Below are 272715 nucleotides of genomic sequence, written 5' to 3'. Positions count from 1 at the left end.
AATCCAATATTGTCACCCATCATTACTCCAACATAATTTTTCCATGACAAACCTTCATTTGTGAAAAAATTTATTGACTTTAAGATATAGATACATAGATAGATATGTAGAATAGATATACATATACATATATATATATACATCTTCCCATCTTGTGTGCTCTTCCAAAGGGTGATGAAATGATAATTCCTAATTTCTCATGTATGCTTCCTTCATAAACATATGTTACATAAAGTAACAATCGTGCCATGTTAGAAATATCAGATCTTTCATCTAACTGAATTGCAAACTTTGGACTGCCCTTAAGTCTGGCAATAAGCTGCTGGAATTAGTCATTACTAATTTCAGAAATTCTTTTGAAAACAGGGTCATTCGATAAAGGAATTTTATATGTTATCCCCATACTTTTGCCTATGAACTATTTCTGATATTTTAAAAGCAGCAGGTAACACAAAATCTTCTCCTATTGCATAGGACTTTTTAGGTTTTGCAATTAAATAAGAGGTTTCATAAGATGCAAGTCAATACTTTTTCATTGACAGCAACAAATTTCTCAAAATGTTTTTCTTTATATGAAGATTTTAAAAGTCATTCAAAATACTCCTTTGGCTTATTACAGCATGCTGCATGCTTGATATTAAGATGTCGTTTTAGTTTGGCTGTTTTCATGCTCTTTGCAGTCAAAACTTCATTACAAATTAAGCAAAGAGGTTTTTCCATACCATCTTCATTATTATAATTAAATACATATTGCAAAAATGATTCAATGTATTAGGTGTACTACAACCTGGTAGCAAAGACTCCACCACGTTGTCATCAATATTTTTACCTCTTCTACCTAAATTTAGCCACTTGCCCATAACTAAAAAATATTTTTGTCCCAAAATATGAAGAAATATTGCTAATAATTTCTCAAATAAATACTAGCTTCAGTTTATGAAATTAAATTTGTTTGTACTTAATTTTTTTAAATGATATTCACACTTACATAGACATACATCAGTGATGGTAGAGAAATATTATTAAAGGGCTTTTGTCTTTACTTGCTACTTTTAAAGACATTTCTGTAATAGAAAGAGATAACAGCAATTTTTAAAATCAAGCATTCTAACACAATACAATTGAAAGATATAGTAATTTGACACATACTGAGGAATGGCAGTAGGAAAATGTTAAAACCAGAGGAGCAGGAGTCCCAGGAAGGGATACAAGGAGCCACCCAGAACCCATAGCCTGAGCTCTGCCAGGTTTTGTGCAGTGCTCAAATCTGTAAGTCCAGTCCAGGAGGAAGGCCCGACCCTAGCTCATCCTCTCCCCCTAGGGAAGTGACCTCTTTACCCATCCTAGCTCCTCCCTGGTCTTCTGACCTCACCTCACTCCCTTCAACCCTCTGCCCATGGCATACAGGGTTTGCCCCTGTCATAGGATCCAAGAATGTCTACAACCATCTCTACCACCACCCTCCCCACTACACCTGCCACTGCTCCTGACCAGCCCTGGGACTCTAACTGCTGCTGTCTCTTCTCTCAGTCTGTCTGTCTGTCTTTGTCTCTTCCTATCTCCCCTCCTCTTCTCTATCTCTGTCTCTCCTACTGTCTCTCTCTGTCCCCTCCCCCTCATTCTGTTTTTCTGTGTCATGCCTTGGATACAGATCAATAAAAACTGATAATCGCTACACTCCCTACACTCTTTCTGATTCTTGGAGTCACCAGGGTCCATGACAGGTCAACCTGGGGTGCTAGAAACCTTCCTGACCTGAATGGAGACCTGACATGCCCAGCCTAGTCTCTCACCTCCCTTCACAGCCTTCCCTTGTGTGAATCATCCTCTCTGGGCTCTATCTATACCTCCAACCTTTCTCCCTCCCCCCAGGCCTAACACAGGAGCAAAAGGAGATCATTATTGGAACCTTCCCCCAAAGCTTTGACATAGAGAATAAACAAAGAAAACTGGGTTCAGGGAAAGTGGAAACAGAAATCTGCCCAGAATATAATAGAGCGTGGAAAAGCAGAGATAGAAAGTCACATGTAGAGGAGAGGAAAGAGGGGAAAGAGGGTAGAAAGATATGGGGGTGCAGAGAGAGATTAAGGACAAGTAGAGATCAAGAGGGACACTGAGGAGAAAGAGAACCAGGGGTCCAGAATCACAGGTGTAGAGCTGGAACCTTAGAAACCAATTGGTCCAACCATTTCCTGTTACACAAAAGAAAACTGAGGTCCAGGGCAGTCAAATGACTTTTCCAAGGTCACACAGGTAAGTGACAGAACTCAGATGGGAACCAGAGCCCTCTGACTCCCAAATCCAGCTCTGTACACTGAACTACACTGCCAAGGAGTCACAGATAGACATACAGTAAAGGAGAGGAAAAGGCAGAAAAGCAGAAAGAGAGAAGGGGGACAGAGGAGGATAAAGGTATGAGGGGAAGAGAATGAAAGAGAGACCAAGAAGGCAAGAGACTGGGACAAAGAGAGAGAGAGAAAGGAAAAGAGAGAAGTAAGGAAAAGAAAGATGAGAGAAGGACAATGGAGAGAGGGAGAAAGATGGGGAAAGAAGGAGGGAAAGAACAAGAAAGGAGAGAGAGGAAAACAGAGTGAAAAAATGACCAAAAGATCAAGTGGAAGAGATAAAAAGGAGGGATGAAGAAGACCAGTGGAAAAAGGAGACAGAGAGAAGATAAAGGTAGCAGAGAGGCTGAGCAAGGGAGAGAGACAGATGAAAGGCCAGCGTCCCTTGGAGCCTTTGAGACAGTAGTGAGTTCCCAGTTTTGGCCCATAGAAGATTCATAGATTGACCAACAGGGTAAGGGATGGTTAGATATGGGGGTAGGGGAGGATCTTCCAGAGCCACCAGGATGGACTTCAGGCAGACTTTGTCTGACTGCCTGACTGCCTGCCATCAAGACTCTAGGTCTATAGGAACCTGCTACTTTAACATCCTCTGTTCTCTCCATCCCTTCCAAATCTTTCTTACACTTCAGCCCTCTGGTTCTCTGCTTCCCTACCCCCCTCCTTGGTCTCTCTCTAGCCTGTTCCTGTTTCCATGACCCTGAACCTCTGTTGGCTCTAAGTACAGACTTGAATGTTATTTGGAGAGATCCAAGCATTCCTAGCCTCCCAGTCTACTTTGTCCTAGAAGAAAACCAAGACAGATCAGGTCAGGTGAATCAGGGACTGATAGTGAGATAAAGAGACAGAGACAGGCACAGAGAACAAGAGACAATGACAGAGAGAAAGAGTAAGACAGAAGATCAAATGCACTCACACACACATACACACACACACACACACACACAGTGACAGAGGCAAATAGAAACACATAACCATAGGCTCTCAGAGTAGGAAAGGACCTGAGAGATTCTTCATTTTATGGATGGTAAAACTGAGGTTGTCAGTCAGCTAGAATTTATTAAGCACATACTATATTCCAGGAACTGTCCTAAGTGTTGACAACACAAAACAATCCTTGTTCTCCAAGAGTTCTTAGACTAAAGGAGGAAACAACCATTAATAGTGATTGCCCTCCCTCTCACAACGCCCTTCCCCCATGCCTGAGAGGAAAGGTAGATTTCATTTAACACTTCTCTCAGGGTTCTCCAACATCCTTCAGGAAGTTTAAGGGGGATAGGGGGAGAGTGGGTATCCAATCTCTTTGGACATTGACTCTAGCTCCTACAATAGTATTTCCCCAATTGGGGGGGTTCCTGAACCCCAAATCCACAGCTTCTCCCTGAGATGTCAGAAAAGGATTCAGGTCATCTGACTTCTTCTGTGAAGCCATCTTACCAATACAGGAAAAATCCTGCTTTTCAAGATTCCAACCTTCATGTATCCAGGACAACCTTTTTCCAATGAGGAAAGGATTTTACACACACACACACACACACACACACACACACACACACACTCACACACTCACACACACACTTCCTTACCTCCAAAGCTCCCTATTGGTACAAAATCAGCTGCACAGTTGTCTATGACTAGATCAGTCTGCCAGCTCCAATTCTTTGAAAACAGTTCCCTAGTCTGTGGTATCTGATGAGCAATGATTAGCAGCCATGGTAAGATTTGAGCTGGTGGCTTTACAAGGAACTCTAAATCAGCAAAGATCCTGAGAATTATGCTCTTTCCAGCTCAGAAAGAAGGGAAGCTAACCCAAGCTCAGGATGGGGAAGGCAGTGATTTCTACCTATATCAGAAGTTTTAGGAACAAAGAGGAAAGAAAGAAAGGAGAGGAGAGGGGAAAACAGGGGAGGAGAATGAAGGATGAGGACAGAGGAGAGGGGAGAGAAAAGGGGATGGGAGGAGGAGTGGAGGGGAATTGGAGAGGAGTGGGAAAAGATGAAGAGGAGAGAAGAGAAGAGGGGAAGAGATCCTCACCCAGGCCTCATTTAAGGAGACTGAGAAGATCGTGGCTACAACAGTGAGATATGAGATGGATTTTTTTGTTTCTTTCTTTGTTGCTATTGTTATTTTAACCAAAAGTGCTCATTCGAGTTGCTAGAATATTGAGGAAAAAAACACACAAGAATTGACAATTCTTACCCCCTTCTCCTGTCTGACTTCATCTAGGTGAACCAAGTATTTGTTTCTAAATGTTCTTTTACATTGTTAAAGACTGCATCTGGCTAAAAAAAATGTGTGGTACATGAATTCAATGGATTATGTCTATCCTGTAAGAAATGATGCGGCTAATGAGCAGAGAAAAGCATGGAAAGATCTCATGGATGGATTCAGAGTGAAATCAGCAGAGAAATATGGTGATTCCAGCAATGTTGGTGGAAAGGATGACAAACTAAAAAATTAAAGTAAATGTCACGAAAGTATAAAGAATCAGAAGCACTAAAATGGAAAGATAGGAGAGGACAGCCCCAAGCTATCCTTCATGGAGGTGCAAGGTTCACAGAAGTTGGCACAGGACCATCCAGCATGGCCTGCCTGTGTCAAAGAAGGTTCTGTACTCTACAAGCAAAGCAGAATTGCAGTAGCTAAGAAGAAATTGAGAAGGGGAAATTAGAGCCATCTCCACCCGAAATGTTCCCATGAAATATTTTTGCCTGACCTTTGGTAAAGCCATCTGAGTTCGCACTGGTCTGATCAGCCACAGTCAGACTGTACATTGACCCCGACATAATGATGTCATTCTGGTCCTCTTTGAGTATGAGGAACAACGTGTAACAATGCAAAAGTTTGCAGACTGTTTTCCACTCTTCTTTTTCCTTTTCTTTTTTTAATTTCTATTTTTATATGAGATGATTCCCTGGAAAGGAGAAGGGGGGATACTGGAGATTACTATGATGTTGTAAAAAGAAATAGAAGACACCAATAAAAACTTATTTCCAAAAGAAAGACTGCATCTGATGGATCAGATTTCTCTCAAACATTTTGGCTATCCCTGTCCTTGACATTTCCTTGTGCCCTTTTGTTCAAGGGGTGAGGGTTCAGGACAGCTCTGGGGACAACATGAGAGAGAGCAGTCTTTCCTAGAATTGGCTGGGATCATAGCTGATTGTCAAAGTTTCTCTCACTGGGAGCATCAGACCATCAGAGTGTTTGACAGCTTCATTTGCAAGAACAAAACTTCTATGAACTTGGACCATGACCTTGATCTATTGCAACCCTCTAGTGGTGACAAATTAAAGAATGATAACAGAATTTCTTAAGCATTTACTCTGTGCCAGGCATTGAGAAAGGAGAGAGGAAGAGGCCTAAGAGAGGGAGAAAGACATAGATCCATAGATGTGCAGAGACAAAAAGGAAGCTTTAGAAAGAGAGAAGAGGAAAAGGAGAGAAAACAAAAGGGGAGAGACAGAGATAGAAAGAAATGAGAAAAGTGGATACCCTGGCAGCTTTGAACCTAAAGTGAGTTTTCAACTGCAGCCCATGAAAAGTCAGCTATATAGCCAGCCAGGCAGATTGGCCTACAAATGCATAAAGTCTGCAGTTGGGGTACTCTCCAGGGACAGCAAATTAGGTTTGGGGTGCACCTGCCACTACCAGCCTCTTAGGGCTCTTGGTGTACAAAGACCTACCTGCTCCTCAGACTTCCTTTCTGTCTCTTCATCCCTTTAATCTCTGCCCTTTCTTCTTTCTTCTGTCTCCATCCACATCCATCCTTCTGTTCATCTGACATCATCCTCCTTTCTCTCTAACTCTGTCTTCCTCCTGGTCTGACTGTCACCTGCTATTCTGAGTAAGTGGCATTGGCTGGAGAGACGCAAGCATTTTATCTGCCGAGCTATCCCCAAAGTCCTTCTCAGCAAGAAAATGTCTATGGGCTGAAGGACTGAGATGAAAGTGATGATGAGGAATTTAGAGTTAGGATCCAACAGAAAGTCAGAGAAAGACTCAGACGCTGAGATGTGACACAGAGAGACACAGTGAAAGATCTAAAGACAATGAGAAAGATTGGTAGGAAGTCTCACAATAAATGTGAAGAAAAATTAGAGACGGAAACATGGAGGTAGCAGAAAGAAACATACAAAGAAACATACAATCATAGATTCCCAAAGTTTTGAGGCACCTTCGGGGTGCCTCCCTTTCTTTGTACAAATGGAAACATTAAGTCTAAGAGAGCAGAGGAAGCTTGCCCAAAGTCACACAGCAAATCAGGAAAGAGCTGGAGCCAGAATCCAGGACCTTGTTCCCAGCCCAAGGTTTTTTCTCTGGATATTGTAAATATCTCTCCTTAGAGGCTACTATGTGATTTGATGTTGATCTTCTCAGGATATGGAAAAGGAAGTTAAATGCCTTGAGAATAGTCTTAAGAGAATAAAGGGGTCCCTTACCCTGGTTTTCTGCCCCTTCCCTACCATCAGCTCCCTCACAGACACCTGTGAGCCTGAGGGGCTGCTCTGGAATGGAAATGGGATGAGGAGGTTCCCTGTCTCTTACTCAGCACAGACAGAACTTTCTGTCATCTGCACTCTTCCACCCACTGATGCCATCACTTCCAGGCCAGAACAATACGCTTCAGGGGGCTGGGGTGTGGAGGACAGGCTCATATCCTTTGCCATCTCTTCTCAACACTGACACCATTGGCATTGATTCCCTTTCTAGTCTTGAAAAACATCTGCTGGATCTGGAGGAGCTAGGATACTGCACCCTCTCCTATCTTCCTACCCAGTCAGGTGTTTAGAACCAGGTTCAATCCTGGGGGAGCCAGACAGCTAAAGAAAAGGGTTGGTTTAGCCCATTATTTTTCACATTTTTTTGGCTCATTAATTGCCCACGCTGGCATTCCAGGAGCAGATTTACTTGTAACTCATAAAGCACTCAATGTGTAACATAAATCAGGTCTAGGGAAAGTAACTAATTTCCATATGCTAACTATTTTGTGGTTAACATTTCAGCAAACAATTTAGCAACCTTTTAGACTTATGGAATGTGTTAGAAGAATGACTTAAAACAGGATTCGGCAAGAATTTATAACTACAGTCGGCTGGGGAATGGAGATGCCCAGAAGAGAATAGAAGGGAGTTCAGAAGGAAGCAGAGATACAGGAGTGGTTTCCAGGTCATATGTGGCCTTCTAGGTGCTTGGGTGCGGTGCTTTTACTGGGTCCAAGATTCACAGAACAAATCCTTTCATTAAAGATTATTATTAATTTAAAACAATTAAGTTTAATCATTAATGAGATATTTTTTAAAAAGCAAGTAGTTCAAAATGAAGAGTCATGGTTGCCCTTAGAATACCTCTTAGAATCTCTAGACAACTTAGGATGCCTCAGACAACTCAAATGCCACCTTCAGCATGAAGCGTTTTCTGATCTCTCTCCCTTCCAAAAAAATTAGAGGAGAGTGATGTTACCAATGTCTCTGGCCTCAGAAATTCCTAGATAGGAGAAGGGTCTTCCTGACCTTCTTATATGGCTACTGGTTGCTCCTGCCTCCAGGAGGGCCAGAGAGGAAAGGAGGTTGCCCTGTGAGCCAGGATGAAGGCCACTGGGTCATCAATAGCCCTCTGTGATGTTACTACTCTTTCCCAACTGTAGCCTCAGGGAAAGAATCCTATGTCATAAATAATCTCTGCCAGAGTGAATTCTAGGATCAAAGTAGTTAGAAGTAGATGAGCAGGGGATGGGGCTGGGATCAATTCTCTAAACTAATGAGCAAGAAGAGGGGAAAGGGGCCATTCTCAGTGCAATCAGCAAGTGATTGATCGTGCCTCTGGCTCCCTCATTTTTTTCATCTGTCAAACAGGGTATTCATAGCACCCACCTCCCAAGAGTGTTATGAGGACCCAATGGGATAATATATGAAAAGTATTTTGTAAACCTCAAATGCTAGCTTTTATTTCTATTAGCTATGAATTTAATATTATAACCATAATTCATTGTTATATTATATATAATAAAATAATATTATTAGTTATAAATTACTACCTATAATGCTAGCTATTTATATTATTATCACTTTTCTTATCATCATTATTTTTAATTGTGTCCAGCTCTGTGTGAGCCACTGGAGGATAATTCAGGTCCAGCCAATAAACATGGGATGAAGTTTCTCCCTCCTGGACTCCTTCCGCTAAATGTGGCACTAAGTGTGGGTCATAAAGGAGAATACATGCTCCTGACATTTGGAAGGAAGCTGTCATTCTAACTCCATGGGCACCTGCCTGTGTGTCAGTCTGGGAACAGATACTTAGTGAAAGGCCCTCCCAATGTGTGTGCCCATGTCCCCTTGGGTGATAGCATGCCAGCAAATGTGGCTGTGGCCCTGAAACAGAGTGTTTGCCTGGGTTGTGGGTGTGTCCCTGGAGACAAATGCATGTGAGTCACAGTCCTGTGAGACTATTCCATGGTTACAGCTATACTGGTGCTTTTCCAGGAGGCAATTAGATGTACAGGGAAGTAAGCCTGTCATGGGTGCACAGATTATTCATGTAAATACATAGCATAGTCCTTCATCCACTTGATTTTTCTTGTGGGGATGGCTATGCCAAGGTCTTTTTTTTCTTCCATAACATTTTTTCACACTTTTGGTTTTTTTCTTAATTACGTATAAACAAAGTCTTTAACATCCATTTTTAAAATTTTAGGTTCCAAATTCTCTCCCTCCCTTCCTCCCCTCTTCTCTCATTGAGAAGATATGCAAACTGATTTAAATTATACATGTGTATTTGTGCAAAATATTTTCATATTGACTATGTTACAAAAGAAAACACTGATTAAAAAAGATTAATAAAGTTTTTTTAAAGTATGCTTAAATTCACATTTGTTATATAGCATGACTTTTTTCACTTAACATTTTAAAATGCTGAATTTAACTAACACCCAGTGAATCAAACACTTACTTGTACAAAGTAGTACAGAATTGTACAAGATTGCATGGGAATCTCAAATCTCTTACTTTTTCTTTTAAGCCCTGGGGGCAGGTGGCCTCTCCAGGAAGCAGGGGGACCCCATGTCCAGAGGAGCAGGAGTCCCAGGAGGGCCACCACAAGGAGCCACCTGGGATCCACCCAGCTTTTCACCCCTGCCAAACATTTAAATCCAAGAGGGAAGTCCTGCCCTAAGTCACTCTCTCCCCACCACCCCAACACTGGTTCTTGTGGGGTGACAGCAGCTCCATCCCTCAGGGAAGTGACTTTTTGCCCTCCCTGTTCCCCTGACCCATGGCACGAAGGCTTTGCCCTTGTCATGGATCCAAGAATCTCTGCAACCACCTCCACCACCACCACCACCCACTACACCGGCCACTATTCCTGCCCAACTCTGGGACACTGACTGCTGCTGTCTCTTCTCTCAGTCTGTCTGTCTGTCTTTGTCTCTTCCTATCTCCCCTCCTCTTCTCTATCTCTGTCTCTCCTACTGTCTCTCTCTGTCCCCTCCCCCTCGTTCTGTTTTTCTGCATCATGCTTTGGATACAGATCAATAAAAACTGGTAACTGCTACACTCCCTACACTCTATCTGATTCTTGGAGTCACCAGGGTTCATGACAGGTCAACATAGGGTGCTAGGAACCTTCCTGACTCAAATGGAGACCTGACATGCCCAGCCTAGTCCTACCCTCACCTCCCTTCACAGCTTTCTGTTGTGACCCTGACCTGGGAGCAATTATTGCCTGTCCCTAAAGCTTCAACACAGAAAATAGACAAGGAGAGACAGAGATTGTGGAAATGTGGAGACAGAAATCTGCCCAAAATATGACAGGACTTCGAGAAGCAAAGATGGAAAGGCAGGTGTAGAGGAGGGGAAAGGGGAGAAAAAAGGGTAGAAAGATGTGGAGGTGCAGAGAGAATAAAGACAAGTAAAGACCAAGAGAGATACTGAGGAAGAAGACAGAACCAAAGGTCCAGAATCATAGGTATAGCTGGAAGGAAGCTTAAAAGCCAATTGACCCAACCGTTGTCCTGTTACACAAAAGAAAACTGAGGCCCAGGACAGTCAAATGACTTTCCCAAGGTCACACAGGTAAGTGACATAACTCAGATGGGAACCAGAGCCCTCTGACCCCCAAATCCAGCCCTGTACACTACACTGCCAAGAAGGAGACAGACAGACATAGAGTGAAGGAGAGAGTATACAGGTATAAAGGTCTATCATGAGTGTACAGATTATTCATCTAACTACATAGCATAGTCCATACAATAGGGGTTCCTAATCCCCTTGTTTTTCCTGTATGGATGGCTATGCCAAGGTCTTTTTTCCCCCTCCATAATTTTTTCTCATTTAATCTTTATTTTTTTCTCAATAACACATAATCAAAATTTTTAGTACTCATTTCTAAAATTTTAAGTTGAAAATTCCCTCCCTTCTTCCCCTCTTCTCTCCTTGAAAATACATGAAATTTGATTTAGATTATATATGTGTAGTCATGCAAAACATTTCCACATTAGCTATGTTACAAAAGAAAACACAAGTTTTTAAAAAAAACAAGAATAATAAAGCAAAAACAGGTATGCCCAAATCCACATTTATTATATTCCATGGTTCTTTTAATTTATTTTTTTACCTATTTGGAACTTAACACTCAATGAATAAAAGTACTTACTTATGCAAAGTAGTACAGAATTGCACAAGATTGCATAGAAATCTCAAATCTCTTGCTTTATCTTTTAAGTAGATAATAAATCCTACCTGTAACTTTCTCTTTTTATTTTTAAAATTTTATTATTCATTTTTAAAAAGTTTTGAGTTCCTAAATCTCTCATCTCCTATCCTTCCCCCACCCACTGAAAAGGCAAGAAAAGTGCTATCAATTATACATGTTGAAACAATGCCAAACATTTCCATATTAGCCATGTTGCAAAAGAGGGAGAGAAAGTGAAAAATTATGCTTCAGTCTGCATTCAAATTCTATCAGTTCTTTCTCTGGAGATGGATAGCATTTTTTCACTATAAGTCCTTTGGAATTGTCTTTGATCATTGCATTGCTGAGAATAGCTAAGTCATGTGTAGTTGGTCATTGTACAATATTACTGTTACTGTATACAGTGTTCTCCTCATTCTCTCATCATCACTTCCTCATCACTTCATTTTGCATCAGTTCATGTAAATTTTCCCAAGTTTTTCTGAAAGTATCCTGTTCATCATTTCTTACAGAAAAGTAGTATTCCATAACAATCACCTCGTGACTTGTTTAGCCATTCCTCAACCGAAGGGCATCCCTTCAATTTCCAGTTCTTTGCCACCAAAAAAGAATACTTAGAGATAGATAGAGATATAGATACACACACATATACACATATGTATGTATGTGTATATATACATATATGTGTATGTGTGTATATATATATATATTTGTATGTATAGGTCCTTTTCTTTTTTCTTTGATCGTTTTGGGGGTGTAGACTTGGTAGTGATATTACTGGATCAAAGGGAATGTACAGTTTTATAGTCCTTTGGGCATGGTTTCACATTACTCTCCAGAATGGTTAAATCAATTCACAACTGCACCAGCAGTGTATTAGTGTCCCACTTTTTCCACATCCCCTCCAACATCTGTCATTTTCCTTTTCTGTATATCAGCTGATATGATAGGCATAAGATAGTACCTTAGAGTTGTCTTAATTTGTTCTTCTCGAATCAATAGTGATTTAGAGTATTTTATATGATTATGAATAATTTTAATTTCTTCTTCTGAAAACTGCCTGTTTATATACTTTCATCGTTTATCAATTGGGTATTGACTTGTATTATTATAACTTTCATTTAGTTTTCTATATATTTGAGAAATGAGACCTTTTTCAGAGAAATTTGCTGTAAAAATTTCCCCCTCTCCCCCCAGCTTCCTGCTCTCCTTCTAATCTTGGCTTCATTGGGGTTTTGGTGCAAAACCTTTTTAATTTGATTAATCAAAATTATTTATTTTATTTCCCATGGTCCTCTCTATCTCTTATGTAGTCACAAACTCTTCCCTTATCCATAGATCTGACAGATAAAATTTTCCATGCTCCCCTACTTTTCCCATGATATCACCCTTTATGTCTAAATCAGGTACCCGTTTTGATCTTATCTCAGTATACAGTGTGAGATGTTGGTCTATGCTTAGTTTCTACCAAACTGCTTTCCAGTTTTCATAGCAACTTTTTTCAAGTGGTGAAATCTTGTCCCAAAAGTTTGGATCTTTGGATTTATCAAAGACTAGATAACTATGGTCATTATTACTATGTATTATTTTTCACTGATGAACTATTCTATTTCATTATCGTTATTATTATTATTATTTCTTTTTAATACCTATAGTCTGGTGCCCAGAAATTCTGAGCCCTGGCTTTTTTTTTAATATAATTTAATTTTCTTCAGTTTCAACATTCATTTCCACAAGATTTTGAATTACAAATTTTCTTCCCATCTCTCCCCTCCCCCTGCCCCAGGAAAGTGTGTACCCCAACAACCCCTTTCCCCAATCTGCCCTCTCTTCTATCACCCCCCCCCTTCTAATGCCCCTCTCCTCTATTTTCCTGTAGGGTAAGATAGATTTCTATGCCCATAAATACAACTTATTTCCCAGTTGCCAGTAAAAACAATTTTTAATATTCATTTTAAAGCTTTGAGTTCCACATTCTCTCCCTTCCTACCTCCCCACTCACCTTCAATGAGAAAGCAAGCAATTTGATATAGGTCATACATGTGTAACCATGCAAAACACTTCCAGCTCCACCAAGCCAGCATTCCTTCTTGCCCCAGGGCCACCACACAGGACTGCGACCCAGATCAGCCCCTCAATTCCCCCACTGTCTGTAGTCCAAGAGCTCCAGAAGCATCTGGCCATTGCAACAGTGGCTGCCACTACCCTGGGTCTGGACCTGGAGCTGGGGCCAGACCATGTTCCTCTCTCATCCAGGTGAGAGAGCTTTCCCACTGACTTTTGAAGCTGTCTTTGGTGTTTGTAGGTTGAGAAGTCTGGAAACTGCAGCACAATAATTCAGTGCCCTGAGGCCTGCTCTAGTCCATGCTTGGGTGCATTCTACTCTGAGCCAGGTGTGATATACCCTCCTGTTGCCCTTCAAAATTGTCTTGGGCTGGAAATCTGTTTCACTCTGTCATTTTGTAGCTTCTGCTGCTCTAGAATCTGTTCAGAGTCATTTTGTACAGGTATTTTGAGACATTTGGGTGTAGAGGTCAAGCAGGACTCTGTTTCTACTCCACCATCTTGGTTCTTCCCCCTACTATTATATTTCTTAGTCAATATCAGGTTGTTGTGATGATTACAACTTTGTAATACAGTTTCAGATCTAGTACTGCCATGCCTTCACAGTTCTGATTTCCTTGATATTCTTGAGCTCTTGTCCTTCTAGGTGAGCTTTGTTCTTTTTTCTAGCCCTGTAAAAATAATTTTAAAAAAAAATTTTTTTTTTAAAATTTGATTGATATAGTGCTGAACAAGTAAATTAATTTAGGCAGAATTGTCATTTTTACCATGTTGGCTCAGTCTACCCATGAGCAATTAATATCTCTCCAATTGTTTAGATCTGACTTTATTTGTATGGAGTGTTTTCTAATTGTATTCATATAACTCCTGAGTTTGTCTTAGCATGTAGACTCCCAAGTGTTTTGTATTGTCTGCAGTTATTTTAAATGGAATTTCTCTTTCAATCTCTTCCTGATGGACTTTGTGGGAAATACATAGAAATGCTGACGATTTATGTAAGTTTATTTTATATCCTGAGCCTTTGCTAAAGTTGTTAGTGATGTCAGCCAGCTTTTTAGTTGATTTTCTGGGATTCTCTACATAGGCCATCATTTCTTCTAGAAGGAATTATAATTTTGTTTCCTCATCGCCTAGTCTAATCCTTTAGATTTCTTTATCTCCGCTTCTTGCTATTGCTAACAATTCTAGAAAAATATTGAATAACACTAGGGATAATGGGCAACCTTGCTTCACCCCTAATCTTATTGGTAAGACTTCTTGCTTATCTCTGTTACAAATAATCTTACTGATGGTTATAGATAGATACTACCTATCATGTTAAGGAAAGCTCAATTGTATTGTTTTGTATTGTTTTTGCTAGGAATGAATGCTGCATTTTGTCAAAAGTTTTTCTGCATCTATTGAAATAATCATATGATATCTGTTGGGGCAACTAGGTGGTTCAGTGGATAGAGCACTAGTGCAGGAGTCAGGAGGACCTGAGTTTAAATCTCACCTCAGACACTTGACACTCACTAGTTGTGTGATGTTGGGCAAGTTGCTTAACCCCAGTTGTCTCATCTTGGGTCATCTCCAGTCATCTTGATGACTATCTGGTCACCAGAGGAGAAGTGAGGCTGGTGATCTGCACAACCCTCCCTCACTCAAAACAAAGTCAAGTGCAAGTCATGTCATTATTTTTCTGGTGGCATGCTCTTCTTTGGTAAAGAAGAAAGAACACATACACACACACACACACACACACACAATATCTGTTGCTTTTGTTATTGATATGGTCAATTATTCAGATAGTTTTCCTAATTTTGAACCAGAATGCAGATTCCTGGTATAAATTCCACCTGATTATAATGGGTGATATCTCTGATATATTGCTGTAATCTCTTTGATAGTGTTTTATTTAAAGTTTTGTATTAATAGTCATTGGGGAAATTGGTTTTCTTTCTCTGTTTTGTTCTTCCTGGGTTAGGTATCAGCACCATATTTGCATCATAAAAGGAATTTGGTAGGACTTTTCTCTGTCTATTTTTCCAAATACTTTATATAGTATTAGATTTAATTATTCTTTAAATGTTTAGCTGAATTAAATTATTCTGGGGATTTGTTATTAGGGAGTTAATTTGTGACTTGTTCAGTTTCTTTTTCTGAGATAAGGTTATTTAAGTATTCTTTTTCCTCTTCTGTTAATATGGGTAACATATTTTTGTAAATATGCATCCATTCCATTTAGATTGTCAGATTAACTGGCATATAATTGGGCAAAAAAGCTCTTAGTAATTGCTTGTACTTCCTCTTCATTGATGATAAATTCAAACTTTTCATTTTTTGATACTGGTAATTTGATTATCTTCTCTTTTTATATTCAAATTAATCAATAGTCTATTTAATTTAATGATTTTTCATAAAGCCAGCTCCTAGTTTTATGTGTTACTTCAATGGTTTTTTTGCTTTCAATTTTATTAATCTCTCTTTTGATTTTCAGGATTTCTAATTTGGTGTTTAATTGGGGATTTTTAATTTGTTCTTTTTCTAGTTTTTTGTTTTTGTTGTTGCACACCCAATTCATTGATCTGCTCTTTCTCTGTTTTATTGATGTAAGTATTTAAAGGTATAAATTTTCCGCTAAGTACTGCTTTGACTGTACCCCTTAAATTTTTTCATGTTGTCTCATTGTTGTCATTCTTTTTAATAAAATTGTTGCTTTTATGAGATATTCCTTGACCCACTCATTCTTTAGAGTTAGATTATTTATTTTCCAATTAATTTTTAATCTGCATTTTCATGTCTCTTTTTGAATATAATTTTATTGAATTATGGTATGAAAAGGATGCATTTAATATTTCTGCTTTTCTGCACTTGTTTCTGAGGATTTTAGGCTCTAATAAATAGTAAATTTTTGTGAAAGTGCTATGTACAGCTGAGAATAAGACTAATACTCATCAAGCTCTTTTGAATAATTACAAATCTCTTCTAGACTACTCTAGAAAATTCTGCAATCTTCTAGAATTAAACACAATCGAGACAATGACAACCACAAACAGGAGTATCAGGAGGACAACACCTTCCAGAGGTAGGTGCTCTTCAACTTGGGATCAACTATTCATAACCATGATCAGTGATATTTTTTTAAATAATTTATTTATTTTTGTTTTTTATATTAATTTTATTTATTTTTAGTGTTCTATAATCACTACCATAAAACTTAGGTTTTTTTCCCCCTACCGACCCCCCACCACCACCCTCCGTCTCTGAGATGGCATACAATTCTATGTAGGATCTACACATATATTCCTATTAAATACATTTTCACTATAGTCATTCTGTATAGAAGAACTAAAATAAATGGGAGAAATCATATAACAAACCAAAACATTAAACACACACACACACAAAATGGTCTGCTACATTCTGCGAATGAATTCCATAGTTCTTTCTCTGGATGTGGAAGGCATTTTGCCTTAGAATATCATTGGGATTTTTTTTTTTAAGTCCTTGCATTGCTGTGAAGATCCAAGTCTACCAGAAAAAAACTCTCTCACACTGTGGTCGTTGCTGTGCACAAAGTTCTCCTGGTTCTGCTCCTTTCACTCAGCATCAGATCATATAAGTCCTTCCAGGCCTCTCTGAAGTCTTCTTGTTCATCATTTCTTATGGCACAATAGTACTCCATTACATTCATATACCATAATTTATTCAGCCATTCCCCAATTGATGGATATTCCCTTGACTTCCAGTTTTTGGCAACTACAAAGAGTGCTGCTATAAATATTTTTGTACATGTGGGACCCTTTCCCATTTTTATGATCTCTTGGGGATACAGTCCTAGTAGCGATATTGCTGGGTCAAAGGGTATGCACATTTTTGTAGCCCTTTGGGCATAGTTCCAAATTGCTCTCCAGAATGGTTGGATGAGCTCGCAGCTCCACCAACAATGAATTAGTGTTCCAACTCTCCCACATCCTCTCCAACATTTATCATTTTCCTGTTCTGTCATGTTTGCCAATCTCATAGGTGTGATGTGGTACCTCAGAGTTGTTTTGATTTGCATCTCTCTAATGAAAAGTGATTTAGAGCATTTTTTCATATGATTATAGATATCTGCAATTTCTTCCTCTGAAAATTGCCTGTTCATATCCTTTGACCATTTATCAATTGGGGAATGACTTGTATGATTATACATTTGAGTCAGCTCTCTATATATTCTAGAAATGAGGCTTTTATCCCCGAGCTTAGCTGTAAAAATTCTTTCCCAATTTATTACATCCCTCTGGATTTTGGTTGCATTGGGTTTGGTTGTGCAAAAACTTCTCAGTTTAATGTAATCAAAGTTATCCATTTTGCATTTCATAATGCTTTCTATCTCTTCTTTAGTAAAAAATTATTCCCTTCTCCATAAATCTGATAAATACACTATTCCTTGCTCCTTTAGTTTGTCCACGGTATCAGTCTTTATACCTAGATCATGTACCCATTTGGACTTTATTCTTGTGTGCCATGTCAGGCATTGGTCTATGCCTAGTTTCCACCACGCTGTTATCCAGTTTTCTCAGCAATTTTTGTCAAACAGTGAGTTCTTATCCCAGAAGTTGGGGTCCTTGGGTTTATCAAAAACAGGAGATTGCTATATTCATCGTCTACTGTGTCTTGAGTACCAAGCCTATTCCATTTGTCTACCCTGCTGTTTCTTAGACAGTACCAAGTGTTTTTAATAATTGCTGTTTTATCATACAATTTGAGATCTGGTAGAGCTAGGCCATCTTCCTTAGCATTTTTTTTATTAGCTCCTTTGATATTCTGGACCTTTTGTTCTTCCAGACAAAGGCTGATATTATTTTACCCAGCTCTAGAAAATAATTATCTGATAGTTAATTGGGATGGCACTAAATAAGTAAATTAATTTAGGTAGAATTGCCATTTTTATTATATTGGCTTGGCCTATCCATGAGCAACTGATGCTTTTCCACTTACTTAAATCTGACTTTATTTGTGCAAAAAGTGTCTTGTAATTGTGTTCATAAAGTTCCCGGGTTTGTTTTGGCAGGTAAACTCCCGAATATTTTATAGTATCCACCCTAGCTTTAAATGGGATTTCTCTTTCTATCTCTTGCTGTTAGACTTTCTTACTAATACATAGGAATGCAGAAGATTTGTGCGGGCTTATTTTGTAATCTGCAACTTTGCCAAAGTTGTTTATTATTTCAAGTAGTTTTTTACTTGAATGTATGGGATTCTTGAAGCATATCATCATATCATCTGCAAAGAGTGATAACTTAGTTTCTTCTTGCCTATTCTTATTCCTTCAATTTCCTTATCTTGTCTAACTGCTACAGCTAACATTTCTAGTACCATATTGAATAATAGTGGTGATAATGGACATCCTTGTTTCACCCCTGATCTTATTGGAAATGCATCTAGCTTACCTCCACTGCATATAATGTTTGCTGAAGGTTTTAGGTAGATACTGCTTATTATTTTATGGAAAGTTCCCTTTATTCCGATGTTCTCCAGCATTTTTAATAGAAATGGGTGTTGTATTTTGCCGAAAACTTTTCCTGCGTCTATTGAGATAATCATGTGGTTTCTGTTAGTTTTGTTGTTGATATGATCAATAATGCTAATAGTTTTCCTAATATTGAACCAGCCCTGCATTCCTGGTATGAACCCTACCTGATCATAATGTATTATTCTCGTGATAAGATGCTGTATTTGTTTTGCTAAAATCTTATTTAAAATTCTTGCATCTATATTCACTAGAGAAATTGGTCTATAATTTTCTAAGGTCTTCTGTTGCCTGAGCCCAGTTTAGTTCCCTTTGGAGGCAGGGGTCTTGACTTCCTCTGACAGTATGCCTTGTTCTTCCTCATCCGAAAGGATGGGAGGAGACACCTGTTCCCCAAGAAAGTAACCTTCTATGGTCTTATTTTTCTTCCCTTTTGGGGGCATTTTCCCAGCCAGTTACTTGACTTCTGAGTTTCCTCTCCACACCCACCTCACCTCCAGATCCGCCCAGTCAGTACTTGGGGGCTGAGATTTAAATGAGCTGCTCCCAAATCTCAGGGGCTTCTGCAGGGGCAGGGCTGCTACTTAGTGTGAGATTAAGTTCAGCTGCTCAGGTAGGGGCAGGGCCACCACACAGGGTTCAGTTCCCTTAGGGGCTTTCTGATAAGACCGTCAACAATGGATGTGGGCTATTGCCTGCTTAGGGAGCCCCATCTGCTGCTGCTTCTACTGCTACCACCTGAGGAGGCCTGAGGAGGCCACTCACCTCTCGACCAGCTGAAAAGACCCTCTCACTGACCTTTGGCACCTGTGGGTTAAGGGATCTGCAGTGCCGCCACAGATTCTGTCCCTGAAGACTGCTCAGATCTGCTCCTCTCGATGCCGCTTGACCAATGCAGGGCTGGGCTCTGCTCCACATCTGGTGCACAACAGACCTTTCCTGTCGGTCTTTCAGGTCTCTCTGGGACAGAAATTTCCTCCACCCTGTTGCTCTGTGGCTTCTGCTGCTCTAGAATTTGTTCAGAGTTCTTCTTTACAGGCATTTTATGGACTATGGGGTAAGAGCTAAGCATATGTGCTTCTTTCTACTCCACCATCTTGGCTCCTCCCCTATAATTTTCTTTCTCTGTTTTGTCTCTTCCTAGTTTAGGTATCAAAACCATATTTGAATCATAAAAAGAATTTGGGAGGACTCCTTCTTCCCCAATTTTCAAAGATAGTCTACATAATATTGGAATTAACTGTTCTTTAAATGTTTGATAGAATTCACTTGTAAATCCATCTGGCCCTGGAGATTTTTTCCCAGGGAGTTCATTGATGGCTTGTTCAATTTCTTTTTCTGAGATGAGGTTGTTTTAATATTCAACTTCCTCTTCTGTCAATCTGGGCAATTTATATTTTTTAAAATACTCATCCAGGATGGGAGGCCAAGGTGGAGTGAGAGCAATGACTCACCTAAGCTCCTGGACAAACTCCTTTGGATACCTCTGAAAGGAGAATCTGACCAAACTTTGGAGGTGCAGAATCCAATGGGTGACAGACTGTGACGGATTCGGAGCCCAAGTTAGACTGGAAGGTCCACGGGAAGGATCTGTTCTGCGGGGGTGAGCCCCCAGGGCACAGCAGAGCAGTGCAGCAGAGCAGAAGGGACCCGAGAAGCCTGAGAGTGGCACCAGCTGAGCAGAAGACAGGGTGAACCAAGCCGGTGAGAGCCGCTGAGCCCCAGATATCAGCGCAGCAGCTCCTGAGACCTTCAGCCTGAAGATTAAACTTTGGTAAGTCACCTACTTGAACTTCTGGGAGCCAGGATGGCGGAGTGATCAGTAAATGCTCTCTCCTCCCCCCCTGCTGACTGAAAGAACCATAAAATATTTCCCCACAAAAATCCTGGATCAGCGGGAACAGCAGAAGGGGCAAATAGTCTCATAACACCTGAGGCTAGGAAAATAGCTAAGGGGGATTCCTCCTACTGTGGCGGAGGTGATCCAGAAGGACAGAGGACCCAGGGCAGAGAAAATTTGCACTAGGACCCAGGCAAGCCTCAGCGCCAGGAGAGGAGCCCCAGCAGGGGTGGAAACATGCATTAGCATCTAGGCATGCCTCAGCCCTCCAGGGGAAAAGGGAAAACAGTAGGGAAGCTGGGATCACCATCCCCTGAGCTTGCCTTTGCCTCAGTTCAGCTGAGGAGATATCCTGTGACCAGACCACTCCTCCCACACACTTAACAAGCTAACCCCAGGGTTGATCCGGAAAACAAAAAGCAAAAACCTGCTTTTAGCTTTTTCACACATCAGCCCAACACAAAGTTCTGTAGCTTCTGATTGAAAGAACCAGAAACTACAACACTCAGTCAACATCATGAACAGGAAAAGGCAGATGAAGGGTGAAAAAACCATAGAATCTTTCTATGGGGATAAGAGCTGAGACTGTACTTCCATCTGAAACTTCAGAAGGGACTATGAACTTCTCGCAAGCACAAGCAGCTCTCCTGGAACAGCTGAAGAAGGACATAGAGGAAAAACTGGCCAATGATTTTAAAATTATAAAAAAAGAATTCACTGATGAGAACATCACTTTGAAAAGGAAAATGGAACAAATGGAAAAGGAAGTTCAAAAATTAACTGGAGAAAATAATTCCCTAAAAGGAAGAGTTAATCAAATGGAAAAGGAAACCCAAAACCTAATTGGGAAAACTGGTCAAATGGAAAAGGAAACACAAAACCTAACTGGGAAAATCGGTCGAATGGAAAAGGAAGTACAAAAATTAACTGGAGAAAATAGCTCCTTAAAGGGAAAAATTGGTCAGATGGAAAAGGAGATGCAAAAGTTAACTGAAGAAAACAATATGATAAAGATTAGAATTGGGCAAGTAGAAACTAATGACTCAATGAGGCAACAAGAATCAGTCAAACAAAATCCAAAGAATGAAAAGATAGAAGAAAATGTAAAATATTAAAGGAAAAACAACTGACCTGGAAAATAGATCCAGGAGAGAAAATTTAAGAATTATTGGCATGCCAGAAACCCATGATGAAGAAAAGAGTCTGGACAATATCTTCCAGGAAATCATCAAGGAAAACTGCCCAGAAGTGCTAGATTCAGAGGGCAAAAGAGTCATTGAAAGAATCCACCACTCCCCTCCAGAAAGGGATCCCAAACTCAAAACCCCAAGAAATATCGTTGCCAAATTCCAGAGCTATCAAGTGAAAGAGAAGATACTACAAGCAGCCAGAAAGAAACAATTCAAATATCAAGGACATACAGTCAGGATCACACAGAACCTTGCAGCTTCTACATTAAAAGATCGAAAGAATTGGAATCCAATATTCCATAAGGCAAAGGAGTTGGAATTTCAACCAAGGATCAACTACTCCGCAAAGTTCAGCATAACATTTCAGGCAAGGAGAAAGTCATTCAATGAAATAAGGGATTTCCAGAGCTTCCTGACCAAAACGCCAGAACTCAATAGACAATTCGATCTTCAAATGCAGGTCTCAAGAGAATCATAAAAAGGTAAACAGGGGGGAAAAAACAAAAACAAAAACTTGTTACTCAATTAGGGCAAACTGTTTACCTCCCTATAAGGGAAGATGATACCTGTTAATCTTGAGAACTGTACAGCTATTATGATAAAAGGGATATACATAGAGGGAACGGGTATAAAGCAAATGATGTCATGTCAAAAATATGATTTAAGTATGAGAAGGGATTGTAATAGGAGGTGTGAAAAGGAGGAAGCAGAAAATGGCAAATTACATTACAGGAAGAAGTACAAAACTGTAGTAGAGGGAAGGAGGGGAGGGAGATGAGCATTGTTTGAGAGGTACTCTCATCTGATTTGTTTAAAGGAGGGAACAATAATCTTAAGTAGATAATCCTAACTAGCTCTATAGGTAGTAGGAGGGGAAGGGGGAAGAAAGGGGAGGGAGGCTAAAAGGGAAGGAAGAAGCAATAACAGTAAAGGGGAGTAAAAGGGAGGGGGGCTAAAAGAAGGAGGGGAAGGCTGCAGGAGGGGGTGAAAAGTGAATACTATTGAGGAGGGGAAGGGAGAGGGGAGAGCTAAAAGCACAAATGGCGGGAAAGAGGAGGAAGGGAAATACACAGATTGTAATCATAACTGTGAATGTGAATGGAATGAATTCTCCCATAAAACGGAGATGGATAGCAGAATGGATTAAAAGCCATAATCCAACAATATGCTGCTTACAAGAAACACATTTGAAACGGGGGGATACACATAGGATAAAGGTCAAAGGATGGAGCAGAATATATTGTGCTTCAGCTCATGTAAGAAAGGCAGGAGTAGCAATCCTAATCTCAGACAAAGCAAAAGCAGAAATAGATCTAATCAAAAGGGATAAGGATGGAAACTATATCCTGCTAAAAGGCACCATAGACAATGAAGCAATATCATTACTAAACATGTATGCTCCAAGTGGTATAGCATCCAGATTCTTAGAGGAGAGGTTGGGGGACGTGAAGGAAGAAATTGATAGCAAAACTATACTAGTGGGGGACCTCAACCTCCCCCTCTCTGAACTCGATAAATCTAACCTCAAAATAAACAAGAAAGAGGTTAAAGAGGTAAATAAAACTCTGGATAAGGTAGATATGATAGATTTTTGGAGAAAATTGAATGGGAATAGAAAGGAAAATACCTTTTTCTCAGCAGTACATGGAACATTTACAAAAATTGACCATGTACTAGGACATAAAAATCTCACAGTCCAGTGCAGAAAGGTAGAGATAATCAATGCATCCTTCTCAGATCATAATGCATTAAAAATTATATGTAATAAAAGGCCATGGAAAGATAAACCAAAAATGAATCGGAAGCTACATAATCTAATCGTAAAGAAGGAGTGGGTTAAACAAGAAATCATAGAACAATCAACAACTTCATTCAAGAGAATGACAATAATGAGACAACCTATCAAATCTTATGGGATGCTGCAAAAGCAGTTCTTAGGGGAAGTTTTATGTCTTTGAATGCTTACATAAATAAAATAGAGAAAGAGGAGATCAATGACTTGGACTTGCAGTTGAAAAAGCTAGAAAAAGAACAAATTGAAAATCCCCAAGTAAATATCAAATTAGAAATACTGAAAACCAAAGAAGAGATTAATAAAATTGAAATTAAGAAAACTATTGAATTAATAAATAAAATCAATAGTTGGTTTTAGGAAAAAACTAATAAAATTGATAAACCTTTGGTCAATCTGATTTAAAAAAAAAAAGAAGAAAATCAAATTACTAATATTAAAAATGAAAGGGGTGAACTCACCTCCAATGAGGAGGAAATTAAAACAATAATTAGAAACTACTTTGCCCAACTTTATGCCCACAAATTCGATAATCTAAACGAGATGGATGAATATTTTAAAAAATACAAATTGCCCAGATTAACAGAAGAGGAAGTTGAATACTTAAACAACCCTATCTCAGAAAAAGAAATTGAACAAGCTATCAATGAACTCCCTAGGAAAAAATCCCCAGGGCCAGATGGATTCACAAGTGAATTCTATCAAACATTTAAAGAACAGTTAATTCCAATACTATATAGACTATTTTTGAAAATTGGGGAAGAAGGAGTCCTCCCAAATTCTTTCTATGATAAAAATATGGTTTTGATACCCAAGCCAGGAAGAGACAAAACAGAGAAAGAAAATTATAGGCCAATTTCCCTAATGAATATAGATGCAAAAATTTTAAATAAGATTTTAGCAAAACGAATACAACATCTTATCACGAGATTAATACAGTATGATCAGGTAGGATTCACACCAGGAATGCAGGGCTGGTTCAGTATTAGGAAAACTATTAGCATTATTGATCATATCAACAACAAAAGTAACAAAAACCACATGATTATCTCAATAGATGCAGAAAAAGCTTTTGACAAAATACAACACCCATTCCTATTAAAAACACTGGAGAACATCGGAATAAAGGGAACTTTCCATAAAATAATAAGCAGTATCTATCTAAAACCTTCAGCAAGCATTATATGCAATGGGGATAAGCTAGATGCATTCCCAATAAGATCAGGGGTGAAACAAGGATGTCCATTATCACCACTATTATTCAATATGGTACTAGAAATGTTAGCTGTAGCAGTTAGACAAGATAAGGAAATTGAAGGAATAAGAATAGGCAAGAAGAAACTAAGTTATCACTCTTTGCAGATGATATGATGATATGCTTCAAGAATCCCATACATTCAAGTAAAAAACTACTTGAAATAATAAACAACTTTGGCAAAGTTGCAGGTTACAAAATAAACCCACACAAATCTTCCGCATTCCTATATATTAGCAACAAAGTCCAACAGCAAGAGATAGAAAGAGAAATCCCATTTAAAGCTAGGGTGGATACTATAAAATATTCGGGAGTTTACCTGCCAAAACAAACCCGGGAACTTTATGAACACAATTACAAGACACTTTTTGCACAAATAAAGTCAGATTTAAGTAAGTGGAAAAGCATCAGTTGCTCATGGATAGGCCAAGCCAATATAATAAAAATGGCAATTCTACCTAAATTAATTTACTTATTTAGTGCCATCCCAATTAACTATCAGATAATTATTTTCTAGAGCTGGGTAAAATAATATCAGCCTTTGTCTGGAAGAACAAAAGGTCCAGAATATCAAAGGAGCTAATAAAAAAAATGCTAAGGAAGATGGCCTAGCTCTACCAGATCTCAAATTGTATGATAAAACAGCAATTATTAAAAACACTTGGTACTGTCTAAGAAACAGCAGGGTAGACAAATGGAATAGGCTTGGTACTCAAGACACAGTAGACGATGAATATAGCAATCTCCTGTTTTTGATAAACCCAAGGACCCCAACTTCTGGGATAAGAACTCACTGTTTGACAAAAATTGCTGAGAAAACTGGATAACAGCGTGGTGGAAACTAGGCATAGACCAATGCCTGACATGGCACACAAGAATAAAGTCCAAATGGGTACATGATCTAGGTATAAAGACTGATACTGTGGACAAACTAAAGGAGCAAGGAATAGTGTATTTATCAGATTTATGGAGAAGGGAATAATTTTTTACTAAAGAAGAGATAGAAAGCATTATGAAATGCAAAATGGATAACTTTGATTACATTAAACTGAGAAGTTTTTGCACAACCAAACCCAATGCAACCAAAATCCAGAGGGATGTAATAAATTGGGAAAGAATTTTTACAGCTAAGCTCGGGGATAAAAGCCTCATTTTTAGAATATATAGAGAGCTGACTCAAATGTATAATCATACAAGTCATTCCCCAATTGATAAATGGTCAAAGGATATGAACAGGCAATTTTCAGAGGAAGAAATTGCAGATATCTATAATCATATGAAAAAATGCTCTAAATCACTTTTCATTAGAGAGATGCAAATCAAAACAACTCTGAGGTACCACATCACACCTATGAGATTGGCAAACATGACAGAACAGGAAAATGATAAATGTTGGAGAGGATGTGGGAGAGTTGGAACACTAATTCATTGTTGGTGGAGCTGCGAGCTCATCCAACCATTCTGGAGAGCAATTTGGAACTATGCCCAAAGGGCTACAAAAATGTGCATACCCTTTGACCCAGCAATATCGCTACTAGGACTGTATCCCCAAGAGATCATAAAAATGGGAAAGGGTCCCACATGTACAAAAATATTTATAGCAGCACTCTTTGTAGTTGCCAAAAACTGGAAGTCAAGGGAATATCCATCAATTGGGGAATGGCTGAATAAATTATGGTATATGAATGTAATGGAGTACTATTGTGCCATAAGAAATGATGAACAAGAAGACTTCAGAGAGGCCTGGAAGGACTTATATGATCTGATGCTGAGTGAAAGGAGCAGAACCAGGAGAACTTTGTGCACAGCAACGACCACAGTGTGAGAGAGTTTTTTCTGGTAGACTTGGAATTTCGTAATAACGCAAAAACTTCTTAAAAAAAAAAAAAATCCACTGGTGGTTTTCTAAGGCAAAATGCCTTCCACACTCAGAGAAAGAAATATGGAAGTCATTCGCAGAATGTAGCAGATCATGTTTGTGTGTGTGTGTGTGTGTTTGTGTATCATGTTTTGATTTGTTATATGATTTCTTCCATTTATTTTAGTTCGACTACATAGCATGACTATGGTGAAAATGTACTCAATAGGAAAGTATATGTAGAACCTATACAGAATTGTATGCGGTGGTGGGGAGGGAGGAGGGTAGCGGGGGGTAGGTGTGGGGGGGATAAAATCTTAATTTTATGGCAGTGATTGTTAAACATTAAAAAATAATAATAATAAAATAAAATTTAAAAACAAATACTCATCCATCTCATTTAGATTATCAAATTTATGGGCATAAAGTTGAGCAAAGCAATTTCTAATTATTGTCTTAATTTCCTCCTCATTGGAGGCGAATTCACGTCTTTCATTTTTGATATTAGTAATTTGATTTTCTTCTTCCTTTTTTTAATCAAATTGACCAAAAGTTTATCAATTTTATTAGTTTTTTCATAAAACCAACTATTGATTTTATTTATTAATTCAATAGTTTTCTTAATTTCAATTTTATTAATCACTTCTTTGGTTTTCAATATTTCTAATTTGGAATTTACTTGGGGATTTTCAATTTGTTCTTTTTCTAGCTTTTTCAGCTGCATGCCCAAGTTACTGATCTCCTCTTTCTCTATTTTATTTATGTAAGCATTCAAAGACATAAAACTTCCCCTAAGAACTGCTTTTGCAGCATCCCATAAGATTTGGTAGATTGTCTCATTACTGTCATTCTCTTGAATGAAGTTGTTGATTGTTCTATGATTTCTTGTTTAACCCACTCCTTCTTTACGATTAGATTATATAGTTTCCAATTGATTTTTGGTTTATCTTTCCATGGCCTTTTATTACATATAATTTTTATTGCATTATTATCTGAGAAGGATGCATTGACTATCTCTGCCTTTCTTCACTGGATTGTGAGGTTTTTAGGTTTTTATGTCTTAGTATATGGTCAGTTTTTGTATATGTGTCATGTACTGCTGAGAAAAAGGTGTATTCCTTTCTATCCCCATTCAGTTTTCTCCAGAGATCTATCATATCTACCTTATCCAGAGTTTTATTTACCTCCTTAACCTCTTTCTTGTTTATTTTGAGGTTAGATTTATGGAGTTCAGAGAGGGGAAGGTTGAGATCCCCCACTAGTATAGTTTTGCTATTTCTTCCTTCACGTCCCCCAACCTCTCCTCTAAGAATCTGGATGCTATACCACTTGGAGCATATATGCTTAGTAATGATATTACTTCATTGTCTGTGGTGCCTTTTAGCAGGATATAGTTTGCTTCCTTATCTCTTTTGATTAGATCTCTTTCTGCTTTTTCTTTGTCTGAGATTAGGATTGCTACCCCTGCTTTTCTTACATCAGCTGAAGCACAATATATTCTGCTCCAACCTTTGACTTTTTTCCTGTGTGTATACCCCCGTTTCAAACGTGTTTCTTGTAAACAACATATTGTTGGATTATGGCTTTTAATCCATTCTGCTATCCATCTCCATTTTATGGGAGAGTTCATTCCATTCACATTCACAGTTATGATTACAATCTGTGTCTTTCCCACCATTTGTGCTTTTAGTTCTCCCGTCTCCCTTTCCCTCCTCAATAGTCACTTTTCACCATCACCTCCTGCAGCCTTCCCTTCCTTCTTTTAGCCCTCCCTCCCTTTTAAGACCATTCCAGCCATCCTGGCACAGGCTGGCAACCCAGGGCCCAGCAAGCAGCTCTGATGAGGCGGGCAATGGCTGTGCAGCTGGCTCTGAGCATGGCGGGTGGGCAGGCTGGGGTCGGAGGCAAAACAGACTCGATTGTTGACATTTACAGAGAGCTTTCAAGAGTTTTTACAGTCATGGTAGCCAGTGATCATGACACACTCAAACTATTATTTTCCTGCAGAGTAATATTGTTCAAGGAACAGAGGGACAGATAATAAGAAGATGATAACAACAATCCTGCTTTCCATATTCCACATGGCAGGAGCCATGGGAAAAGACAAAGGGGATCAGTGGTTGTATGTGGCAGCTGCTGGTCTACTCTTCACCTGTATTAAGTGCCCACTCTATGTCACACACTGGGATAGGCACTCTGAACCCAAATAAAAGCAGAAAACATCCACTCTTGAGGAGTTCATAGTCTAAAATAGGAAAATAATATACAAACCACTATAAAAACAACATTTATATAGGAAAAATAGAAAATCAACTCAGAGGGAAAGCACTAGAGTTAAAGAGGATTGGGAAAGGCTTCCAGTAGAAAGAGAGGTTTTAGCTGAAATCTGAAGTAATTCAAGGAAGCCTAGAGGTAGAGATCAGTTGGGAGAGAATTCCAGGCATAGGGAGCAGTCAGAGAAAATACCTGGAGTCAGGATCTGGAGTGTCTTGTTTGAGGAACAGCCAGTGTCACTGGATCACAGAATATGTTGGGGGGTAAGGCATAAGGAGACTGGAAAGGTAGAAAGGGCTTTGAAAATCAGATAATTTTGATTTTTTTAATAATTTAAATCATTAAAGATTTATATCTTTATATTAAGGAAGGCATCATGGAGAAACAGATAGAGAGCTAGACTTAGACCCAGGAAGACCTAGATTCAAGTCCGCCCTATGACACAAACTGGCTATGGGGTCTTGGACAAATCACTTGACGAATTCTAGACAACTCTCCAAAGTTATCAATTGCAGAGAAGGTGGCAACCTGTATCAGTAGAGGAAGTTTCCTCATCTGGAAGTTCATAGGTCCATTCCTTATCCTTATCCCTACTATTTATCAACCTCCTCACTCTCCCCCTTTGCAGTCTGAAATTTAGAACCCAATGAGAGAGTTTCCTTGTTGCCAATGTGACAGGGTGGCACATCTAAGGACCTCTAGGGCAAGTATCAGAGAGTCCTTGGCAAGCCTACTGATGACTCTAGTATATCACCACCTAGTGGGGAAATTATATATCACATTCCCTAAATTGCTTTGCCTTTCTCTGTATCCTTAACACTTAGCACAATGCCTGGCACAAAGTATGGAGTTAGTAAATACTTGTTGAGTGATTGATTAATTGATGAGTTAGTATGAACTTCAATTAATCTTTGTTCTTGTTCAGTCATGTATGACTCTTTGTCACCTCATTTTGAGTTTTCTTAGCAAAGATACTGGAGTGGTTTACCATCTCCTTCTCTAGCTGATTTTAAACCGAGGCAAACAGGGTTCAGTGACTTGCCTCACATGGCTAGTTAAGTGTCTGAGACCAGATTTGAACTCAGATCTTCCTGGATCCAGTGTTCTATCCACTGTACCACCAAGCTGCCTTGTAATTAGTCATACAGGACCTCAAAAATCACATAAGATATCCACCAAGGACACATGCCTCTACTTCTGTTACATATATTATCTCATTCAAGACTTAGGATTGCTCTGTGAGCTAAGTACTACTGGTATCAATATCCCCACTTTATGGTAAACTGAGGCTCAAAGAGTGGCTTCCCCATGGACACACAACCTGTCAAGGGAAAGATTTGAGCTCAAGTTTCTTTGACTGTGTTACTTTTACCCAAGTACATGAGATTGTAGTCCTCTTCTGTGTTGTAGAAGATAATTTTGTGCACACATGTATGTATCTCTGTTATGGTTGTATTAATGGATGTTTACATGTGATCATGGGTACCCTCTGGGATTGTATTTGTTCCTTGTGTATTTGAACATCTGGCACCAAGAACTCTGGGTAAAAGACCATTCGAATGTTGTTGTTAAGTTGTTTTCAGTCATTTCTGACTCCTCATGACCCCATTTGGGGGTTTCTTGGCAAAGATACTGAAGTGGCTTGCCATTTCCTTCTCCAGCTCACTTTACAGATGAGGAAGCTGAGGCAAACTGGGTGAAGCAACTTGTCCAGGCTCACATGGCTAGGAAGTGTCTGTGGCTGGATTTGAACTCATAAAGATGAGTCTTCCTGACTCCTGGCCTGACTGCCATTTCACTATCTAGCTGCCATTTCTCTGGGTAGAGGGGGTTATCTATGAAACCACCTCCCATCCCCCCAATCCTGAGCAAAGTAGCACTTCCCTACCACACTTAAACTTTTTTTTGCCCTCACCTCTCAGAAAGTCTGCTCCTTTCTCCTGGCTTGGATACCTTGTCTAGACCTCTAGTGAAAAAGGATTTGGAAAACAAAGACAGGAGTCTCCATATTAAGGAGATTTCAACCAAATGGAAACCCCTGAGAACTGACCAGAGAAAGATCTTTGGAACTATAAAGAGCTAGAGGTTAAAACTCAGGGAAGACTTCCCCAGAAAATAGAGGGAGGAAAATTTGGAGGAGAGGTGGGAGGAGGAGTCACTGGCATCTCCTTCTCCCATCACATGCTTGGGTTGATGTGTAAAAAAAACATCCATTTCTCCTTCCTCCCCACTCCTAGAGGTACATTCGAGACCTTTCAAGAAAGCCAAGACCAGTTGTGTAATGGAACATATTGTTCCTCAATAATCTGTCTGTTCTCAAAGAGAAGGAACAAGGGAGGAGCAGTGAGAATGAGGGAAGGAGTCTCATCCCTCAGAGGAAGGTGAGGGGAACAGCCATGGTGATTTGTCCACCAATCTCCTAGATCATCCTGGATGTTTGTGGTTTGTGGGGTTTTATTTAACAAAATCCACAGGTGAAAAGAGGACTTACGTAAAAGGAACCAAGATTTCATAAGACCAGTAGCCGTTTCATAACTGCCCATGAGGCCCAACAGTCACTGCCATGTGAGGAATGATGCCTCTTGGCTCGGTCAAACACTTCCATCCACACCCCTTATTTACCACTTGACACGCCAAAGCCTCTTAGAACTGGATGCCCTAAGAGTTTTTGGAAGCATGGGATGCCAACACCAACTTGGTCCAACCTGTCATTATCAAGGAAACTGAGATCTGGAGAAATCAAATCAACAAATATTTATTAAGTACTTTGTGCTAGGTACTGTGCTGTAATGGAATGAGACCCACCCAAGGTCACAAATCAGTGGCCAAGCTGAGTTGAGACTAGATCTCTAACTTCCTGGTCCAAGACTTTCCACTTCACACCTTTGGTATCTCCCATTAGCAATTCCCAAACAGAGAATCACAAGATCCTTGATCCAGAGTTAGAAGGACCCTCAGAATCTATCTACTATGAGACTCTCATTTTACAGATGAAGAAACTGAAACCTGGAGAGATTTGAAGGATTATAGGATCTATCAATCCATCAACAACATTTATTAAATGCCTACTATGTGCTGGGTACTGTGCCAAACTATGAAATGGTCCTCAGAGGCTTTCTATTCCAACCCCCTCATTTTATAGTTGAAAAAAGTAAGATCATGAATATTAAGAATTTGCTCAAGACTTTGAGAAGAAGCTCATGGCTAGATAAATTTGAACCCAAATCTAGCAGATCTCCTCCCCCACCACCACCATGACTACTCTTCTCCTTTAATAAAACGCAATGGTGGGGCTGAGAACTAGCCCTTTGCTGACAGTCAACCATCAGTCAAGTTGGAAAATTTTCCTATAATCTAATCTACCTCCCACTTGCTGTAGGCACTGGTTCGGTAACTGGGAGCAGGGAGAGAAATCATTCAGCTAACCTTTGGATTTTGACTTACCCTGGGTGGGAGGGTAGCCTGGGCTGGCAGGAGCCTCCAAGTCTAGGTTGGCTGATCCTTTCACCCCAGATTGAAAAGCTGGCAAGGGTGGGGATGAGGGGTGGGGAGAGTGGGGAGAAGGCTCAGCTGTGGATGGGGCCAATCCTTTATTGACATTACTTTATTAAGGGCTTTCTCTGCCCCCTCCCCAATTCCCATCCCCACCTAACTGCTACCTGGCACACAAAATATCCAGACACTTGGTAAATAAATGCTGGTGGAAACCTGTCCCTTAATCTTATCTGATCACAAAAATGTTTTTTAAAAAATCTGATAAGGAGAAGGGACCTTTTCACTTGTGTACCAAGATTTCATTACCTCCCCTCCGCAGGGTACCCTTGCTCTCCTCCTTGTCAGCTTGTTTTTATGTGTTTATCTACCCCATTAAATTCTAAGCTTCCTGAAGACAGGAACTATCTTTTGCCTTTCTTTTCTCCTCAGTATTTAGCTTAGTGCCTGGCACATAAGAGGAACTTAATAAACGTTTATTGACTGACATACTGATGGATTGCAACCTCCCCGTTCCCACATCACAGATAAGAAAAGTGAGACTCAGAAAGTAGAAAGAACCCAAGATCACAAGACCTTGCTTACAGAACCTAGGTTATTGCACTAGCTACCTCATCAAGCTGCTATCTCATTCTATTCAGCTTTTTTTAATGGGATTTAGATAGAAATAGTTTTGGGACCAGATGAGGTCATGTCTTCCCTTTAGATAACTGGTCCCTTTCAGGGATATTTGCTTTTTAAAAGAGCTACTATTTTATCTAACCTTACCTCTGTTTGAAAGGATATTTGGATATTTTTTAAAAGATACTTCTTCCAAGAACAAGATTGAGCTGCTTGGACTCTTCGTCAGAGATGTAACTAAGATGGGAAACATGGAGCATTGTCCTCAGATGTTAATATGGGAGTGGTTGGGGGCACATTTTCCCTCTAGAATGGCTTATTCCCTTCCTGTCATTCTAGGTTGCCCTCCCCTTGCCTCTCAGTCCTCTGATAATCAATGCTTTAATGTGCCACAACTACCAGAAAGCCTGTGCAGTCAACCTCTGTATTACTGATTCCCTGACCCCTGGTCAGATTACATCTGAAATACTTCTAATTATATTTCTCTCTGCTTTTCCCCAGCATTAGTCTTGTTCCTCTGCTGTGGTTGTTGATGGTTACTGATCCTTTAGTAACTCCATGTTACCTTGACTTTAATGGTTTCCTTCTCGCACCAGTAAGTTAGCAGCACCTGCCAGCTACTCTGAAGCTGTTGACACTTGGTTGTTGCTCTAACAGGAGAGGGGAGCCATGGTGATACCCAAGTAACCATGACTCCATCCCAGCTCTAACACTGCACGTGTAATATTGGGCCACACCTTCCCCTTCTGTAAAATAAGTGGGCTGGACTGGATAATCTCTAAATTTTCTCCCAGCTCCAATGGACTAATCTCTACTAACTTTACTTATCATATTGAATCTCTTCCCCTTAATGAACCTTAGTCTCTTTCTCTGTAAATGGGAGTGATTATACTTGTACTACCTACCTTACCAGGTTGCTATGAGGGGGTCATTTTGTCAATATCCTCCTCATCATCATCTCATTCTATTCATCTTTTTCAACGGAATTTAGATAAAAACAGTCCTGGGACAACCCACTATCCTGCTTTTTTTTAATGTAGCACCCCCTCTGGGCTCCCTTCACTAACACACACTGGTACCAGAAGATTGGGTCACCAGAGGAATAGCTGCTTCTTGGATTCTAGGGATAATACTATAAAGGGCTTTTCTACTGACATGAGCCCCCACCAATGTGCTTCCTTTTCAAAATCAACATATAGACCCAATTCCTCAGCAAAGGCATTTATTCTAATGACAAAAACAATAGTTATAAAACATTCTTCCTCCAAAAAAAATACCTGAAGCATATTCCACAAATATTTATAGTTGATGGGGAAAAGGAGAAGTAGAAGCTTACAGTTTGTCTTATTTTTGTCCTTTGCTTTTTGTAAAGGACCAATGATATCATGTCTTGACTTGAGCATGACTTGGATTTAAATGAGGCAGAGCTGCACAAAGTCATCAATCTCACTCACTCTTCCAGCATCATTGAAGTCCAGTGGCAGAACAAGTCGAGACAACTGGTGATGACCCAGGATGATACTATCATCCTTGATGTCTGACCAAGGTCTAAGAATCTCATAGAACTGCTTCAGCTGCCTCCATGGTCGTTGGAACAAATTGTTCTCATCAATCCATTTCACTGGTGCTTGGGGTAGACATCCTTCTAACTCACTCATGGATTTGAGGCCTGTCAGTTACCCTCAATATGGTTTAGCCCATCTGTCAAGACAGTTTACTGGGGTATGGCCACTGCTTATGCTAAATCTTCTTAGAGCCACAGGTGAGAGTGGGGTGCCAGGTGAACAACAAAGATGGATGAGCAGCCCTGAAAAAAAGGCTCAGAAAGCAGAGGTACTAGTCTTCTTGAACTCTCCATACACCTCACAAGCTAACAGTATAATCGTAGTGAAGCCCACAAGATAGGAACACACCAAGTTGTCTAGAGGTACCGCCCAGGACTATAGGCCCTTGAGGGCCTTTTTTTCTCCAGTGGATCCTCATGAAATCCTCTGCTGGATGGGGTGGCATCAGTGGTAAATGAGCTTGTTTGGCCCCTCACAGGGCATGGTGGGTATCTCAGCTGGATGGCTCTATCCACTGATAGCCTGGGTCAAGCCAGTTACTACACTGCAAATCTGGCTCCTTATTGGGTTTGGTTCCTGCTAGTTTTGGGTTAGACAGGTCCACAGCTCCTGCCAAGACTAGGTAGAATACTCAGCTTCTGAGCTCTTCCCAGGGCAAGAGTTCTAGCTCTGATAATGGTCCAGTTCCAGTATAATTGATTGCTTGAGTTTTCAAACAAATTTTGAGGCCCATATTTGTAATATGAGGATTTATAGTCTAATCAGTCCACGAAAGATTATGAAGTCCTGATGTATAATTCTAGCCAACAGGTCATGTCTTGTGAGACATTCAGTGGGTGCTAGGGAGGACTGTAGGGAGGACTTCTGTGTACTAGACAGCCAGAAAGACCTGGGTTCAAGTGCGATTCTTCCAACACAGGGATTGTGCAATTACTTAACCTCTCTGAGCTGGAGTCTAAGACATTAGGTCAGTCAATCAAACAGTCAACAAGCACTTACAATGCTATAATATGTGTATAGGATGTTCAGAGGACAAGCTCCTCTAGAGTGAGGACTTGCTGAGTCCTTTACCAGGCTGCTCATCAACCTTTGGTGTCCACCTGGCACCCAACTCTCCTCTCTGGCTCCAAGAATCTGTAGCATGAGTAGTAGCCACACCCCAGTAAACCATCTTGGCAGACTGGCTGAACCAGCTTGAGGGTAACTGATAATCCTCAAACCCATCGGGGAGTTAGGAAGGTGTGAAGACTTCCCTTGACAGAATGGGCAGATGAGAATGATTTGTTCCAATAGCCATTGAAGACGGCTGAAGCAAGTACTTTGAAGTCCTTAGAGTTTGACCAGGCATTGAAAACACCAAGATCATAAACTGTATCCCAAGACATCACTGGTCATCTTAACTTTTGTCCTGCCGCTGAACATCAATGTCTCTAGAAAAGAGAGTGAGGCTGGTGACTTTGTGCACCTCTGCTGCATTTAAATCTGATTCATGCTCATCAAGACATCCCCCCATGATGTCACTGGTGCTCTTCGAAAATGAAGTACAGACAACAACAGGCATTTATAAAGTGCTTGCTGTATGCCAGGAGCTGTGCTAGGGATACCAAAAAAAAATTATCCCTACCCTCAAGGAGGCCATGGCTTAACAATTCTACAGTTACAAACAAGTTACTATTTGATTTGGTCAGTCTGGTTCCCACATTTAATGAAATTAGAATCTAAATGCCTAATAGTAATTATGGTCAATGTCTTCTCTCCTAAACTCATTCTTTTCTCCTAATTTCCATCTCTCTATTGAGGACACCACCATCTTTTCAGTCACTCAGGTTCATTCCCCTTTACTACCCTACTTGTACTTTGAACAACTGTGTTCAATTGAGTTGAACTTTGTTGTTCAATCATAAACCACTCTGTTTTCCTGGGGGTTTCTTGGCAAAGATATTGGAGTAGTTTGCCATTTCCTTCTCCAATTCATTTTTACAGATTAAGGAATTAAAGTAAACAGGGTTAAGTGACTTGCCCAGGATCCCACAGCTAGTAAGTGTCTGAGGTTGAATTTGAAGTCATGAAGATCAGTCTTCCTGACTCCAGGCCAAGCCTTCTATCCGCTGTGCCACCTAGTTGCCCTGTGGGCTTTTACTTTCTCAGTTTCTGAACTCTATCCCTCTCCTCTTACACTACAATCAGAGTAGGTCAAGCCTTTAACATCTCTCTCCAAGGTGAATTGCAACAGCTTCCTAAGTGGTTAGTCTCCCTGCCTCCAGACTCTAGCCCTCTACAATTGATCCTATCTGCTTCCAAATAGATATTTCTAAATTACTGACTTCTCAAAGGTCAAATACAAACTCCTCTGTTCAGCACTTAAGGCCATTGAAATCTATCCAACCTCTCTTTCCAGATTAATTTCATGGAATTCTCCTTGGAGAATGTCTCTCCCTTTAGACTAAGCTGCTTTAGGGCAGGGGCTGTCTTCTACCTTTCTTTGTTTCCCCGCTACTTAGCACATAATTGTAAATAAATATGTAAATGATGATGAACAAATGCTTGTCAACTGGCTGATGGGCTGCATTTGAACCAAACTGACTTGTTTACTGTTTCCCTGCATGCTGTTCCATCTCCAGTCTTTGTATCTTTGCCCCTCTCCCCCTTCCCCTCTCAGAACCCCAGTTCCTTTCAAGGTTCCAGGCTACCTCCTATGAGACACTTTTCCTGATCCTTCAATTTCTTAGTGCTGTTTGTCCCCAACAAAAACTCCTTTTTATTTTTTGGTATATGATATTTTTTATATGATTAACTATCCACCCCCAGTAAGGAATAAGCTCCTTCAAGGCAAAGCCTGGTTCATTATTTGTCTCTGTCCTCAGCACAATTCCTGGCACATTGCAGGGGAAGGGGTTTGATTGACTAGGTGTAGAAAACTCTCAATGAGGAAACTCCTTCTACCAGTGCAAATTAGCACGTCTCCTGCAAAGTCCAATCTTACAGAATTTCTGGAACAATTAGGGGTTGAGTGTGACTTGTCCCAGGGGTTACATAAGCAGTATGTGTCAAAGGTAGGACAAACTAGACTATCCTCTCGGGTCAGCTTTCTATCCATTATTGCATCAGCCACATAATAAGATCTTAATAAAAACAAATTGATTAATAGAATTGAAGCTTGATAGCTACTTAGCTATTAGTTGAACAAAGGTGAAAGAATTAATTGTTTACTCCTCTGGTTCAATCAAGTTACCACTCCTGGTTATAAAACCAGCTAACAACCTAAGCTGTTTTTGTTTGACTTCCTAGAGTAGTACAATGCGCTGCCCTATTATTTACTATGAAACACGTATGAAGTTTGTTCAGGTCCCAGATTAAAAGTGCTAAGGTCCACTCATCCAGTCTGCCAGACTGGTCAAGCGTGTTGATTTAATGTCAAATAGGCCGTGGTTTTGGCTGTTTTCCCTGTTGGGACCTTCAGCAGCAATGTGGTATATCAGAAGGGGATGGAGGAATGGAGCAGAGTTTAAATCTAGTCTCTTCTCCATAGTACAGCAGGAAAAATAAAAACCATTGACTTTGGAAATAGAGACCCTAATTCTGGTTCTGCCACTAACTACTTATGTTCCCCTCTCTGGACCTCAGATACTTGATCTATAAAATAAAAGAATTAGCCGTGGTGAGATCTGATATCCCTGACAGCTGAAAGCTTATAAGCCTAGGTCAATGACTCCCAATTATTCATTTAGCAGGTTTGTAACACACAACATGTCAGAAGTTCTGTCAGAAACTGGGGTGGGGGTGGGGAAGCAGCAGTTCTCTGGGACAGAGGAGGCTGTATGCCAGCAGACTGGTTCCCCAAGCTCCCAATTTTCCTCCTGCTTGGCCCCTCAGAGACTTTCCTCTCAGTCCCCCCAGAAAGGAAGGTGAATCCAGAAGCACTGGGAAGGAACAGGTTTTGAAAATTTCACAAACTGGTGAGACAGCCCTGAGGAACTGGCAAGATCCATGGGGAAAAGATTAGATTTCAGGAGATGCCCATTTATGTTGATTTCGTACAATGAATGCTGTGGCCATAAAATACTGATTACCAATTTCCTATGCGTGTGGAGGAATGAGACAGAAAAGGAAAATTCCAGATGTGGAAGGGGACATTCTAAACAAGAGATTTTCTGACGGGTAATTTTGAAGTCATAAACCATATCATACCCTATATCAGGGGCTTTTAATCTGGTTTAGATTTCAGTTCCATGAACTTATTTTTGATATATTTTCATTAAAATTCCATATAATTTATCGTTTTGGTGTTTTTATTCATTGTAGTATAAAACTGTAAGGGCAGTTAGGTGACACAGTGGATAGAGAACTGGAACTGGAGTCGGAAAGACTCATCTTTGTTGAGTTCAAATCTGGTCTCAGACATTAACTCGCTATGTGATCCTGGACAAGTCACTTAACCCTGTTTGCCTCCATTTCCTCAATTTCTTGTAAAATGAGCTAGAAAAGGAAATGCCAAACCACATCAATATCTTTGCCAAGAAAACCCCAAATGGGGCCACAAAGAGTCAGACACAACCAAACAAAAAAATACTGGATTTCAATATAATTAATTCCCTTTGTAATTATAATCTTATATGTTTTACTTTATGCATTTTTAAAACACTATTCTGAAAAGGGGTCTATAGGCTTGATTAGTCTGTCAAAAGGCAGATACACAGGAAAAAATGTTAAGAACCTCTTCCCTAGGGTAAATTAATTGAACGATTAGTCCTAAGCAGAACAAACCCTAAGGATAAATGAAAATATTTCTAATTCTCCTTGCTTTAGCAAAGCATGGGAATCTGAGGAAGTGCCCATGAGTTGGGGAATGGCTGAACAAGGTATATAAATGCGATAGAATACTATTGTTCCATAAGAAACAATGAAGGATGTGGTTTCAGAAAAACCTGGGAATACTTGTACAGAGTGAAGGGAGCTGAACCAGGAGAACAAGTTACATATGTCAAACATTTCGTGCAGGCAAACAATTTTGCAAGACTTCAAACTCTGATCAGTGTAACGATCAATAATGAATCCAGCAAAGTCATGCTGAAACGTAGTCCCCATATTCTGATAGATTCACAGAGTACAGAATGTAACAAATATTTCTGGGGACGTGGCCAATGAGGAAATTTGTTTGGCTTAACTAGACTTGTCTGGAACGGGAGTTTTCTCAGTTGGAGGTGCGATTTAGAGGGAGGGAGGAAAGGTAGATTTTTTTTCTAATTGGGAAAAAAAAAATAATTTTTTTTTAAAAGAACCCTTGCCCTGGATCAGTTCTGAACCTGGGTAACAAGTTGTGGTTGTTTATTCAACTAGCCCAGCATGAGGGTGGAGGGTAGAGAATCTCTTACGTGTGTATCAGAACTTTGATGAGGCCTCTGAGCTAATGGATTTGAGTATAGCACCACCATGTGGGTACATTACATGTTACCCTCTCTGCTGGTTAATTAAAACAATGACATTTTACCTTACTGTAGATTCATATAGGAAGTATCATATAAAATTTGTTCAGCCACTCTTGAAAGAAGTTTGTACTAGTGCTTAAAAAATATCTAAAACATTCCTACCCATCGACTCAGAGATTTCATTGTTAAATATTTGACAAGGCATATGACATCTGACAAGGAAGTCAGATGCAGAAAGAAATGGCCCATACATACCAAAATATTTTTAATTATATTTTTAATAGTAAATTATGTATTTTAATTAAGAATTAAAGTATATTTTTAATAGTAGCAAGGAGATGGAAATAAAGGAGAGGCCTATCAATTAAGAAATAGCTAAGCAAATTATATTATAGAGGTGTGAGAGAATATGACCACAAATATATGTATATATATATATATGTGTGTGTATGTATGTGTGTATATATATATATATATAACAGAGAATTCAGAAAATTATAGGAAGTTATATGAACTGATGTAAAAGGGAAGTAAATGAAAAAGGGAAAACAATATGACAAGGAATAGATTTCCAATGCAAATGGGGAAAAACAATAGCAAAATTAAAATGAAATTGAATTTTGCATAAGAATAATAACGAAGCCTGATTCTAAATAAGAGATGAGAAAATTCACTCTCTTCCCTTCTTTGTTGACTTGGGGGTCTATAGCTGTAGAATATTGCCTAGACTATCAAACTTGATTGATTTATGCACTAGATTTACTAAAATACTTTTTTCCCCTTTGCCTTTTTTAATTCTTTCACAGAATAAAAAGAAATCACAGAACTGGGGAGCTGAAATGACCTCAGTAAATCACCTAGTCCAACCTACCCTAAAAGAAACCTCCCTATAACACATCGGACAAATCCATCATTCTGCCTCTCCTTGAAGGTATACAAGGAAGAAGAACCCACCATCATTCCACTTTTAGATAGCTCCAATCATTAGGAAGCTTTCTTGGCATCAAACCTACATGTGCCATTTTACTACTCGCACCCACTGCTCTTGATTCGGTCAACCAGGAATCAAGCCAATTTCCTTCTAATGCCTTCTGATACCTTCTCCTTCAAATACTTGAACCCACTTGTAATATGCCCCCTGAGTCTTCCCTTCTCCAGAAAAGCATCCCCAGGTTCTCTGGCTGAGCCTCATTTGACATAGACTTAGGGCCCTTTGGCATTCTGGTCTCTCTCCTCTGAATGCTCTGAAGCTTCTCAATGTCCTTCTTAGGCCATCATGCCCAGCACTGAACACAAGATTCCAGATGAGGTCTAAGCAGGGCAGAGCAAGGCAGCCACACCTCATATCATATTGATGAATTTGTGAGAAGGGAAGACTCTCTAGAGAGGGGAGGGGAGGGCCAAGTATGTATTTGGGTAGAAAGATGATATCAAAAGATATTAATAATTTGTTTTAAAGCAAGGCAGTAGATGAATAGCTTTGCCTCAGCTCCCTCTCATCCTCTCACCTCCTTCTCCCTGTGATGAGTTCCTCCAGGGGAGGGACTCAGGCCAGCCAATCCTCATTCTATGAGTACCATTATCACCCTCACTGCAGAGAACTTTGTCGCCTTTTTTGTGAGTTATCTTCCCAAGTTAGAATCTAACCTCCTTGGAAGCAGACTAACTTTTTTTGGCTTGTATTTGTATCCCCAGCTGCCTGGGTGATTATACCATGCAGTGGCCCAAGTATTACATAGGATGTTTCCAGCAATCTCAAAAAAAAATTATGCAGTTCAAACTTTTAAGTTGAATCTGCACCATTTTCTGACTCTGCTGCTTATTCCCTGTGTATTCTGAGCCAGGCCTAGCTTGATGATTCAGGTTCAAGATTAAAATGCAGTGAGCTACTCTGGGACCATTAAATGCAACAAAAACAGTTTTCCTTCTGATAAGATCAAAAAAGAAAATACTTCCTTGAGCCTCTGCACTCATTCATCAGAGCAGTTGGCATCACTTGGTCCAACCGCAGGGAAATGGGAATTCAACCAAAGTCTCTGGAGCATTAATTCCCCATAAAATTCATGGGAAATTTATGCCTCTGGGGCAAAGAAACCAACTGTATCATTCAAACCATAGTCACCCAAGCCAACCAAATCCCAAAAATAACATTGCTGCCACCTTAGAGGGAAACTACTCTATTCTACATAAAACTTGGAATGTGACAACTATTCTGGGTGACCATAGGCAAGTTGTTCACCTTTCTTCGTGTCAGTGTCCTTCTCTAGAAAATATGGTGATCTCTAAGGTCCCTTCCAGGCAGTTAAGTGGCACAGAGCACTGGGCCTGCAGTCAGGAAGACTCATCTTTATGAGTTCAACTCCGGCCTCATACACTTTCTAGCTGTGTGACCCTGGGCAAGTCACATAACCCTGTTTGCCTCTATTTCCTCGTGTGTAAAATGAACTAGAGAAGGAAACTACAAACTAATATCTTTGCCAAGAAAACCCCAAATGGGGTCATGAAGTGTTGAATATGACTAATCAACAATGAAAAATATTTCCAGTACTTACTACAATGCCTAGCACGTACAAAGTGTTTAATCAATGCTTGTTGACTTGACTAATGTCTTTCTTAGTTCTGACAGTCCATTTTTGAAGGTCTCTTCCAGTTCCACGTTATGTTCTAAGTCAATCCCCTCAAACAGTTCTCTCCTCTTTCTCCACATCTCCCCCACGTACCCCGCAGTCCTTTCTGTCTGCAAATGCCTCCCATTTACATTGACTATATCTTGTATGTACATTTCCATGTCTCCCCTTACTAGAATGTGAGCTCCTTGAAATCTGAAATTCTGTTTTTGCCTTTTTCTGTATCCCTAATACTTAGCACAATGCAAACATTTTTTCCCTACCATCCCATAGTAAATGCTTAATAAAAACTTGTTGACTGATTATAAACCTCAAAGCATTTACTAAGGACAAGTTATTATTGTGTTTGCTTCCATACTTGGATGGATTGCTGTGCTAATGTATGTGGACCCTTCCTCCACATATATCACCATCCATCTGTGTTTTCTCACTCCTTGCTACTTTTGTCCATGTCCCCCAACAAATCCTGCAAGGCACTCCACCCCATGGTATGGAAGTTTTTCTCTGCATCTTTTACTGTTAATGAATAAAAGTGGAACACTAGGGGCATCCATCTGTCATCGCTTGCATTTACTTTGTGACCAGCTCAATTCCTCTTTTCTTCAGGTATGGCCTTAATAATGTCTTTTTGCCATTTCTTGTAAGCCCAAGTCAGCATTTATAGCATGCTTGGGCCTGCTTGCCTGTAGTCACCCTTGAACTTTGCATTACCCAAATTTCAAATCTTCAGAGGTCAGTGATCCTCCATGACTCATTGGCAAATGACATCTGTCAATGACAAAACACTCTAGAGTTTCATGAATCAGTCAAACCCCAGCTCTCCTACTTGTTCACTGCAGGGCTTGGAGTGAATTCCTCCATGTTTCAGTTAGCCATTCAGTCAATAAAGATTTGTTACAAGCACCTCCACAGGTGCTTGTTATGCACCAGGTCAAGTGCCGCAGAGATAAATATGAAAGAAAAAAAGAAGATAGTCCCTGTCCTCTAGGAACTTACAATCTAGCTAATGATCTAATGGGAAAAGATAACACAAAAGGAAGCTGGAAAGGGGTATCTTGCGAGCGAGGGGTGGAGAAGGGCAAAGAAAGTCCCAAAGAGTACAACCAATGGGAAATGTCTCTGGACCTCATTTTACCCACGTTAACAATGGGGATTTTTGATTTAAAGCTCTCCAACTCCAAATCTTCTGATCCTCTGATTTTGTCAGTGTGAATGACCTTTCCCCTGATGCTAATCACCATCCCTCTACAGAATTTGTGAGGCTGAAAAATTCACTACACTACGATTGACCTTATGATGCAACTATTTGAAATCAGCTTGGCTCATCACCAGATTAGAGGTGCCTTAGTCCATTTCTGGGCTCAGATTCCAGGTCTATCACCATGCTCAGAAGTGTCTTACTTGGAATTTGACTTTCAGAGTCAAGGACAACCATTATGATGAAGTACAGGACACTTTGAGGGACTTTATCTATGTTTTTAAAAAGATGGAATAGGAGATAGCTTGAGAGCATGGGACATGTGGAGATACTCTATCTGGCATTTTCTGTGGCTGTCTCCCAGGCCTGGAATACTCTTCCTCTTCAACTCTACCTCCTAGCATCCCTGGCTTCCTTCAAGTTCCAGCTAAAATCTCACCTTCCACAGGATGGCTTTTCTGATCCCCCTTAATTTTAGTGCTTTTCCTCTATTGATTATCTCCAATTTATCCTGTACATAGTTCAGTTCTAAGTTGGTTGGTTCCTTCATGCTTGAAGAGGACCAAAATGACATCACTATTTTGGGGTCAATATACAGCATGTCCTACTGTAGCTGATCAGAGCAACAGGGGCTCAGAAGGCTCTACCACAGGTTGGGAACAAATAGTCCATATGAACATTTGGAGTGAAGATGGCTCTAAATTTGTACATCTTACATTTCTCTTGAACTACCACAGTTCTGCTTTGCTCATAGAGCACAGAACCTTCTCTGAGGGCACACCATGCTGGGTGGTTCTGTGCCAGAGTCTCTCATGTCTCACAATCAATTCCAAAATTCTTCATTCTTGAGAGTGTCCTTATATCACTTCTTCTGACTTTCATGTAAACACTTGCATTGTGTGAGTTCTCCACAAAACAGTCCTTTAGGCAAATGTACACTTGACGTTTGAACCACACCGTCATCTCATCAGAGTTGTGCTCTGTAGTAGGGTTTGAATGCCTCACAGATCAGTTCAAGAGAAAACCTTAGTACCTTATCTTGCCAGGTGATCTTTAGAATTTTCCTAAGACAATTCAAATGAAAGTAATTTAGTTTCTTGGCATAGGGCTGGGATGAATGAAAAGCTCCAAGAGAACAGGTTTTGGGATAATTAATAATCAATTTATTAATTAGATTAGTCAACAAGTAATAAATTTATGGTCAGTGATTTTTCTCAGTAAACAAAGACAAAGCCATGGAGATCCTGAAAGCCTTAAATACTTTTGTAAAAAGGAATGCCTCTGACAAGTGAAAATCAACCCTGATTGGTGGACATTTAATGGAGAGGTAGACTAGAAGTCTTCAGCTCCTCCTACTGAGGATGTGGCTTGATCATGAGATTCAGCCACCTCCAGCAGTAAGGCAGGGGAATCCATTTCCATCCAGACCACTCTGTTTGTTTTGCTCTCACACTGGTGTACTATCCAGGTCTCACAGCCATAGAACAATGAAGTTAACACATTGAATCCATAAACCTGATTCAGTTTGGTAGGCCACCTAATACCTCTTCTCTCCCACACTTTGCTTTCAAGCCTCCCAAACGCTGAACTAGCTCTGGCAATGAATGCATTAACCTCATTGTCTATATGAACATCCCTGGAAAGTATACTGCTAAGGTAAATGAACTTATCCACAGTATTCAATATTTCTCCATTTTCTGTAACTGATGGTTCCACATATGGATGGTGTGGTGCTGGCTGATGAAGAACCTGTGTTTTCTTGGTGTTACCTTTAGGCCAAAATTAGCACAAGCAGCAGAGAATCAATCCATATTTTGTTGCATCTCAGCTTCAGAGGCTGCATTGAGTGCACAATCATCTGTGAGCAAAAAGTCTCACACCAGCTCATTTCATTTCAGTCTTCACTTGTAGCCTTTTCAAGTTAAATAATTTATAGTCAGTGCAGGAGCTGACCTTGATGCCATGTTCATCCTCGTTGAAACATTGCTGAAAACATCACGTTAAAAAGCATGAGAGCAAGCACACTCCACTGATGACTAGGAATGCATGAGCTCATCATCCTTTATCCAGAACCCATGTAAGCATGCCATCTTGAAACTGGCATACAATGCTGATGAACTTCTCTGGATAACCAAATTTTGCCATGATCTTCCACAAACCTTCATGACTTATGTTATTAAAAGCCTTATTAAAGATCAACAAACACTGTCTGCGGACCTCTGTTCTGCTCCTGGTAATTCTCTTAGAGTTATCAGGCAACAAATACCATATCAACTATTCTTTGACCCTTTCTGAAACCACACAGGCTCTCAGGTAAATGACCATCACCCAGGTGAAGGATTAGCCTATTAAGGGGCACATTGGCAAGAATCTTGCTGGTAATTACTAAGAAAGAGATTGTCACAGAAAAACCTATTTCATTTTTTATAGAGATGGACAACAGAGGCATCTTTGAACTCCTAGGGGATAACCTCTTGTTTGTCAGTTATTTTCATTCAATTGCGAGCTGCTTAAGAGCAGGGACTGTCTTTTGACTTCCTTTGTCTCTCTTGGCCACTGTACAGTGCCTGGCACATAGTAGGCATTTAATAAATGTTTGTAGATTGTTAACTAACAAGGGAAGCAATCAGTTTGAGAAGTTCCCAAAAGCATAAGAAGGCTCATATGAATGGATACAAAGTGAAGTAAGGAAAACAAGGAAAACAGAAATACCTTAATTCTGTCTGTACTTAGCTAGTTGGATGTTAGCTCCCACAGTAGACCATGAGTTCCTTGAGAATGGGGATTATATTTTGCCTTTGCATCCCCTGGCCAGATTATAATTCCTGGCACATAGTAGGTGCTTAATAAATGTTTGTGGATTATTTATTGTCTAACATATGAAATAATAAATTTGAGGAATTCAGAAAAGCATGGGAAGACTCTTGTACATATATAGATTGAAGCAAACAGAAGGAGAACAAAATACAGCTGCCAATCTGTCAATAAGCTTTTATAGAGTCCTGACTTTGTGCCAGGAACTTTGCTAAATAATGGAGAGCCCATATTCTAATTAGGGGAGATGTAGATTAACTAGAGGCAGCTAGGTGTCAGTGTGAGTAGATCCCTGGGCAGGGAGGCAGGAAGACCTGAGTTTAAATCCAGCCTCAAACACTTATTGGATGTGTAACCCTGGATAAGTCACTTAACCTCTGTCTGCCTCCATATGCTCAGCTATAAAATGGGGGAAATAGCAGCACCTATCTCACAGGATTGTTGTGAGAATCCAATGATATGCTATTTACAAAGCACTTAGCATAATACCTGGCACATAGCTTGTACTGTATAAATATAAATTATTCCCTTCCCTTGCTTATGCACATACAAGAAATAGACAGAGTAAATGTCAAGTGATCTCTAAGAGAAGGACACTAGCCACTAGAAGAAATAGGAGAGGGCTTCTGGAGAAGGAAAGATTTCAGCTGAGCCATGAAGGCACTTGGGAAATTTGAACTTAAAGATGGAAGTTAGCCTGGAGACAAAGGTGGGAGATGAGATGTCACTTGCAAAACAGCAAATAGGGCAGTGTAGTCTGAGAATAAAGTGCATGGAGGGGAGTAACAATCTTAGAAAACTGGAAAAGTAGAAAGAGGCCAGGTTGGGAAGAGTTTTAAAGGCCAAACAGAGAAGTTTATGTTTTATTCTAGAAGTAATAGAAAACCAATGGAATTTATTAAGTCTAGAGGTAGCATGGGGCAATCTGACCTTTAGGAAAATCCCTTTGGTAGATGAATGGAGGATGAATGAGAAAAAAGAAAGAGATGAGTCAGGGAGACCAACTAGGGAAGCAGTGATGAGGTCCTGGACTAGGGTGATGATTGTATACTTGAAGAGATGTTTGAAAAGAGAAATGACATGATTTGGCAGTGGATTGGAAATGTAGGGTAAGTGGAAGAGAGAAGTCAAGAATGATTGGAGGCCTGAGTGACTGGGAAGATAGTTGTGCCCGCAAGAGTAGATCTGACCTTGCCACTATGAAGTTCAACCTTTTCATCAATGACTTGGAAAAAAGGCAGAGATGGTAATCTTTTTTCATATTTTCAGAGGTCATGAAACGGGGGGTGGGAGTGTTGCATGGATCATCCGTAGAATACTCACAGTCAGGACCACAATTAAATAAGAGGAAATTTTACAAGAATGAACAAAACCCTATAATTGCCATGATCAAGAGATACATACAAAGGCAAAATATAATCTCTTCTTTCAAAGAACTCACTGTCTAACGGAAGAATCATTTCCACAAGTTTGAGGAAGAGAGGGAAGTAGGAAATAGAAGAAATGGTGAGGAGACGGGGGAATAAACAAAGTTGTTATGGAAAAAAGATCCTAGCATCTTAGGAAAGTAAAAGCCTCCAACGAATCCATATTGTGACATAAACGTCAAAAGACTAAGGCTATCCTACTTTGCACTGAGAGCCAGGTGTCCAGAGGCAAAGTGGAAAGCCCAATTCACCTACAAGGAATTTTAAGCCAATTCAAGATATAAACTCCTACTGGGTCAGGCTTTTGTTCCTTGTCTCTTGCACCATTCCTATCTTTAAGGCACCAAGGTATGGGAAGACTGGAGTGGAATTTAATGCAAAGGTAAGGTTGTTCAAGGTAACAATATGTCTTTGCAATGAGACGTTTAAAACCAAAAAGAATCAGCTCCCAGTTTTATGGGAAACATGCCAGAGAGAGACAACTCATGGTATGAGCTCAGGGAAGATGGTTGTCTAGGGTCCTCCCCCTGCAAACCCAGGGACACCAGGGAGACTCAGTGGAGAAGACCAAGGCAGCTCAGACATTGGAAGCTCCAGTGACATGCCAGCAGCAAATATAAATGTCAATTAATGATGATGGTGACGTTACCATCCCCAGGCCTCCAGGCTGGTAATGATTTCATTCCCTGATCCTTCTACTACATTTCTGCTGAACTGAAACAATAGATACAGAACAATATGGGGCAGGTAGCGATATACTGACAAATATTTAACAACCAGCCTCTCCCATGGGGGATAAATGTAAGTGCGTACGCTTAAAGTAAATATTATTAAAAATTTTTCCATAACTTTCTTAGGTTTAAATCATGAGTGGGGAACCTGTCGTCTCAAGGCCACATGTGGCCCTCTAGGTCCTCAAGCACAATCATTTGAATGGAAAATTTGAAGACCATCCAAGGATCGCACTTGAGGATCTAGAGGACTACATGTGGCCTCAAGGTCAAAAGTTCCCCACTCCTACCTATTCCAAAAAAACTATAAAGACCTGATTTGTTACATTTGCTTATAAACCAACATGTAAACTTTTCACATGGAAAACATAACAATTGTCAGAGCTGACTGCAGCACTCTCTGTATAGAGAGAGCACAGTGAAGGCAGATGTAGTCAGGCCTGGATGTCGTGATGATGGAGACAGTCCCCAACAAGGAACACACAGTGAGACAGAAATGCAGAGAGATACAATGCATGCTGAGATGGAGATACGTGTAGAACCTATATTGCTTGCCTTCTCAATGGGGATAGGTGGGGAGGGAAGAAGCAAGAGAATTTGGAACTCAAAGTTTTAAAAACAAATGTTAAAAAATTGTTTTTATTTGCAACAGGGAAATAAGATATACAAGCAGTGGAGTATAGAAATCTATCTTGCCCTTCAAGGAAGTAAAGGGGAAAGGATAAGGGCAGGGGATGGTAAAAGGGAGGGCAGACTGAGGGAAGGGGTAATCAGAATGCATGCCATCTCGGGATGGGGGAAGATAGGGAGAAAATTTGGAACTCAAAATTTTGTGGAAATGAATGTTGAAATCTAAAAATAAATATTTTTTTTAAAAAATCTTAAAGCTAGTATTATGCTAGCAATACTAGTAAAAAGCTAGTAAAATGCTAGCTAGTGTTACAATGATCTCTGAGGGCAATAGCAGCACTGTGATATGGCTGGGGTGTGTAGTTAACATGCCTTCCATGAGAGTTGGAATTGTGAAACTAAACTGTACTTTCCTAGTGTCTCCAAATGTATCTAAAGGCAATATTGTGTGCCTCAGTGGTGGCTCTGATAAGAACTCTTCTGCATGGATAAGAACAACAAAAATTCATGTTTTATTTTCGCAAATATGCCAAAATTACCAAAATTTAGCATTTCCTTCAATAACCTAAAAGTATTATTCTAAGAAGGGACACTGGACTACAAAAAAAGGCCACAACACAGTGTTGAGATCCTCTACAAATATTAATTGAACTATTGATAGGATAAAGGGGACACTTATCCAATGCCCAATGAGATGATATACCACTAGAAAAACAGCAATGTTTCAATATTAGCACTCTTGGTACAATGAAATTGAATAAACGAAACCAGGAGAGATGGAAAGCATACATTTAAATGGGAGGGTGGCTCAAGGACTCTCTATGGTGATACAAAAGGACACAGTAGAAAGAGTCTTAGATATGGAATCAGAGGACCAGGGTTCTAATCTCACCTCTTCCACCTGTGTCTATAAGACTTTAGACAAGCCATCTCATGACTCTGAGCTTCACTTTAAGTTCTAACTCTCTGATTCTCAATGAATGCTAGTGGTAAAAAATTTTAAGAAGATAGCTCTCTGGCCTCGTCCTCACCCCTCCAGAACTCAGCTCCTGCTCTTGGAACCCAGGGCTCTGATAGGTAAGCTTTTGCCTTATCTTGCCTGGTCCAAGGTCCACCATGATACTTCCTATATTTTTCCCACCCCCATAGCTTTTCAGTTCTATATGCGTTACTTTCTCCTGTTAGTACACTCCTTGAGGGCTTGTTTTTTATAACAAATGAGCAAATATTTGTAAAAAGCCTTTATCACAGTGCATGGCACACAGAGTTGCTTTATACCATCAGTTGGAGAATGGTTAAACAAGTCACGATATAGAATGTAATGAAATACTATTGTGCTATAAGAAATGATGAGCAGGCGAACTTCAGAAAAACCTGGAAAGACTTATATGAACTGATGCTGAGTGAGGAGAACAGAACCAGAAGAACATTGTACCCAGTAACAATAACATTGTGCAATGATCAAATATCAAGACTTAGCTCTTCTCAGGAATACGATGATCCAAGACCATTCCAAAAGACTCATGATGGAAAATGCTATCCACATCCAGAGAAAGAACTGATGGAGACTGAATGCAGAGGGAAGAATACAGCGTTTACTTATGTGTTTTTTGTGCACGTGTGTTTTTATTTCCTTTTTTTCTGTTTCTTCTTTCAAAACATGACTAATATAGAAATGGGCTTTACGTGGTTGCACATGCATAACCTCTATCATCTTGCTTGCCTTCTTGGGGAGAGGAGAAGGGAGGGAAGGAAGAAATTGGAATTCAAAAATATTCAAGAATGTTAAAAATTATCTTTCCATGTAATTGGAAAAAGTTAGATACTATTAAATGCAAAAAGTAGGTGCTTAATAAATGTATCCTTAGCACTTAGCACAAAATCTATCACATATAAAAGTTGAATGAATGTCTTTCCTTGTTTTTCATAATACATCCCCAAAATCACAAGAAAGATAACTTCTCCCATAGACACCAAAGTGTTTATTGCAGCACTTTTTGTGTAAGTAATGTAGACTTCCATTGACGAGAGAATGGCTAGACAAATGGATGCAATGCTGTGAAACAACTGATTATGAAGAATTCAAAAAAAAACAAGCATACAATCCTACAACAGAGAAGGCCTTCTTTGTGTTACAAAAATACAGGATGAGTATTGAAGGTCTCCCTTGAATTGATAGGCAGATTAGAATTTGTGGATGTCCCCAGCACTGAAGCTCAGTGGATGAAGTTCAAGGCCTAGAGTCAGGAAGACTCATCTTCCTGACTTCAAATCTGGCCTCAGACACACATTAGCTATGTGACCCTGGACAAGTCACTTAACCTTGTTTGCCTCAGTTTCCTCATCTTTAAAGTGAACTGGAGAAGGAAATACCACTGATGTCAACCACTCAAACCCTATATTTCACTCACAGCTGGATTTGCTGGCCTTAGAGAATCCAGAAATATCCTTATTTCCACAAAGGACAGACCCATTTCTTCAAGTGGTCTGTATGACAGTCTCTTAACCTATTTATATCCAGTCCTGGTACAGCCAGTGAGCCAGTGAACCTGCAGGCTCTGGCCTGTACCTTCCATTCAGAGGCCCCCAGCTTTGTCTGGCAATCATTGAGCAGGGAATGACCTTCATCCATCCAATGACTATGAGGCAGTGAAGTTTAATCCTCTGGCTCTAGATGCCACTACAGAAACTGTTCATGAAAAAAGACATTGGTGCTTATTGCCACAAACCAATTCAGAATCATACACATGTTTAAAATAACTTTTTAGAGAAAAATAAGCTGGAGAAAGAAAGAGTAAACCACTACAGTATCTTTGCCAAAAAAAAATGGGGTCACAGAGAGTCGGACATAACTGAAACAACAATAACTAATTCTGAAGCAACAAGACATCCTGAGGGAGAAAAAGCAAGTGCATGTGCCGAGCAGGTCAGACTATTTCAATGACCGCTTCTTCTCTGAGCTTCATGAAGAAAGCCACTGTGAAAACATATTTTAAAACTTCCTTTCCATACAGAAACACAATTTACTAGAAGGAAAGAAGAGAAGGAGGGAAGGGGGAGTAGAGAGAGGGAAGAAAGGGATTGATCCTAAGCAAAACAAACCCTAAGGGTGTACAAAACTATTTATAGCTCTCTTTTAGGTGAATGGGAACCTGAGGAGGTACCCAAAAGGTAGGGAGTGGATGGACAAGTTATGGTATGTAAATGTGATAGAATACTATTTATCAGCATAATGACCAATAAGGATTTCAGATGACTAATGATTAAACTTGGTTCCCACCTCCTGATTGAGAAGTGAAGGACTCAGAGTACAGAATGAGACATATATATTTGGACATGGACAATGTGGACATTTGTTTTGATTGACTATACTTGTGTAATAGATTTTGTCTTTCTTGTATTCACAACTGAGAAGGGAAGGTTGGGTGAGAGGGTGAGAAGGTAGATCTTGGCTGATTAAAATGATAAACTTTTTTAAACTCATTTTCAGTTTCTCAAGAAATATTTCTCTATTTGAAAAATGCTTTCCAAGACTTATATGAACTGATGCTGAGTAAAAGGAGCAGAACCAGGAGAACATTATACACAGTAACAGCCACAGTGCGTGAGGACTGTTTCTGATAGACTTAGCCTTTCACAGCAATGCAAGGACATAAAACATTCCCAAAGGACTCGAGGCAAAATGCCATCCACATCCAGAGGAAAAAGCTATGGAATCAGAACACAGAATGAAACAGACTATTTTCTCTTGTGTTATGTTTCATTTTGCTTTGGTTTTTCTCATGGTTTCTCCCATTCATTTTAATTCTTCTATGCAACATGACTAATGTAAAAATGTGCTTAATAAGAATATAAGTGTAGAGCCAATATAAAATTGCATGCTGCCCTGGGGAGGGAGGGGAAAGGGAGAGGGAGAATATTTAAGATTTATGGAAGTGATTGTTGAAAATTAAAAACTAATTAATTAATTAATTTTTTAAAAAAAGAAAAGAAAAATTCTTTCCAGATGTTTTCCTTTAAGGATGTGGTAGGGGAAGAGTTAATGTCTTACATGAAGAAATGGAACAAGGGTGATAACAAACCTAGGTCTTGTCTAGATAATATCACTGGCTCCCTGCACACAATCCATTTAAAGGCAGTGCTGTCTTCTGTTGTTAAAGGTTAAGATACTCAATGCTGGAAGGAAGTCCTTTTGGTCCTCATTCAGTCCTTGGTACTGGTGAAGAGAAGAATTGAGCAATGACTATTCTGGAACATTAACACAAAACTGTTTGTTAACATAGCATGACCTTTCATTCATTCAAGATTCCCATAAATGGAGTCTGGCAGCAGCAGCCTCACATCTAACTGAGAACTTTTGCAGCCTAACCAGCAACCTCAATCTCCCCCAAAATGGCAACTACTGTCAAGGATCAGCTGACTGTGAATGTCCTAAAGGAAGATCAGTTTCCCCATAACACCTCACTGTTGTTGGGGTTGGTGCGATTGGCATGGAATGTGCCATCAGTATCTTAACAAAAGATCTGGCCAATGAACTTGCCCTAGTGGACGTAATAGAAGACAAACTAAAGGAAGAGATGATGGATCTCTAACCTGGCAGACTTTTCCTCCAAACACCAAAGATTTTTTCTGGCAAAGACTGCAGTGTGGCTGCAAACTCAAAGCTGGTTGTTGTTACAGCTGGGGTATGTCAACAGGAGGGAGAGTCATCCTAATTTGGTCCAGTGTAATTTGAATATCTTTAAATTCATCATTCCTAATATTGTTAAATATAGCCCTAATTGCAAGCTATTTATTGTTTCCAAATCAGTGGATATTTTGACTAAAAACCATGTTATTGGAAGTGGTTTCAATCTGGATTCTGCCTATTTCCTTTACCTAATGGGGGAAAGACTTGGTGTTCATTCTTCAAATTGTCATGGATGGGTCCTTAGAGAACATGGATACTCCAGTGTTTCTGTGTGGAGTGGTGTGAATGTTGCCAGCCTCTCTCTAAAGAATCTTAATCCTGCTTTGGGAACTGATGCTGATTCAGAGAATTAGAAAGATATTAATAAATAGGTGATCGAAAGTGCTTATGAGATGGCCAAGCTGAAGGGCTGCCCTTCCTGGGCCATTGGTTTATTTGTGGTAGATTTGGCAGAAAGAATGAAGAATCTTAGGAGAGTGCATCCAATTTCCACCATGATTAAGGGTCTATATAGCATTAATGAGGATGTCCTCCTTAGTGTCCCATATATCTTCGGGCAGAATGGCATTTCAGATGTGGTGAAGATAAACCTGAATCCAGAAAAGGAGGGCTATTTAAAGAGGAGCACATATGTTCTTTGGGGAATCCAGAAGGAGCTGCAATTGTAAAGTCTTTTAATGTGCTGCCATTTTACTTTGAAGAGAACATGACAGTGGTTAAGGGCTTATGTATGATATACTTTTCAAATAAGTCAAATCCTTACTCTGATTGGTGATTGAACACCAGAAATATACAGCCTGTGAACGCACTCTCGTCCCATCCTAAAGTTAGAACTGTGGAATAGTACGGTATGACTACTATTTGTTAAACCCTGTTGTTGTTTGAATATGATGCTGGATATAATTTGTATAGTCTCAGTAGTTTGTATCAAGCAGAGCCAGTGCCCCACAGATATAACTACCTGTCTTATATGTACGTCTTATATGTACGTTCCCATAGGTCCAGAACACAAATTCCTAGATACAAAGCACCATACAGTAATAATACTTACTTAATGCATTTATTACCTTTGTGCTCCCCTCCTTTAGGGTTCTGCAACATGGCCCTATGTATCACCTTTTCAGAGGACTTGATTCTGTATGTGTATGTAGATAAGTCGTAAATTTTTCTATTATATAAAAAGATCTGTATATGGACAATGATGCAACCAATTCCTCAAATGTCACGTTAACCCTAAATACTGAATAAATGACAAATGACTGACTTTTAAAGTAAGATTCCTATAAATGTTACTTCAAATGATCATGGAGGAGAGTCACGTCCAAGGACAAACCTCTTAGTTTTCCGTTCGTATCTTTAATACTTAGCACAGGGCTTCAAATGTAGCAAATATTTAATATGTGCTTTTTCATTTAAAGAAGTTAGGAGCCTTTACCAGACCTTTCTGAAATTATATATTAAAAACCCTAACTGTAAAGTCTACTTTGTGCTTTTTTGAGTCAGAATTTTTTCATCTTTTGTTTCACAGTTCCTAGAATGTGAGTTGAAAATTGTTTTGAGTCAAGATGTTCTCTGTTTAGGAGGGAAACTGATTAGTTTATAAACCTCTCTTTCTAAACAAATTGCTTCTAAAATAATAAATGTATTACTCAGTACCTGAGACTGAACTGGAAGAGGGAACTCTCCCACAAAGGGGCTCAAGCTCTGCTTTCAAAAGGATTCATTTTTTGATAAATGTTGGAGGAGATGTGGGAAAATTGGAACACTAATGCTTTGTTGTTGGAGTTGTGAACTGATCCAACCGTTCCAGAGAGTAATTTGTAACTACACCTAAGGGGCTATAAAACTGTATATAATTATAGACTTAGTCCTCCTCAGTAGTACAATGATCCAAGACCATTCCAAAAGTTTTGTGGTGGAAAAATGCTAACCACATCCAGAGAAAGTAAAGAGTCTAAATGCAGAGTGAAGCATATTATTTTAAATTTTTTAATTTTTTTCTTTCTCATGATCATTTTTCTTTTGTTCTGCTTTGCCTTTCACAACATGACTAGTGTGGAAATATGTTTAACATGATTGTACAAGCATAGCCTGTATCAGATGGCCTGCTGTCTTGGGCAAGGTAAGGGAAGGGAGGAAAAGAGAAAAATTTGGAACTTAAAATCTTAATGTTGAGAACTATCTTTACATGTAATTGGCAAAAATAAAGTAAAAATACTACTAATAAAAAAAGATTTATTTTTAATCCTAAGAGGAACCTAACACCAAAGAGAGAGAAACAGACGTTTCTTGCACTCTGGCTCGTTCCCCCCTATTCCAGAGTTCTGGAGAAAATTCTCTTAAATAAAGCTTAGGCATATCTTATCTCTAGAGTCTCCCCAGAGTATTTGTAATTCCTTATAGAAGGGTATTCAATGCACAAAAGAAATATCAGGTATAGGACAGTTATTTTTTTCCTCTGCCACAAAAGAAATGCTTATATAATAGGGAGAGAGAAGGCTGGTGAGAAGGCACAGTATGCTCAGCAGATACAATCCCTTCATGGACTTTGAAGCATATGCAAACAATCCATAACCAGTCACATAGGAAAGAGGAGCTTTTGGCTGGAGAGTCGGAACATTCAAAAGAAAGTGATCAGCTCAAGCAAAGTTTTTACTCATCTTAATCTCCACTTGGCTGTGGAGTTCCAGTGTGTTGGTAAGGAGAGGGGCCTCAAACTTTTAGATCTAGGATTGCCATGATGTGGCCCATGAGGGTATGGCATTGATACTGCTTTTGTGCCTATGGTGTCTATTCTTACCTATTTTAGGAAGAGGTCTGGAGATAGCTATGATCTTATAAACTTTGAAGGTCTAAGAGTCAAAGTCCACCCCTAGTTTTGCAGTCAATCAGCCAGCCCAGTAATGAAGCCCCTGAGCAGCCCAGGGGTAGCTACTCATTCAACAAATAATCCATAATCTTGTTTGTATCACTATTATGCAGAAACTACTTTGAGTATGAACCCACTAAGGACCAAGGTGGTATAGAGTAGTGTGCCCCCAGGGTAGGGGAAAGGGAAATGTTTTTACTTCTATTCTTGCTATGGTTTCATAGTAAATGCAGCTAGGTTACAACTAATGTGAGTTTGAATAATGCAAAATGTGATTTATTGTGAATTATCAAATACCAGATCACATTTAATCTGAGTCAGTTGAATTGATGAGATGAATGGGAGTTATATGAGAGTTTTAACATGCTGCTACATCAGTCTGCCTTTATCTATTGTCGTGTGCAGATGTGACCTGCTGTGAAGTGCCGTTTTACCAACGGTGATTTGTTTGGGTTTGGCTATTTTTTAAGATATTTTAACAATATGGACCAAAGGAAGAATGCTTCAGGTGGAAACACTGCCGGTATAAAAAAGGAGAAGCTTGTCATTACATTAGAACAAAATTGTGGTATAAATGAATGGTATGAAAGAGGAGGTAAGGAAAAGGAATAAGCATTTCTAGAGTGCCTATTGTTTATACTAGGTGGTGAAGTGGATAGAGTGCCAGGCTTGGAGTCAGGAAGATCTGAATTCAAATCCAGCCTCATACACTTGCTGCCTGTGTGACCCTGGGCAAGTCACTTAAGGTCTATCCACTTCAATGTCCTTAACTATAAAATGAAGTAATAATAGCACCTTTCTCCTAGGATTGTTGTAAAGCTCAAATGACATCACAGTAAGCACTTTTACAAGTGTCATCTCATTTGAGCCTCACAACACCCCAGATCTTCCTGACTCCAGGCCTGGCACTCTATCCACTTCACCATCTAGTATAAACAATGTCATAGTAACTCTAAAATAGGACAAGATGTCAGAATGCCTAAATCTATAGTACAGAATATCATAAAATGCTCAGGTGAAACAGAAAAAGAAGGCAAAGTTGTGTTCTTTTTCTGTGGTTTACAAATAAAGGCAAGAAAGGGGAGTGTTGCAGTGATAGAAAGGGAACCTCTTTTAGCTATATAGGTTGAAGCTTGCAATCACAAACACATTCCTCTTAACAGAGAAGCCATTCAGACAAAAGCTAAAGGTTTATTTAAGGCAGTGAAGGAAAATGGAAATAAAGTGACTAGTGAAGAAGCCTTTAATTACAAGTCTGATTGATTTCATCACTTTAAAAATGGAGTTCAATTCCATAATGTTAAAATTCCCAGAGAGGCAGTCAGTGCAGATGAGGCACGGAATATCCTGATGTTTTGAAGATAGTGGATACCCCGATCAACAAAATTTTAATGTGGATGAAACAGGCTCATTCTGAGGAAGGATGCCTTCTATAATATTTCTAAGAAAGAAAAAACTCAACCTGGATTTAATTAGGAAATACTGCAGAAGGGGATTCCAATTAAATCTAATGTGTGTTAATTTGTCTCAAAATCCTTATGCTCTGAGATATGACAATGATGGATCATTTACAATTCTTTAGGGGTCAAATGAGAAAGCAAAGAAGAAAAGGGAAGAAACATTTATTAAGTGCTTACTCTATACTAGACGTTGTACTAAGCACTTTACAAATATTATCTCATTTAATCCTCACAATAACCTTGGGAGGTAGATGATCCTCATTGTACAGGCAGAGATTAAGAAACTTACCCAAGTTCACATAGCTAGTACATGTCTAAGACTCAATTTGAACTCTGGCCTTCCTGACTCCAGGCCTGGCATTCTATCCCCTATGGCACCTAATTGCATAAGTGACTAAAGCTAGTTCTGACTAGTTCTCACCTCGTTTCAGAGCAGTTGTTTAAAAATATTACAAGAACAATAGTATCATGTTTAAAGCATTACTGATCTTAGATAAGGCTAAAGGTCAGCCACCTACATGTTGTTCAATGTGTGAGAATATGAGGAAGGAATTTGTTGAAAAATAGCTAAAGTTCTCAGAACTTAGCAGCTATGTCTGTGTGTGTTCGTCCTTCGTTGCCAAAGAAGACCATGTCATCAGAGAAATAATGACATGACTTGCACTTGACTTTGTTTTGAGTGAGGGAGGGCTGTGCAGGTCACCAGCCTCACTTCTCCTCCATTGCCATCTGAATCCAGTGACCAGATATTCATCAGGATGACTGGAGATGACCCAGGATGAGGCAATTGGGGTTAAGTGACTTTCCAAAGGTCACACAGCTAGTGAGCGTCAAGTGTCCGAGGTGAGATTTGAACTCAGGTCCTCCTGACTCCTGCACTGGTGCTCTATCCACTTCACCACCTAGCTGCCCCAACAGCTATTTGCAAAGCTATAAAGAAAGAGATGACACTTCAGTCTAGGCAACTAAGACATCTTAAGCAACAATGAGGGCATTTTCAGCATGTCATCGGTGTGGACACGGCTATAATACACAGTGATTTTTTAAATTTTGCTTTCTATTACTACTGCTGTCATTTCAATCATGTCCAACTCTTGATGACCCAACTAGGGATCTTCTTAGCAGAGATACTGGAGTGACTTGCCATGTCCTTCTCCAGCTCATTTTACAGATGAGGAAACTGAGGCAAATGGGGTTAAATGACTTACCCAAGGTTGTACAGCTAGTAAATATCTGAGACCGGATGTGACCTCATTTTCTCCATCACTTTCTTAAATCTAGAAAATTAATAAAATAATCAACCAAGCCCTGATGTGTAGAGTTTGCCAGTTTCTGAGGTATAAACGCTAAATTCTGAGGTAGTAACTATGCCAAATTTTCAGCATGAACATTTCCATCTTGGAAATCAGCAAATGCTACAAATCAAGACTTCGTTTATTGTTTTGCTGATTATCTAGACTTAAGAAAGTGATGGAGAAAAATGTGAGTAAGGCAGATTAAATACAGAGCCCGCACACCCTTAGAAAGATTGCTCTCTCCCATGCAGCTCCCAGAGCTCTCCTACGTCCTAGTACAGCCAAGGGACACAAGGAAATGTATAAAATAGGATTAATGGTGGTGTTTAGGAGAAAGAAAATTAGATCAGTCCAATGTAGTCTTTAAAAGATTAAAGCAACATGCTTAGAAACAGATGCCAGTCACAGCTACCTGAAGCTAGGTGAGGTAGAGAGGAGGACTCTGCGTCTGGTTTTTGTTTGTTTGTCTTTGCTCAGGACACCTGAGTAAGCACCCTAAATAAAAGTCACCCCTTGCTGCCCCCTCTTTCTACTTGCCCCTTCTCTTTCTCTCCATCTTTCTCTGTGTCTCAACTAGGCAAAAACGGTCATTCCCTGCCTCTTTTCTTATTTAGCCTTAATCACTGAATGGGTGTTGCCTCAGTCAAACTGAGACCTGTTAAAAAGCTTAGCTTAAAAAGCCAGGGTCCCCCCCACTGCATCCTGGCTCATTTTCAGTTGTCCTGATCTATATCTGGCCACTGGACCCAAGTGGCTCTAGAGGAGAAGCTGAGGCTCTTCCTCACTTAAATCCAATTCACTTGCATGTCCTGACATCACCTCCCTGATGTCATGGTTCTCTTGGAGAATGAAGGACAAATAACAAAAACTCATTTTACAATTGAGAAAACAGGTAGACTGAGGTTAAGTGTTACTACTACCTGTGTGACTTAGTAAGTCATGTAACCTTTCTGGGCATCAGCTTTGTCATTTATTTTTTTAAAAATCTGACCTTCTCCACCTGTTGGACAAACAACTTTAGTCTCCCCATCAGAACAGTTTGAAGAGGGGAACTGCCAACGTTAGCACTGTCTCTCCACATCTAAGGGAAACCTGCCACCTCCCTCTTTTCTGTGTGTTCCCAGAGATCCTTAAAACTCCCTTCTAGAGGAAAAATCCTCCAGTCCCCATCTCATATAACATTCTTTTCTGCCCACGATGAGTATAAAAACAACTCACAGGTTCTTTGGAGACAGGTTTCCAATATACACTAATGCCCCCACAAAGCTATGATTCCATCCATATGAGTAATCCTGCCAGTCCTTAGCAAAGTGTCTGAGATGTCGTAGGTTCTTTATAAATGCCAGTTGACTGACTGAATGATGCAAATCACAGCCCATTCATGCTTTTCCATCCCATGTGATTCCTCTCTAAGCTTGGGAAGGGATGACCTAACATGCTGGGAGTGAGGGGTCTTCTTCAAGTACTATTTATATTACGAGGATATGCATGAAACAAGCATCCTTTCCTTCCGTCAATCACTGGGAAGTGACAGGACCAGGATTCAAACTCAGGTCCTCAGAACCATTTTCTTCCCACACTCTCTGTGCTACTATACCCATATCATTTTTGCTGGCAGTCACTGAAACCCACTGAGTGCTCAGTTTGGAGGGTGTTGCAAAGTTCATCGTAAAGTGTCTCTGCTTCTTGATCTTCCAGGAAGATAGAGGGAAGGTGAAGAGAAAAAGCATTTTATTAAGCACCTATTATGTGCCATTCCAAGCTCATATTTTTCTGATCAGCTGCAGTCGGACACAGTGTAGCTTGATTTTAGCATAATGGTGTCATTTTGGTCCTCTTCAAGAATGAAGGACAACAACAATTATGTTCCTCCAGGAGCTAATGCAAACTGCTCTATTTGACCTTCAAAACCTTTCATAGCCTGCACTCCCTCCCAACTTTCCAGCCTTCTCCCACCCTCTTCCCCCCATTATGTACCCCTTGATCCAGCCCCTGACCGCCTGGCTGTTCCACAAACAAAACTCTGCATCTCTCAACTCCAGGAATTCTCTCTGGCTGTCCCCTGGAGGGTTCTCCCTCCTCTGCACTGACTACTGACCTCCCTGGCTTCCTTTAAGTCCCAACCACAAAAACCACCTTCTGCTAGAAGCCTTCCCCAACCCCTCTTAATTCCAGTGCTTTCCCTTCCCTCCCCTAATTATTTCCTATGTATCCTCTGGGGGGGGGGGATGGATGGGTGGATGGATTGTTCTTCAGGGTAACTAGGTAATTCAATGGATAAAGTACTGAGCCTGGAGTCAGGAAGACCTAAGTTCAAATCCAGCCTCAGAAGCTTAGTAGCTGTATGATCCTGGGCAAATTGCTTAACCCAATTTGCCTCAGTTTTCCCATCTGTAAAATGAACTGAAGAAAGAATGGGCTAACCATTCCAGTCTCTTTGCCAAGAAAATCCCTAATGGGGTCAGGAACAGTCAAACATGACTGAACAATAGCATAGCTTGCTTTAAATATATTTATGTTTGTTTCCCTTGTTGTTTCTCCCATTATATTTAAGTTTCTTGAGGACAGAGGCTGTCTTTTGTATTTCCAGTGCCTGGCACATAGTTGGCACTTAATCAATGTTTATTAAATCAAAGCAAATGCACTGGGCCCCATGCTAAGTGCTTACAAATGTTATCCAATTCAATGTTCTGCAACATACTGCTGGCATCAGTGAACATTGTGTTTGCTTAAGTTTAACATGGGCACTGTAGGGTGGAATGAAGCATGTCCTATGAAATTCTATTCTGTGCTGCCTCAGGGCAAGAAATCAGTTCTGAGGAGACCCATCCTTCCATTCTGCTTCAATTCCTTTGCATTTAGAACCTAAGATCTTTTTGAAGAGGGATTATTTCATTCTTTGTGCTTGTGGTCACAAAGCCTAGCTCAGTGCCAGGCACAGTGCAGACATTCATGAATATTTGTCAGTGGATTATTTCTTTTGGTGTATTAATAGTAAGAATATAAATTTTGAAGTAGCTTAGTTCCTTTGGTAACCCCTGCACAGCTCCTTCCCAAACTCATACTCTCAAGTTAGTCCCCCTAAGGTGGCTAATTGCTTCTACTCTCAGGGTTCTAGAGGCAACCCTGAGGGGCTTGGGGATGTCTAGTACAGTGCTGTTGTTCCCAAGCCCCAAGTGTGCTTCCTATTGACAATAATGATAAAGAACAATTACATCATTTTAATTGAAAATATTTTCTGAGATGATCACTGAATCAATAGGCTTTTAGGTGCCTACTTTCTCGTTCCTCATTTTAGTCATGTTTGACTCTTTGTGACCCCACTGGGAGTTTTCTTGGCCAAGATACTGGAGTAGTACTAGATCTGTATCCCAAAGAGATCAAAAAAAGGGAAGAGGACCTACATGTACAAAAATATTTCTAGCAGCTCTTCTTATGATGCAAAGAATTGGAAACTGAGAGGATGCCCACCAGTTGGAGAATGACTGGACAAGCTGTGGTAATATGAATTTATTAGAATACTGTTGTTCCATAAGAAATGATGAGCAGGCAGGTCTCAGAAAAACCTGAAAAGACTTATAAGAACTGATGGTGAGTGAAGTGAGGAGAAAATTGTACACAGCAAAAGGAACATTGTTCAATGATCAACTGTGATAGACTTAGCTCTTCTCAGCAATACAATGATCCAAAACAATTCCAAAAGACTCATGATGGAAAATGCTATCCACATCCAGAGAAAGAACCATGGAGTCTGAATGCAGATTGAAGCATACTATTTTTGCTTTCTGGTGGTAGAAAGAACGCTGATTCTGAAGGTAAATGACATGGGTTCAAATCCCACCTCTGACCCTCATTGTTTGTACTACGTTGGGCAAACTGCATGGACTCCCTTGGCCTCAGTTTCCTCCTTTGTAAAAGTAAGGTTCCTTTCTCCTCTGGAGCTGTGCTCCTCTGTAATCATACTCAAAGTCTTTCCTGCTTGGAAGAATCTACCAGGGATATGAGTCCATTGGGATAGCCCTGGAGACCCCTAGGTCATCTCCTCCCAATGCTGAAGCTTTGAACTATTATTTTAAGATCTCTTATCATGAATACTTGACTCCAGGTACAGTAGCATCTGGTTGCCTATTCACTAAACTGGCTGGAGTCCCAGAGCTCAGAGACCTGCCACTCCCTATTTGGTTTTCTCTTTAAATTTTCTTTCAAGTAGTCACCAATAAGCAAAAACATTTCAAAATAAAAGGGAATTGCATAAGAAACCATAAACTTCTTTAGTTTGTTTTGTAAGTGTATATTGAGTTTAACATGATAGTAACAAAGTTGCCCTGTTTGTATCCTCATCCAAACTTTTTATTTTCTTCTGTTTTTAATCTTTTATTGATGTTTTTTCCTTCCATCTTCCTAGTTTCCTTCCTTCCTTCCTTTTCGCTATCCACTAACTCCCACCCTCCACTTCACAGATGCCTTCCCTTGTAATAAATGTAAGCCACCTCTCAGAAGCAGACAGCTTCTCCTGGACAGGGGGTCGATGAGATTCCGAGAACTCAGGATAGAAAGCATCCACCTTCCTGCCTTCAAGCTCTTCTACCTCTTCATGGCAGAGGGCAATTCCAACTTTGCAAAGATGGGGACAGACCACTCAGGGGCTCATCTCTCCTGAGAAAAGTGACTCCCTGACCAAGCAGGGAGCAGAAGGATAAAAGACCCCTACTTTTCACTGACTACCATAGAGTAATCACAGTCATAAACCAGAGGAGAGAAAAATGTGAGCCAGTAAGCTGACCAAGACTGGCCAGACAATGCCAGGAACTGATTGGCAGAGAAAGACGTGCAGGGTGAGCGAGTTATGTTTCTCCAAAGCCCACTTCGACCCCCTTGCCAGGACAATAGTCTTTGACCATCTGACCCAATACCATATTTCCTCTCTGGAAATGTAGCAATGGGTGGAGGAAGAAAATAAAATGTACCCGTTGTGACATGACTATGGGGTCACCTCAGCCTGCAGTTAGAAGCCTGTCCTTTAAATGTTTATCCATGGATCTATTTCCAACATCCTTTATGTGTTGTCTTCTCCCATTGGGATGTTGCTGTTCTTGTTACATTCGTCCTTCGTTTTTGAAGAAGACCGTGACATCAGAGAATCGATGACATGACTTGCACTTGACTTTGTTCTTTTTTTTGAGTGAGGGAGGGCTGTGCAGGTCACCAGCCTCACTTCTCCTCCAGAGCCATCTTCCCCCATTGGGATGCAAACTCATTAAAGAAAGGGATTTTCTTTCGGATTTTATTTTCATCCCCCCACTCTTAGCAGAGTTCATGACACATAACATTCAGGGGTGTGTGTTGGGGTCCATTAGAAGGAGGCAATGTGTCCTCAGTTGGGCTTTGGCTAGTTTGAGGGACCTGGAGGATACTGGCACTAGATATCTTCTAGTCGATGGACAAAGCGGGAGGCCATAACTACCGTAGCATCCAATAACAAAAGACACACCCAGCCCCTTTCCACATGCCCCTCTGTTACTAACTTTTCTCAAGCCAAATTGAAAAGAAAAGGTCCAGAAGTCTGCACATATAAAATATGTCACATCTAACATATAATTATACTATGCCATGTTATTACACATAATTATAAGATACTGATATATAAAATAAATATGCACTCTATGTGGGTTATGTCTATTTACAAATACATGCACACGTGTGTGTGAGAGTTCAGCATATGCAATCTGGATGACTACACATGGCTTATAAATATTCTTGCTTCTGGCCCCCTCTCAATTTCCACTGTGGAAAAATACATCTTCTGTTCTTTTAAGGAATGTGTTTTGATTTTAAGGAAGTTTTTTACATAACATGGGGTCACATTCCTCCCCAAAGGGGACCTGTTTTCCCCTACTACTCACAATGCCACCTCTTTCTAGCTTTGCAACATTGGGTAAGTCACTTAATATCTCAGGGCCTCAGTGACCTCTAAGGTCCTGTCCAGCCCTAAATCAATTATGTTATCAACTCTACCTTGGACCCAAATTCAAAATCCTTGCCTTTTTTTCATATAACTTCCCCCTTACTTTCAATTCTTTATCCTTTTAGATCCAGAATGGTTTTTTCCCAATAAATCACTTCAACTGTACTGAAAACAAAAAGTATAATTAATAAAAATAAAATAAAATAAGTATGGTTGGTTGTTTGGTCCAACCAGTAAAAACATAGTAGTATGAAAATATATCAGAAGCAAGTAGCTCAAATACCCATGACCCCAAGAAAGTCACTTTTTCTCTCAGTCTTTTGGCAACAGAAGGTTGAAAGTACAGCCCATTCTGGTCCTGACCCCTACCCCAGCTTTGAGGTTAATCTACAGAAGCTGGAAATGGGGGAGGCGGGCAATTCATCCATTAGTCAACATCATAAAGCTAAGACTGATTGCCCAGAAACCTGGCTTGATTCCAGAATTCTACTTTTCTAGAGGGTGTGATCGCTCTGGGTCTAGAAGGACAGGGACCAAATAGAGGTAACACACTAGGATGCAGAAATAGATACATCCAGAAGATGGAATTGTAGTGCAGCCTTGGGAGCTACTCTCCTGCCCCTTCCACTTTCAATAGCAGGCTACGTCCCCAGAGAGCAGCTGTTCTTCTCCCCATGGGGATCTGGGGGACCCTGAGGAGAGGGAAGGTCTCTCTAATGCTCATAAGCCCCTTCTGTGAGCTTCCCCCATTGATTAGCAACTGAATATCCATTAGGCAGCCAGACTTAATTTGTGGTTTGTTTTTGTTAGGGCTACCTGTAGTCTTTTCGATTTGAATGTAAGTGCTTTGAAGATTGGGGCTGGTGGTGTACTTGAGGTCCAATTGTTAAATTTTCAATGTGAGGCTTTATCCTTCAGAAATCCACAAATGCTATAAACTAGGGCTTGGTTTATGTCTTATTGATTTCTAGACTCAAGAAAGTGATAGAGAAAATGTTGATAGTGCAGATAAACTTAAAAAATATGTCCTGCATGCATTTTTTTTCTCTGGAAAGCCCATATTAAACATGTTCTCAACCAGGTCCCTGGTAGGGGCTACTTTTACCTCTGTCTAAATCTCCGGTTCTTGGAGCATTAATGAATGCTTATTGATTGATTGATTTCATCTAGAGGAATAGTAGTCAGGATGAGGTTTTCTATGAGAAAATGATAGACATGATGAACAGAATCATAGGAAATCCCCTGATCAATTCTTTCCAGGAATCCTTGTGTAGATTATTGTTCCCAAAGACAGAGGTGGAACAATAAAAAGTAGATGAGGGGGCATGGAGGGCAGCATACTTACATGATTTGCCTCAAGCCACATACGTAGGAAGTATGAATCCAGACCCTCTGATTCCTGAGGTACTGCCCTTTCTGTTGTACTATGCTGCCAGCTGAACCCCCACACTGAGTTGCCTCTGGTGCTAGTCTATGTACTAAGAACACTTCCAGCTCTGGCGCTCTAAGAAGCCCTCAGAATTTGTCTCAGAATCCTCTGCAGGAAAGATACAGAGACCTCAGGTTCCATGCAATCACTCAGGTTTCTGTTAACCCCACAAAAATACAAAGGACCCATTCCCAGCCCATAAAGAGTCAAGATAAAGTCTTCTTTCCTCTCTGATGAGATCCACCTCTCCCAAAGACCTTTATATCATCCTGGGGATAAAGATCCCCCGCAAGAGGAAAGTCCTTAGGGTTCCTTAGAAAAAATCAAATAAAATACTCATCCAAAGAGCTCTCTTTCTCCCTAAGGACTTTCCCAATCAAAAATACTACCCTGAAATTGAAATTCCCCCAAGCAGAAAAGGAATTCAGAGTTTCTAGCAAGTCAAGCAACTCATTTTTCCCCAGAGTCAGTCTATGTTTATGTGCCACATTGGAGACCCAAATCTCAAATCAGGGGGGAACCTCAAGGTACCTAGAGGGCCTAGAAATAATCCTCTCTGGTAGGGCCTAGGAAATAATTAATTATTTCCCATAATTTCCAGTAAGATGAAGGCAAGACCCAGGTATATTCCAGTCTAGGAAAGCTACTGTTGTCAATGCCACTACACTTTTTGGTACCATCCCTGTAGTTCCAACCTGGCCCAGGAACTCCCCACTAATTTGTCACTACCTATGTTCACTGACATCTCTGTTGACATCTTATTCCCTGAATGTGTGCCAGTTTCCCTTCCAGGGAACCAAGTTCAAGTCTCCAGGTGTGGCTCCTCTCTTGTCTTCATCTCTGTCTAAATTCTCATTCTGGCTATATGCCCTTCCAGTTGTCTCTGCTCTCCTTTTTAAAGGCCAAGTCCAAGTTCAAGTCCACAGGCCATAAGTATAAACTGATCTTTAGTCCATCAATTACCCTTGATGTAATATATGAAAAGGAAAATGGATAACTTAGGCCACGGGGCAATGGATTTCATGGCTTATGAAATAGTTCACCTCACCAAGGGAATTTAATACCTCATTAACCCCAGTTCTAGAGACATAATGAGAGTTCCTGGTACATTGAAGCCTTTTGGATGGAACAGAAATAGTCATGTGGCCCTGAAACTAGAAGATCTACCGATTTATAACAGCAAGAAATGTTCCAAACATATAGTAATATAAACAGTGGTGTAAGATTCCAGATTTAAAGCTGAAAAGGCACTCAGAACCTCTCTAGGGCAATGGCTTCATTTTACAGATGAAGAAACTAAGGCCCAGAGAATTTAAATGATTTGCCCATGTAAGTGTCAGAGATAGGACTTGAATCTAGACTTTCCTGTCTCTATCTGACTATCTACTAGTGATAGATACACTTCTCTATCCCTGCGCCTTCCACTTTGCACATTTCAAGTCTTGGCTGTGGTGGCTTCTATCTTTCCCCTCTTGGCAAAAGCCCAGGCTGACCCTTATGGGGGAAGAGCATTGAACTCAATCACCCCAGTAACAGAGAGTATAAACACTTCCTTATGAAAGGAAAAACCAGCTTTGCAGGACCAATCATCTATGCCAAAAGAAGGCAGGTCCCATGGAGCCAACCCTGTTTCTCCATTCAGGAAGGGCTTGGAAGCCACCTGATGGAGAGCAGAAAAAAATGCCATGGTGGTGATTGGAGGAAGGACCAAATGGTAGGGAGGTCTCTCAAAGACTCTTTGCTGTAACTCAGGGGTCTTTGACAATCCATTCAGAGCTAAAATCAACAAACTTTTCACTTGGCTTGTTTAATGGAAAGCCCAAAAAAATAAGGTGGCATGGCTTAGCTGGAGACACCCAATGGAGTGAAAGAAGCACACCTACTGTGTGCCAGGCATTATGCTAAGTGCTTTGCAAAGATATTTTTTCCCAGGGAGGGGAAGGTCAGGACCACAAGGGAAGGGTAATAGAGCAACCTAATGTGCTCCTCACACTGGAGCCAGATCTACCCTCTCAAAAGCAACTTCACTCCCACAACCCCCTGACACTAGGAAGGAACCAATACCAAGGATGTTGCCAAGAAGCTTCAAGCCTTCAAAGGAAGAGAGAGTCCACTATGGTCTATGTGCTTCTGTGTGACTCAAGGGTGGATAGTCAATCACATGGGGGTTCCACCACTCAGTCTTAGGGACTTAGCTGCTTGATCAGGTTGGGGATCATCTCTGGGGAGAGGGATGCTCTGTAATCTGAGCCTCACAGATATTTTATATGGAAAGAAAGAATTCTGTTCAGGTGGGTTTAATTGGTTTCTTTTCCTTGAAATAATGGGCAAGAAATTACCAATAACTAAGGAAATGGGAATTTTCTAGGCTGGAATGTTTCAAGTATGGAAATTTCTAGATTTGGTTGGTGGAGTCCAGAGAGAAAGGGCAGGACAGAAAAAAAAAAGGAAGTAGTTACCAGATAGGCGAAAGTGGTATGATTAGAGAATAAATGGTCTATTGGCCAAAGAAAGCCTAGGCCAGGAATGCCAGAGATTATTTCAAACTACAAGACCTCAGATGATTCAAACTGGTCAGAAGAGAATATGCAGCAACCAAGTCAACAAAGAAAGCTTACCTAAGGGAAGTGAGTCAAACCAGGAGAACGTTGTACATAGTAACAGCAACACTGAGCAATGACCAACTTTGATAGACTTAGCTCTTCTTAGCAATGCAAAGATCTAAGACAACTTCAACAAACTCATGATGGAAAACACTATCCACATCCAGAGAAAGTACTATGGAGTCTTAATGCAGATCAAAGCATCCTATTTTCTCTTTTTTCATTGTTTTCTCTTTCTTGTGGTTTTTCCCTTTTGTTCTGATTCTTCTTTCATGATACGACTAATGTGGAAACATGTTTAATATGATCTGTGTGTGTGTGTATATGTATATATATATATATATATATATGTAACCTATATCAGATTACATGCCATTTTGGAAAAGGAGGAGGAAAGAAAAATTTGGAACTGAAAATCTTATAAAAGTGAATTTTGAAAGCTAAAAAGAAAAAAAAAATTAGGAATCAGTCTAGCCTCCTAACAGGAAAACCAGCTGTTAGATTCATAAAGAAACAAAAGAGGAAATGAGTAAATAGATTAAAATAATGCAACACAATGAATAAATACCATGTAGACATGGAATGTGACCCCAAGCTCCCAAAAGAAAATTCCATGAGACCACCAAAAATAATGGAACAGCAAGAAATTTCAGAACAATTCAAAAGAACTTTTTTTTAATTGAAAGATGAAAGAATGGACATTTGAAATGAAATTAAAGTGGAAGTCAATATAATTAGTAATAGAGTAGGGAATTTGAACAAATCACAGAGCTCCCTGAAAATATCAGATTTCAAATTCAAATTACAGATGTAGATGAAAATTTGGCAGAATAGCATCATTAGATGGCAATATTAGAAGAACATATGAGTCTTTATCTAAGTCCAAGTGACTAATAACTTTCAGGACAGGACAAGCAGACATCATTTGAGCATTATGGTCCAAAAGAGGAACTTTCCACAAAAGGTAGTCATTTGAGTTACCTCATTGTGCACAGGACTGTTTCATTCTTTATAGCTGCATCCTCAGTACCTAGCACAGTGCCTGGTGCTTAATTCTTATTGATTGACTAATCAACCATTGATTTTCCAGAAATTCACAATGAATTGAAAAAGCTGAATTCAACAGGGAGGGAAATAATACCAAAAACTTGCCCAGGAATATTGGAAACAGAGGACAAAGTATTACTTAGTAGGATCCAAAGGTTTCAAATGGAAAGCAGGTTTAACTTTCAATGACCAAGGAATATAATTATTAAATACCAGAATTTCAGTGTCAAGAAACAACAAACATGGACAAGTGAGAGTAAGATTTCTTGCTATCAAAAAAAAAATCTTTTCAAATAGTCCAGGGCTATTTATTTTCAATAGGAAATCAGATTTTGGAATGGGATATTTCAAAAAGCAGAGAAGGTCAGGACGTACCCCAAGATTAATGCATTCTTCAAAACTGAAACTAAACCTTAATGGGAAAAGATGAACTTTCAATAAAAGAGAGTCCTTTGAGTTATTTCTTCAGAAGAAATCAGAAGTAAACAGGCTATTTGATATGTGAGCAAATACAATTGAGGAAATACAAGAAAGAGAAGTAAGTACAGTGGACAAAAAAGAATAAACAATGAGGTCAACTTTCTCATGCTTCTAGGCAAGACAAGACTTTTTTTTAATTCCCACATTGGCTGAGAGTCAAATAGAAAACAAATAGAAATCATATAAGGACAAAAGAATCTAAGGGACTAAAGATGGAAAGAGGCTAAAAGAGAGAGAGAGATAAACAAGAAGAAAGGATTAGTATCCCATGGAATAAAACCCACATTTCTTCCCAAGTAAATCTGGAGAAAATGAGAGGAGGGGGCCAATATTAACACAAAGAGAAGTTACCTCAGCAGAAAAGAGGAAGCAAAAGACATGGGTGGGGAGAGAAGCTGGAGATGCACCCTCATAGAGCTTGTATTTCAGACAAGAAAGCTAAGAGATCTGCCTTTGGAGCTGTCAAAGAGTGGAAGGTAATTACAATATTGTTGCTATCCAGTCTATTTCAGTTGGGTCCAACTCTTCATAATCCCATTTGAGGTTTAACTGGCAGAGATAGTGGAGTGATCTGCCATTTCTTTCTCCAGCTCATTTTACAGATGAGGAAACTGAGGCAAATGGGGTTAATTGATGTGCCCAGGGTCACACAGTTAATAAGTGTCTGAGGCCAGATTTGAAGACATGTAGATCAATCTTCCTGATTCCAGCCCTGTCATCAACCACTGTGCCACCTACCTGAACAATAAAGGGGAAGTAAGGGAGGGAAAGAGGCTCATCCTAGGTGAGACAAAACGAAATATATTCACATAGGTCGGGTGGGAGCAACAGACACTTTAGGTAATCCCCTTTTCCCCTTGGAAGAATACATAGGTTCTGTATAAATCAAAATGACTTTTAGGATAAGATGAGCAGAGAGAGTTTGAATATCACAGATCTCCAAGAAAAACATGGGAAAGCCTCAATAACATAGCACAGAAAGTAACATAACAACCATGATAAGCATTCATATAGTTCTTTAAGGTTTGAAAAGCAAACCTTTTACCAATATTATCTCATTTGATCTTCTATAACAACCCTGGGAGGTAAATGTTAATATTACCCCTACTTTACAGATGAGGAAATTGAGGCAAAGGTTACGTGACTTGCCCAGGTACACATAGCTGGTAAGTATCTGAGGCCAGACTCCAACTCATTTTTTCCTGACTCCAGATCTAGCACTCCAGTCACTGTGATGTGGCTAATAATTAATGATAATAACACTTTACATGTATTATCTCATTTGATCCTCATAACAGTCCTGTCTATCCAAGACTGGCCCTCAATATTTTGATTGGGTGTACCTCTTTCTACCTATGGAGACCCTAGCTAGCAGCATGCTCTTTGAAATGGTCCCTGATGTACAATCTGTCTTGGAACCTCTTCCCAAGATGGAATTGGATGAGGTCTACCTTATGAATGATGTAGACCCTTAGCTCATGAGTCTACATTCCTGGACCCAGAAGTATCCTCCAGGAACACGAGTCTTCTAAGACTTGGGAACAGTACTGGTTTAAAGTGCCCTCTGGCTGAAGGCAAACCTGAAGTTAAAGCCTTAAAAAAGCTTCAGAAAGATCCCAGCGGAAAAGACTCTGCTGTCCCAGTCAATTTTTAATCTTCTTCTCTTCCAAAGTCATCAACGTCCAGTGACAAGACAAAAGTCAAGACAACAGCAACAGTCTGTGTCCAGACACACGGAGGTTGAAGCCTGAGGTCCCTTCCAATCTGCTGCAGAGCGTGACCTCAGGAACCTGCTGGATGAGACATGGATAGGAAACCCCTTTGGAAACAGCCCCTACATTTGGGGGGAAAGTGAGCTCTTGATGAACCACTTCTATGTTCTTAGTAAAGTAGTGGGAGGGCACAAGGAGAAATACAGAATCGAATACAAACCCCCCTTTTGGGTATTTAAATCCCCCTCACAACCTAACTCCAGCCTACCTTCCCAGACTAATTATACATTACTACCATTTATGTACTCTAAAAAGCTAGCCTAACTAGTAATCTGTTGTTCCTCACATATGGCACTCCATCACTGGGGTCTTTGCCCAGGCTGTCCCTCATGCCTGGATTGCCCCCTCCCTCCTCATTTCTACCTCCAAAAGTCCCTCATTTCTTTCAAAGCTGAACTCAAATGCTGCCTTCTACATGAAGCCTGTCTTTTTCCCCTCAGCTACCACTGCCTTTAGTCCCCAAATTACTTTGTATTTAATTTGTATATACTTACATGATAGCCAGTCCCTATCCCTCTTTTCCCCCAAATAAAATATAAGCTTCTTAAGGCAAATGACTGTTTCATTATAGTAGGAAGAACACTGGATTTCTAGTCAGAGGATTTAGGTTCAAATCCTGGTTCCAAAGCCTGTGTGACCTGGTAAGTCACTCAACCATTCCAGGCCTCAGCTTCTTCATCTGTAAAATGAGGAGATAACTTTCTAAGTGTCCTTCTAGTTCTTTGTGATCCTAAATCCTGTGATGTATAACCAGTGCTTCTTAAATATCTCTTTTATGTACCAACAGGAGAGTTTGAGTAGACAAAAGATGTGGAATAACTTCTCTGGGGAGATCAGTAGACAATTAGTCAAACAGGAAAGTGTATAAATAAGAGAGACCAGACAGTGACAAAGAGGTCTAGAAGGCTATACTTGGAGTGAGGAAGACCAGGGGATCAAATCTTACTTCCAACACTATCTGTGTGCCTTGTACCGTTAACTTCTCAATACCTCCGTTTCCTCATCTGTAAAAAGAGACTGTAGGTCACAATGACTTCTAAGGTGCCTTCCACCTTATGAATATGGTGTAGTGAGGACCCCATCAAGCTTAGAGAATGTAAACATGGACTGGACCAAGAGTTTATAGAATGAGTTAGTAAATAAGCATTTATGAGGGGTCTATGATGATGCTAGGACTCCCTCTGGTGGTGATCAAAGAACAGAGGGGGAAGAAAGAAGGTGAGTGGTGGGTGTGACCCAGGGCTGAGGATTGATAGCGTGGGAATGCAGAGAAGTGAGCAAGGGTGGGGCAAGAGATTAAGGCTGGAAAACAACATGTAGCTGAACTGGTTACCTACGAGAGCAAGCCTGGGAAAAAGGAGAAGTAAGCCAGGGCAAGGACAATGAAAGATGGAAGGGGGGTTGGAGAGAATAAAGAATAGGTTTGGGAGGAGTGAGATGAAGGCTTTGATGGAAGAAAGGTAGCTCATGATACCAAGAGGGGAATTTCAGAATTCAAGGTCATGTTCTAAGGTCAGCCCTGATATTAATAATAATAACCATGAAATAGGTAAGAGGTTAGTGCCAAATAGGTTTACGATATTTTTTTAAAAAGAAAAGGCATACTTGAATATTAAAGGTTTATCATATAATTATAATATTATGCATAAAAGTTGATAATGCACTTGGTCCTCATGACAACCTCTGGGGTAGTTTACTTATTATCATCATCCCCATTTTGGAGATATCCAAGGCACAGAGAGGTTAAGCAACTTATCCAGGGTCACACAGCTAGTAAGTATCTGAAGTTAGATTTGAACTCAGGTCCACCTGCCTCTTGAATCCTGGGTTATATTCACTGTTTCACCTGGTTCTGTACTACATTCAAAAGCTAATTGAAGAAATAAGACTGTAATTTCCTCTATTCCAGGAGCTGCTTTGACACCCTAAAGTCCTTTCCAGTCCTGATATATCCCATTCTAGGATTCCCAACATCCTCTCTCCTTTCTACCTCTAGGACTGAATTTTGGGGATCTAGATTTGTGATTACACTGATGTAGGAAGCTCCCAGTAAGGAAAAGCCCTCTCTCAAAACAAACTAGAAACTATTCTACAACATATCAAGATGATTTATGTAGAGAGACTTAGATAGATTTAGTAGACTTAGAGAGATGGATTTGCCCACAGTCACACAGACAGTATGCCTCAGAGATGGGACTTGAACTCAGGTCTTCCTGTCTCTGAGTTTTTCTCCCTATCCATTGTACCATACTACATCTCATTATTCTAATATGAAGTTGTTTGTCTGTGATACAGAAGAGAGAAAAGAGAGTTTACCTAAGTGGTTCCAGTCATACTTGGGAAGGGCAGAAAAGAATCAGGTAGATTGGTGACACAGTAAATACAGAGTTAGATTTGGAGTCATGAAGACCAGAGTTCATATCCTCAGATACATACTAGCTGTGAGAACTTGAACAACTTCACTTCTTAAAAAAATTATGATGAAGCAGTAAGAACCACATCAGGCTTAGAGACTATAAGTGTTTTATGGACCCAATCAGAATGGTGATAAGACTCCCTCTGCTGGTGATCTATGGCCAAGGAATGGGTGGAGGGGCAGGTGGAGAAGGTCGGATTTTTTTCTTATAGATGACAAAACTGATACCCAAAACACATGTAGTAGTAACACTTAACCTCAGTCTGCCTGTTTTCTCAACTGCAAAGTGAGTTTTTGTTATTTGCCCTTCATTCTCAAAGAGGACCATGACATCAGGGAGGTGATGTCATGACATGCCTGTGAATTGGATTTAAGTGAGTAAGGGCTGTGTCAAGTCTCCAGCCTCACTTTCTCCTCCAGATCCACCTGGGTCCAGTGGCCAGATATAGATCAGGACAGCTGGAGATAGAGCTCAAAATAGGAATAATGACAGCATCTATCTCCCAGAGTTGCTATGAGAATCAAATGAGTTGACAGATAGAAAGAGTTTTGGTAACTATTATCTAGGGTAGGAGTTAGGGCAAAAGAAAAAAAGATAAGGTGAAAAGATCCTTGCTGGGATCTGGGATACAGAGGTAGTAGGTGGTGAAGAGGTAGCCCCTCAAAAGTCAGAAGTGTACCCATTTGACCCCCTTCATTTTTCATTAGGCATCAAGGAAAGATGGACTTAGGGGTGACAGGTGATGAGAAAAATGTTGGGTGGGATCCAAATTGGAAAGAGGAAAAGTCTCAAGCCCCAACAGAAATTCAGCTAGTCCTCTAATCAGTGGGAACTCATAGAATCAGAGCTCTGAGCTGGAAGAGATAGACAGGGGTTATCCTGTCTACACTTAACAGAAGACACAAGTTGAGTGGCTTTTTGCTCAAGGTCACCCAGAGGTAGAATTTGAACTCCAATTTCATTTTTAAGTATAAATTTTTTAATTATTAAGACATATGAGACAATCTTACCTTTTGTTTTTTCTTTTAAAAAATATTTTATTTTTCCCAGTTTCATGTAAAGATGTTTTAACATTCATCTTTTAAAAACTTTAAGTTCCAAATTTTCTCTCTCCCTCCTGTACTTCCCCCGCCCCCCGACAGTAAGTAATTTGATATAGGTTATACAATGAATCTCCATTTTAAAAGGAAGAATAAGTATTTTTTGTGTCTATCTCCTCTCCTCTCTCTCTTTTCTCTCTCTTTGTATGGACAATCAGGTGGCATAGTAGATAAAAAACTAGACCTGCAGTCAGGAAGACTTGAGTTCAAATTCTGCCTTAGATACTTCCTAGCTGTGTGACTCTGAGCAAGTCAGTTAACTTTATGTGTCTCAATTTCTTCATCTGTAAAATGGGCATAATAATAGTGTAAACCTTAAAGCACTAATATACATATACACGTATGTATATATATGTATCTGTGTGTATTATATAATACAAATGGTAGCTATTATTATAATTACTCACTCTCTCATATCAGGGACGGTCTCACTTTTCCGGAAGGCAGCACTGGCAGCATAGGAAGGGAAGGGGCTGTCACACTGGCAGCCTGATGGGCAGTGAGAAGGAAGTTGACCATCTCATATAGGCGCAGGACAGTGGAAATGCTCCAGCTCCTCGAAATTACTGACTGGGAAAGAGAAGAGCAGGAGGAGAGGAACATAGTGTGTTGGAGATAAGGAAAAAGAAAGACATTGGCTGAGTTCCCCAAGGGACACCAGTGGCAGCCACTAAGTTGTGGCAGCTGGTATATGAGTAACCTGCCAAAAAGGGAACAAGAGAGGCCACCATGTATCTTTTGCCTTTCAGAGCCAAAGATCTAGCTGGAAGCTGGAGGGAGGAGAGACCCTACTAACACAGTCCTTGAGTGAGTAAATGGAAAAAGCAGAAGGTGCAAGAACTGGTACAAATAAACAAACAAACGAATGAATTAACTAATTAATGGATGGATGGACAGACTAACTAATTAATTAAACAAAGAATAGGAGCAAAACAAAACACAATAACTACAAAGAATGACATCAACAAAACAAACCATAACTGAATACTATGATATTATGATGACCAAGCTAGGAGATTGCACATCCCTCCTTCTGTACAGAGGTGGGGGACTAGGGGCACGGAACACCACATATAATGTTGGTTGTTTGACGTGCTCCTCACCTTTTTCAAAATTCTTTTTTTATAAGAGATGGCTCTCTAGGAAATAAAATAGATATGTTGAAAAATCAGAGTTCGTTGTGTGTTTTTTTTAAGTATGCATTAAAATGTGTTCAATTAAAGAAAAACTAGATGCAGAAGACTGGGTTGGAGGGAGATGGAAAGTCCACTCCAACACCAGCCCCTATGACTCGTTCAAGCCCATTTCCCATCTCTGCCATTTAGATGTTTAATCAATATATTTTCATCTATATGAGAGCAGCTCATCCGCTTTTTGAGATGGGAAATCGATTGAGATTCTGTGGAACGGGGAACACAAGCAGGCAAATTATGAATCTGGATAGGAATTTTTCATGGATCCATACCTGGCCGACTAGCAGACCTGGCACCGCGGCAGGCTGTTAGTAGCAGAGCAAGTGCTTTACGTTGTAAACTAGGTACATATTTACAAGGAGAGAATCTATGGTCTGGAGTGCCATCTGGTGGCTAGGATAGGTATTACGTTCTGGTTAGCTGTGCCTCCACCCTCCCTTTTTGTCACCGTCAATCAATGAATCATCAGCATTTATTAAGCACCTACTATATGCCAATCACCATGCTATGGAGTGGGGATATAAAAACAAAAGTGAAAAAGTCCCTCCCCTCAGGGGGCTTATATTCTATCACATAAAGCTAGCCCCTCTACACACATTCAGGATATGACTGAAATAGAAACCAGTGAGTAAAAAAAAATAACAAAATTTCAGAGCTGGAAATTATTTCAGTGACCACCACATCCAGGGGTTCCTAACTTGGGGTCTATGTTCCTCAAAATGTTTTTGTCACTACAAATTAGAGAAATGCAAATTTAAAAATTGTGAACAACCACCTCACACCCATCAAATTGACTAAGGAAAATGAGAAATTCTGGAGGGGATGTGGTAAAATAGGGATGTTAATATATTGTTACTGGAGTTGTGAACTGTTCAAACCATTATGGAAAGCAATTCGGAACTATGCTAAAAGAGATATCAAACTGTCCATACCTTTTGACTGAGCTATTAGGTCTATATCCCAAAGACATCTTGTGTTCATCCTTCATTTTTGAAGAAGACCATGACATCAGAGAAATGAGGACATGACTTGCACTTGACTTCGTTTTGAGTGAGGGAAGGCTGTGCAAGGTCACCAGCCTCACTTTCTCCTCTTGAGCCATCTGGATCCAGTGACCAGATATTCATCAGGATGACTGGAGATGGCCCCAAAGACATCAAAGAAAAGGGGAAAGGACAAATGTGGAAAAAAAATTCAAACCAGCTATTTTTGTGGTGCTGGAGAATTGGAAGTTGGTAGGATACCTATCGATTGAGGAATGGCTAGACAAGTTGTAGTGTATGATAGTGATTGAACACTACTGTACTATAAGAAATAATGTGCAAGATAGTTTCAGAAAGGTCTGAGAAGACTTGTATGAACTAATACAGAGTAAAGTGAGCAGAACCAGGAGAGCACTGTACACAGTACTAGAAATATTGTAAAGACTTAGCTTTATAGTTATTTGGGGCAGCTAGGTAGAGGAGAGTTTATCCAGGCACTTGGCCTGGAGTCAGGAAGTTGTTGTTCAATGGTTCTGCTATGTCCAACTCTTTTTGGCTCCATGGACCACAGCTTGCCAGATCCCTCTATCCTCCACTATCTCTTAAAGTTTGTCCAAGCTCACGTTCTCTGCTTCCATGATACTGTCTATCCATCTCATTCTCTGCCATCCCCTTTTTGTTTTTCCTCCTAGCTTTCCCAATATCAGCGTCTTTTCCAACGAGTCCCATCTTATCATTATGTAGTCAAAGTATGTCAGTTTCAGTATTTGACCTTCCAGTGAATAGTCTAAATAAAATAATGTCTTTAAGTATTGACTCATTGACCTCCTTGCTGTCCAAGGAACTCTCAAAAAATCTTCTCCAGCACCACTATTCAAAAGCATCGATTCTGCAGTGCTCAGCTTTCCTCATAGTCCAACTATCACAGTCATGCATTGCCATGGGGAAAACCATAGCTTTGATTATATAGACCTTTGTCATCAAAGTGATGTCTTTGCTTTTTAGTGTGCTGTCCAGATCTGTCATAGCTCTCCTTCCAAGGAACAAGCGTCCTTTAATTTCATGACTGTACTCACCATCTGCTGTGATCTTCGAGTCCAAAAATGTAAAATTTGACACTGCTTCCATCTTGTCTCCTTCTAATTTGCCAGAAAGTGATGGGACCAGTTGCCAAGATCCTTTGATGTTAAGCTTCAAGTCAGATTTTACCCTCTCTTCTTTCGCCCTCATCAGGAGCCTTTTTAATTTCTCTGCACTTTCTGCTATCAGAGTGGTATTGTCTGCTTGTCTGAGATTGTTGATACTTCTCCCAGCAATCTTATTTCTAGTTTTTGATTCATCCAGTCTGGCATTTCATATGATGTTATATAAGTTAAATAAATAAGCCGACAATATACAGCCTTGTCATACGTCTTTTTCCATCTTAAGCCAATCAGTTGTTCCATGTTCTAACTACTGCTTCTTGGCCCGCATACAAGGTTTCTCAGGAGACAAGTAAGATGATCTGATATCCCCATCTCCTTGAGGACTTGCCACATTTTATCATGATCCACACAAAGACTTTAGTGTAGTCAAAAGAGGAGAAGTAGATGTTTTTCTGGAACTCCCTTGCTTTCTCTCCCTCATCCAGAGAATGTTAGCAATTTAAACTCTAGTTCCTCTGCCTTTTCAAAAACCAGTCTGCTCTTCTGATAATTCTCAGTTCACATATTGCTGAAACCTAGCTTCCAGAATCTTAAGTAGAACATTCCTTAAGCACAGACATTCCTTGGCATTGCCTTTCTTAAGATTGGGATGTAAACCTGATGTTTTCTAATCCAGTGGGCAATGTTGAGATTTCCAAGTTTTCTGGCACATTGAGGGCAGCATTTTAACAGCATCATCTTTTAGGGTTTTAAATAGATCAGCTGGCATTTCATCACCCCCACTAGCCTTATTGTTAGCAATGCTTCTAAAGGTGCACGTGACTTCATTCTCCAGGATGTCTGGCTCTAGATAAGTAACCACACCATTGTGGTTATTGGTGATGTTAAGATCTTTCTTCCTTTTTTCTTTTGTGTATTCTTGCCATCTCTTAAATCCCTGCCATTTTTGTATATTATCATGCCCATTTTCCAAGAAACATTCTCTTGATAGCTCTACTTTTCTTGAAGAGATCTCGTCTTTACCATTCTACTATTTTCTTCTATTTCTTTGCATTGATCATGTAGGAAAACCTTCTTACATCTCCTTGTATTCTCTGGAATTCTTCATTCCATGGGGTACATCTTTCCCTTTATCCTTTACTTTTCACTTTACTTATTTCCTCAGCTTTTTGTAGAGCCTCATTAGATGGTTATTTTGCTTTCCTGCTCTTCTTTTTCTTTGGAGTGTTTTGTTGTTTCTGCCTCCTATACAATATTGTGACCCTCTGGCCATAGTTCTTCAGGCACTCTATCTACTAGATCTGATACCTTAAATCTATTCACCATTTTCACTTCACATTCGTAAAGGATGCTTTCTAGGGTATACCTACACAGGCGGGTGGTTTTCCTTACTTTCTTCAATTTAAGTCTGTATTTTGCAATAAGAAGCTAATGATCTAAGGCACAACCAGCTCCAGATCTTGTTTTAACTGACTATACAGAGTTTCTCCACCTTTGGCTACAAGGCATATAATCAATCTGATTTCTATATATATATACCATCTGCTTACCTTTTGGGCTGTTGAAAAAGACTGTTTTCTATGACCAGCAAGTTATCTTGACAAAACTATTAGTCTCTGCCCTGCTTCATTTTGTCCTCCAAGTCCAAACTTGCCCATTATTCCAGTGATCTTTTGATTTCCTTCTTTCACATTCCAATCCCCTACAATGAATGTGACATCTCTTTTGGTATTATTTCTAGAAGATGGTGTAGGTCTTCATAGAACTGATCAACTTTGGCCCCTTCAGCATCAATGATTGGAGCGTAGACTTGTATTACTGTGATGTTGCATACTTGCCTTGGATTTGAACAGATATCTTTCAGTCATTTTGGAGATTATGCCTTACTACTGCTTTTCTCAGCCTTTCATTGACTACGAGAGCTACCCCATGTCTTCTAAGGAGTTCTTGCCCTAAGTAGTATAGGTAGTGATCATCTGATTAAATTCACCCATTCTCATTCCTTTAAGTTCACTGACACTCAGGATATCAACATTTAATCTTTCCATCTTCAGTTTGCCTACATCCAGCCTACCTTGAGTCAGAGATCTTACATTCCAGGTTCCTGTGCAATACTGATCTTTACAGCATTACCAGATACATCTGCAGCTAACCTTCCTTTCAGCCTTGACTCAGTCACTTTTTTAATATTAGAGGTACTTATAATTGTCCTCTGTTCTTTCCCAACATTGGACACCTCCCAACCTGAGGGGCTCATCTTCTGATGCCATCTCTCTTATCATTTCAGTACTTACTGTCCTTGGGGTTTGCCTATGGGATTCTGACAAAAGGTGATCCACTGGAGATGAAAGGGCAAACCACTTCAGTGTCTTTGCCAAAAAAATCCTAAATTGGGTCCCAAACAGTGGGATATGACTGAAACAACTGAACAGCAACATGATAAAAAAATGCTATTCAACTCCAGGGGGAGAACTTATGAACTGTAAGTGCAGACTGAAACATTTTTTTCCTTATTTGTTTTTGTTTTTCTTGCCTCATTTTTTTTTTACAACACAATATGAGAAATGATGAGCAAGATACTCTCAGAAAAACCTAGAAAGACTTGCATGGGCTGATGCAAAATAAAATGTACTGTGTACAAAGTTAACAGCAGTGTTGTAAGATGATCAGCCGTGGTTGACCTAGCTATTCTCAAAATACAACAATCCAAGACAACTCTGGCGGACTTTGGATGAAAAGTGCTATCCATCCCCAGAGAAAGAACGGATGGTGTCTGAATACAGATTAAAGCATACTTTTCTAAACTTTATTTTTCTTGAAGGTTTTTTTGTCTATGTTTTCTTTCCCAACATGACTTTTATGGAAATGTTTTGCATGACTACCCATGTATAACCGATATCAAATTGCTTGCCTTCTCAATGGAGTGGAAGGGGGGGAAGAAGGAAGGAAAAGAATTTGAAACTCACAGTCTTAAGAACAAATGTTAAAAACTGTTTTTACATGCAATTGGGATAAAATAAAATACTAAGCAAATAAAAGAAAAAATATGCTTGCTTGACTTCATATGAATAATGGGTATTATAATTTCTTGCCTTCCTAAAGGGTTGGTGGCAGGTAGAAGGATGGAGAAGATTTGGAACTGAAAATAGAAATAAATTTTGGTATCAAGAAATACTTATTAAGGGCCTACTATGTGCCAGTCACCGGCTAAATGCTGTTATATTTCAGTAAACTTGTTTTCCTTTATAATACTGTGTATTTTATGAATTTCAAAACATGATCCTGAGAAGGGGTCTATAAGCTTCACCAGACTGCCAAAGGAGCCCAGGACACAAAAGGTTAAAAATCACCAGTCTAGTCCAATGAGAAACTAAAAAAATAATTTCTTGTATATGATTCTGGACAAGTGAACTTTCAGTCTTTGCTTGAGAACCTCCAATGAAAAGGAAACTTATTACCTCTCTTGTGGTCACCCAGGCCATTTCTGAACAGCTCTAACGATTAGGAAACTCTCTAGACATCAAGGCTGTCTTTGCCACTTGGTAACTTCCACTCTACTGTTCCTGGTTCTAGCGTCTTGGGCCATGCAGGAAATATCTAATCCCTTTTCTAATCTCTGGCAGGTCAGGTCCCTAGAGAGTAGATGATATGTCTCCCTCTCTGGATTCTAGGAGCCCCTGAAGGATCCCCAAGAATTGAAAGGTGGGTTGTAGTACTATAAATTGTGAGTTCCCAAAAGTATGCCTCCTGCCCTGTAATTGCCCATTGATATCAATTTGTCAGCAAGAGTTAAGTAGCTTTTACTAAGAGGTATCTACTAAAGATTGCAAGAACAGTTGAGATAAAAAATGCCTCCCAGAGTCAATGACATACTCTCCCATCAGTATGTTCAGAGTTTACTGGAATATAGGTTCAAGCTAACAGTTCATGTGGAAAAAGAGGAACCCAGAGGCTGGTTTTCTCCCCTTTCTGGGCATTCTCATATAGTTCCCTTAAGCCCTGGGGCTACTTTTCTGCCAGATTCCCTGTAGACCCTCAAAGCTGCTTTTCTTCAATGTGTCTAGTTTGTCCTTGGTTCCCAAAGCATGCGCTGCTTCTGATGATCCAAGAACATGGTTGGGACTAGAACACTAGTGGGAACCCTACGAAGTTCATAAAATCTTCCTGTTGTGGGAGGTTGGGAATGGGATGGTCAAGTTCAACATCCAGGCTCTTCTCCTGTTCCAAACCCCCAAGTGATTTTATCTCAGACGATTGACTGAAACACTTCTGTGCTATGCTAGCAGACACTAGACATTTGATTCTAAACCAGCTTCCTGGTTTTATACAATCCTCTCCACTAATCTAAACACATAGCCTACGTGACATCATCTTGTTAATGCGATGGCCTTTGCTGTTGCTGTTCAAGCATATCCTCTTTTCGTGACCCTATTTGGGGTTTTCTCAACAAAGATACTGGAGTGGTTTTCCCCCTTCCTTCTCCAGCTCATTTTATAGAAGAGGAAACTGAAGCAAACAGGGTGAAGTGATTTACCCAGGAAGTGTCTGAGGCCAGATTTGAACTCAGAAAGATGAGTCTTTCTGACTCCAGACCGGATGCTCTGTCCACTACCTAGCAGCTATTGGCTTTTGAGGAATTCTCAATTGATCAAGGACTTTTTGAACTTTGATAAAGCCTATAATCAATTGTTTGGCCTTTCTCCTATTTATTTCATACTTCTGGTTGATTGACTAGATGACTAGTCTCATCTGAGAAAGTATAAAGCCCGTCAGTCACTTATATTAAGTGCAGTGCGTTAATTGATTGACCTACCCTTACACTTGAAAAAAGATTTCCTGCTCCCCTACCCACTTCTACACACACACACGCACGCACGCACGCACGCACGCACGCACACCAGACACAAAGAAGCAACACTTAAGACCATAAAGGCATAGAGAAACAAGACATAAATACAGAAAACTGGCGGGGTGAGGAGAGGGATGATGAACCCCTAGAGCAAGGGTGGGGAATCTGTGACCTCAAGGCCACATGTGGCCCTCTAGGTCTCCAAGTGTGGTCCTTTGACTGAATCCAAACTTCACAGAACAAATCCTTTTATTAAAGGGATTAAGGGGTCTGAAGAGCCAGAGAGTCAAAAAAGAGCCAACTATATTGTTTTCTGGGTTGCCTAGACTTAACAACATGCTAACAATGTGACTTCAACTTAAGTGTGTGTGCATACATTCCCCACCCCAACCTGGTTGTTAAATATTTACCAGCTTACCCTTGTATTGCTTTATAAACATGGCCTAAGCCCAGCAAAGGTGCAGGAGAAACCTCAAGAAATAAAGGTGTCATCAGACTGGAGGCCTGGCAACATCATGATAATGATGAGGATGCAGATGATGAGGATGATGAGGATGAGGATAAAGATGATGACTGGCATTTACATGGGGCTTTAAAGAATTGCAAAGTGTTTTTTCTCATGTGAACCTCCCAACACCTCGACTCCTTACCTACCCTCTTGTCTCTGACTAGATTCTGCCAAGAGGGGCTAACAGGGCAGGCATTTCCCCAACTTCTAATTTGCAAATAAAATGCCTATGGAGAAGGTTAACCTCTCTGATTGGGGTCTCCCATCAATAGAATGTGCCTTGCTTCAGGCATGGGGGTGCTGATGGAGAAGGGCTGGGGTGAAGAGGGCAGAGTTGGGCTCATTCCTAGAAAAATACAAATGCAATCTGCTCCTTCCTCCTCCCTCTCCTCTTCCTGATTCTGGGGGTTGTGGAGGTTTGTGGTATTAGGGTGGGGAAAATAGAGATTGTCAGAAATGACTCAGTATTGGCCTTACTCCAGGATGGAAGTCTAGTCTTTGACATGATAAGAGAATGGAATCTTACCATCTAAGGCTAGAAAAATTGCAGAAATGCAGCATCATTGGCCATGGGTTGGTGTCAGATGGAACTGAAGGCATGTTTAGTCGAACCCTCCAGTGATTCCTTTCCACAACACTGATGATATGTACCCAGCCAGCCTCCTGTGAGCAGGAATCCACCACCTCCTAAGAGTACATCCCACTAAGGAAAAGCTCTGGTTTGGGGAACTTTCTTCTTGCATCAAGTTGAAATCTGTTGTTCTTCACTATCCACCCACAGCCTCTTGTTCTGCCTGCAGGGTTCAAGCAAGTCTAGTTCCTTTTCCAAGTGACAAATACTGGGAGAGTCATCATCTATCTCTCCTTTTCCCTTCCCTCAAATCTCTTCTCCAAGCTTACCACCCTTCCTAAAGTCAATCTTCCTAGTCCTCTCACCAACCAGTTCACCCTATTCTGAACATTTTCCAGCTTATCAGCCTCCTTTCTAGAATGTGGCATCCAGAACTCAACATAGTATTCCAGGTGTGGTCTGGAATTGATGAAGTACAGTGAGATAGATCAGCCTCTCCCTTAGTCTGACCTCCTAACCTTCCTTCAAGATTCAAATCAAAACTTACCTTCTAGAAAAGACTTATCCTGGTGCTCCACCCCACCCCACCTCCATCAATGTACAGGCCTCCTCAACCTGTATTAGTGAAGATGGTTACTTGAATCCTTTCAGTAGGGCTTACACTAATTCCTATTAAAGGGAGAAGTTGGAACTAGAAGGAACCTTCTAGAACTTTCCTGAAACCTTCTTTATCTCTAATAATTGGCTTACCTCTTTGCCCTTTAACAACATACTAAAGATAGTTAACATGAAGTCTACATTCTTAGCCTTTAAAAGAAGACCTAAGAGGAACAAAGTCCGGGTAGCTAGGTGGAGCAATGGATAGAGCACTGGCCCTGGAGTCAGGAGGACTTAAGTTCAAAAGTAGCCTCAGACACTCACTAGCTATCTGACTCTGGGCAAGTCATTTCACTTTGCCTCAGTTTCCTTATCTGTAAACATGAGCTGAAGAAGGAAATGGCAAACCACTCCAGCATCTCTGCCAAGAAAACCACAAATGAGGTCATGAGGAGTTGGAAATGAATGAAAAATAACAAAGGGATAAAGACAGAAGTCCTGAGTAAGATGCCAGAGAAGTCAATCCAAGAAGCACTAGATTACAAGCTCTAGCCCTCTCTTCCCTTTCCCTCTCTCCTCTCCACCCTACACCCCCCCCCCATAGTAACAGATGAAGGAAGTTTCCAGGCAATGAGGAGGAGGACCTGGGCTAAGCTGGCAACCTGAGAATACAAGCTGGTAGCAAGGGGTGGCAGTGGTGAAATCATGGAAGAGTTTATGGACCAAGATGAGGAATTCCTGGACCAAGCAGGAGAATCTTGACTCAAGAAGTGGCAAGGGCCACAGCCTGGGTGTGGGGGAGTAAACTCTTGCCTTTCACTAGTATCATGAGTTATACAGATGGTAGAGGTCCATGGGAAAAAGAGTCAATATTCTGTTAGCCACACATGCTTGCCCCTAGTAAGAAGGCCTCAATTACGGGATTAGACTATAAATATAGTGAAACTGATAATTTCTAGGGGAAGGGGAGGGTCAACTGTAGAGGAAAGAAGGGCTATTTTAACTGCTAAGAATTTGGGTCTTTGCATTTTTTTGTAGAATATACATATATATACACAATATATGTGTGTATGTATGTATGAATGTATATGTGTGTATATATACATATATGTATATGTATATATGTACATATAAATTCTATATTCAATGTATTGTTAGCCTGAGGGCTTACATAAGATCTGAAAATATTTCTGAAAATAATGAGACAAATTCTGATGTTCTTATAGGGAACATATAGTTAGGTGTCCAAGCCAGTAAAGAAATTTGTGAAAAGTCCCGAAGTTGTAACTCATGACTCACAATCACATCTTGGAATTTGCATGGACTTGGTTCAATAATGGGAGCTTCTGGCAGCTCTCCCTCTCTCTTTCTCTCTCTCTCTCTCTCTCTCTCTCTCTCTCTCTCTCTCACTCACTCTCTCTCTCTCTCTTTCTCTCTCTTTCTCCCTCCCTCCCTCTTTCTCCCCCCATGCCTCTCTTTCCTCCTGCCCCCCTCTTTCTCCCTCCCCCATTCTTTCTCTTTCTCCCTCCCTCCCCCCTCTCTCTCTTTCTCTTTCTCCTCTTCCTCCTCCTCCTTCTTCTCTTTCTCTCTCTCTCTCTCTCTCTCTCTCTCTCTCTCTCTCTCTCTCTCTCTCTCTCTCTCTCTCTCCCGTTTATGTTCCTACTCAATGTTTCCCCTGGAATATAATACATCATCCCCTCCGAATTACTGCTCAATTTGAACTCACATGTGTAGGTTGAATGCCCCACAGTCCAACTGCTCCCTCAAATTCTCTCTTGAACTCTAATCCAACTTTCTTCTCTGCTGCCAGAATGCGTGAACCTTGAAGGGGCTTCTGACTGGAATGAGTGTCTCTGCTCCCTTATTAACACATTAGCAGCTGTATGACTCTGTCTTTTAATCTCTTAACCTATGCCTGCCTCAGTTTTCACAACTGTAAAAAGGGGATCACAATAGCACCTGTCTCCCAGGGTTGTTGTGAGGATAAAATGAGATAATATTTGCACAGTGTTTTGCAAAACTTAAATTGCTATTTCAATGACAGCTATTATTGCTATTGCTAGTAGTAGTAGAAGTAAACCTTGTTATAGAGACAGCACAGTTTCAAGAGGTATTGTTGCTGTTGTCATGGTGGTGGTGGTGGTGGTGGTGGTGGTGGTGGTGGTGGTGGTGGTGGTGGTGGTGGTGGTGGTTGTTAGCACAATCTCACAACTGAACTCTAGGATTCTAGTCTCCTGTGTCTGTTCCATCCTCAGCACAGCCTCTGAAATAATCTTCCAAAGCACATATCTCTCCCCTACTTAAGAACAATCTCTAATTCCTCATTAGTCAATAAACATCTATTAAGCACCTACTACAGACAAGCACAGTGCCGAGTGCTGGGGATAGTGCATAAGAACATCACTAAGTGGAATGTAAGTGCAAATAAGGAAGGAAGGAAGGAAGGAAGGAAGGAAGGAAGGAAGGAAGGAAGGAAGGAAGGAAGGGAGGGAGGGAGGGAGGGAGGGAGGGAGGGAGGAAGGAAGGAAGGAAGGAAGGAAGGAAGGAAGGAAGGGAGGGAGGGAGGGAGGGAGGGAGGGAGGGAGGGAGGAAGGAAGGAAGGAAGGAAGGAAGGAAGGAAGGAAGGAAGGAAGGAAGGAAGGAAGGAAGGAAGGAAGGAAGCTCCCTGACCTCAAGGAGCTTACAACCTAATGGGAAAGGATCCAAAAGGAAGCTATGGGTGGGAAGGAAGCAGAGGAGAGAAGGTACCTGGCCCAGGAATAAAGAAGTCCAAAAGAGTGCAGCCAAGAGGAAGAGGAAGATATGGCTGACCTGAGCCCCTTCCTTAAATGGAGGTTTAGATAAATCCTCAAAGGAAATGAATGAAGGTTTTTCAAAAGGAGAATTGCAAACTATAAACAACCATATGGAAACATACTCCAAATCACTAATAGTAAAAGAAATACAGATTATAACAACTCTGAATTTTCACTTCAAACCATGCAAATTGGCAAAGATGACCAAAAAATAGGGACCAGCCAATGTTGGAGGGAATATGAGAAAAGAGACACACTGATGCTTTATGGGAGGAGCTGGGAATTGGTTCAGATCTTCTGGGGATTAGAGTGGTGACTCACCTGTTCATACCCTTTCACCCAGTAATCCCACAAGAGAAGAGAATCAGGGATGGCATTATGAAATGGCAAAGCAATCCTCCTATTTTCCTCTGAGCACGAACCTTCCTTAGATCACTTCAGGACTATTTCAAGTCAATTTCCACGAAGAGTGGAAAACAGGACAAGTTGTCCAGACTCCATCTAGCCATAAGCACATAGCATCTAAAGTTATCTCGCTTAGGTGAATCTGAGTCTAGGTTTGAACTAGCTATTTTGTCCTTGTTCTTTCCTGATCTTGGGTGAATGAGATAAACATGTCCAGGTTTCTGAGTTCCAAAGGTCAGGAGGTCCTGAGTCCTTTTGGTCTAACAGCTTGGGGAGGAGTCCCCAGCCACTGCTTCAGTGTAGAGCAGCAATCATTATCTGTTGAACAGATCACCAACAAAAGGAAAGGTCCAACACAGGACCAAATCAACATGGATGAGGAACTATTTGGACAGTGCAGAAGTGAGGTGGAATGTAATAAGGATAAAAATAATAGCTCAGCAGTCCCGAAAACTCCTTGTGTCCTGATGATGTTTTAAGCTCAACCCCCTGGCACAGTAAAACAGTTATTATAAGTGAAGCTACTAATTCCTGTTAAGTCTTTCTGTCAATGTGCACCATGAGTCTTTTGTGTCTTTTGTGTGCAGGGGAAAAAATTCCTGTTCCCATCTGTGACTTACATTATACATTATACATGTCAATTCCCCCTTTTTGAAGAAGACTCTAGTCATTAGCCAAGACATAATCTTTAAGTAATCTGTCACTTTGGGGGCTAGGTGGCACAGTAGATAGAGTGCTGGGCCTGATGTCAGGGGGACCTGAACTCAAAGCTGGCTTCAGACACTTATTAGGTGTGTGACACTGGGCACTTAACCTCGTTTACCTCAGTTTCCTCACCTGTACAATGAGCTGGAAAAGGAAATGGCAAATCCTCCCAGTATCTTTGGCAAGGAAACCCCAAATGGGATCACAAAGAATTGAACATGACTGAAGTGACTGAACAAACAACAATTTGTCACCAGGATGCTGGTATAGAGTTGAGTGATCATGAAGGATGTGGAAAGGGACCCCAATCCCTCAGAAGAGACCTGGATCAAATGTGTACGAAGTCAGAGTAGAGAGGCTTATTGCCCTTACTCCAGGTCCCCTGGACCCAACAACAGTTCTTTTTAACCTTAGTCTTATTGGTTTTTTTGACTGCCATAACAAACTGCTTCCTCATACTGAGCTTGCTATCCACTGAGACCCCAGATCTTCTTCACACCTCTTTATAGCCATACCTACCACATCTTGTACTTATAAAGTTGACTTTTTTGAACCTAAGTATAAGACTTTATAATTATTTTTACTGAATTTCATAGAATTAGATTTCAGCCCAATGTTTTCTCACCATTCAAGATCTTTTTGGATTCTGACTCTGTTATCAAGTCAGATAATAGTCTTAATTATTACCTATGTGTTAGCAATTCTTGCCACTACTGTGCATATAGGCCCTCGAGGGTAGAAAAAACTAAAGTCACCAGCTTACACCAGCTCTTGATGGCCAATTGTTACATTTTCAGTATGAGTAATTACTCCTCAAAAAATTGGCAAACACCACAAATCAGGGCTTCATTTATCACTTTTGATAGTCTCTAAACGTTAGAAAGGAATGGAGAATATAGTAACAATACCGATGAAACTGAAAAGTGGGCTGTGCGTACATTCTTGTTCATCCTTCACCTCTGCTCCCCTGAGAATCACTTGTTAAATCTTTCCCAACACACCCCTGAATATACACACCAGAATAATCATTGTAGCACTCTTTATGGTAACAAAGAAGTGGAAACAAAGTACACACCCATCAAGTGAGGAGAAAACCTCCATTGTAAAGGAATAGTACTGCCCAGTAAGAAATGACAATCAGGAGGAACTCAAAGAAATATAGGAAGATTTGGATGAACTGACACCAAGTAAAATAAAAAGAAGGAAGAGAATACGAGACACAATGACTAACAAGGTAAATGGAAAGAGGGAAGACTAGAAGGACAATTGATATTTGTCCTTTATTCTCAAAAAGGACCAATGACATCACAGGTGATGTCTTGACTCAAGTGTGAATTATATTCAAATGAGGCAGAGACTCACAAAGTCATCTTTCCAGATGTCATTCCTTCCAGAGTCATTAAAGTCCAGTGACAGAACAAAAATCAGGATGACTGATGATGGCCCCAGATATAGTGGATGATCTTGCTGTCCTCAATGACTGACCAATGTCTGACTCTCAGCGTTTCACAGCACCTGCCTTAGCCACCTTCATGGCCATTGGAATAAATTGTTTTCATCCGCCCATTCCACCAGGGGAAATCTTCACATGGTGGTGGTGGACACCCCTCTAACTCACTGACAGCTACCATCAACCTGGTTTTAAAGACTGTCTGTTGAGATATGTGGCCACTGTACACAGCATAGCTTCTTGGAGCTACAGGGGAGAGCTGGATGGAAAGTGGATACCAAAGGTGGATAAGTAGTTAAGAAATGCTCTCACTTCAGAGGTGCTAGTCTTCCGGATACATCCTTCCCCCCAAAAAAGGACTGTGAACTGAAAAATGAAAACCACTGGACATCTGACAGAACAGAAAACAAAACCTAAACCTCTCCTCAGAGCAGAAAAGCTGGGTACTACAAGCTCAAAATATGTTATACAGAGTTACATGTGGTCACTATCTCAGATATGTTGCTTAATCTTCATTTTTTCTCACAAGGAAAAGTTCAGTCTGGAGGAATGTGGGGGCAGAGTGGTTGGGATTTTTTCCCTATCCCAGAAATGATGGATATAAGGACAAAGTGCATAAATAAAATATGTTTTTGATATAACAATAATTTTTAAAAGAAATTTGGATGATTGGGGATCTTCAAGGCAAGTGACCCCAATGCCATCTTAAAATTTTGGATGGAGAAGAGGGATAAAATTCAAAGAGTTCAGAAAAAGGATGGGGGGGGGGGGGTTGGCGGTCAAAAATTCTAGAGGGGACTTTGGTCTGAGAGAACTGAAGTTCCCAAGAAGGAAATCTTAATGATACCCACAGAAATAACTTCAATGAGAAGCCAATCAATCATCAAGCAGATTTGTTAAGCAGTTACTATATGGAGAAGGTGGGTGGTGGAGGGATGGGAAAACAGTCTAAAGACATTCTACCACGAAAGCAAGAGTCAATAAAACAGAATGCATACATATGCATAGCAAGGTCCCATAATATATTTCTTAAAGAGAAAAAAGCCCAGAAAGACTAAGGTTGAGGATGGGTGCTGTTGAAACAAAAAGGATCTTTTAGACTCTGTCTGAGAGCTTAGAGGAAGTCCAAAGAAGTGATTCAGAGCACGCTTGAGGACATGACTTCTGCTTTCTGTTCCAATATCAATCTCCTAAAATGGGAAGGATAGTGCAAATAAGAGTGATATGAGGAAAATAAATGAGGGAAAGAGAAGTGAGCACCTAGATGCTTTTGATGAGGTCTAGTGTGAGCCAAGGTGAGCTACACCCCCGAAGGACTGAAAGGATTGGTGGATGGGATTGCTGAGCTTCTGTGGGTGGCCTTGGAGAAATCATGGAGAAAGGAAGAGGGGCCACAGGACTAGAGAAAATCAATGCTCAGAACACTCACAATTTTTCAGAAAAGGGAAGAGGGTGGATTCTGCGAATTGTGGGCTAATAAGCTTGACTCGCATTCCTGTGGGGAAAAAAATGCTAGAATCTATTATTAGAGAAATGGTTCATGAGAATTTAGACAAGGAAGTGGTAATGACAAAGCTAGAATAGCCTCATTAAGAAGAAGTCAGACCAAACTAAACTCATTACTATTTTTGACAGGGCTAGTAGACCTGGAGATATAGGGAATATCGCAGACTATAGAAAGACTGTATATAGGCTGTAATTCTGTGATGAGCATTAACAGTTTTATCATGTGTTAAGACTGACAAAGTAGTTGACATGTTATATTCAATCAGGCATTTGAAAAAAAAAACCTCTCATGCTTTTTTTTCCCTTGCTATCTTTGTGGATATGATGGAGAGGTGTGGGCTAGATGCTCTTAACCCTTAGGAGGATTTGGACTTGGTTGAATGACAGGACCCAAAAGCTAGGCATTAATAGGTCAATGTTAACTTAGAGAGGTGGTCTCCAAGGATTTGTCTTTGGTTCAAGGTCACTTGATATTGTGAATGAAGGCCTGTCAAGTATGCAGAAGACTCCTACCTGTCAGGGTAGCTGATGGAAGATGGATGAGTCAGAATCTAAAAACTTCTCAGCAGCTGAGGGGTCAATGGACTGAATCTAATAAAATGACATTCATCCAATCCAGTCCAATCTAACAAGGACTGCCTCTTTTATGCACCAACCCAGGAGCTACGGACACAGAGAAAGTAAATAATAATAATTACCATATAACAACTTGTCACTGTTATTGTAACCACATGTAGGTACATTAATATCTACTTAATTTCAATCAGAAGGAACAAACAGGAAAAAAGCGGATGGATTAGCAGTCCTCCTTATCACTTCTATCTTATAAAGAGCGAATTTTTCCTTAAAGCACATGTAACAAGGGGGATCAATTGATAATTTGATTCAACAGAGGTATTCTCGTCTGGTTAAGGTATTGGGCTACAGTATTTTGTGAGTTAAGTGGGGTGAAGCATTTGATTATTTGCCAGGTTGCAAAAAACACAAAAAGCAAAAAAAAATGAAAAACAATACTTCAATTTGCACTCAGAATTCAACAGTTCTCTCTCTGGAGGGTGATACCATTTTTTCATCATAACAAAGCTTTTCTAAGGCTAACTCTATAATCCCAGGAAAGGCAATTTCCATAACCTCCTGACACATTTGTCAAGCACATGTCTCCCTCTTTTATGTCTTGCCTATGTTAATGATTGAGAGGGTTGTCAAGGCTAACATACATTTCAAGAAGTCTTAAATGAGTTTAATATATGCACAGGAATTACCTTGTTGGAAGAGAGACTGTTTTCCTCTAATCATTAAATTATTTTAAAAATAATCAACAAACAGTAAATGCAGTAGAAACACAAATTCTCTAAAACTTCCACTTACTTTTGTGATAGTAAAGATGTGGTCTACTGAGTAATATCAGCTGTGAAAGCCAACCTTGTTTCCCAGTGATATGATTAGACTGGATGCCTTCCATGCATAGTAGAGAGAGAACTGATGAATTCTGAGTGCAAATTGAAGTGTCATTTTCTCACTACAAGTAGATGGTTCTCATTAAATATATATATACATATATGCAAATAATTACCCATAGTGCTATAAGGGTTTTAAAAATCTTTAAAACCCCAGGAGGTGTTATTATCATCCCCATACTGCAAAGAGAAAACTAAGACATGTAAAGTGACTTGCCCAGGGTCACACAGCTGGTGTCTGAGGCTGACTTAGAACTCGGATGTTCCTGACTCCAAAGTCCATTACCCCTCCTTTGGGAAAGTAGGCATATAAGTTAACTTTTCACATTTCCTTGGGTTGCTTCCCCCCCTCCCACATTAATAATGTCTGGTATTTTTTTCCATGCCTTTGGCATCTTCATCTCCTTCAGCTACTATGATGCCCTCATAATCATATCCCCTCCAGGACAGACCTCCTCTGGATAAGCTTGGTCTAAGTTAGTCACTTTGAGACTATTCTAATCTTAGGCTCCTATAATCATTAACTCTTCAAGTCACAAGGGCTCTGCTCAAGCTCATAGTGACCTTATATAAGTCACTCCCCCTCCCTTCCAGCAAATTTCCTCTTCTATAAAATGGAGCTAATGCCTTCCTTATGGAATTGTTTCAGGGCTTACTGGCCCTGACTGTTGAAACAGGTATTTAAGTTATTAGAATCTCAGAAACAGAGATTCTTAGAAGCAGACTTTTAAGAGCTAGGAGAGACTTTGGGGGGACACTTTAAGCAGGAGTCTCCCTCTTCTCCTAAAGGTGATTCAGAGTCAGGTGGGTGTCTCCAGGGACAAGCTCAAAAGTAGTATAGCTTTTTCAATCTTCCTGTTTTCCAAGATTTGGGATGAAGGGGAGAAGTATTTTATGTGTGAGGAGCACTGGGGGGAGTTTTACAGGTGGGGGGATCCTACCAGGTTGTAGGGCCGTGATGAAGTTCTCAGGGTAGTTCAGAAGATGCTTTTCCAATCTCCCAAACTCCCCAAGTACACACAAATAGTCTCTCGGGGAAATTAGGTCACTGAACAGCAAGTCTGTCCCATCTCCACCACCATCACTCTCCCCTGCCCCCACACACACAAACTCAGCCCTTAGGGATAGAGAGAAAATATGGGTTGATATCTGACAGCTTTTTATAGAGCGAAACGAAGGAGAGCAGGCTGTGCCCCCAGATCACGGGATCATGGCTTTAGCTCAGGAAGGCAGAGAGTTCAGCCCACTCATACATGAGGTTACAGAGATGTAAACAGGTAAGATGATTTGTCCAGGGTCACACAGGGAGTAGGCAAAGAAAGCATTTATTAAACACTTACTATCTCTAGGCATTGGGCAGATTGTAAGGAGCGGCGCTGGCTTTCGAACCAGATGGCCTCAGTGAACTTGGGTGTGAGCCTTCCTCCCCCATCTGGGCCTCAGTTTCTCCATCTGTACCTTTGAAGGGTTTAGATTAAAAAATCTCCCAAGTCCCACCAATGAAATGATATTCCAGTAGCCACCCCCCAGGAAAGGGCAGTGGAATGTGAGACCCAGTGACTCCGTGACGGCGGCTCCCCCCCCACCCCCGGGAGGTGGCGGCAGGTGTTCAAAGTCCCAGTGCTAGGTGCTCGGCCTTGGTTTGTACTGCAGCCAGGCCGGGGTGGGGCGCTGGTGTAGGGCGCTTGGAGGTCACGGAACCACAGAACCTGGAAGGGTACTTGGGTGCAAACCCCTCCTGATGCTCATGGGAAAACAGGCCCAGAGAGGCACAGGTACTTGCCCAGAGTCCCACCATGAGCTACAGGTAGAGCCCAGGTGGGATTCCGGTCTCCCAATTTGATGCTTTAGGGAAACGCGGAGAAAAGCAAGTGATGGGCGGGGGTGGAGAGCGGAGAGTACCGGGAGCGGCGGCGTCCCGGGGAGGCACGAAATCCGGCGCTGCTGCTGGCGGGGAGCGGACTAACTAGGACTGCAGGTCGCCTCGAAACTAGGTGTCGGGCCGGCAATCGGGCAGCTGGCAGTCAGCCCGACGGTGGCACCGGCTGGCTCCAGCCTCCACGCCCCCTCCGCCTGCCCACGCCTCCCGCTCCCGGACTTCCAGGGCCCTCCGCCCCATTTCACCGGCGCCCGCCCGGGGTCGGGGAGGGGCCTAAAACCGGTGGCCTCCGGAGGCGGCGGGCAGGCGGAGCCCCACTGGGGGACGTCTTTATAAGCTTCGCTGCCCCTCTCCCCGCCCTCCCCCGCTCCGGGCTCGGGATGGCGCTGGGCTTAGGGGTCGTCTCCCTCCTCCTCCTCCTCCTCGTGCTGCTCGTCCTCCTCCTGGGGTTCCGGGGACGCCGCTTCTCTCGTCTTCCCCCGGGGCCGCCGCCGCTGCCGCTGCTTGGGAATCTGGGCCAGCTGTGGCCGGGAGCGCTGTACCCTGGGCTGCTCCAGGTGCTGGGGCTGGGGCCAGAGATACCTGGGGGGCGGGGAGGGGGAGGCACGGAAGGAAAAAGGGATGGTAGTGCCCTGTGGGAAGGTTGGCTGCGCACCTTTGACGGGTACGGTGACCTGGGGGGGGAGGGAGGAAGAAGACCTCCGGGGGACCCCAGGAGAATTAGGGGGAGTGAGAGGAACCCTGAGAATTGGGGTGGGGTAGAGACCTCCCGAGATTGGCCAGCACCCAAGCCCCAGAAAGAGAACATAGGCAGCCACGTGGTGCATTGTAGAAGGATTCCAGAGCAGGGATTTTTAACCTGGGGGCCATCTGTGAATAGATTTTAGAGGATGTCTGAACTTAAATGGGGGGAAAATCACACCTTTATTTTCAAGTCTCTCCAACTGAAGTTTAACATTGCCTTCAATTATTTAAGAATGTGACTCTGAGAAACGGTCTTTACTTAGACTTCACAAAACCGATATAAAAAAAGATAAAGACCCCCGTGGTCTAGAGTCAAAGGAACTCGGTTCCATCCGCACCCCTGCCACTTTCTACCTGTGTGACCTTGAACAAATAAATCACTTGGCATCTCGAGACTCGGTTTCCCCATCTGTAAAATGAGGGCATTGGACCAGATACCCTCTGAGGCCCCTTCCAGTTCTAAATCTACAATCTTATGACCCTAAGGGGAGAGAGCTGGAGACCCTGGAGGAGCAGAGTGATGGAGGAGAGAGAGAGCAGGGGATGGCAATCAACTGAGATTTCTGGAGGATGACCCAGCTTGGGGAAGGGAGAGCATGGGGGAAGGAGGCATATCTGGATTCCTATCTTGATTTTGTTGTTTACTGTCTGTGTGCCTCTGAACTCACTTATCGCTATACCATGAAAGAATTATACTTCACTCAAAGGCCCTTGTCAGCTCTAGATTTCCTTTGTGGACATCTTGAAACTAAAGAGGGGAGGGGAATGATAACAGAGTTAGGAAAGCCCCAAGAGGAAAGGACTGAGACATTGCAGTGAGTGAGAGGAGGTGGAACCAGTTGGACCATGGGATGTGCCATGGGAGGACTTTGAGAGAAAATCCTGGAAAGAGGAATAGACCAGGAAGTCAGATAGGGGGGGTGGGGGTAAGATGGCAAGACTTATTACCAAACAGGTCGGAAAATGTCACCAAGACCTGGGAATGAGGATCCCTGGGAACCTAGGAGGCACCTAGGAGGGAGGAGCAAGGAGACCCTAGTAGGACAGTTTTGGAGACTGGAGAGAGCTGGGGTTTTCACCCTCCCGTGACTCTGGTTCTCCCTGCAGCTCAGTGCTAAGTATGGCCCTGTGTTCACCGTTCACCTGGGCTCCCGGCCTGTCGTCATCCTAAGTGGTTATGAGGCCATCAAAGAGGCATTGGTGGACCAGGCAGAGGCATTCTCTGGAAGAGGGAAAGTAGCCACACTGGAGAAGACCTTCAATGAGCATGGTATGGGCTTTGGAGGGCTTAGAAATTGAGAATCCTCAAGCAAAGTGTGCCATTGGCAGGACATTCCATTCTTAGGACATTGGAGTTATGGGAGAGGGAAAGCTTGGGGCAATAGAATGAGCCCCAGTTTGGGAGTCAAGACCTAGCTTTGTATCCTGGCCTTGTTCCGCAGGCTTCTGTGTGATTTCAGACAGATCGCTTCAGCTCTCAGCTGTGACAGGAGGGGCGGCGCTTCCAATGCAGAATCATGTGAATTGCTATGAATGTTGGGATCCTAGAACATCATATACTTGGAATGCATAGAATATTGGACTCTTAAAACCTTAACCCTCTAATCAGTTTGTCGGTCAGCAAGCATTTTGTAAGGGATTAATACGTTCCAGGCAACATGATAAGGACTTAAGATGCCAAAAAAGGTTCCTGCCCTCAAGGAGCTTGGTCTAATGGGAGAGGTAACATGTTCTATACATAAAAGAGATAAAAAGAGTAGGTGGAATCTAATCCCAGAGGGGAAGATACTTGGTAAGGGGGGAGGGGCTTTGGCTCTGGACCAGGAACATCCTGCAGATGAGATATGGTCTAAGTCTTAAAGGAAGCCAGGAATGCTGAGTCTGAGGGGAGGGGCAGAAAATTCCAGGCACGAAAGATATGAAAAAGCAGGCAGAAGATGGAGCATTATGTTCAGATAACAAGTTGGCTGGTGTATCTGGATCGTACAGCATGTGGAAGGGAGAAAACTGCAAGAAGACTGGAAAGGTAGGAAGGGGCCAGCTCTATATTCTACACAGAGGGCTTCCTAGAGTTAAGAGAACCATAGGAAGAGACCAGTGCTTCAGGAAAATCACTAGCAGCTGGGTGGTGTTATTAGAATCAGAGATTGTTAGATGGAACCTTAAAAGGCTATCTCAGTCTTTTTTGACAAATGGGGAAACTGAGACCCAGGGAAAGAAGAGGACTTGCCTCAGGTCACACAAAGGACTCAAAAGGACTTAGGCGCCTGTCTCTTTCCATTATCCTAGAGGAACATAGCCTAGCCCAACCTTATCTTTTCAATATCATGTGAGCTTATTAGACCATAATTTTGTAACTAATTTTTTTCTAAAGCTGGGTTCTTGAGAAACATAGGTAATTTTAAAAACCTTAGATAAGAATTTTTTTAAAAGCCTGGCTATTTTTAACATGCATAATTTGAAACCTTGTGTAATCCCACCGAAGAACAGAGAATGAAAGGGAAAAAAACCCTAGAACCAATAAATCCTTTAACTGGGTTTTACCCTTTCAACCCCAAGACCTGCTAAGAAAGGGAGAATGGGTATTCTAAGGACCCCTTTCCCTTGGAGTGAGTGAGACTAGAAGCAGCCCTTCCCTTCCCCCATCCCCCCAGAGCAGTGAAGGGAAGGGCAGACAGTCAGGCCTATTCCTGCCAGGAACTACCCCTACTCCCTTGGCCACTTTAAGAATTGTGATTTCCTTAGAGGGACAGGCCTTCTTCATACAGATCACAACCCTTCTGTGGTTTATTTAGATGATCTTTGAGAATCACTGTGTCCCAAAAAAATTTTTTCACTCATTCCCTTTCCTTCCCACCACAGCCTTTCCTGGCTAGGCTAGTCCTTGGACCCTGGATGTAGTCTGCCCAAGACCCTGAGCTTGAAGCTACTGGAATATTAGTCCATCACAGGACTTCTTGGGCTTGGGCAGACCTTTCCTTAGTGCTGGAGAGACCAGGGGCTTTCTGTGTCACAAGGAAGCATCTAGAGCTGGCGAACAAGTCTAGACATGGCGAATCCTGGAAGAAGATAATTGAGCCTTACACCTAAGTCCTGACTTGTGTGCTCCTCAGGAAGGGGAGGGGCAGGGATGCTGGGGTCCTAGGCACTGAGCCATCTACAATCTCATCCTGGCAGGAACAGGCCTGACTGTCTGCCCTTCCCTCTACCGCCCTGAGGGGATGGGGGAAGGGAAGGTTTGCTTCCAGTCCCTCTCACTCTAACCTTCTTCTCTAGGCATTTTTTTTGCCAATGGAGAACAATGGAAATATCTTCGGAAGTTCACCACCCTCTCTCTAAGAAACCTGGGCATGGGAAAGAAGGAAGGAGAAGAACAGATTCAGGAGGAGGCCCGCTACCTGGTTGGAGCTTTACAGAACACCCAAGGTCAGGGGACTATCCCTCTGCAGCCCAGGAGGCCCTGCCTGCCCTAGCTTGGACCACAGTCCTCCCTCTGTTCTGGGACTGGCCCCACCTCACATCTCCTCTGTATTGGGTTGCCTCATTCCCTTTGTCTGACACCTGGAGCCACCCACATCCCAAAACAGGAAAAGTCAAGCCCAGGGGAATCCCCATCCCAGTCCCAGGGTCCCTTCTTGGCCTCTTTGGCCTTGCCCATATGTCTATAACTAGCTTTGTCTTTATTTGTCCCTGCAGGGTCCTTGCTGGACCCTTCCCTGCTACTGTCTCAGGCCATCTCCAATGTCACCTGCATTCTCTTGTTTGGGAGTCGCTTTGACTATGAAGATGAGGACTTTCGAGCTGTGGTCCTTGCTGCTGCTGGCATCTTGAAGGAGATGAGCACCTCGTGGGGACAGGTGACTGACTTGGGATTGGGGGTGGGCAGAGACTGGGCTGAAACAGTCCTCACAGGAGTGTTTCCCAGTTGAACCCTCTTTCCCAAGATGCTGCCCCTTTCTTTCCTCTTCCAAGAAGTCTTCCTGGATTGCTGTCTTCCTGTCTCTGCATCGCAGAGCCAAGGCAGCTCTGGAGAAGCTGTGTGTTTTCCACCACTTGGACAAGAGGCTCCCACAATGCTGACTCTGTCCTTATTTTCCCTCCCTCAGCTCTGTGAGATGTTCTTGGGTCCCCTGTACTACCTGTCAGGCATCCTTCGATATCTCTCAGCTCCTCATAACCGGCTCACAGACCACCTAAGCACCTTGGCAACCTTCGTCTCAAGCCAGATTCAGCAGCACCAGGAGAAACTGGATCTTCAGGCCCCTGTCCAAGACTTTGTGGATGACTTCCTGCTCAAAATGAGCCAGGTATGACTGGAGCTGAGGCTGGGGCTGGGAAGGGAGCACAGAATGGAGAGAAAGGCATAGAGGGAAGGGTCTATCTATGGCTGGGTATGTGTATAGTTTGCGGGCTTTTTCCTTTACATACTAGGTGAAATCTGAGTTCAAATTCAGCCTAGCTATTTCCTATGTGACCTCTGTGAGCCTCAGTTTTCTCCTCTATAAAACTGAATAAAATGTCCTCTGAAGCCCTTGATTCTCTCTCCCTCTCCCCCTCCCCTTTCTTTCCACTTCCTCACTTCCTTCCTCTCCCTCTCCTTTTCCCTCCCTCCCTTTCACCAGTAGGACTGGTTCTGAAGTCAGAAAATATAGGTTCAAATCCCCACTCTGCTACATGACATGGGTGACTTTCCGGCCTTCCCTTTCTTCATCTCAACATCAGTGTGTTGGGGAAAGGCATTATGGTACAATAAAGTGCTGGCCTCAGACTAGGGGAACTGGATTCAAGTCTTGACATATACTAACTTCTTGACCCCTACACAGGTTACTCAGTGACCTGACAACTCTCTAAGACTGCAGGGGCAGACCAGCATTGGTGGAGGGAATCTCCACACTGAGAGATCCTTATACCAATGAAACCACAGTTGTCCCACCCCCAAAAGAAGACAAAAGGAACATCCATCCGATCCTCTCAGTCTCTCTCCAGTTGTCTATCTCTGGGTCTCTCTGTCTTTTTCCTCTACCCCCTTAGCAGCCAACAGAGGTAACTTTGGGCCTAAGCTTGTTTCCTGAGCTAGGCTCAGACATTCACCCCAGGGAATCGCCCTTGATACAATCCAGCCAACCTTATCTCCCCAGCTGGTGCTGGGGTTCTCTGAATCCCTCTTTCCTAATGTGTCCTCCAGGAAGAAAAAGACTCAGGGTCTGGCCACACGGATTTCCTGCTAACTGCTGTGAACCTGCTCTTTGGGGGGACGGTGACAGTCAGTGCCACACTCAAATACGCTTTCCTGCTCCTGCTTAAATACCCAGAGGTCCAAGGTACAGCCCAGTCCAGGCGACCCACCACCTTAGGCTCAGATGGCAGGAACCCTAGATGTGCTATGTGGCTATCACAGTGAAGAAAGTGCTGGGTCTGAGTCAGAAAGATCTGAGTTCAAATCCTCCCTCAGACACCTACTAGCTGTGTAGCCCTAGGTGAGTCACTTCACTTCTATTTGCCAAAGTCTTCAGGTATCAGATACACCATGCCTAGTACAGTTATTATATACAGAGCACAGAGGCTTTGACTCTGCTGCTTGCTAGCTGTGTGGCCTTGGGCAAGTCTCTTCCTGGGAGAATTGGATAAGATGATCCCTCAGGTCACTTACAACCCTAAAGCTGTGACCCTTTAGTCTCTGCAACTGTAAAAAGCCAGGGGGTCCAGCAGGAGTGACATTCTGCAGCTCTGTGGTACGTCAGAGTGAGCTGATAGGGGCCTGATTCAGTACAAAGCCACACACACTGATTAAGCCTTTAGCACATGGAAGGTATCAGAGGTACAAGGACAGACGAGCCTTGGCCTTCAAGATGGTGATGTTGTAGTGGGACAATGTGACACGCACACAGAGAAAGCTATACAGAGTCATTTTAAGGGAAAGAAAATGATAATAACCGGGGCAGCAGAGGGGATGAGGAAAGGCCTCCTGTACAAGGTGGGAACATAGGTTGTGCTCTGAAGGAAGATGAGCCCAAGAAGGAGTGTAAGGGATCGAGGTCGGAGATTTCTTTCTTTTTATCATTGTTATTGTTCAGTTGTGACCCCGTTTGGGATTCTCTTGACCAAGGTGCTGGATTGGTTTGCCATTTACTTCTCCAGATCTTTTTACAGATGGGAAAACTGAGGCAAACAAGGCACGTGACTTACCCATGGTCACATAGCTAGTAAGTGTCTGAGGCCAGGTTTGAACTCATAAAGATGAGTCTTCTGACTTCAGGCCCAGTGCTCTCTACACTCTGCCACTTAGCTGTCACAGAGAGAGAGAGAAAGAAAGCACAATAAATAGATGGATGGATGGAGAGATGGAGGGATGATAGATAGACAGATAGATAGATAGATAGATAGATAGATAGATAGATAGATAGATAGATAGATAGATAGATAGATAGAGCAAGCAAGCATAATATGATAAAAAAAAATAACAAAAGGAATTAAGGCTCAAGGTTTTATAAGCCTCATCCCCAGGGGCATTACTGTTTTAACAAAAGACAGAACCTTTGGTATGAAAAGCTAGAAAGACACAGAGCTGTATCTATACAAAGATGCTACCTGGGGCTGAGGAGAGACAGAGAGAGCTGGCCACAGGAAGGTAGCAGGTTTGAGTGGAATGGTCCTGGTCTGGAAGTTAGGAGAATTGGTTTGAATCCCTTGACATCCCTGAGTCTCACTTTCCCTCTTTGTAAAATGAAGGCTTAGCTTAAGGTGCCCTTCTCGGTTTGAGAGAGCTTTTGGGGGGTTGACAGGGAGAAATGAAGGGAGCTTGGTCCTTGGTCTCTGACTCGGACATGCCTTTCTCCGCATCTCCCTTCTCCCCCACAGATCGAATCCAGGAGGAGCTGAGCCGAGAACTTGGGCGTGAGCGGGCCCCCAGCCTGGCAGACCGTGGGCATCTCCCCTACACTGATGCCTTCCTGCATGAGGTTCAGAGGTTCCTGGCCCTCCTCCCTATGGGGGTTCCCCGTGCCCTCACAAAGCCCATATCATTCCGGGGCTATGACCTGCCCCAGGTAAATGTCAGGGGGAATCTTGGGGGAAGAGGAAGAGGAAAGACCACCCTCATCAGGCCTGGTCAAAGGGAAGAGAGGAAGCCCTCTCCCAGGCAGGAGGGAACAGGGAAAGCCAGTCAGAGGAGGTGAACTGGCATACAGCCCATACAGAGGCAGACTTCAGCAGACGAGCTTCTGTTCTCCACCTGCCTGGGCTCAGACACTCATTCTTAGTTTCTTTGCTCCCTGGCCAGAGCTGCCTTCTCCAAACCTCACTGGGGACCCTGAGACTCAGCTCTGGGCATCGTTAAAATCCCAGAAGTAGCCCAGTGGGAAAGCGGGGAAAGAAACCTCTCCCCCAGTTCCACCATTCTCCTCTGCCATCCCCATCGCCACATGCCAGTCCAGGGAAGAGCTAAGCACAGCGCTCAGGAATAGTGCTAGTGAATCTGGCAGCTCAAGGGCTCTACGGGAGAAGAGCTCCTGAGGAACGATAACTCCCTCCCCAATCTCCTAGGGAATTGAAGTCTTCCCTCTCCTGGGCTCCGTTCTCCATGACCCAGCATTCTTTGAGCGGCCAGAGGAATTCAACCCAAGCCGTTTCCTGGATGCTGATGGCCGATTCAAGAAAAACGAGGCCTTCCTGCCTTTCTCCTTAGGTATCTACTGAACACTAAGCCTGGGAAAGGGTTAGGGGAACAGCACTGCCTTCTGCATGCTGAAGACAGCTGCCATACCCCTGAATACTCCTCCAGGATCACAGACTGGTCCATAAGGCACCAGGGTCCATAGGCTATCAATAAGGAGAGACTCTTGAGTCTAACTGCTTGTATAAAAGGCTAAAGTAATAATAATGATAATATTAATATAGTTTATATAGTTTTATTTATACAGTGCCAGGCATTATGGGAAATACTTTACAAATATCTCATTTGCTCCTCATGACAACCCTGGGTGATAAGTGCTATGATCATTTTACAATTGTGGAAACTGAGGCAAACAAGTTAAGTGACTTGCCCAGGGTCACAAAGCTAGTAAATGTCTGAAAGTTCAAACAAGGCTGGAGGCCCCTTTGTCTGACTTGATCAGGTGGGTGTTGGAATAGCCAGTCTCTAGACCCCCTTCCAACTCTGGCTTTCTATAGTGTATCCACTTTGCAGAGGCAAACAAAGCAGTAGCTTTCTACTCCCCCTATCCTTGGAGCCCCACAATGGGGAGCAGTGGAGATGGATAGCCAAGCCTCCCTATCCCTTTGTGACCAGGCAGTCACCAAAAACATTGGCCTGACCCCTGGTGCCTGGCTGTCCTACCTGGGCCACTGGTGGTGGGTGGAGGAAAAAAAAGAAGGGACCTTCCAAAGGCAATAGGAAAGTGGACATTCTCTCCCTAAGCACAGGCTCCTGAGCTTGGCTTGGAGTAGTTCAGGTTTCTCCTGCCTACCTGGTGGCTGGAGGAAGCATGAAGCTGATTGGGAGGAGGGGCTGACTCAGCCAGGGAAGGGCTTAGGTAGGGCAAATATGGGCAAGAGTAAAGGGGAAATGAGGCAGGAGAAAAAAGCTGAGATATTTCTGACTTCAAAGGGGAGGAGGAGGAGGCCCAAGAGTGCAAATCAGGAGGGGTAAGTGGATGGAAAAAGGAGCCGTGAACCCTCCTCCCTCATTCCATAAGTCTTTATTGGACCCCGACTCTTCAGATTCCAGTGCTAAGTATGAAGGGAGAGGATGCATACAAAAATCGATGGAGGCCGATCCAAGCCCTCCTACATAACTGTACTGGAGATGAGCCAAGAACACAGAAAAACAATACAGATTGTGAATGACTATGTGGAGTAGGGCAGAGATCACTCAGTTAAGAGCCAGCAATTCCAGGTTTAAATCTTGATCCAGGTGCTTACTCTCTATAGCCTTGGGCAAGCTCTATGCTCTCTCTGGGACTCAGTTTCCTTATCTGTAAAAGAAAGACTAGGATCTAGCCACTAGATGATCTCTAGGGTTCCTATGATATCTCAGTCTTGAAATCAGAGTCTCTTCTTTTTCTCCCCAGGGAAGCGAATCTGCCTTGGGGAAGGCCTGGCCCGCACCGAACTCTTCCTCTTCTTCACCACCATCCTCCAGAATTTCTCCCTGGAGAGTCCATCCCCACCGGAGGCTCTGAGCCTCCAGCCAGCTATCAGTGGCTTCGCCAACATTCCTCCAACCTTCCAGCTTCGATTCAGGCCCTACTGATTGGCTGGGGGAGAGGGCAGCAGGAGAACCCAACCTCCAGGGCTCATGAACTGGTACCCCAGTTGGAATGGGCCCAAGGGGTTCAGAGACAGGCTCCCAGAAAGCAAAGACCTAGAAGCAGATTCATACATTCCAGAGACTCACTTTCAACATGTATCTCCAACTTTGCTTGCAAATGCAGACAGACCAACATCCTGTATTTATTCAATTCAACATACCTTTTGTTAGCCATCTCCTACATGTAAGGCATTCTTGCTGTAGAAAGGGCCAATTTGGAGTTAAAGATTCAAATCCTGCCTGTCCTACCTCTGTGACCATGGACCAGGCATTACTACCCCTTTCTAGGTATCTTCTCACTCTAAGCCCATAATCCCTACAACCCACAAGCTAGTGTTTCTCCCTTACACATCCTGGGCCACAGTATAGATACACCCTACCCTGTCTCTTGGGACCTTGGAATAAGTAGGAAGGGACAGCAGTCTAACCAACCTAGTCTAACCAACCCTTACTTGAGCCAGAGTTCTGATTACCACATACTTGTCAGGTTTGTCTAGTGTCTGATTGCCCTGACTTCCAGGACAGGGAAACCCACTCTGTCCCCAGGCAACCCATTCCACTTGAGGACACTTCTGATCACACACTTTCTCTTGTCTGTCTCTCTGTTCTAGTCTTACCCCCAGGCACTAAGAGAGCTCCACCACTATCCCGAAGATGCACTCCACCCAGGGAAAGGCAGACCCATTTGGCCTCTGTTCATTTCCTCTGAAGGGGCTTGACCTCCTGCAAACACCCCTCCCCAAAGTGTTGGTGACCTGAAAAAGAGACTCTCCCTCTCCCTCCCCTCATGCCCTTCCTATCCCTTCCTCCAATATACCCTTCGATTCTACTTCTAATAGAGCAGAGAATAATGTAAGTGCCCCTGCTGGGAGAAGATGGATGGTCTGGGACAGAAGAGGAGGCTTGCAGTAAAAATGGTCATTCCTCACATTTCTATGGTGCTTCCCTAAAACTCCCCTGTGAGGGCTGGAATGCAGATATTTTTTCCTCTTATCTCCTTTTTGTGGATTGGGAAACAAGACCTAGACTGGGGAGGGTCCCTACCCAGGGTCATAAGGAACCCAAGACACCAAGCTCTGTCCCCTAATGATCTGTGCTATCTCTCTCTCTCTGTCTCTCTCTCTGTCTCTCTGTCTCTGTCTCTCTCTGTCTCTCTGTCTCTTTCTCTCTGTCTCTTGTCTGTCTCTCTGTCTCTCTCTCTGTCTGTCTCTGTCTCTCTCTATGTCTCTGTCTCTCTGTCTCTGTGTCTGTCTCTGTCTCTCTCTTTCTCTGTCTCTCTCTGTCTCTCTCTGTGTCTCTGTCTCTCTCTTTGTCTCTCTCTCTCTGTCTCTCTCTCTGTCTCTGTGTCTCTCCGTCTCTCTCTCTGTCTCTCTCTGTCTCTCTGTCTCTCTGTCTCTCTCTCTCTCTCTCTCTCTCTCTCTCTCTCTCTCTCTCTCTCTCTCTCTCTCTCTCTCTCTCTCTCTGTCTCCCTCTCCCTCTCCCTGCCGCCCCCCCCCCCATCTCCCCTTGGAAGGACCAGGGCAGTGGGCAGAACGCTCTCCAACACGCAGACAGACCCACAGAAAATGGAAGGGCATTTTACGTGGACCGACTTTTCTCCCACCTGCCCCGAGTTGATGTGAACTGCGAGCGGGAGGGACTGGGCGCTCCGGCCGTCGCAGCCGCCGCCGTTCCAAAGTGGAAATTCTGGCATGGGGCTCCATGGAACGTCCCGGGGGAGAAAGCGCCCCGGAGGCGGGGCCGGCCCCTGGCCTTCCACGGATGGACAGTCGGGTGACCGCCAGGGGGAGCTGGGATGCCACGAGCGAAGAGCCAGCCTCCCCAACAGTGGTTTCACTAGCGCTCGTGGAGTGGCTGCAGCGGAGGGACGTGGAGTAGGAAACTGGGAGGTGGGAGGGGCTCAGTCCACGAGTGTTTCCTGGGCAGCCACGCTGTACTGAGCCCGGAGTAGGACTTTCACGGGGTGAGGGGAGAAGAAGATAGCAGGCAACCCCTGCTGCCCTTGGAATTCCATTGTATCGTAGGACAGTGGCGTCATCAAATCTGGACCCCTCGTTTTACAAGATGAGGAAACTGAGGTCCACTGACTTTTCCAAAGTCAGGCTGCTGGTATTAGTGAGCTAAAGATCTGGGAATCAACACACACACACTAAATGCAGAGCGTTCTTTCAATTCGATCCAAAAAGCATATATTAAATGCGTATGGTGCACTCAGCAGGTTTAGCTGCATAGGATAAAATGGGGGAGAGGGGAAGGTCGGAGGTGATCTTACCTGTAAGAGGCACCCTCCTGCTTCCTAGACTCGAATTTCCTGGATTCCAGGGTTTCTGAAGCCCTCTCCCACTCACTATCCCCTCCCTACACAGACTGCTTATCAAAGGTACCTACTAAGGAGCCAGAATGATTGGGTTAGACCCGTAGAGTGGAAAGAACACACTGCCTCTGGAGTCCGAGGATCTGGATTAAAAATCTGTCTATGAATGCTTACTACAGGTATAATAATCTCAGACAAGTGGACTGACCTCTCTGAGAACTCAAGGGGGTTGGATGGTTAGTCTCTGAGTTCTCTTTCATCTCTGGATCTATGATCCTTTGAGTCCTATGTGACCCTAAGCAAGTTGTTAAACCCTACCTAGCTCTCAGTTTCCCCATCTGTACAAGAAGTTGGACTCATTGGTCTCTGAAGACCATTCTAAACAATTTGCCCCCAGAATTCTAGGGTCCTCTGACAGTTAGGCACAAGGGAATGAGGGATTTAGAGGTGAAAAGAGCTGGGGGCCAGTTTTTATTCCCCTATTCTCTCCCACCCATCCAACACACTCAGAAAGTCAGGGCTGTAGTCAGGCTTTCCTGGATTTGGCTTCACTTCATTAATGGATCCTGATGCCTGAGAAAGTTTAATTCAATGAATATTTATTAAGCAACAACTATGTGCCATGCATGGTATTAGATGCTGAGGATGCAAAAACCAAAAAAAAGAAAGAGAGAAAAGATTAAAGGATGTTTGTCTTCAAGAAAGTCACTCCTACCCACCCCTCCTGAGTCAAAAGGATTTGGGAGGTGAAACTGAAAGGGAGAGAGACCATGGTAGGGGCCAAGACATCATCCCTGCCCCATAGAGACTGCCAAACCTTCCACTGTAAGGGTGGACCCAGAGACAGAAAGTTAATATTATTATAAGAGCAGGGAAGACACATGGAAACCATCTGGTACATCTGTTTTACAGAAAAGGAAACTGAGACCAGAGAATTAAAGTGATTTATCCAAAGCCACATAGGAAATAAGTAGCAAAACTGGCATTGGAAACTAGGTCATTTGACACCAGAACCAGTATTCTTTCCACTGCACCTCACAGCCTCTGCTCTAACCCAGCTGTCTTGGCTCCAGCCCAGGGCTCTCTCTACCCCCTAGTGCTGTCTTTAAAGTCCAGCTTTGAGGGAGTGAAGAAAGAGCGATGTACAAATTCCCCTTTCCCAACAGTGTCCTGCACCCCTCCTGCCTGTGAACATCAGCAACAAACATTTCCCCCAGTAAGTTCCTTGAAGGCAGCAATCACCTTATTTGATCTTAATATCCCCAGTCACATATGCAGCCCCAGGTATACAGTGGGCACTTAATAAATGCTTGTTGATATAGATTGATTTCTCCAGGGTTCTGGGCTCCAGATTCCTTTCTCAGTATCAATTGATCTCTCTCTCTCTCAATTGATCAGAGAGAACTCCATCCATCCCTTATCTTTCCAGAATATTTAGGACTAGATGGAAGCAGTGTGTGTGTGTGTGTGTGTGTGTGTGTGTGTGTGTGTGTGTGTGTAGATTGCTATAAAAGTGTGGATTAGCACAGATAGTCACTGAGGTTCTTTCCCCATCTATGAGATTCTGTGATTCCCCTTTTTTTTCTGGGATGTCTGTGTATCTCTGGATGTTTGTTCCCTTGCATGTATGTTTTTTTGTCTCTGAGTATTTTAATCCCTATATTTCTCTCTGTGTGTGTCTGTTTTGTTTGTGTTTTCCTCTGGGTCTTTGTGCATCTCTCTGAGTTCATCTGAGGGATTGAAATTCTTTGATTTATCTGGAAGTCTATGTGAGCATCTTTTGGGGAATGGGGTGTGTTGAATCCCCCCTACCCAACTCTACCTCCCTCCTCCCCCCGCCCAGAGACCGGGTGGGGAGCAGCCCCTGAGACTCAGAAACATCGACACCGCCCCTGGCCCAGGCTGTTGACATCAGCGCCAGATGTGCAGAGCCTGTTCGGAGGCCCAGCCCAGCTTCAGGCCAAACTGGGAGCACCAAATGCCTGGGTTTCTCTGCTGTCCCCAACTCCCCAGCAGGCCTGAGGTCGGAATGTGAAGGGGGTTGGGAAGGCCTCCTCTCTTCTTTCTCTTTCCCCATCCCATCCCGAAGGCAGAAAAACAACAGTCACACACCAACACACACCCTGACATACAACACAGACACACCGTCACATCAACACCAACACTCTCGATCAACTCCCAGGCACTTCAGGATACCCTCTCTGAGACATCCACCCTCAGAGTCACAGAACTACTCCTTACAAACCACAGCCGCACAGTCCCACAGACTTATTGACCAACAGCAGTTAGGGCAGTGGGAAAGGGGGGGCTGGAGGACCTGGGGTCAAACCCTCCTCTGCTGCCTACCCGGAGGTTTTGCCCAAGTTACTCAGCTTCTCTGAGAGAAAACGGAAGGGGCCCGACCCTAAAATCTTTTCCGCTCTAGTTCTCTGATCCTGTGACCTATTCCAGACGATCACAGATCCACAAGGACACACAGATTGGCATGTGAAAACACACACACCCTCACACAAACACAACTCAGACATATACAGCCACCCACAGACAGACAAATATAGATACACACTTCCCCCTTCCGATGATTGGGCCATCTCCCTTGAATTTCCCAAGGAAGGGGGAGAGGAGGGACTCCTAGGGGCCTGGGCCTTGGGGAGTGTGTGTAAAGGACCAAAGTCGCCTTGGTGTGTGCCTGTGTCTAAGAGTCATGGGGCTGAGGAGACAGGATAGTTTTTATGACAAGATGAATAGAGACAGAGAGAGACAGACAAGGAACCTGAACACAGGAAATGGGGGAAGGAGGAATCAGGTCGTTCTTGGAGGGATGAGTGAGGAAGAGCTGTGGCCCCGGGGAAAAGGCCTATGAAACAGGAAACGAGGTCACCTAGTCCAGGGATTTTGCAGATAAGGAGACTCTAGCTCCAGAGGTCAAGTGCCTTGCTCAAGGCCGCACAGCTTGACCCCAGGCAGGATGGAACTTGGACCCCCTAATTCCAGGGGCAGCACTGCACCATGAACAGTACCACGTCCTTCCCAAGTTACCAGGCTCCGGCTCTCCAGATTCCTCCCTGGGCAGGCTTTCAAGACAGATGGATAGACAAAGGTGAAGGGCAGGGAGAGGCTCCAACATCCCTCCCTCCCCCTGCAGTTCCTCCCCACCTAGAAGCCATAGAAGTGGGAGAGCCCACCCCCTCTGTCCTCTCTCCCCTCTCTACAGCTTCCCTATCTCTTACTAGCCAGCTCCTTTCCCTACCTAGGACTCAGTTTCCTCTTCTGTAAAAGGTAGGAGGTCTTGAGGGTTTGTAAATAGCTCTGATATTCTATGGTGCTGGGTTGTGATTGTTCCTGCTCCTTTAAGAAGGGGGCTGGGCAGCCCCTTCCCCTTTCTTTAACCCTTTGGGGTCCAAGGCTGCTTCCCCCTCTCCAAGGAGAGGGAGGAGGGCGGGATAGGAGGCGGGAAGGGGGGAGGGAGGAGGAGGCCCAGGCAGGCGGAGGGGGGCCCAGGGGCGGGGACAGCCGGGGTGCTGAGACTGAGGGAGAGGGAGGAGAGAAAGTTTGTTCGGGAGGAGTTTGGGCTGGCCAGTCCAGTTAAGGGCTGAAAGCCAGAGGCAGAAGGCAGGCGGCAGAGGGTGGGTGGTGGGCAGGGAGTGGTGGGCACTGTCTGAAGGACCAAGACATTGAGAAGAGGCCATAACTGGGGGGAGGGGGAGAACCCAAGCCCTGCCCCCCTCCCCCCTTCGCCCCACCGGACTGAGGCCGGAGCCAAGGGAAAGTTTTGGCCTGGATGCCGGGGTCCACCAGGATGGGCAGGACGGGGCTGGCGTGGTGCCTGGCACTCTGGTGCTGGGGAAGTTGGGCCCAGGAAGGTGAGTGGGTCCAGGGTATGAGGGAAGGATGGATACTATCTCCCTGGGAGTGAGGCCTAGAAGTGTACCCCTAGTTGGGCTTACACAGGTGCCCAGACCCCAAATGTAAGCTCTGGGCTTCCCTACCTTCCCTATACCATACTCTGCCTACCCTGGGGTCTGTGATTCAGACCACCCACTGAGGAAAGTTAGCGCTGTAAAAGTTGAGAGCTGGGCTCCTGGGGCAGTACCAGACTGGGTTCATAAACACACCTGGAAAAGGCCTGGGATCCAGAAATAGGGGAAGGGTCGTGGTGGAGGGGGAGAGAAGTAGGGGAGATTAGTACCAGAGAGAGAAAGAGGGAGAGAAAAAAAAGGTATAGGAGACAGAGATGGCATGAGAAACAGAGGAAGGAGATAAAAGACACAAAAATGAAAAACAGACACAGACTCGGGTGGGGGATCAAGAGATAGACAGAGAGATAAGAGACAAGAGATAATGAGGGAGACTGAGAAGAGCAGGCAGCGCAGAGGGTGAGACAGAGATGGGGAGAGACAGAGATGGAAGAGAACCGGTGGGGGAGGGGGCAAAGGAGGAAAGCAGCGATAAGAGATAGCTAGAGACAAGTCAGGGAGAAATTAGGAGCAGGGACAGGGAGGGGCTTTGGGGGGAGGGGGAGGCTGGAGGTCTGAGGCCATGACTGTTGGACGGGAAGGGGGGACTTTCTGTGCTTAAGGAGATGCTGGTTTCCGTTTACCGTTAGGGCCTGTGACTCAGTTGGCATCGGGCAGCACCCTCCCCTTCCACCCCTCTCTGCTCTGAGTCCAGTCCAGGAGAAAGGACAAGCTATACCAAGGGGATTCCCCCTTAGGAAATAACGGGGAGGGCAGGGGGCAAAGGGTGCTGGGAAGGTGAACTTGGAGAGGGGGGAAACCTGTTGCGTCTCCCCAACTTCCTTGCCATCTCTTTCTCTTGGTCTCTGGCTCCATACCTTTTCCTGTCTCTTCTCTCCAAGTCTCTCCATTTTTCTCTCCCTCTGTCTCTGACTCAATCTCTTCCCCTCCCTGTGTGTGTGTCTACCTTGCTCTACTTCTTCCGCCTCTCTTTTGGGGAGCACTCCTGTTTCTCGGGTCCTGTCCCTGTCTGTCTCTAATGGTCTCTCCCTCGCTTTCATCTTCTAGCCTGTCTCTGGGTGTGTTGATCCATACTTGGGCCCTCGTGATGGTAGACTGGCCTGGTTCAGGGTGTGGGAGGCTACCCGAGGGCCTGGGACTTGTTCCCATTGATTTTCTGGACTTTGGGGTCCCCTGGGACTTCCTCTTCTCCCATAAAGCTCTCCTCTTTCCTCCCCCTTCGCCACCCCCTCAACTACTGAGTTCATGCTACTGACAGTCCCGGAGGCCTCAGTACCACAGGGGCTGCCTCCCTTCCCTTCCTTCCTCCCCTTTGGCCATGGGGGCCTATGCCTAGAAGGCTATCCCTAGGAAGGGAGGGCACTGACCAGGCTCCTGGGCAAGGTTCAGGGTCAGGTCCCTAGCCCTCCCCATTCCCATGTCCTCTGCTCATTCTTGCCTCCCTTCTGTCTTCTCCAGTCATCTCCCCCTGTTTCTGTCCCCACACTGGCCCCTGTGTTCCTCGCTCCATCTCCCCCTGCTCCCCGCTGCTTCTTTCTCCTCCTCTACATCCTCTCTTTTGTCTCCATCCCCCTCTATCTCCCTCCTCTGGGGCCTACCACATGGATCTCTTCTGGTATGTCCCTGTCCAGGTGTTTGGGACCCCTTTGTGACTGGACCTGGGAACGTGACAGGGGCACGGGGACAAATGGCCGTGCTTCGTTGTGAGGTCCGAGTGGCTGGGGAGGCTCCAGAGGTCAGCTGGCTTCGGGATGGACAGGTCTTAGAACTTGCTGATAGCACCCAGACTCAGGTGCCCCTGGGGGAAGAGGACCAGGATGACTGGAAGGTGGTCAGTCAGCTCAGGTACAGTGGGGACTCCTGGCCCTCTCCACAATCCTAACCCCTATCCTTCTACCCCTGACCTTTCCTCTACCACTCGAAGGAGAAAGTAAGTGACAAGGGGAGAAACTGTCTCTAGTTTTACTTTGTTCCTGGCACATAGTAGATATTTAATGAAATGTTTAAGGAATTAGACTGTCTGGGACTATCTGCCCCACTTTGCTAACAGCCCCTGCATCTTCCTGAGTTCAAATCTGACCTAGCTGTGTGACCTTGGGCAAGTCACTTCACCCTATTTGCCTCAGTTTTCTCATCTGCCAAATGAGCTGGAGAAAGAAATGGTAAACCCCTCCAGTGTCTCTGCCAAAAAAATCCCAAATGGGGTCATGAAGAGTCAGACACAACTGAAAAACAACTGAACAGTAACTTAGCCCCATCCTTTCTACCCTAGCCCTGGTTCACTTGGGTCTAGCACCTACATCCCTGCTCTGCCCCAGAAGCCCCTGTCCAAGCCTGACTCAAGCTCCTGCCTCCCTTCTGCACCCTGTCCTGTCCCATTCCCCTTGATTCCATGACCTGATTCTTATCCCTGGCTCCAGCCCAGCCCCCTGACCTACCTCCTGTTCCCCTTTCCCTCTCTGGGCACCTGTCCTGTCTCCCCAGGATCTCAGCCCTGCAGCTCTCAGATGCCGGGAGGTACCAGTGCTCTGTGGCTGTGGAGGGAGAGACATTTCTATCCCCACCAGCCTATGTAGGTCTAGAAGGTAAGCCTCAGAGCAGGGTTCTGAGGATGCGAGGTGAGTAAGGGGTCAGAGAGCCTGATATAGGGAGTCTAAGAAGGTTATGGGGGTCCTGGATGTGGCATCTAGTCTTATAAGGGGCAAAAGGTCTCTGATGAGGGGATGGGGCTTTAAGAGGATTTTAGAGATGTGGGAAGGTTGATAGTGGGTCAGGTGGTCCATGGGGCTTGTGGATGGTTTGAGAAGATCTAGAATAGAAGTGTGGGGTTCATGGATGTTCAGATGGTCTAGGAGAGAAGTCTGGAAGGATCCTTCCAATGGAAAGGTCAGGGGACCTGAGAGAAAGATTTGAGGAATTGTAGGGGGCTAATGTATCTGAGATGGATGATGTCAGTGGTTATGGAGGATTATGGGTCCCAGGATAGAGAATTTAGGGGTTATATGGGGTTCAAAGTTCTGAGATGAGGAATCACTAGGACTATGGATCCAAGGATCTAAGATAGGGGGAGGGACTAAAGGACTGTGGGTATAGAGGGTGGAAGGTCTAGGATGGAAATGTGGGGTTCCAGGGAGTCTAAGGTAGGAATTAGGGACTGTGAAGGGTTAGGGAGCCCTGGCTGGGGAAGTTCATCAGGAGTCCTACATGGAGGAAGTTATAGATTTAGGGAGGTCAGGGGTCCAGATGGAAAGAAATACCAGGTTGTAGGAGAGCAGATGGTCTGGGATGAAGGTTCTGCAGAGGTATTAGAAGGTCTAGCGCGGGAGAGGTCAGACAGTCTACAATAAAGGTCTGGAGGAATATGGTGGGCCGGTGGGATGGAAAAGGAGCTATGACCCTACAGATTCCTTGACCTAGGCACACCCACTTCCACCATCTAGGCCTCCCCTATTTCCTGGAGGAGCCAGAAGATATGATTGTGGCTGCTGACACCCCATTCAACCTCAGCTGCCAAGCCCAGGGGCCCCCTGAGCCTGTTCATCTGCTCTGGCTCCATGATGGTGCCCCGCTGGCCCCACACAGTCTTTCTCAGGGCCTACTCCACCTGCCAGGTGAGTCTCTCTAGGATCTGGGATGCTTGGGGGGAGGGGAGTTGGAATCCCCTCCAGCTATGACTGCCCTCACACCTCTGTCTCTTTCTCTGCTGATTTCCATCTTCTGTGTGTTTCTGTCCTGTATCTATCTCTGTCTGTCTGTCTCTCTCAAAGTCTCAGCCCTTTTGTCTCTGTCTCTCTTTCTGACTCTGTGTCTCTTATCTGTTCCCCTATCTCTCAACTTCTGTCTCTTGTGTATCTCTCTGGCTTTCACTCTTTACCTCTCAGTCTCTCTGTCTCCGTTTGCTACTTTTTGTCTCTTTCTTTCGATACTTTTGTCCTCTCTATCCTTCCCTCCCTCCCTCCTTCTCTCCCTCCCTCCCTCCCTCCCTCTCTCCTTCTCTCTCTCTCTCTCTCTCTCTCTCTCTCTCTCTCTCTCTCTCTCTCTCTCTCTCTCTCTGCCTCTCTCTCTCCTCTCTCAATCTCTCTGTCTTTGTGTCTCCCCTACCCTCCACCCAACCCACTCTCAATGGCCTCCTTTGTTTGGGGTTCATATCTGAAGGCTGTATGTGGTCCAAATTTGTGGTCTTGGACCCTGAGGGGAAAGTTGTGGGCATAGAGGGGAGGAGGGAAGGCACAGTCCCAATCGCCTCATCTCCTGCCCTTGACCTTGGCTACCGGAAACTTTGGTGCCCCTCTCCCCACTCCATGTCATGGGCTGAACTCTGTCACTCTAAGTTAGCAGAAGCTTTCCCATTTTCATTCCAAAATAAGAAAGCCAACAGACAGGGAGAGACATGGGGCAGGGGGGGCAATGACAAAGACAGAGGTGGGAGAAGAGAGAGGTGAAAGAGATGAGAGAGGAAGAGAAAAGAGGCAGGGGGGGAAAGAGGGAGAAAAGGAGAGGGAAGTGAGGGGAGAAAGGAGGAGGAAGGAAAAGAAGGAGGGAGAGAGATAAAGACAGAAAGAGGTGGGGGGAGAGAGACAAAGACAGAGACAGAGAGAGGTGAGGAAAAAGGGGAAGAGAGTGGAAGAGTGAGAAGAGAGAGGAGAGAGAGAGAGAAAGAGAGAGAGAGAGACAGAGAGAGAGAGAGAGAGAGGAGAGAGAGAGAGAGAGAGAGAGAGAGAGAGAGAGAGAGAGAGAGAGAGAGAGAGAGAGAGAGGCAGTATACAAAAAAACACAGATTGAGAAACTGGGAGACAGAGAGTATCAAAGGGAGAAAAACAGAGAAATTGAATCCCAGAACTGAAAGAAAGCCCTTGAGGGTGATAGCATTGTTCCCATTATTGTACATAGGGGAAATGTGAGGCCCAGAAAAGTGAAGTCAGTTGTCATAGATCCTCCATGGAGCCAGGAAGGCCCCAAGCCCTGGGCCTCCACACTCCCAGTGCAGATCGCTGGGATACTTACCCACTCCTCAGCTAAGAGAGAGAGCCAGAGAGGCAAAGGAAGCAAGGCAAGCTAGCAGCTTTGAACCCTGCCCCCTCATGCCTCTCTGGGGATTGGGAATAGAGGCTGCCCCTGCTCAAATGCCCTTTGCAGCCTACAAGTAGGGTTGGGCTCTTTTTGGGGGGTGGAGAAGGGAACATCTGGACCTGAGGGGAATGAGGTGACCACATCAGAGAGGAGACATGGGTCTGAGCTGGGGAATGCCATATGCCCAGGACAGTGGGGGTATCATTTGGGTGGGGTCTACATTCCCCACATTCCCGTGGGTCCCCCCTTTCTCCTCCCAGAGTGAGTCAGGGGCGAGTCAGGGGCGGTGACCATGGCTGAGTCAGGCTGGTGGGGTGGAAGTGAGGACAGAATGGACACCTCGGAATAGAGGGGATGCAGGGTGTCTGTGAATTAGTGTGTGTGTGTGTGTGTGTGTGTGTGTGTGTGTGTGTGTGTGTATGTGGGTGTGGGTGTGTGGGTGTGTGGGTGTGTGGGTGGGTGGTGTCATCTTCCCTTTCTCAGTGTCTCTGAGCATGCTGGCGTTGCCCCATCACATGCCATCATTATGTGTTCATGGACACAGAGCTCAAATCTCAGAGCTGGCTTGCTGCCCCCCCCAGGGCACCTGCCCATAGAACTGTAAGTCCCTTGAGGGTAAGCACTATTTCTTTTCAAACACAATTTTGTCTCTATATCCCTAGCACCTAGTACAGTGCCTGGCACAGACAAACATTAATAAATGTTTGTGAACCAAACTGTCATGTGTGTCCATGTTTCTCTGTCTGTACATCTGTCTGAGTGTGGGACAGTGTCTCTAAGAACATACTGTATGTGTGTGTGTGTGTGTGTGTGTATGTGTGTGTGTGTGTCTACTAGGGTGTACCCCAGAGTACTGGGTCCAGGCTTTCTTTCCACAACTCCTCCTCCCAGTCCCTGGAAAAGCTGGGGGCGGAGAGCCCTAGCCAAGAGCTGAGGCCAGGCTCACATCTGGGAAGCACATCTGGACAATGTCCAGCACCAGAACAGGCATAGGCCAAGGGGCTTTTTCCAAGGTCCTGAGTGAGGGCAGGGGCCTGGGGCCTCCCCACAACCCATAGACCTGACTAAGATCCAGAGGGGCCCTCTGGGTTCTGAGATCCTGTAGCACCTCAACAGGACCCCTCAGCCAGAAGCAGCTCACCCGCCCCTGAGGTGACTCACAGGACCAGGCGGGAATGGGGGTGGGGGGGGTCAGGAATGCTGTGGTCAGTGACTGAGCAACAGCTTCCAGCCCCCTGCCTTAGAGACCCTATGGGGCCTCTCTTCTGAGGTTTCAGGGCCCCCAAACTGTGCCCTCTCCATCCTCTCTCTGCCCCCTGATGCCTGCCTTGTCTCCCCCATCCACCTTCCTGCTTGTCTCTCTCCCAATGCCCTCTACTTGCTGTTTTTTCTCTGATCCTGTGATTTTTTTCTTTCCCTCACTGTCCTCACTGCCTCCTGTCTGTCTCCCTGCCCCCACTGTCCTCTGCCCCGCACTGTTCTCTCTGCCCCCTCACTGCTTCCTCTTGTCGCTCTCCTTTCTCTACCCCCCACTGTTCTGTCTCCTCTCTGCCTCCTCTTTGTGCCTCCAATACCCTCTTTTCCTTCCTCCACTATATTTTCTCTTTCTCTCCACTGCCCTCTCTTCTGTTTCCTCTCTGTCTCCCCTACAGTTCTGTGTTCTATCACTGTACCCCTGTTCCCTATCCTCTCTGTCCCCCTACAGTTCTGTGTTGCATCACTGTACCCCTATTCCCTGTCTCCTCTCTGTTCCTGCTACAGTTCTGTTTTATCACTGTGCCCCTGTTCCCTGTGCCTTCTCTGTCCCCCCATTCTCTTCTCTCCTTCTAGTTCCCAGTCAGGATCAAGGCCCAGGGCCTCCCTTTCTCCCTCTCTGTCCCTTGGGAAAGGCCATCCCTGAGCACAAGCTGCCCCCTTCCCCCACTTGGCACCATGCCCACTGATGGCAGCCGCCTGGGCATCTGACCTTGGCAGAGCAGGGGAGGAGGGTATGTTTCCGGCCTCATGGGTCCCCCTCCTCTTCCTCAACCCTTCCCCCTCACTCCTGCTGACGATGAGAAACCTTGTATGTGCTGAGGGAGTCAGAGAGGACCTGGGGGAGGAAGACCATGCCCCTTGGAATGGGATGGAGGCAGGGCAGACCCACAGACACAGGCACACACATGCCCCAGGGGTCCAACTGCCCAACTGCCTGACTCTGGGTCTCCTCCAATACCGAGGGGGCAGTTCCCAAGAGTGTGTGATATCCAGCATCCAGTATCCAGACTCCAACGGATACTGTGTGGATAGTTGTAAGAGCCCAGGATACCATGAGGATGTGGGATTTTGTGGGTGACTCTGTGTGTGTGTATATGTGTGTGTGACTATCTGTGTGTGTGTGTGTGTGCATGGTTGCCTTTGTCCATGTGAGCACAGATATGAGTGTTTGTCACTGCACCTTGTATGTGTCCAAATACAAGTGATCTACACCTGTGTGCACCTGGTCTGGGACTCTGGCTGCCCCTGGGCCCTGAATGGGCCCTGAATGGGAGGATGCATGTGGGTGATGGTCTCTGACTCTAGCTGTGCATGTGACTGTGGTCATGTACATCTCTGGGGGGGACCATGTCTATTAATCAGGGTGTGTATGTTAAGTATCTTCCTGTTTATCTCCATAATTCTTGGACTTCGTACCTCTCAGTCCCTCACACACAGTTGCTTCCCCGACCCTGATTCCTACCCACTTCCCCCGCAGCCTAGGGGATTCCAGGGATATATGCACATACAGGTGGGCACCCATAGACACACCCCACAATCCTTATGGCCCCAACCAGGGCCTGTAGAGATCTTCTGATCTTCTGACATAGTGGAAGGGCCTTGAGCCTGGACCTTTCCTTGCGTAGCTTCTAGTCCTGACCAAAGATGTGACCACTAACTTTACTAAGGGTCCCTGGGGATACTGGGGGTACCCTGAGGGGTACTATAGAAACATTCTTAAACTGAAATTCTTAAAGTTCTATGAACCTCAGAGCTACTATCATTCTAATAAATTCCCTCTCCCACAATGGCTGTGCTCCCCCCCAGGTCTGAATAAGACATCGTCCTTCTCCTGCGAGGCCCACAATGCTAAAGGGGTCACCACATCCCGGACAGCCACAGTCACAGGTGACCCTAGGGGAAAGGGATGAACTGAATCCTTGGAGAAAAGGGTTGAGGCTGGAATGAGAATGGGGTATGGGGGGGGCAGAACTCTGGAAGCAATGAGGCCAGGCTGGGGCTACGGGTAATACAGGAGGTACAGGACAGGAGTTGGGGGTTCTGGAGGGAGGGGAAGGGGAAGGCTTCACACCTTTCCTTGTTTGTGACCCCTAGTACTTCCACAACGTCCTCAACATCTCCGGATCATGTCCAGCAGTCCCACAGAGCTTGAGGTGGCCTGGACACCAGGGGCCAGTGGTATTTACCCCATCACCAACTGTGCCCTGCAGGTGAGAGGTTCCTCTCAGTGACATCTCCCTGTCCCTACCCCAAAAGAGGAAGTGTCTGCCTCAGAGGCCCAAGTCCAACTTCCCACTGGGGCTGAATCCAGGGCCAGTGTCAAGGGTGGGGGTGGGGGGTCACTACCATACCAGGGAAAGGAGAAGTGGGAGTCAGGCTGGGGACATCTGTCTGTCCCTCTGTCCTCAGCAAATCCCACTTCCCCTTCCCCTCCATGATGAAGGACAGAGGGCAAGACAGGTGCCTGCCCCATTCACCTCTTTCTTCTTCCTTGGAGTTGGAGAGGAGTGGGGGCAAGGGAGAGAGACCTCCTAAGAATCCCTTTCTCTCCAATATCTTTGTAATTTGGGTCCAGAAAAATCAAAGACCCTTAGAACCAGAGTTGTAGAACCACAGAAGAGAAAATCTTGAAACATAAGAACCATGGACCATGGAATACAGAACCTGGGAACCATAGGCATTTAAAGAATCATGGACTACAGAACCATAGAACATGGAACCCCAGAACCATAGCATTTAGAACCTTAGGAACCAGAAGGAACCATGGAGCATATAACCTTAGAACATAAGATTCACAAAATACAGAACCTTGGAACCACAGGATATAGAACCACAGAACCATAGCACTGAGAACCTTAGAATTAGAGGGAATGGCAGAACATAGAAAACAGAACCTTAAAGCCATAGAATATAGAACCTCAGAACCATAGCATTAAGAACCTTAGAACTGGAATGGCAGGACATGGAACCTTAAAACATAAGAATCACAGAAAACAGAACCTTAAAGCCTCAGAATATAGAACCTCAGAACCATTGAATTTAGAACTTTAGAATGAGAGGTAATAATAGAATGCGGTACCTTAGAACAAAAGGTTCTTAGACCGTGGAACCTGAGGACAAAAGACTCATATAATAATGGAGCTCAGACAGTACATGGAAACTTAGACAAAAGATTCATAGGATGTAGAATCTTAGATCAAAAGAACCATAAACCCTTCTATCCATAGATGGGCCCTGAGCCCTATTCCGTCCTCCTCCTCCTCCTCCCTCTTTCTTAACCCAGGCTGTGCTATCAGATGATGAGGTTGGGACTGGACCCGGAGCCATGGAACCACCAGAGGAGCCCCTGGCATTTCAGATAGCTGTACCACCCCACAGCCTGAAGATGACGAACCTGCAGCCCCACAGCACCTACCACATCCGTGTGGCCTGTGCCAGCTCCCAAGGCCCCTCCCCTTGGACACACTGGGTGCTGGTGGAGACACCTGAAGGAGGTAGGGCCTTTCTACCTCCTAGCCTACCCTTTTCTGCTCATTTGTGGGCTTATATCACAGGGAGTCTACAGGAGGTACTCTGACCTACTTGGGGTCAGAATGGGAGTGGGAAAGAGTGAGGATTTCAGCCTCCCTTTCTATCCCTCTGTGCCCAGTGCCAATGGGACCCCCAGAGAATCTGAGTGCCATCCGAAATGGCAGCCAGGCACTGGTGTGCTGGCAGCCCCCCCGGGCTCCACTGCAGGGGACGCTGAGAGGGTACAAGCTGGCGTATCGTGAAGAAGATTCACTTGAGGTGGGCATGGCCTCAGCTGGGCAGAAAGGAAAAGGACAGGGAGAGGGCTACATAAGGGAGGTACTTCCATTCTCACTCTTCTCCCTGCCCTCGCCATCACCCAGGTGCTGATGGATGCTGGGCTGAGGCGGGAAGTGACTCTGGAACTTCGAGGGGAAGGGTTGCTACCCAACCTAACCCTGCGGGTGGCAGCCTATACCACTGCCGGTGATGGGCCCTGGAGCATGCCTGTGCTACTAGAGCCCTGGAGACCAGGTATGTCCCTCCCTCAACCCAACTCTGAGACCACCCAGGTCTGAGATTCCCCAAGCTTGGCCCAGAGACCTTCCTGGAGAGCCCAAATGTGGCCTAGGAGCCAGCCTGATGTCCTATCACCACATACTTGTCCTTGAGAGCCCCAAAACATTTCCAGGGTTCCTCATATATACCATTCAAAGAGGAGCCCTATTCTCCTCGCAGCCATATTCCCTAATCACCCCTATTACTACTTTCCCCGCTCCGACCCCTAATACTCCTCTCCCTTTTCCACACTGAGTCTGCTCTCCTTCCTCCCTTCCCCTCTTCTCTCTGCACAGGGGACAGGCAGCCAGTGCACCAGCATGGTAAGGGCCCCTTGCATGGCCCTCCAGTGCCCACACCTCCCTTGCATAGCCCTGGCTCCATCAAGTCCCCTCTCTTGCCCAGAGTGCCCCCTGGAAAGCTTGACATGGTGCCTATATCCCCTTTGTACACTCAAGAAGTTCCCTTGAATGCCAATCCTAAACCTCACCCACCACTCCTGATTTTGGGGGGACCCCTTATTTACCCCCAGCATGACTTGCCCGGGACTCAAACCCATACCGTGATCCTTGCACACTTGCACCCTCCCAATAACCTGCAGACCCTCAAGGGCAACTCAAGCAGTTTTGTCCCCTTTCTCAGTCCTCTGTCACCCCACTCTTTTCCCCGTCTTCCTGACCCAGCCTCCCCTCCCCTATGCTCCCCATTGGACCTCCTTCTCATCCCTGTCCCGCATAACCTGGCACAACCCTGCATGTTCCTTACAAACTGATTTGCCCCATCACATACCCATCCCACACTCCTTGCACACCCTCCTCACCGCTATTCCTTGCACTGCCACTCTGGGAGGTCTCATCACTCACTGAACACCCTTCCCTCACCTTCATCCCTTCCCCCGCCACCCAGCCTTTTACACACTTGCCTTTCCCAGATGGTCCTGTCTTCCTCACATCTCCATTTCACTCCCCTCTCAAACACATATATTCCTTGCCCTTCTGACTCCTCAGTCCCATCCCAGGTCCCTCCCCTATCCCTAAGTCCTTGGGGCCCTGGTGGTGTGGGCAGAACTTCCTCCAGGAAAGGGGCTTTGCTTCTCCATGATCCCCCCCCAACACCCTGCAGTGAAGGACCCCCCAGCCCCTGCCTTCTCCTGGCCCTGGTGGTACGTGCTCCTGGGGGCTGTAACAGCTGCTGCCTGTGTCCTCCTCCTCGCTCTCTTCCTCTTCCACCGGAGAAAGAAGGAGACACGTTATGGGTAAGCCAGGCCTTCCAGATACTTGAGTCCCTCTCCCCAGGCCTAGGACACAGCCATCAAATCTTAGACCTAGCTTTGGAAGGGACCTCAGAGGCCATCCCATACAGCCCAGGGGTAAGTTGACTTGCCTGAGTAGCAGAAGGAGCATTGAAACTTAGGCACTCTAACTTCCCATCCAGACCTTCTATAACACGGGAAGAAGAAGAGTGGGGGCGGGGAGGCCCAAGCAGGCATCTAGCTCCTTCTCCAATGTTTTTGCCAGGGCTCCACCCTCACCACCTGCCCTGATCTCCCCAGGGAAGTCTTTCAGCCTACGGTGGATCGAGGAGAGCTTGTTGTCCGGTACCGGGTCCGGAAGTCCTACAGCCGGCGAACTACTGAAGCTACCCGTAAGGGACAAGTAGTAGCTAGAAAGCCCCTACCTCCATTGATGCCCTTCTCCCAGTGATAGAGTCACAGAATCCTTGAATCTTAAGGTTCCATGATTTTAGATCCTTAGAATTCTAGAGTAGACTTTCCCTAGAACCCTGGAAACTTGGTCTTATATAATTTGCAGGAATCTCCTAACTCTGTCCAGTACTTTTGCACCAGCAATCAATTGACAAGAATTTATTAATCGAGTATTTTACTAAGCACCAGGGATACAGAGAAAGTTTTTTTTTTCCAAATAGTCCCTGCCTTCGGGCACTAAACCCAATAGGGAAGAAGGCTGGAGAAGAGGAGGGACTTTGGGTAGATTACTGCCCCAAGACCATCTCTGATTCCTGCCCCTTCCTTTGCTCTCAGTAAACAGCCTGGGTATTAGTGAAGAGCTGAAGGAGAAACTCCGAGATGTGATGGTGGACCGCCATAAGGTAGCCTTGGGAAAGACCCTGGGAGAAGGTGAGTTTCCCCAGATGCTCCCAAGCCCACCCTGACTTCTTTCTCCCATAACCCCAAGTCTAGTCCCTTTCCACAATTTAGTAAGAAGTAGGAAGGTATCCCGTGGCGCCCAGGCCATGCTCTGGCCCCTCTCTCTCTGCTTTGGCTCTGGGGTCACACCCCCAGACCCTCCTTCTCCTCCCTCACTCTTGTCTCTACCCACCTCTTCCTTTTTCCCACCCCAGGGGAGTTTGGCTCTGTCATGGAAGGGCAGTTGAACCAAGACGACTCTGTCCTCAAAGTGGCTGTGAAAACCATGAAGAGTGAGTCTGCGTCTACCTTCCACTCCAGCCCCCAGACTTCTTTCTGTGTGCACCCCAGCCCCCAGCCAGATCAACTAGAAGTCCACCATCTGGGTTCCAACCCCAATGCTGCTACTTCCATTCATGGAGGCAGCTAGGTGGTTCAATGCTGGGCATTGGGCCGGAGTTTAAATATAACTTTGAACTAGCTGTGTGATCCCGGGCAAATAGCTTAACCTCCTTCTGCCTCAATTTCCACAATTATAAAGTGGAGATAATAAGAGTGCCTATCTCAGAAGTTGTTGTGAGGGTTGAATATTTGTAACATACTTAATACAATGCCTGGCACATAGTAGGTGCTTAATAAATGCTTATTGAAGGAGGGAACAAGCATTTATTAACTACCTACTTTGGTACTGAGACCTATGCTGGGGATTGGGGATCTAAAGGCAAAACTGACACAGTCCCTGACCTCAGGGAGCTTACATGCTATTAGGAGTATAGAAAATATGTACAATTCTGTTTGGCATAGCAATATCCCACTACTTTCCTTCTCAATGGATGAGAGAGGGGCAGGAGGGAGAGAATTTGGAACTCGATTTTTTAAAAAATGTTAAAAATAATTTTTTAAGAAAGGAAGGAAGGAAGAAGAAAGAAAGAATACAAAGTGATTTCTGTCAGGGAGAAATAAGCCATCCTGTACAGGTGACCCTTGAAACTTCCTATGAAGAAAGCTCTGGATTCTAAGAAGCAGAGCACTGCAGGCATGGGTAGAGAGGAGTGCTGCCTGTACAAAGGCACGGTGATGGAAGAGTAATGTCACGTGGTCGGGGGTAGATAAGCTAGTTCTGCTGGAACATAGACTACATACAATAAAAAACTCAGATGCATAGGTAGGAGCCAAATTGTGGCACCAAAAGGTCATTCATATGAGAATCCTAAAGGCAGCAGGGAGCCCCAGAAACTTCTTGAACAGGGGAGGTACCTAGTCAAGACCTGTGCTTTCCCAGGCTCAGAGCTCTAGAGCAGAAAGGGACTTCAGAGGCCATCCAAAGCAATCCCTTCCTTTTACAGATGAGAAAATTGAAGCCCAGGTAGTTTAAATGACAGTCAAGGTACAATAAGCAGGATTGGAACCCAGGTCCTCTGATTCGGGAGTTAGCCATATCACTGCCCCTCAGAGTCTCATTTTCCACTTCTGTGTGGCAGGGGATGACTGGCCAGTCCCCCCCCCCACTACATGGGCAGCCTCACCTGCCCCACAGATGCTGCAGAAACATCAGCCATTATTCTAATGTTCTCCTCCTCTCTCTGTCAGTTGCCATCTGTACCCGGTCAGAGATGGAGGATTTCCTGAGTGAGGCAGTCTGTATGAAGGAGTTTGATCATCCCAATGTCATGAGGCTCATCGGTGAGTTAGACAAGGGAAGGGAGAGTCTGGTACATGGAGAATTGGGAGACCCCAAGATCTGGGGGAGGGGAGGGGAGGGAAGGGAAGGATTGGCGTCTATCCTTTAGCCTGAAGTTGGTTCAGGTCCTTGCACAGCCCCCACCCATCCTCCGCAGCCCCTCTCTCCACATGCCCCTCCTCCCAGCCTGGGAATGTGGCAGCAATGTCACCCCTGACCTCTCCCAGAAATAGCTGCTCCCCTCCAACCCCCTGGGCTCCGGAAACAAGCCCTGGGAACCAGCCTCCTCCACTGTCAGCTTCTCTGCCCCCCTCCCCTCTGACTGTGGAGAGAGTCGGTGGCCAGCAGGAGAAGCTGGATGGGGTGCATCTGGGGGCAACCCATGAACATGAGGGACTAAGGGGCTTCTGTGGGGGCGGGCATCAGGGGTTTGCCTCCAGGGCTCCGAGTGTGAGGGCTTTCCTTCGCCTGTGGTCATTCTGCCCTTCATGAAACATGGGGACCTGCACAGCTTCCTGCTCTATTCACGGCTTGGGGACCAGCCTATGGTGAGGGACTTGGAGGTGGGGGGAGGGGGCGCAGGCTTAAGTGACTAGGACAAAGTCTACATAGCTAAAAAGTGCAGAGCTAGGGTCTGCACCCAGGGTTCTGGGGGCCCAGCGAAGGGACTGGGAGAAGAGATGGAAAGAGGGAGAAGGGAGACTGGTGACCAGAGAACTGAGGCTTCTTCAGATCATCAAGCCTTAAGATACAAATTCATAGACCCTTAGAACCTAGCACTATAGAAACCAGAAAATTACAATGCAGAATATCATGGCTAGAATGGATCTTAGACCTAGGATCCCTTTTTTAGCTTAGTGGACCTGGGATTTCATTAGTATACAGAGGACTTCAGGTAAGAAACTCCCTCCAGCAAATCAGGTCAGTGCCTGCAATTTAGAGTATTCCCAAGCTGCCTAGAGCACTGAGAGGTTAAGCAACTTGGCCAGAGTCACATAGCCAAGATGTGACCGAGTAGGACTAGAACCCAGGGGCCTGGTTCTCAGTCTTCTCTACCTCAACTGTTCCTTTCCAACACTCAAACCCAGCTCCTCGGTCTCCTCATCTCTGTCTGTCTCTCTGTCTGTCTGTCTCTCTCTCTGTCTCTCTCTGTCTCTGTCTCTGTCTGTCTGTCTGTCTGTCTCTCTCTCTCTCTCTCTCTGTCTCTCTCTCTGTCTCTCTCTCTCATATTTATGGACCACAAACCCTTGCCCATTCTATACTCACACTCCCAAGTTGGGACACATATGGCCCCAGGTGCCACCAACCCTGGTTACATCCCTGCCAGGAATGACCATGACATACAGCCACTTAAAGCCAGAAAGGGCTAAAGTAATCATTCATGCCAAGTCCCTCTTTATGTAGCTGAGGAAGCCAGAGCCCAGAGGGGAAGTCAGGGTTAGGGGAGTTGGGAAGAGGTTAGGTTGACTAAGAAGATAGAAGTGTGATTGGGGGTAATTAAGTTGGAAGGAGGGTTTTGGGGAGTGAAGGTGTTCTGGATAACCACTATCCCTCACTCACCTGCTTCCCAATACCCCTTCCTCTGCCCAGTTCCTACCAACTCAAACCCTGGTGAAGTTCATGGCAGACATTGCCAGTGGTATGGACTACCTGAGCACCAAGAGGTTTATTCACAGGGACCTGGCTGCCCGGAACTGCATGTGAGCCCTCCTGGAGTTTGTGTGTATGAAGGGGAGGGGGCACAGATATTCATGGAGAGGTCAGGGCTATGGGAAGGGCTGAGAAATGGTAGCCTGGGGAGAAAAGAGTCTATACCACCCCAGGCAACGAGAGAGAGAGAGAGAGAGAGAGAGAGAGAGAGAGAGAGAGAGAGAGAGAGAGAGAGAGAGAGAGAGAGAGAGAGATGGGACTCCAGTTAGAGCCTAGGAAGCTGGAGAAGAGCTGGAGAAGAGACATTTTTGGGTCCTGGAAAAGTCTCCGAGGACTGACTGGGAGGAGGAAGGGGAGAGGAAACTACCTTAATTAGACCCTGATGGACTTAGTCCTTCCCCTAGGAAAACGAGGGTTGGGGAGTGATAGTCTAGAGAAATCAATGAGGTAATAGCTACTGATCAGAAAGTAGGATATTAAAAATGCTGGGTTTCTATGATGCCCTCAGCCCACTGAGGTCCCCACCCTGTCTCCACAGGCTGAATGAGAACATGTCCGTGTGCGTGGCCGACTTTGGCCTCTCTAAGAAGATCTATAATGGGGATTATTACCGCCAGGGCCGAATCGCCAAGATGCCAGTCAAGTGGATTGCCATTGAGAGTCTAGCTGACCGTGTCTACACCAGCAAAAGTGATGTGGTGTGTATAGGGGTGTGGCCATGTGTTTATGGGTGTGGTCATCCATGTGTGAGCCAAGGAAGAAGGGATCCCTGGGGACCTCAGTGATTCCACTAATCCTCACCTTCTTTCCTGTTTTTCTCCTCCCCCAGTGGTCTTTTGGAGTGACTATGTGGGAGATTGCAACTCGAGGCCAGACACCTTATCCAGGAGTAGAGAACAGTGAGATCTACGACTACCTGAGGCAAGGCCATCGACTCAAGCAGCCAGTAGACTGTCTGGATGGACTGTAAGCCCTGCCCCTACCCCATCCCCCAACACCTTGTTACCATAAGCATTCCCTGTATCCCCCATTGGAGTCCAAAAATCCCCCAATACCCTGAAATGTTTGACAGAGGCCCCCTGAGTATACCTAAGCACCCCAAGATCCTGAACATTCCCCAAACACCCTGAAAATCCACCTACAAACTAAAGCACTGAATGACCCAAGGTTCTGAGCATTCCCAGAGACATCCCCAAGGCACCAGGGATGTCACCAGAAGCTTCCCCCATAAGAATGCCTCCAAGACCCCAAAACCATCCCCCTCATTTAGTCTTCTAAATACCTACCAAAATAAGAAGCCCCCAAAATCCTACAAACACCCCTAAGAACCTACCAAACTGGTGATGCACTTTCAAGACCTTCTCTGGACCCCTGAGAATGTCCTAAATATGTGTAGATGCCCTAAAAGCCTCCGTGGAGACCTCCCACAGTCTGCCAGCTCATGAAGAGCTCTAAACTCCCAGGGCCCCTTAATGTTCCCCCTCAACCTCTCTGCCCCTGACCCAAATCTCCCCTGGACCTCCCTAGATGTCCAGTACCTTCAGACTATGGTATTGTGGAAAGAGCATTGGATTTTGAAGGAAAAGATCTGGGTTCAAGTCCTAGCTCTGATAATTACTCTTTGTCCCAGTTCTTTCCCTCCTCTGGGCCTCAATTTCCTCCTCTGTAAAACAAGGAGTTTTGGATCATGTTTCCTTCTGGCTTTAAATCCTGTGATCCTAAGGATTCCCGTGATCCCATCATTACCCTAAACACCCTGAGACCCTCTCTAGGCCTCTGAGACCCAGTCTGAATCTCCCAAAACTTCTTGAGATGCCCCCAAATCTCTAGCTGAGGCCCCCTTGAGTAATCATCCCCCAAACCCTCTGACCTCCCAGAACACCCTCAGACCCTTCTTTGCATTACCCCTCTGTCACTGCCTTATCCCTATCCTTTGAACCCTCCATTCTTCAGCCACTGATTCCCCACCAGGTATGAACTGATGTCCCGTTGCTGGTCCCTGAGCCCCAGGGACCGACCAACCTTCGCAGAACTGCGAGAAGAGCTGGAGATGACACTGAAGAGCCTTCCCCCAGCCCAGGACCCTGAAGAAATCCTCTATGTCAACATGGATGGGGAACCTGCTGGGGCAGCTGGTGGCACCCCCCAAGCTAGCCCCCTACCAACCCCAAAGGCCTCCTGCAACTGTAGCTGTGTCACGTCTGCCGACGTGCACCCAGCTGGACGATACGTCCTCTGCCCCTCCACAGCCCCTGGGGTCCCAATGCCCACAGCCAGGGGGCCACCTGCACCTCCTGGCCAGGAGGAGGGGGCCTAAATGAGGCCCCTCAGACCCCACTTTGAGCTAGGCACTGCCATTGGAGAAGCCGGGGGGGCCCACTCCTGGCTTCACCCACCCAGCCCTGCCCCCTGGGCTCTTCCACCAACTCCTGTCCTTCAGAGCCCTTGAAGCCTCACCTCTTCCCTGACTCCATCTCTGTCCCTTGTCTCTCACCTTCTCTCCAGCCATCTGTCTTCTTCCTCTTTCCCCAGGCCCCCAAATCCCTGTTCCCTGGACCATTTCTTCCCATTCCTGTCTCCATCCTCATTCCAGCCTCTGCCCCATCTTCATCCCCCTCTCTTCTCCCTATCTTCTATATCTCTCTCTCTTCCCATTTCTTTCCCCATCCCCCTGTCTCTTCCCATCTCTCCCCATTTCTTCCTATCCCTGCCCCGGTCCTGTACATCTCTATCCTCCTCCTATTCCCTGCTCCCGTCCTTGACTCTCCCCATCTCTGTCCACCTCTTCCTCATTTCCTCCCATCTTTGTCCTCTTCCCTATGTCCATTCCCTTCTCCCTATCTGTCTTCAGCCCTTCCGCCATTTACCCATCTCTGTCCCATTTTCTCCCTCTGTACCTCCTCTCTGCACTTCCTGCTATTTCTGTACCCATTCTCTCTCTCTCTGTCCCCCTTTTCCCCACTCTGTCCATCTTTGTCCACCTCCTTCTTTCTCCTCATCTCTGTCCCTGGCCCCCACAGCTCCATTTCCCCTTGGGGTTTGCCACCCCAGCTCTGTGCAATGCATTAGGGATGACCTCCCCAGGCCATCCTGCCCCCCTGAGCCAGTCCAGTCCCCCAAGTGCAGAGAATTTGTACAATGTTGGGTCTCCCTCCTCCTCTTTCCCCTTTCACTTCCAGGGCCCAGGTTACCCCCATAAACATTTTGTACCAACCAGTACCTGCTTCCTGTCTTCCCTGCACGCGTACAAAGGCATTCACAGAGACTGAGACATAGAAAAAAGAGGGGGCACACTCGGAGATAAAGACACAGAGAGACAAAAAAGACAGAAATAGAGACACCCAAAGAAACAGTGATTTTCAGAGACGGGGCACAATTTAGAGTAGAGCCAGCTATACAGAGAGATAGGGACGGACTCAGAGACATGCAGAGAAATGGGGACAGACATTCAGAGAGAGAGGGACCTCCCCCAGAGGCAGACATCTGAAAAACTGGGACCCATACGTAAGTAAAGAGACACAGAGGGAGGCAGAGATGCATCCATGCTCTGGTAGACAGAGACAGATATACAGCCAGGGACACACTCAGAGACAAAGACGCACAGAGAGAGAGGAACGGAAAAACAGGCGTTATCCAGGCACACAGAGACACTCAGAAACAAGCACATGTGAGAGACACTCCCGGCAGGCGCACAGACAGATGAACCCAGAGGCTCTCAGACTGTGGTGGACACACACTCATACACATTCCTGGGGGCGGTGACAAGGGACAGATTGCCAGCGCCCGAATGCCCTCTGGTGGCAAGTCCCGGTGGCGTCGGGAAGAAAGAGGCACAGCTGGGATGGGGAGGATGGACTGGGCTTTCTGGCTTTGTGCCGGTGTCCGAATGGATGCAGCGGGACTTCGTTCTCCTGGGTCCTGCGCCCACTGCTTCCGATGCGGGGTTCGCGTCTGAGTCGGCACTGGGTGGCGAGGTTCGGGATACCTATTGACCCTTCCTCGAGACTCTTGGGTGCGTCTGTCTTGAGCGCCTCGCTTATTCACAGCAGAGTGGGGAAAGGGCTGAAGCCGGAGTCCAGAAAGACGTGGGTTCGAATACCAGCTCTGGCGCTTAGTAGCTGCTCTGATTCTGGGCAGGTTCTTCCATTTCTTTCACTCTCGCTTTCGTCGTTTGTAGGATGCGGGTGGTAATAGTTTCGCTGTCCCTTTCAAAGGGCTATTCTCAGAAAAGCCTCCAAATGCTGTATAAGAGAACTGTTGTGATTGCTGTGTCTTTGTGGTCTCTGACCGGACTCCTGGGGGAGCCATCTCCAGTCATCCTCATCCATATCTCGTCACTGGACCCAGAGGCTCCGGAGGAGAAAGTGAGGCTGGTGACCTTGCACAGCCCTGCCTCATTTCAATCCAATTCACCTGCAAGTCATGGCATCACCTTCCTGGTGTCCTGGTCTTCTTCCAGAACCAAGGACATACAAAGCAGCTGTCTCCTGGGCTGGTCTTTGTGCATCTGAGTGTGCTCCCACTGTGTACCTAACAAGGATGCCATGTGAAGGAGGGGGCATGTGGGTCGTTTGTTGATTCCAAGTCAATGGATACATCTTGTGGCAGAGTTTCCATTGTATTTCTGAAAGGGTACAGTAGCTCTGAATTTTCTCTCTGTTATGTCCCTGAGTCATATGGGCACCAATATGGTGCCCCTGTCTGGCAAATGTGACAGCTCAGCCAACCTTTAGGAGCCTCTTTGTGCCAGGCACTGTACTGAGTGCTGGTGATACAAAGAAAAGATGAAAAATGGTCCCTGCACACAAGCAGCTTCCATTCTATGGGGGAGAAACATTGCATGTAGATAAATATAAAATGCAATGTACATACAAAGTAAAAATTTAAATAGAGGCAGCACATTATAATCTATATCAAACTGTTTGCCTTCTCATAGAAAGAGGAGAGAAGGGAGGGAGAGGATTTGGAAGTCAAAAAAGTTTTAAATGAATGTTGAAAATTGTTATTACATGTATTTGAAAAAGTATACAATTTTTAAAGAAATAAAAACAAAATAGTTATCCAGGTGGCACAATGGATAGAGTGTTGGACTTGGAGTCAGGAAGACCTGGGTTCAAAACCCATCTTAAACACCTAGTGGTTTTGTGACCACTGACAAGTCCCTAATCTCTGTCTTCCTCAGTTTCCTCATCCGTAATATGAAGATAATAAAAGCAACTCCATCCCAAGGTGGTTGTGAGAATCAAATGAGATCATATTTACAAAGTGTTCTGCAACCTTTAGAGCATTATATAAATGTTGTCTATTATTATTAATAAGTTTTCATTGATATCCTTTGTTTTTGTAGGTTGGTTACCTCACCATAATTTCCTCCAGTGTTCCTCCTTCCCCTCCCCAACAGCCATCCTATGCAACAGCATTTTTAAAAAGAAGAAAAATCAGCATAACAGATCGATACATTTTTTAAAAGCCTGAAAATAGGTACAAAGTCCAACACTTGCGAACCCCCCAGCTCTACAAAGGGTTGGGATGGGAAGAGGGGTCTTCTTTCAAGACAAGCTTGATCTTTATACAAAGTAACCTCAGAAGGGCTGAGGGAACTGAGTACTGGGGAGGATCAAAAACGGAATCCTGTGGGAGGTGGTACCTTCGCTGAACTTCAAAGGAAGCAAAGGATTCCAAGAGATAGAAATAAGGAAGGAAGGCACCCCCAAGCATAGGGACAGCATGTGCAAAGGCACAGAGGCAGGAGATGGAATGTTCTGGACAGAGGACAGCAAGTAGCACAATTTGCATGAAATATAGAGTTCACAAAGGGGAGTAATTTGTAGCAAGCCTGGAAAGATTGTGTGGAGCCACAGTGCAAAGAACTTTAAATACCAAGCAGAGAAAGTTGTGTATTATATTCTAGAGGAACTAGGTAGCCACAGAAGGTGATAAAGCAAGGAAGTGAAATGACTTACTTGTTCAACTATGTGAAGGAGGCAGAGGAGAGGAGGCAGCTATTACTATAGAGTAGACAAGCATTGATAAAGGTCTGTATTAGGGCAATGATTGTGAGTAGGGAGAAGCAGAGAAGGGAAGAGGAATGGGCATTTATATAACCCCTACTGTATGTCAGGCACTGTGCTAAGGCCTTTACAATAATTACCTCATCTGATCCTCACAACAAACCTGGAAGGTAGGTGCTGTTATTATCCCTGTCATATAGGTGAGGAAACTAAGACAGACTGAGAGTAAATGACTTGTATACACATATGGTCACACATCTAGCACATGTTGGATTTGAACTCAGGTTTTCCTGACACCTGGCCCAATGCTCTATGCACTGCACCACCTAGCTGCAAATAGACAAGACTTGGTGACTAAATGGGTATAAAGAAAAAAAGTAGAGGGAAAAGTCGAGGATGGTAAAGTTCCAGTCCTGGATAATAGAAGAATGGTGGTATCCTCAGCAGAAGTACCAGAATTGAGAGGAAGGCCAGATTTATGGGGAAAAGTAACGAGTTCTGTTTGGGATATCTAAGGACATTGAAGTGGAGATGTCCAGCAGGCAGTTAGTAATATGGGACTGGGATTTAGGTCTTTGAGTTTTTTGCATGGAGATGATAATAACTAACCCCATAGAAACTGAGAACACCAAGAAAAAATACAGAGAGAAAAGTGAGACGAGGATGAAGCCCTGGGGAACATCCAGGTTTAGGGTGATAGTCACACAAAAGACTAAGAAGTAAGACAGGTAGGAGGAGAATCAGGAGAGAGCAATGTTCTGAAAACTTGGGGAGGAGAAAGCATGTAGGAGGAATGGATGCTCAATGGTGTCAAATGGTATACGGTGCAGAGAAGATGAGGAGACAAAGAGTCAGGGACACATTGTCAGAGGTAGACAGATATAGAGACACAGGTGCACACTCTACACAGGGAGGCAAGGACACACCCTCATATATACACTTGGATAGATAGGAACATACATACACACTCAGAGACACACACAGGAGGAGAGCCACAGGATGCTCTGGAAGGGTAAGAACTAAGAACTATTGATTTAGGAATTAGAAGATCATTGGTGTCCTCAGAAAAAGCTGTTTCAGTCCTTTGATCTGTCTCTGTTTGTATATCTAACTGTATGCTGTGCATTTTTGTTAGCTATCACTATTGATTCTGTGTATGAGTTGTACTTTAGTGTGTCTCCAGAGACATAGGTGTGTGTGTTATGGTATGTTTGTGTATCTGAATTCTATCTCGGAGGGAAGAAGCAGTATTATTGTATGGCCGATCTGTGTGTTTGCTATCCATAAGATCTGGAGTTGGGAGACCACATGGTGCATTCTTAGTGTCTCCAAATGTCTCTGGAGGCAATGTGTGTGCCTGAGTTATAGCTCTGAGGAACGGGTCATCCCATGATAATTAGCAGCTTCTCATTTGAATTCAAAAAGGATACAAGATTGTTCTGCAAATGGATGTAAAAATTAGGCACATTGAACAATTTAATCAGTGGGTGAACAGATTAACAAGGATTTTTTAAGTTTATATTTACTATATGATGGGCCCTGAGCTCTCCTCCCTTTCTCATCTTAGCCCTCCTCTCTTGAATCTCTAGTACCCTTAACATATCCCTGATTGAGCCCTACCAAGCCTCAGCCTTAAATCACTCCCACAATCCCCTGCCTTCACTCTTACACACATGCTGCCAAATGAAGATGTAGAAAATCAACACCACCCTTCTGACTGGATCCACTACACATTTATCACATAACCTCAACTGGGCCCCCACTGTTGCTTGGTGATCCTACTATACCTCCCTAAGTCACTCCCCGACTCTCCTCAATTGTTCTTCCAAACCTTTTCATCCCTCCCCAAACTTCCCATGGCTGCTCCTCCTGACCCTCTCAACAGAGAGCCTTGTCTCATATTTTGCAGAAAAAACTGAGGCCATTCACTGTGAGTGCCCTCTTCCTCACCTTACTTCACCTAGGTGCCTTCTGCCTCTATCCTCAGTCACCCCTGCCTCAAACAGTCACCCCCAGTGTGATTAACCATCAGTCTTTTCATGTCTTCAGGTTGTTTCCCCTACTGCAAACCCCTCATTTGATCTGTCCGTCCCCATTTAGCTTTCATCCCACATTTCTCCTCCCTTTTGTACCTATCTCCAAACAGGTGGCTCCATTTCCTTTCCTGTTATCTCCTCTTAACTCTCTATAGTCTAGCTTCTGACCTCATCATTCAACTGAAACTCTGCTTTCTAAAGTTGCCAGTCATCTCTTACTTGCCAAATCTAAATGCCTTTTCTCAGTCCTCATCTTTCTAGACCTCCCTGTAGCCTTTGACACTACAGGGAGGTAGGTTTTTGTGGCACTAGGCTCCCCTGGTTCTCTTACCTAAATAACCACTCCTCCTCTGTCTCCTTTACTAGATCTTCACCATGTTACATCCACTAACCATGGATGCCCACAAGGCTTTGTCCTGGACCCTCTTCTCTCCTCCCACTATTCAATAATTTTGCTTGGTGGTCTCATCAGCTGCCATCAATTCAATTGTCATCTCTATGCAGATCTTTTTATCCAGCCCTAAGATCTCTCCTGACCTCCACTCTTGCATCTCCAACTGCTTGCCTATTAGAAATCTCAGAATGGATATCTCATCAATATCTTAAGCTTGACATGTCCAAAACTGAACTCATTATCTCCTCCTCCAAGCCCTTCTCTCTCCAAGCATTTTTCCTACCTGACCCCATTCCTGGAATTCTTTTCCTCATCTCTATCTCCTGCCCTTCCATGTTTCCTTCAAGCAAAATTTTCCCAGCAAAAATCCCACCTGTAAGAAGCCTGTCTCAAGCCCTCTTAATGCAGTATTGGTGCTTTCCCTCTGAGGATTATTTCCAATTTATCTTGGATGTGTCTTTTGTTTGTACAGTTATCCTCCATTGGACTTTAAGTTTCTTGAGAGGAGAAATTGTTTTCATCTTTCTTTGAATCCCCAGCACTTAGCCCCACAGTATCTGGCGCACAGTTAAGTGCATAATAAAGGCTTATTGTCTGATGACTGTCCTTCTTTCACATGACCACTCCTCAAATACTTGAAGCTGTCTTCTAGCATTAGCCATTATGTCCCCCAAAAGTCTTCCCTTCCTTAGTTACTCCAAATTCATATGGCATAATCTCACCTTTTTGGAAATATCTGGGAATATCATCTCCCTTGTTCTGGACATTCAACATTGCCTAAGATTGAACTAGCTCATTTGATTTGCCTTATCAAGTTGTTGACTTATATTGAGCTTGTGTGCCACTAAGACACCTCCCAGCTCCTTACCCCCAGGTCCTATATCACAGGAAGCTGCTATCCAGCCACATCTCTCTCATCCTGGTACTTGTGAAATTGATTTTTTGAACCCAAGTACAAAACTTTACATTTGTCCCTATAGAAATTCATCTTATTTGATTTGGCCCATGATTCTAGTTCCTTTACATCAATGTAAAATGTCCCATGTCCTGTGTCTAAGGCTATGCCCCTAAGCAGATGTTTGTAATATATTATGTGTGTGTCTTTACTAGTGAATCCAGCTGCTTGCTATGTGTTGCTGTCACTCATTGGTTTGGTGTACTGGGACTAAGCTGTGATTTTATCATGAGTCCAGTTGAATCCATATCATGTTCCTGAGTTTTGATTCTATGGGTACATGGCATTTCTGTTGCATGGCCACTTTGCCAACGTGGCATCTTCATTGATGAATCTTTTTGCGGACACAACTGTAGGTTCAAGTGCCCCCAATTTGTGTGATATGGGAGGGTCAGGATTAGGATTTAGAGAAACAGATTTGTGTGATGGAACTGCAGGATTCAAATCCTACTTCTGTCCCTTTTGACCTGTGTGACCTTGGACAAAAACATCACTTAAAGTCTCTGAGCCTTAGTTTCCTCATCTCTCAAACAAGGGGAATGGCTTTTCAAAGGTAGCTCTACAAACAACCCATTGCTATGTCCTTCCAGTGCTGATCTCAGACAGGACAGTTGTTTTATTGCTTCCCTCCGTGGGTCCACTCTGTACCATGGTTGTAGTGCCATATGTTGTACTGCGGTGCAGTGTGGTGTTGTGTGGCACAGTTATGGTGTTGCGTCATGGTTATGGTTCTAAAGGCCATAGTTGTATTATGTGAAATAGTTGTGCGTGGATGTGCTATGGTGGTAACATGTGCCAGGGTTGTGGCATCATGTGACAGTAAGATTGCTCTATCATACAGCACAGCTGTAGTTTTCTGAAGCATGATGGTAGACTTGCATGACATAGTTGTGGCTGAGTGTGGCTTTGTTGTGGTGCTGTGTGGCACAGTTGTTATGTATCATGACTGTGCAGTTGTATGGTGTTATATGAAATATTCATGGTGATGTATAAGACATCTCAGGACAGTGGATAGAGCGCTGGGCCTGCGGTCAGGAAGACTCATCTTCTGAGTTCAAATCTAGCCTTAGACTCTTTCTAGCTGTGTGACCCTAGGCAAGTCACTTCACCCTGTTTGCCTCAGTTTCCTGATCTGTAAAATATGCTGGAGAAGGAAATGGAAAACTCTCCAGAATCTTGGTCAAGAAAAACCCAAATGGAGTCACAGAGTCAGTCACAATTGAAACAAATGGGATATCTGCCCTCTTGAGTGTAGTGGTAACATCTATTAGGGTTGTGGTTTTAAGTGACGGTGAGATCATTGTGTTATGCAGAATGGTTGTAGTTTTATGAGACATGATTGTGTGACTTTGTTGTGGTGTTGGGTGGCACTGTTGACGTGTATCATGGTTGTGGTGTTACATGGTATTACATGGTGTTGTTGTGTTGTGTGTCACGCTACCGTGGTAAAGTTGAGGTATATGAGATGGTTGTTGTATTTTGTCACACTTCTGATTTTGGATGGCTAGGTTTTGAGGTATGGGACAAGGCTGTTTATATCACAAAGTTGCAGGGCTGTTATCTGTCATGTTATGCTATGGGGATGCTTGTGGTATTGAGCATTTTGGTGTTGTGTACCATCTGTGGTAGCGTGTGGCAAAGTTATTTGGGGGCAGAGTTGTGGTGCTATTGCATGACATGGCGTTGTGTGTCACAGTTGGGTTGTATGCCATGTTTGTGATGTTCCATGTTATGTTGTATATCACAGTTGTGTTAACATTATGTATCATGGTGGAATTATGTCACAGTTATGTTGTCATACATCATTGCTGTGTATTACATGGCATTATAGTTGTGTTGTGTGTTGTGGTTGTAATGCTGTTGTACATCATGACGTTATGCGTCACAGTGGTGATGGTATGTTACAGTGGTGTTGAGTGGTGTGGTTGCAATGCTGTTGCATTGGTGGTGCTGTAGATCACAGGTGTGATATTATTGTGTCATGGTGGTGGTGTTGTCACAGTTGTAATGAATACCGTGATGTTGTGCGTCATGGTTGTGATACTTTTATATGTCATTGTGGTGCTGTTGTGTGGTCATGGTGGTACTTTTGTCACAGTAATGACGTTGCTGTGTATCACGGTGGTGACTGTGTGTATCACGGTTACAATCATGGTGGTGGTATGTCAAGATTATGATGCTGATGCATTCACAATTATGCTGTATGTGATGGTTGTGATCTTGTGTGTCACAGGTGGGGTGTCACAGTTGCAATGCTGTTGTATGTCATGGTGGTGGTATTGTATGTCACAGTTGTGATGTTATTGTGTGTCATGATGTTGTTCTATGTCATGGTTGTGATGATGTTGCATTAACAATTGTGTGTCACAGTTGTCATGGTGTTAGGTTCACAGTTGTGTTATGTGTCACGGTTATGAGGCTACTCTATGTCAAAGCAGTGGTGTTTCATTTCATGGTTGCATGGTTGTGATGCTACTGTGTGTCACAGTGGCAGTGTTGTATGTTGTTGCATTAACAGTTGTGTGTCCTGGCTGTGATGGTGCTGGGTTCCCAGTTGGGTTGTCTTGTGTGTCCCGGTTGTGATGATGCTGCGTTCCCAGTTGTGTTGTGTTGTGTGTCCCAGCTGTGATGGTGCTGGGTTCCCAGTTGTGTTGTGTTGTGTTGTGTGTCACGGGGGCGTGGCCTACCGCACAGAAGCTCACTGAAGCTCCCAGGGCCTGGGCCACTTCCCGGGGGTCTCAGCACGGGGGCGCCCCCCGCCCACCCCTCCAGCCCACTGACGTCACTTCCTCCCGGAAGACTCTATGGTGGCAAGGTCGCGTCATCGCTACGTCAGGCTTCGCCACCATAGAGACGTCGTCGAGGGGAGTGGAGCTGGCTCGGAAACCGCAATCGGGCGCGGATCTCGGCCGCTGTGGGGAGGCGGGGAAAGGCGGCCGGCGGAGCGAACCACTGAGGGGGAGCTTCGTGTGCACCTGCCCCGCCGTCCCGGCCTTCGCCTCCCCGCCCAGGCCTCCCCGCGGCTCCTCGTCGGCACCCTCGCTCGTCCATGGACGCCAACGATTATTTCTCAGGTAAAGCCCGCAGTTTTCGCCACTGTCTGCGCCGCGGCCCAGGATTCCTCCCCCCGCCACCGGCCCGCGCCCGTCATCTGGGATTTAACCAATCCGATCCGCGCTCATTAGCATGCCCCGGCAGTCGAACGCCTCGAATAAATCGGTCGAGCCGATTGGTCCATAGATTAGTGAGGGAGGGTTGGGGTGTGGGGAATTTTTTGGTTTTAATTGTTGCCGACGGTGGTGGTCTTTTTTTTTTTCCCTCGGCTATGCTAGGAAGGTGCAGGCCTCTTAATCAATCAACCTCCTTCCGGGTCCTCAGTGGCTGAAAAGCGCTGTAGGGGGCGGGGCTCCAGGCTCCCCCTCGTCCATTGGCCGGAATGACTTCCCCGGCTTAGCCATTCCCTCCGAGGGGCGGGCGAGTCAGCCAATTGAGACGCGCGTCACTGAAGCCAAGTTGAAAGTTCGAGGGGCAGCTTTGTGGGCGGGGGAGCCGGTAGGCGTTTCGCGAGGCAGGCGCGGATTGGTCGGTAGTGCGACTCCCCGTTCTTATTGACTGCAGGCGGGCGGGCTTAGGCCTATCGGAGTTCGGCCTAACGCCCTTTCCCCTTCCACGCCCTAAGGGGAAAGGGGCCTGAAGGGGGGCGGTGTCGGAAATAGAGGGCGGTATCGAGCGATGTCTGAGGCTCCGATTGGCCGCCGTCTCTCCTCTGCGCGCCGGCTGCCCGGGTCGCGGGCCAATCAGGACGCGCGCCGCGGCGCGCGGGGCGGTGGGGGGGAGGTGGTGGCGGCCATTTTGAGCCGCTACCGCCGTCGCTAGTGCCGTCGTTGCCGCCACAGCCGTCGAAGGCCGTTCCTGGGGCCGAGACCGAGGTCGGGGCTGGGGTCGGGGCTGGGGCCGGGCCAGGCGGAGCGGAGAAGGAGCAGAGAGCGGAGCGGAGCCGAGGCGTCGGGCCATGGACGTGAAGCGGCTGAAGGTGAACGAGCTGCGGGAGGAGCTGCAGCGGCGCGGGCTCGACACGCGCGGCCTCAAGGCGGACCTGGCCGAGCGGCTGCAGGCGGCGCTGGACGAGGCAGCCGCCGCCGAGGCTGAGGCCGAGGCCGCCGCCGCGCCAGAGCCGGAGGCCGAGCCGGAACCGGAGCCAGAGGCCCAGCCCGAGCCGCCCGCGCCAGCCCCCGAGCCGCCGCCGGGACTCCCGTCGGGGCCGCCGCAGGACGGCCAGGAAACCCCCAGGGCCTCGCCTGAGCTCGCGCGCCCCGACGAATCCTGCGAGCCCCTGCCAGCTGCGGAAGAAAGGCCCGGCCCGGAGCCCGCGGGCCCGGAAGGCAAGGAGGGAGCGGGAGGGTGGGGGGCCCGGGCCCGGTGGCCGGAAGCCCGGCCCGGGGCTTCTCGGAGACGTGGGAGCTGTAGCCACGGGCCCGGGCGTTGGCGGCGCTGACCCCGCTCCCCGGCGTGTGTCTGGGGAAGGTGGCGCAGGTGGTGGGCGGTACGGAGTGGATCTGTTTAGGGGTGGGGACAGAAGGTCGGCCAGGCTGGAGAAGTCAGGGCTTCCTGCTTCCGCTGTGGTGACTAGTCCTGGAGCCCGGCCCGCGGCCGCGTGCGTGGAGCGGGGCTCGCCCAAGGTGTCGCGGAGATGCTTGTCTTAATCTTGGCCGTGGATAATTTGGGGGGCCGGGTCGGATGGCGGCAGAACCAGTTTATAGGTTCCGTGGCCTCTGGAACCTCTGCCCCTAACCCGCCCGCCCCCCTTCTGATCGTAGATGTCACTGGCAGCGCTGCGGAACAGAATCAGTTTTATGAGACCACAAATGTTCATCAGGAGAAGAAAACTGGTTATGAGAGTAAGCCTCCCGAGCTGGAGCTGGAGCAGCCGCTGACCTATCCAGGTGAGGGGCTGGGCAGTCTGAGGACCTGCGTGTGGCGTTTACCGGGGTTTGGTCGTTGGGTGGCTACTGCAGACTGCCAGCGGGGCAAGGTACCGCCGTATGGTTTGGCATCTGGGTGCCACGTTTTAGGAACGACTTTGACAGACTGAAGTGTCCAAAAGAGGGAGGTGACCATGCTGTTTGCAGACCAGTTCAAGGACTGTCTGGAGAAGAAATCTAGGGCAGCTTCAGCTTGCCATCTTTTAGTGTTTTAGAGACCTTCAAGTTAGACTTGTTCTGCTTAGACTGAACTAGTTGCTGTGGGTAGAAATTCACAGAGAGACAGGTTTCAGCTTGGTATCCAGTAAAATTTCTTCACATTCAAAGCAATCCCAAAACAGTGAACCGCCGTTTCCCACCACCAGAACACATCATCTCAGCGCCACTTCTCTAGGCAGCTCCGCAGGGCTGAGAAGGAGGGAATAGAACGGTTTCAGCACAATCTGACCAGTGGCCAGGCACCGAGTGAGGGGTGACTGTGAAGGATATTTTTAAAAACCTCCCTGGCTTCGGATCTGTTGTTTGAGAATCAACAGACTACAAGTGACTTACAGACACAAATCTTTCTATGTTCCCCTCTATACAAGTAGGAGGCACTTGGTAACAAGATCTCAGTTGGACAGAACCTGTCCCTCAAAGACAGGCAGTGTGCCATTTGGGCCCAAGTTGCCATGTCCAGTAGGGGTCAAAAAAGACTAAAATGACTTGTGCCCTGAAGTACTTAGATCAGGCCACGAGTATCTAAGAGGCATTGTTGTACTGGGCATTGGGGAAGGGCAAAACCGTCCCTACACACAAGGACTCTGGGTTCTAAGGAGGGAAACAACAAGGACCTAGAGCAACACATACGTTACAGATACAAAGAGAACAAACACAAATACATACCAGGTAGTTTGAGAGGGAGGAACCTCAAGATTCTGCAGATGAAGACCATGGTAATTGAACTGTGTCTTAAAGGAGGTCTTGAGGGGGCACTATTGAGAACAGAGCACCAGGCCTGGAGTCAGGAAGACCTGAGTTCAAATCTGGCCTCAGTCATTCACTAGCTATGTGACCCTGAGCAAGTCACTTAACTCAGTTTGCCTTAATCCATTGGAAAAGGAAATGGAAACCACACCAGAATCTTTGCCAAGAAAAGAGTCAGAAGCAAGTGAACTACACAGCAGTCTTAAAGGAAGGGCAGCACTGTGATTGGATTAGTGTGGGCATCCCAGAAGTCCTCTCTAAAGAACTTCGTCATGCTGGGTACCTTCTCTTGTGGAGTCTAATATGTTGATGAATCAGGGATTATTGGAGCTGACAGGTCCCTTAGAGATCATCAAGGCCAACTTCTTCCTCTTGCAGGAGAGAAAAGTCAAGCAGTTTGCTCCCAGCCCCAAAGGTAAGAAGGAACAGAGAAGGGCTAGCAGCCCCGCTATGAGGTCTCTCAGTGGTTCACTGATTATCTTGGGGATATCTGTGCAACAGTCCAGGGATCATATGCTTTCTCTTGCTTGAGGTGACTGATCAAGGCCTCCTTTCCCAGTCATGTGTGTCCTTGAAAGTATCTAGCGCCACTTAGCATACCCAGGTCCTCTGTGGTAGTAAACATACTATAGTCTGATCGTACTCTTGCTCTTTGGGCCCCCAGCAGTTTTGATCCTTCTAAGATGACTCTGTTGTGTAATCCCCAGCCCTGGGGTATCAGCAAGAGAATTGATGTTAAGTAGATGATGAACTTTGGTGACTGAGCAGTTTGGAATCCTTCAAAAAGCTCCACATGGCCTAAACGTTGAACCACCTTCCTGTCTTATCTTCAGTTCTGGACTGGGCTTATCGTCCATGTGCAGCACCTTTCTACTTTGTGATTTGTTTTGATCCAAGATGGGGCTGCTGAAAAAATCTTCTAGTCCAGAAGTATCAGATTCAAAGCCCACGACACTCCTGAGTGTGACCCAAACCACATTAAAATGGAATTGGGAAATATTTGACAAAATTAAATAAATATAAAAACAGGGCAGCCAGGTGGCTCAGTGAATAGTAGAGTTACTGGCTTGGAGTCAGGAAGATTCATCTTTCTAAATTCTAATCTGGCCTCAGACACTCACTAGCTGCGTGACCCTGGCCAAGTCACTTAATCCTATTTGCCTCCATTTTCTCATCTGTAAAGTGACTTGGAAAAGAAAACAGCAAATCACTGCGTTGGCCAAGAAAACACCAAAATGGGGTCTTGAAGAGTCAGACATGACTGAAAACAATTGAACAGCTATCAAAAATAGATAATATGTGATTTCACAGGTTCTTAATGGCCTCTGTTTCTAAGTTTGACACCCTACTCTAGACAGCTTCGGCTTAGATTGATTAATAATACATTTGTACTTTTGTTTCTGCCACGTTTTGATTCTTGTGCAACATACTTAGTCTCCTCTGCTGTAGAAAGGTTATTTTTCCTGCTGGTTTCAGGGGCATGGGCAAAGAAATGAGACCAGGGCATCATTTTGATCTGTTTGAAGCAATTCCTAGCCCCCAAAATGTTTCTTGGTCCACTAAGATAAAGAGATTCTTTGTTAGAACACAAATGAGTATGGAAACCCTGGTTTCCTAGGAGAAGCAGACTTAAGTCTGGATGCCTAGCAGATAGTTCTAACTCTTTCTCTCTTTTAGAACTATTTCTCCCCCTGAAAAGAATATCTTCTTCAGGGGTCCTGAATCTGTTTTTTCTTTGGCAGTATGGTGAAGCCCCTTCTCAGAATCATGTATTTAAATACACACATAAACTACATAGGACTGCAGAAACAACCAGCGTTATTGAAATAGTTATCAAGTACTTTTTTAAGAACAAGTTGATGTTCTTAAGTTAAGAATACCTGATCTTGGGAAATGTTGGCTCAAGTTTTTGTCTGTCTTGACCCTTCTTATTTGGTCTCTGCAGTTGAAGTAAAGCCTGGGATAAAGAAGGAAGACGCTTTTGCTGGTTTCCCCCCTACTAATCCCTCACAACCTCACCTGTCAAATAGACATCATTACCAGAGTCGAAAAAGGCCTTTTGAAGACAACCGGGGACGTGGTTACTATGAACACCGAGAGGATAAGAGGTAGGCTGGTGTGTGGGAGACGCTGGTTCCTTGGAGTACCCCACCGACCTGAAGGGACATTGCAGGTAGAAGCCCAAGCATGTCCAGGGAGGTCAGGCACAATGCAGTCCTGGAGACGGTCCCAGAAAGGGCAAATGCCATCACAATTTGTGCCCCTGCTTCTTTCCCTCCACTATTAGGTCAGGTAAGTCTGACCAAAGCTTTGCTCATGTCGCCCCCTGCCCCAGAACTTTAAATGACTCCTCATTACCTGTGGGCTAAACCATCTGGGTGAGTGATAATCCTCTCTCCACAGTACCTTACAGGGGGGATGCAATCAGTAGGGGATCAGTGACCTCATGATCCTCTAAATACACCTTGGACATTTCAGTCTCTGTGCCTTTCCTTCCCCATTGTCACTGCCACATTTTGGCCTAGCTCAAGTCTGACCTTGTCTCTCAGCTGGAACTGTCCCAACTCCACCTTCCCTTGAAGTGTGGGCTGTCCCTCTGGTGGAATCAATTATTGTCCCTTCTCCATCACTCCAGGCAGGGATGGGTAGGCCCTATAGGCACCACACCTGTTATCCCAGGCCTCGCCTTCTCAGTATTTCCCCCAGCGCTTCATTGTGGTACTTGGCACACCAGAGGAAGTGTAGAAGCATTGACTGGGAGGAGGAAAAGGTCATTCCCAAGGTTACCCACGGAAAACAAGGACTTAAATAGGATTGGCATTGGTCACACCAAAGAAGGCACAAGGCCCAGGGTGCAAGCAGAAGCCTGTTGGAGGAAAGGCTGGCAGCCACCATGCCCTGCCATTCATGACCTTTGACAGAGAGCGTCCAAGGTGGGGATGGGGACTTGTAGTCTCAAGGCCATATGTGGCCTTCTAGGTCCTCAAGTGCAGTCTTTTGACTGAGTCCAAGTTTTACAGAACAAATTCTTTTATTAAGGGGATTGGTTCTGTGAACTTCGGATTCAGTCAAAGGACCACACTTAAGGACCCAAAGGGCCACATGTGGCCTTGAGACCACAGGTTCCACTCCTTGGTCCAAGGATTTAGTCCCTGCTGTTCCTTCTCATATCCTTTGTGAAAGTGCAAAATATGGTGGAGAGGAGGGGGTTGGTGTTGTGAATGAGGACACTTTTAAAATTGAGAACCAAGTCATTTGGAATCCTGATTTTTGTTTCTCACTTGTGCATCCTTTGGAGAAGCCCTCTCCAGCCAGATCTCAGGCTCAGGATGGGTCCTCTTTTGGCTTCTCTTCTTTCTCTGTTTCTACTGGCCACTTTTCCCCCCAGGGTCCTGCTCCATGGCTGCTTTGGGAGGAAATGAGCAGGTGATCTAGGTGGAGGTCTCACAAAAGGTTTTCCTATGTCTCATCTTTCTTTCCTCTGTGTCATTTCTGAGCTCGCCATTCTCCTTGACGGTCTCTCTCTGTCACAGGGGTCGATCACCTCAGCCACCTGCTGAAGAGGATGAGGAAGAGTTTGATGACACCCTCGTCGCCATCGACACATGTGAGTTTTTGATGAGTAGTTTCCTTCACCTTCGGTGGGATCCCTCTCGCACCCTGCACCCCCCAGTCTAACTGCTTCCTGTCCTCCTAGGCTATCTTCAGACTTGGTTTCATCCACCAAGAAAGATTCATTCCCTTACATGAGGGTCTTCATGTCTCAAGCTTGTAGCCACATTTGGGGCAGACAAAGCTGGACCTTGTTGAATGGGTGTGATTTCTGTAAAGGGGGTGGCATTCTAAGTTGGAAAAACAGCAAGAAATGTTCTATTGGGATTCTGCAGGGTGTATCTGAAGGTTAGTTTGGTGGGCATGAAGGGTCTTGGCGTGATTGGTACGAGTCTGAGGCTGTGGCAGAATTGGTCTTGGTTTTGCTCATGACAAACTTTTGATGTTTATTTGGCTGAGTTGATGCATACTGTCTCCCATCTCTGCTGGGTGCTAACCTGGGCCCTTGTGACCAGCAGGGAAAGAATTTGAACCCTGGATGGCAGTTTACTCTGCCCAATGGGCCCTAGCAGTTTACTGGCTGGTTGTGTTTCTCCCAAAATACCGAAGTGATCAGAGGGCCTTGGGTGTTGACCTGTCGTTGTTTTTCCAGGGTTCTTGCCATTTGGTCTTAACTCAATAGAGAAGGGCATTTTTAAAAATGAGGGGTGGAGGGGTCAGCCTCAGGACAAGAGCCCACCACAAATATTGTGGCACCTTCTAGGAAAGAAACGTGGATCCCAGGTCACATTTCTGTGGCTGTCACTTCACACCTTGACAAAGTATTTCTTGCACAGCTTTATGAGGTCATGTCAGAGAGAAAAGGCTGAGGCTCCAAGAAGGGGAAGCATCCTGCGCAGGAACCCTGGGGTTTACCCTCAGATCCTCGCCACTGAGCCACCCTGACTCGTGGAGACAGGACAAAGCTTGATGACACGGGATAATAAAGTGCCTGATTGGAGTCAGAAAGACCTGAGTTCAAATTTGCTTCTGACACTTAGGAGCTGAGTGACCCTGGGCAAGAAAGACACTTGTCTCATCTGCAAAAATAATTAATAATTGTATTTATCTCCCAGTGTTGTTATAAAGATGAAATGAGAAAACATGCAAAGTCCTCCGTAGTCTTAAAGCACCGTAGAAATGCTCAGGGTGATTAGGGAGAATGTATCTAGCAGGAAGCCAGGAGCTTGACTAATCATTCCTCCCAGGGGGATAGTGGGAGGTGGTGCAGGCACACTGATCTGAAGGTGGCCTTCCGTGGCCTGTGCTGTGGTGAGGAGACCCCCGGCCGTGGGCTTGATCCGTGTGATGTCCAGTGGGCACCTCGTCATTATTGTTATAATGATTGTTATTACTTATTTGCCACTTTCTGGGCCATGAGCCAAGTGCCAGGAATACAGAGAGTTTAGTTTTTAAAAAATCTGGTCCCTGCCCTCAAGCAACTCTCAGTCTAATGTGGAAAGACAACATGCAAATAACTGTATATGCAAGATACAGAGAATGTATGTGGAAGGGAGCCTCAGGCAGAAGGCCTTAGCCAGGGAGGAAGGCCATCCAGGCCCAGGTACAGCCAGTGCAGAGATAGGTAGGAGGAAGGTAGAAGACTTGTATGAAGAAGAGCAGGAAGGGTTGGCATTAGAGCTTCAATTTAGGGAAGCCTGTTGGGCTACACGGAGGATGGATTCAAGGGAGACCAACAGAAAAGTGTCAGACCAGCTAGACATGAGGTGATGAGGGTCTGCCCCAGTCAGATGGAGGTAAACAAGTGTGATGGTACATGGAATGTGACTCAGGAACAGCTTGGATCTCGGGGCTCAGAAAATGAGGGATTGGAAGCTGGGGGCATCCTGGACAGGCCAGGGGAGAGGGGAGGGGATCTCTTTTGGAACTGTAAAGCTTGAGATGTCCAAAAGGCAGAGGCTGGTGGGAGACAAGGTCAGGAAAGACGGCTTTAAAGATCTGAGACTCATCTGCTTAGAGATGAGACCTTCACAGATGAATGGGACTGCATGTCGGTGTTATACATAGCAGGGATTTGCTTCCACAATCCTCACGTTGGGTCACCTATTCCTTTTTCCAGATAATTGCGATCTTCACTTCAAAGTAGCCCGGGACCGAAGTAGTGGCTACCCACTCACCATTGAGGGATTTGCATATCTGTGGTCTGGTGCCAGAGCCAGTTATGGGGTCAGGAGGGGCCGAGTATGCTTTGAGATGAAGGTAAACCTTGGCAGTAGTTGCCACAGTGTCTCACTGATAGGTACAGGATGAGGAGACTTGGTTAGGCACTGATGACAGAAACAGAATTACTTTGTTTCTGAAATCTGGAAAGATGAGGGGAGGTGGCCAAGGGGGGTATCTTTTATCCCATTAGGATCTGCAGCCTCCTGGGAGGGCATCTTTTTGTTGAACAGAGATGTTTGTTGAGGATTTGCTCTGCGTGTTGACAACATTGGTTTAGACATTTCTTTGCAGTGAAGTTGGGTGATAAGAACAGCCACGTGGGGAGATGTGATGTGTAGAACTTTAGAACTGGAAGGAAAAGAATGAGAAAGCATGTAACCTTGCTCTGATAACAAGGAAGAAGAGAGAAGAGAGCCCAGGATTGGAGACAGGACCTTTAGTCTAGTCAAATTCCACTGTTGGCTACTTGTGTGACCTTGGGCAAATCTCTTAGCAGACCTCAGTTTCCTCATCTGTAAAATGAAGGAATTAGTCTAGATATCTAAGGTTTTCTCATAGATCTAAATGCTTTGATTTTTGTGACCCCTGAGAGGTAACCATCCAGCCTCTGATTGAAGACCTCCAGTGAGAGTGGGAGTGTCTTCTATGGCTGAATGTTTCATTATATGAGGTTTCTCCTTCATGGGCCTCCTATGATTATGTTCCCTCTTAGACTATATGCCTAGTTATTTCTTTACAGAGAAGGGAGATGGTTACAATGAAAGACTATGCTCCCAGGCTGGCCAGGCCTCTGTTGCCACTTGTGCTCCATGAGGCTGGGGTCACCATGCCCCTGCTTATGAAAGCAGCTTTGGCTCTCAGAGGAAGGAGGAGGAAGCTTTTTTCTTTGTGACATCCCTCCATTGCTGCTTGAGACCCCATTACACCAAAGCTTGTCTCAGAAGGTGGACCTACCAAGGCTCCCACTGTGCCTGTATGATGTGGGCTCCCCCACTCTTAGGTTTTGTTTGGTTTTTGGTTTTAGGGGGGTTTTTTTGTGCCCTCCCTATGATGCCCATAGAGGAGATGGAGGTCAGAAGGAGCCAGGTACTCTGAAGTGCCAGGAAAATAAGGATGTGACAGCCTGAGCAATCACTGCTTAACTTGGGGGAGTGTAATGTGTTTTAGCCAGATACTTATGTGGACTTTCCGTGTCCTGTGTATTTCTTGAGACCCTGTTCTTGTATTATTCTGTGGTGCTTGGCACCCAAGAGAAAGAAAATCTCGATGGGGTAGTGTTGAGGGTGTGCTGGCCCTCCTCCAGGCTGGCTGGGCAGACTTCACTTGGAGTGTTGTCTTTGGCTCCCAACCCCATGTTTTGGAAGGTTCTGTCCAACTGACAGACCAGGGAAGTGCACAAGGGAGGGTGGCCATGATGACCAGAGGCCTGGGGACCATGTTAGACAAGGATTGGGTGAAGCCTCTTGGGATGTGCAGCCTGAGGAATGGAGTAGAGAACTGTTTCAAGTATCTGGAGGGCCATCCCTCCAGGGGGCGAAGGATCAGATTCTTTCCCTGGACCAGGGGGCAGGACCAAGAGCCATGAGGAAAAGTTGCCAAGAGGCAAAGGAAGGTGCTGCTGGAGGGTCTCCTCATCCATGGAGGTCTTCACAGATATTAGGAGAGCCCTTGTCAGGGATTCTTATCAGACCTATGACCTGTGAGATTCCTTTATACTTTTTAACCTTTGGCAGCTGGGTGCTTTTCATCCCTTAGCATTTGCCTCTTTCAAGAATTCTGTGACTTGGTGATTTTGCAGTTAAGACCATGGACCCAAAGTACATGAATCCAAGTATTCTCACTTCATCTCTATTGTCCTTTTCCTAAAGAAACTTGCTTCTTGGACCCAGAGAGGGCCTGGGCCAGGGACTAGCCTTGGGAGTCCATGGAAATGGAGGTGGTCCCTCCGCAGCACCCTATCAGCCCCCACCTTGCCCTCCATGTGGAGCCCGATGTCGGCACCAGTGGCCTTACTTAACCTCTGTCCTTAGCAGATCCTCCCTCTTGGGTTTATAATTCCTATGGTATGTGCTGCTTGCATCTCTTAAGATGTAGCACAGTTGTTATCTCCATTTTATAAGTGAAGGCCCAGACGACAGGTACTTGCCCAAGTTTACATACCTGTTGAGTGACTGCTGGCTCTAGTAAGAGACACCTTCCACTGACCATACCACGGTTGGTTTTCCCTGAGATAGAGGAATTGCATGATTCTAGTCTATGCGAAATTTTTAACTTGGGGCCCCATGCTTTCTGCTTCCTCAGATCAATGAAGAAATCTCTGTAAAGCATCTCCCTTCCACAGAGCCTGATCCCCACGTTGTGCGAATCGGCTGGTCGTTGGATTCTTGCAGCACCCAGTTAGGTAAGGATAAGGTCATCCTGTCTCTCCCTCGCCCAGGGTGTCCCCTCTTTTTTTTTTTTTTTTTTAACTTACTTGTTTTCAGTTTTCTACAGTCACTTCCATAAGTCTTAGATTTTCTCCTCCTCCCTCCCCAAGACGGTGTACAATCTTGTATGGGTTCTACACGTACATTCTTATTAAATACATTTTCACCATAGTCATGTTGCATAGAAGAATTTAAATGAATGAGAGAAACTATGAGAAAAAACAAGCCAAAACATAACACAAGAGAAAATGTTCCGTGTAATTCTGTTTTACAGTATCATAGTTCTTTCACTGGATGTGGAAGTCATTTTGCCTCAAAAGTCCATTGGGAATATTTTAGGTCCTTGCATTGCTATGAAGGGTTAAGTCTACCAGAAAAATTCCTCATACACTGTGGTTGTTGCTGTGTACAAAGTTCTCCTGTTTCTGCTCCTTTCACTCAGCATCAGTTCATATAAGTCCTTCCAGGCCTCTCTGAAGTCCACCTGTTCATCATGTCTTATAGCACAATAGTATTCCATTACATTCATCTATCACAACTTGTTCAGCCATTCCTCAATTAATGGGCATCCCCTTGATTTCCAGTTCTTGGCCACCACAAAGAGAGCTGCTATAAATTTTTTTGTACATGTGGAACTCTCCCATTTTTATGATCTCTTTGGGATACAGTCCTAGAAATGGTATTGCTGGGTCAAAGGGTATGCACATTTTAGTTTCTAGGTCTTTGTCACTATGAGAAGGGCGACTATAAATATTCTTGTACATATGAGTTCTTTTCCTCTTTCTTTGATCTCTTGGGGTAGACTGAGCTCAGTAGGGTATCACTGGGTCAAAGGATATGCATGGTTTAATAATTTGGGGACATCATTTCTCCAGCGATTTGTCATTTTCTTTTTCTGTCACTTTACTCAATCTGATGACTGTGAGGTGGGACCTCAGGGTTAATTCCAACTTAAATTTCTCTAATTATTAATGATTTGGAGCATTTTTTTGTATGGTTATTGACAAGCTTAGATTTCTTCCTCCAAAAACTGCAAGTCCCCTAAATGTCTCAGAATTGAGATCTTTTTAACTCGGATAGATTTTTCTCTCTCGTTTATCTTGTCTATTTTTAGCTGTTATTGGTTTTGTTTGTGCAAAACCTTTTAATCTTATATAACCAAAATTGTTCATTTTACTTTCTGGGATCCTTTCTGTTCCTTGTTTAGTCACAAACTCTTCTTCCTTCTCTCTTAACCCTAGTTAAAAACAAAAATGCTTATTTTGTGGAACACTCACCTGGCTTGTGTACCCTTCTCATCTCTGAGGTCTTTGCAGTCCTCTCTGACTGAAGCTAGATTCAGATTATCCAGGGAAGAGTGAGGATTGTACGCTCTGTGTCCATTCAGGGTGCCCCAAAGGACAGGGACATGATCTTAGGACAGGCTTCTGTGGGCATTCTGTCCCACTTCCCCAATACCTCTACAACTGGAAGGACCTTTAAATATAAAGCCACAAGGTCACTTAGTTCAACCCACTCATTTGATAGCTAGGGAACTAAGGTTAAGAGGCATTGTTAAGGTCACACCTCTGCATTCAACACCATCTGCTAATTATTATTATATCTTGTCTGAACAATAATTTTCTAAGTATACTGTGTAAATAAATGACCTCTTTATCTTCATAATAGCCCTGTAGAATAGAGGGGGGCTGCTAGGGCTCTCTGATCCCCGGGAGGCAGCTCTTGCCCCTAGATTCTCCAAACTAGCTTTTGGGGCAGGCATGTATTAGTGACCACCCCATGTTTCATGTCCTTTCCTTTTCAGGTGAGGAGGCATTTTCTTATGGTTACGGGGGCACTGGAAAAAAATCTACCAATAGCCGATTTGAAAACTATGGCGACACGTTTGCTGAAAATGATGTAATCGGCTGTTTTGCAGTGAGTATGAGTAGACGTCCCATATCTGGGTGGGGTGGTACTGAGAAAATGGAGTGCTGCACATCTAGGAACTGTGTACTTTTCTTTTAAAAGAGACAGCTACAAGGTGACCTGGGTACCAGGGATATCAAGAGAAACCAGCCCCTTCCCACAAGCATCTTCATTCTTCTGGGTAGATGTCCAATTTAGAACTTAGAGGGGATGGCAATGGCAGAACAAGAAAGGCCTCATATCGAAAGGGGCCATGTGTGAGCTGAGTCTTTCTGGAGCTTAGGATTCTGCTCTATAGAAGTGAGATGCATGCCAGGCATGGGGCACAGCTTGAGCAAAGGCCTAGAGGTGAGAGGTCCTGTGCAGGAAACAACACATAAGCCAGCTTGGATGGAATGTCGATTGTACAAGGGAAAGCATTGTCTTGGGTTTGAATGTATGACTGGTGGAGAGAGAAGGGCAACGAGGGACATGGCTGGCTCAGACGTCGATCTGCAGAGCCCTCTGTAGCAGAAGGGAGATTTGGGCTGGCAGAGCTGAACAGAACCGAGTTAGAAGGAGGTTTCTGGCACCAAAGCACCTGGCAGCCTCTCCTTAGTTAATATCTCTGGGAAGAAACTGTGGGTCCTTGGTGGGGACTGGTTTACCATTTGCTGATGAGTCATTCCTAATGGTGCTCTGCTCTCACCTCCATTAAAGCAACCAGATGAGAGGCAGGCAAGAGAGCATTCCCACCCCAGCCTGCTGCCTGACAGTGCCCCAAGGTGACCCTGGCCTCAGGCTCTATTGTTGGGGGGAACTCTTCATTGTTGTTTTCATTCTAGGTTGAAGGGCTCTCTGCTGCTGGCCTGTCAGGACTCTGGTTTGCCCAGTGTATGCAGAGAACCGCAGTGGCTGTCCCAATGGCCCACAAGCACTCACCTGGCTTGTGTTCCCCCCTTATTCTTTGCTAGCAGCTCAGTCATCTCTCTTTTTTCCTCTCCTCCTTTTCCAGGACTTTGAATGTGGGCATGAAATAGAGCTTTCTTTCACCAAGAATGGAAAGTGGTTGGGCATAGCTTACCGCATCCAGAAAGAGGCTCTGGGGGGCCAGGCACTCTACCCTCATGTCCTTGTGAAGAACTGTGCGGTGGAGTTCAACTTTGGCCAGAGGAGAGAGCCGTACTGCTCCATCATCCCAGGGTTCACATTCATTCAGCACGTGCCTGTTGGAGAGCGTATTCGGGGAACTATTGGACCAAAGAGCAAAGCAGACTGTGAGGTGAGGGCAGCTGTGGGCTGGTGGCACTGGCGAGGAGAGAGCAGGGAGTTGGCATCCTTTCGAGAGCTAAAAGAGATCTTAGAGATCACCAGATCACTGACTGAGTCCCAAAGAGACTGTGGTTTATCAGTAGAGCAAGCATTTTGTTTTATTTGTCCAAGGTCAGCGGAAGTAAATGGAAGAATCAGAATTTGAAGATGTCTCCTCTTTGTCTGAGCATTCTGTATTTCCAATGGTGGGGGAGAGGCGGGGAATAGCCTCTTTGTCTCTTGCTTAAACCAGAGAGGCCCAGGGGCAAGGGTTTGGCTGGAAATAGGAACAGGACCTTCCTTCCTTCTTGCTGATTTGCAGGATGTACTCTGGGAAGGTGCAAAAGCTGGAGGCAGGAGGGGCTGGTACACAGAGTAGCCTCTGCAAGGTTCATCCTCTCAAACTTCTCAGCACCCTGGTCTTTGCCTTAACCACCCTCAGCACAGTTAGCCCCTTTCCATTCCCTTTGCTCTGGGTTGTGTCAGCTACAACTCTGCAGCCTCTTGGGCTCTTTTCTGATTCACCCTCATTTCTGCCTGGGAAAGTGGAAAAGAGACCAGGAAAAGCAGTCCTAGATGGGGAGCCAGGCCTGGGTTCATTCCGCTTGTCCTGAGCTTCACTTGTGTTCCATGGATGACCTTGAGCTTCAGTTCTCTGATCCCGTTCCCCCCCCCATCATGGATTTGCCTTGTGGCCTCTGTCGTCATTGGAGTTCTGCATCCCCATCTCTGGCAGATGAAGGACTCCAGCTCTGACGTTCTGTGATTCTACCTTTAGGGTGCACGCCTCGCTGTCTTTCACCAGCCTTTGTGTATTCATAATATTCTCCACTGGATTTTCTTTAGATTCTCATGATGGTTGGCTTGCCAGCAGCCGGCAAAACCACGTGGGCTGTCAAACATGCCGCTGCCAACCCCACCAAGAAGTACAACATCCTAGGTACCAACGCGATCATGGACAAAATGCGGGTGAGTATGCTGTGGCTACCATCTCCCTCCCGCCCCCCACTCGCTTTTGGCCCTCGGCAGCCACCAACCTGTCTCTCCCCGCTCTCCAGGTGATGGGCCTCCGCCGACAGCGCAACTATGCTGGCCGATGGGATGTCCTCATCCAGCAGGCCACTCAGTGTCTGAACCGCCTCATTCAGATTGCTGCCCGCAAGAAACGCAACTACATCTTGGATCAGGTACTACTCGCTAGTTGGTCCTCATCAGCCTCTGCACACAGTAGGGAGTTTGCCTTAGCCACATCTCATTGGTCTTTAAACCCGAAAACATTTATGGCTTGAGCCTAATACGTTGCCACCTTTGTGGCTTGCAAAAGTATTTCCAAACCCTTTTCTGTCTTTGTGAGAACATAGGGACTCAAGTGAGACACCCTGGGCCTGCCCCACTGAAGACCTTGTCAGCAACCACATACTGTGGAAAGGTGTTGGTGCCCCCAGACCCCCACATCCAAGAGTGTTAAGAGGGCAATGAGCTCAGCTCAGCTCCTGTGCTTTCATCTCCTCTCTGATCCCGAGGGCCAGCCTCTCTTTTGGATTCATCTCTCAAATGACATATTTGTATTTAAGATGAAGGCTACAAGGGTTCCATCTTCCAGTCTCCAGCCCCCTCGTTTTATAGGTGAGGAAATTGAGGCCCACAGAGAGGAAGGGTCACCCAGGTATTTAAATAGTGGTGCTCAAACTGGGGCCCCTGTCAGAATTCTCCCTCTGGAGCTATCTCCATGATTCGGCTCAAAAAAAAGATATATTGGTTACCTGAGTGTAAGGTGCTCTATCATAAAACAGTGATCTCCAGGGTTGCTTCCCACCAAGAGACATTATGGGTGTCCACATCCTCAGGATCTGTGGTCATTTCACTTGGTGTATCCTGGAACAGATGCTACTAAAACTACCCAGTGTGCAAAGGATCCAGAACGTGCCATCATCAGGCCGGGAGGAACCAGCTATAAGAGATAGGGGGGTGTTGGAAGCAGTTGTTCTCTGGGCTTAATCACTAGTAGAAAATGGTTCACAGGACATGTAGTACATCTAAGCCCAGGTGAGTGGAGAGCTTACTGCCCTGAGCTTCTCAGGCCTTGAAGCTAGTGCCAGGTTAGCATAGATCATCTGGTCAGTCTGCCCGAGGACCTGGGAGTAAATGATCAAGACAAGTGTCATGTCAGGGATAGACAGGTGAGCACCTCAGGAGTTGGCTGGAGCAGGATTTCCTCAGCTTCGTTAGAGCCCAAACTCTGTGATCAGTCATTCTCACTTTGATCTGTTAGGAAGAGAGTCTGAACAGTCTCAGGAAAAGCAGCGTGCTCCCCATCAAGTCATCAGCTAGTTTGTGTCCATTCCCATTTGGCTGTGGCTCTGATGCCTCAGTGATGGTAATAGCACAATCATCCTTAAAGACATGTGCGCGCGACTGTGACTGCTCAGGTCAGTAAGGGAGGACCAACCCCATTAGAAACCCTAGAAAGCACCCTCCCACCACTGAGCTCACCCTTGCCTGCCTTTTTTTCTGTCTGTAAACCCAGCTTGGTAAGATCTGGTCAAATTAGCAGTTACACCCACCTCTGCAGGTGGGATGTGGGGAGGGTGCCTACTTAGGGCAGAGGGGCTCTGGGGAGTCCAGCAGGCCAGGCAGGGCTACATATGTGTGTTCTGTATGTGCAGCCGGTGTCTGGCTTTGACAGAAGTGAGAAAGAAGCCCTGATGTCAGACTGGAATATTGTTGGGGGGTCAGGGTGAGAACTGCTTGGCTGTCAGAAGCTGGAGCCCTCTTTGGATTATGTGTGGGGGTGGAACAGAGTACAGGATTTTGAGGTTTGAGGACCTGGGTTCAAATTTCACCTCAGACCCTTCTAGCTGTGTGACTTTGAACAAATCTCTTCACTTTTCTGGTCCTGTATTTTCTTATCTGTAAAATGAAAGGGTTAAATTTATTGACCTCTGAGATCCCATAGATGTGTGACCTTATGGTATGAGTTCAGATCTCAGCTTTTCTGCGGCCTTGAACAACTTACCCATCTATGACCTTTCCTGTCTTCCAACACAAAACTGTTTGAACTGGATTAGGTCAGGGATTCTTAACCTTTTTTTCTGCTGTAGCCCCCTTAGGGATCACCAGGATGCCAGTGGATTCCTGATTAATGTCTTCAGATGCATAAAATAAAATGCATAGGTTTGCAAAGGAAACCAATTTTTTGAAATAAAGATATAATATTTTTTTCATTCTAGTTCACAGATGCCACCCATCCCATCCCAGGGGTCTTTGACCTCTGTGCTTTCAGGAATCCAAAGCTTAGATTTCTGGGCATGCAAGTATGAACCCAGGACCTCCTTTGGGGCTTTTCCCACTTCTCTTTTGGCCTTGTCGAGGAGAAGGAGCTGCCCATGCTCCCCAGGCTTACTGGGAGAAGCCATAGCCTAGCAGCCCCTTCCCAGGGACTCCTGCTTACTTCACAGGCTCCTTGAAAGAGACGTTTGTAAGGGTCACTTGGGTCTTGGTCATTCGGGTGTCTGGGGCTGTGAGCTGTCCTTCTGTAGATTAAATGTTTCACCCCAGGCCAGGTGGCATCCCCCCAAGCTAGCCAGCTGTTGGCTTTTGACTTTGTTACAATCGTAGAATTAGGTCTGGTGAGGGTCTCAAGAGGTTAGTGAAAAGAGGAGGCTCAGAGTCGGAGCATTCATAGGTGTCCACTTGTGCCCTGAACCAGCTTCTCAGCCTCTCTGAACCTCAGCTTCCTTATCTGTAAAATGGGGATAGTACTCCTATCTACTGCTTACCTCCCAGTATTGTGAAGAAAATGCTTTGTAAATATTTAAATGCAATACTAAGTGTTAATAAAATACCTATAGAGCTAGAAGGGAAGATAATCTAATCCAGCCACTTTCATTCACAAATGAAGAATTCTTGATGCCCAAAAAGAGAAAAGTGATTTGGCCAAGATCTCTTGGTAGTAAAGTCAGAATTTGAACCCTGGGCTGCTGACCCTTCCAGCTTCTGTACCCATCACTTTATTTTATAGATGAGCATAAACCTCAAGTTGTGGACTAAAGATGGAGGAGAATATTCAAGTCTGCTTCTACCTTCATCCCCAGGGCCCCATCAGCAAATCTTAACAGTGCTAGCAGATACTACCAAGGGAAAGCTATCTTAGGGCTTGGGCCTTGAGCAGAGCAGCCAGGAGGAGCAGAAGGAATGGCTGCTTTTGTGAGCACCCCCCCTGCCTTGGGGGTCCCGTTCTGGCTTCCCCGATTGTTTGGGGTATGTGTTCTTCCCACAAGCTAGGCTAGGGGCCAACTGCAGAGCATCTCTGAGATGGGTAGGAGTCAGCAGGATGTTGAAAGAGCTGGCCAGACCTCAGATCCTTGGGAGTGTCTAGTTCTGACTCATCAAGGAGTCCTCCACCCGCTGCTAAAGGATCTCCAGACCAGGTGTCCACAAAGTAGATTGTTCCTAAGTCCTGCTGTCCCAGAGCATTTCCTGACATGGAACTCATTCTACCTTCTGGCTTGAGCAGAAAAGCCTAATCCCTTGGCCCTCAACACCTTTACATCTGTCCTTTAGATAAATAACATGATGGTGCTGCCCACCCTCATCCCTTCCATTATAAGTCACCTCGCCTATTTAGTAGTCGGGACTTCCATCCCTGTTGCCTTTGTGTTGTGTGGCAGGAAGGAAAGGTAGTGATCAGGAAGTTTCACCACCATTAGCCCAAGGACCTAAAAGAATAACTAGCTAGCTTCTCTCTCCCAAGACTCTGATACAGGCATTAGTACTAACAGGAATTTTCATATGGTAGTGAGGTTGGAGAAATGAGTTTGGAACCTTTCTCAAGACCAAAAAAGCCTCTTGTCTGCCTCAGGAGGCAGAAGGCTGGTTCTGATGCCTATAGGGGATGCACTTTGAAGAAAGGGGCCCAGCTGTGGGGGTTTGCGCCAGCTGAGAGCTGTGGCCTAGGGGAAACTCCTGACAGCTGTTGGCAGGCTTGCCAAGAGGAGAGTGTCATTCACACACAGGCCAGCTTTCCACCCCACACGCATGATTCCACCAGGAGGCGAGCACAAGCCAAGTCTGGTTCAGTCAGTGTCAGAGTTTCCTCCTTATTCCGCCTCTGGAATCAAACAGGCCAAAGGCACAAGTCAGCAATGTCCTCTTACTCTGCCTGCTCGATAACCATATTTTGTAGCTACTCACAGTGGAACCTGATGGGGCCATGTTCTGTCAAATACTTTCCCGACCGGTCGACCATGTGAGAGCATACGTAATGTCGTATGTATCTTGTTTGTGCAGGGACCTACCTAAGATGGATAGAAATTATTGCAATAGGAAAAACTATAAAGAGCAGAGAAGCTGGTTTCCTATGTGAACAGAAGAGCCAGCATTGTAGGCAGCGCGCGCGCGCACACACACACACACACACACACTCACTCTCTCTATCTCTCTGCAGCTGTAGTGTATCCTAGCAACCAGCCCTGGTGGTCCCTTGGCGCCACATCCAACCCAGGGGCCCCAAGCTCAGGCTGTATTTGCTGTAGCAACAGCCTCTGAACTGGAACTGTTTCCTCCCTTTCTCCATATGGGGGATAGCCAGAAAACAGACTCAGCCCTACACTTCCAGCTGGATTTTAGCTGCTGTATTCATTTTCTAATATTTGCCACCATTGTCGCTAGGAAGCACAATTTCCAAACCACAAAGTTTGGCCTGTCTCGCTCTTCATCAGTGAGTGACCTGCCTCAGTCCATGGGGATTTCTAACCACATGTTAGGGAGTGTGTGGTCTTCTGCTCCAGCTCTGTTGGTCAAGAAGCAGAAAGACAGCTGCCTAAAACAACTACCCTGAGAACTGCTCCCCACAAAGACCACAGGGCCCTTGGCCAATGCATGCCCCTTCCTAGAAGGAAATATCGAAGGTGTTATGGGACAGCTCAGCTGTGGAATTGAGACCCCAAGGTTATCCAAATCTGACCCCAATGCCTTTTGGAGATGTAAGGAGAGTTCCCTTAGAAAGTTGATCCCCAAAGAGAGACCACACAAAGAGAGGAAAGAATCAGCCCCCATCTTCTAGACAGTGAAGATGCCCACTGGTACATGGCATTGTATCACAGCCCTAAACATTTCTCCTTCCTGTTGCCAAAGATCCCTCTGTCTCAGAGGGCTGAAGAGGGTAATACAACTTCTTTGTGGTCAGTAGGACAAAAAAGCTGTCCTATGACCAGGAGACTGTGCCAAGGTGATGTTTGTAAAAGACTGTTGGTGGAGTGTACTAGATAGTGACAAACAGAGATGGTCAGTGACCTGCTCTGCCAAAAAAAAAGAGACTGCTGCCAAAAAAAAATACTGCTTCCTTGTTGGACAAAATAAAAGTGCCTTTAATTTGAGGTATGGGGGATTTTTGAGAGGTTATCCTCCTGATCCTGTGACAAGGAGCTGAGGACCATGGCTATTTCACACAGTTCCCCTCCCAACCCTACTCAATTAGAACCCCCACGTGGGCCATAGCCATCAGGAAGTGCTTCATGAAACAGTGCCCATTCTCAACTTCCTCAGAGAAGACACAACCCAGGATGGCTCAATTAGAAGCAAACTAGTTTTCAGAGGAGGAAATAGGCCCAGAAAGAAGAGCCTTGCCCAAGAAGTCAGGACCAGGACCCAGGTACTTGGCTTTACCCATTGGCTTGGCTTCCTAGCACAATGACTTGGTGCCAAAGCCTATAGGTGAGCACTAACATTGTGCTGGGTTGGGGGCTGGCTCGTGAAGCTAAATTCCATGGCTACCTGCTCAGTGATACAGTGACCTCCCATCCAGCTGAGCAGAGCATTTCAGGCCCTTTTCCTGCTAAAAGCTCAGGTACCTTTAGTGCCTTAGGATTTGCCAAGGGCTTTCCTAACCCAAAGCACTGTGTAAAGTAAGTAGTGCCAACTGTTCTTTCAAAGAACTGGAAACTCCATTTACATGGCTGGATGAGGCACCCAGGGCATTCCAGCACGGGCAGGCCAAGCCCATGAGTGCCTCGTAAAGGGAACTGCTTTGTCCCTAAAAGAAGGGCTTCCTGTGGAAGACAGACAGAAGAGGACAAATCTGGTTGTCTTTGGTGCTCCAAAAGGTGGCCATCATTGGAGCCCCCTTCTCTAGTTGAAGGGCAGGCTTAGGGATACGTGTTTGTGTCAGCTGGGAGGAAGGAGATGAGTTTCTCAAATTTCATCCCCCTTTGACCTGGACCACCCCTGACAGAATAGAAGCTCTTAAGGGCAGGGCTTGTGATGTTTGGAACTTTGTATCCCTGGCATCTAGCCTGGACCCTGGCACACAGTAGGTGCTTAATAAATGCTTCTTGTTTGCAGCATATTTGACAGCACTCTGTGACTCAGTTTTCCCAAGAGTAAATCTCCCCTCACCACTCACTAGCTCACTAAGTGTCTTTTCCCTGACTTGCCTTTGTAGTTGCATCTTATTCCTAGGCAGCATCAAACCAGGCTGACCCTCAGCCCAGAAGGATGGGGTGGCGGGAGGCGGGGCATAGAGGATCCTGGAGACGTGAAGCACCGCCTTTCTAGGTCAGGCTCTGCTGTCACTTAAAGAACCGTCCTGAAAAGGAGGATGAGGCCTCTTGAAAGCAAGGTTCTGGCTTCAAAATCCACTCACTCAACCACCCTGGACCTCAATTTCTTCACCTGTAAAATATCTAATTAGATGGCTTCAGGGCCCTTCCAGCTTTGGCTTCATGATGCTGTAGCTGAGGGCTTCCCATGGAGTGTCTTTATTGACCATTTGCTACAGGCACCCCCCAAACTAAAGGACATATAACAGTTGTTTGCCTCTTTGTCACTTATTGCTAGACAAATGTTTATGGATCAGCCCAGAGACGAAAAATGCGTCCTTTTGAAGGTTTCCAACGCAAGGCTATTGTCATTTGTCCCACGGACGAGGACCTGAAAGATCGAACGATAAGACGCACAGATGAAGAGGGGAAGGATGTGCCTGATCATGCCGTGTTAGAAATGAAAGGTAGGAAAAGCAGTCACCCCAGTCCTGGCCTCACAGGCTAAGAGGGGAGAATATCAGAATGCCCTTGTTAGTTTGCTCCTTGCCATTCTTTGCTCCCCTTTTTCTCCATGGTTGGCTCCAGCATTTAGTGGAGATATTCCATAAACTGGAACTTGCCAAGGGGAAGAAGAGATATCTTTCCTCTGGCTCTCTTGTCCTCCCTTCCCCCACCCTCTGCCACCAAAAACAAAATCTGACTCTGCTGACAGTCGATGGTCAGTGTGTAATGGTAGAAAGAGCGCTAGCCTGAGAGGCAGGGGACAAGCGTTAACCCAGGCCTTTCACTTAATGAGCTGGCTAACAGCACGTGAGACCCAGCATGTTTTGGGAGATCTCCTTCACCCTTTCCCTTGTCTACAAACTGGGGACACTTGACCTTATTAGTCCCACTTGGAGCTTTTGTGAAATTGAATTACAAACAGCCAGGAAGTGTTTTGGAAAGACTGAGCCCATCCATCCCCATCCCCTAATACAAGGTGGCATTGGCAGAGCATCACAGAAGGGTTGGCCCCAAACAGTCCTGCTGGGCATCAGGGACTGTTGTAAGCACAAAAGGGACACAAGTAGAGGGGTTATGGTCCATTCATAAGTCATTACCTTCCTTCTCTTCTCACTGCCCCCAAATATGTGACCTTCAGGGAAGGGAGGACTAACGCCCTCTGCCTCCAAGGTGAACTTGTTTCTCAGGCCCTGGAAGTAGCTGACCATGCCTCCTTTTTTCCTCTCCCCTCCTGGGCACGCCCCAAAGCCAACTTCACATTGCCCAGCGTTGGGGACTTTCTGGATGAAGTCCTCTTCATCGAACTCCAGCGGGAGGAGGCTGACAAGCTGGTGAGACAATACAATGAAGAAGGCAGGAAGGCCGGACCTCCTCCAGAGAAACGCTTTGACAGTCGTGGGGGCAGCAACTCGGGAGGATTCCGGGGCCGGGGAGGCTCTGGGGGCTTCCAGCGATATGACAACCGAGGACCACCTGGGGGCAATCGAGGGGGCTTCCAGAACCGAGGGGGCAGCAGTGGCGGTGGTGGCAGTGGCAGTGGTGGCAGCGGCAGCTACCGAGGAGGTAACCCAGCCCTCCCCTCCCTTCCGCCTCCCCTGTATTCCTGGTGAGTCCTGAGGACTTTATGGGATCATCTTGTCTTTTCCTCTGACAGTAACCAGGTTGCCCTTTTTCCCAAGCCAGCCAACAGGGGATCCCTTCTGAAAGGCATCTCTAGCACGTGTCCCCATCCCTGACCATGATCTTTCCCCAGTGGTGGCCAGAAGTGGGGGGAATTAATCCAGTTGGGAAGTCAACACACACATGAAACTTGAAAATGTGGAGATGAGGCAACTCAGGGCCAGAAAGACCTGGGTTCAAATCCCATCCCTGACACACTGCTGTGTGACCCTGAGTGAGTCACTTCTCCGTGTTCCAGGTCACTCCCATCAGATACTTGGTGGCAGAAAAGGGCTGTTCTCCCTCGGGAGGGTTTCCTTAGCTGGGAGTTGCCTCAGTCCTTGAAGGGCCCAGGTCCAGTCCTCTCTGGCAGAAGTGAAAGTGGAAGAGCCTCAGAGTCTGGTCAGAGAAACACTGGGCCTGAGAGTCTGGAACCCTGGCTCATAGCATCGCTATGCTACTCTAGGCAAGTCCTTCCCCTCAGTTTTTTTCATCTGTAAAATGGAATCATTCATCAATGCTTAAGCTGTAGGTAAAGCATGTTGGTAAACCTTGACCTGCTCTAGTCACAGATTGCCAGGCTGGAAGCCCCTCCTCCCCCCCCCATCCGGGCCCCCCAGGGCTCCTGCCTCAGTCACACTGGAGCATCATGGAGCCAAGGCTGCCCCATGGGCTGAAGCAGAACAAATCCAGCTCAAAGCTCTTTCCCTTCCTTCAGCTGACTCTGAGATGTCTTCTCAAGTCTGTTTATCCAAGTCCCCCACCCAGATGGCTACAACAGAGCATGAGACATGACCAGGGCAGGGTCCAGCTGGACCCCAGCTGGGAAGCTGGTCTTCTCAGCACAAATGAAGAACACAGCAGAGGCATCCAGTTTTCCCTCTGCACTCTCACTTGTGTCCATTCAGTCCATCCTTCAGTCACATTGACATATCTTATTCTTCATTAGCCATTGTTATCTGCATATTTGCATATCATCTGCATGTTTGCTAAATACTACGTGTCATTAGCAATGTCCTTGCCAGCTGTGAGTCTGTGCTCCTGTGGCTGTCATCCAGGAGACTGATAAGAACATTCAGTACCAGTGGGCCCTGGCACTAGAGACATCTGCCATTAAGACTGACTCTGGGTCTGTTCATTCAGCCACTTCTTAACCCCCCAACTGTATTATCACCCAGTCTACATCTCTTACACGTTCTGCACAAGAATATATCCAAGCCTCAGAGACTTTGCCAAGGGTTAGGGTGCCCAGCCTTCCCCGATTTACCAGTCTAGTAACCCTCCCCGAAAATGGAAATGAGTCTAGTCAGACCAGGCCCTTTCTTTATAAAGCCACAGTCACTTCCACGTGTCCCTGCCTCCTCTCACTTCCAGAATGCTCACAAACCCTTCCATAGGTCTGGGATTATCCTTAAAAAGCTAACAACTGGTTTATTAATCATTCATAAACCATTCTTGTGGGCAGAGAGTACAAAAGATGTATGTGCCCCTTTCACCACCTGAGGCATAACCCCATGTCCAGGAAAAGATCAGCCCCAACCAGAACTCCAGACATGATCCAAGGTGAGGTAGGCCTACACCTGCACCAGCTTACCAGTTACACCAATTTCCTCACCTTGAACTGGGGGTGCTGAGTCTGAGCGATGGCAGCCAGCACAGAGGGCTTTGTGTGCAAGAGCTTTACAAATGTGACCTCCCACAGTCCTCACAACCACCTGGGGAGGGAGGTGCTGTATTGTCTCCATTTACAATTTAGGCAACTGAGGCAGATAGAAAGTGACCAGCCCAGGGTCCCATAGCTGTACAGTGTCTGAGGCTGGATTTGAACTCGGGATTCCTCTGTGCCACCCAGAGTCCAGCTCCCTGCCCTCTAGTTTACAAGGCCTTTGCTCTTCTTCTGGGAAGTTCACTCAGCTTCAGGACTGGTCCCAAATCTCCCAGTCTGCAGTTGTTCAGATGTCCCTGAAAGCAGATCAGCTTTCACTGCAGACAGCCAGCAGCCATCTCCAACATCTCCTTATCCTCCCCATTAACCACTTCTGTCCTGTCCTTCCTTGGCTTGTGGTTGTTCTCTTGGGTAGAAAAAAAAGAAGCTGAGTCCACCTCAGAGAGCTGCCCAAACGTTTCTTTGATCTCAGCTCCAACATCATGTTTTTGAGGCCAATTTGGCATCTTTTATATTAATCCCCAGTCTCAGTGGTGCTGACAGTAATAATGGCTAACAATTCTGTGTCTCATTGGATTCTCACCAAAACCATGTAAGGGAGATGCTATTATCCTTAGTTTACAGATGAGGAAACTGAGGCAGGCAGGTACCTAAGGCCAGATTTGAATTCATGCCTTCCTGAGTTGCCTGTACTGCCTGTGTACACAAGGAGCTGGCATGGGACAATGAGGGAAGTGCCAGGACTGGAGTGGTGTCAGAAATACCCAAGTTCAAATCCAGGCTCATTCACTTCCTACTTAGGTTGCCCTGGGCCAGTCACTCAGACTCTTCTGCCTCTGTTTGCTCAGCTGTAGAATGGGGAGAACAACAACCCTTAACCTCCAAGGCAGAGTTATAACAAAGGGGACTAGTTATTGCTATTCGTTTCCAGGGGTGGTGCCATTCTTGCCTTGAGTCTTCAGAACTTAGTTATCTTTGCTTCTGCTTCATATTTTAAAAATTCCTGTATGGCTCATGAGAGCAGTATCCTCTGGAGTCAAAAGTCCAGACTCTTCTCTGCCCCATCTCTGCCTTTGTGACAATCACTCAACACTGCTGGACGATCTGGGAGCTTAGGGATTTTCAGAGCATCAGTGGGATCTCTAGACCTCACCCCTTGAGTCAGGAAGACCCGATTCAAATCCCACCTCAGACGTAATAACTGTGTGACCCTGGGCATGTCAGTTCACCCTGTTCTCACCTGTCAAATGAGCTGGAGAAGGAAATGGCAAACCATTCCAGGGTCTCTGCCAAGAAAACCTCACATGGGGTCATGGAGAGTGGGATACAGTTGAAATGACTGAAGAGTTATAATGCCCAACACGAGGGTACACTTAAGTTGATTGTCTGGTGAATGAATAAGGGCAGTGACCAAGTCTTATTCCAACTCAAGGGGTTTATCACTCAGGACCTGAAGACTTTTGATCCATTCCCCTGACATTAGGGACTAGGCCCATCATGGGGGCTGGGATTGGCTCCCAGCTCTGCTTGGGGTGTTTCCTACCACTCTTGGTTATGTTAAACCTAGTTTCCCCCTACCCCCATCCAAGATTCTTTGTCCTCGGAAGACCCTGAGTGAAGTAGTCACCTGACCAAATGACCCTTTGCTGCTTCCAGGTTTCAACCGAGGTGGGGGTGGAAGCAATAACAGTGTCGGGGGCTATACTCAGAACCGCTGGGGCAGCAATAACCGGGACAACAGCTCCAACAGTCGAGGGGGCTACCCGAGGGCTCCTCAGCCCCAGAACTACCCCCCTGCCAGGAGCCAGCCCCCCAACAGCAGTGGCACCAGCAGCACCACTGTCACCAGCTACAAAAGCAGCAACATCCCCACCTCTGGGGCCAGCAGTGGCAGCAGCAATCCTCCCGTCAGCAGCTACAGCCCCCCCCAGGTAAGCCCTGCCTAGGGGGTAGGGAGTGAGGGGGGCCACTGTGGCAGGCAGATGGGTGATAGGATCTGAGCCTCTGGAGAGGCCAAGGCTTTAGGGCTGCTGGGATGACCGGTTACTCTTTGGTGCCTTGAAGCAGTCCTTCTGCTCTGTCTCCCTTGTACAAGCACAAAACGGCCAATCTCTCTAGTGAGGGGGCTGGCTTACAGCAGGGGCTCTCAATCTCAGAACCCTTGGGCAACCAGTCTGGCGAAGCCTATGGACCTTTTCAGAAAAATGTCTTTAGATGCATAAAGTGAGATGTGTAGCATTGCAAGAAAAACTAATTATCTTGAAGTATGACTTTCTAAACCTTTTTAGAAGAAAAAAGTGGCACGGTGGATAGAGCACCATCCCTGGAGCCAGGAGGACCAGAGTTCAAATCCAGCCTCAGACACCTCATACTTACTTGCTGTGTGACCCTGAGCAAGTCACTTAACTCAAATTGCTTTGCCAAGAAAAAGCAAATTTATAGCCCCTAGGTAAAGACTAGGAGGCCTGTGGGGTGGCCTGCCTTTGGGCTACTCATACCCCTGACTGCCCAGTTGCCATTGGGGAAATCGACCTCAACTCCCTGCGAACTGTTTGTGAGCATGTTTCCTGCTGGACGGACAGCAGCAGCATCCCATCTTAGAATGAACTTGGTGGGGGCTTTTGCAGCCCTTTTGTCCAGAGTTCCATTTCATAGATGAGGCTCCTGAGACCTAGGGTTGGGTACTTGCCCATGGTCCCCAAGGAATGAAACTTGGACTTGCCCTTCGGGCTTCTGACCTCCCTTGGTTATGTGGTCAGCAGGGTGGGGAACACCTGGTACCCACAGTCCAGGAGCATGGGTCTCCTTGTGCCCACTGTCTCCTGGTATTGTGATGATCCCCGCTTATTTGGAAGAACCTTCTGTGGTGACTGAGGAAAAACTGGCTACCTAGACTGGGGCCAGAAGAGCCTTTGTGGTGTGTAGCCAAAAGGGGAGTGACCTGCTCAGGACCTCGCTGGCCCTCAAACCCAGGTCTAACGACATCCTAGAAAGAGACAAGAGCATTTAGTAAAAGCATTTGGGTCCATCAAACCCAGTGGGGTGAGGGTGTTTCCATTCTGTGCCCATCTACAAATCACTCTGTTTTCCTTTGCAGCAAACCTACACCCCAACCTACAATCAGGGAGGGTACACCCAGCCAGCTTACACTGCACCTCCACCGCCACCGCCACCACCCCCTCCCACCTACAACTATGCCAGCTACACGGCCTACACCCCGCCCTATACCACCCCACCACCACCTCCTACAGGACAGACCTACAGTCAGCAGAACTACAACCAGTATCAGCAGGTAGGCCCTGGGAAAGTGGGGAGGGGAGGGAGAAAGTGTGTGTGGGTATGCTTGCGTGTGGGTGGCACTTCATGTGGTCTGGGCCTCAGTTTGGCCAGGGGCACAGCATTGGTGAAGTGAGCTCACAGTCTGCTCCTTCTCTCTGTAACCTCCCTGTACTTCCATCCCTGTCCTTTCCTAACACAGAGGGGCAGGAGGCAGCAGCCAACAAAACATCTTCCATTAAGTGTTGGCTGTGTGCATGTGTGAGTGAAGTGAATGAATGAACCGGTGAAATCCAAAGAGCTTTCTGTCTGGGTGTCCTCTGAGCGTGCCCAGTGAGGCGGCCCTGGGCACCTGGAATCAGGCCTTCCTGCCCCAGATGCTGAAGCCTCGTATTCTCTCTGTTCTCTCCCTGCCTCCAGTACGCGCAGCAATGGAACCAGTACTACCAGGGCCAGTGGCCACCATACTACGGCAACTATGACTACGGGAGCTATTCGGGGAGCACACAGGGGGGCTCAAGTACGCAGTAGCTGAGGCTTCCCCAAGGCAGAGACCACACCCTCCGGCCTGGGCCAGAGGGCAGTTGCCGCCTTGCCCAGCTGTGTCCGTCCGTCCATCCGTCTGTCTGTCTGTCCATCCGTCTGTCCTCAGCTCCTGCCTTTCTTGCCCATCCTCCCATTGAGAAGGCGCTTGATTCCTCCATCCTCTCCCACTCTTTTTCCAGTTCCACAATGCAGTGAAAAAAGAAAGAAGCCCCTTTGCTTTTTATTCTTTTTTTTCTTTTTGAAACACCGGTCCTATGCTGCCTGCCCCTGCTCCTTCCCCTCCAGTGGGGAAAACACTCAGCAGCTCCAGGGGCCGGAGGAGAGCCCAGGGTGGCCGTGGTTGCTGCCCTTGATTTCTCCTCCTCCCTCTCAGCTTGCCAGGCCTTCTAGAAAGCAGCCCCTGCTGGAGATGTTTTATTGTCTGAGACTTTGCAAAAAAAAAAAAAAAGAAAAGAAAAAAAAGAAAAAAGATGGAGGGAGGAAGAGGCAAGCCAGATGTTTTATGGTAATTATGCTGTTTTTTAATTTTTAGAATTTATGTCAGTTTTTACTGTGGGACGGCTGTTAATATTTCATCAAGGTAACAATTTCTTTGCTGAGTTCAGGTGACTGAGGACGAGCACGCATCCACTTGGGAATGAAACCACAGAATCATCTTTAACCTAACTTTTTATACAATGTCTAAGTTCCCATAACTTTGCACACACGCTTCTGTGTTGAGTTGAATTGTAACTGCTTTTTGTATTTGGAGAGAGTGACTATTGAACTTTAAAACTTTTATTCTAGATGTGCTGGTCGTCTCTTGGGGTGGGAGGGAGAGCAAGGGGCAAAGGATGGGAAGGGGGGGGGAGGCCCTTGGAGAAGGCCCAGATCCAGGGTCTCCCTCCACAAGCGGCATCAGTTCTCAGGAAACAGTATAGCTGCCACCTCCGTGTGATTCCCCCAGCCTATTTCCCTTGGGGTGTCTTCCTTCTGGTTTTTTTCACCCATACCCCAAATCAGCCAAGTATTCAGGCCCCCAATATGTGCGAGGCCCGTGAGGAAGAGAGAGAAAGGAAAGAAGCTGACCTAGGGAATCTGATGCCAGGCTGTGCAGACAACAGCTGACCCCAGGTCAAGTCCCAGTCCTCTGGCACAAACGCAGAAAGGACCACAGCGGTCCAGAGACCACCTCCCAGCTGCCTGAGCCCCAAGGAGACCATATTGGGGAGAGGCCTCAGAAAGAGTAGGACCTGCGCTTTGGGAGGTGGGGTGGAATGAGCAAGGGAAAGAGAAGCTGGTGTGTGCAGGACACATGCTGGGGGTCATCAGACTGAGGAACAGCACAGAATAACCCCCACTTTTCAGAAAAGAAAACTAGGCCTCAGGCAAAGTGACTGCCGCCCAGGGCCACAACTTGGCAAGGGTCAGAGGTGGCATCCAAGCCCACATCCCACACAACTCATCCTGGAAAGCCTTTGTGCAGCCCCCAAACCCCAGTCCTAGTCAGGCACCATGGGCAACGACCACAGGCCAATCACTGTGTTAGAAAGGACCCAGAGCCAGCCCCCTGCTGAGTGGGACTAGGGCTTGTAAGGGGGAGGATGAACACAGCTGTTGCATGGAGAGCTCTCAGGATCAAGCTGAGGAGTGGTGATAGGGCAGGGTGTCACTGAGGTTTGTTCTAGGGGCTGGGGGAAGTGGGCCTATGGTTTGGTAGCTATGGATGAGAAAAGGGTGAATTAGAGTGGAAAGAGGGAAGGCGGGGTGGAGACTGGATGAAGGTGGTAGCGATGTAAATGGGGAGCTGGTATCTACCTTTGTTTTTCATCTGAAAGCAAAGGGAAGGGAGGATTGACTCTGGTTTCTCTGGCAGTATGTCCCCTGAGGAGAAGGGGACAGGTTTGGGGAAGGGAGTGGAGGAGTTTTGTTTTGAATGTGCCATGCCCTAGGTGTGAGGTGTACGTGGGACAGAGATGGGCCATGGGGGATGCTAGACTGAGGAGGAATCCAGTTGAATCAAGGATGAATCTGAAGCTGAGCTGTTGGGATGCTCCCACAAAGAATCTGGGACCTGGGTCTTTTCCTGACTTCTGGCCTGGCCATGGACTGACCTTTCACTCCCCCTGCTGGCTTTCTTCTTGGTTGCCCTCTTCCCTTTGAACATCCCAGCAGAGATAGTTCCTCCTGAGGAGGAATGCTGTGCAAATTGCATTCCCACTTTGCAGAGGGAGAAACTGGCTCTAGTAAATTAATCTAGCCATGTGGTGTGAAGACGTGGAGAAACAAGTCCTGAAAAATTGGTGGCCACCCTCTTCTCCCTCCCCTCGTTGTGCCCTCCTTCTGGAAGGCTCCTCACCAGGGAGTAAGCAGGGAGGACTCTTCCCCCCAGGACCACAGGAGAGCCCATCCTGGCCCTCCCTCCCTCGTGTAGTGTCACAATGCTTGGCACAGTAGCTGTGGACCCTCCAGCTTGCCTTCACTAGACTAAGCTGCCTCTACCAGTCTGTTCTAGGAGCATGGCCCAGAAGCAGAAGATCCCCTTAGGCAAGCTTAGACTTGTGAAAATGGGAGGCTCCCTGAGACCTGAATGGTTGTGGGAAGGCAGTATGGGAATGACTGGCCCAACTTGGGAAATTATGAACTTTTATGGATTTCTTTTGCATTACTTTGCTGTGCTTCCCATTCTGATCCGGTTCTAGGCCACACTTGGGAGCATTCCAGCGGTGTATTTGACAGCTTTGCTCTGCTTCATCTGACTCTGCAGTTGAACGTCGGCCATTCTTCCTCCCCGTCATGACAGCTCTGAGGGCTCCCCTAAATCTCTAGGCTAGTCCTCAGTCCTTTCCATTGATTCTCTAAGAGTGCGACCCTCCCAGTCACCTCACCACATGCCCTCCTGTTTGTTAATGGCTTAAGTAAAAATGCCCAGAACTGGGCCTGTTCCAGAGTGGGACTATGTTGAGTCAGTGCCAAAGCCCAGAGGATCAGAAATACCAACTGTTCCAAGCCCCAGTTGGGGGCCGGTGAACACCAGGCCCATCACTACAGCCTCAGGGTAAGCCAGCTTTTTGACTACCATTTCACTGTTAACTCACTGGTCGTTGAATCTACCAGAATCATAGTTGTTCAGTCATATCTAACTCTTTGTGACCCCCTGGACCATGGCCATGGGGTATTCTTGGCAAAGATCCTGGAGTGGTTTGCCATTTCCTCCTTCAGTGCATAAAGGCAAAAAGCTACAAGACACCTTGGGTCCAGATGAGGAAGCTGAAACCTGCCCAAAGTAACAGGATTTCCTTCAAGGTCATCTGACTCCAAAGGGAATGTTCTTTTCCTCAATGTTTCTCAAGGGTGATAAAAACTGGGCCTTCCTTTCCTATTGGAATTGGGACAGATCACTGGGTCTCCATCCACAGCTGAAAATGAGGGGTTTGTGGGTTAATATGGTTCAGAGCTGAAAGGGGTCTTAGAAGTCACTTAGCCTCTCATTTTGTAGCTGAAGAATCGGGCCCAGAGAAGGGGGAGCACTACTGAACCTCACTAGGACCTCTATCCTGGGTCTGCTCTCTTTATCTCAATAGGGCCCTCATTGCTACTCTATTAACATTCTTCCCCGTCCTCACCTGTCCACTCCCTGCTGCTTTCTGTCCTCTCTGTTTTCCGCTTCAAAGTTGTTCCATTTCCTTCTCTGCTTCAGGCCCTAGGAAAGGGGTGGTCTGCCTTCCTGCCAAGGCTGAGCCCTCACTTGATCCTATCATCCCTCCTTTATCTCTAACCTGTTTTGCAGCCCAGCTCAGGAAAAGCCTCCTACACCCGTTACTTCTACAACCCCACCTTTCCACACATTTCTTAGCTCCTAGCAATCCGCCTTTTGACCCCATCACCAGTCTGAAGCCTCTCCAAGTTGAGACTGATTTCATAATTTCTAAATCTGGTGGCCTCTTCTCAGTCCACACTTTCCAACACCTAGCACAATGTTCAATGAATTCTTCATCTCTCCCCCAATTTTGACACAATCACCCCCTCCTCCAGAATCCTCCTTCCTTTGCTTTCATGTTGCCTCTCCACATTCTCTTCTAGGTGTGACCGCTCCTCCATGCCCCTATACCCTAATTATAGCTGGTGCCTGCTAAGTGCCAGGCACTGTTAGAGATTCCTCTGACCTCTTTTTTTGGTGGCACCATCATATCCCATGGGTTAAATGATCACATCTCTCCTAATGAGATGCGCACTCCTTTGCAGAGCGGGAGGGGAAGCCTGCGGGCGTGAACACTGCATAGGATTCTTTTGGTCTGTATTGGCTGGATGATTTTCTCTACAACTTTTAAAAGATTCTGTTATGAGGAACAAGAAAGGGTGGAGCATAGGGGGCAACAGGCAACGCTAAAACGTTTTACTCATCACTCTCAGTGTTTTAACACATTTCGTTTTCAACATCCTAAAGTTTTTTCAACCCTTCACTCCTACGCCGATAATTGCCCAGCTATAAAATGCAGGCCTGGTCTCTGCACCAAGTGCCTGCCCAGCGCCCTCCCGGCCCGGCCCGGAGCTCCTGCCCCCTCGGGAGGGGGCGCTGGCTCTGCCCTGGGGTCGCCCTCACACCCCGCCTCTGGCGCTTCCAGGGGCTGTGCGGAGCCCGTTCGAGGCTGCCCCGGCCCTGGGGAGTCGGTGCTCTTATTGGGCCCCTGGGAACCGCGGGCTGCGGGGCTGGCCGGGCCCGCTGCGCCGCCTAGCGGCTGCCGGGGGAGCAGGCTGAAGGGCTCAGTCCTTCCGCGGGTTGGCCGCAAGCGCCTTGCGGGCAGAGGCAGTCTCCCTTCCGCCCCTCTCGGTGCTGCTGAGGACACCGCCTGGGGGCGGGCGCTGCGCGGAACCAGGGGCCGGAAGCGCAGGCCGAGGTAGGGCCGGTTTGAGCGCCGCACCCGGAGCGCCGGAAGCGGGCTCCGAGAGCCCGGATCGCCACCGAGCGGACTCAGGATGGAGGCGGAAGCGGTTCAGGGTCCCCGAGCAGGTGAGAGTTGGCGCCGCAGCAGGGTAGGGTACCGGGCCGCGGCGACGTCTCCAGAAACGGCAAACCCCCGCTCCGTCCGAAGGCTTTCGTGAAGAAGCCACGCGAGACAAAAGCTGCGCTCCGGAGCTTCCCTTCCCCCGCCCTCCTTGGCACCTTGTCCGGGCCGGCCCCCACGCTGCTGACGCTTGCGCACACGGTCGGGCCGGAGCGGTGCTGGCGCCTGCGCACACGGGCACACCTGCCCCGAGCGGGCGGCGCCTGCGCAGATGGATTCCCCTCCGTACCCGGTACCTGGCTTGTTCCCGCCCCGGGTCTTTGAACCTACACGAAGGGCGGGTCAGTGGAGAGAGGGAAAGGATGGGGGATGCGGAGGAGCTGGGTTCCAAGCTCTTGGTTTTGTGCAAGGGGCTTCACGTCTGAGGCGCAGCGCCCCCACCCCCGTCTGTGAAACAGGGCCCCTTTCCTACTACAGCCGGAAGAGTGTGAGCGCCCCGAAAGCAGGAGCGCCCGGGGGGCGGGGGTGGGGGCGGGGCGGTGCCCAGGTGAGCGGCCCCGCCCAGCGGAGGGCGGTGCCCAGGTGAGCGGCCCCGCCCGGCGGAGGGCGGTGCCCAGGTGGGCGGCCCCGCCCAGCGGGCGTGCTCACTTCCCATCCCAGCAGCAGCAGCCGCATCAGCAGCCCCCGAGCTCGGGGCCGGGCTGGGAGGGGGCGCCGTGCACTGGGGGGAGCCGAGCGGGGCGCAGCCCCCCGATGGCCCCCAGAGCCGGGGCCCTGCCCGGCCCGAGGAAGAGGAGGAGGAGGAGGGCCAGGGAGAGCCCGGCGTCCGGGCCATGCTGCGCGCGGTAGCCAGCAGCCGCATCCCGGTGCAGAGCCAGCAGAAGGACGAGCCCGACTTCACGGAGCGGGAGAAGGTGGCCATCCTGGGCCGCCTGTACCGGGACAAGCCCCTGGTGTTCCTGGAGCGGTTCCGCAGCAGCCTCCGGGAGGAGCACCTAGCCTGCTTCCAGCACCTGCGGGGGGACTACCGGGCCGACTTCTACTGCGCTGAGGTGCTGCGGGGCGGCGCCGGCCGGGACAGAGCCTCCCGCACCCGGCTCCGGAACAGGCGCTATGCAGCCCTGCAGGAGCTCATCCGGGGTACGGAGACCCGCAGGCAGAGCCGACATCTGGACGTGCACACGGACATGGACTGGGACAAGGACGGACACGTACACACAGTGATGGGGACAGGGACAGAGACATGCACACAGACGGATGGGGACAGGGACACGCACACACACGCTGACTGGGACAGGGACAGACACAAGGTCGTTCATACATATGGTACCAAGGCCAGCACCATATCTGCAGACTAGGATGGGGGCAGGGACAGAGACTGAAAATGTAGCCAAGAACACAGGTTGGGACAAGCAGGAGACTTACCCCACTACAGATACGGATTCCCAGTTGTTCCAAGATGTTGGGTACTGTGTGCTGGATGGCTGGGGGGGAGGGGGTTGCTGAGATGGACACTGGAAATAGCGGGGCCACGAGGGGAAGGACTGTGGGGAGAGGGAGGGCAACCCATGGACTTAGCCTGTGTCCTACTGTGCCCCAGGGGGGGAGTACTTCAGTGATGAGCAGATGCGGGCCCGGGACCCCCTGCTGTACGAGCAGTACATTGGACAGTACCTGAGTGAGGAGGAGCTTGCCGCCCGCTCCCCAAAGACTCTGGCCCCAGATGGCTGCCCTCTTGCCGACCTGCTCCTCCAGTCCTACCAGGAGGGGCTGCTGCAGCGAAGGCTGCTCCAGCAGCAGGAGGAGGAGGACGCCTGCCTGGAGGAGGAGGAGGAGGAGGAAGATGAGAATGCTGCTGAGGAGGAAAGTGAGAGAGGGGGCCTGGGGATCATGGGGGGCTACGGAAGGCTCCCCCGGCAGCCCCACGGACTCCCTGAATGGTCTGGCCAACAGGTTCTGGGCCCAGGCAGGAGGAAGAGGCCTGGATCCCTGACTCAGAGGAGAAGGTCTTCCTGAGGGAGGAGTTCACCAGCAGGATGCACCAGCGCTTCTTGGATGGCAAAGATGGAGACTTTGATTACAGGTGGGTCTGTCGTTCCCTCCCCACCCCATACCCCTGGGAACCAGGGCTTGGGGAGGTCGGGAACACAAACATTAGAGCCCCGGTTTTGTTGGTTGAAACTCGGGGATCCAGCCCTGGAAACACTGGCCTGGACTGAAGAGCCCTGCCCTCTATGCCCCACTCCTTTTGGCCAAGGTTGGTTTGAGAGGAGTGAGCCTGTTGACTCCCTTTGCCCCCCACTGCAGTAAGGTGGATGACAACCCAGAGTTTGACAACCTGGACATTGTGACTCAGGATGCGGAAGAACGCTATTTCGATGAGGAGGAGCCTGGGGAGGCACTGAGCACAGAGCCAGATGAGGACTAGGACCTTGGCCCCCCTCCCCCAGAGGGGCGAGTGCAGTGGCCACCGGCCCCCAACAGGGTGCGCCCTCTTCAGGGCACTACCAGCCCCCACCTGTAACATGACTGATGAGGAACCGCTGCCTCCCGTGCTTCTGTGGGGCCCCTCAGGCAGCAGGCCAGACCCCTCTGCTTCTCCATGACTCTTCCCCGGAACTCCCTCCTCCTTTCACGCTTTGAGTCACTCAGGATCCTTAGGTCCCTGAGCCCCATCTTTGTCATGGTTACCCTCATCAGGCAGAACAGAACTGGCCTCGGAGGAATGGAGTTTGCCCCCAGCTCCCCTCTAATCCCCAACCACAGCCACAACTTTCCCTTCCTTCACTTCCTCCTGCCCTGTTTACACTCCCCAAATACTTACAGCCTGTTATCATGGGCCCTGAGTCATCCTTTGCCTTCCTCTGCCCCTCCCCCATGAAGACCTTCCCACCCCCTTCAGGTCCAGCCCCATGGCCTGCCTGGGTGGGGGGCTCAGACGACAGTCAGGCTCACTGTGCCTAATGGGAGCCAGATGACCCTGGTGACTCAGCCTGTTGTGTGGGAACCCAGGCGTCCTGCCTTCCCAGGCCCCAGGCTTCCCCTCCCCCAAAGGAAAAGAAGACTTGGATTCCCCTCCCCCCTCCCCCAAAGCCTTGGGGGAAGAGGTATCTGAGCTCCCAATGGAGCCATGGGAAGGAGACCACCTAGCAGCCTCCCCCTCCCCTTCTCCCTTCCCAGTGGGACTTTCCTGCTGAGTCACGGGGGATGTGGGGTGAGTAAGGACTGGGGAGACATGCCCCACCCCTACCCTTCTGCCTGCTGGGGGGAAGGGGGCAGGGGCAAAGTGATGGGATTCCCACAGAAGGTAGGAACCTGCAGGAGTGGACAGACAGGCCAAGATGAGGTCCCAAGAGCATCAGTCATAAGGAGAGAAGCCGTACTCATCTTATAGACCAGACAAGGAAACTGAGGCCCCAGAGAACGCAAGCTTCTCAGCCACTGACTGAGGGCTGACTTCCAGCAAAGAATGTCTGTGAGGGGGAGGACCCTCCCCCAGTCCCTGTCCTTAAATCCTCCACCCTATCCCCCACTCCCAGTGTGGTTAGAAGAGAGCCAGAGGCTCTGGGGTGGGGGAAGGGGCATCTCTCCTGGTTCTGAGGTCTCCCTGGCACCATCTGTCTCTCCCCGTTATCTGCTTTTTCCATTGTTTCTTGATGTGTTTCTCTTCTCCTCCCCCTCCGCCCCCCCCCCCCCCCCCCCCCCCCGCCGCGTCCCCACTGCCCCCCACGGCCCCAGTCCATTTCACTTCTGGAACAGGCTGGGTGATTCCAGGTCAGGGGATGGCTGGTGTCCTGCAGGGGAATAAGGGGTCCGTGGGTCGATTAGTCTGTCTGTGTCTCTCCCTGTGGGGGTTAAGGGGAGTGAGTCTGCGTCTGCGTCCTGGGCCAGGCCCTGTCTCGCCCACGGCTCTGGAGTCAGAGAAAATATTTGTGTTCTGGGCTGCCCCCTGCCGCCCCCTCAGAGACCCAGGCATCCCACCCTGGGGCTCTGTCTCTCCTCTCCCAAGCCAGGGAGAAAGAAGTTGGGGAGAGGATGAGTGTCTTGGGCTGGCTAGTGCCTCCCCAGACCCCCCTCCCCAAGGTCCCCTTCCCAGGGTATGTACCATGTAAACACACCAGGCCTGGGGATATTTATACAGTGGGCTGGGCTCCATGCCAACGCCCACCGCAGCCCCTGCCCGCGGGCGCCCGCCTGCCACCGTGGCAGGCAGAGAGGCCCCAGGGAAGGGGGAAGGAGGGGTGGGCACATAAACGCACACCCCAAGCCACAGACAACACAAAACACCAGCAGGAGGGAAAACACCCAAAGTCCAAGACGCAAATACACCCACTCAGATGTGAATTTGTACAAACTCAGCTGAGACGCCCTGACCCCCTTAAAAACTCACACATGCTCCTAGGGAAGGAGACTGGGGGAGTGGGGGTGGGGGGCAATGACGAGCCCTTGTTTGAGACCAGGAGAGACAGGAAGGGTCCCTACCGCCCTCAGTTTCCTGCCCCTGTGGGGGCCGGACAGGAAGCCACGCCGGAACCCAGGCATGCCCCCCTTCACTTCCCTCCGGCCCCAGCCTCAGGGGAGGGACTTGGGTCTTTGGGGGAGCAACCACCTTTGTAGCCCTCCTCTCCTCCATCCCCCACACACCCAGCCTCGAACAACTTTAGGCATGGGGCAGACGTGCCCTGACTTAGCCTGACCACCCAGCCAGGGGCCCCTGGCAGGCACGAGCCAGGCATGGGGCAGGGCCCCGGGTGCAAAATGGGGAAGGAGGAGGGGCTCTGGAGATGCCAGGGTGGCACACAAAGGGGTGGGGCTTCCCCCCACCCACCACCTCTCCAGAAAGGGGAAGGTGCTTAGCTACACAGTTTCTCGGCTATGCTAGGCAGGGCGGTCACCCCTGAGGCCCAGCCCCCTCCTCTTGCCAGCTCACTGGGCATCCCTGGCCCCAGAGCTCAAGCCTGGGGGCAGAGGGAGCGGCTAGGAGGAAGACAGAAGCGTTCCACTCATGTGTGTACACACAAATGCGATATATCTGAACCTCCATGTTCATTCAATTTGTCCAGCTCATTCTGTATCTGACCAGTTCGATGTCCATTCTGTAATCTGGGCTTGGGTGGGTGGGTATCTGTGTCTGGGGCGGGGGAGGGGTGGTCCTTCCTATGTCTGAGTCTGCCTGTGCACTTTCCTACCCAACCTCCACACTCAGCCACTATCCCAACAAGTCCTGACACAGTTCCCCCACCACCAACACTGGTACCCACCTCCATCAGAAGTAGCTGGGGGAAGGAGGAGGAGCAAACTTCCAGAATCTGGGTCCTGGGCCTTGGGATACCCTACCTCCCCCAGCCTGGTCCCTGGCTTATGCCCCCTGCACCAGCTGTCAGCTGGGGGGGATCCCTCAGCCCCCACACACACACACTGGGGAGGAAGCACCAGGAGAAGTCCTGGCTGGGGGTAGGACACAGAGAGATGGGCAGAACATAGGCTTCAGGGGAGGATGGATGAGAGACAAGAGAAAGCTGGAGACTGATGAGAACAAAGAAAAGGAGGGAGCTAGCCCCCAGCTCCCCATCCCAAACAGTTCCCCCATGCCATCAATGACACACACATTCTAGTTTTTCTCTCCACCTTTAATCGGCCCCCAGGGGGTTGGGGTCCGGGTGGCCTTTAAATACCACACACACCCCAGGCCAGGTCCCCTCCCCCCCTCCCACAAGGGGCCAGCTTGGGGAGGAGTGGGGGGAAGGGGGCCGGACCTGCCGGGGGGTCCCCGGGGATCAGGGCAAGGGTCTCAGCTGCACTTGCAGGAGCGGACAATCATGTTGGACAGCTGCTCCACCTTGGGCTTCCGCCCTACATAGTAAACGATGGGTAAAGGCTCCAAGGCCTGGGGCACACAGCAGGGGTTCACTGAGGCGCCAGGGTTGTGCTGGTTATAGAGGGCCAGGACCTGCAGGGAGGGAGATGACAAGACTGATGGACCTCAGGGCCCAGGCAGCTTTCTCCCCCTCCCCCCAGCCCTGCCCCTCAGGCTGGGGCTCACCTTACTGTACTGGTTGTCCAGGCTCCAAATGTAGGGACAGGGTCCCAGGCAGAAGTTTGCGTGATAGCCTTTGGGCTCATGGATCCACTTCCAACCCAAGTCCTTACGAAAATCAATGTACAGCTGACGAACACAACAGTTCTTCTCTGCGGAGCTAGAGGAAGGGGGAGAGTCCCAAGTGCTCAGAGGAAAGGGGGGCTGTGGTCAAGGAGTTATGGGGGGGCACAGAATGGAGTGCCAGGGGAGAATGTTTGGGCACCACAGGGGTCAGAAAAAAGAGATGGGGCATTTAGCAGAGAATAGAGGTCAGAGGGTCAGGGGTTAGAGGATGGGAAAAGGAGAAGCGGGAGTAGGGGGTCAGATGGTAGTGGGTTACAAGGGTTAGGGGATATGGGAGAAACTAAAAGCAGGGGGAACAAGGATCAGGCCTCACCTGAAGCAGTAGTCAGTGTCCAGGGCCCTTCGGTGCCTAGGGCTATGAAGGTTCTGTGCCCGCTCCAAGGGGGTAGCCATCAGCAGCAGGAAAGGGCGGTTTTGGTTCTGAATAATTCCCATGTCCCCCCGGACATTGCTCAAACCTGATCCAGAGATGAAGCACGGAGATAAGGCCAAAGCCACAGGCTAGATTCTGACACCAGAGATGCCCAGATTAGGCACTCACCAGTAATATCCATGTGTAGCTGGGTATCTTTCTGGTCACAAGAGCAGTGCGCACTGAGGCGGAAGGTCTCAGTCTTTTCTGGGAGCCCCAAGAAGAGAAAGAGGTGAGGCAGGGGGTAGGCAGGCACACAGGGAAGGTGAAGGGATAGGTCTAGGGTCCCAGGAGACACCACCTAGAGAGAGCTCGAGTTCCTAACCTGAGGCAACCAAGTTCCTGACTGGGTAAAAAAAGACTGTCATGGGGGTACAGGGAATATCTGTAACTGTTCTATTGAATTGAATTAATCCCTATTTTATTTATATGTGTGCATGCATGATAATCTCTGAACCTGATTTCCTTTCATAGATGGGAATATTCACTGAAAGGGGAGGGCTCAGGAAGCCCCCCTCTTCTTTCTCCCCAGAGTGTCCACCTCCCTCTGCCTTTCCCAACCTCACCTTTGCTACTCAACCACTGGTATACCACACTGGTAACATCAAAGGACAGCCACTCCACGGTCTGGCTGGGCCGGACCCGCTGGCTGGTCAGGTAGCGCCAGGAACCATTGCCAAATTTCTTCGGGGAGGATGAAGGGCAGTGAGGGAACAGCCCTGGAGGTGGCCTCCCCCACAGACCCTGCCAGCCCCCACAAGCCCCATCAGCCTGGGCTCACCTGATAGAGTTCCACATGCTGTTCTTCTGTTGACTTGATCTTCAGCATCCGGAGCTCTGCTCGAGACAGCAGAGCTGGATCAGGTACAGCTTCCTGGAGCTCCGAGGTGTTGAAATGGAAGTAAACACTGTGAGGGATCTTATCAGCATCTGGGGGGGCAGACAGGGAGAGAGCAATCAGAAGAAGCCATGCCACAGTCTTAGCCAAAGGCATCTCTGGCCCTGGCCTGCCTGCCTCATCAGAGAAGTGGAAGGGAAGCCTAAGGAAAGATGGTGGAGCCAAGGGGCCCATACACACCCGGAGCTTGAAAAGATGTCCTTCCCTCCCTTTCTGCTTCCTGATATGATGCCCTCTCCAGCCCCCCACCCCCACCCCCAGGTCCTCCAAACAACTCTGTGGCTGAGCCAATTCAGAAACCACAGAGCCAGTCTCTGGGTGGCCTGAGCCCCAGGGAGACCAAGGGACCAGAATGTAGAAGGAGAGAGTCAGGGAGAAGCCCAATAGGAACATAGATTTAGAGGTAGATGATGGGACATTAGGGGCTCTTGAGTTCTACATTCATTTCACAATCGAGGAAAGTGAGGAGGTCTAGAGAATTAAGTGACTTGCCCAATGTAACCGGGGTAGGTAGAAAGTGGAAAAACCTAGGCCTTCTCTGACTCCAGATGCAGGGTTACTCTGCTTGGGGAGGGGGTGAAGGGGAGAGAAGGAACAAGATAGAAAGGGGGAGGGAAAATACAGAGGAACAAGGACGCAGGAGAAGAGAGAAAAGGCCAGACAGTTTAGGAGCTGGAGAGGACTATTCGGCCTTGCCACCGGTAATGAGTGGAAGAAATGGGATTTGAACTCAGGTCTTCCCACTCCAAACTCAGGACTTTTTCTGAAGAGGCAGCAGGAGAACAGAGCTGGAGGGGCCACGATTCAGAGAAGGGGACTCGGAGCAGGGAGAAAAAGTCAAGCAGAGACCCTCGCTGCCCTTCAGCAAAAGTCCCCAGGCCCGAGAGAAAGCGGGAAGCCTTGCCCAGGGCCAGGGGTCGAGGTCGGCCGGGAGCCCCGGGTCCGGTCCCCGGTGGGGGCCAGCACCGGAGAGGGCGGGGCCCAAAGCGGGCGAGCCGGGCTGCGACCTGTCTCTGCTCGCCCTCCTACCCCGAGGCTCCAGCTGCCGATTCCCTGCCCCGGGGCCACTGGCGAGAGGGAGGGAGGGCCAGGGGCTGGACTCCGGGGTTTCCCGGCCGGCAGAGGGACGCCCCGCCCACGGCGTGTGGCCGCCCTCGTGGGTCTGGCCGGGGCTCCCCCGTTTGCCCGACTGTTCGCCTCTTGCTACCCGAGTGTCCCTCCTCTCCTGCGAGCAGCCCTCCCCCGGGCCCACCGGTGCCCGCTTGCCCCCGAGGGCTCACCCGGATTCTGGGGCAGCATGAGGACCCGGGTGACCTCCTTGGCGTAGTAGTCGGTCTCGGCCTCGGGCCCCGGCTCGGCCACGCGGTCCCGGGTGCTGTTGTAGAGGGCGAGCACGGCGTCGGGCAGCGGGCCCGGGGGCACGTCGCCCTGGGGCGGCGGGCTGTCCAGCCGCAACTTGGACAGGATCTGCCCGCGGATGGCCTCGATGCGCCGCCGCTTCACCAGCTCCATGTCCAAGGTCTTGCAGGTGGACATGGCCACCGCCGGGCGCGGCGGGACCAGCAGGAGAGCCAGCAGCGGCACCAGGGCAGCCGCCGCCGCCGCCCGCAGCCCCGAGGGCGGCATGGAGGAAGAGGCACACGCTGCGGCGACGCTGGCCTCTGGGCCGGCGGCGGGGAAAAGGAAATCGCCCGGGAGGGCTCGGGATCCGCGAGGGGAAAGCCTGGGGCCCTTCGGGGAGGTCTGCCGGGAGGGGAGGGGGCCTGAGACTGACGGGGAGATGTGACCCCTGCAGCGTGCGGGGGGGAACTTGCAAGGACAGCACGCCGGGGGGCGGAAAAGTCCGGAGTCTCGGGGGGCTCTCCTTGACTCGGGGAGGGGGGCGGGCTGCCGGGTGCGAGGGGCGGCTAGGTCCGGAGGGTCCAGGGCGCGGTGGCCCTGGCTCCCGGGGGCAGGCAGGGCGCGCTCCGGCTCGGCCGGTGAGAAAGTCTCAACTTCTGGGCAACAAGTCCCGTCCCTCCTCCTCCTCCTTCTCCTCCCCCCTCCCCCCTCCTCCCGGCGGCGGCGGCGGCGGCGGCTCCTGCGGCTGCTCTGGAGACAGCGGCTCCTGGGCCCCCGGCTCCTCCTCGTCCTTCCTCCTTCCTCCCGCTGGGGCCGGCGACCCGGGCCCCGCTAGAGCCGGGGGGGTCCCGGCCGGCCCCAGGGGCCCCGCATGGGCCGGGGCGGGGCTGGGTTGCGAGGCAGTGGCGGCGGTTCAGGCCGAGACGGGACGGGGGGCGCCCCCTGGGATCGCAGCTTCGGCTCGGGGGCGGCGGAGGGCAGGGGCAGGGGGCGGGCGGCAGCTCCGGCGGGGCAGCCGGGTTCGGGCTTCGGAGCTTTTTGAAGCGGCTGCGGCCCCACCCAGGAAGCGCGCGCGGGGGCCGGGGAGGAAAGGCGGGGGGAAGGAGGGGAAGGAGGGAGGGAAGCGCGGCTTCCCCCCCCCCCCAGCCGCCCGGAGGCCGGGGGATGGCGCCCCGCCTCCGGGACCCCGGCGTCCTCACTCCCCCCACGCCAGCAATGGGGGACGGGATGGGAATAGCGGGCTGGGCTAGGGGCTCACCCCCACCCCGTCGCCCGGGCGTCCGCCCAGGCCCTGGCCGCAAAGGGGAGAGGCCGCCAAGCGCCGGGAGAACGCACCCGGGACTCTCCCAGCCCTGGTCTTCCCTGGGTCGGAGTGAGGAAGTCCCCCAATGAGCGGCGGGTGCTGCTCCTTACTGGTCCCGGCCCCATCCAGACCCTGGGACGGGTTCAGCCTCCGATCCGCGGCCACTTATAGGAAGGGGTCAGGAGGAGGAGATGGGGGAGGGGTGGGAGGACCAGACTGAGAGACAGGACAGATAAGGGATTGGGGGTCCTGGGGTGTCATCCCCTGCGGCCACTGGACGGAGTATCCTCGGAGGGCAGGGAGCAAGTCCCATTTCAGCACGAGGTCCCAGCCTAAGGGTCAGAGCTTCACTGAGGACGGCACTGCAGAAAAACTGGAGAAAACACCGCGGCAGGAGGGGGGGACAGAAAATGGAGGAGAAAATAGCCGGGATTATTGGGGTGCTGGGGGCGCTGAAAAGACAGCCTGGCCTCTGGGGGGAATGACCCAAGGAGGGGAGGAAAGGGGAAAGAGCAGAAGGGGAGGGTCACAAGGGGAACATCATCCACCCGGCCCAGAAGGAGTCCAGGAAGTGGGTCTAAGAAGGCCCTGCAATGGCTGGACCCCGGGCTCCAGGTCCCTGGAAGTAGGCGCTTTTCACTTTAGGGACCTAGGTGTCCCCATTTTCCAAAGAGTGGAATGAACTAGATGGCATCCAGGGTCTCTAAGACTCCCTTGAACTCGGACATTTTGGGGCTCAGTCACTCAACCAGGGCATCCCTGGGCTCAGTTTCCCCCTCTGGTGAAACAAGGGGTTGGACTCAGGTCTGACAGTAAGGAAGGGATAGAAATGAGATGTTTGTACTCTGTCGGAATCTTGTATAGACCAATTCATATATTTCTTTACATGAAATCGCCCCCATTGACATGGATGCCCCAGGACAGAGCCATGTTGCTCCTTCTTGGTACCCCAAGGCTTTCTTAGGGCAGTACCTGGCACATAATAAAAGTTCAGTAAGAGTTGGTTGATTGATTGCTGAGGCCAGGAGCCCGGGGACAGACAGAAAAGAGGAGGGGAGGGAAGGAAGTGAGATGGAGAATTGGGGGATGGAGGGATAAGGGCTTGGGAGCTGGCCGAGGTGCTCAGCACTCAACCCCATATCGGGAAAAGTTTCTCAGGATCAGGGCCAGCTCCAGGTGCACGGTGCCCCCTGCTGCTGTGTGGAGCCGGTATCGGTCGGCCCCGCTGTAGACTACATCACTGTGTAGCAGCTGGGGCCCACCACCCACGAAGGCCCGAGCCAACTGCTCCCGCCAGCCACCCAAGGGGCGCCATGTCACACAGTCAAGGCTATGGATGCCGGGGCTGCTGGGAATGTGGGAAAAGCCATAGCCGGACAACTGGCAGCGGCCAAAGACGTCCTGAGACCACACTTGCAAGTGGAGCCGAGGCCAGCCTGGGGAGAGGAGAGGGTCTACCTCAGTCTTCTGCTGGCCAAGTCTGCCCTTCTTCCCAAGGCTTGGGTTTCTGTCTTCCTTCCCTGATTTTGTTCAGGCTCCTGTAGCCACTCCCAGTCCCCCAAAGGCATTCTGCCATCTTAAGCTGCTCCCGCCAACCACTGATGCCCATATTCTGACCAGGAGCACCCACAAATGACAGATCTGTCAGGTCTAATAAACAACACAGACCATCTCTGAGTCTCTTTTGTCTTTCTCTTCAACCTTCCCAGTCTCTGGGGGTCCAGGTGGGATTCCCCAACCCCAGGGTCCAGCCTGAAGGACTACTAGGTGCCCTGAACTGGACAGAGCCTCATCTCCCTGTCCAATTGGAGCAGTCCCTTCCCAGCTCACTTACTCAGAGCCTGGGACCCCTGCCCTTACCCTGTAGGCCTTTGGTGGCAAAATGCAGGTCAATTGGGTGAGACCAGTAGGCCATGCTACCCAGCTGAGGGGTGTCCACTTGTGTCTGGCCTTCCCGAACACCGGACAGCAGTTTCCATGCTCCTCCTGCCAGTCAGGAAAGGAAAGGGTCACTGAGGGGAGGGAGGGAGGGACTAGAAGAAGGGATTCTGTTGGGTTAGAGGGAGGGGCCGCTATGGCACTGGAAAGAGCCCTGGGCTCAAGTCCTGGTCCCATCAGTGACCTAATTAGACTTTGGCTTCTTCTACTGTAAAAAGAGCTTCCTGGCTGAAATCTCTAGGTCCCTTTCTGCCTCTATAATTCCAAATCTAGTCTAGCCAAAAAGAAGGGCAGTAAGTTCCATGTAGGACGAAAACCTTCCTCATATCCCCACACTCCCACCCCCCACTAAAGACTCTCACAGTCCCCAAGGAAAGAAGGAAAGGAGGGGGGTCTAGGCCTCTTTGGAGTTGAAGGATCTCCCACCCACCCATTAAGTGGGCAAAGACTCTGCTGTGGAGATACAATTTGGGGTACAGGTCCTGAAGAATCAGGAGGAAGACCTCAGGACTTTCCCCTTCTGTTCCACACTCTCTCCAGCTGAGTGCACAAGGAAGGTCAAGGGTCAAGTTCCCCGGGGGTGGGGGGAAGGTATAGAGGACTCCCCAGAGATGTGAACAGATGAGGCCATGCTATCCCCACATACTTACCAGTATGGACACCCCACTTGCAGAAGAGGCTGTTCTCAGAAAAACCTGTTGCCCCAATGATCTGCCCAATGACATGGACCTCAGCCATGGCCCAGTGGAGAGGAGAGATGTCAGAAGACTACAAAGAATGAAGTTCAGCAGCGACCAAACTGCTGCCTGACCTTGGACATGTCTCTGGGCCTCAGTTTCCTCATCTGTAAAATGAGCACATCATGATTTCAATTGAGTGGATAGAACAGTGCACCCAAAGTCTTGAAGATCTGGGTTCAAATCCAGCCTCAGACACTTAGTAGCTGAGTGACCCTGGACAAGTCACAACCTCTGCCTCAGTTTCCTCAACTTCAAAATGGGGATAATAATAGCACAGACTTTCCATGGTTGTTCTGAGGTTCAATTAGATAATATCTGTAAAGCAAGCGCTTTGCAAAACTTAAAACGATATATACGTACGTATACATGTAGGCATATGCGCTATTAGCTACAGACTCGGTAACTCCGCCCATCTCCATAGCTCCTCCCCTTAGGGCTTATAACTCCGCCCCCTCCTTCCAAATAGACATGCGCAGTATCCCCGGAGCGAGGCAAAACGCTCATGACTCCAGCCTCTGCGCAGGCGCTGTTTCTCTGGCAAGCACAACTGTACAGGAACACGTACTCGCGTCTCTCGGCGCCCGACCCTCGCCTCCCCTACCCCTCATTTACCCGAGAAACCTGAAGATTTCGGGACCGTCAGCAGGGTGAACGGCTTCCGGGGCCTGCTCCGGCCGTTGCTCTGGCAACAGAAGCTCGCGGTCTTCTCTGCGCACCATTCGTGCACGCCTTCGCGTCGCTGATTGGTCGTCGGAGAGGAAATGGGACCAGTAGGTATCTCTCGCCTTCCCCTCGCACGCCGCTGATTGGGCCTCAGATAGAATGGGGCGGGGCGATAATGAAAGAGCTCCCTTTCCCTTTGTGTGTGCCCGCCCAGCACACTGCTGATTGGTCCTTTCGGAAGGCGATTCCTTCCAAGATCCCTTGCGCCCACCCCATTGTTGGGCGCTGATTGGTCTGCGGTTCAGGAGCTGGGAAGAGACTATGTCTAACAGGCTCTAGTTCATAAAACGTTCTAGCCGGGAGTGGGTGGGGGTGGAATAGAGTGACCGCGTGCCATGTTAAGTGTGGCAGGTGGGCTTAAGCATGCGGCCATGTTGAGTGTGTCCCTCACCTTCCTTCCACCTTCTTATTCCGTACAACCAAGAGGAAAACCCTGTCCTGCCACTCTCGGTAAAACCACTTTCTTCCCGCATAGCACCTGTCAGTCCTGCTGAAAACTGCCTTCTTCTCAGTGCAGCCACCCCCAGAAATCCCATCCATTTCAGGCCTCTTATAAAGTGCTTGAGGCTACAAGGTCAAAAAGAAAGCAATCCCTGAAGCAATATTTGGCTGGAGCTGGGAAGTGATCAATCGGCATACATTTATTAAGTGTCTGCCGTGTTCCAGGCAGTGAGGAAGGACAAAAATGAGGCAAGGACATTACATTCTGCTGAGGGATTACACATGTGCACAGACAGATGGTGTAGAGGGATGGATGGAAGGATGGGTGGATGGATGGATGGACGGATGGATGGATGGATGGACGGATGGTTGGATGGGTGGATGGATGGATGGATGGATGGATGGATGGATGGATGGATGGATGGATAAATTAGATATGAATGGATAGATATAAGTATATAGAGGATGAGATAGATAAATGTGGATGGATGGATGAAGGTAGATCATAGATATGGATATGGATAGATGGATAAATTAGATAGATATAAATGGAGAGGTGATATAGATAGATATGTAGGTGTGGATGGATAATTAAATTAGATGATGGATGGGTGATATCTATAGATGTGGATGGATGAATATAGGTATTTGGGTGAAATAGATAAATGTGGATGGATGGTGTAAGACAGATGAAAACACAGCACACTTGAGGGCTGCTAGCACAGGTTCACTCTTGATTTGGTCAGACAGGAAAGACACTAAAAAGGGGTTAATAATCTTACTTTATTCTAGTCTAGTTCTTTCTGAAGAAGTTGCTGATAGTAAGAGCACAAACTCCTACAGCATTCACTAATCACCCTTCTCACAGGGGCTGGTGAGAAGCGGGGGCAACTACTCCTATGTCTCTATGGGGTCAATCGGGACAGGCACAACTTGTGCGTCCCCTAAATCCCCAAGCCTCAGTGGGGGCCAGTTGAGACAAACACAGATTCCCTCCAAACCTTGATGGGGTCTGATCAAGGCACACACAGCATTCCAGCTTGTGCATTCAACACTAAGGGTTACCCATTCACTATCTAGTGACCACCTGTTTTATAGGCCAGCAGACAAAGAAGGCAGATTGCCAGTAGCAGCCTCACAAGTTTCCATCGCCCCATCCCTGTATCTCACTGTGCAGCCGCAGTGGATGTTTATGTTATTCACCATTATATAACCATGCGCAAGCGTGGTGGAGACACTTCGAACCATAACTGTGGGACTCATATCTAGTACCTGGGAACCAGAGATTGTTATGGCTATGGATCCTGGGAAACTGACTCTGAGAAATAATTACAAAAATTCACTTTACACACACTAAAATTCACCTTACATACAGATGGATAGATTAGATAGATATAAATAGAGAGAGGCAATATCAATAGAAAGATAAATAGATATGTAGGTGTGGATGGATAAATAAATCGGAGATGGATGGATGGATGGGTGATATCTATAGATGTGTGTTCGTCCTTCGGTGCCAAAGAAGACCATGCCATCAGAAAAATAATGACATGACTTGCACTTGACTTTTGTTTTTTGAGTGAGGGAGGGCTGTACAGGTCACAAGCCTCACTTCTCCTCCAGAGCCATCTGAATCTAATGACCAGATATTCATCAGGATGACTGGAGATGACCCAGGATGAGGCATTTGGGGTTAAGTGACTTGCCCAAGGTGAATGTCCAGTGTCTGAGGTGAGATTTGAACTCAGGTCCTCCTGACTCCTGTACTGGTGCTCTATCCACTGCACCACCTAGCTGCCCCTTATCTATAGATCGATGTGGATGGATGGATGAATAGATTAGATAGATATAGAGAGAGGTGATATCGTTAGAAAGATAGTTATGTAGGTGTGGATGGATAAACACATTGGAGATAGGTCAATAGCTATGTCACCTCTGTCTGAAGCAGCCTGTTTCAGCCAACACTTATTGTTTTCCTGCAGTCTTTTAATGCTAGAATGGCCTCTGGGCATTTAATTGGAAGGCAGTTTCCTGAGGTTATCTAATGTCACACCATATAGGGACTTTTTCAAAGAAGGCCATGGTGCTTGGCCTGGAGAACAAGAGGCCTAAGCAAGAGTCCAGCACAGCAGGAAGGAAGAGATGGCACCTGTCAGAGGAAGAAGGGACTTTGTAAGTAATTCAAGAAGCCTGGGGAGCTTCCTGAGCTGGCTAACAGATGGAGATTACTTGACCCTGAATCACCTGGGTCTGAAATGGGATGAAGGTGATTGGCTTCTCCCTTCCCTTCATCTTAAAACCACTTCCCCTGACGCAAGAGAAGGGTGGGGGAATTTCACACTAGCTGCCCCATAATTCTCATTCTGTATCTTTCACTTTTCGGTTTAGATTATGCAAAGTCCTTTCACCTGTACAAGAGTTGAATAATCCCTGGAAGTTGCTGCTGCCCATGGATGCTGGGGCTAGAGCCATCTCGTAGCATGTGCATTGGCATAGAAACTCTCATAGTTTTCGGCTAGACAGACACCCCTCAAGGGATGTGGAAGATGGACACTGACAAGGCTGTCTTGTCCCTCCATGTGCCCAATGCTGAAAAGAATCCAGCTGAGCAGAGCCGGAGACAGCTGGGGCTTGAGCTTGCTCAGTTCCCCGTAGGCTCATGTCCACTGCTGATGTCAGTCCACCCATGCACAATTACTCTAACTCTCAGCTCAGGCTCGCAGGTTCCACCTGCTGGCTGGCTCAGATATAACATCCAGAGTCTCCTGTGTTAGTGCCAGGATGGAAGAGCCAGATGCCCCAATGGTAGATACATGCTCTTTACATATAAAAAGGAAATAACATATGAGATGGGCAGAGGGATGGTGATAAATGCTGGGGAAAATTTTGTTGACCTAAAAAAACCCAAAATTTAAAAAAAAACTTTGAAGAGGGAAAGGCCCCTGGGCTGTGCCTGCATACAAGTTGGGGAGTCAGGCAGGCAGAGGGGAGGCAGGGATGCATTCCAAGCACAAGAGACACCGTGAGAAGATGAAAGAGCACCTCCCATGCTGAGGAATGAGCCAGTTTGACTAGAAAGTAGAATGAAAAAGAGTAAGGGTCAGTAAGTGTGGAAAAGTAGACTGGAGACAGTTTATAAATGCTAGGCTGGGAGAGAACGCACAGGGGCTGTTATGTAGCAGAGAGAATAGAGGTGTTCTCTTTGGTCTGGAGAAGTTGAGGAAACTGAGGCAGGTAGACATTAAGGTACTTGCTCAGGATCACACAGTCATTGAGTATCTGAGCACAGATTTTAACTCAGGTCCCCTTGCCTCTTGGCTCAGCACTCAATCCACTGAGCTACCTCAGCTCAAGGCCCAGAGTAATAGATGAGGTTGCAAAAAGGCAAAGTAAGTTGAGGCTTGTTTTCAGGACAAACTTCCTACTGATTAGAATTCTCCAGACATGAAATATGCCTCCTTGAGAGGCGATAGATACTGGATGACCAATGGTCAAGTACGTTAGAGTGGAAGAGTGGAGGAGTTCATCATCATTCCATGTCACACTCATGATGGCATGCTTGCCTGGGTTCTGGATAATGGGCAATGCTCTCTCACTTTCCCAGGTACCACGGGAGTAAAGCCGAGCTGCATGTTTGCTCTCATGCTTTTTAGCAAGATGTTTTCAGCCATGCTGTCCAACACCTTTGTTGAGATTGAACATGACACCAAGATCAGCTACCGCCCTGGGGGTGGAGTATTTAACTTGAAAAGGCTGCAAGCCAAGACTAAAATGGAGGGAGGGTTAGTGCATGATTTTTTGTTCACAGATAATTGAGCACTCAGTGCAACCTCTGAGGCTGAGATAGAACAGTCTAGATTGATTCTCTGCTGCCTAACAGTTAACACCAAGAAAACACAAGTTCTCCACCAACCAGCACCCCACCATCCATACATGGAACCATCAGTTACATTTCAAATGCTGCAGGGAAGTTCACTTACTTTGGTAGTGTGCTTTTCCAGGACATACATATGGATAATGAGGCTGACACATGCATTGCCAGAGTTAGCTCAGTATTTGGGGGACTCCAAAGGAAAGTGTGGGAGAGAAGAGGTATTAGACTGGCGGTCTACAGGTCTACAGAGCCGTTGTGCTGACCTTATTGTTGCATGCCTGTGCAACCTGGACTAGCACCATGCCAAGAAACAGAAACACTTCCATTTGAATCGTCTTTGGAAGATTCTGAAGATCACACGGCTATATAAGGTACCAGATCCTGAGGTCCTTTCTTGAGCTGAGCTGCCGAGCTTTCAGACTCTACCATAGCATAATTTCAATGGGTTGGCCATGTTGTTCAAATACCAAACAAAAACTATTTTACAGAGAACTCACACATGGCGGGTGCTCACATGGAGGTCAGAAGAAATGATACAAAGACACTCTCAAGGTCTCTCTAAAGAACTCTGGAATCAATTGTGACTCAGGGGAGACACTGGCACAGGACGACCGGGGTGGCATGCCCTCTTCAAAGGACAACAACTGTGTTATAACATGAGGGCAGCTAGGTGGCACTGCAGAACATAGAGCACCAGTTCTGGAGTCAGGAAGGCCTGAGTTCAAAACTGACCTCAAATACTTACTAGCTCAGCCAAAACCAAAACAACTCTACTCAACCAAACAACAAAAACATCACGCCCAGGTCTGAAGCACTTGTGGTTTTCTGAGGTGTGAATGTTCACCCTGAAAATTTAACATTTGGCTCCTGAGACCCTGCCAAGGGACAGTAAGGAACCCCTGAAAGTTCTTAAGCGGGGGAGTGAAAGAGTAAGACCACAGATGATAGCTTTGGTGGACACATGGAAGATAGATCAGGGAGGTTGGACCGGAGGCAGGGAGTCCTGCTCGGAAGGTGTTACAATAGTACAAGCAAAAGAAGAGACAAAGAAATGAGAGACATCAAGGATGGTGTTGAAAGACATCACGGAGATAGGGTGGGCAGGATTTGGTGAATTCGCCATTCACCAGGATGCTTGAGCTGACGATGGCACATTCAGATGTACATTCTATTAGATGTAGAACTGGGGCTCGGGAGGGGAATGATGAGGGAGTCATCTGCATAGGAATGATTGCTGTTGCTGATTAGGCTACCAATAGAAGAGGGAACAGAGGAAGCACCCCTTTGTTTGAGGGTAATGAGCCCACATTGGAAATTGAGAAATGGTTGCACTTGAACGTAGAGAACCAGGAAAGATGAGGGTCATAAAAACCTAGAAAGGAGAGAGTGACCAGGAGCAGAAGGCAGCTCATCATGTCAGAAGCTGCAAAGGGCCAAGGAGGAGACTGACAGAAAAGATCATCGGACCCAGTGCTTGTGGGTGACTTTGGAAAGAGCAGTTGTGGCTGAGTGGTGAAGTGGGATGTCAGATGGGAGGGAGCTGAGGGGAGGAAGGGGACTGGAAGCAGCAGGAACAGAGCCACTTTTCCCAGAGTTTGACTAAAGAAGAGAAGAGACACATAAGATGATATCTTGAGAACAGTCAGATCCATTGAAGGTTTCTAAGGATAGTTGAGACTTCAACCCATTTGAAAGCAGTAGGGAATGATGTAATCTGCTGGAGACACTGCAGGGAGCACATGGAGAGGGATGAGTCTTCCTCGGTTTTGCTCCACTTTCTGTCTGGCAGACCCATTTCTGGGATGAACATGTTGGGGCTGGGATTCCTTTTCCCTTAATAAAAGAATTTTTTCTATAAAACTTGGACTCCATCAAAAGGTTGCATCCAAGGACCTACAAGCCCACACGTAGCCTTGAGGCCTCAAGTTCCCCCCACCCCTGACCTAGTACAACTTTTTCATTTTACAGAGGAAGAAATTGAGGCAGAGAAGGGGAGGTCATCCCAGATTAACCAGATGGAGATAGGTGCAAAAGCTCCTAGACCATTAGCCATTGTCTGGGGAGCAGCTCATGTGGAGAAGGGGTCAGCTCTCCCCACTAAATGACAGCCAGTTGTCACTCATAAGGCAGGCAAACCAGCCTAGCTGAAGGAAAAAGGCCCCTGAGAGAGAAATGAGAGGGCAGCAGGTGCCAGACAAGTCCACCCCACACCTACACCTTGGCCACCATCTCCCTCCAAATCCTGAGCCCAAGAGCCTTAGGGATGGCACACCACCATTGCCCTGGGAAGCAGCCTCTGTGGAGATGTAGCCACAGCTCCCAAGGACCCAGAAGGAATGTCCTTGGCCCTGCCAAATGACTTGCCATCAGTGGTTTGTGGGTGGGGAGGACATTGAAGAAGAGGCATTGGCATCTGCTCTGTACCTGCCCCCAAGGGTCATGGGGTCTTCTCCCTCACTGCAATGTAAGCTCCTCTTATCTGTACCCCCAGGGACTAGCACAGTACTGTGCACATTGGGGAGTATTTAATAAAGGCCAGCATTTGTCAGAGCTGGCATTTGTACTGATGGTCACCTCCTGGATGGCGCTTGCTTTGGCCTGGGCATCCATCTGTCTGGGAGCCACAGGGCCTCTTCCTTACTGGAAGGCCAATTCTGTCCTCTCTATCCCTTAAAATCAACCCTTCCCCCAAACGGAGCCAGGCACATCTCCAATATCTCCCTCCAAACAGGCACTTAGTTCCTGGAAGGAGTAAATGAAGCAAAGGCCTACCAGCACACACCCTGCCCCCAGACCCAGAAGGTGCTGGGAGCTTTGAGGCCTCCCCCACTCCAGAGGCAGACCAGCTCCCCCCCTTCCCAACCAAGGCAAAGCACCAGGTTTTCACAGCCTCCTCTCTTCCCAGAGAGACGGCAGATGGAGTGTGTTTGGCACCTCCTGATCTGTGCCTGGCGATAACCAGACCCTGCAGCCAGCAGATCTGGAAGGGATGCCAGCGGTGGGCGGGCTGTGTGGGGACAGACAGAGGAAAACATCCCTCGTTCTTACTGGAGAGAAATACCCTCCCCCTGAGCTAAGGCTCATCTCACCCCCATCCATCTTCTTTCATTCCCAGAGACTCCTGGAAACATCCATAACTTTTGTGAATGAGAAGCCGAGCTATGGCTTTGCTACCCTGCTCCTGTGTTCCGAGCCTTTTGTGTGCCCTCTCACCATGTCAGGGGGGCTTCCCTAAGGTTCTAGATAGAGAACTCACCCCACCCCAGTCAGCAAAGCCCTGAGTCCAGGGCCTGCCTTTGACACATACTAGCTGTGGAAGCCTGGGCCAATCCCACAGCAGCGTGGCAACTCTCCAAAGATTGTAAGCCGGAGATTTGCATCACTACCAAAAGTTTCCACAGTGGGAGTTGCCTGCTTCAATGAAATCGTAGGCTGAACCTCCCCCAAGTGCTGGGTGACACTTCCTGGGCTTTGTGGCTGGACAGAGGCTGAAGATGATTTGCTCTGCTGACTGCTGCTTCCAGGGGCTCCCTGGGTTGGGCACATTGGCCAAGGTCTGCAGATCCTTACTACTGACCCGCTACTTAGCCATTCAACATTTCCGCTAAGTCTTTGGCTCACAACTGGCACAGTCATCGTAGGCCAACCTCTTCTACTCAACCAGCCGGCTTCCCGCTGACTCCACTAGCCAACCAGAAAGTCATTCACATGAAACCCAACTGGATGTTAATCATTGCAGATGTGCCTAACAGAGTGTTCTCTGACCCCTGATAGGCTGTGCAGGAGCCTTTGCTGTTAATTCACCCAAGATCCACCTTTGGGCACACAGTCCACACTGGTGCTAACCTCCTACTCCCTAGATGGATGCACCATCCCTGTGCAGTAACCTTTCTAGTAGCTTTCCAAGGAGTAACCTCCTGGAGGGTGCTTGTCTTATCACCCTGAGTGTCCCTAGGTCTGGGAACTAAGAACCTGAGCTTGACCTAGGGCCGGGTATCCACCAAGAACCATGCTCAGAGGGTCTGGGCTTGAATGCCACCTCTGTGTGTGTGGCTTTGGACCCTTCAGGGAAAAACAGAGTTAGACTGGATGACCTGGGATGACCGCTGAGGTCCTTTCCAGCTCTGTCTACATAGATGGCCCTGTGATTCCCCTCTAGGGAATTCAGTTTTCACATTTGTAAAATGATGAAGTTGCACTAGCTTCTAAGCTTCCTTAGACCCTGCAATCCTATGAATATGTTTCATGAGCGTGAGGGCTGAAGAGGTGTGGGAGGAAGTCCCATATCCTCATAGTACTCAGCCTCAGAGGGGTGAAGGGCATTGCCTGAGGTGACCTAGGAAGGCAGAGGCAGATCTGAGTCTGGAACCAAGGTCATCTCCTTCAGGCACAGGAGGGGAATTTCATACCCTATCCCCAGGAGAAAGTACCCCAGCCCCCCAGATCCCTCAAGGCTGGCCAGCACCAGTGATGGAGGGTGGGATTCACCCAAGTGCAGGCCAGGTCCTGGGGATCCGGCCATGGCTAGAGGCCTTCCCGCAGAAAGAGGGCTGGGAGTGCTTTTGAGAGAGGTAGACTTCTGGGGGTCCAGACACATTTAGGAGGAGGGGAACTCATGCTGAGGTGCTGGCAGTGTTTAGCCGACAAGAGGGTATTGGGGGTCAAGGAAGATAGGAGGCATTCCTGGAGGAAATGGGGGGGGGGGGGCTGCGGGAGCCGTGTGTGCGCAAATAGTGCAGGATGGTGAGGGGCGGACCCTCGTGACAGGAGACCACCCTCCCTGCCGCCTTCCGAGGTAGGGAATCCAGGCTGGCCCCCTCCCCTGTGCTCCCCTCCCAACAGCTGCCTTCTCCAGGTCCAGGGGAGGGAGCGGGGGAGTGGAGGGAGGAGGGGGAGTGCGGTCCTGGGCGCCTGGGGCTCCGGGCGGGGGCGGCGGGAGCAGCTGCGCAGAGCGAGGCGCCCAGAGCCCGAGCGGACGAGCCATCTCAGCTCCGCAGTACCAGCCTCGGTCCCGTCCTTCCTGGCCTTGCCCCCCAGCCCTGGGCACCCTGAACCCGCAGACTCAGGCGGCTGGGCTGCCCAGTCCCGAAGGGCCCGGGTGAGTGGGGCAGCAGTGGGAGGGGAGGGCCCCTGGGACGCCCCGCAGAGCCCAGGACAGGTCCTTGTCATTTACCATCCGCGGGCGGGGGAGGGTGGGAAGTTGGGGGGCGCGGGGGGAGGGTGGGAAGTTGGGGGGCGCGGGGGGAGAGTTTTCTCAAGCGCCTTCTCCCAGTGGCGGGGGGCTCCCCAGGGCTCTGTCTCCTGTCGCTTCCCAGATTTGGGGGAAGGGGACCGTGGGGATGTAGGAAACGCTGAACACTGGGTAGCAGCATTGGGTCTCCAGCGTATATGTGAGGCTGGGGGCACGGCGTGGGGGGAGGGGCGAGAGAGCTTTCCTTGAATGCTAGAACCCTGGGGCTTAGTGTGAGGGGATGATGAGGTAATGGCGGGGGAGGGGGGGGCGTTTGAGAGTGGGCTGGAGAGAAACCTGGACTGGGAGTCTGGACACCGGGTTCCGACCCTTAGACCCCTTTCTGGGCCTCCATTTCCCAACCTGTAAAATGGGAGGGGGAAGGTGCTAGGTTCTCTAAGCATCCTGTGAGCCCTGCAAAGCCTGGGGTAATTGAGGATCTGGGGTCCTAGGATTGCATTTATCTGCTATTTCTAACAGTCCTCCTTCTTGTTCCCTCCCCCGAGGGGGTCTAGTCAGGCCATGGACAGTCCCCAGGACTTGCACCAGCCCTTGCTTGGGCCACCACCTGATGGATCCCCTGTCATGGAGCCCCCCAGCACCAAGCCCCCCAGCACTAAGCCCCCCAGCACCAAGGCCCCCAGCACCAAGACTCCCAGCTCAACCCCAGGGCCAAAGCGGACCCATCGCAAAGAGAAGGTCGTCAGGGAGATGCTGCCACTGCCCACTGTCAGCTTGGGGCTGCTCGAGCCCAAGAACCCTGATTTAGAGGTAGGAGCTGGGGCAGGCATTTGACAGGAGCCAGCAGAGGGCTCTGGGCACCTGGGTCTGCCATTCTCCCAGTAGGTTTGACTTCAAAGCCCAGACAGGATGGAAGGGATCACAGGACCCCCTCAGCTTTCATGCCTGGGGCATTTTTTAGTCTGTTTCCTCTGGATCTCTCTGCCTCAAGAGCTAGTGAGCTCCCCGTCCATGCAAGGCTTCAAGCAGAGGCTGGATGGCCACCTGTTGGGATGTGTTGAGGCACCCCTATTCAGATGCAGCTTCAAGCAGCTGGGCTACTGGCTCCTTTGTCCCTGCTTCTGCCCACGGCTCTCTGCATTGCCTCCTGGTCTCTGCTGATCTCACTGCTGGTGCCCATCCATCCATCCATCCATCCATGCCCGCCTGCTCCTCTGGGGCCGTCCCTGCCTTTACTGCGTCTGTGTTGGCTCCATCCCTCCGCAGTCTCCTTGCTTTGTCCCTCTTTTCAGCCCCCTCCTTGCTGTCTTTTTGCTTGTCTCCAGCTGCTCCTTCAGGCCTCGACTGCGGCTGGCTCGGCTTCTCTGCCCTGCTCTGCAGACTTTTCTCTGCCCCTCCCCATTTTTTCTTGGGGTTCGTCTTTCCCGTAAGGCCAGTGCTAGAATGGGGGTAGGGGAGCACTGCCTGGTAGAAGGGAGGGATCACACTATCAACTTCCCTTCAGTGAAGGGTGGTCTCCCCTCCACCCCACCCCAACTAAGCCAGTCTCTCTCCTTGGCACCCCAAGACTCCCCAGATCACTCTTCTCTGGCTGCTATTCACTGTCTTCCACTAGTAGAATATAAGCTCTAGGAGAGGGATTTCACTGGGTTTTGTGCCCTCAGTGCCTAGCACACAGTACGTGTTTTGTGAGGACCTTTGTCCAGAGGGTCAGACCTTACTCCCATCACACCTCTCTTGGTTCTGCTGACCAGGCGTGGGGGGTGGCAGTGGGGTGGACAATGAGGCCAGAAGGCTGCTCTGGGCAGGTCCTTGCAGGGGTTCAAGCTGCTCCCCCACACACACACCGTCTCCTTCCTCCACAGGATTGCTGGTCCAGTGACAGTGACTATGAGGGGATGGGGGTTGGCCAGTTCACCCCTCTGCTCTCTCGAGATTACGTGGGCCTGGCTGTCTTCTCCATCCTCTGCTGCTTCTGGCCTTTGGGCATAGCAGCCTTCTCTCTTGCCCAGAAGGTCAGCAAATATTGGGAAGGAGGGTGGGTGGGAAGCAGGGAGGAAAGGTCTCTGGGGCGCAGGGCTCACAGTCCTCTTCCCATCTTGTCCCCTCAGACTAACAAGGCCTGGGCAGCAGGGGATGTTCGGGCAGCTGGGGCATCTGCCCGTCGGGCTTTCCTGCTAGCTGTCCTCGCCATTGGCTTGGGGGTCTGCATCTACACTGCAGCCCTGGTCACACTGGCCACCTACCTGACCTCTGGGGATTCCCTCTAGAGGCTCAGACACCTGTGGAGCCAGGGAGGTCTTGAATCATGACAGCAGCCAGGACCTCCCCCCCACCCCCACCTACCCCATTCCCCATCCCCATTTAGCCCATTTCCCACCCCCATCCTCACCCCCACCTACCCCATTCCTCACCCCCACCCCCACCTACCCTATTTTCCACCTCCACCCATCCCATTCCCCATCCCTACCTGCCCCACCCCACACAGCCCCTTCCCACCTACCCTCAACCCAGGAAGAAACAAAGAATTAAACCTGGGATTCATCTGAAGGCAAACTCTCGTGTGTCTGTGTTGGGGGAACGGGGGGGGGGGGGGGGCCCCCAAGCCTAGTTCTTGGGAAGGACCCACAGAGCACTTAGATGACTGACTGGTCCCAGCCATTATCTCCCTCCCAAAAAGGGCAGGGCCAGGCCAAAACTCCTGGGGCTCAGCTGGCCTCCCCCAAGGCCTGCCCTGGTGTCCGGAATGCACTCACTCCTTTCCTCTGCCTTAACGCTTGCAAGGCTCAATTCAGGCACTGTTTCAGTTCACAAGCATTTATTGAATGCCTACTGTATGCCAGGACCCGGGCACCCAAAGACAAACAACCAGCTGCCCAAAACCAATTTTATTTCTTCCTCCTCTGGGACCTTGTGCAGGGGCCCAGTAGTGTCAGCATTCTCCACCTCCTCAAATGACCTTGACCTTAATTATCCCCCAGGAAAGGACAAGAAAAGTCCACTTTGTCTTTGTAGTGCCCAGCAGGTGGGTGGTCCCACCAGGCTCAAATCCAGCCTCCTGTGACCCTGGGCAAGTCATTTCACCTGCCTTAATTTCCTCAAATCTAATCTGGGGATAACAACAGCCCCTCCCCCCCAGGACTGTTGTAAGGGTTAAAGAGACCATGTCTGTAGAATGCTTAGCATGGTGCTTAACACAGAGTAGGCGCCATATAAATGCTTGCCACTGTCCCATTTCCAGCATCCCAGCCTCTGGGCAGGAACAATGGGGTCACAGGGTCAGAGCTGGACTGATCCTGGAAGGCCAGAGAGTCCAAAACCCCTACATGACTGATGGGGAAACTGAGGTGTGCAGGTCACACAGGCTCTGCCAAGACAGCACCCCAGTCTCTCCCAGCAGGGATAGACAAAGTCTTAGACAGATTCACAAGGCCTCCAAGGAGTCAGCATCTCCACTGTCCCCTGGAACATGGGGGAACCTCAGAGACCCCTTCCCATGACAGGGGGAAGTGCAGGCCTGGCTGTGGGTCAGCTCTTGGAATATCGACGCTGCAGAGAGTCTCTGTAGAACCGGAAGATATGATGAGAAGCGTGCTGGGCGGCGGCGAGACACTGCTGGAACTGGAGGAGGGGAACAGGGGTCAGCAACCACCAGAGGTGGGGGGCTACCAAGAGGTCAACTGAGCCTGGAAAAACCTCCCCCGACTAAGAGCATCCACCAGTGGAGGCTGGACGCTGCTAAGCACCAGAGGGTGCTTAGATAGAGATCCCTCAGCCCAGGGCTTGAGTTACCCAAGGTTACAGGGCTGGGAAGCGCAGTGGCATCATCTGCAGCCAGGTCAGCCCTCCCACCATGGCCTGTGGCTTCACTCCAAGCACCACAGATCCCTGTGTCCCAGGAGGACTGGGGTGCAGGGCCTGGGGAGATCCCTGCCAAATATGGAGGCACCCACTGAGAGGGACCCCAAAAGGGCCTTGGGTCTTGGGGAAAAACAAGTCTGACTACTGGGAAGAAGGCGCAGAGGCTGGGTTAGGTCCAGAAAGAGAAGGAGATCCCGACCACGATGTTATCCAGTAGCCAGACTGGACCAAAGTCCCAGCAGCAAGCCTCTGCTCTGGTCACTTAGTATCTAGGGAAGGCTCACTTCCTCATCCAGACACGAATGACCTCCCGATCTCCCCAAAAAGTCACAGGACCACAGAGGCCTGTAGGGCCTGGCAGGTTGTTACCTCAGCCACAGAGTACAGTCCTTTGGTGGTGGACATTAGCAGCTTCTGTTCAGTGCTGTCCAGGGCAAAGGTAAGGATGGCCCGAGCCTCCTGGAAGACAGAAGGGATTAAGCCTCTGGCCACCCTCCCACCCCTAATGGCAGGCCCAGTGTGGGCCTGTCTGTATGTGTACACACACACACACACACACACACACACACACACACACACACACACGTATGTACACACCCCCCCACTCCCTCACACCCCTTGCCCATACATTATGAGAAGAAACCCAAAGCAGGGGCTCTTCTCCATTTCCCACTGGTCATGCACCAGGGACCTGCAGGTCTGGTGGAGGACCCCTGGACTTAGGCCCACCCTCCAGGGCCAAAGCCCTAGGCCTCTCCACCCTCTCTGCAGAAGGATGCTCTTCCATGTGACCATTTATTCATCCCTTCATTCCTATGACCCATACCCAAGGCGGTGCTTACCTTCTCCTGCTTGGCTGTGGGGTCGAGGACAAGGCTGCCATCTGGGTCAAGAGCACAAGTGACCCCACAGAACAATGCCCTCATGGGCACACCAGCATCCACCAGGGCCAGGCAGGCTGCATTCAAGCAGCAGGCCAGAAGCTGGGCAAAGGTCAGGGTCAAGGAGGCAGGTCCAGGGTAAAGAGGGATCCAGGTCCCACTGGGGCTTTTATCCAGGCTGGGGATCCTAGACCAGTGGTTTGGGGAAAGCCTTTACAGTTATCTAATCTAACTCTCTCCAACCCTTTAGGGAGGGAAAGACATTGGGCTAAGGTCACTTATCAAGCAGAGGCAAGGTCAGGACATGAATCTGGGTCACAGGGTCTGGGGTCAGCCATGACCTAGGGCCTGTCTCCTGGATGAAAGGGCCTGCTATGCCCTTCCCAACAATAGTCCTTTGATGGGAGATCCTCCCACCCCACGGAGAGGTCCTTCTCCTGAGGAAGCTCCTACTTTTGTCCTCTCACATATCCAGGCTTCCAGTCAGGGGTCCCCCCTCTACCCTCTGGGGCCAAGCAGGAAGAGGCTAAGCCTCCTACTCAGGACAGCCCTGCAGATACCCGAGTATGGCTGCCCCCCTTCCCAGTCTTCTCTTCTCCAGGCTGGGCACCCCCAGAGCCTTCCAGTCCCCCTCGAGGTCTGACTCTTTCCTTCCAGCTTATCCTCATACTTCCTAAACCTTGGCCCCCACCCTAAACACTATCCCCCCACCTGTGCTCTGACCAGGTAAAAAGGGTGCTTGGAATCCTGGAAGCTATGGCTCTTTTGGTGAAGTTTAAGACCACGTATCAACTTTGGGGACCCCTCCCTACCACTGCTGCCTCCTATGGAGTTTGCCGATCATTTTTTATGACTGGGGAATCTGCCCCCCAGAAAGGTTGGAAAGTCGGCCCCAAACTATGCCAGAAATCGGGAAGAAGAAAGGCCAAGTATTCAGGATCCTGGCCTGGGGAAGAAGAGAGAGGTGGTCAGGGCAAAGGATACAGAGCCGGCATCGCTGACAATCTGCAGTATAATGGTGATGGAGGTTCGGGGGTGCAGGGTACCCAGCACAACAGCTTCACATGTGTTCCGGATCAGCCGCTCCCTGCTTTTCTCTGCTACTCCTGGGAGGGAGGAAGAAACAACTGGAACTCAGCCTGGGCCTCCTCAAGGGTCCTGACATACCCCCTCCTTACCCACTCCCTCATTTTACAGCAGAGGAAACACCCACAACTGTCAAAAGGCCAAGCCAAGCCCTCATTGGCTGAAGCCACTGGACACCAGTCCAGGGAACTCCCCAGCTGGCCATCTACCACCCTGGCAAATACTGAGAGGGGGCGGGGCAGGAGTCTGGAGATGCAGGAGTGTGACCAAAAATCCCCTCCCCCTTGGATGAAGTGGTTACAGGGGTACACTCAGCAGCCTTCTGGGAGGTCCCCAGGTTCTGGGAGAGGAGAACCAGAGAAGCTTAAAAGGGTGGTGGGAGAAGTACCCAGGGATGCAGATAGAGACACATTGGTAGATGACCTTGAAACAACCTATGGAGAAAACTGAGCTCCTCTTATGCATCCAACTTCAGTCTTCAAGCACCCTCCTCTTCATCTGGGTCTGTCCACCCCTCATCCCTATCCACCTATCCACCCACTGGGAAGCTGGTTCCTTCACTGCTGCCTGAGGCTATGGTCAGAACTCTGAGCTCCCTCTGACCAGGCCCAGTCCTCCAGCCATCCTGGTCCTGGACTTCTGGAAAAAGTCCTTTCTCTGCAGTGCCTTTACTACACACACACACAGAGACAGAGACAGAGACAGACACACACAGACACACCCCTTACTTAAAAAAGCCTTTTCAGCTTTTGACAAAATACAATACCCATTCCTATTAAAAACACTAGAGAGCATAGGAATAAATGGAGTTTTCCTTAAAAAATCTGTACATCCACATCCAATGTTGTTCAGTCAGGTCCGACCCTTTCGGAGCTCATGCACCAAACCAACACCATCAATGGGTTTTCTTGGCAAATTTTACTGCAATGATTTGCCATTTCTTTCTCCAGTGGATTAAGCACAGGTTACGTGACTTGCCCAAGGTCATCGTATTAGTGCTTGAACTCAGGAAGATGAGTTCTCCTGATCCCACTCACTACAACATCTACCATCCCTTTGTTTGTCTGTTTAGTCAATCAGTCCCTTGGACTCTTCATGACCCCACATGGGGTTTTCTCAGCAAAGACAGTGGGTGGTTTGCCATTTCCTTCTCCAGTTCATTTTACAGAAGAGGAAACTAAGGCAAACAGGGTAAAGTGACTTGCCCAGGGTCACACAGCTAGGAAGTGTCTGAGGCCAGATTTGAACTCAGATCCTCCTGACTCCAGGCCTGGTGCTCCATCCACTGTACCACCTAGCCACCCTAAACTCTCTTATATCTGTCCTAATTAAATGACTCAAACTTATATAATGCTTTACGGACTGAAAAACCTGTTTACTGGAGGGACAGATGTCCCAAGCATTACCTCCCCTTCACAGACTGGGAGGGTAGGAGTAAACAGCAGAGCTACCACAGACCCCGAGCAAGTCTGCTCTTTATACTGCCTCCCCACAGTGTGGCACAGATCTGACCAGGACACCCTTCTCCTTAGAAGTCTTCACTTGACTCATGTGGAACATGTTTTGTGTCACTTTACATGTATAAACATATCAAACCGCTTGCCTTCTCAGGGAGGGGGAGAAACTGGAACTCAAAATTTAAAAGAATAAATGTTAAGCAGCGACATGTAATTGGAAAAAAATTAACAAAACAAAGAAATACATCAACAAGAGCACACACACACACACACACACACACACACACACACACACACACACATTTAAAAGCCTTCAGTTGTTCCCTATTGTTTAAAAGAAAAATGACACACTGCTTAGCCTGGAGTTCTAGGCCCCTGACCTTCTAATTCCAACCCACCTTTCCTGATTTCCTTCTTTTTTTTTCCTTCTAATATCTATTGATTTTATAATTACTCTTACTTTGGGAATACATGCTTCCCCTCTCATTCAGCAAACCATCCCTTGTAATAAGAAATTTTAAAAACAACAAAAAAAAATGTAGGTCAGCAAAGCTAGTCAACGTACCAACCAAGCCTGACAGTGTTTCCAGTGTTCCCTAACCCCAGTCGCCCACCTTCGAGGACGGGGAGCCAAAGTGAGCCTCCTCTACCATCTTTCTGAGAACCACTGGCTGCCCCTGCTTTCTACCTTTTGTTCTGGAAATAGTAATCAAACCAACACTACTACTGGTGGAAAAGATGTCAACTGCCCTACAACTCCAGGCCTTAGATCACTGGGCCTGGAGTCAGGAAGACCCAAGCTCTACTGCAACCTCAGATGTTAACAGGCTGTGTGATGCTGGCCAACTGACTGATTCACTCTGCCTCAGTTTCCTCACCTGAAAATATAGTACAGTACCTATCTCCCAGGGCTGTTGTGAGGACCAAATGAATTACCTGTAAAGTGTTTTGTGAACCTTAAAATGCTGTGTAAATGTTAGTCATTACTGTCATCGTTGTGACTTCTCAGATCAAAACACCCCTCCCTGGCCCCACCTCCCCAAGTGTCCTCCACATGAGAAACACACACACACACCCCTAACTTAATAAAAGCTTTTTCAGCTTTTGACAAAATACAGCATCCACTCCTATTAAAAACACTAGAGAACATAGGAATAAATGGAGTTTTCCTTAAAATGAGAAGTAACATCTATCTAAAACCATCAGCAAGAATCATAAGTAATGGGAATAAGCTAGAAGCATTCCCAGTAAGATCAGGGGGAAACAAGGATGCCCATGATCACCACTGTTATTTAATATTGTGCTAGAAATATTGGCTCTAGCAATAAAAGAAGAAAATGAGATTGAAGGAATTAGAATACGCAAAGAAGAAACAAAGCCATCACTCCTTGCAGATGATATTGATGGCGTGCTTAGAAAATCAGGTAAAAAACGACTTGAAATGATAAACAAATTTAACAAAGTTGCAGGATATAAAATAAATTCACATAAATCATCAACATTTCTATATACTACTACCAAAGCTCAGAGACGTAAAAGATAGAAAGAGAAATTCCATTTAAAACAACTGTAGACACTATAAAATATCTGAGATTCTACCTGCCAAGACAAACTCAGGAACCATATGAAAATAATTACAAAACTCTTTTCACACAAATAAGTCAGATCTAAATATCTGGAAAAATATCAGCTGCTCATGCGTAGGCTGAGCTATTACAATAAAAATGACGATTCTACATAAATGAGTTTACTTATTCAGTGCCATATCAATCAAAATACCAAAAAATTACTTGATAGAGCTAGAAAAAAATAAAATTCATCTGGAAGAACAAAAGGTCAAGAATATCAAGGGAATTAATGAAGAGAAATGCAAGGGAAGGTGGCTTAGCTGTACCCGATCTAAGGGAAGCAGCAATCATCAAAACTACTCAGTACTGCCTAAGAAACAACGGTGGATCAGTGGAATAGGTTAGGTACACAAAACAAGTGATCAATAACTATATTAATCGACTCCAGCTTTTGGGATGAGAGCTCACTATTTGGGAAAAACTGCCGGGAAAACTGCAGAAACTAGGCAGAGACAGACATTTTCTGCTGTATACCAAGATAAGGTCAAAATGGGTACATGATTTATACATATAAGCAGATTAGGAGAGCAAGGAATAGTTTACCACTCAGAGAACGGAAGAATTTATGACTAAACAAGAGATAGAGAACATTAATGCTAAATATGATAAATGCGAAATAGATAATTTTGATTGCATTAAATTAAAAAGGTTTTGCACCAACAAAATCAATGCAACTAAGATTGGTAGGAAATCAGAAAGCTTGGGAAACAATTTCTACAGCCAGTGTCTCTGAAAAAGGCCTCATTTCTAAAATATATGGAGAACAGAGTCAAATTTATAAGAATACAAATCATTCCCGACTTGAGAAATGGTCAAAATATATGAAGACAGTTTTCAGATGAATTAAAATTATCTAGAGCCATATGGAAAAATGCTCCAAATCACCCTTGATTAGGGAAATGAAAATTAAAACAACTCTGAGGTACTGCCTCACACCTATCAGACTGGCCAACATGACAAAACAAGAAAATGATAAATGTTGGAGAAGATGTGGGAAAACCAGAACACTAATGCATTGTTGGTGGATTTGTGAACCGACCCAACCATTCTGGAGAGACATTTGGAACTATGCCCAAATGGTTATAAAACTGTGACTCTTTGATCCAGCAATACCACTACTAGGTATGTAACCCAAAGGGATCATAAAAAAGGGGAAAGGACCCACATGTACAAAAATATTGATAGCAGCTCTTTTTGTGGAGATTGAGACGATGCCCATCCACTGCACAATGGCTGAACAAGTTACAGAATATGAATGTAATGGAACAATACCGGTTCATAAGAAATGATAAGCAGGCAGATTTCAGAAAAATCTGAAAGATTTATATGAACTGATGCTGAGTGAAATGGGCAGAACAGTGCCCAGTAACAGCATCTATAACAGACTTGGTGCTTCTCAGCAACATGACGACCTAACACAACTCCAAAAGACTCATAATGAAAAACATGATGCACATCCAGAGAAAAGATCTGTGGAGCCTGAATGCAGATCAAAGCAGACTCTTTTCTTTTTGTTTTTTTTCTTTCTCATGTTTTTTCCCTTTTGTTCTGATTCTTCTTTCATAACATGACTAATGTGGAAATATGTTTCACGTGTTTGCACATGTACACCCTGTATCAGACTGCTCGCCATCTTGGGGAAAGGCGGAGGGAAGGGAGGGAGAAAAAAATTTGGAACTCAAGATCTTACAAAAGTGAATGCTGAAAATTATCTTTACATGGAAAAAATAGAAATTTTACAAAATAAAAGCTTTCTTTCCTTCATCTTTACAAACACAGGAGGAAGGCACACCTCTTCTCTAGGAAGTCACAGCTGGGCAGTGTTTACAGAAGAGGATTACAGAGCACCTTTCGGTTCCTTCCCGTTTCACTGCGGCCTATCCTGTTCCCAGCTCTGCCTGCCTGGTCTTTGCATCAGTTCCTGGAAGTCTTCCCAGGCTTCTGAACTCTTCCTATTTCTCACCATGCTGGATCCATGCTCCAGTCTGTTTTCACCATCCCCTGATCACCAGCAGGTGATCTCTTCTCTGCCCCCGGCTCTAGGCTACCACACAAGCAGCCCCGGACAACATCCCTGTAACATCAGCTGCTCCCTCAGTCTGCTTCTGGCGATGGGGGAGGCGTCCCACCCCCTTCCCTGCTCACCAGGCAGCCCTATTTTGGGCTTCAGAATCACCTCCAGGGTGGCTTTGTTGAAGATCTCCTTACTGACTTTGACCTCTGCCGGACCATAGACTCCAACGAGGACCGAGGTGTCACCTGCAGAGAGGGGTGCAGAGGAGGAAGAGGCATTGGCTCCGGGAGCACCCCCACCTCCCTCTATATGAGACGCCCTTGATGACAGCTAAGGCTTCCGGTGACACCACCTGAAGTCAAGACTCATCTTCCTGAGTTCAACCTGGCCTCAGACACTTACCCTGGGCAAGGCTGCCTCAGTTTCCTCATCTGTAAAATGAGGACATGGGGAAGGAAGTGGCCAACCACCCCAGTATCTCTTCCAGGAAAAACCCAAATGGGGGCGAGAAGAGAGTTGGGAAGGACAAGATAAGAGCTACGGAGGGCTGACGTGCACTTCCCAAGTTTCCCGTTGGCTCCTGACAACAACCCCGTTACATAAATGTTATTATGACCCCCACCTGACAGATAAAGAAACTAAGACCGGAAGGGGTTCGTTCCACCGGCCAGTCCGTGTCAGAGGCGGGATGAGAACTCGGGCCTTTTCCACTGAAGCCCGCGGCTCCCCACTCCCTGCGGGTTTCCTTACCTCCAGCCAGCAGGGGAGGCCTCGGGGGTGGGGACGGAGGCTGGAGACCCGCCCCGCCAGGCCTCTCCGAGCGAAGCCCGAGGCCACAACACGAGGCTGCGCGGGGCGGGGGGCGGGGCCTCACTGGTCCGGGAGCTTGTCCCGTGCACCCCGAAGTGGGCAGGCCCCGGACAAGGAGGACAACGGGAGGCCCCCAAAGGGCGCATTTTACCAACAGCCCTGATCCCGCCCCGGCCCGTTGGAGATCGCTATTTATACGGGCACCTACTGACCCACGTGCGGGGAGTAAATGGGGTACCTGCCCCTCTCTTGTGCTGAAAGTGCATTCGCCTCCAGAAGGAGGAAAAGTGCTTATAATTTACTGAGGAATGGTGGCCCCCCCCCATCCCTCACGGTGGGCCCGAGTATTTAGCCGGAAACGGGTATTTACCCGGAAGCAAAGGTTCGGAAGGATGGCACCTTACCCTGCAGGAAAGAGGCGGAGCCATCGGGTCGGGAGAGCAGGTTCTGTTCGCAGGCGAAATGCCGGAGGCTGCAGCCGGAACCCCGCGAACTTGGATCCGCTTCGGGTCCGGCGCTAGGGGCGAACTCCGTCTCCATCTCAATCCACGTGAAGGCCGGCCAGTACAAAACTACTTCCGGGATGGCCAGGGCGCATGCCTGAAGGTCTTGGGGAGCATGCGCAAGCAGTTTGTTTGTTTGAGCACGTGGTTTCGGCTTATTTCAACCTCCCTCCCCACCTCCTCTGGACTGGCGGAAGAGGGCGCGTGAGCCATAATCGCGACGCGCTTGCGCGAAGTTTGTTTGTAAAGGCTGGATTCCACGTTTTCCCTCAGCCCCGCCCCCGACCTAGGCCAGAGGGAACTATTAGGTCGCTGGAGAGAGGAGGCGGAATCAAAATGGCCCGCGGTCGTATCCCAGCCCCGGGGAGGTGAAGGGGCGGGGCGCGCACCAGGACCCGGGCTCAGAGGGCTGGCCGCACTTCCGCCTGAAGGCGCCGCCGCCTCCGAGGCCTCTGAGGCGAGGGACAGAGCTAAGGGGGAGTGGCGGACCGGGGCTGCCTCCCTCGCGGGCCGTCCCGGGTGGCTTGGAGGCGGGGCCGGCTCACGTGGGGCCGTGGGCGTGGACAGCTTTTTAGGCGATGGACTTGCCGGCCCCGGAGAGAACCTGGGTGGCGGTCGCGGAGCGAGACGGTTAACGGCTTCAGTCAAGATGGCGGCGGCGGCGGCACGAGCCTGGGCCCTGCGAGGGGGGCTGGCCTTGGCCCGGCGGGGCCCTCGCGGATTGGCGGGATCCGTGAGTGCTCCCGCCCCCGGACCCCGAGGGGAGCGCCAGGAAAGAGAAAGAGACCCCTCCCCTCGGGAGCCCCTGAGAGAGGGATGGGGAGACCCCCCCAGGAGAGGGGGGAGCAGGGAGACCCGAAAGGCTGGGGAGGATTCCCCAACTCCCTGCAGTCCTGCCCCCCACCTGGGTGACCTTCGGCGGGACACCTCTTGTCTCTGGGCCCAGTGTAGAATGAAGGGGCTCCTGCGGACTTTCTGTGGTGCGGGGGAGGGGCAGGGGGCTGGCCCCGGGGAGCCCTGGCCCTCCTGGGAAGCAGGACTGGGGCAGAGGGCCCCAGGACTGCCGGAGGACCAGGGCAGGGTCAGCCTGGCAGCGAGAAGGTCTGCTCCCAGCTCAGTGGGGATGCCTCCACTTGTTTGTGCGGGAGCTGGGCAGGGACCAGGTGCCTGCTGCTCATTGGCCGGGCCAGGGGGCGGGAGGGAGGCCGGGCCCCCTGGGCGGGGGAAGGTCACCTGGTCTCGTTTCCCAACCGTCTGTCCCCAGGCGCTGTTCCTGTTCTGGTCTTTCTGGTTCCTTGGTGGCGGGGCTCTTTCTGGGCTGGAAAGGGAGGGAGGGCTTGGTGGCCCCCGACCAGCATCATGGGGGCGGGGACTGAGTCCACTGCTACCTCCTCCCCTTGCTGGCCGGGTCATAGTCTTTCTGAGCCTCCTGGGCTGGTAAACCCCTGGCAGAGTTGGGGAGAGGGGCTTCTTTGGGGTCTTTAGGCTGTGTCTATAGTGATCAGAGGCTGGGTAAGTCAGAGGGGGGTGGGAGAATGGGGCTGACAGTGTCTGTTGGGTTTGGGTCAGCCTCCTGAAGTTGGCCCAGTCCTTCCAGGGGACCAAAGCCACAAGATTCAGCCCCTGACCCAAGGTAGTCTCAGTACAAAGATAGTCCATCTGTGAGACTGAGTCATTTATGGACTTTTTTCCTTAGGTCCCTTTATCTTTGAGACCTTTGAGATCAACTCCTTCTTGCATTTTTAAGATCCGCAGATCGATAAAGTGAATTTTAAAAACATGAGATAGTCCTTTGTAAGCCTAAAAGCAGTATAGGAATCTTAACTGGAGTTTCCTCATCCCCTCAGCTCATGGGACAGGCATCACCGAGAAGTGGGGGGACCAGGAGCTTCCATGGGGTGGGGGCTGGGCTAGGCATGGGCCCTTACTGTGCTTCAGTCTCTACCCCGATTCCCAGTGATTGTGTGTGTGTGAACTAGAGGTTGGCTAGGGAGGTGTGAGTGTGCACACTCAAGTATCTATGTCCAGGTAAGGGAGGCTAGTCATACTCACTGGGACTGGGGAGGAAAGAGACCTCTTTAAGAGACCTTCCCATGATGCTCACACACACACACACACACACACACACACACACACACGAATAGAATGTGTCCCTGTGGGCAGTGGCGGTAACTGTCAGGGCAGGATGAGGGGAGCTGATGGAGTGGTGACATTCTGTCTGTGCCCATCCAGCCCCAGGGTCTCAGTCAGCACCTAGAGCCTCTGGCTGCTCTCAGGCCACCCACAATCTGCAGTCTTCCATTGTCCTGGCCAGTTGTCTCTGGTAACTCTTTCTCTTGGCACAGGCACCTTCTTTCTCATCCTTTGAATACCCTCTGTTACCACAAAAACATGAAGCCTTTGACCTTCAGTTGGTTGTGAACAAGTCACTTCATTCTGAGCCTCAGTTTCCTCATTTATAAAATAGATTGTTGTAAAGATGAGATCAGACGATATGTGTCAGGAGTTTTACAAACTTTAAAGCCATACACAGAGATGCCATTTGTCCCTTTGAATCCAGTGCAAGCTCTGCCCTGGCATTGGAAAGGCCTGAGGATATACTGAGGTGATGGATGGAAATGTACTCTGAAGGCAGAGACCAGACTAGGTGGGCCATGTGCTGGTGCCAGTGTTGCTGATACCAGAACCCAACAACAAAACCAACCAGTGGGGACGAGTTTGCTGTGTTTGAGGGCCTGAAGAAGGTCCCTGGCTATGCATTGGGAGGCAGCTTTAGGGAAGACCATTGTAAAGTGCCTGGCAGGGGCAAGGCTGGGCAGGAGCCAGTTGACCAGAGTTGTGTCTCTGAGGGAGTGTCTGTCTGGGCCAGACTGGGCCTACCCTCACCACCTTCCATTTGGGAAATTATCAAGCATTTCCCATGTGCTGAGCACTGCAGTTACACATGTAATAAAAGAATGTTTCTGCCTAAGGGCATCGAGGCATGGGGGTGTGAAAGAGAAGGGCAGAGGAGGGCAGGCTGGAAGGCAGGCTAGAAGACCGGCTGGGCCACTGGTGGTGATAATAGGATCTTCCTCCCAGGGTTGTTGTTTAGAGCAAGAAGGAAGGAAATAAGAATTCATGAAGCGTCTGCTGTATGCTAAATCCCATTTGGTCTTCCCTGTACCAACCCTGGTAGGGAAGTAATATAATTATCCCCTCTTTACAGTTGAGGAAACTGAGGCAGACAACGTAAGTGACTTAAAGTTATACAGCTAGCAAACAGATCAGGCTGGATTTGAACTCAGGGCTTCCTGAATCTGGGCTCAGCATTCTACCCACTGCATCCCTAAACTCTTAAAAACCTCCTGGGACTCCACCTGTTTAACTTTATAAATAAGGAAACAGAGGTCCAAGGAAGTTGTAAGGATTGACCACAGTCCCCTGGGGAGAAGTGAGGCAGCTGGTGGTACGGTGGTTGGTGCCCTGGGCCTGGTAATTCAGCCTCACACACAAGCTTCATGATCCCAGACATGTTACTTTGCTTCTGCCTGCCTCGTTTCCTCACCTGTTGAATGGGGATTATAGCCCCTCCCCTCTGGGGTTATTGGGAGGGTCACTAGCTGTTAATTGGCAGAACCAGGATTAAAGCCTGCTTCTCTCTAAATCTAGTATTCCCGCCAGGACACACCCATGCCCTGGCACCCATCTGCCTTTTGTGGAAAACTGATCTATCAGTTCTGAAGGCCTCTAGGCCTTGTCTCTACTTGTCCTGGGTGGCTGGAGGCCAAACTCCCAAATAAGCTTCCTGAGGGCAGGCTTCTTCCCCATAGAGCCACACCTGTGTGACCAGTTCTGCTGGGCGCACAAAAGGGCATTGCCAGGGATGGCTGCCAGCTCCCTAACTAACTGGGCAGGAAACTCCAGTGGGTATTGCCTCTTTTGGGAGGCAAGATGTGAGCAGGGCTGCAGCCTGGGAGGGACCTCAGAGGGTGACTGGGCCAGTGTGTCAGTGGAGAGGAGGCCCCTTCAGCAGCATGCCTGACAGAGCTCACTCCTTGCAGAAGCACAAGAGGTTTTTGCTGATATTTGAGGGAGGTGCTTGTGGGGGCCCCACCCTTCTGACACATTTGTCCTCCCTTCTTCTCAGGCCGCCCATTGGCAGCAGGAAGATTTCTCATCCCTGGATGAAAAACCCCAGTTCCCTGGAGCCTCTGCTGAGTTTGTGGATAAGCTAGACTTCATAAAACCCAATGTCATTTCTGGCATCCCCGTTTACCGGGTTATGGATCGCCAAGGACAGATCATCAATGCCAGCGAGGACCCTCAGGTGATGACCTTGCAGGGGTCTCATGGCCCCCTAAGCCTTTCCCCCAAGCCCTCTGCCACCAACCACACCCTTCCGCTTGCTCTGTCCTCAGCTGCCTCCGGAGGTGGTCCTGAAGCTGTACAAAAGTATGACCCTTCTCAACACCATGGACCGAATCCTTTATGAGTCCCAGAGGCAGGTAAGTGGGGTCCAGCCCTCTGGGAAGGGGAACCACAGTTAGACACACTCCCCCCAAGGCCATTCCTGGGGTCAAAAGAGTCATGGGAGCCCTTGGAGCTTGGGGAAGAGACCCTGGCAGGGCAGACTGAAGCCTGTAGCCTCAAGATGCAGGTACTCAGAAAGCTGACTTCTGGGAGCCTGCCTTAGAGGGTAGGGGAAGAGGAGAGAATGTCTTAAAGGGGAAAAAAGGACAGGAGTCAGTCTGAGACCCAAGTGGGACAAGAAACCCCGGGCTGCCTGAGGTCCTCTTCTGGAGGCTGACAATGGGTGGCTAAGACAGTAGCCCCCATTATGGAAAGGTGACTGCTCAGTGCTGGGGCTATGGGGGATTCCAGAGAAAATGTCCGACCCTCTGGATCTCTGGGGCCCAGCACAGTGTCTGGCTCAGAGTCAGAGCTTAAAGGAGCAGTGACTGGTGGGCTGGTGCAGCCAGAGAGGGAAAAATGAAAGCTGTGTGTAGAAGGATGGGGAGGTTCCCCACTTTCTCTGACAATGTTCTATTTGGGCCCTCCTTTTATTCTTTTCCCCTTCCTCCATGCAGGGCCGGATCTCCTTTTACATGACCAACTATGGGGAGGAGGGCACTCACGTGGGCAGTGCAGCCGCCCTGGATGACACAGACTTGGTGTTTGGGCAGTATCGGGAGGCAGGTATGTCCTCTACCCACATGAGCTGGGGCCTAAAGCTGGAGCCAGGGTAGTTGGGCAGAAAGAAGGAAGACCATATGAGCCTATCATGGTCCTTCCCAGTGCTCCAGGTGCTGCCTATCCAGGACCTGTAGGGCAGAGGCAGCCAGAGAAAGTGGGTGCAGACTGCAGCAGGAGGGAGGGAGCCAGAAGACTCCTCAAGATCAGCCCCCACTGGGCAAGGAGAGGAGAAGGTGTCCGTGCGGATCTCCCTAGCTCTGAGGCGGGCTCTCCAGCCTCCTTGATGCAGGGGACCAGCTTTCTTCCTTTGCTGGGCTCAGGGAAAGCATACCCGCTATGAATTTGCCTTTGATCAGCCTGAATAACAAACTTTGTAATAATAAACTCCTGGGGCCTGACAGATCCCTCCTTCCAACTTGCTTCTGTTGCTTGAATCTCCAATGGGAATAGCTCTCCTGGAGTGGCTGCCCCACCCCCACCCCCACCCACACACTTCTTGGGCAGCCCTTTTAAAACTGTAGCTTGATTCTCCCCTGGCAGGGAGCTTCCAGTGGGCCTGGAGCTTTTGGCTTTAACCCTGACCCAGGTGGGACTGAACAATCCCTCCCCTCTGGGCTTCAGTCTCCCCACCTGTAAATGAGGAGGGAGGGTAGTCCTTAAGATCATTAAGCAAGGCCATATACTGGACACTGGGGATGCCAAGTCAGTTGATGCTGAAATGGTATCCCTCCCTCTTCCCCCAAGCAGCCTTTATTCTACTTGGGGGCCCTGACAGATTACCTGGATGTTCAATAAAGGGACAGAGTGGGGCCTGAGATTTCCTACTTCACCAAGGGAAGCTGGCACCTCCTCTTACTTCCAGTCTCAGCTGCCCAGAGTATTGTGTCAGACCCAGGGCTTCCCGCTTCCAAGGTTTCTTTCTGTCCACTCTGCCACCAGGCAAGAGGTGGGAGGGAGGGCATGCCAGCTGCTGGGAGTATCAGAGAAGGCCGCATGGCAGAGGTGTCATTTCAGCCAGTCCTCAAAGCAAAATAAGGATTCCATAGTCAGAGATGAAGAGAGAGGCCATTCCAGGCACGAAGCACAGTGGGAGAATGTATGGAGATGGCATGTCCAGTTTAGGGAGCAGGGGTAATTCCAGGGCTCCTATTTTGGAGGATCAATGTTCTGATCGTCAGGGTCAGTGTTTGCCAGCTTTAGCAGTCCCTGATTTTACTTCCAGCAGGATCTAGTCATCTTTCTGTCCCAGGCAGCACCCTCTAAGCTGGTCTGCTGTGCCAAAAGCCAGTCAGAGCCATGCTCCGGTTAAACCACAAAACTACCTTCCACCAAGTAGAAAAAGACGTGATCTGGGCATTGTCAGTCTCTGTCATATGGGTTTTAGATGCCTTCTTGGGGCACTGGTCATTGAGTGCCAGCTGCGTGCATTTGGCTACATAAAGAGCATGATAGAGATATGAACTGGGCAGAGCTGATGGGTCCATGCGGACCCCAAACAGTGTCCTCAGAGGGAAATCAGGAAAAGACATTCTTATGAGTGGGAATGGTGGTGACATCTAAGAGCTGCCTCCACCTCCCAGATGTGGCCAGATCTATATCCTCCTTCCCCACCAGGAGTGCTGATGTACCGAGGCTACCCCCTGAATCTGTTCATGTCCCAGTGCTATGGCAACTCAGGCGACCCCAGCAAGGGGCGCCAGATGCCCGTCCACTACGGCTGCAAGGAACGGAACTTTGTTACCATCTCCTCCCCCCTGGCCACACAGATCCCTCAGGGTGAGTGCTGCTGTTGGGGGAGCTCTGTACACCTCTACTGCCAGTGAACAAAATAGATGCCCCCCTCCCCCCTGCCCTCCGCAGAGCAGGAGTGAGCGGGCTTTGGTTCTTGAAGGTTCTCCAAGGTTCTTGGCTGGCCTTGCTCTGCCTGAGGCATGGCAGCAGGAATGGGGAACTTGACCCCTTCCTTTTCAGGGCCTCCTTCCTCCTCTTTCAGAAATGGGGGTGTGGGGCAGACCAGATGAGGGGCCCTTCACTGTCTCTCCCTTCTGTCTCGCAGCGGTTGGAGCAGCCTATGCAGCCAAGAGGGCCAATTCCAACAAGGCAGTGATCTGCTACTTTGGGGAGGGAGCAGCCAGTGAGGGCGATGCCCACGCAGGCTTCAACTTTGCTGCCACCTTGGAGTGCCCCATCATCTTCTTCTGCCGCAACAATGGCTATGCTATCTCCACACCCACCTCGGAGCAGTATCGGGGTGATGGCATCGGTATGGCAGGGCTGGCTCCCCCTCTTTATTCCTTCCTGCCCTGAGGCATCTCTCCCACACACTAGGCACACCTGCAGAGCAGGACTTAGGCCTCCTGATTTTGAGCCTCTCTGGCCTAGGACCCCAACCTTGGCCTGTTGGTCTGAGTGGTCAGACCCCGTGTTCCCTCAGCTCTGGCAGGCCTCTCCTTTCTAATCATGTGAAGCAGAACCCTGACGGAGCTACCCTTTCCCTTCACCCAGGGTTCTGGCTGCCTTGCCTGGCTACCCTACATCTTTTTAATCCCTCTCTCTGGCTTTGGCCCTGATCACTGGGTGGGCACCAAGGGTTAGGATGGGCCCCAGGGCTCTTGGTGATTCTCATTTGAAGGTAGAAAGAAAGCTCTCCCCTGGAGCTGACTGGGCCCTTCTCCACAGCGGCCCGAGGCCCTGGCTACGGCATCATGTCCATCCGAGTGGACGGTAATGACGTGTTTGCGGTGTACAATGCCACCAGAGAGGCCCGGCGGCGGGCAGTGGCCGAGAATCAGCCCTTCCTCATTGAGGCCATGACCTACAGGTGCGGTTGGGCTCCCCCTCCCAGACCCCTCTAGCTGGGCATCTCCTGGATGGTTCCTTCCCCTATCCTTGCCCTCCCCTGCCTCCCTCCCCCCAGCTCTGTCCCTTCCGTAGGATCGGCCACCATAGCACCAGCGATGACAGCTCAGCTTATCGCTCTGTGGACGAGGTGAATTACTGGGACAAGCAAGACCACCCCATCTCCCGGCTGCGCCACTACATGCTGAGCCGAGGCTGGTGGGATGAGGAGCAGGAGAAGGCCTGGCGGAAGCAGTCTAGGAAGAAGGTGGGAGCCCAGGGCCCCCAAGGGGTGCCAGATACACAATGAGGGAGCCGTGAAGGAGGTGGGGGTGCCCCAAGAACCCAGCAGGACAGAAAAGGGTATGGCTACTGCCATTTTATAGAAGAAAGCAAGGCTCAGTGAGGCCAGGGCTCAGCCCTGCCTGGCCAGCCCTCAGCTTCTGTGATCTTTGGGCCCTGCACTGCCTGACCCCAAGGTCCTGGTTCTAAACTTGCCTTTGGTGGCTGATTTGGGCAGTACAAGGGTAGCTAAAGCCTTGTACACTTTGGGGCCCCCCCTGGATTCACCCTACCCCAGGATTAGTCATGTGACCAGCACAAGGCTAGGAGTCTGCTCCTCCATAAAATGGGTCAGTCATCATCCTTCTGCCGCAGGGAAATTGGATGATGGGAGGCTGCACTAACCTGAACTCAGCCCCCCCCCTGCTGGTGTTCCAACCACAGTCAGATTAATGTGGAGTCAACTAAGAAAAATAATGTTTACCCAAAGTCAGGGATGGTAGGGCAGCTGAGGCCAGGTGTGGGGTTAGCCACTTCTGAACATCCTGGTGTCCTGGCTTTTAGACGCCCTTAAGGCCCATATCCCTCATGGGGGCATATCCAACATGGGAAAACTGAGGCCCAGAGAGGATACGGATCACAAAGACAAACCTAGCGCTCAGGGCTCCATGTCTCCCCCTTTCTCCCTGCAAAGTAGAAGGTTAGGCTCTTACATCCCTTCCAGCTCTGAATATGTGACCCTGTAAGGCAGACAGCTTTTTCTGTCCTGCAAAATTGACCATTGAGCACGTATGATCCTTTCTGTAGGGAAACCAATCCTCCCACATGTGCCTAAGAAGTCCGCTACTGATGCTGGCATTCAAGGTCTTCCTGCCAGATACTGCCTTACCTCACAGGACTGTCCCCTGCACACTCTGCTTGGGCCAATCTTGACCCCTGGTCATGGCTTCTGTATGTCCTGTGCCTTGACACCTTGACCTCAAGTCTTCCTTGATCCCCTCCTAGCTTGAGCCCCTCTACTGGAAATGCCAGCCTCAGGTCACAGAGCATACTTTACCCCTAGGGTGGCAGTTAATAAATTGTCTCTTCTCTCTCCCCGGACCCAATGTGGAGAAGGTGATGGAGGCCTTTGAAGAGGCTGAGAGAAAGCTGAAGCCCCCAGTTGGTTTCATCTTCTCAGACGTGTACCAAGAGATGCCAGCCCAGCTCCAGAAGCAGCAGGAAGCCTTAACCCGCCACCTGCAGACATATGGGGAGCATTACCCACTGGAGCACTTTGAGCAATGAGGGAGTGATCAGGGGGAGGACCAGGGAGGCCCCCTTCTCTACCTCCTGTTAGAAGTAAAGTTAGGAGAGGTCAACCCTCCCAGAGACTGTGATGGGGGAGGAGGTACTGGGGTGGAGCAGAGGCCATGGAGTCTATCTGAACCCTCCAGACAGACAAGAGTCTACCCCATTGGCTCAACTTAGAAACCCTCCCTCTTCCCTGGTGGTCACTGCACCTGGGAAGGTTGGGCAGGAGGGGACAGGCCAGTGATCTCATCTGTGACAGTGCCTTCTCTCCAGGCCTTTTGGGAAAGCTCCAGCTGCTGGTCCTTCAAGCCCCAGCCAAGAAGCATTCAGGGCTCCTCAGGAAGGGCCTGAGCACAGATGGATTTAGACTAAAATGTATGGGGCTGGGAGAGATCAGAAATGGTGCACTTGGTGGCTGGGAGTCAAATAAAGATTTCTTTGCATTTGATCCAGGCCAGGGCCAGCTTTTGTTTGGGTAATGGTAAGTGGAAGAAAGGGGGAAGAGGGGGAGGGGATGAGGGGGAAGACCTTTCAGTTGAAAAATTGTCTCTCAGACAGGGCTTCAAGCTGGGCTTGGAGGCCACAGCTCATAGCCACCCAGACTGCTGGAGCTGGGAGGTCCCTGGAAGGGCACCCTAAGGCTCTGGCCTGTAGGGCACAAACCCCCGAGGAAAGGCAGGGCAGGGACTAGAATCCATATTTCCTGACTCATGCTCCAGGATCCTTTTCCAGAAAGCTCTCATTGGGGTAGAGGGCAATAGTACCCCTCTGTACTCTCAGTTAAGGGGACCCTCCCCTTGTTTTTTTCAGGTGTTTTTTTCACCTGTCATCCTCAGGCTAGGCCTTGCTCAGGTGCCAAAGGCAAAGCTTTCCCAATGGGGTGCAGTGGAGCCACAGCTTTGTGCCCCACAGGGTGGTGTGGAGGAGGATTCTGGCCCCTTTGCTTTGTACTCCACCCCCCCACCCCCCTGGGGAGAAACAGAATTGACTCTGGAGCCCTAGATTCAGGAAGGGGGGTTGTTTTAAATAAATATAAGCCGCATACAGCCTTGTTCTCTCTCAGCGCCAAGTAGGAGAGCATCACTGCAGCGATGGAGACAGTCTAGGTCCTGCTACACCCCAGCCCCGGTTGTCAGCAAGCAGGCCCCCAGCCTCACTCCCTCACTCCCAAGCTAGGGCACCGGAGGGAGAAGTTCCAAGGCCCAGCCTCAAATTGTGGGAAGAGAGGGCCACCCACCCCCATCTGCTGCCAAGGCTTCAGCAGTGGGCTGGGATGTTCTGCATTAGCTTCCAAAGCTGAATGGTCTCCTGGGGGTCTCGGGGCTGAACCAGCACCAGGCGCTGATGGATGCAGGGGTTATCCTGCTTGCCTGTGGCTGGCCAGTTGGTGAGGAAGCCGGGGTGATTCTGGGGTGCCAGGCCCAATGCTTGGAAGCAGAGGCCAGAATAGACGTCGTCAATGGGGAAGGGAACCACCCTGTCAGCAGCCCGGAGCAACCACGGGGCAAGGTGCCCGGCAAATACGTAGCCGCCCCCACTGGCGTAGGCTGGGTAAGGGCCTGCATAAAACGACTCGGGCACATAGTAGGGCCCTTTAGGGGTCCGGATGGGTAAGGCCTGGTCAAAGACATGGCCCAGGTAGAGGCCTCGGGCTGTGGCCGGGGGCAGCCCTCGGAGCAGCTTCAGCAGGGCCTTGATGTTGACAAAGCTATTGTCCTCTGCTCGGAGGACAAAGGTCACCTGGGGGCAGTGATGGGCCAGCCACCGCAGGAACAACACATCCTTAAGGCTTCGGTTAAAGGGGACATCCAGAAAGTCCCAGAGCAGGAGGTCCCGGTAGCGACGACTCTCCCACTCCACGAGGGGACCCAAGTCAGGGCCTGGCTCTGCCCTAGGGGAGCCCAGGAGGAAAAGAAGGCGAACCCCATGCTCCGGCCCGCCCCACGTCTCTCGAATGGCCTGGCGCTCCCCAAATCTGCCTGCAGATGACTTCACGGCCAGCAGCAGGTAAGGGGCATCGGAATCCAGGCAGCTGGGAACCACAGACCCCGACACCCACCAGGGGTAGTCTCGGCAAGCAGCCGACAGGAGGAAACGCTGGTGAGGCTCCGGGTAGGAGGCGAAGTCGGGGATTGTGGCTGCTGCTGCCTTCCCCCAAGCCTGGCAATCCCCTGCCGCAGGGTCACCAGCCTGGGGCAGCACCTGGAACAGCTGCTGCTGCCTGTTCCAATAAGCTGTGGCCTGGGCTCCAGCCTGACCCAGGCGCCCAGAAAGGTTGGCAGGAAGGGACGGCTCGAATGTAAAGGCGCCGGGGTTGGTCAGGGTCTCCGACTCACGGCCCTCCGGGTATTTCTTGGGCCGCAGAGGGTCTGAGCTCCACTCGATGTAAACCTTCAGAGCCAGCAGGGTGAGGAGGGCCAAGAGACAGAGCATACACTTGGAGCAGCGCATGGCAGGGGACCCCGGGCGTTAGAGGGGGTCCCCGGGAGCTGCAAGGGAAATGCGGCACCACTTAGCTAGAGGAATCCCCAATCAAGGAAGGGTGGGGCTAGCCGCCTCTGCCCCCCACCCTCACCTCCCGCCCAGGGGTCTCAGAATTCCAGTTCCATCCCTGGAGGCAGAGGGTCCAGATGCCCGGTCCTTAGTCAAGTTCCCCCAAAGGCAAACCCTCTGCTTTCTCCCTCACCTCCCGGACCCAGGGGCCCCTAGTTTCCAATCCCTCCATCAGAGCCCCAGTGGCTGGTGCTTCCCTCCCTTCTCAAGCCCTCCCCCCCTCTCCTCCCCGGACACTGGGCTTGCGGACCCAGGCATCCGACTTCCCTGGCACTCACTTCTGGGCCAGGGCCGTGGCCCAGGCCCGCCAGCTTTGGTCAGGTCGGGCTCCGCCGGCAGCAGCCTCCCTCCCAGACTGAGTCAGTCTGGAGGGGAGGGGAGCGGGGGTAGCCCCCAGGGGCCAGGGAGCGGCAGGGGCGGGGCTGGGGAGGAGACCTAGAGAGATACCGACTGAGAGGCGGGAGGAGAGAGGGCGTGTACGGGCTGGTTCTCTGGCCTGAGAGGAAAGAAAAAGAAATGGGAAAACCCGGGAGAGGGCTTGGGACAGGGGACTGGAAAGAGTCAAAGGGGAGAGAGTCACAGACAGACGGTCGGATGCTAGGAGGCTGGAGGAAAGTCCCAGGGAAAGGAGATGGGGCTCCAGAGAACAGGGGCTGAGGGAAAGAGTCAAAAAGGGAGGGAGATATGGTCACTGGGAGGAGAGAGAAGAGGACATGATAAAGGCAGATGTGGGGGGGCCGAGAGAAACAGGGAGCAGATAAGGGAAGGACCTCTACCCTTCCCATTCCTGAGGGAGTGGGGGGGAGCAAAGGCAGCAGGATTCTTGGGTCTAGTCTCTGAAAGCTCCGAATTGAAATGGATTGGGGCTCCCCCCCTCAAATTCCCCAGTCCATCTCCCAAACCCCAACCCCGAGTAGCCTCATCCGCTACCTGGAGGCTGCACGGGCTTGGGCCAGTGTCCAACGCGCTCTCTACACCCCACTCCTCATCTCCCTGCGGTGACTAACGAATTTCCGGCCCCTTGGGAAACTGTGTGTTTGCATCAGAGTACGTCCACAGGGGCCCCCGCGATATCTGTACCCTGGCTTGTCTCTTAACCGTCAACAAACACTTCCCTACTGCCCAGGGGGGCTGCGGAGGGAGGACTTTCTCTTGAGGATATAGGTGGAATCGAGGGTCCCGCCCAGCCCAATCCCAGCTGCCTCCAGTCACACCGGGGGAAGGTGTGCAGGAGCCTCGTCTCTCGGGTCCCTGATTCCTCCCCCACCACCCCATCCCCCCGCCGTGATCCTGACCCCCACCACAGATCTTTCTCCTTGGTGAGATTTCATTTATTTTACATTTATCTTATGACATTTGGACTTCCCAATTCTCTCCCTGCCTCCAGCCCTTCGCTCCCGTGGAGAAGGCAGGCAATATGATATCAAGCCAGTCTTCTCCTTGGTCAAGTGGGAAGGGTGAGCAGAGACCTCGGGCTGGCTCTGGGCTTCCCGGACCCCAGTCCAGTCTTCTACCATCTACAAGCTGCAACTAGAAGGCGCTTCACCTCCGGGCTTATGCCCGCATTTGTAACAGTACCACTCCACCCCCCAGTGAGGCTAAATGAAATATGTGTACAGTGTTTTACAAAGCTCCATCACCATCATCATCGTCATTCCCTAACACCCTCCCCACCCCACCTCAGGGAGTCTCCAGACTCAAGACTGGTTTCCAAAGATGTTTATTATCTGTATGAAGGGCCCAGGGACTGCAATGAGTGATCGACTGAGCCCCACCCCCCTCCCTCCCGAAGACTAATGAAGCCCTTGGGGAGAGGGGGATGCAGCCTGGAATTAATGGACTCAGATCAGCACTCAGACACCACATCCCGGTGGAGGTTGGGAGGAAGGAGGGATGGGTATCAGCATCTCCTGGGGTGTCTATCACACAAGCAGTGCTGCCAGGGCTTGCCAGCCCCCCCTTCCGATCATCCCCTTGGTTCAGAATCCCCTGACTCATGTCTCCTTCCTCCTGTTCTGCCCATCACTCCAATTACCAGCCCCTCCCACCCTGGGACAAGGTGGGGGGATTCTGGGGACACCTAAGTGAGGGGGGCTAGTAGGGGCCTCTCCACCCCCCATTTATTCAGAGGTGCAGAGAAGCTAAGAGAAGGGAGTGGGGGAAGCAAGACAAACTTCCCCGGTCCCCTCTCCCCCCAGCATCCTTGAGGTAAGCCCTTACTTCTGGCACACCTATAAACCCAGGAGGTGGAGGAAGGGGGAGGATAAGGAAAGAGGCTTCTGGGCTGCATGCCTGAGGGTACCCCTCAGTTCCAGAGTGTTCTGTGCTCTGGGGATGCTCAGGAACCTGGGGCCTGCAGGGTGTCTTGGGAAAGCTGGGGCTCCCCAGCATCTAAGTAGCCACCCCCGAATCCGCCTTATCTTCCACACACACCCCTTCTTCAGGGAGGGGCTCCAGCCCATCGGCATAGTCCGCCCCCACCACCTCACAGTGGGGCAGCATCTCCTCCACCAGAATCTGTGTTAGGCCCTTATTGGACACTGCTGGAAGGTTGGAGATATCCAGACGCCTGAGGTTCCTGGAGCAACAATTTGGGTGGTAGAAGGGGCAGACCTGGGGGGGCTGGGGAATCCATCTGGGGGCCCCATCATTTCATCCCACTTTGGAAACCACCCAGGAGGCCTAAGGCGCCTGGGGGAAGGAGGGCAGGGCCCTGGGCAGGGTCTCTTACCAGAGGTGGTGGAGGCAGGCCAGGCCTCGCTCAGTGACCTGGGGACAGCCAGCCAAAGAGAGCTCCTGCAGACTGCCACCCAGAGAGTGCAGGCGGCTCAGGCACCAGTCATCCACGAAGGGGCAGCCACAGAGCCTCAGGGACCTCAGGCTGGGCAGGAACACTGGCCAGAGGGGAGGGACAGGCAGGGTGACTCCCAGCCTCCAGCCTCCTGAAAGAGGAGGCCCCACCCCAAGTGTGCCCAGCCAGCCCCTCACCCAAGTTCTCCAGTCCATAGTAGTTAATGACACAGCCACTGGCATCCACCTCCTCCAGGAGCAGCTTCTGGAAGTGAAGACTGTTTCGAAGGAACTGCTTCTTGTCTCTGGGGAGGATCCACTCATGATCCTGGAACCTGAGGGGTCAAGGCAGGGAAGTCTGCGGGTGACTGAGCCCCGGGCACGTTCTAACCCTGCTTGAAGCACTAAGTCTCTCTAAATCCTCCTTCCTACATCTCAAATCATTGACGTGCTCTCAGGATCCCACTTCCTGGGTCCCACATTGAGATAATATTTGCAAAGCACCTGGCAAACAGCAGCTGCTATATAAATGCTTATTCCCTCCTTCCCTTTCCTCTCACATCTCCCTGAACCCCTCTTGGGAACCCCAAATCCAAATCCTCCCAATTATCCAGAGGAACCCCATCAGGTTCAGTAGATACCCTTTCACAGTCCCCTAGAGATCTTCCCTTCCAAAGTCTTGGGCTTCCTTACCTGACAGCTCCTCCCTGGCTCAGGACAAAGTGAGCAGCTGCCACATTGGGGCCATGATGTTTCAAGGTGTAGCTGAAGACCCTGGATTGAAGGGGAAGGGTGGCTGGGAAATAGGGAAAAAGGAGTCCCTCCCACAGCTAGTCAGGAAATCAGGACACCTGATTCTACAACAGGGTCCAACACTCTGGCCTCAGTTTTCCCTCCTCTACGTAAACTTTTGTACTTGGGTGAGATTTGGCAAGAAGACTGCCTGGGTGTCATGCCATCCTCCAGTCTAGTTCTTGATTCCAGAAATGCTGGGGGGAAAGTGGGCCCTAGGAAGGGAAACACCCCAGGGATGAGACCCTTGAGGTGGTGGCCCTGGGGACAGGGGGGTCCATGATAGTGTAGGTCACCCTTTGGAGGTATGAGAACAATTATCCAAGAAGGGGGAAATGGGCTCAGCTTTCCCCAGCTGACTGCCTGTGGCTCTAGGTCTATGATTCAATGTGATCCTGGTGAGCTCCTTCCCTCTCTGAACAATAAGAGGGTTGGACTCTGGGGCCCTTAAAGGCCTTTCCAGTTCTGACATTCTAGGAACAAGTGACTCACTGCCCAAGTTGTCCCTCAAAGACCTTCACCAAATGCTTACTTGTTTTTCCTATATAGGTTCCAGCTGCTGAAACGGAAAATCCACTCTCGAAGTTGCTCCACATCATAGAATCGAGCAGCCATGCTGGCCACCAGCCCCTGCTGGGGGTCACGGGCACGATTCGGATTCAAATCATAGCTGGGGTTAGGGCCTTGGCCAAAGTTACTCTGGCTGCTCAAGGTCCTGGGGGTCCCTCCACCCCACCAAGCCAGGTGTCCAGCTCGGAGAAGCTAGAGAGAGAGAGAAACAGAGAAAGAGAGAGGAAGGTAGAAGGCGGGAGAGAAGCAGAGAGAGAGAAAAAGAGAGGAAGGGAGGGAGAGGGAGGGAAAGAGGGCTGGTGATGGGCAGGCAGGGTCACCACCCCGAATCACCACCCTACAAATGCTCTAAGGAACCCCCAGATCCTTTCTCCAATTTTTCTTGAACCACTTAAATTCCCAAATTCTCCCTCTGAATTCTCAAATTTCAAAATGAGTCCCAGACCCCACATTTTCAACATCCCAATTTTCCCCTGAATCTCCCCCTAACCCAGAAATGAACCCCCAAATCTTCCTACCCACTTTCATCTGATGACCCAGCCCCCAGATCGCCCCGCCCCTTTCTCAGCGAGGCTCCGCCCACAGGTGTGTCCCGCTCCGCATCCTAGGTGCATCCTCTGGTCGCCTCCTAGCTGCTCCTCCCCCAGCAAGCTCCGCCCCCAGGGCATCATTCTCCATGCAAACTCCGCCCCCTGGCTTATCCGCCCAGGTTGCTCCTCCCCAGAAGGCTCCCCTCTTACCCTCAATCCCACGAGCATCATCTCTCCCCGTCCCCACCACCCCCACTGGCAAGTCAACTCGCCCGCCCGTTTCCCTCAGCCTGTCAGCGCACCTCATTCTCCATTGGCTGCTCGGCCTGCTCCCCTTATACTCCCATTGGTCCTTCCGTTTGCTCTTTCCTATTCTTATTGGCTGCTATCTCCGGCCCTTGGCCTTTCCCAAAGTCCGACCTTCCCGTGTCGCCCATTGGCCCGGAGCTCGGATTCCCCCCCCCCGCCCCGGAGGCTCATTGACTTTCTGAGATCCAGTGCCCCGCTCTAGGTATTTGCGAGGAGAGCTCATGAAGAACCCGGCCCCAGGAATCACCTCCCTTCGACAAAAGCTCTGGATCAGTCTGGGAACCTACCGCCCTGGGCGCCGCCATCTTGGTCCTTTCCTCGGAACAGAGTCTGCCGGCCTCGCCTTCGCAACTGCTCAATCATTGGCTCTTTTTCTTGAGGTCCCGCCCGCCGATGGCATTTATTGGATCCTCCCCCCTCCCATGTCAACCCTTGCCACCTTACACCAGCTCCTCTCTTGAGGCCCCGCCTGCAGATTATAGGATAGCCCCGCCCTCTTGAAGCCCCACCTTTAGATCATTCATTGGCTTCTTCCCTTCTTAGGCCCGGCCCCTTCTTAAAAGCGCAGCGCCTTCTAGTTCAGCATCTTTCTGGAGTCCTGCGCTCTCTTCCCACCAGCCCCGCCACAAGTCCTTCCTAGAGTCTGCCCTCCATCCCTCCTGCTGCTGGGGAGCAGCGGCAACCACGGCCCCTCGAGTGCCCCCAGCAGCAGGAGGGATTGTGGGTAGGCAGCAGGAACCTGGGCAGGGCGGACTTTGGCCCCGGGTGTCTGCGCGGCCTGGATAGCTCAGGATGGAGGCCTGGGGACGTCTGACCAGAGCTGGGCTGGCCCCGCCGGAGCTGGGCCCCCCTCCTCGCGCCCTGAGAGACCCCAGCGGGGCCTGCACCTCTCCAGGGGCTCCCCCCGGGGCCCTCCGGGCTGAGGATGGCTTGGTCTGGGTGTGGGAGCAGCTGGTGAGAGAGATGGGCAGAGGCAGAGATGGGCGGGGAGAGATGGTGAGACGGGAAAAAAGAAAGGGAGGGAGGGAGAGAGAGATGGAGACGGACACGGAGACATGAAAACGGAGAGATGGAGAAAGGCATAGGCACGCCAGTACCAAGACAGAGCCAGAGACAGAGGCTGAAACAGAGCCTAAACCTCAGAAACGAGCCAGAGCTAGAGAATCCCGGGTGTCTCTACGAAGACTGTACAGGCACGTGGGCCTGGAGAATCGCAGAGACAGGGAAGGAGGCGAGGATGCCCAGAGACACAGAGATGCTGAGTGGGTGATCGAGGGAAGGGGGATAGACCAGCAGAGGGAGACTCGAGGAGGACGGAGAAGGGAGCTGGGCAAACCCACTGATGCGTCTGCCACAGGGACACAACTCTGGGGACCTGGATACAGACAGAGGGAGGGACAGAGCTGTCAGGACAGCCAGAATGAGGTGGAGAAGGAAACGCAGAAACAGAAGGGGGCGGTGAGATGGAACGAAAGGGGGTGCCTTGCCCCTGGGGTGGGAATTAGCTCTTAACACAATCCCCCCAGTCTTTCTGCCTTACATGGTCTTTGAGAGATCACATGAACTAATAAAACAGTGCTAGAAGCAAAGAGACATTCACAGAGGGAGGAGACACAGAGACAGGAGAGGAAGACAGAGACTGAGCCAGTGAGAGCCATATCCAGTTATGAGGGGAGGACTGGGGGAGCCGGAAACAGGGGTGGGGGACATGCTCTACCTGCCACAGTAAGCAGCTGCCAGGGTAGAGGGGAGGGATTGCCTCCCTATCTGAGGTTCGATTCTGCCCATTCCCCTCATAAGTGTTCTCCCTCCCCCACAGTGGAACCTTCGGAGGATGGACATACAACTGTTTGACCAGCTATGTACCCTGGGTCTAGAGATCCAGGCACTTCGGGAAGAGAATGAGGCCAGCCTGGATGAGGAGGGAGAGGGTCTGGGAGCCTCCCAATCAGGCTGGCTCATCCCAGACTTTGAAATCACCATCTGAGAACCTGGGGAACCAGTGGAAAGGACCTCTCTATGCCCTACTCAGAGTGGCCAAAACCCCCATGAGATACAAGAAGACAGCAAACATTTTCAAATGAAAGCAAATATTTATCTTCATGGGAGGCTCTTGAGCTTTTGTCCTGTAGGGGACAGAGATACCATTGTTCACGAATGAATGAATTTGCAGATGAGAGAATATTGTAATTAATAATAACGATGGCATGGAAATTTTCTGGGGAAAAACAGATTTTTGTTGGTTTCAATGTTTTCAGGTGAGACACAGATGTTTGCTGATTATATGCAGATATTAATAAATGAAATCCAAATGTTCAAAGATTCAGATCATAGGCTATGGCAGTTAAAGAGACTTTATATATGACTTAACCTGACCCCTTCAGTTTACAAAGAAATTGAGTCTTGAGAGATAAAGTAACTTGGCCAAGGTCACTGTGAGAGCTGGGGGCAGAGCTGGGATTATGGGGCATAACCGGATCCTAGATCCAGTGCTCTACCCGTTGGGCTAATTTGCTGTCCAGCCTAAAGATCCCCCAGGATGAGTGATAAATGTTTGCTCATGAACTATGTCTCTGATCAGCAAAGCAGGTATTTGAGGTATAAGATGGCTGTTTACTGAGGTGATATGGAAGTCAGCAGAGAAGGCACTGACCTCATCTTGACCAGATGCCTCATTTATTTTGAAGGGGCAACTCTTTGTGGAGATCCTAGGGTTTGCCAAAAAGATATTGAATTTTGTAGATCTGTGTGTTTGGGTGTGGGAAGTTAATAAGAGCAGGAGTTGAATAAGGCTCTCTTATGGTTCCCCAGCTTAGGGAAAGAGGAGGCTATCTAGGCTTGGTGAAGTGTAAGTATCAGGGTATTCTGAGCTACTCATTGATCACCAGTTGGTTTGGGCATTGCTGCCAAGGCTCAGACACTGCCCAGATCTACCTTTGCCTCCTGGAGCCAGATCTTGAGCTGCTGGGCAATCTTCTATTGAGAAGGAAAGATAGAGTTAGAATTGAGTCCCCAGACACCCCTCCACCACCACCATTATTTCCCTTCTGATTTAGAGACAGGAAAGGGTGAGAAGCATGGCCTTGAAAATAAGTTTGCCCACCCCAAATCAGCCCCTGCTAACCTGGCGCCCTAGGTGTAGGCTGGGTGGGTCTGAGGGCTGGGCTGGGGCCATGTCTGAGCAGTGTGATGTCCCCCTCAGGAGCACAGCTGGCTCTGAGGATCCAAGGGCCTGGAGCACACTCAGCACATGCCAAGGATCAATATCACCTGGGGGCAGGAAGAGGAAGGGACATACTGAAAGAGGGAACAAGAAAGGGTGACATTAAGAGTGAGGTTCTCTGGGTACCCCATTCAACCCCTTACCATTGACAAAAAACACCCGGGTAGCCCCTGGGCTCTGACCACCATAGTAGGTGTTGGTCCGGGTCACAGCTTCTGCCACAGAGGCTGGCAAGAGCCCAAACACCTGCGCACACAGCTGAAGCTGGTCTGACAGCGTCCTTCGCCTGGAAAAGGGGCAGCTGGAGTCCTTGCAGGTGATGTCTGATGAGGCAAAGGAAGAATGGGGAGGAAATTCCAGGGGACCCTAGCAAATGTCCATGGGTGGTAGGTCAGGGTTAGAGGTGCACTCAGGTGCACACTTAAATGTCTTGTGTCGGGGCTGGGACACACGTGTGGAGTAGTATCAGGGATGAAGTGTGTTCTACTTGCACATCCAGGGACGCTGACCAAATGGAAGTAACAAAGAGGCAGACTTAGACTGAATATCAGACAAGATTTGCCAGTGACTAGAGCTGACCAGGAGTGGAATGAGCTGCCTTGGGAGGTGGAGGTTGGGGGCCCCCCTTTCCCTAGAGGGCTTCAAGCAGAGGCAGGAAGGTCCCATATGGGAGATTCCTTTCTTGTATGGGTTGCAGTAGGTGGTGGCTGAGTTCCTGCCCAACTTCAATGTGACCCCCTGGCATACTGGCTATTTTCTATGGACCCCAAGCATAGAGATGGGTAGCATGAGTTCTCTGGGTACATGAAGGTGGGCAGAATTTCAGGCCCAAGACAAAGACAGAAGAATGAGCTCTTGGGGCTTTTCAGGGCTGCTGGAGAGAGAGAGGGTCACTCACAGTATCCAAACTCTGTACACGTTTGATAGAACCACTGCCTGGAGCCCAGGCCCTCCGCCTGTGGGCTGGTGTCCTTCATTTCAGCCACAGCAGCTGCCTTTGAGCTGGGCAGGCATGGAAGGCCCAGTGTCTGCAGCACAAGCTGTAGAAAGGATATCCGAGTCTCAGGAAGGAAACTGGGTCCTCAGATATTCAGGGTTCCTGGTAGCAGAGCTGGACCCTTACCTGGATAGCATCCTGGAGTCCTGAAAGGGGCCCTCTGCTCTGGTTGGCCAACATGAGATGGCAGAGACTTCTCACGTCCAGGGGAACTCCTGCCTGCTGGTCATACTGCACAGCTGCCCCTACCAGGCCTTCCAACTGTTCCAAGAGCTCAGCCTGGTCCTCAGGGGTCTCCAGGGTCCCACATGCCCTTACTTCTGACTGCAAGGCGGCCTGAGTCTCCTTGCCCTCAGACAGGCCATGGTCTAGCTCTGCAAAGGCCTGGACCACAGCCCTCCGGCACTAGCAGGATGGAACTCAGTCAGAAGTCCTTCCTCCCTCCTCCCTGTGCCCAAACACCAGGGTCTGTCTTCCTTTCCCCTCCAGCTGCCTGCAGCTATGGATACCTGGGTTGTCTCTGCCCTCCATCATCAGGAACCAGACACCAGGGTCATCAAAGGACCATGGAAAGACCCTACAGAAGCTCTCTGGTCTATCTGCCCCCCAGATCTGCAGAGGAGAAAACTGAGGCCCCAGGAAGTGAAATACTTTGGTCAAGGTCACATAGGTTATAAGTGGCAGAGTGAATAATTGAACTTGGCTTGTGACTTCAGATCCAGGGAACTTAGAAATCATTTGGCTAACCTCTTAACTTTCTGGATGAGGAAACTAAGGCCTACAGAGGGGAAATTCTCAAGGTCTTATAGGAATAGACTAGAACCTGGACTTGGGCAGTTGTTATAGAAATAGATGATCCATTTTCCATACAAGGCACTCCCTAAGCAAACCTCCCTTCTCTGGCCACCACTTTGCAAAGTGTGCTAGTTTACCCTTTTAGAATGTAAATGGTTTCCCTTCAGGCAGGGATGGTCTCACTTTTGTCTTTGGGTTCTCAAGGCATCACAGGCAGATGTTTTCAATTCTTTCCTTACCTTCCCCTGGACCACCTTACTAGCAAATACTAAATATCTGCCCAATGCCAGTTCAGGGATAACTAAATGAGACAATTCCTACTCCCAAGGAATTTACATTCTAAAGGTCCCTGGCCTTAATATTAAGTCCCTGGCCAGGATGTCCAGATGGCCCCTGGGGAAGTACCTTAGAGGAGCCACCCACGGCAGGGTCGGCCAGGCTTCTGGATACTACCTGGGGATGGAAAGCAAAGCAGTGGATCTCAGATCTGGTCTTCACAGCCCTTCCCAAAGCCCAGCTCTCTCTAGACTTCCTGCACAATCCCATCCTCAGCCCCCAGCAAACATTTTCCCCAATCCCCTTGGCAACCCCTCCCCAATTCCAGCCTCAACCCCCACCATACACCCTTCCCAATCCAGCCCCACTCTGTACCTGATTATAACTAGAAAAGTCCAGTTGGGCTTGCACAGGAGCTGAGGAGGCTACAGCTGCCCAGATGAGGTGAGGGAACTAGGAGGATGGGGATGAAGAATGGATCGTGAGTCCTAGGGACACTCCCTCCCTATTCTCCCTAGGCCTATGTCACAGAGCCCAGATTTGGGGCTCCTGGAGAGGCCGTTGCTTGAATCCTGGCTGATTTCTCTGTCCTACCCTCAGTCTTTCCCTGCTCTCAACCACCCCCATCCCCATCATGGACTGGAGAGAAAGGATCCTGAACCTTCAGCCGGGCCCAGGCAGCCAGGGAGCCAGCATAGGACCCTCCGAAGCCGATCCAGGGACTGGAGGCTGAGATATTGTAGATCCGAGAAAGTTGGATGCAGGCAGAAGCCACGTCAGCCAGGCTAAGGATGGAAGAGAGACCGACGAGATATAGAAACAGAGGGAGCATGCTATAGTGGACAAACACCTGATCTGCAGTCACAAGGAAGCCTGGGTTCACATTTTGGTTCTACCGTTGGCTAGCTGTTTGACCGTGGGCAAGTCAATTAACTTCAGTTTCCTCTTCTGTAAAAGTGGTTGAACTAAATGGCCTCTAAGTTCCCTGCCTGCTCTAGACCTATGATCTTATCATCCCATGTTCCCTAGAAGAAAGACAGAGACCAAAAATACACACACACACACACACACACACACACACACACGGAGGAAGAGACAGAGAAGGTTGAAGAGAAAGGTGGTGATACAGAGATATCAGGCGAGAAACTGACTGATAGCTAAGTCCAGACAGACCCTGAGAGCTCAGCTGGAGCAGCTCAGGCCCCAAGGGTAGGGATCCCCATGTCCCCAGCTCAGAGCACCCTCCCAGCCAGAAGAAAATCCAAGGTGAAAGAGGGGCTCACACTCTAGGAAGGTGGAGAATCTCATCCTGGTGGGGAGAGGGCCAGATTAGACCTGAAGGCCTTCAGGGTGTTGGAGGGAACCCCAACTGGACCCTTTAGAGCTGGGAGAAATGGATCGAGATGCTCTAGTCTCCCCTGTTCTCCCTCCCAAAACCTACTCACGCATGTCTGCTAGACAGGAAGCGGAGCTGGACTAAGTCTAGTCCCCCTGGGGGGATGCTGTGTCCATAAAATCGGTGTTCCAGGGATACCACCAGAGCCCCCCAGAGTGGGGCCAGGGTCCCAGGGTGGCCTGAGGGAAGGAGATGATGAAGGTGGCCCATTGATCACTCCCTCCCCCATGCCCAATACCCATTCACAGGCATCTAGTCCAACCAATATGGGCATCCCTTCCATACCACCCAGCCTCAGCCTAAGTGACTCCAGTGATGGAGAGCTTGCTACCTCCCAAAGCTCAGAGTCTCCCTCTCCAACCCTGGTCCCCTCTTCTTCCGGCCCAAGGGTCCCTGTCTGCAGCCTTTTATACCTTTAAGCACAGAGCTTGGCCCAAGACTGCTTTCACCACCGATGTGCAGGAAAACAGGACCATCTGGGAACCTCCAGTGTCTGGTATTCACCCAGTATCGCTGAGAAGGGGAGGAGGAAGCAGTGGTGTTCAGTACCCCAGGACAGAAAACAATAACCCTCATTTCTCTGGCCCCTGAAGGTTTGCAAATTACTTTCTTCTCAACCACCCAGTGAGAAAGAAAGCTCCCAGTCTGAAATCTCTTTTATGGATCAGGAAACAGGGGTAGAGAAAGGTGAAGTAGTTCAGCTACCCTCACACCAGCTTTCTGATGGCTACAGGTCCATCACTCCTCCTAAAACCACATAGTCTTTCTGAGCATTAACCCTAACCTCAATTATCTTGCTTCCCTCCTGATCCTAACCTTTAATGCTTCTCTTCTCTCCCTGCCAGGAAGTTTCCTAGCAGGTCTAGTTTCAGACTCTTGTCTGTTACCAGGAGGTTGGCAATCTTAGGGGAATAGACAGCAGATATTGTGTCTGGACTGTCGGCAGAAGAGGAACCCATGCCAGGCAGGGCGAGTGGCTAAGACAATTTGACCCTTAGCATCTTTTTACTGGGGAAGAAATTTGGGATGGGCCCTTAGTGGGGCCAAGGTAGGGTAGGAGGAGTCAGACCCTGGCTGAATAAGGTGGGAAAAACTTGGGAGAGAGGGGTGGGAAACTTTGAGTCCAAGGTTTGTGGGGGAGAAAACTTTGGACCTTGGAGGTTTATTTAGGTCGAGAAGATGGGGTCAAGGAAAAAAAGTTGGGAGTGAGATATCAGGGCTTAGGGACCAGGATGAGTACAGAGAAAATTGGGGGGACTGAACCCTTGTGCTGGGGAAAGAATTTATACCCCAGAAGAGTATTTGGTTACAAGCCTGGACTAAGGTTAAGGGGCTTTGTTGGGGAGAGACGTTTGATTCTAGCGGGGGGGGGGGGAATTTTCTGAGACATCGGGTCCTGGTAGAGTTGAGGGAAGGTCCTTGAGGTGGGGCTGGGGTGTGGTCTGTGGGAGAGAGACTGAGGCTGACCTGGAGGAAGGAGCGCTGGTCAGAGCTGTTGAAAGGATCCAGGGGCTGCTGGAGCCAGCCCTCCCTTGCAGGACTCGGCTCCCCCAGTCTCTGGCCCAACCTCGCCTGCACTTCCTGGATGTGGTCCCCAAGTCGGCTCAGGAGGGACCCTGGAAGAGTAAGAGGGAAAACAGAGGCTTAACCTGGGAGATCCAGGGACCTCTGCAGTCCCCAGGCTCCTAGGCTTAGAGTGGGAGGAGACACACACTTGTAGTGGAGACCCCCGAAAGGGATGCCAAGAGGAGTGGACCCAGCAGGACAGCAGCAGCAGGAGCCATTGCCAAGATACTATGGAGAGCAGGGACATCCAGGCATCTGGACACTCCCCCTGGGAATGCCTTATAATATCCTCCCATTGGCTTCTGACCAGCCCCTCACTCTGACAAGCGTCTTTAGAAACAGCTCAAGCTCAGCAAGGACGCCTTAAAGCCCAGGAGGTGCCTGTCTCGACATCTACAGACTCAGCATCCCTTTCTCGAGTTACTCTCTCAAATTCAAGCTCTCCTTTCTCTGTCACTATCTTTTAATCTTTGACCACCTCACCCCCCACGCTAGTTTTTCTCCCTGCATCATCTCTCTCAGTACTAGCACCATAGAATCATAGATTTAGAGCTGGAAAAGATTTTAGAAGCTCCTTCCCATTTTTCAAAAGAAGAATCAGGTTCAGAACGGTCATATCATCTGTTCAATAAACAGATACTGGCAGATCCAAGATTCTAAGCCAGGGCATGTAGAAGGTGGTGCCTGAGTGCTCTAGATTCATAGTCCTGGCATGAGGAATGAAGGCAGGCATTATGAGGGAGTATCTGGAAGGAGATCAGTATGGCTGGACCATCGAGTGAGTGAAGGGTGGAAAGATAGAATGAAATCACGTTGTGCAGAGCTTTTAGATGGGATCCTACAGGCAACAGGGTTTGAGTGGGACTTGGGCAGAACTGTCCTGTGGCAGCTGGACAGAGGAGACACAAAGCTTGGAAACAAATTTAAAGGCTATTGAAATAATCCAGGGAAAAGAGATGAGGACCTGACGCCCTTGCTATCCTGTAGCCCTCCTTTCTCCGTCTCCTATTTTTATCCTCCAGCTTCCTCTCTCTAGAGGTCTTCTTAGTCTTTCTCTTCTGTCCCCAAATCTTCTATTTGTCCCTCAGCCTGTCCCTGGCCCTGCCCCAGCCTATCCCTCTCTGTCCCTCAGCTTCCCCAGGCTTGGGCCATGGCCCTGTGTTCTGGGGGAAATCAAGACTTCCCAGGTAAAGGTTATCTAGCTCTGGTTCAGGGGGTGGGGGTGGGTATGGACATCTGCTCTGACTTGCCACCCATAGAAAACAGAGCTAGGAACCTTCCAGAAAGGAGTAAGGGAAAGAATATGGCCCTGAATTGAGGATACTCCCAAGTCTGCCCGATAACCCAGAAACTTCCTGGGGAGCCCGGTGTTTTCAGAGGGAGCCTGGTCCAGCAAGAGGAGGAGGAAGGTCCTCAGCCTGGCCAGCATTCCCCCCTGCTCTCCCTCCTCCATCTGTCCCAGGGATTAGGTGGATTAAGGCCTCAATTAATCTACCCCCTCCCTCTCATAAGGGGAGGGGGAGGAGCGTCCTCTATGACCCAAGACTGGTGTCTCTGGGACTCAGCCCATGTCCACAACACTGCATGAAATAGGTTTTCACAATGTAAGAGATAATACCAGTCACAGGCATCAATGCTATACCACTTAATGTATTTTTGTGACCTTGGCCAAGCATCTTAAACTCTCTGCACCTCAGTTCCCCCATCTGTCAAATGAGGTTGGCCTGGGTGGCTTCTAAGGTCCCTTCTAGTGTCCCCCCAAGATCCAGAGAGGCAGACCCTACTGAAAGTTCAGGCAACTTAATGACTTCTTAAATATCGGATCAAAATTCAACCCCAGGTCCTGACCAACTCTTAAATCAACCAGGATTAGACTTGTATATTATAGAACACACTAGGGGTGGAGAAAGACAAGGAAACTTAAGTACTAGAATCATAAATAAATCTATTGGTGGAACGGACCTCTGCTCCAGGGCTGTCATCTCACAGGTACAGAAATGGCCAGTCATGCAGCTGAGAAGCTTCCAGACAAGTCTCTTTGGAAAGCTGGGGACCCAGGCACCTCACTGACCATGGAGGCGATTCCTCTAAGATAACCTTTTTGGTGCGGTCTTTTAGCCGAATTCCCAGTTGTCACTGGGGCAGCCACAAATGTTCGTTTCACCAGGATGGGGACTTGGTGTCCCCATTTCCCATCAGGCTCAACCACCCTTCCCTCCCCCAAATCCCCTCTAACCTGCTGAGAAGGCCCCAGGGACAGGCCAGGCTAAGAGGATTGGAGCCGGTGTTTGCAGAATTAGATCAGTGGAGGGAGGGAGTCTGGGCTAGTTGTCAGCCCAGGCCAGCCTGGCTGCACATATTAAGGAAACAGCCCCAACCAAGAAAGATGTCTGAGACAGAAACACAGAAAGAATGTGCCAAAGGAAAAAAGGGGTGAGCGGTGGGGAGTATGACAGTTGGAAAGAGATCAAAATGAAAGGAGAAATTGAGACAGAAGTGGATGATGAGAGACTGAAGAAGCCAGAAAGGCAGAGAAATAGGGCCATTCACAGAGCTGAGGAAGGTCCCTGGCCTCCCCACACCCAATCCCCATTACCTTCCCAAGAAACCACAATCTCAAGGGTCAGGGTTTTTTTGGTTTGTTTTTATTAAAACGGACAAAATTCGGAGGAGGAAGCTTCTCTCTATGCTGACTCAAAAAAATTATCTAGGTGGTGAGATTAGGGTGAGGAGCAGTGAGGCTCTGAGAAGGAACAAGGGAGGGAATGCTCAGGCCAGGACACCCCAAAATCCTTGGATGATGAAAATGCCCTGAGAAAAAGGGTCCATAAGAAGGGCTAACTTGGAAAGAGGGAAACCCTGCTGACTTTTACAAGTAACTAAAAACATACCACCACCCCAAACACAAAAGACACATCCAAGGGAGCCATATACACTGGTGGGGACATAGACTGGAAGGGACCTTTGAGGTCTGCTGCAATCCATTCTGCAGAAGAGTAAAATGAGGCTTCAGAGGTCCAGTGAGACTCAAAGGTCCCATACGCCAGGTGGGATTCTGAAACATGCCCTTTGACTTCCCATGACCTGAACTCCCACCCCCTTCCAGTTTTCTTGGTGTATTTTTTGGAGACCCTCCATACTCACAGCTCTCCCTTGGCCCCACTTCTTGGCTTCCTTCACTACTTAAGACCCTGCTTTCTACATGAAGCTTCCTCAGTTCTTGTTTTAGTGCCTCCCACCAACCAATCGCTTACTTATCCTCTCTAATGTTTGTTCATACCTAGTAGTTTCCACATGGTTTCCCCAATTAGACAGCGGTGAAGGCAGGCCTATTTTTTGCTTTTCTTTGTATCTGTTAGCATGGGTCCTGGCACATGTTAGAAAGTCATGTCTGACTCTGTGATGCCATTTGGGGATTTTTTTTTTTTGGCAAATATATTGATGTGGTTTGCCATTTCCTTCTCCAGCTCATTTTTCAGATGAGGAAACAGAGGCAAACAGGGTTAAGTGACTCACTCAGGGTCACACAGGTAGTACATCTCTGAGGCTAGATTTGAACTCAAAAACAGAAGTCTTCTTGACTGCAGGCCCGGCTCTCCATCCACTAGGTCACCTAGCTGGCACACAGTAGAGACTTAATATGATTGCCTCAAAAAAAAATAGTTAAGCAACCAATGCTGAATTTCCTTAATGTTTCCTGAATGTCTGTCCCTCAAGAGTCTGTGGGACCTACCTGTTGTGGGGAGAGCTTGTTAGACTGAACTGGCCTGAAATACCTCCCCCCGCTAATTCTTGGACTATATAGAGTTTCCATTGGAAGGTAGGTGAGATTTTCTTGATGGGGGCTGTCTACAGCTGAGCCAGCTCTTTGAAGTTTGTAGTGTGACACTTTGTGGGCTTTTTTGCAGGTTGGGAAAATGTCTTTGAAGGATTCCAGAATGTTACCTAAAGACATTACAGGTTTGTGTTTTTCCTGGGCATCAATCATTTCATGTAATTCTGCCACCTTAGAAGTGGAAGGGGGGACCATAGATGCCAGCAGGTCCAATAGTCCAATCCCCTAGTTTTACACATGAGGAAACCAGTCTTAGAGAGAGCAGGAACTGACTTTGCCTAAGGTCACACATGCTGTAAATGACATAGTCTGGATTTAGACTGTATGCCAGCTCCAAAAACCAGCGTTCCTTCCACTGCAGCACCAAGGAGAGGCCAATTGCCAAAGGTTCTATGAAAATCAAGTCTTTTGCTACTTAGGTAGGGGGGAGGGTTTGGTTGGTTATCTAAGTCCTTCTGAGGGTAGACCAGTATTTTTGAATTTTCATTCTTCTAAACGATAGCATGGTAGGATATCCAAAATCACAACAAGCCAAGATTCAAAACTGAGATCCTTGTCTCCAGCCAAAACTGGACAGATCTTTTCCTTCCATTATAAATTGCTAGTAAAGACCTTGGGGATCATCTAGCTGCACCCCAAAAATTACAGAGCAATTGGAGACCCAGAAAGGAGAATTGTTTAAGGTTACAAAGGTGATAAATGGGCAACCAGGATCCTGGATCCAAACTGAGAGGATTTTTTCCCACAAACCACCTATTCTCCTGGCTCAGAGAGAAGGAATGTTACAAGGTTCAGCATGCTTGAGAAGGGAAGGAGGATCTAGTTCTCCCTTCCCTCATCTATAACACCTGGAATTTCCATGAGCCCTGATCCTTGTAATCCAAGCAATCCGCTGTCGTGCTAAAATTGAGTTTCCAGTTGCTGCTGGGGTCTTTGTAATCCAGGCAGTCCACAGGGCTGAAGCCCAGGCCCCCAGCCCCATAACTCTGGCCAGATAAGGAGGCTGGAGACTGGCCCAAGTGGGGCCCCATACCAGGGGCAGGAAGGGGGCTGAGCGAAGAACCAGGTCCACCCAGCTGGGACCCCATAGGTGAGAGGTAGGGGCTGCAGTCTAGACCCCCAAAGAAAGAACTGGAACTCCCATAGGGCGAGGAAGAGGCACTGAAAGCTGCTGGGGCTGGAGCGTAGGTCAGTGCATAGGAAGAGGAGGCAGCAACAGAAGCCCCAGGCCCCCGTTGAGTGCAGACGGATGAGCTCCCAGCAGCCCCCAGTGCTGCCAGGGGATCCGGCAGTGGAGAGAGGGCAGGGCTCCAGATGGATACCGATGCTGAAGGAGGAGTGGCTGAGGGAGCAGGTGCTGGGCTGTAGGGGCCTGGTGGTTCTGGCCCAGGTTCTGCTCCACCTCGGGGTGGAGAGACGCCCTTCTTCTTGGCTGGTCGGGCCTTGGATGTTCCCCCACCTGCTGGCTGCTGCTGCTGCTGTTGCTGCTGGCGACATTTTGCACGGCGGTTCTTAAACCATACCTAGGGTAAGGGAACAGAGGATTAAGAATGGGAAGACCAAGGAAACTGGGTATGATAGACCAGAAGTCAGGATGGACCTAGGTTCAAATCCCACCTCTGGGCCAGCCATTTAATCAGGTAACTCACTTGGCAGCTATTAGACTATTTCCAATGAGCTCATGGATGTATTAGTGTGAAAGGCAGACTTTAGACTCAAGGACCAGGGACTCTGAGGGGAAAAGGAGTGGGGGGCATAAGACTAGACCTGAACTCGGGATTCTGGTAGGTTGATTTTGCCTGCCACATCCTCTCGCATGAAGATATCAGGGTATCGGGTCTTGGCAAAAAGGCCTTCTAGGATGTCAAGTTGAGCCCGAGTGAATGTGGTTCGCTCTCGGCGTTGCTTCCTCGGTGTGCCTGGTTAGGAAAAGATGGCCCTAGTCAGAAGAGGTCTGACCAATGCATCCACACAGATAACAGGGGTCTGAGGCTGGATTTGAACTCAGGAAGATGAGTCTTCCTGACTCCAGGTCTAGAACTCTAGGCATTGTGCCACCTAGCTTCAGAGACTACAAGATCAGAGTCCCCTGTGACTGTCTGGAAAGCCATTTTAGATTAGTATTAGCTCCAGTAGGAGGGTGGGGAAAGGTTTGGCTTCATGTCCACAACCCTAACCCTTTTGAAGTATTGAATGGGCTACATTAAGAGAGATTTAATGACTGATCACACTCTACTGAGTAGAATTTCGAGTCAGAAAGACCCGAGTTCAAATGTGGCCTTAGACACTAGCTGTGTGACCCTGGGCAAGTAACTCAAACTCTGTATGCTCTCTCATTTTGCAGATGAGAAAACTGAGGCACAGGTGACTAAGCTCACTCGGCTATTAAACAGAAGAGTCAGCATTTGAGTACGCAACCTCTGACTTCAAATTCAGTACTCTTCACACCACTAGTTGTCTTCTTTCTTTCCTACTTCTCCTGTCCTTTTCTACTCTTTCATCTTTTTCTTCTTAATCTCTCCTTTTTTCCCTCCTCATAGAAGTCATGGGGTATGAGGGAAAGAGGTTTGGATCTTAGAATCTGAAGATCTGATTTCTGGTCCCCTTGACTTGATGTAATCTTGGCCATGTCTCTTTCCTGCAAAGGGTCTCAGTTCCTTTGTCTATAAAATGGGGATAGCACCAGGTTTTCAAAGAACGCTCTAAGAAGACAGTGAAGGGGCATGTCTGAAGGTGCTCTGCTGTTAAGTCTAGACTTAGGGGCCAGAAGACCCTTCTCCATGAGAAAAAAGTTCCTATAACCTTCAGGAAGTCCTAAATCTCCTCTCTGGGCCTCAATTTCCTTTCTTTGTAAAATGGGTACCTACAGAATCTTGAGAGTTGGAAGGGAGGCAAGCAGCAAATTAGTCCTACTCTTAACTCAAAGGGAATACACTCTGACAAATGAATCCTCAGAGACAGAGAACCCACTACATCTACTTTTGGAGAGTTCTTACCATCAGATTTTAGATGTTTAAGCCCAACATTCCCCAGTGCTCTCCCCTTCTATCTTCAGGGAGCTAGTGTGACCTGTTATCCAAGGATAGTCCAGGCTCAACACCCTGATTTGCTCATATGGCATAATCTAGACCTTCATTTGCCATATTGGTCTGGAAGTTCTCCAACTCATCAAAGCCTTTCTCAAAATGTGATTATCTGGATAAATTATTCCAAATGTGGCCACATTATCAGGAAGAACATCTCCCTAATACAACGTAATCAGTCAACAAGCACCTCAGTGTCTACTAGTTCCAAATGTTGTGCTAGGTGCTGGGGATGTAACCCCCAAGGCTGAAGTCCCTGCCCTCCAGCAGTCAACATTCCTTGGAGCAGACACAACTTTCTCACTGCTAAGTAAATACAGGACACACACAAAAGGAATACAGAATGGTTTAGGGTGGAATCGATAGCAGGTGGGGGAAATCAGGAAGCTTTGAAGGGTGCTAGGAGTGGTAGCTCTAGGAAGGAAGGGAATAAAAGTTTATATAATGCCTCTTACATGTCAGGCATAGTGCTACACACTTTACAGATATTAAATTTGAAACGCACAACAACCCTGGGAGGGTGGTGCTGTTATCACCTCCATTTTACAGCTGAGGAAACTGAAGCATACAGAGTTTGAGTGACTTGCCCAGGGTCACACAGCTAGTGTCTAAGGCCACATTTGAACTCAGGTCTCTCTGACTCCAAATTTTACTCCTTAAAGTGTGATCAGTCATTAAATCTCTCTTAATGTAGCCCATTCATAATTCAAAAGGGATAGGGTTGTGGACATGAAGCTAAACCTTTCCTTACCCTCCTACTGGAGCTAATACTAACCTAAGTTGGCTTTCTGGACAGCCTTAGGGCAAAGGGGACTCAACGATCTTGTAGTCCCTGAAGCTAGGTGGCACAATACCTGGAGTCAGGAAGACTCATCTTCCTGAGTTCAAATCCAGCCTCAGACCACTATTATCTGTGTGACCCCAAGCAAACCATTTAAATCTCATTTTCCTCAGTTTCCTCATGTAAGTTGAACTGGAGCAGGAAATGGCAAACCACTCTACTGTCTTAGCCAAGACTCCAAATAGGATCACAGAGAGTCAGAGACAACTAAAAAACAACTCAGCAACAGTCACTGCTAACCCCCAGATCCCTTTCTGGGCAAATTTTGGTCTGGCCAAGCCTCTCTCCTTTTGGATCTGGGAAGGTGATTTTCTAAAGCCTTTTATAATCACCGGAAGATTTTCTAGGGTGAGATCTTTTGGATTCCAAATTTGATCATCTTTATCTACTATTCTGAGTCAAATCAGAGTCACTTACAAATCTGATAAGCAGACACAAAGTCTTCCATAACAATTGCTCTTTTCTTAACTCTTAATGGTTAAAGTCAGAGCTTCCGGACCTAATCGTTCAACAAACACACACTCCCCTAAATTACCAACATTTTCTAATTTGCCAAGTCTGATGGCCTTTTCTCAGTCCTCAAGCCTCCTAATCTATGGCAGCCTTTCTTTGATAGTGGAAAGCCCTCTTTTTTAGATCTAAAGTACCATCATCTTCCCACTTAGGCTAGCAACTTCCAAACCTAGGAGTATCCTTTGCTCTACACTGTCCTGTGTGCATTCCCTTCTGACACTTCTGGTCTGGTTGTAGACTCTCATCATCTCCCAACTGGATTGTTGCAATAGCTTGCTGTTTTTCAAATTCCCTACCCACTCTAATCTGTCGAAAGGAAAATTCTTCATTTGGGCTTTTCTGCTTGATTAACAAGGCAAAAACTCAGGACAAAGAGAAATAAAAGGAGTTTATTATAAGTATGTCACACTGATGGGCTGCATCTGACCATTTTACCTGCTGTACTCCAATGGCTCCCTATCCCCTCCAGGATAGAATATAAAATCCTATGATTGGTGCTCAAGGTCCTTCATAACCTTACCAGTCTTCCTACACCTTACTTCCCCACTCCCAAGGACTCTGATTCAGTGACACTGTGCTGATGGTCGAAGGAGGCACTCCATCTTTTAGGCACTGGGCATTTTCACCGGCTGTCCATCCCCGTCCTTGAGCCACCCCCCATCTAGAACGTTCTCCCTTCTCATCTCTTCCTTCAAGTGCCAGCTAAAATCCCACTTTCTACAATATGATCTTCCTAACTTCTGTGGATTATTTCGAATTTACCTTGTCTATGTCTTCTTTGTACAGTTATTTGCATATTTTCTTCCCCAATTAGACTTGGAGAACCGTGAGAACAGATTGTCTTTTGACTTTCTTCTGAAAACCAGGTTTGTTTAGTACACAGTAGGTGCTAAATAAATGCTTACTGATTAACACTGGGCAAGGCATAGATCACTTTAAAATTCCACTAAAGACTTTCTTCCAGGGTGCTATCAGTTTATCAATGGTTACTTTGGGTCTGTCTATTCACTCCGTTCTATCATATTTCCCCACAAAAATAATCCCCCCCAAAAAATAGAATATGTCAAATGTTTTGCTCAAACATAGACAAAACTCTAGCTAGGGTATTCCCCTCGTCTCCCAGGTTAAAAGCTTGAACCATCTACCTCACACTAGAAATAGGTATTGATAAAAAGATTGCACCCTGGCTCTTCCCTCTTTGCCCTCTATTCCCCCTTCCATTTTCCCTTTGTCCTTGGAGGTCCCTTTAAGAGTCAAATGCCACAATGGATAGAAGGTTGCCCCTAAACCTGATACTTCAACCCTAAATGCTCAAGTTCAAATCCAGAGGGCGGCTTCCAGTTTCCCTACCTATAAAAGGAGAATAATAACATAGCCCCCTAATCCCCGTGTGACCCTAGGTAAGTCACTTAACCGGCAGGTTCAGTTTCCCTGTATCTGGAAAATACAAATAACTTCTTTTTCACAGGGATAATGAGGATTCAAGGAGACAGGCTGTATGTGTTAGCGGCAATTACTTTTCCACTGTGTCTTCTGTACATACTTTTCAGTCCCTTCTCTCCCTCCATAGGACTTATCCTGGACTTGCTCCTCTCTCTCCTCATCATGGCCCCTTGTTTTTTCTTTCTCTGCCTCATTCGCTTTTTCCTTTCCTCTCCCTCAGCCCCCTTCCACTATCTCCCTTTCTCTCCTCCTCCTCCTCCCAGGAATGGTGCAGAGGGGGAAGGCAGAGAAGGCTTGTGGAAGCCCCCCTCCCATTCAGAGTTTGGAGAGACTGTAATTAAACCCATCTGTTACCAATTTCCTCGCCTCCCAGGACTCAAGACACTCACCTGAGTAGCCAGCAGTGGTGCCGCCATGTAGAATCTCCAAAGCAGGTGCCGCCAAGGCCAGTGCATTGACTGAGTAATGGGGTGGGGGTGACTTGAGGTAAGAGGACATCATGCTCCCAGGACCAGGGACCCAGGGGTCCAGACTGAAGGGATGGTGGGAGTGGCCAGTCAGGGCTGCTAAAAACCACTCACCTCCAAGCAATCAGGAAGGAGAAGAAAAGAGAACCTTCCTCAGGGAAAAGGTCTGAGGGTGGGAAAGGATCTAGCACTCACACAGACCCAGAGACTCAGGGAGGAAGAGGAAGGAGAGCGGCCTAGGAAGCTACATACAAAAGACAAGAGTTTCAGAGTCCTAGGGTGAGTCAGAGACATGAGGAGGAATTTGGATGGGGTGAGCCAGAGTCAGAGCGAGAAACCCTCTGGAAGAGATAAGACACAAGTAGAGAAATTCAGAGATAATGAGCTAAGAAAAGAGCTCTCCAGGCTAGGGCTACAGAGTACTTGTTTGCAGAGTGATGGAAAATTTCAATACAATCGCTGAGGCCTGGGGCAGGACAAAGGACCCCAGGGGCCCCACCTCCCAACCCCCCCCCCCACCCAGTTTTGGCCCCAGGGCAAGGAGGGAAACCCAAACTACATCTACCGCCTTCTCTTTCAAAGACTGCTCTCGGTTCAGCTTCCATCCAAACCTATCTAGCACACATACAACACTAACTACCCTTACTGGTGGCAAAGGATAGAACAGACAAAATTAAAAATGATCTGCCTTCACTAAGTTTGTATTCTACTGACAATAAATTCTACCTCTCCTGGAACAACTGTTTCTTCCATACTACTCCCTCTCCCTTTTCCTATCAGATCATTTGTCTACCTCTTGGTCTTTTCCCATCCTTTAGCTCTCTCAGTTCATCTGTGACTTTCCCATTTCTCTTCTGTCTCCCCTCCTTTTGCCTCTCTGTTTTCTCCCTTTGTGTCTGCAGATCTGTGAAGACCCATTCTCTACCTCCTCACTCCCTTTTCAGCATGTCGTTGGCCCTTTGATCTCTGACTCTGATATCTCCAGGTCTGTGTCTCTCCCCTTGCTTTCCTCGGTCTCTGTGACTCTTCTGACTACTCATCTCTGCTTTGTCTCTTCCTGTATCTCCCTTTCAGTCTGTCTGCCCATCTCAGTGTCTCCTTTTCCATTTCTGTTCATCTCCCTGGAGCTATCCCTTAAATCTCACTGTTTCTTCCATTGTCTCCCCCATCCCCAGTCTATCTGTTGCTGTGGGTCTCTCTTCTGTTTAACCTCTCCAGGGTTTCCCTGTCTCCTCTCCTCCCTATCTCAGTCTCTACCCTCACCCATTTGTTGATTGCTCACCTGTTCACTGGCCAGACTAGGTTCAAGGACCCCTAAGTCAGGGGTAAGGGACCAGCTCCGACAGTCAGTTGGACTGCTGCTGAAAGCTGTGGCCACCCAGGCCCTGGGGATTTTAAGCCTGGTCTCTGAGTGATGTCACCTCAGCCTGGCCTGGATCCTGGGCCCTAATCCTGGGGAAGGCTGCCTCTCCCTCTCCCTGGCACCAGGAGGTGACATTGGGAAGGGGGGAGGGGGCGGAGAAACCAGCCGGTCCCTAATCCCTTCCCTTCCCCCCACATTGACCTGGCAATCAGGGCTGACAGGGGGAAGGGAGAGGACTGGGAGATGGGGTCATTGTATCCAGCCCCCTGTCTCCACCAGGAAGGGCAGACTAGGTTCAGACCAGAAGCCCCCTCGTCTCGAACTAACTCTCTGCTGGGTCTTCCACTCCTTCCCCTCCGCCCCCAACCCTACCCAGCCCACTTGTCTGTCATACCTCTGGTCTTGATTTCTCATTCTTCTTGGAGAAAAAGCCTGTACAGAACCCAGTATAACAGGTGCTTAATAAATGCTTATCGACTCACCTTTATCTCTGTCATTGTACATCTCTTTCTGTATTTGTCTCTACATTCTTAGACTTCAGGCTCTTGGGTCTAGAGACTTGATCTTGGTTTCTGGGTTTCTCTGCATCTAGTCATACCCATACCCCCCTCTAGTCCAGCCTCAACACGGCTGCCAAATTGATATACCTCAATCGCAGGTCTGCCCTCCCCTTCCCTAGAAGCTCTAGTCCAAAATACAAACTCTTATCCTTCCTGGCTGATTCATAATAATAATAACCAGTAACTATAAGAGTCCATTAAATGTTTGCAAAGTGCTTCACACAATCTCATTGGATCCTCAGTACAACCTGGAGAGACTGGCATTATTATAGTCAGCATTTTACAGATGAGGAAATGAGGCTGAGAAAGATTGTTACTTGGCCATGATCACACAGCCCCTAAGTCAGTGGCTGAGGCAGGATTTGAACTCTTTAGATCCAGCACTCTATACACTGTGCCCCTAGTTGCCTAAATGGCAGGATCATTCACCCTCTCTATTACTCAGTGATGACAACTCATTACTCCACATTTTCTAGACTACTTCACATTACCATTGCTTCCCCTTCCCATCTCCCAAGTTCTTTCTCAGCTAGCTATTCCCTCCTGCCAGTAAGATTCCAATGCTTACCTGTAGCTCATGGAATTCCCTTCTACTTTCGGTAGAACCACCACCTCTTTTAAGAGGTCCTTGGAATCCTCACCGCCTTTTTAGCGACTCCGCCTCATCTCTTGGCCTTTATTTTGTATATATCCCATATTTATGCTTCTCTGCCCCTACAAGGAAAGCTCCTTGGGGAAGGGATCCTCATTTCTGTCTTTATATCTCTAGTACCTGACACATCCACATCAGAGACTTAATTGATTTATTTTAGGAGTGAGGAAAGGGTCTTTAAAGATCATATCTAACCCACTCCCTGGATTTGACAGAAGCAAATACTTAAGAGCTGTCACTTGTCCAAACTCCCACCAGGCATTGGTAAGTAACGGAGATGAGGTTTGTGACATGTCCTCTAAACACGAATCACTATGGGCTCCTTTTCTGAAACACCAGCCAAGGATTGGGGTCTCTCCAACCTCCCTCGGGCTTTACCAGCCTAGCCTAGACACAGGCTGTACATCTGGGGATTAGGGGCATGCAATACAAGCTCTGGGGGGAACTGGGACCTCATTAGCTGGAGACTGGGGGGGGGAGGGGGAGAATAGTCTAGGACAGAGCATGCCTAGCTGAAGAGTGAAGGGTTGATTCTTAATTGGAAAATCCTTTCTTGTAATAGAAGGGAGATTAGGGCTTGAGATAGAAATAGGAGGTAGGAAGAAGTAGGAAACCCCCCCATTATCATCCTTTGAGTGTGTTGGGTTGATGGTGTAGTTTGGAACACCTCCCACCTTCCCACTAGTGCTTTGGGGTCACCTGCATAGGTACTTCAGGAGGGGGACTGTCATTTTATTTTTTGGTATCTCTAGGACTCTGTCTAGTACTTGGCACTTAGTAGGTGCTTAATAAATGTTTGTTGAATTATTGGTACTTGAGACTGGAGGGTGGGATGAGTGTTGAAGGTATGGGGAAGGACATAAAATAATATGTCTGCTGGGGATAAAAAAAAATGAGGCAAAAAACCAGTCCCTGCCCTCAAAGAGCTCATGATCTAATAGAGACTACATGCAAACAAATATACACAAACAAGCTATATACAGGAAAAATAGGAAATAATTAACAGAGAGAAGGCACGGGGATACAGAGGGGTTAGGGAAGACTTCCTGTGGAAGGTGGGATTTTCGTTGGAGCTTAAAGGATGCCAGGAAAGTGAGTAGTTGGAATGGAGGAAAGAGAGTCTTCTGGGCATGGGGGAACAGCCAGAGAGAATGCCAGGAGCTGAGACATGGAGGGTCTTGTTCTTGGGACAGCCAAGTATCACCAAAGAGTACATGTTGGGGAATAAGGTATAAGAAGACTGGACAGGTCAGTCTCTGGCTCCTAGAATCCAGTGCTTCCTTTGAAATTTAGTTCTCATTTATCTTCTGCAGGAGGCATCTTCTGAAGATGCATTTGCCCTTCTGCCCTCCCCAGTTGCCCACCCCTCCTTTTTCCAGTCATCCCAGGAAATTCCTTGGCTTATATTCAGTGTGTACACTGTATTTATGTATTTGTGTCAACTTGGACTTCCTGATACAATGAATGCCCCAGAGGACAAGGTCTTTCTGGTCCCAACATCTAGCACTGTCTAGAATTGAAATTAGTCTTGAATTGTGTTCAAGGTAATTTAATCCCTCCCACCCTACACCTCCAGCCTTATTTTAAAATGGAGGACACTCCAGTTGTGCATGTTCAGTTCAGTCGTGGTTGATTCTTTGTGACTCCATTTGGGGTTTTCTTGGCCGAGAGACTACAGTGGTTTCTTATTTCCTTCTCCTGCTCATTTCACAAGATGAGGAAGAGGCAAGCAGGGCTAAGTGACTTGTTCAGGGTCACGTAGCTCACATCAGAGATTGGGACTTGAACTCAAGTATTCCTGACAAAAGGCACCAACTCACACCTACCCACCCAACTAAAGTCAAATTCACAACTTCTCAAAACAAATCTTTTCTCCACACTTCTATGCCTCCAGGATAGGGGTGGAGTAGTGTTAGGGGACGTGTGATTACGTCTGGTGTTTTAGCTTCTAGATTAGGCCACTTTGGTGCTTTGAGACCAACTCTTATTAGCGTTTTGACATAGTTCAAAAGACTTTTAAGAGGAGAGTTTGATATATAGTCCTTTATACCTGGCTTCCCTCCCAGCTCTGAAAGGACAACCTGGGGTAAGATAGAAGAAGGGGGATTTCTGTTAAATATGTGAGAGCTGGAAAGGGACCTTTGAGATGATCATGCAGTGCAATCTGCTTATTGTTCAAAGAGGGAAACTGAGGTCCAGAGAGGAGGTTGGAAGCTGGATTGGAACAAGTTGAAGAGTCATTAAAAAGAGAAGTAGAAACAGCAGGAATAGATATTTTTTTCCTTGGAGTTTGGCTAAGGAAAGGACTATGGAATGCTAATTTAAGAGGATGGTTTAGGTCTACAGAAAAAATTTTAAAGACAGGGTTTGAAGCCAGTAAGGATGGAATCAGTACGTGGGAAGGGGTTGAAGAAGTGCTGGAAAAAATGGAAATTGTAATCTGCTGGCAAAGATAGGAGAGGATGGAATAAGGGGGACATTTATAGGCATTGGTGTCAGCAAGGGAAAGGGTCATCGGATTGCCAAAGACTGGGGAAGAGGAGGACACAATCGGGAATGAAGTTAAAGAGGAGGATGGATAAAATGACCTCCTTCTCATTCAAGAGCCTGAGAAAGCAGGGGGAAAGGGAGGTGTGAGAGGCTTGAGATGAGAAGGAAAGGTTTGGAATAGCTTCTGGAGAGAAAAATTTGGAATGAATAAAAGCACTGCCCTGTTGTAATAAAAGGACCAATTTCAGCAGTGGCACTGTCAAGTCAAAATCAAGACCAGGAGCTCAGAAGGTCAGAATGAAGCTGTTCAGAAAAAATTAGGCACAATAAAAGGGCATGGGGGAAGGCTATTGGGAGAAACAGGGGATCCAAGAAGGAACGGGACTAAATTTTTATTTTGCTTCTGGTTTCTCTATAAAGGAGAATGACCTTCGTTTTGTAAAGGATGGAACAGAGTTGATAGCCCAGATAAATAAGGTGATAATAGTCTTTGATGAAATGAAGTCACCCTGGCCAGATAACTATATCATGCCTTGCTGGGGGAAACAAACAACAGGCAGTTGGGATTGCTTGCTGGGCTACCTTCATGGATAATTTCCAAATCCTGGAAAATGGGAGAGATCCTACAAGGTTAGAGAAGGGCAAACTCTGCCCCCATTTTCCAGAAATGGGAAGAAAATAGAGTCTGCATATAAGTTAAATAAGGTCAAGGAGCTTGACTCAGATTCCTGAAAAAATTTCAAAATTTCAAAATATATTCTTAAAGGTTTGATTAGCAAACCCCTAACCAAGTCATGGAAGACATGATTACAAAGAGCCAGCACAGTTTCCTCAAGAAGGGTTCAAAATTGGTTCCTTTTTTGACAAGATTACTAAACTGGATGAGAGGGAATGTTATCATAGAGTTTAAAACTTTACAAAAGCTTTTATCAAAGTTTGTATTTCATGGTATTATTGGAGAAAGGATGTGAAGGTGCCAATTAGACAGTAATACTAGTGGATGGAAAGCTGATTGGATGAATGGACTCAAACAGTAGTTATAAATAGTTCAATTTCAACATGATGGCTGAATGCATTTTCTCCATCACTTTCTTAGTCTACAGTGAGCAAAATTTTAAAAAATCAAGACCTAATTTGTGGCATATACCTATTTCTGAGGTCTAAATGCTCACATCAATTTAACCATCAGCTCTTGTGAGCCAATTTGAGTTAGATTTATGCCTCCCTACACCCAGCCTACACAGCCTAGCCTCTCTAGCATTTGTCATTTTCCCTTTTTTTTTTTGGTCAACTTTGCCAATCTTGAATATTAATAAATATTTCCTGATTTAACTTGCCTTGCTTCACCTCTGTGGGCCACAGTTTCCTCACTTGTATAATGAAAGTCTAGAACTAGATTCCTTCTCAGGTCCTTTCCAGCTCTAAACCTGAGTCAGAACTTTCCAGAATTCTAGGGTTTAAATATGATTGAGTCATTGAGAAAGGGGACACACATAGTTCCTTCTTACCTGCCCCAGTCCTTTTCATCTCCTCTAGTCCTTACCACCCAGGGGGAGAAGTAGACAGTCCCTTCCTCTATTCCTCAGACTCCACCAGGAACTTCTTTCTAAGGTGCTTAGAGATCCTCCCTTGCTCATTTTGGAGTCCCTAACTTTCTTGAAGATTCACCTTCAGGTGAACCACCTTCTTTCCACATGAAGGCTTTCCTGATTCTCCGGTCAATAGTATTTCTTTCCTATAAATTAACTTCTGTATATGCTGGTATTTACCTGTGCATAGGCATATTTATATATGTGCATACAATGCAACCTCCTATATATTATACATATATATCACATGTAATATATATATTCACACCCACATATACATATATTACATACATATATACAAAACACATTCACAATAAATATAAGGCAACTGTATTTATAAAATAAATTTATAAGTGTTTGATCTTTAATTCCATATATATACAATATATCTTTAAATCCATATATATATATACAATATATTATACAGACATATAAACACATGCTCACATGTGCATAAGCATACATATATACATCCATATATATGTATATGTATACACACACATATACATGTGTTGCTCAGTTGTGTCCTCCTTTTAGTGACCCAAGGGACCATGGCACACAAAGCCCTTGTATCCTCCACTATGTCTCAAAATGTGTCCAAGTTCCTGTTCAATATTTTCATGACACTGTCCATCCATCTGATCCTCTGCCATCATCTTCTCCTTTTGTCTTCAATCTTCCCCAGCATCAAGGTCTTCTCATTAAATGGCTCAAGTATTTTAGCTTCAGTTTCAATATTTCACCTTCCAGCAATAGTCTAAATTAATTTCTTTAAATATTGACAGATTGGATCTCCTTGCTGTCAAAGGGACTCTCAAAAGTCTTCTCCAAAGGTTTTGCATGCCTGCACATATATAACCTGTGCAAAATTGCTTGCCTTCTCACTGAGGGAAGGGAGGGAGAGAATTTGGAACTTAAAAAAAAAATCCAAATATTAAAATTGCTTTTACGTGTCACTGGGGAAAAATTAAATACTAAATAAATAATGTAATAATTATTAGTAAATAATAAATTATTTAGTAAAATGTATTTCATTGAATAATTTCATTTCGTTAACATTATTTAAATAATTTCATTTAGTAAAATAACCAGCACCACAATTGGAAAGCATCAATTCTGCAGCACCTCAGGTTTCCTTATAGTTCAACTCTCTCAGCCATACGTTGCTACTGGAAAAACCATAGTTTTGACCATACAGACCTTTGTCAGCAAGTTGATAGCTCTGCTTTCCAGAGTGCTTTTCCTTCCATGGAGCAAGCATCTGTCCTTTAATTTCATGGCTGACTTTACCGTCTTCATTGATCTTTGATCCCAAGAATATAAAATCTGACACTGCTTCCATTTCTTCTCCCTGTATTTGCCAGAAAGTGATGGGACCAGTTGCCAAGAACTTACTTACTGTGATTTTTTTTTATGTTAAGCTTCAAGTCAGCTATTACACTCTCCTCTTTCACCTTCATCCAGAAGCTTCTTAATTCTTTACTTTCTGCCGTGGGAGTGGTATCATCTGTATGACTGAGATTGCTGATAAGTTCAGCAACCTTAATTCCAGTTTTGGATTTGTCCAGCTTGACATTTCACATAATGCATATAAGTTAATAGATAAGGCAACAATATATAACCTTGTCATACTTCTTTATCTTAAATCAATCAGTTGTTCCACATTTGGTTCTAATTGTTCCTTCTCAACCAGCATACAAGTTCTTCAGAAGACAAGTAAGATGACCTGGCACTCCCATCTCTTTGAGGACTTTGCCACATTTTGTTGTGATCCAATTAGTCAATGGCTTTAGTGTAGTCAATGAAGCAGAAGTAGATATTTTTCTGGAATTCCTTTGCTTTCTCCCTAATCCAGTGAATGTTGGCAATTTGGTCTCTAGTTCCTCTGCTTCTTCAAAAACCAATCTGCTGTTCTGGTAACTCTTGGTTCACATATTGCTGAAACCTAGTTTGCAGAATCTTAAGTATAAACTTGCTGGCATGTGAACAGAGTGGAACTGTTCAGTAATATATACACACCTATATGTATATACAGATAGATAGATGTGGATAGATAATGCAGACTCATATAAGAGATTATCTCCCTAATAGAGGATGATCCTTCAGTGCCTAAAAGGATGGTCTCAAGCACCTTATGAGGACTTCCAACAACTAGTAACTGCTATGAGTCATTCTTTTTGCAGCCCTCATTCTCTAATCTTGAGACCAATTTCCCTTAGGTATACTGGTGGGAGAGAATAGCACAGATTTTGCATGGGGATGTTTTTTCTTACTCTACAATACCAGCTTGGTAAATATAAATCTAAAAAAAAAAGAGGGAAAGGAAATAAATAAATTGCGTGTCAAGCACTTAAAAAAAAAACCCCAAATATCTCATTTGATCCTCACAACCTTAGAGGCAGATTATCCTCATTTTAGTAGAGGAAACCAAGGTGAACAGAGGGTAAGTGACTTACCCAAAATCACATAGCTAGGAAGTATCAGGGCTGGATTTGAACTCAAGTTTTCCTGACTTCATTCTCAGCATTTTAGTGGACACAGCATCATGGATGGTGCCTTTAGAGGCAGGTAAAGTTTGAAGTCAGGAACTGATTCTGTTTTTCTTTTGGCTTTTGCACCTTTGTATGCTTGGTATATGCAATCATCCCTTCCACATCTCAACTTTCCCCATCATGGTTTCAATATATTGCAGGTTGACATAATACATTAAATCAGAATTTTGGGAGAGTTTTGCAGAAGTTACAGACAACACAAGAAAGCTAGCAGAGAACACAGAAAAAGTTTAGAAACTCAGATGTGCATAAAATATATGTGTTGTATTGTATCATATCAACATATTTTATCTTTTAATGCCATAATAATTCAGATTTTTTCTGATACAAAGGGAGAGCCAAAAAATTTTACTCAGATTTTCCAGACTGTGGGGACACTATGCTCCCAACTTATGTAATGTGAAAAGGATAATTGTAGTTGGAACTTAACAAATATTTCAGTTGGCCAACACCATTTAATAAGGGTCTAGAGGCTACTAGTGTCAGACACTGATTATATAAAGGGCTAGAAATATAAAGAAAGGCAGAAGAAAAAAATACTTGTTTGATTAATTGATTTGGAGTTAGGCTGGTGATAATTTCCTGATTTTGGAGACTTTTATTACAAAAAGGATCAGGTACAAAGGAATGGGAGTTAATTAACATTCTATTTCCTTCTCCCAACCCAGAAGGGATTAAATCTTACCAAAGTAGATAAGGACTGAGACTGGCATGACATGGGGTTGGGAGAAAGGGAGGTTAAGGGCCTGAAACCATGAGACTGAAGTACCAAGGGGTTTGAAGACCTACAATGGATTTGGGAAGGAAATAAACTGGAGAGGGGATTGAGGGATGAAATATCAACTAGAGACCAAGCAAAGAGGCCACACAAGGAACATACTGAGTATAAAATCAAAGATAGTCAAGTCATTGAGCATTTATTAACCACCTACTATATGCCAGCCAATGAAGATGTTGTTTTCCTTTGTTTTTGAAAACATGCAATGACCTTATAAGGTATTTCTTGACTTGAGAGTGAACTGGATTTTTGAGGCAGAGCTGAACAAAGTTGTCAGCCTTACTCTGTCTTCCAGAGTCATCAAAATCCAGTGGCAGGACAAAAGTTGTGATGACCAGCATGGTCCTAGTTGTAGTGAATGACCTTGTCATCTTTGATGTCTCACCAAGCTCTAAGCACTCCACAGCACTTGCTTCATGGCCCTAGGAGCAACTTGTTCTTATCTGCCCATTCTGCCTGGGGAATCTTCACATGGTTATGGTGAACACAGCCTTAACTCACTAATGACCACAACAATAACGGACGTACAAAAAAAGGGGATGGACAAAACCACAATTCTTCTCTTTAAGGAATTCCGTTTACTGAACACAACAAGCAAATATATATTGATGATAAGTAAGAAAATGTATAGAAAGTGCTTAATTATTATGATGATGATCTTAAATCTGTATCAGATGGAGTTACGATGGAAATTACAACCTGGGCTCACCCACCAAGGCTCCATTCTATTTTGCTGTCTAAGATCCTGTTTATAAAGATACTGAAAAATCTTAGGACAGTTGGGCTGAATCAACCAAATAATCTTACAGGCATTAATCAAGTGCCTACTTTTTACAAGGTAGAATGCTAGGAGGAGAAGATAGATACAAGGACAAAAAAAGAAGAGGAACAGGTCACGTAGGAAATAAACACAAGGCTTTTTTGTGAAAGATGCACCAGTAGCTTGGAGGAGGTTGGGGAGAGGGATGGGTCAAGAAAGCTTTCCAGTAGGTCTTTGTTGGACTGAGTTTCAATTTTAAGAGTGCAGTTCTGGAATGGTGGACAGTCAGTGAAAAGGCAGGAGGAAGATGGGAGATACAAGAAGACCAGTTTGGCCATATCCGCTACCATGAAGATGGAAGATGGAGTCAAGAAGAGTAAGGACGTCGTTAAGTTTATGTTGAGTAGTAGAGTCTAAAGGATAGAGACTAGATCTGTGATTTAATTTGACTGGGAATCCCGAGTGAAGAACCTTCCTCCATCCAACTTTACAAGTCTTAAAGAGTAGCCTCCAGCTAGTCCAGTCAAGTCAACAAGCATTTATTAAGTACTCCTTCAGGGTCCTAGGCAGTGCAAAGGAATTACAAAGAAAGGCAAAAAGCAATTACCTGCCCTCAAGGTATATAGCCCAAACAGCTGTATAAACAAGATGTAAATGGGAGGTAATCAACAGAAGAAAGCAGAAGAAAACAGAAGCAGGAGATGACCTAGGAAATGACTCTAGAAGAAGATGGGACTTTAGTTGAGAGGTTTTTAAAAAGACTCTAGGAAAGCCAGGAAGTGGAAACGTGGAGAACAATTTCCGTCCGGGAGCATGGCCTCAACGTAAGATATGGGATGTTTGTTTGAGGAACTGTCAGGAAGCTAGTGTCATTGCATTGCAAAGTAAGTGGGGGGAAGGGGTATGTAAGGTAGAGAGGGTGGACCAGGTGAAAGAAGGGAGAGAACAGGATAAACTGGAGGGGGTTAGGATTGAGGGAAATACAAAATGTTCATAACTGTGAAAAAAGGTTTCTAGCAAGTTTCTCTGATAAAGGCTTCATTTCTCAAATATACTGAGTCAAATTTGTAAAAATAAGAGCCATTCCTCAATTGATAAATGGTCAAAGGATATGAACAGGCAGTTTTCAGACAAAACAATCAAAGCTACCTATAGTCATATGAAACAAATGCCCTCACTATTATCTATGTAAACCATTTTGAGCCCCCCATCACCGGAGAAAGGCCTAAAACCTGGACTGGCCAGTCAGAAGAAAGACATTTTTGGCCCACTCTGAGCTGCTATGGCAGCTCTCTTTGCTTTGCTCTCTGACTTACGTGCCATACATTGTGCCAAGTCCTAGTAAGAATGTGGTCAGCTGATGAATATCACATATGGAAAACCTGTTTGTTACCCACTAATAATGCCCTCTTCAAGATTCTTTTCATTTATATGTAGGTGACTCTTAACAATGTCACCGAGATAGGAGCCTAGGCATAAAGACTAGCAGTGACTGATGTTCTCTTACTCCTCTTTTTGGGGGATTTGCCAGGTCCACCACCAACCAATTGGTTTTTCGCTTTCGTTTTTTGATAAAAGAGTTGATGATGCACAAGCATTCTATATAATCTACAATTTGGCCTCTCCAGTGCTTTTTTATGAACCGAAACTTCCCATATGTTGGTCCCTACTCTCTTCTTTCCCCACCATTACAATGAATGTTGATTTTATGTGGGGAGTCTTCTCAAGGGCTTCACAGAATTTCTGTATCATTTTACCATCAACAGCTGATGTTGGTGCATAAACTACCATTTTTTTCCAAATAAAATTTTATTTTTTTCAATGAGTGAAAATTTGCTTTCTCTTTCTCCACCTCCCCTTGACTACAAAAAAGAAAGATAATAAAAATCCTTGCAATAAATGTGTATAGTCAAGCAAAACAAATTCCCTCATTGGCCATGTAAAAAAAAAAAAATTCTCTGTCTGCCCCCTGATTCTATCACCTCTCTTTTCAGCAGATGTCTAACACCTTCATCATGATTCCTATGGAATCGTGGTTGATCGTTGTGTTGTTCAGAGTTCTTTAGTTTTTCAAAGTTGTTTGACATTACAGTGTTGTTGTATTGTATAAACTGGTTCTGTTCACATCACTTTGTATCAGTCCATACAAGTCCTCCCAGGTTTCTTTGAAACCAATCTCTTCATCATTTCTTACAGCATAATCATATACCATAACTTGTTCAGCTGTTCTCCACTAAATCAGCTCCAGCCCTCTCCCCCTCAGTTTCCAGGTTTTTGCTGCTGAAAAAAAGAGCTGCTAGAAATAGTTTTGTACATATGGGACTTTTCCTCTTTCTTTGTTTGATCTCCTTGTGATATAGACTTAGTAGTGATATCACTGGATCAAAGACAAATGAGTAGTTCAATAATTTGGGGGGCATGGTTCCTAATTACTTTCCATAAAAGCAGGACCAATTTACAGCTCCACCAACAATGCACTAGCATTGCACCTGTTTGCCTACAACTCTTCCAACATTTGTCATTTTCCCCTTTTGTCATATTTGCCGATATGATGGATGTGAAGTGGAACCTCAAATTTGCATTTTTCTAATTTTTTATGTTTTTCTAATTATTAGTGATTTGGAGCATTTTTCCCATAATTGTTAATAGCTTGAATTTCTTCCTTGAAAACTGCCCAGTCATATCTTTTGACCATTTATCTCTTGGAGAACAGTTCTTGTCTTACAAATTTGACCGATACCTCTTGGAAATGACTTAATCATTTCCCTTTTAATTTTAATTGAATTAGTTTTGTTTCTTTAAAAGTCTTTCAAATTTTGCATAATTGAAATTGTCCATTTTATCTTTTGTGAGCCTCTCTATCCATTGTTTGTTCTTGAGCTCTTCCCCATCCATAGCTCTATCAGGTAATTTCCTCCTTGCTCTCTAATTTCTTTAAGATGTGATCCTTTCTGTCTAAATCTTGTGCCTATTTGGAGCTTATATCTGCATTTTGTGTCAGATAGTGGTCTCTGCCAAGGCTCTGCCCAACTACGTTCTGGTTTTCCCAATGATTTCTGCCAAATAGTGATATTAGACCCCAGAAGCTGTTGTCTTTGGGTTTATCAAACACCAGGTTACTAGATTTGTTTGTTTTGAGGTATTGTATACCTAATCTGTTCCACTGACTGATTTCTCCATGTTTTTGTTTTTGTTTTTTTTACAAAACAGTACCAAATCATTTTGATGATCACTGTTTTATATCATAATTTGAGATATGATACTGTTAGGTTCCATTCTTTACCACTTTTTCCTTCCTTGAGAATCTAGAATTTTTGTTCCTTCAAATAAATTGTGTTTTATTTTTTCTACTTCTATAAAGTAATCTTTTAGAGAAATATTAATTGCTCATGGGTAGGTCAAACTATTACAATAAAATGATAATAATAACATAATATAATAAAAATAATAACACCTAAACTGATTTACTTGTTCAGTGCCATACCAATTACACCACCAATTATGTAGACATCTTTATTTGTTGTAAGATTGCTTGGCACTGGTAATCATATAGTTCCCATGCTTGTGATGAGAGGTAGTTTGCCAAGTACTTTATACATTCTGTAGTAGCTTTAAATGAAATTTCTCTCTCTGTCTCTTCCTGTTAATATATAGAAATGCTTGTGATCCTTGCAAATTTATTCTGCTTCTTGCAATTTTGTAAAGTTGTTCATTGTTTCAATTAATTTTTAGATGGTCCTTGAGGATCCTCTAATTAAGCTATTATATGATCAGCAAAAAAGGAATAATTTTGTTTGTACTTTGGATATGTTTGTTCCCTTCCTTCCTTTGTCTTGTCCTGTTGCTATAGCTAGATTTATAGTGCTGGATTAAATAATAATGATGATAATGGACATCCTCATTTTTCCCCTAATCTTATTGGACAAATTACTGATTTGTCCCCATCACCTATAATGCTGCACTTGATTTTAAATAAATGCTAATTGTTATATTAAATTTATTTATCCTTCTGCTTTCCAGTTGTTATTTTAGTAAGAATGGCCAGTTCAAATGACCACTGAAAGGCAGACACACTAGTGGGGGCTTATGAGATACAATTTGACAGAGTACCTTGAAATTGAAGGTAGTTGTCCTGTGGAGAATCAACCCATAGTGTGGTGGGGGGGGAGGGGAACAGAGTTTAGAGGGATGCTACATACAACTATATCACAATTATATACAAAATAATTTCTGGGAGAACTGGTGGAAGGACCAAGTAAGACCCAACATAGGGAGTGGCACTTCAGCCTAGAAGGGAACTAGAGATTCTAAGAGGTGTAGATGAGTGAGAGCATTCCAGGGGACAGCCTACACAAGAGGGCAGAGTAAGATTTGGAATGTAGTGTACAGGAGGTAGCCCATTTGAGATGGAATGTAGGGTACCTAAGTGGGCATGATATGGGATCAGAGATAGATTGGAACCAGATTGTGAAGAGTTTCCAGTAGCAAACAGGAGTGTGTATTAATTCTAGAAACAAACCCCTGGAACTTTTTGAGCTCCATCTGTTCCAATGTGTGTGTTAGGAATGTCTCTGGCAGCTGTGCAGGATAGATTGCAGAAGGGAAGGGAGATAAAATAGGGGTTTATTGCAGTAGGTACCATGCAGGAGGACAGCTAGATGGCACAGTACATAGAGCACCAGCCCTGGAGTCAGGAGCATCTGAGTTCAAATCTGGCCTCAGACACTTACCGGCTGTGTGACTCTGGGCAAGTCACTTAACCCTGTTTGCCTCAATTTCTTCATCTGTCAGATTAACTGGAGGAAAAAAAATGGCAAACCACTCCAGTATCTTTGCCAAGAAAATCCCAAGTGGGCTACAGAGAATTGGACAGGAGTAAATGGGCTCATTAACAACCATTCAGGAGAAGATGTAGGTCTGAACTAGGGTGAAGACTCTATGACTGGAGAGAAAGAACACACATGAAACACATGGAGGGGACAGAGTCAAGGCAACCAGATTTTATAATCGATTGGATGTGAGGGCTAAGGGCTAGGAAGGAGCAGAGAACGACTCTGAGGCTGCAAGCCTGGGAGACCAGAAAATTGGCAGTGTCCTAACACAGAAACAATGGAAAGAGTTAGGTGGATTTAGGAGAAGGCTGAGGAGTTCTGTTTTAGTCATTTTGAGACTGAGATGCCTAGAGAACATCCAAGTAGAGCTATCCAGTAGCTAAGTTGGTGATGGGTGACTAGTGCTCAGGACAGAGAGGAGCCCTGGATATATAGATTTGGAAGTCATCTGCATAGAGATCATAGCTAAACATGTGGGCTTGGGTGAAATAACTAAAGGAAAGAATGAAGGGACCAGGACTAATCCCTAGGCCACACTGGAGTTAGGAGGTGGGACAAAAAGGCAAAAAAGCCTTAGAAGGGCTAGTCAGATCAGGAGGAGAACCAGGAAGGAATAGTGGCAAAAAACATAGAGAAAGAACATGAGGAAAGAGTGAATGATGAGGTGAATTACCTGGATGCCCTCCTTAAGTGAGGAATTAGACTAGGGTCACTGTTATTATGGTTAGCATTTTTCTTGTTGCTGTCATTATTAGTAAATCCCCTCTCCCAGAGGGGTTGCCATGGAGGTCTGGTGGAGCCAAAGAGCTGACTTTCATAGGCATTACCCAGAGTCCCCAAAGTTTCTAGGGCCATTGACCTTGGAAGTAACTTCTGCTGAGAAACCACAATGTCCAGAGAGAGAGGAAGAGAAAGTGGACCGTGAGCAATGCTGCTTCCCTATTTCTCCTTCTTAGTCAGCAGGAAACAGATGGACATCAAGTTGATGGAAAGCGGCAAAAGCAAGTGGAACTGAGACCTCATATTGTGAGGGAGTTTGCATGGAGGTGGGAACAAAGGAGAATGCATGCCAGACAGCTAGACAGATGAGCAAGCTATGCTTTGTGAAGAGACTGTGGTCTAGTCCATGACTCCTCACCTCCCTTTTTCCTTAAAAAGAGTATAGGAAAGAGCTGTAACTGTAGGGAAAAATGCCTCCCTTCCTTTTAAGATCTATTAGAGTTATGGCCCATATGGTCATGCATGCTCATGAATAAACAAGTATTTGCAATAAGATTGAATCTTGTTCAGTAGTGTTGGACTCTTTGTGACCCCTTTAGAGGTTTTCTTGGCAAAGATACTGGATTGGTTTGCTATGTCCTTCTCTAGCTCATTTGACAGATAAGGAAACTGAGGCAAATAGGGTGAAGTGACTGCCTAGGGTCACACAGCTAGGTAAGTGTCTGAGGCTGAATTTGAACTCATGAACTTATGAAGATGAGTATTCCTGATTCCAAGTCCAGTGCTCTATAGCTCTATATACTTTGCCACCTAGCTGCCTCATGTCTAGGGGTGTCTCCAAAAAGACGGACTAAAATGTGCTCAGTGTACAATATTGGGCAGGTATAGGACAGCTAATTATTTTATCCACACAAAAGATACATCTAACACGAGTCTCACAAGGGTACGTTGACAGAAACTTAAACAAATATCAAACAAAAACTTCTATTACGGTTATGCTCTCCCAGGAGGTTGATATTTCCAGCATGAAGACACGAAGTAATTGTGGGGATACTAAATTGGTGTTTCACATTTCATGTTAGTTCTCCATTGCCTAAACAATTCCTTCCCTGTCTGAGTCTTTTGGCAATCAGCCTGTTAATCAGCATCTCATTTGAGTCTTTCAACAACCCTGGGAGATAAATTCTTTTATTATCTCCATATCACAGTTGAAAAAATTGAGGCAAACAGGCTAAATGATTTGCTCAGGGTCACATAGCTTGTAAATGTCTGAGAGAGGATTTGAACTTAGGTATTCCTGACTCCAGGACCAGTGCTGTAACCATTATGACCCCATGCTTGCCTCTGCTCGCTTTGTGCAGAAATACTGCCACACTGCTTTGCAGCACGCCCTTTGATCTGTAAGGCTAAAAATTTGATCAAAGGCAGGGAGGAAAGAAACATGTGTTAGTGGACTCCCGTGGTGATGGGCCATATATTCAAGTCCCATTAAAAACCTATAGGTTATAATCACGGTCAGACTTGGTAAAATGGACTGTTCAAATATCCAGTGAGTGATCAGAAAATGTGTCAAAATATTTTTTTCACTTACAAGAACTGATGCTGAGTGAAGTAAGCAGAACCAGGAGAACGCTGTACACAGTGACAACACATCCAGAGAGAGAACTCAGGAATGCCAATCAAAGCATACTTTTTTCACTTTTTTTCTTTCTTGTGGTTTTTCCCTTTTGCTCTGATTCTTCTTTCACAACATGACTAACGTGGACATATCTTTAATATGATTGTACATGTGTAGCTTATGTCAGATTGTAAGCCATCTTTAGGAAGGGAAGTGGAGGGAGAAAAAATGGAACTCAAAATTTTATAAAAGTGAATGTTGAAAATTATCTTTACATGTAACTGGAAAAAATAAAATACTATTAAGTGTGTGTGTGTGTGTGTGTGTGTGTGTGTGTGTGTGTGTGTGTGTGTGTATGGGGTAAATGTTCTTTCATGCATCTGATTCATCCCAACTAAAGAAAATACTATACCTTTTTTGTGTGCTCAAGGCCAAATCCTGAAACTGTTGCAGCAAAAAGCAGCCATATCATGCATTAAAAAAAGTAAGAAGTTGTAAGGCTGATTGAATAAGTCATTATACTTAATCATTTATCTCTTCCCATGTAATCTGAACAACTCCCCTTATTGTATTTGGAAATGGAGGTGATGTAAAATAATGAGAGTTGCATTTATTAAGTGCTTAATGTATGCCAGGTGCTCTGCCAATATTTAATCCTCTTAACAACCCTGGGAGGGAGGTTCGATTATTATCCCCATTTTACAGTTGAAGAAAATAAGTCAGACAGAAGTGACTTGCCCAAGGTCATTCAGGCAGTAAGTGTAAGAGGCTGGATTTAAACTCTGGTCTTCTGGACTCCAGGCAGAGCTCTGTTTTGCCTTTTGTAAAAATAAGAGATACCGCTATCAGATAAAAAAAAAGTTTCAGCAGTCTCTGGGTCGCTACAAATTCCAACTTCTCGATCAGGTTCCAGCCTATCCTTCCAGGCTTTGTTGATGACAAAAGCAGCTTTGTAGCCCAAATAAGAAGCAAAGGGAAATAAGTCCCAGCCCAGAAGGTGCTGATATTCTAATGAGAAAGGCTCTGAGTTGCATCCTGGGATGAGAGTTTGAGTCTGAAAAGCAGTGGGAAAGATGGGTGGAGCTTTTACAGAAATGCTGCTCTTTTTCTACTTTTTGGAAAAGGTTGGAAGGACCGGAAGGGGGTGTGAGAGTGGTAAGGACTTGTAGATGACTGGAGACAGGCCTGCTGGCATCTGGGTCAGGCTAGATGTGCAGAGGGGGCAACCAGGTGGCACAGTACATGGAGTGCTGGGCCTGACTTCAAGAAGATTCATCCTGATTTCCAGTCTGGCCTCAGACACTTACTAGCTATGAGACCCTGGGCAAGTCACTTCACTCTGTCTGCCTCAGTTTCCTCATCTGTCAAATGAGTTGGAGAAGGAAATGGCAAACCACTCCAGTATCTTTGCCAAGAAAATTCTAAATGGGGTCACAGACACAACTGAAAATAACTGAACTGAGATTTCTTATAACTGATCAGTCAACCAATTAACATTTTTAAAGCACCTATTATGTGCCAATGACAAACCACTCCTATGTCTTTGCCAAGGAAACCCCAAATAGGGTCATGAAGAGTTGGACACAACTGAAAAAAGACTTAACTACTGACTGAAACAACTCAAAAACAACAGAAATGGAGAGTTCTCACGAGCCAGGGGCCTAGGGAGGGATCAAGGGTTCTGGGTTCAAGGCTTATATGATTATATGTATATAACTGCAAGGAAAATGATTAGATTGTAAGCATCTTGAGTTCAGGGACTGTCTTTTGCCTCTTAAAAAAAATAGCTTCAGCACTTAGGACAGAGAAGGTACTTAAATGCTTATTGATCTTTGGATTGATGTAACTAGCTCTCCATGGTCCTACCAAACCACCAAGTCATGACATTTCAGGTCCTCTCTTTGGGCTGTTCCCTAAACTTGGCAAGCGTTCCCAATGACCCTTAATCCTAGTGCCTTGCCTCTGAGGTTACCCCAAATATAGCCAGTCTAACTTGTTTGTCCACAGTTATTTGTATGTTGTTCCCTCCCCTCCCCACATTAGACCATAATCCTTTCTGAGGGTAGGGTCATTTTTTTGTTGTTCTTGTTGGCCTTTGAATCCCCAGCTCTTCTCCCTGTGCCTGGCACATACAAGATGCTTATGTTTGTTCACTTATCTTAGTTGCCTTCCTCCCATCCACCCCTGAGAGTTCCTCATTCCCCTCAAGGATTAGTCCAAAAGGTCTTCCCTCATTCTTCCAGAGGTAGGACTCCACTGCCCCCAAATTAGGACCCAGATCTGTCACTAGAAGGGTCCAAAGAGGTCATTTAATGCAACTCATTTTATAGATGAAGAAACTGAGGCAGTTTTATTTACTCAAAGTCACTCAGGCAGTGCTATTAGGAATAGGACTCAAGGTCTTAGATTCCAGATCTGGGGAGTGTTCCCCCATACTATTTCACTACAAGTCCTATAGACATCTCAAACTCCATCTGTCCAAATATGTTATTGTCAAGGCCACCACCATTTTCCAGGTCAATGAGGCTGGCAACCTATTTATCATCCTCACTTCTGCCCTCTGTTTCTGCCTCCATAGGTGATCAGTTGTCAAGTCTAGTTTTACATCTCTTGAATAACTCCCTTCTCTCCTCTGATACTGCCACACACTCCCCCCCATAGGACCTTGATCTGCCTGCCTCAAGTGTCTCCCCTCTCCATTCTGCCACCAAAGGGATTCTCCTAAAGCACAGGTCTGATCATGTCACCCTGCTCAATATAAAACCTTCTGTTTGACTTTTAAACCCCTTCGTGACCTAGCCTCTTCTTACTTTTCCAATTGTCTTATACCTTCCTTCCTTTCTTTGTATCCTCAGCTCTTAGCACAATGCCTGACACACAGTAAGGGTTTAATAAATACTTATTGACTATCACTACCCCCCAAGAAAGGATACTGGCCATCAGCTTTCACCAAAAGAACCAATGGATATCTCTCTAATCCTGGCTGAGTAAATGCCTCACATAGGAGACACTCCATCTCCTGACTTTAGCCATTTTAACTGGTTGTGCCCCATGCCCAGAACTCTCATCTTCTTCATCTCTGGCTTCCTTCTTATCAAAGCTACAATCCTACCTTCCGCTGGAAGCCTTTCCCAAAGCTCCTTCAATTTAGTGATTTTCCTCCTTGAGGTCATATGAAGTCTACGTCTAGGGTTGTTTGCACGTCTCCGCCCGTGAACCCCTTGAGGGCAGAAACCTTCTTCTGGCGTTCTTTGTAACCCCAGGGCTCAATTGAGCACTATGTAGGTTTGTGGTTGGATGGTTCCCTCCAAGTTAAACGTTTATTAGGGGCTATTTTGTGCCTAACACTGTGCTAAGCCCTGCCCTCCAGGGGCTCACTACCTACAACCCGCAAACAATGTAAATGAGAAGGAATCTCAAAATGATCTCCATTACAATGGAAGCTCTTTGAGGGTAAGTATTGTTTAGAATTTGTCTGGACTTCTGTCCATCGAAACCCACGCAGGTTCCATAATATACTAGGGGACCAATAAGTGCTTAGTGAATTGATCAGAATTGAATGACCATATACGAAGTGGTGTAAGAATTCAAATCCAGCCTCAAACACTTCCTAGTTGGGTGACCCTAGGCAAGTCACTTCACTCTGTTTGCCTCAGTTTCCTCATCTATCAAATGAGTGGGAGAAGCAAATATCAAACCACTCCAGTATCTCTGCCAGGAAAACTCCCAAATGGGGTCATGAAGAGCCAGACACAACTGAAACAATTCAACAACAAAGATGTGTCAAAGACCAAATAAATCAGATAGGTAAGACAAGGTAAAAGATAAATGAGAGATGAGATGCGACTGAAACAACTGAGCAGCAACAAATAGGGACTGGACCTGTGTTTTCAGCAGTCCCTATACAAGGAAGCTCCTAGCAATGAAGGAGCTCTCGACCACTTAGAGCTGCCCAGGATTAAGAGACTCACTCTGGGTCACACAACCAACGTGTGCCAATAGAAGGACTTGAACCTTGACTAGAAGGCCAGCCCTCTCTCTGAGTTCAGCAAATGTGTGGTTGTAAAAGGATGGTCAGTAATGTGAAAATGTTTATATCAGTTTATATGTAGCTCTTATGTCAGATTGCTTGCCATCTTGGGATGGGGGGAGGGGAGAAAAGGTGGAACTCAAAATCTTACAAAAGTGAATGTTGAAAAGTAAAAGTAAATATATAAATTATATATATATCTAATGAGCTAACATGGGAGGTGAGGGGCAAACAGGCTGAATCAGTCAGTCAGCCAGTATTAAGTGCCAGGCACTGTGATAAACAAGTACAAGTATAACCAAATACCCCTGCCTTCAGGGCGCTTATATTCTCATGTGGAGAGACGGGATATTAAAAGAAACCGAAAGAAGGGGTGGGAGAGTAATACAGATGAAGGTACCAGTGTGAGGAGATGGAGAAAGTCCTGAATGGAGCCTGGAGAGGAATGAGATCTGGCTGGTCTGGGCATCAACCACAAGAGGAGTTTTTCAATCCCAGGGAGAAGTAGGGTAGTGGGGAGGGGTGAGGCAGGGAGGGAGGAGGGGAGAGTTTCTAAGGTGAGAATCACAGGGCTGGGAGGGCCCTTAGAACCGGGAATGTCAGGGCTGGGAGAGCCCTTAGGACAGGGAATGTTAGAGCTGGGAGGGATCTTAAAAGTCATTCAAAGTGTCCCCCTGCCTCCCTTATTTTCCAGAAGGTGAAATAGAAATGGAGTGATTCTGAGAAGGTCCCACAGAGTGGGAGAAACAATCCCAGCCTCCCAGCTCTCATCAGGGATACTGAAAACTCCTGCAGTCCTCCCAGTGTGACTCTCTCCTCCTCCACACCTCTCCTCTTGCTTTGCCTAGCCTTGGTGTCTGGATCCCTGCCAGGCCCCTTCCCCCTCAGCCGGGGCCAGCTGTCAGGTGTCCAGAGGTGTCCAGTCTGATCCGTCTATTTCAGAGCAGGTGGGAGTGCTAATCCTTAATCCTTCTGTGTCAGGTGGGCAGGGCTCAGAGGAAGTCTGGGTGGGGAGGGAGAACTAAGAGTTGAGAGGTGGCTACTCCCCCAGGCCCCCATACCTTCCTCTGTCCCTCAGCCCCCGGTACTCTTCTCAATCAGAGTCAGGAGAAAAAGGGTTGGTGGGGCTTTAGTCTCTGTGGGTGATCTGGAGCAAGGCTCTTCCCCTCCTGGGGCCTCACTTTCATCACCTGTAAAAATGGAGGACCTGACTAGATGGTCTCTAAGGCCCCTTCTAGGGCAAAGAGTCTGTTCCAGACACGGCATAGGTACAAAGAGCCCTGAACTGGGCATCAGGACACCTGCTCCATGTTTGTCACTAACCTGGAGGACTTTCAGGGCTTAGAGTACTGCCTGGTATGCCCTAAGTGTTTAATAAATGCTTAACTGACTTATTTGTAAAGCAAGGGGTTTTCTCCCAAGGGGTCCTTTGTGCTCTGACCCATCAGGATCTGAGGACAGAGCCAGGGTTGTCGTCTGAGGGACAAGGGACAGAAATGACCCTATTTGGGTTTGGAGTTCAGTACAGGCCCTCCTTTTTCGGTCTTAAACGCATCCCAACCCCTCCTCTTATTATGTACGGTCCTCAATACAAGCACGCCCTCTGGTGGTCAGATCACTTCCTTAAAGAATGCCTTTATTTTTACAGATTTCCTTCAAGGGATCTTTCACCTTCCTGTAGGATTTTCCTAGGCTTCAGGGTCATTAAGGGCTCAGATAGGTTCTCCTCTGCCCTCTTCTCCAGGAAGCCCTGTGAGAGCATGGCTTTCATTGATCTAACCAGAAACCCCTATCCTAGATCAGCAGAAGGAGTAGATGAATTCTTGCCTCTCTCCTGTCTGCATTTTGTCTGTGTAACCTCTGGAGGAGAGAGAGGGCCCTGTTCAGACCCTGGTCCTAGTGTCATTCTTTTTCCTTTCCCAAGGAGATCTAGAACTTTATTCTTCTCTACTGTTGTAACCTTAACCTTGATAATGTTTAATATAAAATTTTGGAATAATCTCTTTGTTCTCTCTGAAGTAAACTCAGAGAGTGCCTCTTCCTATGTCAGCAAAAGCCAGCCAAGGCCGACTCTACACTCCTTAAGGAGACCTTTAACCTAAGACACTATATCTTGAATAATGAGACTTTCCTTTGAATCTTATTATCTACAGACATATACTATGTTATGGCATATTAATGGTAAAGAAAATATAGACATCTTAGGTCGTAATTTCTATTGAACATTGTTTACCCTTTCCTATGTCAATTATCTGTTTAGGGGAGGAAGCCTGCCACTTACTAGTGGTGGGGTTTCTTTCCTTATCACCAAGACATATGCTTACCCAGCCTGAAATCCCAAGGCCTGACTAACATTGCTTTGTTAATTGTCCTGTCTTACTGAATTTATGATTTGCTTAATTAGGAGAGTTTCTTTCTCATGGCAAAATGTACTTAAGACAGATGATTTCTGTACTAGGTAGTCAGAGTCACCTCTGACTCCATAGCGCTATGTAACTGTTTTCTTTATGGGGAATTGATTAATTAATTAAATCATAAAATGTATGCATTTAGCCATGTTGCCTTTTCTCTAACCAAGTCTTCAGGTCAACAACCTTAAACTTGGAGATATCCATATATACAGGATGCTAAGTCAAGCTTCTACTCAAACAGCCTGACCTCCTAATTCATCAGCTGCCCTAACTCCTATGTCCTGTTCCTTCTCTTTAGCTCAGCTGAACATCCCCCAAATCTAGCAACTTTTCATTGTTTCTTGAGCCCCAGCAACACTTAATAGATAGCTCCTACAAGCACCTTAAATTCAACAAAGAGAATTATCATCCAAATTAATAAGCCACCAACTTGATTAATTATTATGCATCACTTAATTAGCAATGATTAATTAATCATTAACTAAATCAACAAATTGACTCCCTAAAGTGAATTAATTATCTGAGCATTAGCTCCAGAATCAGAAGATCTGGGTTCAGTTCTGTCTCCAGTGCTTTGCAGCTTGTGTGATGTGGGATAAACCACTCTTCTTCTCTAGTACTCAGTTTCCCCATCTGTAAGATGAGGGAATCAAATGCGAGGGCCATTGAAGGTGGTTCCAGTTATAACCATGTCATCCTATGATCTTTTCCCCTAAAACCACTTCTCCCTCTTCTCTTCTCTATTTGGAAAATTGCATTTATTTTATTTTTGTGTATTTGTTTTATATTTCTATTTGCTTTTTTCCAATTTTTTTCTCTCCCTCCATCCCCTCCTTCCTCCCTAAGACAGCATGCAATAGGCTATATGTGTACAATCATATTAAGCATATTTCTACATGACTCATGTTGCAGAAGAAAAATCAGAATGAAAGAGAATAACCATGAGAAGGAAAACAAAACAAAACAAAAAAGGAGAGTAAATAGTCTGCTTCAATCTGCATTCTGACTCCATGGTTCTGGCTCTGGGTGTGGACAGCATTTTCCATCATGAGTCCTTTGGACTTGTGTCTCAGATCATTGCATTGCTGAGAAGAGTTATTGACTTCTCTATTTTTCTCAGAGACTCAGATTGGAAATCTCAGAATCATCCTCCATCACCTTCTATAGCCCAACAGTTGCCAAGGCTTGTCCAGTCTACCTCCACAACACTGGTTGTGTCCTGCCCTTTTCTCTGTTCACACAATAATTCTCCTCCCTCCAGGCCTCCATTCTTTCTAGGATTACTGCACTGCCATCCTCCCCGGTCCTCCTCCATTCATTCTCTCCCTCCCCACACTCCCTCCACACAGCTGCTGGGCACTTCTCTGGCCTCTGTTCCTCTAAGTTGGGCCTACCGTTTAAAATGTAAAATCACTCACAACATTTCCTAAATTTATCAAAGGTCCGTACAGACAAAGCTATGGGTTTTTCCAGTAGCAAGGTATGGCTGTGAGAGTTGGACCATAAGGAAAGCTGACACCACAGAATTGATGCTTTCAATTGTGGGGCTGGAGAAGACTTTTGAGAGTCCCTTGGACACAAGGAGATCAAAGCAATCAATACTTGAAGGAATGCATTTGGACTATTCACTGGAAAGTCAAACAGAAGCTGGAACACTTTGGCCACCTAATGAGAGGACCAGACTCATTGAAAAGTCCCTGATGTTGAGAAAGATTGAAGGCAAAAGGAGAAGTGGATGGCAGAGGACCAGATGGAGTGGGAGTATCATGGGAACAATGACATGAGCCTGCACACACTTGGAGAGAGAGTGGAGGATAGAAGGCCTGGTGTCCATGGGGTCACAAAGCATCAGCCATGCCTGACTAACAACAAAACCACCAACTGACTTACTGGTTTCCACCCTAGTCTAAGCTCCAGGAAAATGTGCAGCTGTAGCTCCCCCCAACTAAGATTTTTGTCTCCTTCCCAACTTCTCATAACTGAAAAAGAAAAGTCATATTATGATTGAAAGTACAGTTTTTGAATGAAAGTGGAAAAGACAGAGAACAAGCCCTGGCTGCTCCATTGCTCTGGAAGATACCTAGAGAATGTTCATCTCCCTTTCTTGTCTTCCACTGGAGTTATCCAGAACAATTGTATAAGCTTCAGATTCGTGAATTCCTGGGTTCTACTTTCATAGGGGGCAGGCAAAAAGCATTTTTTTTTTTATTAAGCCCCTACAATGTGCCAGGCACTGTGTAAAAAATGATTTACAAATATCATCTTATTTAATCTCATAATAACCCTGGAAGGAAAGTGCTATTAAAATAACCCCCATTTTACAGTTGAGGAAACTGAGGCAGAGAGTGGTTAAATCACCTGCCTAGGGACACACAGCTAGATAACTATG

General features: G+C 46.8%; 14 protein-coding genes and 2 long non-coding RNA genes across 22 annotated transcripts; 9 read left to right on the top strand and 7 right to left on the bottom strand.

Annotated features, from left to right (window-relative positions):
• Positions 1–10016: 10016 nt before the first annotated feature.
• LOC140503849 (uncharacterized) lies at positions 10017–44568 on the top strand. The gene is made up of 3 exons (XR_011966891.1): positions 10017–10417; positions 16072–16167; positions 40717–44568. It is a non-coding gene; the product is annotated as an uncharacterized lncRNA (long non-coding RNA).
• Positions 44569–96536: 51968 nt separating this feature from the next.
• Positions 96537–107488, top strand: CYP2S1 (cytochrome P450 family 2 subfamily S member 1). Its single transcript, XM_072608191.1, has 9 exons — positions 96537–97064; positions 98359–98521; positions 100528–100677; positions 100948–101108; positions 101358–101558; positions 102437–102572; positions 104110–104297; positions 104794–104935; positions 106320–107488. The coding sequence occupies exons 1-9, from the start codon at positions 96888–96890 to the stop codon at positions 106499–106501; spliced, it is 1500 nt and encodes a 499-aa protein (XP_072464292.1). The 5' UTR covers positions 96537–96887; the 3' UTR covers positions 106502–107488.
• Positions 107489–112421: 4933 nt separating this feature from the next.
• On the top strand, positions 112422–131937 carry AXL (AXL receptor tyrosine kinase). Of its 2 annotated transcripts, XM_072608189.1 has the most exons (20): positions 112422–112735; positions 114481–114694; positions 115334–115434; positions 116290–116460; positions 120983–121063; positions 121271–121386; positions 122460–122670; positions 122826–122965; positions 123070–123220; positions 123541–123567; positions 124367–124499; positions 124797–124888; positions 125286–125381; positions 125606–125683; positions 126981–127073; positions 127498–127619; positions 128662–128771; positions 129260–129419; positions 129551–129687; positions 130693–131937. In XM_072608189.1, exons 1-20 carry the CDS (start codon positions 112654–112656, stop codon positions 131036–131038), a joined length of 2661 nt encoding a protein of 886 aa, XP_072464290.1. In that variant the 5' UTR covers positions 112422–112653; the 3' UTR covers positions 131039–131937. The 2 variants fall into 2 exon arrangements, with proteins under 2 accessions (XP_072464290.1, XP_072464291.1); XM_072608190.1 differs by lacking the exon at positions 123541–123567.
• An 8989-nt stretch (positions 131938–140926) lies between these two features.
• Positions 140927–170935, top strand: HNRNPUL1 (heterogeneous nuclear ribonucleoprotein U like 1). 3 transcript variants are annotated; one of them, XM_072608182.1, is made up of 15 exons: positions 140941–141191; positions 142935–143060; positions 146011–146173; positions 147599–147672; positions 149737–149876; positions 152142–152241; positions 154071–154183; positions 155169–155435; positions 156311–156433; positions 156523–156651; positions 163301–163469; positions 164257–164571; positions 167990–168264; positions 169431–169625; positions 170030–170935. In XM_072608182.1, exons 1-15 carry the CDS (start codon positions 141167–141169, stop codon positions 170138–170140), a joined length of 2325 nt encoding a protein of 774 aa, XP_072464283.1. In that variant the 5' UTR covers positions 140941–141166; the 3' UTR covers positions 170141–170935. The 3 variants fall into 3 exon arrangements, with proteins under 3 accessions (XP_072464285.1, XP_072464283.1, XP_072464284.1); XM_072608183.1 differs by lacking the exon at positions 140941–141191 and adding an exon at positions 141995–142499; XM_072608184.1 differs by lacking the exon at positions 142935–143060 and having other exon boundaries at positions 140927–141191.
• Positions 170936–175350: 4415 nt separating this feature from the next.
• Positions 175351–177979, top strand: CCDC97 (coiled-coil domain containing 97). The gene is made up of 5 exons (XM_072608186.1): positions 175351–175432; positions 175801–176280; positions 176741–177007; positions 177094–177223; positions 177448–177979. Exons 2-5 carry the CDS (start codon positions 175974–175976, stop codon positions 177566–177568), a joined length of 825 nt encoding a protein of 274 aa, XP_072464287.1. The 5' UTR covers positions 175351–175432; positions 175801–175973; the 3' UTR covers positions 177569–177979.
• Positions 177980–180749: 2770 nt separating this feature from the next.
• Positions 180750–184966, bottom strand: TGFB1 (transforming growth factor beta 1). Its single transcript, XM_072608185.1, has 7 exons — positions 183894–184966; positions 182497–182645; positions 182282–182399; positions 181845–181922; positions 181617–181761; positions 181184–181337; positions 180750–181090 (listed from the first exon to the last, which is right to left on the bottom strand). The coding sequence occupies exons 1-7, from the start codon at positions 184237–184239 to the stop codon at positions 180932–180934; spliced, it is 1149 nt and encodes a 382-aa protein (XP_072464286.1). The 5' UTR covers positions 184240–184966; the 3' UTR covers positions 180750–180931.
• A 1145-nt stretch (positions 184967–186111) lies between these two features.
• Positions 186112–188722, bottom strand: B9D2 (B9 domain containing 2). The gene is made up of 4 exons (XM_072608187.1): positions 188548–188722; positions 187846–188039; positions 187118–187243; positions 186112–186693 (listed from the first exon to the last, which is right to left on the bottom strand). The coding sequence occupies exons 2-4, from the start codon at positions 187931–187933 to the stop codon at positions 186380–186382; spliced, it is 528 nt and encodes a 175-aa protein (XP_072464288.1). The 5' UTR covers positions 187934–188039; positions 188548–188722; the 3' UTR covers positions 186112–186379.
• LOC140503845 (uncharacterized) lies at positions 188598–192168 on the top strand. Its single transcript, XR_011966890.1, has 3 exons — positions 188598–188705; positions 191160–191271; positions 191488–192168. It is a non-coding gene; the product is annotated as an uncharacterized lncRNA (long non-coding RNA).
• A 5511-nt stretch (positions 192169–197679) lies between these two features.
• TMEM91 (transmembrane protein 91) lies at positions 197680–200714 on the top strand. 3 transcript variants are annotated; one of them, XM_072608180.1, is made up of 4 exons: positions 197680–197768; positions 198710–198974; positions 200030–200179; positions 200276–200714. In XM_072608180.1, exons 2-4 carry the CDS (start codon positions 198726–198728, stop codon positions 200432–200434), a joined length of 558 nt encoding a protein of 185 aa, XP_072464281.1. In that variant the 5' UTR covers positions 197680–197768; positions 198710–198725; the 3' UTR covers positions 200435–200714. The 3 variants fall into 3 exon arrangements, with proteins under 3 accessions (XP_072464281.1, XP_072464280.1, XP_072464282.1); XM_072608179.1 differs by having other exon boundaries at positions 197734–198071; positions 198719–198974; XM_072608181.1 differs by lacking the exon at positions 197680–197768 and adding an exon at positions 197895–198071.
• Positions 200715–200965: 251 nt separating this feature from the next.
• On the bottom strand, positions 200966–211723 carry EXOSC5 (exosome component 5). The gene is made up of 7 exons (XM_072608175.1): positions 211638–211723; positions 210306–210509; positions 209223–209336; positions 203891–204012; positions 202868–203008; positions 202395–202484; positions 200966–201785 (listed from the first exon to the last, which is right to left on the bottom strand). Exons 2-7 carry the CDS (start codon positions 210439–210441, stop codon positions 201693–201695), a joined length of 696 nt encoding a protein of 231 aa, XP_072464276.1. The 5' UTR covers positions 210442–210509; positions 211638–211723; the 3' UTR covers positions 200966–201692.
• Positions 210483–220440, top strand: BCKDHA (branched chain keto acid dehydrogenase E1 subunit alpha). The gene is given in 11 exon segments (XM_072608172.1): positions 210483–210714; positions 210717–210926; positions 210929–211137; positions 214534–214713; positions 214805–214891; positions 215474–215582; positions 217194–217355; positions 217636–217842; positions 218259–218400; positions 218514–218685; positions 219816–220440. Coding segments are annotated over 11 exon segments (1866 nt in total). The 5' UTR covers positions 210483–210497; the 3' UTR covers positions 219987–220440.
• Positions 220441–220995: 555 nt separating this feature from the next.
• Positions 220996–223800, bottom strand: B3GNT8 (UDP-GlcNAc:betaGal beta-1,3-N-acetylglucosaminyltransferase 8). Its single transcript, XM_072608173.1, has 2 exons — positions 222824–223800; positions 220996–222481 (listed from the first exon to the last, which is right to left on the bottom strand). Exon 2 carries the CDS (start codon positions 222441–222443, stop codon positions 221250–221252), a length of 1194 nt encoding a protein of 397 aa, XP_072464274.1. The 5' UTR covers positions 222444–222481; positions 222824–223800; the 3' UTR covers positions 220996–221249.
• Positions 223801–224249: 449 nt separating this feature from the next.
• DMAC2 (distal membrane arm assembly component 2) lies at positions 224250–227914 on the bottom strand. The gene is given in 7 exon segments (XM_072608174.1): positions 224250–225123; positions 225277–225439; positions 225534–225670; positions 226029–226109; positions 226660–226889; positions 227824–227859; positions 227861–227914. Coding segments are annotated over 7 exon segments (873 nt in total). The 5' UTR covers positions 227900–227914; the 3' UTR covers positions 224250–224936.
• Positions 227915–228095: 181 nt separating this feature from the next.
• Positions 228096–229862, top strand: ERICH4 (glutamate rich 4). Of its 2 annotated transcripts, none has more exons than XM_072608177.1 (2): positions 228096–228532; positions 229356–229862. In XM_072608177.1, exons 1-2 carry the CDS (start codon positions 228329–228331, stop codon positions 229521–229523), a joined length of 372 nt encoding a protein of 123 aa, XP_072464278.1. In that variant the 5' UTR covers positions 228096–228328; the 3' UTR covers positions 229524–229862. The 2 variants fall into 2 exon arrangements, with proteins under 2 accessions (XP_072464278.1, XP_072464279.1); XM_072608178.1 differs by having other exon boundaries at positions 228106–228490.
• Positions 229863–230449: 587 nt separating this feature from the next.
• Positions 230450–236007, bottom strand: PRSS16 (serine protease 16). The gene is made up of 12 exons (XM_072615534.1): positions 235938–236007; positions 235691–235866; positions 234637–234736; positions 234273–234402; positions 233489–233612; positions 233203–233280; positions 232957–233004; positions 231883–232161; positions 231658–231799; positions 230903–231082; positions 230661–230806; positions 230450–230512 (listed from the first exon to the last, which is right to left on the bottom strand). The coding sequence occupies exons 1-12, from the start codon at positions 236005–236007 to the stop codon at positions 230450–230452; spliced, it is 1536 nt and encodes a 511-aa protein (XP_072471635.1).
• A 4456-nt stretch (positions 236008–240463) lies between these two features.
• LOC140508548 (homeobox protein otx5-like) lies at positions 240464–247748 on the bottom strand. Its single transcript, XM_072616492.1, has 4 exons — positions 247729–247748; positions 245894–246036; positions 241392–241543; positions 240464–241147 (listed from the first exon to the last, which is right to left on the bottom strand). The coding sequence occupies exons 1-4, from the start codon at positions 247746–247748 to the stop codon at positions 240464–240466; spliced, it is 999 nt and encodes a 332-aa protein (XP_072472593.1).
• Positions 247749–272715: the final 24967 nt, after the last annotated feature.

The sequence above is a fragment of the Notamacropus eugenii genome, chromosome 5 (genome assembly GCF_028372415.1).
Source record: "Notamacropus eugenii isolate mMacEug1 chromosome 5, mMacEug1.pri_v2, whole genome shotgun sequence".
NCBI classification, from domain to species: Eukaryota; Metazoa; Chordata; class Mammalia; order Diprotodontia; family Macropodidae; genus Notamacropus; species Notamacropus eugenii.
The sequence above is the reverse complement of the archived record's forward strand: the minus strand, read 5'-3'. Positions and strand labels throughout refer to the sequence as shown.

Excerpts from the sequence above, each read along its gene's own strand:
- CYP2S1 (XM_072608191.1), top strand. The coding sequence starts at position 96,888 with ATGGCGCTGGGCTTAGGGGTCGTCTCCCTCCTCCTCCTCCTCCTCGTG. Across the intron at positions 101,109-101,357 it reads TGAGCACCTCGTGGGGACAG|CTCTGTGAGATGTTCTTGGG; the intron begins GTGACTGACTTG and ends TCCCTCCCTCAG. Across the intron at positions 101,559-102,436 it reads TCCTGCTCAAAATGAGCCAG|GAAGAAAAAGACTCAGGGTC; the intron begins GTATGACTGGAG and ends TGTGTCCTCCAG.
- AXL (XM_072608189.1), top strand. The coding sequence starts at position 112,654 with ATGCCGGGGTCCACCAGGATGGGCAGGACGGGGCTGGCGTGGTGCCTG. Across the intron at positions 112,736-114,480 it reads GGGAAGTTGGGCCCAGGAAG|GTGTTTGGGACCCCTTTGTG; the intron begins GTGAGTGGGTCC and ends GTCCCTGTCCAG. Across the intron at positions 127,074-127,497 it reads CAATGTCATGAGGCTCATCG|GGGTTTGCCTCCAGGGCTCC; the intron begins GTGAGTTAGACA and ends GGCGGGCATCAG.
- HNRNPUL1 (XM_072608183.1), top strand. The coding sequence starts at position 142,130 with ATGGACGTGAAGCGGCTGAAGGTGAACGAGCTGCGGGAGGAGCTGCAG. Across the intron at positions 149,877-152,141 it reads GAGTATGCTTTGAGATGAAG|ATCAATGAAGAAATCTCTGT; the intron begins GTAAACCTTGGC and ends CTGCTTCCTCAG. Across the intron at positions 155,436-156,310 it reads AGAGCAAAGCAGACTGTGAG|ATTCTCATGATGGTTGGCTT; the intron begins GTGAGGGCAGCT and ends GATTTTCTTTAG.
- CCDC97 (XM_072608186.1), top strand. The coding sequence starts at position 175,974 with ATGCTGCGCGCGGTAGCCAGCAGCCGCATCCCGGTGCAGAGCCAGCAG. Across the intron at positions 177,008-177,093 it reads GAATGCTGCTGAGGAGGAAA|GTTCTGGGCCCAGGCAGGAG; the intron begins GTGAGAGAGGGG and ends TCTGGCCAACAG. Across the intron at positions 177,224-177,447 it reads GATGGAGACTTTGATTACAG|TAAGGTGGATGACAACCCAG; the intron begins GTGGGTCTGTCG and ends CCCCCACTGCAG.
- TGFB1 (XM_072608185.1), bottom strand. The coding sequence starts at position 184,239 with ATGCCGCCCTCGGGGCTGCGGGCGGCGGCGGCGGCTGCCCTGGTGCCG. Across the intron at positions 181,923-182,281 it reads CCAGTGGTTGAGTAGCAAAG|AAAAGACTGAGACCTTCCGC; the intron begins GTGAGGTTGGGA and ends TGGGGCTCCCAG. Across the intron at positions 181,091-181,183 it reads TGGACAACCAGTACAGTAAG|GTCCTGGCCCTCTATAACCA; the intron begins GTGAGCCCCAGC and ends CCCTCCCTGCAG.
- B9D2 (XM_072608187.1), bottom strand. The coding sequence starts at position 187,933 with ATGGCTGAGGTCCATGTCATTGGGCAGATCATTGGGGCAACAGGTTTT. Across the intron at positions 187,244-187,845 it reads CAAGTGGGGTGTCCATACTG|GAGGAGCATGGAAACTGCTG; the intron begins GTAAGTATGTGG and ends CCTGACTGGCAG. Across the intron at positions 186,694-187,117 it reads TGCCACCAAAGGCCTACAGG|GCTGGCCTCGGCTCCACTTG; the intron begins GTAAGGGCAGGG and ends TCCTCTCCCCAG.
- TMEM91 (XM_072608180.1), top strand. The coding sequence starts at position 198,726 with ATGGACAGTCCCCAGGACTTGCACCAGCCCTTGCTTGGGCCACCACCT. Across the intron at positions 198,975-200,029 it reads CCAAGAACCCTGATTTAGAG|GATTGCTGGTCCAGTGACAG; the intron begins GTAGGAGCTGGG and ends CTTCCTCCACAG. Across the intron at positions 200,180-200,275 it reads CCTTCTCTCTTGCCCAGAAG|ACTAACAAGGCCTGGGCAGC; the intron begins GTCAGCAAATAT and ends TTGTCCCCTCAG.
- EXOSC5 (XM_072608175.1), bottom strand. The coding sequence starts at position 210,441 with ATGGAGACGGAGTTCGCCCCTAGCGCCGGACCCGAAGCGGATCCAAGT. Across the intron at positions 204,013-209,222 it reads GCCCAAAATAGGGCTGCCTG|GAGTAGCAGAGAAAAGCAGG; the intron begins GTGAGCAGGGAA and ends CCTCCCTCCCAG. Across the intron at positions 202,485-202,867 it reads CCACAGCCAAGCAGGAGAAG|GAGGCTCGGGCCATCCTTAC; the intron begins GTAAGCACCGCC and ends TCTGTCTTCCAG.
- B3GNT8 (XM_072608173.1), bottom strand. The coding sequence starts at position 222,443 with ATGCGCTGCTCCAAGTGTATGCTCTGTCTCTTGGCCCTCCTCACCCTG.
- ERICH4 (XM_072608177.1), top strand. The coding sequence starts at position 228,329 with ATGGAGGCCTGGGGACGTCTGACCAGAGCTGGGCTGGCCCCGCCGGAG. Across the intron at positions 228,533-229,355 it reads GAGATGGGCGGGGAGAGATG|TGGAACCTTCGGAGGATGGA; the intron begins GTGAGACGGGAA and ends CCTCCCCCACAG.
- PRSS16 (XM_072615534.1), bottom strand. The coding sequence starts at position 236,007 with ATGGCTCCTGCTGCTGCTGTCCTGCTGGGTCCACTCCTCTTGGCATCC. Across the intron at positions 231,083-231,657 it reads GTGTACAGAGTTTGGATACT|ACATCACCTGCAAGGACTCC; the intron begins GTGAGTGACCCT and ends TTGCCTCATCAG. Across the intron at positions 230,807-230,902 it reads CCGGGTGTTTTTTGTCAATG|GTGATATTGATCCTTGGCAT; the intron begins GTAAGGGGTTGA and ends TCCTGCCCCCAG.
- LOC140508548 (XM_072616492.1), bottom strand. The coding sequence starts at position 247,748 with ATGAGAAATCAAGACCAGAG. Across the intron at positions 246,037-247,728 it reads ATGAGAAATCAAGACCAGAG|TCTGGACCCCTGGGTCCCTG; the intron begins GTATGACAGACA and ends CCATCCCTTCAG. Across the intron at positions 241,544-245,893 it reads CACCACTGCTGGCTACTCAG|GCACACCGAGGAAGCAACGC; the intron begins GTGAGTGTCTTG and ends TTTCCTAACCAG.